The 243793-nt window shown below is 42.7% G+C and overlaps 4 protein-coding genes across 6 annotated transcripts; 1 reads left to right on the top strand and 3 right to left on the bottom strand.

Moving 5' to 3' along the window:
- Positions 1-246: 246 nt before the first annotated feature.
- SAP30BP (SAP30 binding protein) lies at positions 247-54388 on the bottom strand. The gene is made up of 11 exons (XM_054978813.1): positions 54245-54388; positions 53593-53702; positions 48026-48073; positions 23823-23865; positions 15332-15420; positions 12246-12337; positions 9538-9598; positions 7652-7703; positions 7059-7117; positions 5720-5801; positions 247-3277 (listed from the first exon to the last, which is right to left on the bottom strand). Exons 1-11 carry the CDS (start codon positions 54357-54359, stop codon positions 3096-3098), a joined length of 933 nt encoding a protein of 310 aa, XP_054834788.1. The 5' UTR covers positions 54360-54388; the 3' UTR covers positions 247-3095.
- Positions 54389-54592: 204 nt separating this feature from the next.
- Positions 54593-115563, top strand: RECQL5 (RecQ like helicase 5). Of its 2 annotated transcripts, none has more exons than XM_054976168.1 (20): positions 54593-54663; positions 55478-55612; positions 56960-57081; positions 57626-58144; positions 59793-59898; positions 61838-61949; positions 62203-62365; positions 63611-63693; positions 99743-99961; positions 101281-101377; positions 101995-102031; positions 103731-103789; positions 104497-104570; positions 105470-105563; positions 106129-106269; positions 106709-107355; positions 108150-108228; positions 111051-111302; positions 112612-112684; positions 113195-115563. In XM_054976168.1, the coding sequence occupies exons 2-20, from the start codon at positions 55492-55494 to the stop codon at positions 113293-113295; spliced, it is 3099 nt and encodes a 1032-aa protein (XP_054832143.1). In that variant the 5' UTR covers positions 54593-54663; positions 55478-55491; the 3' UTR covers positions 113296-115563. The 2 variants fall into 2 exon arrangements, with proteins under 2 accessions (XP_054832143.1, XP_054832145.1); XM_054976170.1 differs by having other exon boundaries at positions 54638-54658.
- SMIM5 (small integral membrane protein 5) lies at positions 77857-89489 on the bottom strand. Its single transcript, XM_054976171.1, has 3 exons — positions 89324-89489; positions 81533-81664; positions 77857-79326 (listed from the first exon to the last, which is right to left on the bottom strand). The coding sequence occupies exons 1-3, from the start codon at positions 89385-89387 to the stop codon at positions 79211-79213; spliced, it is 312 nt and encodes a 103-aa protein (XP_054832146.1). The 5' UTR covers positions 89388-89489; the 3' UTR covers positions 77857-79210.
- A 1867-nt stretch (positions 115564-117430) lies between the features above and the next one.
- MYO15B (myosin XVB) lies at positions 117431-189408 on the bottom strand. Of its 2 annotated transcripts, XM_054977474.1 has the most exons (43): positions 189265-189408; positions 186736-186810; positions 182578-182635; positions 177810-177940; positions 177349-177444; positions 172948-173183; positions 172681-172859; positions 167672-167744; positions 165581-165778; positions 165398-165483; positions 164717-164820; positions 163634-163721; positions 162125-162238; positions 159861-159958; positions 157773-158255; positions 156330-156426; positions 155241-155354; positions 153956-154139; positions 152242-152329; positions 150348-150579; positions 149152-149270; positions 148492-148551; positions 148213-148288; positions 146021-146139; positions 145711-145829; positions 143267-143408; positions 143030-143141; positions 141591-141739; positions 138058-138182; positions 134999-135062; positions 134668-134740; positions 134174-134250; positions 133675-133751; positions 129822-129952; positions 128372-128466; positions 127287-127364; positions 126430-126526; positions 125269-125417; positions 124500-124621; positions 123785-123918; positions 120899-121032; positions 119431-119571; positions 117431-117639 (listed from the first exon to the last, which is right to left on the bottom strand). In XM_054977474.1, the coding sequence occupies exons 2-43, from the start codon at positions 186736-186738 to the stop codon at positions 117574-117576; spliced, it is 5121 nt and encodes a 1706-aa protein (XP_054833449.1). In that variant the 5' UTR covers positions 186739-186810; positions 189265-189408; the 3' UTR covers positions 117431-117573. The 2 variants fall into 2 exon arrangements, 1 of the variants encoding a protein (XP_054833449.1); XR_008596875.1 differs by lacking the exon at positions 120899-121032.
- Between the last annotated feature and the right edge of the window lie 54385 nt (positions 189409-243793).

Raw genomic sequence — 243793 nt, 5'->3', positions numbered from 1 at the left:
AAAGCCTCTCCAAGAAGTTAACAGGACACCTGAAGAAGCAGCTCTGAGTCATTTTAAAGGAGTGAGTTGTCCGGAGATATGATATAAACCTTGGCGAAGTAATCTTTCACAAACACCATTTTACAGAAGAGGAATGGGGTGGGGGAAGGACAAAGCGTGTCCTTATGAACTTTTCAGCTGGTTTTTATAACTCCTGCATGCCTTTCTCTAAATTTCCTGTTTTGATAGGCAGACACAAGTCAGCTCCACAGCATTATTATTTATTTTTTTAAAAAAGATTTATGCCTGGTTTTATTCTTTACTTCAAAGCAGTTTACAGAGTTAAAACAGTATTATAGTATCAGACTTAAAAACAATTAAAAATCAGATCCACCCAGAGTCAAGCAACAATTAAACGAATACAGAGAACTAACAGAAGGAAAAGATTACGGGTTATCTGAAAGGACAATTGAAACAGAGGGGATTTACAGCCCTTCTGTAAGTTCTACCTATGCTGCTCTATGTTGGCATAGAGGCCTAGGGAGAACACGTACCAATTAGTGTCAGCTTATGATCAGGAAGATCCAGAATTAAATCTGATTTCTGCCAAGAGACAGTAGCAGGACCAACCTAAACAGTTAACTTACACCACCATTCCAAGTCCATTGAATCCAGCATGCTCAGAAGCATGAGACTGTGCTCAGGATTCAACTAAAGGTGAGATTGGTCATCTCCCAGTTTATGGATCTATGGTTCAGAAATGGCTGAAAAACTGAAAATAATTAATGAAAACCCTGCTGGAATGTGAAAAGCATCTTTGTATAGCTTTCATACCTGGTGTGTCCCCCAAAATGTTATACATTATCCTAAATGAAACTAGCCATTCCTTTTGAAATTATATATACATACTAGTGTGTGTGTGTGTGTGTGTGTGTGTGTGTGTATATACACTAGTGTGTACACACACACACACACACACACACGTGTATATATATATATACACACATATACACTAGTATTAAACTTAGCAGTCATTATGGATTAAGATCCAGAGGAGTTAGCCATGTTAGTCTGCAGTAGCAAAATAGTAAAAGAGTCCAGTGGCACCTGATGAAGAGAGCAGTGGCTCTCGAAAGCTTATGCTACAATAAATTTGGTTAGTCTTAAAAGGTGCTACTGGACTCTTTATTATGGATTAAATCACAGGAAGCAAAGAATAGGAATAAATGGATAGTTTTTACAATGAAGGAAACAAGCACTGAGAACAGTACTATTTGCTCATAAATGATATGGAGGTGAGCAGCACAGAGGCCAAATCTGCAGATGATACCAAAGAGCTCTAAGAGGTTCGTCACAAATTGGCTGAATGGACAAAGTGGCAAATGAAGTTTAGTGTAAGTGCAAGGTGGTGCTCAATGGAGCAAAATAACCTGATTTTAAATGTATACTGATGGGGTCTGAATTAGTAGAGACTGAGAAGAAAAGATTTTCAGGTAGTAGTGGACAACTTAATGAAAATAGTGACTAAGTGTGTGGTAGCAGTAAAAAAGGTAAACTCTGTACTAAGGACTACTGGAGCAAGGGATTGAAAATAAAACAGCCAATATCGTAAAGCCCCTGTATAGGTCTATGGTGTAGACTCATTTGGAATACTGTATATGGTTCTGGTCATATTTCAAAAAAGATATTTCAGGTCTTGAAGAAGTGCAAAAGACGACAACCAAGATGACTAAGCAGCTGGAACACTCCTCCTATAAGGAACGTCAGTTTAGAAAAGATTTCGGGGGCAGGGGAGGGAACATGACAGTGCTTTATAAAATAATGGATGGGATAGAGAAAGGAATAACATTTTTCTCCACCCATACTAGAACTTGGGGGAACCCAATTAAGCTGTTAGGCAATAGAATTAGGACAGAAGTACTTTTTGCATTCAATGGGTAATTAGACTGTGGAATTAACTGTCAGTGGATGTAGTGATGACAACAAGTATCAATGGCTTTAGACAGGTTTATGGAGGATATGTCCATCATTAACTACGAGCCGTGAGTCCTAAAGGGAACTTCCATATGCAGAGGCTCTATCTGAAAACATGTGCTAGGAGGCCCTCCAGGGCAACTGGCTTGCCACTGCTGGACTAGCTGGACCAATGATCTGATCCCGCAGGGCACCTCTTATGTTTTAATCCCGCAGGGCACCTCTTATGTTCTTAGGTAAAGAATGAGGACACAGTTTTAAAGTTCTGTTTTTATAATCCAAGGTGTTCCAACTTACACAGGTAAGTAAGTTTATATAAGCTTAAACTGATGGCATCTTTGTCATGGCATAACTGCTGAAGTACATTACTGTAAGCAATGTTGCTATCATGCATACCAACATCAAAAGTACATACAGTTTTCCCAAAAAGTGGTACTTACTATGAAAACTCCACTTGTTGCTTCCTTCTTTCACAACCCCCCTCCCACCAGCAGAGCTAGATTCTGCACAACGATTCTCAAAACCTAGGCACAATTTTCAGTGTTGGTTTTTACAGATGGTTCTCTCAAACGTCAAAGCTTTCAATTCCCTGATTTCTGAAAGCAGCTAAATGAGTTAAATAGGGACAACTGTGTGCATGAAAACTAATCTCTGTATTGTACTATTTATGGTTTTGCTCAAGGAAGTCACTCTTGCCCATAGTTTTCTGGAGGCAGAGAGATCAGGATGCTCAGTAAAAGTAAAACCGTATCAAAGTAAATCAGCAATGAATGGGATGGGGTGCAACTGATTGATTTCAGTATAGTTGAGATCTTTCTCTTTAAAGCTCTAATTTTACAGAATTTAAGGACCCTGATACAGTTATAATACACCACTTAATAAGCTACTATTTACATGTTGACATTCAATTTCACACAAGGCAGCACAGCAGTTTCCTATTAAAGATGAAAGCCTTAGACATAAATATGTACACCCGCAGAAACAATTTCTACCCCCATCTTGCTCGAGAACAGTATGTCCCATTTCAAAACAGTCTTTTTGCTCCAAGAGGAGGAGGAATATCCTTCCTTTAGTTCCGAAGGTAGAGTTTTTGGCGTTACTCAGTCTGAAAAATACTCTAGCAAGTCCTTCTACTGCATGTGTCATTGCTTTGCCTTTTTCACAATGGTGCCAACGGCAGAGATCACGGTTGTTTTGGAGCCGCTTGCGCTGGTGGTCACTGTGACGACAGCCGGCAGGGTCGCAGTGGTAGTGAGAATAGTGGGCTGAGCTATTGCTGTCACAGGAATGGCAGAATCCCACTTACTTTTCCTCTTCTGTGCATCTGTACATTTAATAGAGAAGCATTAATTTCAACAGCCCTTGTCTAATAAGACTCATTCTGTCACTGGCTCTTGAACAGCTACCCCTCAAATGGGGAGGTCTCACTCATTCAGTGCTAAATTCGTGCCAATCTAAACTCTCCAAAAAAGCACGTGGCACAGCCCTACTGGAATTGTCCCTACTTCAGAATGCAGGTAGAGGAATGCACATATTTGAAGAAGTCGCCTACAATCAGGATCCTGTCCAAGTGGAAGGCCAGTATGTCAGGGGGAAAAGGTTTCTAAATCCAGCCTTTTCCATGACGTGCTATTTCCCCCCAAGAAATATTTGGGGCGGAGTGATCCTTCGAAGAAGCAATGTCCCCAAACTATTTGTTACAGTTTTATCAGACACAGGAAGGCTGCAGATCAATCAGAATGTAGATTACATCATTGAAAACCAGCCAACAGTTACATAATTTGCTACCCATCACTAAATAAGCTTATCTGGAAATGAACACTACTGAAAACTATTATCTGCAGTTACTGCTTGGAAACACTTCAGGTAGACATGGCCTAGGCAATTTCATGTGCTGCTAGAAGTCTAAAGTTGTGGAATTAGTCTCCTTTGTCCTCAGCAGATTAATGGAAACAGCTCTAGTCCCTAAAACTAGAGATTGTAGATTTGAGTCCTACCTAAGGCAAAGAGTTCTTTGGTTACAGGGTGTGGCCCAGTGTTATACAGCACTAGCTTTGCACACAAAAGTCCCACGGCTCAAGACCTCTTACTCTCAATTAAAGAATCTTGATGTGAACCGTTATCTGTTGAAGACTCTGTGCCAGTCAGTGAAGACAATACCAGAAGGCAATTTCATGTGTTCATGCTTCCTCCCAAAGAAATCGAAAACAATGGCCTCTCCTGCATAGTGAACTTTACACTGGGCTTTCTGTGAATTCAGCCCATGAGGATCGGATCTGCTCTATTCATCGGTTCTGACTCCGTACTGCTTTGATTCTTTAATTCTACACTTAGAGGGAGTCGAACCAAAGTGATATCTGTGTTTTATTTCTGAACTAGAAAAATGCCCTGTTTCTGCTGCAGCCTTTGAGGACCTGTCAGTTTTGTTAGCAGATGGGCTGGGGCTGCTCAGTTTCCTCAGAGCCAGTTTGGTGTAGTGGCTAAAAGTGCGGGACTCTATTCTGGAGAACCAGGTTTGATTCCCCACTCCTCCACTTGAAGCCAACTGGGTGACCTTGGGTCAGTCACAGCTTCTAGGAGCTCTCTCAGCCCCACTCACCTTACAGGGTGTTTGTTGTTGTGGGGATAATGAGAACATACTTTGTAAACCACTCTGAGTGGGTATTAAATCATCCTGAAGGGCAGTATATAAATCAAATGTTATTGTTATTATTATTCAGTTGATTGCTGAAAAAAATTACAAGGTTTTCTTCTTTTCTTTAATAACACCGACGTTGCTGTTTAAATTTTAAAAAAAAGAATGGACTAAAAAGTACAGGAAGCACAGTTGAAAACTTTAAAAAATGGAGAAAAAATTGGAGTATGTGTGCAGGGAGAAAAGCTTCAGAAAAGCCTGGGAAAGATCAATTCTGTGGCAGATGCAACCTTTCTCCATGTGGAATGCAAAAAAGTCTGAGAAGCAGTTTGGAGACTGAATTGGGGCATTCTGACTATGCATGCAGAACTCTGGAGAGAAATTGATGCTGTATGGGTGCCAGAACCAATGAAAAAGCCTCGTATGGAAAAGACCAGTGTTTGACTTTGAAACTTTCTTCTATTGGCCTAGCCTAAGATTATAGAAGGGAAACTGGCCTGTTAAAGGCACTGGTGTTTTCACTGTCACATGACCAGGCTCTTATGGTGTCTGCAATCATATGCTTTCCCCATAGAATGTAACTATTTCTACAAAATTCCAGCAGAATTTTTGAGCCGTCACAGTATTTCAACTAATGTCTCTCAATACTTGCAATACAGGTGCCTGAAGTAAGAATGCCCAAACTTCACAGCCAGAATTATGCATTATATTTAGGCTTTTTTCTGATTGATCTCACCCAATTCCCATCCTCAATGCAGTCCATGTTTGGAGTGGATTTTCTCCAGGTAGGTACCATAGCCTTTTGAGTGGTCAAAAGGGGCCCCCTCCTCTACCTTTTGACAGTAGAAAACCTGACAGGATCCAACCTTATATTTATAATTTTCCTAACTCTATTGTAGTTGCCCCATTTATTCTAGTTGCAGAATTTGAGATTTCTCATCTCCAAATAAAGTTCTCTCTCATTGTAGGATTTCAGATGTCTGATGCGGTCAACCACCCTCAGCAAGCCGTTTTGCTTACAAGTCAGAATGAAGGGAGGGATTACAAACACAGATAATTCCAAAACCTCCCTGTGGCTGGATTCCAAAAGGAGAATGTAATTCAAATTCAAGGTCAGGGTGCTTAACTTACCTCCACCAGCAGTACTGGCTGTTGTTGTTGTTGTAGATGGAGCATTTGTTGTTCCCTTCTTTGTACCAGTCACAAACTCAATCTGCAAAGACAGAAGAAGTAATTTAACCCAATGCATCTGAAAAGCTTAGTCATTAGAATTAGTGTGCAACGTGGTGAAAAAAGATTAGAGATAGGATTCTTTTTTTTACTGGTTGTGCTGAAAAGAGATTCACTACATAAAAACACAGCTGTTACCAAGAGATGGTAAATATCTACATCTATAAATGCACCAGCCAAGAGGATCCTCTGCCCCCAAAGCATTTGAATGGTGTTAGTTTTCAGGGATGAATCCTGGCATTTTCCTGATCAGCCTGAGGCACCTTAAAATACAAAATTAGAACTGCATACTCCTTCAAAGTGAAATGCAAGACAATTAAAGCTTCTAAAATGCATGTCTCTACATGCATGACTTACGCTGACTGTTCTACGGACAGCAACCCAGCAACCAGAGAAACCACAATAGTCTGATTACATACCTACAAGTATATGGTCATGGAAGAAGAGGACTAAACCATAGCTGTGCACATTTTACTGTGCAGAAAGCAGAACAAAAAGGGCAAGTTGAGTAAATGACAAGAAAAAGTGAGTCGCAAAAATGCTGCCAAGAAAATCTCATATACCACCTACCAGGATATGTGCCTTGTTAACTACCTGGATAGCTCAAACTAATTCAAGCCTCTACTACTTAAGTCTACAGTACTTTAGAAGATGGTGTTGCAAGAGGTTCTGCAATGCAGAGGCAATTTCTTAATGAAATGGTGTTAAAAGAAGAAAAAAATCTGAGGGATTATGGGGAGATAAGAGAACAGACATGTATCACCCAAATCTCATTATACATATGCCTCTATGTTATCTGGAGTATCAAAAGAGATCATTGCGCTCTAGCTCAATAATACTGACAATCAGGGCTTTTTTTCAGCTGGAACGCAGTGGAATGGAGTTCCAGAACTGCTTGAAAATGGTCACATGGCTGGTGGCCCCGCCCCCTGATCTCAAGACAGAGGGGAGTTTAGATTGCCCTCCACACCGCTCCAGCCGCATGGAGGGCAATCTAAACTCCCCTCTGTCTGGAGATCAGGGGGCGGGGCCACCAGCCATGTGACCGTTTTCTCCGAGGGCAACCCACTGAGTTCCACCACCTCTTTTTCCAGAAAAAAGCCCTGCTGACAATCTTATTACTACATAAAAAGGAAAACATCAAATGTGCTCAATTTGGCTAATATTGAGTTCATGAAATAAAATTTAAGCACTTGAGTTAGACTGAAGCACCAAAAACAAATTCTTGAATATTTTATACCTTAGTTCGCTCCTTCTTGGCCTTTTCCAGTTTGTCCATTTCAATTTTCTGTGCTTTCGCTGAAAAAAGAATCACAATAAATTCAACAAGAATAATCCCCTCTACTGACTCCCAGATCAGAAGGATCAAAAGTAATACAAATATTTAAGGAGCTAATGATTACGTTGAGTCTAAGTATGCCTACTCCCCAAATGCATATCTTTGGTTTAAAACTGCTTCATTAAAAAGTATATTCCTGTCATTTTGCTAATTCATTCAAATGACAGATGAAGGTGTTTGTGTCCATGTGGGCACGTGCATAAAGTGCTGTCAGACTGCAGCCTACTTGACCCCTGCTAGGGTTTTCAAGGCAAGAGACTAACAGAGGTGGGTTTTGCCATTGCCTGCCTCTGCATAGCAACCCTAGACTTCCTTGGTGGTCTCCCGCCCAAGTACTAGTCAGGGCCAACCATCCTTGACTTCTGAAATCTGATGAGATCAGGCTCGCCGGGCCATCCAGGTCAAGGCAAGGATGAAAGGAATGAAGGTAAACAAAACAGCTCTACCATAATTCATTAATACTAAAGAGAGTATAAAAAGAAAACTAAAATTACCTAGTGCCTCATAATAGGAGTCTTCAGACCACCCATGAGGATCAAACATGTCCTAAGAAAAGGAAAAAGCAAAGACCCATTAGATAGAGTCTAAATTAATAACATATTTTTCAAAGTCCATCTTAAATTTTTTTTAAAAATTAACATGCAAGAGCTTATTATCCTAGAAAATTTCTGCCAAGAAATGTAGTGTTGGACTGAAAGGATGAGGGGATTAGTGGACCACTTAAGCCCCATCTCTTAAAAGTCTTGATGAGGTCAGGGCCAGCTCCAGCGTTGCCGGCACCCGAGGCAGCTTAATGCTGCCTCTGTGTGTGTGCGTGCACGTGCACACTGGACTGCGTGATGACGTCACTGCGTGTGATGTCATCACGCAGGGGCTGGCATGTGCATGGGGCTACCCTACCGAACATCACTCCGTGTCCAACTAACTAAAGATAAATACCGTCGCCAAACTACCATGTAACAAAAATGAATAACCAAACTTTATTAAATTTCTTCACATTACTCTATAGGCAGCAGTTAGCTATCCAAGCTCCAATTACTGGTGAACAAAATGCTCTTTCCCCACCGAAGAAGGGAATGACACACAGTTCTCCCAGCAGCACTTGCTTCCAGAGCAAGTAGAATTATTTATACTGCACACAGGCAAAAACAATTCAAAATGATATCAAAAAAGGCGTGAACAATTCAGAAAACGACCACTAAGGGTCTACAGTAGTATAGATACTTCAAGACTTGCAAAAGACGTATAGAGGTACGAAGTTTCCACAATACATCAATCTGTAACGATAATATTTTCTCAAGGATAAATTATGTAACTGCTGACGGGTTCGCCAGCAAGAGGTTCCCGTTTCCGGATGCCCCTTCCTCAAAGCAGTTACAAAGACCACAGTTCAAATGGATATACAATCTCAATAAATAAAGCAGCAAGTCCAAAAATCACGACCTCTTAAAGTGCATAATAGCGGCTCGCCATTGAGCGTTTTCTGAATTGTTCACGCCTTTTTTGATATCATTTTGAATTGTTTTTGCCTGTGTGCAGTATAAATAATTCTGTTTGCTCTGGAAGCAAGTGCTGCTGGGAGAACTGTGTGTCATTCCCTTCTTCGGTGGGGAAAGAGCATTTTGTTCACCAGTAATTGGAGCTTGGATAGCTAACTGCTGCCTATAGAGTAATGTGAAGAAATTTAATAAAGTTTGGTTATTCATTTTTGTTACATGGTAGTTTGGCTACGGTATTTATCTTTAGTTAGTTGGACACGGAGTGATATCCGGTAGGGTAGTTTTGGCCGTGTCCCTCTCGACTGTTTGGTCAACGTGCATGGGGCTGGCACGCGCTGGCAGCCCTCCCATTCAGTTGCTCTGCGGTCCAGGTGCAGCCAGCTGCCCTGGCCGCCAGCTGCGCATGGCCAGCAGAGCAACTGAACGGGAGGCTGCCTGCTCAGCTGCCCCACGTTGCTGCCGCCAGCATGCGCTCCTGGCTGGCAGCAGCAGCTCCGTGCCATGCACCCCTGCCCCCGGGTCGGCACCCCTCCAGCGCCTTAGTGCCTGAGGCGGCCGCCTCACTGGCCTCAATGGACGGGCCAGCCCTGGATGAGGTCCTGTGCTTTGGACAGTTTGTCTGGTTTCAGGTTCTCCACAAGTGTCAGGGAGACATGCTTGCAATTATAAAAGGAGAATGCACACTTCCTAAACAGTACAATTGCAAGCAGTTTGGGATCAAAACTCATTCAATACAGGGGAACACTCAACTGTGATCTAGTAGATTTCATATGGTAACCTGGACACAGTAGCTTCACAGCTAAAATGAGAAGCAGGAAGGGAAATGAACTGCTGCAGCAAAACTTCACCTAATACACCCAAGCGTCTTTCGTTCTACCTACCTTTGGATAATTTGTGCCAAGTTCATCAATTGCACAAAACTGGATCAGCTTCTCATAGATGCTGAAACAAAAAATTGGAATATATTTACTTCTACTGGTTAACCTCTGAATTCAAATCTAACATAGCTAGGCCCTGTTGACACCTATTTGGGCTGTATTATTTCAAATGGCTGAATGCTCCTTCATACAATCCCCCCAAGCCCTGCACATAAAAACAGGGAGAAGGCTATGCACCCACCTGCACTTTGAAATGGTACAACATACCTGCAGGTTTATCTCTTAATAAGAACAAGGTCCTAGTCTAGCCCTGTTTCATGATCTGGGTGCCAGACTGTAATAAGCAAAGAAGAAGAAATGCTTAATACATCATCTGGTCTGCTTATATTACAGTGACGGCTATTGACAGGATCCTAAAATCTGTGAAGGCCACAACTTGTGCACTGGATCCTTGCCTATCTTGGCTGCTAAAATCATGTAAAGACTACATAGAGGAACCCTTGATGTCTATCATAAATCAGCTACTAACTCATGGCACCTTCCCTTGACCACTCAATGAAGCGGTTATCTACCCACTATTTAAAAAACTCATCCATATACAAAAATGATATGGCCATTTATTGCTCAGTCTCTAATCTGCCCTTTCTAGGCAAAATGATTGAGAGAGCAGTATTTATTTATTTATTTTATTCAATTTATATCCCACCCTACCCACAGATGGGCCCATCTGCAGACCTTCAGGTTGTCTTGGATAACTTTTGTGCCTTGGTCCCTTTTCAGTCTGGTTTCAGGCCAGGCTATGGGCCAGAGATGGAACTGTTGGCTTTAGTGGATTATCTCTGCCTGAATATAGACAAAGGCCATGCTTCTTTGTTGTTTCTCCTGGATCTATCCACAGCTTGTGACACAACAGATGATGCCATTCTGTTGAGATGTTTAGAGGCAGAAGTAGGTATAAGGGGAGGTGCCTTGGAATGGTTTACATTGGTCCTCATGGAATGGACTTGAAAGGCTGCTATCAGAGACCAGCTATCTTCCATGTTGGCATTATCATACGGGGTTCCACAGGGAATCTTATTCTCCATTTTATTCAATCTCTACATAAAGCCTTTAAGAGAACTCATTTGTAGCTATGGAACTGGGTACCATCAGTATGTGGATGATACCCAGCTCTATATCTTCCTGTCCAAATCCCTTGGTGATACATTAGAGGTCTTGAATCACTGCCTGACAGCTCTGCTCAAGTGGCTGAAAACAAAACAAATTGAAATTGAACCCACACAACATGAAAGCAATGCTGGCTGGGAAGCCAGAGATACTGAAGGACATCAGGCTTCCCACTTTCAATAAGGTTCAATTGACCTCTCCAGACTTGGTTAAGAACCTAGGGATTACATTGGATCCAGCACTGCTGATAGAGAAGGAAGTCAATGCAGTTGTAAAAAATGCCTTCTCCCAATTCAGACTAGCTGCTCATAGGTAATGGGCTCAATTCAAGGTTTTGCTTATTACATACAAAGCCCATCATGGCCTTGGTTCCTCATATCTATGGGAACACCTCCCTCTATGTTCCACCATAGCAGCTTTGCTCAACTGAACAGGGCCTGGTGCCCCCTGCACATGGACAAAATCAATAGCTGCCCATATAAAGGCTTTCTCTGGGGTGGCTTCCATCTTATGGAATGGCTTATCTGAAGATGTCAGGAAAGCTCCCATTCTCCTTGCTTTCTGCAAACTATGGAAAACTGAATTATTCAAGAGGGCTTTTTTACTCAAATAGGAGAACTGTATGGTGAGGAAGTGGTTTTGAAGAGATGCACTGGTAAATGGACAGGGACTATAGACCGTACTACTACGTACTGTCTGTTGCTGAAAGTATAATCCTACTAGGTAGTTTCTGCATTTTTTAATATATCAGGTTTAGAATTTCTTATGCCTTGTATTGGATTTCTGTTTTCAAATCTCTGCAAATTTGCATAGCCTACTGCACTGTTTATTGAAGGTCTCTCATCAGCCATAAAAAAATGCAGGGCAGGAAACCTCCTTAGGACCTCCCCTCACCCCCCCCCTCCCGCAACCACCCCAATAAACTATAAAACGACTCCATCTCCCGCTGAGAACGAATTCTCAAAGACAACGCTTCCCATGTTCTCACTCTGTGAATGGTTCAATTGAACGTACAGGGCATTACTCTCCAGTCATTTCTGGGAGGAAGCATCTCAGAATTTCTCAAGTTCATATGCTGTATCCATAGTTCAGTATCACATGGATATGACTGGGAAATTAAGGGCTCCAACCAGTTTGCGTATTTCCATTATGCATCAGAGATGCCACAGACTACAGGGACGTTGCATCTACTGTGATAGCGTTGTTCAGTTCTGAGACTGCTTGCGGGGCGAGTGGACTATAAATTTAATAATAAATAATGAAATAAAAATAGTTAACCACTGAAGAGAAACAGCATCAGTCCTTCAAAAATTCTGAAGATTCAAACAAATATCAAGCTTAATTCATTCTGGGTTCATAGAATCATACTGAGACTTCAGAATGAGTTGGTTTCACCATGTTAAGTTTATCTATATAACTATGAAGGCTGGAAACTTTAAGCAAATAGTCTTGGGGTTTTATTACGACACAGCTAGGGCATTTGGTATTCATCCAAATTTTGCACTGGGCAATACGCAGTGCAGTTGTTCCAAAGCAAATCTTACCTAGGGTTGCGAAACTCTTTTTTCCTTTGGATGATATAGTTCATGTCCATGCCTTCTTTTATCTTCCTCTCATACAGTTTTTGAATCTTGTCCTATAGGTATCAATACAAAGAAATAATAATGTTCTAGAAACATTCATTACATGCATATATGAAAGAAATTAACCAGCACTATTTCCTAGTGCTGTGAGGAATAATGGGCCAAGAATCTACAACGGAGATTTTGGTTATAGACAGGAAGAAGAACAGAGGACTCAAAACTACAGGGGCAAGAAGTACCTAACGGTAGGCAGCAGAAATGAGTATTATGCCGAGCAATAGCAACCTGTCTGGAGCAAAGAGGCACTGTGTTTTGATTATTAGAAACCAACACCGACCCCACCTTCTCTCCACCACTAGTTTATGTTGTTTGGGTTGTGGAGGAAAAAAATCCATGTAGTATCTGTCAAAGTACCAGCAACATGATAGGTTTCCTCAATCAGAGCTAACAGCTTTATCATTAGGAAGGCCTATTCTGTGCTTTGTGATACAATCGCAGCCATGCAGGCTTCTATAACTGTCACCCACAGGAAAGTCATTAGAGAACATACACAAAGGCTTGTTTCCTGACAGACAATAAGTTACGAGTCACATGAAGATATGCTGGAATGATAATTGGGATAAAATAAAGATTTTTGGAGTTAGTTTGCAATATTCATTTTATACAGTGCAGCTGCAGTAATGCTTAAATAATCTGGCAGGCCCCAAATCTACAGCTGGATAGATCTGCTGCCAAGCAAAATCCAGTTTAAGAAACACAGCTTTAAACCAAGATAATGTAGTACCAGGAGAGCCTGCACTTGTTTGCAAAACTGCTAAGAGCAGAGATCTTATGTTTGTGCACAATTTAGCAGCTGTTACAAAATTCCAGTCGAAAATGTATGAATTGCTAAGGAAGCACTCTGACGGATCGAAACCTCCAGCTACAATGCACTTCAGCTGAAACAACAGGCTCATGGCATTGTCCAATTTTAGGTGAACTGACATGTTCTTGGTAAAAGGTATCCCATGTCTTAGAACCTTGGATACCCTAATTAAATTTGCTCATTGCCCTAATTACATTTTTGCTTTTAATCATTTTGGCTAAAATGTTAGACACGTGTTCAAAACCTTGGTTCACTTTTGCATTACTGGAACAACTTCTCCTGTACCCCTCAATGTTGACCAGAACAGATAGGACAATTTCCATAAACAGTAAAAATATGCATATTTAATTGCCCCCTAAAGACCAAAAGTGTGCACTCTGATTTCTAAGGAAGCACTTGCCAAGGCCCTTCCTGAAGTCAGTGGGTTGACACACAATAGTTAAACGGAACTAGGGTGAACTAAATGGATATGCCCACAGTTATAAAGTTATATGTCTGAAAATACTGAACTCTTCTTGAAGATTGTAGAGTGATGATCTTAATCATGTAACAGCTCTACTTTCAGAGGAAAACAATCTTAGCAATTCTCAAGGATGTGGGTGTGTGGAAATGCACAGACTACAAAGAGAGCTGGTTTCATTCTTCAGATCCTCACTCCAGAATACTGAATTTCTCAAACTTATATGGGCTATCATTCCAAGCCGTTAAACTTTTTTGGATTAAAAACCCATCAATATGATGAATGTGTGTGTCAGAGAGCACCTCACAAAGACCTAAGAAGTTACATTATGTGCTGTGGTTTTACTTGGCTTACCATCACTTTACTGGCATAAATAATTATTTTATAAGCCTCCCTTGCGCAATCATTATTCATCATTTTGCTATCTGTATCTGTTCAGCACAGTTAACCCTTTCTCCTACCTTAAGTTTTCCTAGTTCACATTCCAAGGACACTTCCCATTATCTATTAGCTCTCTGGGTGCTCATATAAGCATTGCTTCCTCACGGTAGAGACCAAAACTGCTCTTGGTGGGGCTCTTTGCTCCAGACAACTCTCATTATCCTTAATGTTTGTGTTATAATACATCTGCTGCACTTCTCCACGTGCCGAGTAGTTAGAGTACTCCTATGTGACTGAGTTTCCTTTGGATTAGAGAGTGCTGGATACTTATAGGGGTTTTTTTGGGGTAACATTTGCATTACTTATAAGGTAATGCAGGGAAGAAATCTGAACTGAGGGAAATAAGTTTATTGTTTATAGTTTATTGTTTTGGCTTAAGTGGCAACTGGTGGAAAATTAGTCTTTGTGACTGAGTCTGTGTAGAAAACTTTAAAGATCTATACCTGTTTTGAAACTACCATGCTGACAAATTACTCTGAAACTGTTATGCATATGTATTTATAAATAAATTCTATTTTTGATTAAGTAAAATGCCCTTTTTGTCTAGAATACAAGATCCCTTTTTACCTTACAGCTACCCCCACATGCTGACCATTCTGTCATATTGCTATCTATAGCTAAGACGTCCTATACAATAAGTCAAACAGACAGAACTAAGGTGAGAGCCTTTAGAGGGAGAGAAAATCTAAGGGAATGTCAAAGAAATCAGGGAGGCAGCAATATCAAGGGCCCATAAAGTGGACAAAATATCACTTCTGCTTAAGTGAGAAGAGGTGTGAAAGTTGTGCACTGTGGGTGGAGAAACACTAGCTTGGAGCCAAGACACTGAACACAGTGTAGTTGCAGGCTAAAAGGAAGCTATGTCTTCTTGAGTCAGGCCTTATGGCAAGATGAATGGGGGAAGTCCATGAGTTAACTCTCCTGCCTCATGTATTATATTGTTGCTGATTATGTGATCATGTGGAAGCGCCATCAAAAAAGAAGTTAATATACACTAAGGAAATGAATTGCATGCTACAGTGCATCATAGAACTGTCTTTATATATCTTACATCCATTTTTGGAAAAGAATCAAAATTAAGAAAGTCAGTGTGGGCAAAACAATATATGTTATACAGCTGCAGTTGTTAAAGTCAATTGAGCTGGGAGAATATGCAAGGTTAAATACCATTTGCAAGGATATCAGGAACTTTGTATTCAATTTGTGGAATTCTGTTACGATACTAACCAAATACAAAATCTTGCAGACAGTGGTAAGAAACAATCAACTGAAGTGGCTCACCTGTAAGTGGTTGGAACATCTGCCTGGGGGTTCTGGAGGGATTTTGATCTCATCAGGAGACATGTTTCGAACTCGCTCAGAGAAGGATGCTGGAAATGGAGAGAACATAATGGGAATTTATAATCATGTGCAAACATCCTCTCTATATGTATCAATGAATTTGTGACATTTTCAGCTTCCCTGAATCAGCTAATAATTTGGTTGTTAGGAATCTTAGTACTGCTACAATACATGGCCAAAATCTGCATCTCAAAATCATTCTGTGGCTGTCATAATGAGACTGGCTGGCCTAATGCATTCATATCTGCAAAGCAGTTTTTAACAAAATTTTAAAATCTCACATTTTCCAGGACCTGCACAAAAGCCATTTACAGGTTTCAAGCAGACAACCGCTAATATGCTGCCCCTCCTTCATTTAAAATGCACTGCAATTATCAAAATGAGGGCATAACTAAACAGTCCAGAATATCCAAGTTTTATTCTGAAATGTTAGGGGATAGTGCTGGATATCAATCAATCAATTTATTTCAATATACAATCATAAATAGTGCACATACAAGCAGAGGAAAAAGGCAGCTCTTCAGGGACAATATTCCAAAGTGATTCTGTGAACTACACTCTATTACTTCCCTTGGTGACAGGTTCTGTTTTCAGTCTTGGTCTGAAAAGTTCAGATAATATGCTGCTTGTGAATATATGCTTTATCCCAAGCTTCAAAAACAGGCTGCTGTTAACAATGGACTGGGTGGAGAGAATAATTATAAAAGCGGAAAAAACCTCTTTCATTCACTTTTGCCATATTTAATTGCAATGCAACGTTAATGTTTCTAGTTTCCGTGCAGCTCTATTTACTTTGTGAACATCATATTATTTTCCTGGCCAAAAGACTTGTTCTCCCTAACATGCCTACAAGCAGTTACGCAGCAAGAAATAATACTGGTAGTATATTCAGTGTTTCATATCTATTGTCACAATAATCTTTACAAATGCTCTGAAAGGGAGGTCGGTATTATTATTCCAACAAGTGGGGGACTTGCAAGGACTTGCAGGGGGCATATCATTTCCCTTCCCTGGCAGTCTCCATAGCCTGCCCCATTTTCCTGCTTCCTTCTCTCCTTCCCACCCATCAACCCATCTGCCTCATATTTTCAGCTATATTTATTTACTTCATTTAATAACATTTGATTTATATACCACCCTTCAGGACAATTTAATGCTGATTCAGAGCGGTTTACAAAGTAAGTTATTATTATCCCCACAACAATCACCCTGCGAGGTGGGTAGGGATGAGAGAGCTTCGGAGAGCTGTGACTGACCCAAAATCACCTAGCTGGCTTCAGGCAGAGGAGTGGGGAATCAAACTCAGTTCTTCAGATTAGAGTCCTGCGGCTCTTAACCACTACACCAAACTGGCTCTCATTCCTTCTCTGCTTCCCACCCATCAACACCATATCTTCAGCAGTATTTATTTACTTCACTGATACCTTGCCTTTCTCCATAATTGGGACCTAAAGCATCTTATGTCATTCTTTGCACAACTCTGTGAAGTAACTTAGGCTGAGAACGTGTAAGTGGCTCAAGGTCACCTAGTGAGCTTTTATGGCAGATTAGGGATTCAAATGTGGGCCTCTCAGTTTGACACTCTAATCACTATACCACATTGCTTTACAATGTGGTGGCTGCTGTTGAACAGCAGCAAGCAGCTGGGTCTCAGTGAGTCATGCAAGTTGCCTGGAGGTTGCTGGCAGATCTGGCTCCAATGAGGACTCAAAAGTCAAAAGAGTATTGGAAAAGGCCCAGCCCCCTCCCCTTGCCTTTTACTGACAGAAACCAAAGACTGAAGGCTGGCAAATACTGTAGTGATTACCTAGCAACAGCCACTAAGGGCATGTGTTTCATAAAGCTAAAGGCACTGCTTCTATCATGTTTTTTTTAAAAAAACCCTATACAGACTCAGGTTTGTAGAAAGATTTGTCTTGTCTCTTCACGGCTCCAGTCTCTGGATTTATGTATCCACAGACGAGGTCCTGTTAAGTTTAGATATATTGCTACTGTGCACAGGAAATGGAATCTGACTGAGAGTGACTAAGGTCACCTAGTGAGGTGAGTTCTCAACTAGTGACCTCCCAGACTGTAGCTTCTTCTCTTAGCCACAGCAGTACACCAGCTCCCATCATCCGCTTCCACTTAATATTAAACAGATACTTTGATATATACCGTCCTGATGCTTACGTCTGTTAGCAGGAGGGGTCAAAACCAGGACTTCTTTTTGTCACTTACGGCATTTATGTTTAATGTTATTTCACTTTTTTCCTGATCTCTTTGGTAAACAGGGCTGCTATCAACACAGATAAGCAAAATCTTCAAGATGAAACTATGCAGTATGAACAGAAGGCATGGGTATGTAGGGATTTTGATCTGCTCCCACCTTTTTACTGGCATTCTCCTATCTAACTGTGATGATAAAAAGGCAGACACCTGAATTTCAGCTGACAATTCTTCTACCCCACCCCCACGCTTCTGGATTTGCCAGTAATTTGGGCATTTCTCCTCCCTCCCATACCAGGCTGTTCCATCAGGGTGCTGCATGGAATTAAATCCTCTAGCAGTCACAAGTAACAAAGAGATGTCCTTTGGCATTTCCAGAGAAAGCACTTCTGTGAAGAACTGAACGCTTGCCAACATCCCCCGAGAAACACAAAGTCTGGCTACAAAGTCCCTTGACAACAAACAGCAGACTTGTTATAGGTCACAAAGCCAGTGACATGAGGGGGAATTGCTTCCAATTAAGAATTTCAAAAGTGCAGAAGAAAAGGGGGGAAAGTGTTTAGTTTTAGCAGAGGCAAAAAAGGAACATGTTTGAGGAATGGCCTTTACAATTAGGTAACAAGGACTTCTGTAATCATCCCTATTTTCCTTTAATCATTTGTTTCTGGAGTATATTCCACTCTTGTGGGTGCTTTCTAAATATTGATGAGTTAAAGGAGCTTCTTTGGGGGAAGAAAACTAGATACTTTAATACTGGATGTCTTACTATTCTCCAACTATTTATTAGTGGCCACTGGCCAGAGGAAATGCTGAGGGGAAAAATTGGACCTAGAAAACAATTGCCTATCCTTGGAAAAACAAAAACAAAAATAGCATGCCAGAGGGATGTTTTTTTAACAAATATCTGAACACTATTCAAGTGCTATTTGGTTTCAGATTCTCACCCCCAAGATACTGGGAGTCCAAATCAGCCTGTGTGCAAACAACGCATGCAGGAAAAAAAACAAGATTAACTACAATGATTCCAGCACACTGAAGAACAAACCAAAAAGATTTACCAACCAGTACCCGTGTACAGTGAAGGGGGAAAAAAGTTGTATTTGGGCGGGGGGGGGGGGAGCTGCAAGGTAGGAGACCCTAAGAAGAACCACCTTGGTGCTCTGATCTTCTTTCCTACTACAATCCTGTCTCCTCTGCACACAACTCCCTACCCACTCCTGAGAGTCTGTGACCCTTAAGGCTGACATTAGATGTGGCATGGATAGCTGTAATGTGGGGTGGAGGGGAATCCTTGGACATAACTGAAGTGGCTTTGCATGGGGACCCGGGGGGGGGGGAGTAGATTTTCTGCTTTATTCATTGGAATCTGTTTATTTATAACAGCCTTCCAAATGATGACCAACAGCAACATCCTTAGAGTCTCTCTACACGAAACATCTGACTCGTGAAGAAAATGTGTTGGGAGATGCAATGTTAGCCAGGAAGGGTAGTTTAAAAAGATAGAGCGGGTGGCAGGACTGGAGCTGTGCGAAGGGGCTGTAAAATACCAGAAGGGAAACTTCAGGCCAATATAACCTCTTCAGGTCTAAACCTGACTCTGGAAGGCAGCTCCAGTCCATTCCCATTCCTCGCTGCCCTCTGGTTGCGAGTATGAGACTGCAGAGGTGAAACTGATAGAGCCTTGGGGGAAGCAAAGGTGAAATTAACAAACCCTCTGAGGAGCAATCTCCGCTGGCTCTGTCTTTTAAAACTACACTTCCCGACTAACATTGTGTCTCCCTACACTTGGCGAACACGCACCAAGGCATCTTGTGTAGAGAGACTCAAAGTCAAGTTACACTCAAAGTCCACTGAAGTCAATTGGCTTAAAAGGGTGTAACACTGCTTAGGATGGCACTGTAAGTCTTCAAACTGCCAGTAAGCTTCAATTACAGATAAGTCTGAATCTGGTCACTTGGCTGGGTCGTAGGACCACAAATTACAATATAAACTGTGTGGAATAGAATTATATGGGCCTATTACATTACCTCTATGTATCTTCCTTCTGTAATAAGGAAATGCTAGAAATGTCCAACAACAACATGTGTTTGCAGACATTTTATGAATTCTGCAGCTATTATTTCTGCAAAGATCAAACTTTTATGTGAGTCAGGTACAGTAACATGGGTTGCGGGCGGCTTTGATTGGATTTGCGTGAACTAGCTTCCAGCCTAAACAGCACCACAAAGGGAATGCAGGAAGCTGATATCACAGTGATTCACCATTACGGGCACACCCAACCACTGCCTTGTGAAGTAAATAATTATTCATACCTTACAGCTATGGTTTGACTAAGATTTGATTAATACAGCAGCGATTGCAAGGCGCACAACTACACAAATAAGCTGGGGCTAAATTTCAATTAGAAATGCATTGCTAGTAAAATCAATTATAAGGAATATACTCTACTCCATTTAGATCTTATTGTGCATGCCCTGTATATATCTCCTTCTCTATTAATAGATTATTTTGCACAGCATTGCCTGTCAGCTTGCATGGCTGTCTGTGATGATATATTATCTTCCAGCTCTGTCGACTTAAACCATAGCCGTCAATCATATTTCCATCACTTGTCAATGGTTCCCTGCCATCCTGTCGAATTCAATTAGACTTGTCTACAGTTGAATATTATACACTGCATCTACGATCTTAAAAAAGGAAGGAACATGATAAAGACTTTTTTTAGTCATCTTTTTCTGAAATGAAATAATCTACTTATACTTTGTCTGGATGAAGCACTTGGTAACTAAGTGTAAGAGCACTAATTTTTAAAAGGTGAATTTTCTTCACTCCCAAACAGTTTTAGTCTTCTGGCAAGAAGCATGGGCATTCATGGTTTGCTGGCAACTGAGAGAAGAATTGTACAGAAAGAAACACCAGAATCACCAACATGCCAACGGAGTCATCCAAATCTGAAAGGCCACTGTATTTAACTGACTTCTATTTGTGGGCTTGTTCAGAATGCAAAACAAGATCAGCATATTTTGATCTTTTGTTATTGTAAAGTTGAAACTTTCGGACACAGCCTTTGGAGTACTGGATATATTTGTCAATATGCTGGGGAAAAACGGTTTTGGTGCAGTTCTGTTGCGAAGAGTGAGCCAGAGAGCAGCTTCAGGGAGTTGTTCAAGAAAACAATTAGCCATCACATGCATTACAGTCTTATTTAACATCGACGGCGGTGGTGTGCATACCAAAATCCATGAGCCGAAACTACACATGGAAATCGCTGTTTCAAATCATTACTTTGATTTTCTGCAATAGTAATGCAAATCTAAGATACTTGGGACTAAAAAAAACACCCCACCCTCCCAGAAAATATCATTTTTCCTCCAAGTTCCAATGCTTATCAGCTATGTAGCATGAACACATTTTCTTTGTTTCTACTAGTTTCCTGGACAACGGAGTTTCACCCTTCCAATCAGACCCATGCAAGGGAAGAACACAGAGCACTCCCAGCCAATCCTAAGTTGCAGAGAGCTGCCATTCTCCTTTCCATGTCCTTTATGAGGTTGAGAGTTTTTCCCCCTTCTGAAAGTAGAATCCCTGTCCTTGTTCAGGGGCCTGTAGAAGTCAAACTTTTCGTCCAATTTGCTTGAAACTTGGGCATTCTCTTGTGGACAGACAAAAGAAGATCTGCTGCAATTTTGATGTCATTCGATTGAAAAACAAAGGCTCCAGCCCTCCCTTTCAATAGTCCTCCATAGGGAATAATGGCAGACTGACCAGGAAAAGAGGTCTTGCAAAGGAAGCCTCCCTCACTATGTGCAAGAAAGCAAATGCAAGAACACAACAAGGATGGACAGCAAATGTACAGTTTTCAGAAGAAAACTTAAAAAAAGTTTGTAGGCCACTGTAAAAGGAGAAAAATGAAATTAACGCTACAGGGTTTTTTAATGCTTGTTAGTGGCTGGAGTTTTCCTGCTGGCTGCAGCTTTATAGCCATTTTAGGAACCAGTAGAGAGAACTTAGTGCGGCTGTGCAAAGAGGGACCAAATTTGGGGGTCTATAAAATCAACCCCCTTTGCCCAATTTGCTTCAAACTTGGGGGGTTCTTTGGTAGACCGAGAGAAGAAGCTCTGCCGCAAATTTTGGTGTCATTTGGTTGAAAAACAGTGACTCCAGCCCCCGTCCTCACCTGCAAGCTCCCTATAGGGAATAATGGCAGACCAGTAAAATAGCGCTCGTGGTGGCACACGGATATTTTAAAAATCCACTATAATCTGCAATAAGAACTAAGAAATCTAATAATACAAAATATAAATATTAAAACAGCAGTCTAAGATAACATTTTAACAGTACCATTGATATTCAACAGCGTTAAAAGCATGAAAAGAAAATGTTAATAAGTGAGACAAAGTTTACAGCTCGGATTAGGTGTTTCCCTCACAACTACCTTCTTGAACATTAAACCCTCAGTATTACATAAGAACTGTAAATACCTCGTCTTTAATTTTATTCATAAAACAGCAACGTTTGGAGTTATCTAGTCTCAAAAATCAGAGGGCTAAATAAGCTTCTCATGAACAGAATGCTATCAAGCATATAATTATATCCCAAGTCCCATTTTTTTTTTTGAAAAATTTTTATTGGGTTAGGATCATATATTTACACATCACAGTCAATTTTCCCATTTCCCAATTTCTAACCCCCTCCCTTTCCCCCCCTTTTTTGTTGACTTCCAACAGTTTTCCAACCCTTTGTCCCTTTTCCCTTACTCTTTATATATTCCTCTATCTAATCAAATGTATATTCTCCTTTTATTCTAAGCAATACTTCTTTAACTATTTTTAATGCTCTGTACCCATAATGGATAAACAATTTATCCCATAATTCCGTTTTCAAATATTTCTGTATAACGTAAACTATGTAAACTATATAAGCCATACAATCATATAAATCAACCAACTTAACTTATACTCTATATATTATTCATTCTATCTTCTTCTTTCTGTTTTAGTTATATTTGTTTACATTGATATTTCTATTCCCTTCAATCATAGATCTATCTATAATATCAATCAATTTGGCTCATATATACCTTCATATAAACATACTCAGTTTGGTACATTGTACAAAATCAGAAAGAAAATGTTATTAGTTAGTCAATCCTTATAGTTAACCCTTATGATTAGTTATTTTCTGTCAATATTCTATTTATTATTCTATATATATCAATCTAATAACATAACTGCTTAGAGATTCATTTTTACCTCTTCTCCCCCCCCGGTAAAGTCACCCCCCTCTGCATTTTATTATACTTCAATAGTTCTCAAACTGCCACAGTTCTCCTCCCACCTCCCATTTCTTCTCCAAATATTGTTTCAGCTTCTCCCAGTCTCTGTTAAACTGTCCTGGGTCCAGATTTCTCAGTTTTCGTCATTTTATCCATTTCTGCCATATACAGCAATTTGTAAATCCAATCTTCAATAGTTGGCACTTCTTGTACTTTCCATTTTTGCACGTACAAAAGTCTAGCTGCAGCCATCATGTAAAATATCAACGTCCTATGATGGGCTGGAATTCCCTCCATTCCCAGGTTCAAGTCCCATTTTTTCACATCCCTTGACAAAATGATGCAAAAATCTTCATGGGGGGCACATGACGGGCCTGCTGCTTTCTTACATTAGGATGTGCATACTTGTAATAATATAATAATAACATTTGAATTGTATACTGCCCTTCAGGACAACTTAACAACCACTTAGAGCGGTTTACAAAGTATGTCATTATTATCCCCACAATAATCACCCTGTGAGGTGGGTGGGGCTGAGAGAGCTCCAGAGAGCTGTGACTAGCCAAAGGTCACCCAGCTGGCTTCAAGCAGAGGAGTGGGGAATCAAACCCGACCCTCCGGATTAGAGTCCTGTCGCTCTTAACCACTACATAAAACTGGAAGGGGATATGATAAGGGGAATAAGGGGAGGAGTCCGCCCCCTCCCCCTCCCCCTCAAATAGCAACAGACTGGCAGATCAAAGATTGCAAACAGGGACAAAAAAATGTGGAAATAGAGCCAACACAGATATTTCTATGAATATTATCCTGTCGCTACTTTTGCAGTGAAAAATTGGACCTTCTGAAAATTTGACAAAATACTAATTACTGTATGTACAGCTGCCAAGAAGAGGAATAATATTTTTATGTAGACAAGAACACACATGCTGTAGTTTTGTTTATACCCACCTACTAGTTCCTGAGGATCTCTTTTCTCCAGTTCTGAAAAGTCCTAGGCAGAGAGAAAATAAATATTAGCCACAAATAGCCTTTTTAGACATATACTACATAATTGTATGATATAAAATTATTTAAAATATCTACTTCAGTCTGGCAGCAGCTTTACAACACGTGTCATAAAGATACAATGTTTCCCTACCTAACCTTTTTTCCACAGAGAAACCCTTAATTTAATTTTCCAAATTCTAAGAAACCCCTACCTATGAAAACCCTTATAGCCAGAAAATGTTGATGGCAGGGAATGCAATTCAATTTCTGCTAAGTTATTGGCAAGAAGATTTATTTGTAAAGAGCTGCTCTCTTTCTCTATATGTTAGCTTCCATTGTAAGAAAAAAGTGAAGCATTTTTCCTGTCTTTTGTATTATCAAATATTTTGATAATAAATAAGTTTACTGAAATAGCAAAATAAAATTTGTATCCAAAGTCTATGTAAGGTTTACTTTTAGTGTGACATTTGCGCTTGCTTATTTTTGCAGAAATATTGACTTCTTGTCTGATTTCTTATGGAACTCCTGATGATGTCCTGCAGAGAGCCCTGATGTTCCACAGAACCCAGGTTGGGAAACACGGAACGAAAGGAACGATTTTCAGAAGAGTGCTCTAATTGTAATGAATTATAGACTGCTGCAACTGGCTATGTTACTAATGCAGAACTAGAAACTTTCCCCAATATCTATGGTAAAGAGAGCCACAAAGAGAGCCATCAAAGATATCTCTGTTTAAAGCCCTCTTGTCTGGCCTCATCCTCTAAAAAAAAAAATGATTTATTCAAAAGTTAAGCCAAAGGCCATATAGGATGCTACTGATCACCATTGTTCAAAGCAAGGATTATTGTCTTCTCCATGCACAGCAGTGAAAGTATTAGGCAGCTGAAGAGGAAAAACTGTGTACATTAAGTCAGAGTCACTATTGCTTCAACCAATCATTGTTAAACCGCTACGTCTATATTTTTCAGTGGCCAAACAACATACAATCATAGTTGAGCAAGAGAGGACCTATTCAAGACAAAGGAAATTTGAAGGGTGGTACGGATGAAGACAATCATCTTACTTTCTTCTAACACAAATTCATTGCAACACTCACTAACACCAGTTCTGAAGGATGTCATTTCACATTTTCAGACAGGATATACTGAAAGGAAAGGATTAACTCAGGACAATCCTGAGGGACTATGCCAGCACAGTTTGCGAAGCCAAAAATGTTGAGTGGAGAGGGAAGGGGGAAAGCAAGGCAAACCAAGAGAAAGGGCAAGCAAAAAGAACCGTAAGTGCTTAAAAAATTAACCCCAAACAAAAGGGCCAAATGTTAGGAGCAGCAGCGGGCGGCATCCTGGCTCCATCTTCTCTTCCTCCACAAGCCTTTGTTGATTTGCCAGCATTTTACCAGAATATCCACAGCTCACTCCCACACTGAAGCTATTCATTCAACTTGAAATGGACAAAATACTGCTTGATTTGTTGCCTAGCAATGTAGCTGTGCTGCCATGCTTCTTTTCTTGCAGGTAGGCAAAGCAGGGGCTTTTTAGGGGGGCAAGGCCCAATAAACTAGCTTGGGAATTTGCTCTGCCAGGTCCAGGATGGTAACAACACATTTCTTAACCGTTTCACTCTGAGGGATAAAGAGCTGATTTTTTGGTAGTACTAGCAACAGCATGGTGGCTTTTGCAGCTTATTGCTATGGACAACTGTGGCTATAAGAATGGTTGGGTCACAAAAACTCAAGGCTAAATTTTTTAAAAAGAAACATTACAGGGAGAAGGACACCCCATTTCCCACTAGCCAGATGGCTAAAAATCAGTCACGTTTCTTTATGTAAAGCTGCAGCAAACGGTGCTGCTAATTCTATGGCCACATAAATCCTGGAGTAGTTGCCTTTGCCTACTTTTAAAACCTCATGTTTCAGAGCATTTAACGTTCTGCATTAAAAATAGTATCAACAAAATCAACTTCTAGAAGAGCAATGACCGTAATGGTATGGATGCTGCAAGTAAAACCTTGTGAAAGGTAGCAGGGGGAGATGTCTGTGACAATAAAGAATTGTAACAACAAAGCAGGCAATATGCGTAAGAGGCATAAAGCAGAAAAACAAGGTACCAGATCAGAAACAGTTAAATTTGATGAGCAAGTAAAGCCAGACAGTTGACTAAAAAGAACGTTAGTAAGAGTTGTGTGTACTGGGATCCATTTCAAATATTACTATCTGGTAATAAAGAAAGCAAGGAAGCAAATCTAGGAGCTCATTAAAAACAAACAACATTCTAAACATGTCTATTTTTGAGAAATAAGTAGGGAGAAAGGCAGGACATAGATGAAGTAAATAAAGTGACCACTTTGCGTAAATATTTAAATTGCTTGGAAAATAGCAGGTCTCCCATTTGGAAGTTTGCATAGCTAATCCAGGACCAAGAACTGCATGCATGCTTACTTTGAAATAATACTGCAAGAGTTAAATGAGACTTAGAGTTATCTTTATTTTTATAATAACCTTTTTAAGATAGGAAAAGTTGTAAATGGCACCCCTAACTGCCACAGTCTATCTCAATATCGCCTTTTAAATAATTTACAGTACTGGAACAACAAGAGAACTGAAGTAGTAGCAGACTAGCACACTCCTGTTCATGATATTTGAAGTTCACAATATCTAGTATGCCAACTTTGCTTCTAAGTGCCTACAAGCTTTTCAGATGCATTGTATTTTAGGGAGCTACAGCATAAAACACTTCAATTGTCAGAAAGGTCTTGCCCATTCTTTTGTGAAGCTTAATGTGTACATTGTTTAGCCAATGAGAAATTAGGAAGGAGGCACAAATTTTCCCCTGCAATTCTCGTTTGCACCCTGCTTTCCAAATCTACAAAGAAAATTCTGCCAGTGTAGTCTTCAGCACTTCAGGGCATTTCAGAGCTGACTCATCACACAATGAAGTCAACAGGCCCTCCTAAGCAATCAGCTATTAAATGTTCTCCTTGCCCAAAGGACAAGAATTCTGCTTACTGCAAAAAGAGGCATGCCCAATACTTCATGACTGAACTAGCTCACAACATGAGAAAACCTCTCATTACTACATGAAATCACTTCTGAAGTACATAGCCGTGAAGTCAAAGGCCATATAACTACCATGTGCCGTTTTAGAAGTTCAAAACATTTATAGAGTAATCACTAGATTGTCTGTGTGGTACCTTTCTGTGACAGACAGGTCCCATTCTCTCTCTCTCTGAGTATAACCAATGAGAACTGACAAAATGTTGGGAGAGGGGTGGGGGGGGTTGGGAGAGATAGTTAGCAGGTAGAGTGGAAAAAGGAGAGATAGACTCTGGGAGTGAAGGAGAATGAGTTGGAAGCTGACTGGAAGAAAGTTTGTAACTTGAAGGAATCGATGGATGAGGAGAGTTAGGGATCAAGTGTTCCCATACTGATAAATAATGTATTCATGGTCCCTTGACCACTCCAATTTTGTTTCAGTTTTAGATAAAAGTTAACTCCCTTGCATTCATCCCTACTGAGAGTAAATTGTTTCAGTGAAGAAAACCACGTACACGCAAATTAAACAAAGCAGAAAATGAAACCCACAATATCTGTTTATAAATATTTGATGCTGATCAATCAACATGATAGGTAGAACCTCAGGAATGGGCGGAATTAGATTGCCTAATAGGATGTGTCTTGAATTTTATATCCATAGTTTCTATGGTTCACAAGCTGCAACTTATTCAGCAAAAAATTATGTTTAGTATATATAGGACACCAAAGTGCCTTTTAAGTAAAGGATTAACAGTGAAATCTTCTTAGGATTTCACTGTGTCTAATTGCTGACACTGTAACTTACTGGACACATCTGAGGGCCAAGCTACACATGACGAATGACACTTGAACAGCAAGTGTATTTCTCCCTGTTCACTTGCCCTCCACTCAATCCACTTGCTGTTCAAGTGTCATTCGTCATGTGTAGCTTGGCCCTCAAACATATGATTTAAGCATGCAGTTATTCAGTTTTTTGGGTAGGAATTATTACTCGTTCATTTTGTATTAGAATATTAATTGATTTTTAAGAATGTTTATGTATGCCTAACATATTTGCCTGTCTCCTGGAGGCTAACCAATGATTGACAAAAATGGGCCCTCCATGCCCTTTTGTAGCTAAGACTTATATTACAATATTGGAGATACAAATGCCCACCTCCTGTAACTATGTGTATTGAGGAACTTACAACCTCAACAATATTTGATGTAGCATATAATCGCATATAGACTTATTTTTTGATATTTGGAAACTTTTTATAGAAGCTTATGTGTAGACCTCTTCCATCACTGTTGTCATATCAAGTTTGTATGTTCTACAAAATTTAAAAAAATTAAAAAGCCCCGGACTTTTAAAATATATAACAATATGATGGCAGCATGAAAGGAGATGCAATATTTACTTTTCTGTCCCAATAGCTCAGGGAAATTTCTGGGTGAGGGGTGGTTGTTAAGGAAACTAGGTAGCCCTGCCTGCTGGTGTCTCAGAGAAAGAGTGGGGGGCCCTTGTGTTTAAACTGGTCAGGTCTCTCGTTAAAATAAAGATTGATGGACAGGTGGTGAACCTGTGACTGCTTAACCTACTCAAACTTCTGAATTGAGACAGGCCATCCTGAGGGGGAGTGTTAAAGAGAAATACCGGAAGTGAAAGATAAAGCATCAAGGATGTGGCAGCCTTCATCCAATTCCTCTGCCCTACTCGAAAATCTTTCAGAAATGGTCTAATAAGCTGCTTTTGAATGTGTACGAAGCCCTCCTGATGAATGAGGAGGCAGTCTCATCCATATTTCCTCCTGATAATATTATTGCAAGAGGTTGGGGGAGGTCTAATGTCAAATGGATGAGGCTATATATTGTAGGGTAGTTCACATACTTTTAAATTGCTATTTTAGTTGTGTTTGCTGCTGACTTTTTATACAGCTCATTTCAGTTCAACTGATTGCAGTCTAAAAGTTGAACTAAAAAAACTGTTATGAGGTGGTTCTCTCATTTGATTATTTTTGAAATCTAAATGTCTTTGTGAAATTGGAAGAATAAAAAACGATGCCACCTCTGGTCAATAAACCAGTAACTACAAGGATGAGAACGCTGGAGACACTTTGTACAATTCCTCTGTTTGTCAAAGGTTTCCCAAAGCTTCCTGGATGCTGACTGTTTGACTTACCCAATTTTTTACTTTATTCAAATGTCCACATGTTTGTAGATATTAGAGCAGAGAGCGGCAAGAAAGGTCAGTGTCTCTCGCAGTACAATTTTTACTCACCACCCCAAAGAGAAAGCTTAGTTATGATTTCTCTAAGAAGTTCTTCAAAGAAAGACTACAGCCCTAGTTAAGTCAAAGATAGATATAGCTTGTGTTATAAATCTTTATGTCCATGTAGAAACATGCATGAATGCTCTCAAAATAATCAAGGGTCATCTACATGTTAAGGTTCCATCTCAGCATTCACTGATCTCACCCATTATTAACAGGGCCAGAGAGGATAACAACATAACCTTTTGTTATCATAACCTTGGGTTGTGGAATGCTGTGGATGTCTGATTTGCAAGGGAGGAGAGAAGGAGTCAAGTCAAAGTGTGTATCTGCTAAACATCCGTAGCCCGTTGGCCACATTAAACAAGTCAATCTGCAGATAAAAGCTGCATTATCTCACTGCTGGCTACCTTGCATCACCAGGAAAATATGAATTCCAAACAAGAAGAAAACAGTCGACCTTTTGCACTTCTGTAAGTGAGCTCAATAATAGCACTTTTGTCTGACCTGATAACTGATAGGCAAGGACAGCAAGGTAGATGCATTCAATAAAGTTGCTTAGCAGTGGCAACAGCTCATAGAACAGATTAGTAGAAACTCTGTATGAAACATATCCTTTGTCATACAGCAGTGCATTAGCCACCAAGCACTGGCACTCTTAGGCTAAACTATTCAAAATCCATGGCTTTCCTAGGTCCATTTATTCTCACAACTACCTTGTGAGACAGATTGGTTAAGCTGACAAACAGCGACTGGCCCACCATCACCTAGTTAGCTTCATGGCTGAGCAGTGATTTGAACCCAGTTATCCCTAGTCCTAGCTAAACACTTTTAACCCTTACATTGCACTGGCTCAGATTCAAAATGGTTTGCTGTTACCTTTACTTTTCATTGGAAAGCAAACAACCCTAATTCCTAAAATCCTGACAAATGAAACAGTCTGTTTCACCCAAATAGGCAGCTTTGACTCTTAGGAAATTGATTTATTAATATGGATTCATATCTGTTGAAGGATGAACTTTGTTTTGGCTTCAGTAGGGCTTTTGAATTATAATAATGTCACTTCTTTGTAACAGAAAGGGGACAGATGTCTTCACCATCAGAAAGATGTGAAAATAACCTCATAGACCAACTCACCACATGTTAAAGTTTTCCTTTAAAGGCTAAAATGTTTTAAATCATGATTTTGGGTAGGCGGGAGGTAGACACAGGTAGATACAATGAGCAGATGGATGGGGGATGAGAACCATGCCCACTGCAGACAAGGGTGGCAAGTATCATCCGGACTGACATGAGTGCTGACTGCAGGGCTTTTAAAAAAGTTGGCAATTGCTAAAATGCTATAGTAATACTGATTTTTTTTTTTAAAAAAGCAACCCTCTAAAAACTCTCCAGTAGCATGGGGGGAAGGGGGGAAATGGCAGCCATGAGGGGCTGACAGCAGGAAAATAATGCTAGTGTAGGCAGGACTCCTGAAGGCCAAGAAAACACGGGCCTCTTGGTCCAGATGATGTGATAATGTGCATGAACAAAATACATTTGGTAAAGTATCTCTTGAGGACATGCAAAGGATGAACAGAGCAAGATGCTGTGTGGACACTCCAAAAAAAGGCTCTTCAATTTGGGAGGCAAAGAGTGGGAAAAACCTAAAATTTGCTTCCTTGCTTGGAATTGGTAAGAAACCATTTTCAGTGTACAGTTTGCTGAACACCACAGACATAACAGTTTACAGAAAGGGATAGTTTGAACTAAGTCATCTTGTGTTTAAAGTTCATGAGTGGTAATGAAAAAAAATCTATGAAAATCTGTATTTTATTACCAAGTATGGAATTACATTTATTTTAAATATATATACATTGGTTTCAACTATCTTTTTGCAACAAAGTAACTGCCAATGCCTCTAGACCAGTGGTTTAAAAAATAAGCTGTTTTGAGGAATGCTGGAGCTCCTTGGAAACTTATCAGGCAACGAGGAGATCAATAATTAAAGACCAGATTCTTCACCCTATTGATCCTTCCTAGAAGTGTTCTGATGCATAGCAGCACTTGGTGTGTACTATGGCGTTGACTCATTCTCACAGGGCAACATAAGGGCTCAACAGACCTATACCAAGCCTTATGTGCATTGAGTTTGAGTCCTAGAACACATACTGAAAGTGCCTATGGTGTACTCAGATTGTATGGCAAATGCAGTGGACAAGTCAAAGTGGTAAGTGGTCCCACTCAAAAGTTAAAACTCACTCCACACGATATGACGCCTTGTGTTGGCAGCAACTACCTGGATTCCTGTTGTGTGGGAAGCCACGTGTGTTGCATGCTTACACATCTGTGTGGCAGAATTCATCCTTATTCATTTCTCTGCAGAATAAAACAACTACACACTGACGATCACTAAAGCTTTCCATAGTTTTCCTCATGAACAGGAGGAAGAAGAAAAACAGGTGATTAGAAGGGTTACATATATGACGCTGTATCAGTGTCAATATTTAAAATTTCAGTTACTCTTTGCATAGCTGTGAATCAATAGCAGATCTTCTTAGTAGACTAACCAAGCTACGTTGCTGTTAAAATGAAGCTGCGCTAGCACATTAATTTTAAAAAGCTTGATCTACACACAGAGAAGCATCACTAAAAAGGAGCATAAACAATTTCATCAACCCTTCACGTGTCAAGGCAGCATACACACAGTTAGGTCTTACAGATGCACCACTCTATAAAACAGGTCACTACTATCAGAGAAAAGAACTACCCTCCGGCACACGATGAAAATCCATTAAATTGCAGGAAAGAAACATCCAAGAAAGGAAAGATCCTACTCATCCATTGATCCTTGTTTAACCGAATACATAAGCTTCCTTATTTTATACAGATAACAGACTACATGGAGGTGGGGTATGTGAGTGAAAAGAAAAGGTTTATTTTCCTTCTCAGTAATGTTGGTGGGAACAAAAACATTGGAAGAAAACCAAAAATAATCACATCCCCCATGGATGTTTCCTGTTTGCCAGAATTGTGACAAGACAGTAGGGCAAATGCCAATCTTGGGATGAAAAGCCGAACTACTCTGGGGGAAAACATGTCAGGAAGCAGAGCAAAGTTATACTGTGGACTCTACTAAGGGCACAGGATGAAAACCTAGTTTCCAACATGTCAACTTTCTGCTGCATGAGAGAGAACAAAAGATATTATCCCAGTGGCAAACAGGAAGGAATAACAATCTTTGAGAGTCAACTCCTCGGGCAGTAATTTTTGATATCTTAACATAACAATAAGGAGAGTCTGTCTTTTACTTCTTAAGCTATATTTATACTTCTAAATCCATTGCAATACATTCGCAGGCAGCCAAGCAAGCAATGCTGCTCAAAACAGAAGAAAACTGCATCATGAGAGAGTTTTAAAAACAGAGGAATTGTTAAACATACTGATACTGAAAGCAGCATCCCGTCATCTACCATAATTGTTCTGAGGTCTGCTCATCAAGTGGCAGTGGCTCTGCAAACTAAGGCTTGCTTCTGTTATGTCTATAACTTTTGACCGTTTCCCCATCTATTACATACAGCACTCATAGGCCCGTGCCCAAATAATTCTATATATGGAAACAATGGGTTAGGTCCAAACTTCTGCAACCTAAGCACTTTGGGGAATGAATCTCCATTTCATTCTTCAGCCCAATGTACACCTCGAAAGCATTCCTGAAGACCAGGGACCCTTAAACAATGTGGGATGCTGCAAGAAGTGAAACTGCCAGGAATCTATTGCTCCACACTGTTGCAGGCAAGTTTGGCATCTCCTACCCATACATTCCTGGGGTTGCCTGACAGTCAGGAGTAATAGGGGGTGTAGGGTTGGAAAGGAAAGATAGCCAAGATCCTATCTGTGAGCTCTGCGCAGTCTGTGGAAGTTTGGATCTATTGAACTCATTCTCTACTCCACTTTCATTGGACTGAAGCGCCTCTGATTAGCAGTAAACCATAGATTTCAAGTTGTTGCCTAATAAATGCGCCACACATTTTCTGGGTTTACTTCCCCACCCCTAATCTGAGGACTATCCATCTAGCATATTTTTATCCTGGTAACTTCACATGCAAGTAACAGCATTAATGATGCCACTTCTATACTCTACTTGCACTTACTGGTCTGTTTGATGAATAAGCCGTCAGGCAAGTCTGAATTAGCCCTGAAATTCAGTTCTTTCTAGTTGTCTTGGCATTCATGATTAGCCTGTGTCTTCTGTTGGATTTTGAAATGTTTAACAAACCAAACAGATACATTATACAATATTATAGAATTGCCTATCCACCTAGCTCCATCCAGTAGGTTCTTACCAAGAGGCACTAGGGAGGTTTTTTTTTTCAGGTGGCTAAAAAAATGGAAATACCCTTTCCCACCCTTCTGAAAGCCACACCACCACACCCACGTCAGCAATCTGTGGTATTCAGCACTTGAGGGAGTCAAGGGTTTGTCACAGCTTGCATTCTTGGTAAGAGAAGAACAAATAGGCACGTAATGGACATGTCTCATTTTCCAAATCTGAAAACAGGATAGCTTTTTGTGAATGGTACCTTTGAAGCTGCTAGGGCTAAGAATTCATGAATCTTCTTTTATAATATATGGAACTGAGCAGAAAGCAGCAGTAGGAGAGAGGAAGACTTCATCTCAAGTCCAAGGCTTTCTTTTTGTCCAACACCAGATTAGCTACTAAATCCAGAAAGCATAGCTAATAAGACTTACAGGGTTGGGGAGATCATATATCATTTTACTGTCCGGCCAGCAACTAGTTTTGCTGAAGAGTAACTTTGAGAAAGGAGTGGTAGGCAAAGCCAGTGACCTCTGCCCCAGAAATGGCCCACTGGCAAGTTTTGCAGCTGCAACCACCATCCCATCCACACCCCTCTCACCTCCAGGCTTGCACCTTAAGGGCTGGACTTGGCTTTGAAAGTGCAAGTTGTTGATTCTTTATGGCCTAGGGAAGTTTCATATGCTTAACTTGCAAGGGAAAGGGCCTTTGTTACGCTTTCCCCCAGTTCCTCTTGTCCTTTGTGGGGATAAGGCACACATTCAAAGTCCCCTAACAATTCTGAAGTACTCTGTTATCACTTCCTTGCAGATACTACTTCTTAGGAAGAGTGACGATTGTCAGTATGCTCTAGCAGACAACCTGCTTCTCTGGAATATATGATAGCAAAAGTGGCATCAGACTGAATCCAAGCATTCATACATACCAAGACAACTGGAAGGTTCTCCTATGTCAGCTCAGCAAGGGTAAGCACAAGTCGCAAGCTTAAACATTCCATCACAACAGTGGGCCATTTTGACCAATATCCTTTAAATAGTGGATAATACCAGATGCATAAGAGAATATATAAATACGGCTGAAAGAATATTCTATTCTCTGTTACTCAAACCAAGCATCTGTTTTAAATTAATAGTCATAAATATTTTCCTTAATCAGTTTATCAGGATCATGTAGTATCTCATGCTCTAATCTGGTCTGTTGTAGTGTTGCACCCTTATTTCAGTATTGGGGCTTACACAGAACTGTCTCAAAACAATAACAATAAGCGTCTAACTGTAATTTTGGTATCAAGGTAATCTGATTTGGAAACCACACTCTGTCTCAATGAAAAAAGTAGCAATCCAAGGCAAAGAGAAGTACAAGAATAAATAGATTAAAAAACTGAAGATAACTGCCAATATTTCTAATATGAAGCAAAAAGCAAACAATTCAAAGGTAATTTCAGGCATGGTAACTTCCTCACAAGGGAAGTGGGTAGGGAAGAAATAAGTCAGGCTGTGCATTGTCTATGTAATAAGTCATAACATACAGAGTATTCAGATCCAGCCCTTGAAAGGAATGATAGTCCAACACACATTAGTTGGCAGCCACCAATGAAACATTTGGACTTTGCCATCCATAAAGTAAACGTGAACATAACCCAAATCTCTAGATGAGCTCTCCCAGTGGCTTTAGACAGATGTAGAACAGCCTGGGGGACAAGGTAAAATGTTGTGGAACCTCTAGGCCAAAGGCCAAGGGGGTAGAGCAGCAGCCACCTAGCATCACACTTTGAAACCTACCTTCAAGGTAGGACCAAACCCCCCACAAAACAGTGCCTCCCAATCCAACCACAAAAGGCAGTCTAGAAGGATACCATGCTCAATGGTATTAGAAGCCGATGAGAGGTCATTAACAGGGTCACACTCCCCCTTATCCATCTCTGGTGCAGGTCATCCACCAGGGTGACCAAGACCCTTCCAATCCCATGACCAGGTTTGAAACCAGGCCTGCAAACATAACTTCTTAAAACTAACTTGAAGACTTTTAGGTAATGCTGTTTTGATTTGTATTCAAATAACTGTGGGGAAAACATCTTGGAGAGTCAGAGACCATCTGTTGCGACCTGAGATTGGGCGCCAGGGACTGGCAAGTCACTAGAGCTATGTCATGCATTTATACATCTGGGTGACCTTTTACTAACTACCCAATATCTGCAACTGGCTCAGTACTTTAATTATAAATGGCAGGCAAATTCTACCTAAATTGCTTGATTGAAATTATTTACTTTTGTGGGGCAGGGAAATTATAATTCAAAGGGTTCACATCTACCACTTCATTCTGTTGTATAATACAGAGGTGATAACAGACTAACATTTCAGACTCCAGGTGGGGGATTCTAATTTTGAATGTTCCTTTGCTAAGCGCTAGGCAAATAAAATCTAGTACGTAAGGGAAAGGCTCTATCCCCTCTTTGCTTGTTGCACTGTTTTCCCATTTATAGGTAATTTTTAAACACAGGAGAGATTTCCAAAATGTGATTCTTCATCTGCACTCTAAAGTTATGCAGGCCATCCTACTGCCTCAGCATTCTACCTGCATGTGGGAAACAGGCCTAAAGCAAAAAGCAACTCTGGAAAGCAGAACGTTCTCGTGAAGATTTCAACCAGCACATTGTAAGCAAGGTTTTTATTTGGGGACATAAAAATTCATTTAAAAATAAGCAATGAGGTTGTATAAAGGATTTATTTAGTGTTAAACTGTTACGTTTTAATAATGCACATTTATTTTAGAAGTAATAAAAAAAAACTTCTAAGTTGCCCACCCCCAGTGATACAAATCAACCCACCCTGCTGTGCCTCACCCACTTGTGCCCATGGGGGATTTGTGTACCTTCAGGAACAGCATGGTGGAGTTAACTTAACCCTCTTCCTTTCCACTGGCAGAAGTGTTTTGCCAGAGAACAACAAGATTAGGATCTTATCCAGGGTTTCCAGGAGGTTTCCCATCCAAGCGCTGACCTGACTCAAAGTTACTTAGGGCCAAGCTACAAGTGACGAATGATCACTACGTGATCGAGTGGAGGGCGAGTGAACAGGGAGGAATACATGCGAGTCTGTTCACTTGCTGTTCAAGTGGCATTCGCCACTTGTAGCTTGGCCCTTAGCTTCAAGGTTGTTGTATGATGCATCTTCCCATCATACCCCCAGTTATGCATCTTCAACAAGTTGGCAGGAGGCAGCTGCAGGGTATAAAGCAGACCACATTTTCAGACGTTTGGTCTAAAATCATGAGTTATCTACACAGCAGAATTCATTCCAACTTCAAAATGGATTAAGAGGAGGAAGGTTACCCTGCCCCCCAACCTGGCTCCATCTCACACTCGGGCAACCTCCTGGTATTAAAGCCAAAGAATGAATGAGCTCATGGTTGCAGTAAAAAGTAAACATGGCCTTCAAGTGTATCAAATTATCTCTGAAAACCATCAACCACACACTGTTTTACTCATACTGTACTCTTTAAAAACCCAGGCATCTAACATGGCAGTTTTCCAACCTGACCCTGAAGTGAGCGACAAGGGATGTCTACAAAAGGCGCTCCTTCAAAGGACTCTAAGCATTCAAACACACAAGCAAGTACCAAACAGTCACTTGAAAAGGGCAAGGCATTGTTTATTAACTTGCTTGTGTCAATGTAATCAGACTAGTAATTATGAACAAAGTTAATGATTCTCCTGTGAACAGCATATGAACAGTGTAAGTAGAAGGGCTGGTCCTTCATTCCTATGGTATTGTATATAAGCCAATAAAACTTAGAACCAGAATCCATCAGGACAGACCTCTACCAGGAAGTTTTTCCATGTGCAGCTTACATTTTCTTTTCCAGATTAGAATCTTCTAGATATTAAAGCGGAGGGAATGCCACGTTTTGATAGTATATACTTTCAAAGCCCTGAAATAATGCTTACTAGGCAAAGCATCCTGAGAAAATCCATTTACAACAAAACACTCACCAGTAGTACCAAACAGTGCTGCTCTAAGATCAAAAGGCATTCCATTTAAGAGAAGGGTTAAGCCACTAGCCATGGTCTTTCAGTAAAATATTCTGAAAAATTCTTGGGGGATGCATCCAGACAGAAACTCAACAGGCAGTTCTCCCAAACACTTGTGAACGTCTGTCTTAATGCATATATTTAATTTATACTCCAACTTTCTCCCCAACGGAGACCCAAAGTAGCTTAAATAGTTGTGAAGATAAAATGGTGATGACAACAACCTTGTGAGGAAGGTAAAGCTGAATGTGTGTGTGACTGACCCAAGGTCACCCAGCAAGCTTCCATGGAAGAGCGAGGATTCAAATCTGAGTGTCCCAGATCCTACTCTGACATTCTAACCACTATACTATGCACACACACAGTTCTTCCTTCACAACAATAATTTATCTCCCTCCCACCTTCCAATATCAAGACCCATATGCTATTATTATTTTTTTATGGACAGACATCATTACAGTCTTATAGGAAATCTAGGTCTCAGAACATTTGCCCTGACAATGGCATCTTTTCTCTATCCTCATTTGTTTTCTGGGCAGCCACACACAAACCCTTTCCTTACATGAATACAAAATCAAAAGGAGCCCTTCCCCTCCCTGTAATTCCCATCATGCTTGGCTGATTTTTACCAAAGGAAATGATCTGAGGAATAAGCTTGAGTTTGTGACAAAACTGAAATAACAAAGGCAGCGTCACCAGCTTTAGCAGAGCAAGATGCTGAACATCATTTTTAACTGTTACCGGGCCATTTTGTAACAATATTTTCTGCAAATGTGGCCAGATTACCTCTTTCACACAAGGCTCTTTCTTTGAGCCAAATTTCAGACTGATGGAACACAGTGTTTATCAAGAACAAGTGGGGACCCATAAGGACTTGCTGGGAGCATCTCACCCCCCCATCATGTCCTTTTCCCCACCCTTGCCCCCAGTAGCCTCTCCCCATTGCCTGCTTCCTTCTTGCCTTCCCACTCACTGTCTCCCATCTTCACCTTTCCCCCTCCCTTAGTAACATCCCCCCATGGTCCAGTTGTGCAGTGCCAGTTAAGCCAGGCCCAGTTGCATGATGGGGAACCGGCAAAGACTTGCAGAGGGTACTTCACTTTCCCCTTATCCACTTCCACACACTATTTTCTCTTACCCTTCTGGCAGCCTCCATATGCTCAGCTTTCCCTATATCCTTCTCTCCTTCAAACCCCCTAAACAACTTACATTTTATTCCCCCCCTTCTTCACCTTCATTTCAATTTACTTCATTTATAGACGGCTTTTCTCCAAAACAGAAACCCAAAGCAGCTTACATCATTCTCCTTGCCTACATATCCTCACAACAACCTTGAGAGGTAGGTTAGGCAGAGTGTGTGACTGAATCAGTCACCCAGCGAGCTTCCATGACAGAGTGGGGATTTGAACCTGGAACTCCCAGATCCTACTCTGAAACTATAAACACTACACTACACTGGAGGGGGTGAGGGCTGCTGGGCCTGGGTAAGTCATATAAGTCATGTGGTATCAAGTGGCCTGGTAATTGCTTCTGGGCCTTGCCCTAATGAGCCTTCCTTCCATGGCCAAAGTAGCATTGGAATGGGCCCTGCCCTCTCCCTCTCTCTTTTACTGACAGAAACCAAGCCTGAAATACTACCCAAACTGTTATGGTTGCCTAACAACAGCTACTGCAGGCATCTGGTTAAAGCTGCAGATGCTCCTTTTTTTAACCCTCCAATTTATTTTAACTTATGTAGCGCCAAGTGTGGCTACATAATTTCTACTCAATATATTGGTAGGAGTCCATAAATTTGTTCCGTTAATGCTGCACCCTTCAGTGCAAAGAGCCGTTCCCGACTGAAGCTGTTTCTTCTACCAGCACAAAGGCCCCCAAGAAAGGTTCTGGGTTAGCAAAATATATCCATAGGATTCAGTCTATTGTCTAGACAATCTTTGAACTTATTTTTGTGAAAGAAAGAATACATTACTAACATTTGCCTAGTTCCAACAAGTTGCCACACTTTGCAAAAGAACTGCAGCCTTAGGTTTTTTTATAACAAACTATGAGTGGCAATTCTTATAAACTTCATAGATCTTTCTCTTTACCTACGATTGAGCATGCATATGCAGCTCACCAGAAGCCACACCCAGCTTTCAGTCATTCCACTATGACTCTTAAAAGAAAGTACCCAACTTGATCTAGCCTTACCCTCCAGCTAAAGAGGAAATGGCTGTTTGACATCAGTGTCTGAACTTGAAAAGCTTACTAGGACACATTGTTCGGATACATACCGCACATGTAGATCTACAGAAAAGCAGCCCACTGTAAAGTTTTGAACTCTACTATCTACAGCCAGATCAACAAGAATAGTTCAGGTTACCAAATGACCTTCGATACTGTGGCAACTTGTGATGAATATGGAGAAATTTAATAAGGCACACAAAATCAGAACAAATCACAAGATAACACATAGTGCATAGATATTGATGAATCCTCTTTACACAAATTTAAGGACTAGATGGGCAAGCCCAGTTTATAGGTAGAACTAGCATGTTATGCTGAAGTTCTTACCAGCTGTCAACTCTGATTGTGCACCTGGAAGAGCAGTGATAATTTCTGATGTTCTGCTGATGATGTGCATATATTTTGAATATAATGACTATATGCCCAGCTGAACAATTTTAATTACTGCTTAGCTAACCAACCATTAGCTACCTGGGTGGGACATCATGTTATCTTTGATAGTGTTGTTTCTAGGAAGAAAATATAAATAAGGAACAGGAATCAAATGACCACACTGTGCCCCACACGGAAAGTTGGGGGGTCCTCTAGAGTGACATTTGGTGCTGTGTAAACGGTTACAGAAGGGAAGGAAAATTAGCGACAGGGCTCTTCAGATCCTAGTCTTGCCCCTCTAATTGGTATAAGATTTGTTTGTACATTTGCAATAACTACAAGTGGAAGGCGACAGCACTGTTCCTTTTTTCCCCTTGCCTTGCCTTCCAAGTATTCTGGGTACACATATACACATGTGAAAATGCCAGATACAGAATCAGACCATTGGACCATCAAGATGTGTATTGTCTACTTGAAGTGGAAGCAGCTCTCCAGGGTCTCAGGCTGGGATCTTTCACATCACCTACCACCTGATCTTTGAAACATTGGCCACTCTACAGAGAAATCATTATGAGTACCTAAAGAAGGTCTATTAAGTATTAGAACTTCCGCTGATTCGGTTTCGTTTTCTCAGCCATGCCGGACGTTCCTCTCGGCTGGTCCGGGAGGAAACAACCGGGCACCCTGACCGGGCGGCTGATCCGCAAGGATTAGCCCCCAGGACTCCCAGGGAGGGAGCCAGGGTCCGGGACGCGGCGGGAAGAACTCCCCGAAATCAATGCGGGGGGGGAATTGCCCGTTTGTCCCTATGGAGGCCGGCAGATGTGCGCGGCGCCTCGAGTGCCGCCGGGCAACGAGAAACGGCAAGTAAAAGAAACAGGCGGAAGCCTGTAAACAAGCGAATCCCTTCTGTTCTACAAGCGTTTGTGAAGGAGAGGTTGATCTGAAGAAGACTCGCTCTTCCCCTTCGTGGAGTTCCAGAATTTTGTTGGCGCCCCCCCCCCCCCAAATGGCAGCAAAGAAGCAAAGTCCCGCTCTCGGTAAGTCAATCTCGTCTACCTTGCAGAAAGGGGAGTCGCTCGAAGAGTTGGTGCGCAGGGCGGTGGTGGAAGCCATAAAACCCTTTGTTGACAAGCTGAACGAAACTGATCAAAGGGTGGGCTTAATTGAAAGCGAGGTGAAAACCATTAAGGCAGCAGCGGGGGGGGGGCAGAAAAGTCTGCTCTGGAAAGTGCGTCACTTGTGAAGGCTACAAAAAAGGAGCTGAAGTTGGTGGAGAACCAGCTGGTCGGGCTACAGGTGGAACGAACGCAGACAATTTTGCATCTCCAAAACGTGAAAGAGGAGGAAAATGAGGATCTGTGGGATTTGGTCTCGGAACTACTGGCGACACCCGCGAGGACGACTAAAGAAGAGGTTAAAAGCGCCATTTTGGAGGTCCGTCGGGCTTCTTCAAAATATGCAACAAAGCGACAGTTGCCTCGTGAGATCATTATTGACTTTTCAACTAAAAAGATTCGGGACACCATCCTATATAACTCATACAATGCGGATTTGGACTTTATGGGTTTGAAAGTCAAGATTTTGAAGGACGTTCCATTTCTAGTCCGGAAACGGCGTTTTAAATATAAAAAGTTTGCAGCTCTTCTGAGGGACCATGGAATAAAGTACAAATGGTTATTCCCGGAAGGAATATGGTTCAGATATAAAGATCAGGCCTATAAGATATTATCAGAAGATCAACTAAAGGATTTTGAGAATAAAAACCCAGAACTCTGCTGCACCAAGAACGAAGAAAAGGAGGAGCCGGAGGGGGGGGGGGAGGAGGAGAGCATCGCAACAGCAGTTGCACAGAGAGAATTGCGTCCGGGACCTAGAAGGGGGAGGAAAGTTTAATCAGAATTTGAAATGTTTATTTTCTGTATGATTAACCACTCCATCATTATTCTATGGAGCTATTTTTGTATTATGACAGTATGAAGGGAAACATTGAAGTGTAGTGTTTAGTGTTTGTAGTTCATTCCCCCCCCTTTTTCTTTTTCCACCCCCCCTTTGTCCCTTCCCTCTCCCCTTTCCTTGTGATAGTCTGGTGTAGTGTTTTGTAGTTATGAAAAATAAAAAAATTTATAAAAAAAAAAAAAAAGTATTAGAACTTCCGTGTGACACCATTAACATTCAGCAGTACTAATTCAAAGTTTTTATGGAGATGGCTGCCCGGGTACACCATATGAATATACTGATAACATAGCCTGAAGTTAAGAACTTGTGTGTTTACATCAATGCAGTAAGTACAGAAGACTGTGGCCACAGCATGATTCAATATGCACAGAGGGCTGATCATAGTGGCCTGCAGACGTGATGTTCCTGATGACCTAATCAAGCTAATTGTCGGCTAACCACGAACACTTTCTTCCCTTCGCTCCTGCACAAAACTTCCCACCCATTTGCTTTAACCATAAAGTAATAGTATATCTCCAGCAAAGTTAGCACTAACCAAGAATTTGCAAGCAAGCAAGTTTTAAGCCATACTTGGTATAACTGCAGTTGTAATTTTAGACCAGTATTAAAGCAAACTGTGTAAAGCAAACGAGTATGCAAGCTCGTGGATTGCAAATTTTATATCGGTACTAGTTCATTGTTTGCAAGAATCAAACTTTCTAGTTCTCACAGAAAATCCACATTGCAAATCAAAACTAGTTTTATGTACTGCTTAATCTTTGCTTTCAGGCCCAGAAACAGTAAACATTTAATACCTCTCCTGCTATAAACGTTAACTGCCAAAAATGGAAGACCTTTATTCCTATAAATTCATAGCTTCTAAAAACCGCTCTTATGTCTACAATCCAGTGCTGTTATGATCACATTACATTTAGAAATGTCAAAGATACCCTCTTCAAGCCTGCACCCACCTATTTACTTTTATCTTTGTACTTTTTATCTCATGATCCTCTACAGGGGATGCAAAATGATAAGGCAGCACGTCAGTTGGGCAAGAACTCAAGTAGGCTTATGAAATCCAGGAAAAAGTAGAGAAACACTGCCACTGAGTGGGCTAAATAGATATGAAGCTTTGCTTCTCTTTTAAATCCACAGATTAAGGTGAGCATCTAATCTTTTTGTTTACTGTTTTGATGAAAGGCCATATTCCAAGTAGTACACAGTCAGTGATATGGATTTTCCAGAAAATTTTCTAATGGCCTAAATAGGAATTATCTGATTTAGGATGCTTGTTTTTAGTTATATTACGCAAATAAATAAACATACCCCATATTAATTTTAACAACAAATACTTGAGTTGAAATATTTGATAAGAAAAAAATATCAAATGTGGTTTAAGTGCTATATTCAAACAAATTAAAAGGTTTATTTAAATTTTTATTGGAATAATACAGCATGTACTTTCCCTACTTAATTAAACAAGGGAAAAAGTAAAGGTTCTGAAGACAGCTGACACACTAGTTTTAATGGATCTAGCTGTCCTCTCATTTATTTCAATAGAATTTAACTCTTGCCTATCACTTGCATTACTTGTTATATTTCATAGCAGATTGGTGATTACTAGAGATGGGTATAAACTGGGAAAATGCCGAACCCTGCATTTCATTGCGTTTCATAAACTATGAACTTTCACGAACTTGCCCTGGTTCATGAACCAGCTTGTTCCGTTTGTGAAAACATCACTTCTGGGTCAGCGTAAGGTCTGCAGAGAGCCCCCCTGCCATTGCCTAGGAAACTGATTGATCAGCACCAGGCTGCCTGCAGTGACGAATCGAAATATGAACCAAACGAACCAGGCTAAAATTTGTCACGGTTCGTGAGAAATTAGCTCCTACAAACTACCGGCCGGTTCGTGACAAACTTTGGTTCATATTTCGGTTTGTGCCCGCCTCTAGTGATTACAATATCCCTTTTACCACATCACAGGAGACATATAAGAATTTTAGCTTGAGTTTTGATTTGAACTGCTCGCCAATCAGATGAATTCATAACTTGATTTTTATTAGGATTATAGGTGTTTGTGGTTTTCTCCCCCAACCCATTTACAAATCAGTAAAACATACATGTACTCTCTCCTACCATTCCTAGAGGGGAAAAATCACCTGAAAAACATTACATTGCAACTCTGAAATTGCCAAGTTTCTCTAATATCATATTGGCAATGGTACCCATTTATTGTTTTTAATTTTATGAAACAATGACTTTGTAGAAAAGTAACATTATCTGCTGAAAACTAAGCATGTTTCAGAAAATTTTCTGCCCCACACCACAGTACACAGCTGTATATGCGACAGAACATAAGAGTGAGTCTTGTAATTGTATTCCCAAGGCACTTTGACCTGTTTAGGAAGGCTTCTGATGGAGGCTAGTAAGTGTCACTTGAGGTTATTCAGGTTGATTAATAGTTGTGATTTACTTTTGGTTTTAATTATCTTTGTAGTATGCCTGTTTTACTACATGCTGATATGAGCCTCTTCAAGCTCCCTTTAACAGGGATGGGTGGGATATGTAGTGTAATAAAAATATGTAGTGGATGAACTGCATTATTGTACAAGTATTATGGACATACTGGTTTACATTTCAGGTTGAACGCATGATGGAGAACTGTGATTCCTTGCCCCTAGGTACAAATCACAAAAATCAGCATCTGTTTCTAATAAGCTTCAGCTTTTTTCAGCCTCATAGTCTACCATCACCTCCAAAACACTGGTTCAAGGTAACTACTCCTCACTCACAGTTCTATAACAAGCCATACAGCAGGACTTGACAAATCCTAGGAGCCAGCCTCTAGGGCACCTAGTATTTAAAAAATGAATTTACTGTGGTATCATCTCTCAGTAAATCTCGATGGTAGTACAAAGGGTTGGATCCAAGCCGTTTTCCCATTGATGTAAAAGGGAGAAAATGGTCCCCTTTGACCACCAAAAGGACTATGTTTGGGATGATGGGACCTGCACTGATGGAAAAAAAATGTGGAATGGGAGCTGTAATAGAGAGAGTAAAGGACCAAGATTGAGCAAAAAAGTTTGCTGGACTCAAGATAAAGTTTAGCCATCATTTTGAATCAGAATGCTTTGTTGTGTGCATAAAAATGCAAATGAGGTTGTCATTGCTTGTTTCTATGGAAGCTTAATTTTATACCATTAAGTGGTAGTGGATGAATTCATTTCTTAATCAGCTACCTTCTTTACTGGTTCCAATAACTGATTAAATGGAACTTTGGGAAGAAATAACAGAATTATGAAAAACTGGGGAGAGGCTAGGGTAGGGTTAGCTTTTTATTTTGGTGATGACAACCAGGGTTATCCCTATATTTATTTACATACTGCAATACTTCAGTCATAGCTTTAATAGAGTTATGAGAAAATGTGAAGAGTTTAGGATTAGGTTTGGAGGTAGCAATCATTAGAAGATATGGTCATTAATACAAAACCTTAAAGGATGAAAAAGCAGACTGGCTCCTAAATTTTTGGGCTTGCGCCTACTGCCAAACAAAATTTGTCAAGGCCTGCCATTTTGTAACCACACTTTCCAAAAGGCAAGGTGGCCTGTATTCCAAAGATCTGCTTGCCAAATGTGATTCCCTGCACCCCTGTCATGTATGTTGCACTTATTGGAGTTTTGAATGCATGCCTCAGGAAGGTCCCTAGGTGCCTCTTACTTTTGTTCTGAAATGCTACTGTTTAGTGTTGATTTTTCACACCCAGTTAAGACCTGGGAATTTGAAATGGCTCGCTTAAGTTATATAAGGAAGTCTGCAAAGATTTGGCATGATTAGGAACTGCTTGATGTGCCTTTTCGGAAAAGCAGCTGCCAGGAACAGCGTTGGTATGCAGTTTATTTCAGAGCTTTTTAATGAAAACTAATTATGGGTATGCGGTGAATAGGAAAGGCTCTCTGAGTAAGAGAGGGTTTCTCATCATGAGCAATGTTACCTGGGCCAAGTCCTGGCAGGGAAAATAGGTTTTAGCATCATCTTTATTGGCCTATTGGAATATGTACACTTTTCAGCAATGCAAGGTTCCTTTATGCATGGCTGCGATTTCCCTGCATGATTTTTTCCTGTATATTTTCCTAACTTCCTTTTGTGGGGAGTGGAAGAAAAATCCCTTCCCTGAAGTTGCATTAAAGTAAATCAAAATTAAATATTATTTATCCCCCTTTCTTCTAAAGAAATTGCCTGCAAATCCATATTTCTGGGCTGTTGGCTTTTATATAGAATTGTAAGGATATGAGCACCTTGTGCCTTTTGCTGAAGTCTATGCAGAAAACACCCCCAATCCAGTTCTCTGCAGTGGACTCCATTCAATTAGCAGTGAATCCTGATAAAGTGGCTCCTCCCTGCATGGGTTATCCCCATTCTACTGCTGCCTTTAGACAACTTATGAACCATTGTGTGCTCAAGGAAGCAGGGAAGAAAAAGACAACAGTTTAACTGATAACTGGAATGAAGAGAAAACCACAGGAGAGAAAAAAACTTTATATTTAAGCTGTTGATTAGCATAAGAAAAAGCAACTTCTGCAAACAAAATTTTTGAACTTCTGTGAAGTTTTCTTAATGCTCTAACTCTACCATTGCTATGGGCACTTTTTAAAAAGTGGTGAGGTAGTCATAAATACAATATTGCGATACAAAAAAATCCACTCAGGACAGGAGACTCAAGAACCGCCTTGCTAGATCAGGCCATAGGTTCATCTAGTTGTCTCCCACTTGCCGCAGTGGCCAATCATATACTTTTGACAAAGCAAATACATGACAGCATTCCCTTGCTACTGACCCACAACACTTAGTTTTTGGTTACATACTACCTCAGAATGTGGTTCTAATTCACCCATAATGGATGAAGCTACTGTAGCATAATGGTTAAGTGGTTGGGCTGCAAATCTGCATTCTGCTGGTTCAAATCCCACTACTGCCATAAGCTCAGAAGGTGGCCTTGGGTAAGTCACTCTTCTCAGCCCCAGCTCCCTAACTGTATTGTGGGGATAATAACAATGCTGACTTTGTTCACCGCTACGAGGGGAGCACTAAACTGCCTAGAAAAGTGGTATATAATCATTTTTTACTTGTCTAGTTTTTTAAAAAGCCCATTAAAGCAACTGCTATCACCACATGCTATGGCAAAAACTCCATAAAATAGTTACGTGTTCATGAAGTAGCACTTTCCTTCATCTGTCCTGGATGTAAAGCCAAACAATTTGTTCTGGTAAAACATAGTTCCACTATTACTGAAGACAGAGAAACAGTTTCTCTATCAATTTTCTCCAGTTTGGAGGTACTCAAACTTTTTATCAGTTTGCTTGACCTTTTCAATGAGCATTTCAATTTCTACTTTATTCTGCCAGAATATTTTGGCAATGGAGATAAGCATACACTAAAACTGTTCTGCCACATATTTTCAACTCCGTATAACATTTCAACATATGCTAAAAAAGCAAGCCCCATACAATATATTCTAATTGAACACATTATCTCCCCTGCCCCTGAACCGAAGACTGCTTAAGTCACATGAATCATGTTACATGACATACCATAAAACCAGGAGTTATAATTGGCTCACTACAGATTCATGTTATTTATTAAATCTGAATCTAGACAAGTCCCAAGAGCTGTACAGATAAGCATGCATGGCACCCTTCAGCAAAAAACAGCTCATCTAGGACAGCAAGAATCAGGTAAATCACAGGTTTCTTGAGTTACACTCTAACAACTCAGAGCAAATAGCATCAGAATTCATGCTAAACACAGTCATCCCAGTTGCCCAGTGTTTAAAATGTGCAGCTTTTCATAAAAATTTCTAGAATTCCATCCCATTTGTTGCCCCCCAACAAGATCCAGCACCAGCTAGCTAACAACCAAAGACTCAAATGAACTAAATCATGCTATTAAGATCCACTATTATCATACTATTATGATCCACTGTACATTCCCACCCCATCACAGCACTCTTCCAAATACCTTTAGATCATCAGCCTCAGGTTTTTCAGTCTCTGAATCGTCATCTTCCTATAAGACAAAGAATTTACAAGATTAAGCTTTAAAGAGTGGGCTTGCCAGTTCTTGCATACGCAGCAAGGGGCCTGCATTAAATAGCCCAGTGTCTTCCCTTCAGATCAGCAGAGCTGTTCTCACAGGCCCTTGCCCTTGCTTATGAAAACTCCATTGAGATAGAAGATGGCAATGGACAAGACAGCACTACCAATGAACATCCCTATAGCCTCTAGGTGTCCATATAACACATATACATATTTTAAAAGACAGCAAGAAACCAGCCATTCAGATAGGAACAACACAGATGCTTTTCTCATGTGAAAATTCTTTACAACCCTCCTTTAATTCCACCACAGTCCTTATAAAAATGGGCACTCCTACAGAAGAGATCTAGTCACGCTAGCAGCTACACTACCTTTTCAGTTTTGTGACCTCCAAAGGGTAGATCCAGATGCACATTGCCAAAGATACAAACAATGCAAGAATGAGACTGGCATTGCCCTGAAGTTCCATTATCAAAAACTAACATGACTTTTACTTTTTAAAAAAAGTCTGTAATGTTCAAAAGCTCCCATCTTCTTGTAGCATAATTCTACTCCTCTCAAAGAGTGCAATCCTAAACATAACTACACCCCTCTAAATCTATTGACATTAGTGGGCTTAGAAAGACGCAACTGTTCTTAAGATTACATTGAACATTACTTTCCACACTTGTTCTGCATTTTTTTGGAGTGCCTGGGTATTTTCTACTGAGCTTCTCCATTAGGCATATACTACTTTAGCCCTAAAAGAGACTCACAAATTAAGGAAAGGTTGTCTCTCCGCCCCAATAAAAAGCTGCTTAAGACAGAACTAGAGTATCATTTTTAGTCACTATTTTATGTAGAATTTACAATTTAAACACTATTCAGTCTTTGCTGGCCATTTGATAGAAGCCAAGTGCATTCAGTGATAAATCTATTCAACAGAAGTATTTTTTTCTTAAAAGCCCCAAATTCAAAATGACATACATCATTATTCAAGTGTATGCCAATACCATAGTCAAAACTGCTTATAGAAAATTGGACCATAACCTGCACAACTGACTTCCTTACACTGCTGCATACACAGATAGATACCAAACCTAGTCTCTGATGTGGCAGGGAAAAAAGCATGTGCCTCAGCCTTTCAGTACACACCAGTTACAATTCAGCTTTGTTAGTGCAGGTGGCTTACCCTGAAGTGACTGATCATTTAGCCTGGGAAACTGATGGCATGTGCCTCAAGGGAAAAAAAATCTACTATGAAAGCAGTAGAAAACGTGTATATACATACTTCTATTATTAAAATACAGCAAAACTCAATGCTAATGACTGCTTAAAAAGTTATTGAAAAGTTACTGTCCACTGTACATACAATGAGATTTGGAACTGGTCCTCCTTGATCCCCTTGCTAGAAGTGGATGCCTGAATTAGGACAGCATTTCTCAACTTGTGAATTGGGGCTAAAAATGGGTCACGAAGCCTCTGATAGTGGGTTGCAGGCCAGCTCTCTCTAACGGCTGCACCATCCTTTGCACTTGCTCTCTTTTTAAACTCTTCCTTCACGCCAACTTTTCATTCTCCCTTCCCCCAAGCTGTGTGATAATAATGGGGGAGCCATCCAGCAACTAGTAACTTTACAGGTATACATATTTTCCTATATAGAATAATATTTCTAAAGGAAAACCAAGTATGAAGTGGCTTCTACAAGAACCAACTTTCTTGCTTAATTTGAGGTAAAGCATTGATCTGTACTTTAGAAACTAAGATCTGACACTGGCAAAATATCTTCCATCAGTAGAAAAGAGCAAGAGTCCAGCAAGAGTAGTTTCTTAGACTAACAAAATTTGTGGTAGGGTATGAGCTTTTGTGAGATACAGCTCACTTCTTCAGATACAGCTAGAATGTGAGTCCATCTGTCCTTGTATCTTGAAGAATGGAATGATTACAGAAGCTGAATGACTACAGCTGGTGAATGACAATAGCAAGTGTGACTGAATAAGGTGGGGTATGCAGAGGGGTAGTAGGTGTGGAGAAATCAGCACTGGTAATGAGACAGGAAGCCTAGGTCTTGTTTCAGTCCAGGTGGATACACTGTCTTGAGCTTCGTTATCTTCCATGTCATACATGAGTTGGATTTTTTTTTCTTCACTGCATACACATGTTGATTGATAAAGAATCAAGTAAAATGTGTCCTGATGGTTACTAGAATGAGTTTCTTAGAACCTTAAAGGGGATTAGAAGGCATAATGGAGAAGAAGACTGTGATCAAAGGCTGAGCACTTTGAAATGCCACTTGTCTGGGGTTTATAGTAGGATGCGATGTTTGTCGGTTTCTCAAAAACATATAATTGGCCACTGTAGGAAATGAAATACTGGACTAGATGGGCACCAAGATTATACTTCACCTAGGGCACCAGAAAACATTGGGCTGACCCTGGATGGGTCACTAAATTTGGACTTGTATGTCACCATAGCCAAAAGGTTGGGAACCACTGAATTAAGAGTTGTGGCTATTCGAAACACATTCATAAAGGAAGGGAAAAAAATCTATTTTGGAGATGAGAAATCATTAGTAATAGTATAATTTTTAAAAGGGCTGCCTCTGCTAACAGTGTTTTTGTAACATGTGTCAGTAAGTTGGAATACTCCCACAAATATAACAACTTTTCCTAGCGCCTTTAGAGTTGTTAAAGACTGATGCTACCCTCTTTTTTACTCCAGAAACATGTAAGCCCAAAGTATTCCAATTCTGATTTAACTGCTTGCATGGGTGGTGGGTGGTGGGGGGTAACTTCTAAGCTGCCATTTAGAGAAGGGGTGAGCAAAATATTGAACTAGTCTACTAAACTAATGATGCTACCATTGGTGGAAGCCATCTGAACAGTTCAGAAAGCAGTGTGCCATTGTGCTCTATAACCTCCTATATCTCCCCAATATGCCATCCACACAGCTGCATATTAGATTTCATTTACAATTTAATAGCAATGAAGTAAAAGGCAAAGGTAGTCCCCTGTGCAAGCACCGAGTCATTACTGACCCATGGGGGGACGTCGCATCACGACGCTTTCTTGACAGACTTTTTATGGGGTGGTTTGCCATTGCCTTCTCCAGTCATCCATACTTTACCCCCATTTTACTGACCTCAGAAAGCTGATTCAACCTTGAGCCAGCTACCTGAACCCGCAGCTTAAATTTTTACCCTAGCTCCTACAGATGCCATTGCTTCCATATCCAACCACAAATATATGCAAACAGTGCTGTCAGAACAGACAAACAACATACATGCAGACAAGACCTCCCACACTCTAGTAATATTTAACTATTTCAAAGTTAGTAAATATACAGAAATACAAATGACCTCAGTTGAGAATGTTCTCAGAAAAAGACTGTGAAACCACATAACATAAATGAAAATGTTTTGGAAAATGATTGCTACAATTATCTTCTATGCATTGTTATCAATAATAATTTTACAATATTGAAGATATTATTAAACTCCATAGGCACAAACTGGGGATCAATATTACTAAGGTAAAATTGTTACTGCGAGAAAAAAAATGACTATCAGAATAATAATAATGAAAAAACCCACAACATGCAGCATGTTCCCCGCCCCATCTTTGCTCCTTTTGTCATTATTAAGCCTATTTTTCCATATTATTTTCATAACTATACCTAATGGTAAGCTAGTTGGCTCCTGTGAAAACAGCACTATGGTGCCATCCACAGGGACCGCAGAATTTCCAACTACTTGAAAGATATTAAGTATGTAGAAAAATATGACTTTAAGTTAACCAAAAGAGAGAGGGAAAAAGTTCAGAAATCAATGTGAGGACTAAATATCCTCTAGAAGGGATGGAACACTGAGAGCAACTGAATAGAAATTAAAGAGGGAAGTGTGTGTATAAAAAATTGAAAACACAGAATTTGTTTACTGCTGCACCAAGAAAAAGACAAAAATACAAGCATAACCATAATTCAAGGCTATCATTCTACTACTGGAGAACCTCTTTTTCTGCAAACTCCTGAATATTTTCAGCTTCTGTACAAAGGAAGCTGAAAATATCTAGCCTCTTTTTCTGCAACCTGTACAAAATCCAGGTCTGATGTGGAACTTTCCCTCTGATAATTTTCTTCATCTACTTAATCAAATAACTTGATACCAGCATTCTTAAAATTGAAGTAAAATATTAACTTTAATATCTAATATACCACAAACCCACGTTCAACTCAGGTTTAGGCTGACCTTCCCCTACCCTGAGGTAAAACTTCTCCTCTTTAAGCCTATGAAGCCGTATACTGGGCTGGGAGGCCTCTGTAGCGTGGTTGATGTTAAGCTTCAACTTTCCTTCTTGTCCCACCCTTAAGGATTCTTAAAAATGGTTACCCAGCCAAGTCTTAGTAGGGGACAGATCAGGGGTTTGCGCTTCCCTTTAGCAGAAACTGGCACACAAGGCTTGGGGAGGTTCAAAAGGTAACAGAAGGTTTATTTACAGAATATTAAAGTCAAAAGGCAGGTAGACAGGTGTTTGAACTGACGTAACAGACAGGTTTTTGTACAAGAACTTCACTGGTGTGAGGCACAAAGCACTTGGTATAACACTAGGTTGCTGGCTTCTTTCAGAGGTTGACACTGCTTCACAGATGTTACACTTTATATACTCAAACACAAACACAGCACGACTTCCCCTCCTCTTCAGACTTAAGGGTGCTCCACTGAGACAAACCCTTACTAGATACTGGGCAGGCATTATAGTTATGAGCTATAATCCTGTTCCTGGCACTGAAGGGGAGACTCCTCTCTACCCACTTCCTTGGCCCTCTATAATTCCCAGATCTCTTGAGTCTAAGTAGGAGTTAGTGCTGGTTTTCCCCACTTTAGTCCTAGGACTAAAAGTGTTTCATAAACATTATTTCCTCTCACAGAGGATTCTCTGGCTGACCCTCTCTGGTCTAAAGCCAGGCTCCCACTCCTTTTCACTCTCTTGTTTACTCTCCAACTCCAACCGACAGCTTCCCCAACATTCCATCCCCAACTGCCATTTTCAGATTAGCCCCATGAAGGGGGAGGGGGAAGGAAACATGTCAATCATACTTTCACTTCTGGAAATCTCAGCATCTGAAGCTGAGTCTGTCACAGTTACATATTATATTTACAGAAGAAATGAATCTACGAAATGATCTTAAATGTTACTTGCACCAAAAAAACCCCATATATATATTTAAGGCTACACACAGAACACACAGAACAAACATGGACATAATGCAGTACATTCACAGAACTTTAGTTTTTGTTATATCCCAGCTGTACAAGAGTTTATTTAACACATCTTTTGCTTTCAGCACATATCCATTCTAACAATGTATAAAATAGTAAAAAATTATTTGTATAAGACAGAGGAGAAAGACAGGAAGAGCCAGCAAAGTTTGAAGTCTGCAAGTAAAAAGCACAATTGAAATATGCATATACAGAGAACTGAATTAAGTAGTATAAAAAGGAAGATTACCTACCGACTGCTTACTATTATCATCATCATCTTCATCATAACCATCTTCCTCTCCATCCATCTTACTGAAATCATCTTCTCCATAACCTTCTGACACCAAGCCTCCTTTCTCTTCTAGTTCAAGCAAAATGAAATGGGGGGGGGGGGTGTCTAGATTTAATAATAGAAAAATATGCACACACTCCACAAATACTAGATATTACACAGAAAGGCCATTTCAACAGTTCAATTGAACCTAAATGTCCTCGTTCTGCGGCCGTGAAAGCCTTAGACAATACAAACTTAATAAAAGAACAGTCTGGGTAAGGTATGCAGAGTTACAAGTAACTTATCACAGAAGGAAAAAACAAAATCCCGAGGATCCTTGGAGAGAACACACTACAACAGCGTGCGATTTACATGCAGAAGGTGCAAAATTCCCTCCCTTCGATTAACAGTGTCGCAAATAGCAGGGCTGGGAGAGAACCTTTGCCTGAAGCCTTCGTTGCCGGTCAGAGTAGGCAATACCGGACAACACGAAACAAAGGCCCGGTTCTATGTAAAACAATGCCATCAGCTCAAACACCGGCCTCCCCAATCCAGAAATTAAGCAGTGAATTCACCCGGAAGGCCAGAGAGGCCTTATCTCTCCTCCTGCAACCCCACCAAGGCCTCACCTGGGCCCCCTCCTCGCTCACTACCAGCCCCGCCAGCTTCACTGTCGGATTCGGGCTCAGAATCTTCCGCGTAAACAGCTAACGAAGAGAGAACACTCTTCTTCGCTGCCGCCATTTTCCCATTCCACCTTCTTCATCCGGCGACCTTCTGGCGGGCAAGAATGACGTTACATCTAGAAAGGAGAAGCGGTTACCATAGGAACCAGTCGCACAGAAGCAGCTGAGATCATTCTTACGCGGCCTGACTGACTAAAACTCTGAGGAATGTCATCAATCCGCGCCCCGGCAGTGCCGGCTGTCTAAGTCGCTGCCGGCAGCTGAACGAGCGCGCTATTAGTCGAAGGACCAGACAATTATGGTGGAAGGGTATAGATTGGGAGAACTCAGCGGGTCGTGGAGAAATACGTAGTAGAAGTAGAGTGTGTGGAAATTGTTGGACTAAAATATTTGCTGCCCTTGTGTTGGGAACGAGTGCTCTGAGTCCTCTGAAGGGAGGGGGGCGGGGGGTTGCCTACTTTCTGCCTATGTAGCTTTACTCCGGAGACGGAAAGTGGTGCCGGGGGGGGGGGGAAGGGTTGGACTTTCCAAGACTCTCTTCTTCTCCATCGTCTAATACCTTTGTGCTAGAAAGTAACATGAGAGTGATAAGGAGACTTATTACAAGACGGTAGTAGGAAAGCAGCAGAGTCGTTAAGAGTGTTTTGTTTAGCCGTAGAGTGATTGTGGGGTTTGGGCTCATTTCCCTCGCTCCTTCCCCCACCCCTAACCGAGAGTTGAGCATGTTGAATGATTCGCAGGGTTTCCTCTAGAGTCAGGCTTAGAAGTCAGTTATATACGTTTTAAAAAAAATGTGAAAACGAAAAGAATGCCATCCCCTTTGGAGGAGCAAGAGAGACCACAGAATATGAAGTAAATAGCTAGAGCTGTGTTCAGGAAAGCACCATTAGCTTGTGTGCTCACTTTTACTGGCTTTTGGTTCCTATATAACCTTTTACTTACTTTGTCTCTCCTTTGAACTTTCCTATTGACAGAAGCATAAGTAGATTAGTGAATGTAAATGATGTGATTATGCTTGTGGCAAAAGAAAAACTAAGCTATAAGATAACCTATGTATATGTTAATAGGGCTATTTAGCCTGTCATTTTTGAGAATCAGGTTTTGATGGTGAGGTGGTGTGAAAGAAGATAAATGTGTTAAGATCCCCTCCTCATCCCTGCCTTAAATTATTCCCAGCATCCCTCTGTAAAATGAACGACTGCTTTTCAGCAAGACTAGAAGCCAGAGTTCGAGGAACTCTGAAAAAAGTCTTTGGATTTGACTCTTTCAAGACTTCATTACAGGAAAGGGCAGTCATGACAGTGGCAAAAGGTAAATTTACAGCTGTCTTTTCAGAGGCTTAATTACATTCTTTGTTATTAATAGTGAGGATGAATGGTTTTGTCTCCCTTTAGGAATGCCACCAAAATTAGTTTGGCTTGATGTGAAAATACCAATGAAAAAATAAATATCCAGTTACTGAACTACCATCTGGATATTTAATAATACTGTTGGAAAGTCAGCGCATTTTTGCAGCATTAGGTGCTATATAAAAAATGCTTACTTTATAACAGAAGTTTTCCAAAGTGAAATTTGCAGACCACTCTAGCTCTTTATTCTATTATCAGTTTACTGAGGAAGCCCTAGTTGAAGAGAGCAAGTGAATACTTGGCTGAATCACTGAAGTTTTGTGTATGTACTTTTTTGTTGTAGTACTTCCCGTTTTCCACAAATTATTGTTTGCAATATGTGTTTGCCTGTAAGTCCCATTATATTCAGTGGGACATTGTTAAATAAATAGGCACAGAAATGCAGCCTAAATTTGCAATGCACATGTTTTTAGATTTTGTGAGGTCTCAAAAGATGAGTGACTTCTCTTTACTGACACCCTTTAGGTCTGCATAGTTATAGACATGTCAGATTTTATGGTTAGGTAGGTAACTTGAACTTTGTGCTAGTTTTGAAAACTGTTTTGAAAATCTGTGAGGTGTAGACTAGTGTCAAGGTTTTAAGAGTGGCAGCCTTGTGCAACAGTCCTGTGCATATGTAGTAGTCTTCTGGCTTATACTTATTCTGTACAATTTTTTTGTTAATCCTTAAAATACCCTGTTACATAGTACTTTTATCTGAGAGGTTGTGACTTTAATAAAGTTATTTAACTGAGTAAGGATTTGAACCTGTGTCGAACATATCTAAACTTAATCCACTGTATCATACTGGTATAGTCCTTGACAAATCAAAGGAGCCATAGAAAACACAATGCAGTGCTTTTTTGCCATTGGCAGCACCAGCAGCTAAGGCCTAGAAGATGGTAGAGAGAAGATTCATTTTCAGAATTTGGTAACGTTGATATCAGTTTAAGGAAGTATGACTGTTTAAAGAGGCACAGTGTAAAGTTGAACTGGATCTTTTAACTTCTTTTGGTGTCCCTGTAGTTTGCTGCTGACGGAGGTGCTCTGCCAATTGTGGCTGCATTTTCCCAGTACAGCGTTTTCTTACTATATTGTAAGATACCAATTATTAAAAAGGCACTGTCTTGTATATGATTTGTCAGTACTGTGTTTGCACAACTATTTCAAAAGTTCTGTCTGTTTTGCCCTTGAAGACTTGGTATCCAGTCCCTTACAGCAAACTCTAAACGAGTAATGTTTTAAAAAGTCTTGAATGATACTTTTGCAGGTGAGAAAGATGTCTTTGTATGTATGCCCACTGGGGCAGGGAAATCTCTATGCTACCAGCTTCCTGCAGTCCTGGCAACAGGCATCACCATTGTCATTTCACCTTTAATTGCACTGATTCAGGTAACATCTGTTAATGAGAGAAAGGAATCTGTGAACTTATGGGGGGAGTTTGGCTTTGTGGAAGTACTTGCTCTGATTCCCTTCAGAGGCCAAAGTAAAATCTGAGAAGACTGAAACAGACATCCTGTTAGCTGGTTCAACTTTATTTAAAAAGCATTGTTAGCCATTAAATCAATATTATATTTTGTTGTACAATGTAGTGTTGATATACTGTAACCCCGTGTAAATTGTACAGCCCTTTATTATCAGCTTCTAACAGGCTTTTGGTTGTTGTCCAGTTACTTGAAAGAATGAGCACATATTGTAAATTCTTCTGAATAATGTATCTGTATCAAAGTTAAGAGATAATTCCCCCCCCAGTTAAGAGTACCATGTAATTAACTTCAACAGTCTTTAAGAAAATGTATGAGAGAACATTTAGACAAGTTTGTAAAACATGGTTGGACTTCTTGGTTAAGCTTGGTCGATTATTTCTAGCTCTCTGTTGCAACTATTTTGGTAAAAAGATGCTTGCTTCAAAAGGTGTTGCTTTCTTCTCCCATAGGACCAAGTGGATCATTTGCTGTCACTGAGTGTGAAAGTAAGCTCTCTCAACTCCAAAATTTCTGCTCAGGAAAAAAAGACTATCCTTGCAGACTTGATGAATGAGAAACCCCAGATAAAGCTCCTGTACATAACACCAGAGATGGCAGCTTCCTCTTCCTTTCAGCCCACTTTGGATGTTCTGGTGTCCCGAAATCTTCTCACTTATCTGATAGTTGATGAGGCTCACTGTGTCTCCCAATGGGGGCATGACTTTCGACCAGACTACCTGAGGCTTGGTTCTCTGCGCCGTCGTATACCCAACACGCCATGTGTAGCCTTGACTGCCACAGCTACCAAACATGTTCAGGATGACATTTTAGCATCGCTTAAACTAAAGCAGCCTGTTGCCACCTTTAAGACATCTTGTTTCAGGTCCAACCTATTCTATGATGTGCAATATAAAGAACTCTTAACTGATCCTTATGAAAACCTGAAAGATTTCTGTCTGAAAGCTCTTGGACAGAAGAGCACTTCTGGGGTAGGTTAAATCTCTGCAATGCAGCATTTTAATTATTTCTTTTAAAATGTTCCATTCTGCCTTTTTTGTATAAACTCTAGGCAGCTTACATCTTATATATTTACTTCATTTTTACCCTGCCTTTCTCTTCAGTGGGGATCCCAATGGTTTTTTCCATTTTATCCTCATAAACAACCCTGTGAGGTAGGTTAGGCTAAATGCATGTGACTGTCCAAGGTCACCCAGCAAGCTTCCATGGCAGAGGGAGGATCTGAACCTGGAGTCTCTCAGTTCCTAGTTCGACACTAATCACTACATCATGCTGGCTGTAAGGCAGAACAGTGGATTGATACCTAGGTTTTCTAAATGTTATTGATCCAGAGGAGTTAGTTGTGTTAGTCTGTAGTTGCAAAATAGTAGAGTCCAGTAGCACCTTTAAGACTAACCAACTTTATTGTAGCATAAGCTTTCAAGAACCACAGTTCTCTTCGTCAGATGCATGGAGAGTATGAAGAAACTAGCCAGAGTGGTGAGGGGAGGGGGGAGAGGGTGCAGGGAATGAGGGCTGTGTAAATGCAAATCAGTTGCAAAAGTCATAAAAGAGGTGGAGTGTGCAATCCAGGCTGGGTGTGACTGCTTCCCTCCGTTGCTGAATTTGAATGGTAGTTACTTCTGGTAATGTGATAACCATCCAGAATCTCTATTCAATCCAAGTCTGATTGAGTCAGATTTACATATGAATTCCAATTTAGCAGCTTCCCATTGGATTCTGCTTTTGAAATGTTTCTGTTGAACTATGGTGACCTTTAAGTCCTTGATGGAATGTCCTGGTAGAGTGAAATGTTCTCATTCTGGTTTTTGGATATTGCCATTCTTCATGTCAGATTTGTGTCCATTCTTTTGCACAGAATAAATGTTATTATCACAGAGTAAAAAGGGTAAATGCCTGAAAAAAGTAAACAGACGAATAAATTTTAAATGGAATTTGTTTGCATTTAAGAGAGCACATGCATGTTCCTTGTAGTAGTCTGAATATATATGTTTACTCACAAGTAGGCCTTACTCATTGATTTGGAACATTCCCCAGTAGGCGTGGATAGGACTGCCTCCTTAATCAGTATAAGTATAATGGTGAAGTATAAATGTGAGTAGTTTGTACTATGTGTGTATATCTGTGTGTATAATTAATGCTTTACATGTATCCAGTTGCCATAACTTTAATATGGATGTTCACAAAATCTGGAACACTGTGACAAGAAAGGGAAAGGTACACAAGGGGAGCAGGTGGATCAACATCTAGGGCAACAAAAAGCTGTTCAGAGAATAGTAGTTTTGACCAATGAAAGCAATTCTGCTTCTGTGTCTTTATTATGTATTGTAATAACAGCTGCCTATGTATTCTTAAATCTTTTCCTACAAATGCAAGGACTAGAACTTACATTTAAATTAAATAGAAAATTCTCAGGAAACCAAATTCTACTTCAGGCTGCACATTCATCTCTGTGTAACTGGAATAGTGTGTCTTTCCGGTACAAGCTTTAACTGTAAGGCATGCACATGAAAACTATTTCCATTGTTTGTCACCACTTTTTGACACCTTAAATCTGTAGCCTTGATTAGGCACTTTGATGGATTTTCTTACGAAGCTTTCATTGTTCTTCTTGTGCAGGACTATTTGGGCTGTGGAATTATCTACTGCAGAATGAGAGAAGTCTGTGAGCAGTTAGCTATTGAGTTAAGTCACAGAGGCGTGAAAGCCAAGGCCTATCATGCTGGTAATGAAATCTATGCCTGCATCTCAGTTGCTTTGCATTTAAGTGTATTTTATAAGCAAAAAGAATGGCTGAACCCTGTATTTTAGCCCAAGTTCCAACTAAGTGCAATCACAAGGGCTGATCATAACTTCCCCTTTCTTTGCTACACAAATTCAGTAGGGCATAAATTCAGCAGCATACTGAATTTGCTGTATAGAGAACACGATTAGTAAAAAGACAAAAAACAGTTGTGGTTCAATGATTTGCAGAATGTCCAACCTGTGGCATCCCCAGTTAATGGATTTTGTTGCTATTGTTTACTTTATACCTCACTTTTCTCCCCAGTGGGGACCCAAAGTGACTTACATCATTCTGCCCCCCCTTCCATTTTATCCTCACAACATCCCTGTGAGATAGGTAAGGCTGAGAGAATGTGACTGGCCCAAGGTCACCCAGCGAGATTCTCTGGCAGAGTGGGGATTCGAACCTGGGTCTCCCAGAACTAGTCTGACACTCTGACCACAACACTAGCTCTCTTGGGTAGCAATTGTTAAGGTATCTGCCTGATCCCCTGTCCATAAGATATAGTAGAAATAATACCTGAGATAATTCTTCATGTGTATGGCATCTGAAAGCAGCTGTTCCCTATTCACTGCCTCCTTGACTTTCCCCTTCTCCCGGGATCCTGCAGCCCTTGTCTTAGCTTCTTGCATCTATGCACTGTCTTATCAAACTCCTGCTTCCTCCTCCTCTTGTGGATTCCCATGCTTGTTTTTCCTTAACCAATTTTTCCTTGCAATTTTGTTTTTTCGCTGCAACTCTTCCTAGACTTCCTCTGTTCTGTTTCCCTCTTGCCCCATCTTGTACTTTTTTGCCTCCTTTCCCTTTAGGAAGACAGTTACAGGTAGTGGTTTGTAATAATGCAAAAAGGTGTGGGTAGGTGGGAGAGTACTCGTGTACTGTATGCTGATGCCACAAAACTTTGTTGTGCTTTGGTTTTTTCTTTATATTGATTCCTAGGGGAAAAAGACACTTGGGGTGTTTTCTGCCTGGGAAATACCAGCAATTCTCTGCACTCTGCATATTACCTTCTCCTCTTTCGGTTTCCAGTAATACCTCTTGTCAGGGCCAGACTGAAACAACGAGCGAGTGTTCCACAACCAGACTTGGTGTGCATTCTTCAACCCAAGCTTTTGGTAGTTTGGGGATGGGTCTGGAGCTCAGAGTATGACAGAAGTTCTACTATGTTGATTACGCAAGGGCAGAAGGCCAAGGGTTTAGTTTTTAGGGTTAGCATGGCCAGTCCAAAGATAACTTCCTACCTCCTGGTCACAAGTGTTGGTATAGCTTAACCCTGTTGCACTGTGTGCCAGTTCTGGAGTCTTCGTACTCACAATTTGGGGTCATTTATTTATTTATTTACAACAGTTATACCCTGTCTTTCTGCCCAGTCAGAGCCACTAAGGATACTTTATGTAACTAGATCCCAGCTTCACGTTATGAGCTTCCAGGGTCAAGCCTCAGATCCCTTTATTCATTTCTCACACAGGCTAGCAAAGCAGTGTGGAAGTGGTATACAGTCAGATTCAAAGACAAACTTGTGAATGTGAAACATACAAAATTATTACCATTGTTGTTAAGGTCATAAGAATATCTTCTGTCTGTATTGTCGAAGGCTTTCACGGCCGGAGAACGATGGTTGTTGTGGGTTTTCTGGGCTGTATTGCCGTGGTCTTGGCATTGTAGTTCCTGACGTTTCGCCAGCAGCTGTGGCTGGCATCTTCAGAGATGTAGCAACAAAAGACAGGCTGTCTTTTGGTGCTACACCTCTGAAGATGCCAGCCACAGCTGCTGGCAAAACGTCAGGAACTACAATGCCAAGATCACGGCAATACAGCCCGGAAAACCCACAACAACCATATCTTCTCTCTGATTATTACACTTCCTTGCCTTTTTTTAGGATTGAAGGTAGCAGAGAGAACATCAGTTCAGAATGAATGGATGGAGCAGAAAGTTCCTGTAATTGTTGCTACTATCAGTTTTGGAATGGGAGTTGACAAAGCTAATGTCAGGTATGTGTAAGAGTCATCCCAAATGGAAGTAGCATTCTATTTATTCTCCAGGATAGTTCCTTAAAACCTAGAGAACTTTCTAGAGTATATTTCTGTTCTCTTTGTTGAAGGGATGGTGATGGGGAAAAGATCTTGTCACAGAGTGGCCTAGGTTTAGATTGGCCTTGCTTTAAACATAAATAACAACGTTATATTCAGTTCTCTGCGTGAGATGTATTGGAATGCAATGGTTTTATTGTTTTACACCTTGTAGATTTGTTGCACATTGGAATATGGCAAAGTCTATGGCTGGCTATTATCAGGAATCAGGAAGGGCTGGAAGAGATGGGAAAATATCCTGTTGTCGCCTGTATTATTCTCGGACTGACAGAGATCAAGTCAGCTTCTTAATCAAGAAAGAAATGGCTAAACTCCAGGTGGGAGCTTTGTGCGGCATTGTTCAATGTGGCTCCATTCTCTGCCCAATTAGTCTATCTCGGGTAATGTTTTTGATGCACACCAACCCAAATCTGTAGCCCACCTTAGAATTAAATTTCTGTATTGAGTGTAATTAATTACGCAGTTTTTATTTTGTGAGCTGCCTTGAGCATGGCACGAGAGTTCACGTAAGAGTAGCTGCAGTATTACTGGGGCAGGGCAAAACATAAGAGAACATAGATGTGCTCTTGTTCCACATAGAAAAGCATAATTGCAGAAGCCTATATGACTTCTCTTTGACTCTGTCAGAATTTCAGCATTACCAACATAAGGAAATCTGAGCTGGATCCAGACTATAGTCCAGTGTGCTGTTTCGTCTAGTGGCCAACCAGGTCCTGCTAGGCAGCAACAGGGAGGGGACCTGGCCCCATTCTCTGCTTGTTTTGACTATGAAATCTTCCTCAAGAACCTAGGCTAGAAGTGTCTGGTTGTTATGAGATGCAACTGAAGGGCTGAGATACACACCATGGACAAAAATTGTTAAAGATTTGAATCCGGATCTTAGTCCGACACTCTGACTTCCTTGCTGGCTGTACGCGTCAACCACTCTAACCATTATCATACAAAGACTTCCATTTTAGGAAGCCCTTTTGCCTTTTAGATCCAGAGGAGTTAGCCATGTTAGTCTTTAGTCGCAAAATAGTAGGGTCCAGTAGCACCTTTTAAGACTAACCAACTTTATTGTAGCATAAGCTTTTGAGAACCACAGCTCTCTTCATCAGATGCCTTTTATAATTTCCTTAACTTTGTCTGTCAGTTACGTTGGTGTTCTCTTAGGTCTGATGACATTGTACCTAATCTGTGTTTTATACCCTAGCTGAGCATTCTCCCCCCCCCGCCCCCAGTGTCCTTGGTGAGCGCCCTGTCCCCTATGAACTCTTGTTGTCCTTGGAACTATTGTTGTTGTTTTTCCATATGCTCATTTTCAAGTTCTGATTTGTCCTTATTTAGATGCTTTAGAACATTTACCCTATCATCTTTTAGGAATGAGTCGTGCCCGATTGGATGCTCTCGGGCACTTACTGACTTTTCCCTTTAGTTAAATATATATCAATTTGTAGAATCACTTTCCAGTAGATGTGAGGAAGCACTGTTATGAATTGCTTCTGAATGAGCTACTTGCTTCTGAATGTACTATTCCTGGAGGTAGCTGGTTTGTCTTACTTTGTTTTGCTTTTTTCCAGGAAAAGAGAGGCACCTTGAAAGAATCGGATAAAGCTATGATGATAGATTTTGATGCTATGGTGGCCTTCTGTGGAGAGTTGGGGTAGGTATAACTTGACTCTGTGCTGATTGTGAAAGGAGGTTTTTGTTTTAAGGAAGTCAGTTTTCCCGAAGACTATTTTCTGTAAAATAGTCATACAGTGTCGTAAACATGTTCTAGTAATAGGGGATTGTAGGTAGATGGCATCAAACATATAGGTGGCTTTTAGCACTTTTCTCCATGAGTTTAGTGGGAATACATTCTGCATATTGTCATATTTTCTGTCATTTTTCTTTGGCTTCAATGTTTCAGAAGAAAAGCAATGAAAAACTAATAGATTGACGTATAAATGGTTTAAATTGAATATTTATTTTAGAGTAATAGAGGGCTTCCCCACAAGCTTCCTTTGTACAGAAGCTGAAAATATTCAGGAGTTTGCAGTATTGTAAGCTCAATATACCAAAGTCTTGCAGTGAAACCTTACCATAGACATGTACTGTTATGCAATTTACAATCTGTTCTAAACTGAAAATGCTATGATTGCAACAAATGGTTATGTTGAAGTGGTCAGGGCTTATTTTTGCACTGAAAAGAGGTATGCGTGTTTGCGGACTGGGACATCATTGCTTTCTAGCTGTGGAAACTTTTACAGTAGAACTCAGTTGGCTGTTAGTCCTGTTGCGGAGAAGGGCAAATCCATTGTTTGTTAGTATCTGTGTTTTAACTCTAGGCAAGTGGATAAACATTATGGCTTAACATAGATTCTCCTGTAAAAGGTATGGCTGCATGATACATCCAAAGAAAAATACGTTATAGCTTTTGAGATATCTTTGATCTCCATGTTACCCTAGAACCCCAGGGGTTCACTTATACTGGGTTAGATGGGTATCTTAATTTTCTCTAACTTTCCCATTGGGCCTAAATCCATCCTAAAACACATCCAAAATCAGTAGCTGCCACCACCTGCTGAGTTAGCATAGTAGGATTTCTTGAGGGTTATGGAGAAAAAAATCTGGCTAGGATATGGTGTTAAAAGTTCTGCCAGCTTGTATCTTTAACCGGTCAGTTCTGTCTAGTACATTTTTTTCCTTTTCTCCAAAAAAGCTCAGGGCAGCATACATGGTTCTTCTTTTCCTATTTGATCTTTGCAACAATTCTGTAAGGAGAGTTAGGCAGACTGGTCCAACATCACCCAGCAAGTTTTGTGGCAGAGCAAAGCTCTGGAGATCTACTCTAGGTATCCTTTTCACAGACTTTGCTGAAAAGACCAAGGCGTTAATATAGGGTGAGAAGAGTTGTTAGAATGTCCTTCAGATCAGAAGGTTACTTAATTGAAAAATTAGATTTATTATTCCCTGATTTAAAGAATATAACAATTATAATCAACAAAACAGAGGAAAATGGGTTCGCTTCATGTACAATAAGCAAATGAGAGATCTCGCCTGACTACTGAAGAGCCATGTCCAAAGACAGTAGCTTGAAAACATCAGGAAACCATGTTTCTCTCTGCAGCACTGGCAGAAGATGCGGTATGAGATATAGATAGAATAACTTCTGCTAATTCCACAAAAAAGCTTTAGAATACGATTTGACTGCCTATGTATAAGAAATGCCATGAGATTTGTGCAAGGACATTCCTTGATTTAGGAATAGTTCCCTACATGTGGTAGGACAAATCTCAGGACATTCAAATGTAGGCAAGTGAATCATATGTAATTCCTATAACTTAGTTTGTTGTATTTTTCCATTCTCCAGTATGGCTTTCATATATTGTGAGAGTAGTGCATTGCTAACTTCATCCAGGTTAAAAGAGAATAAGGGCACATTCCTTATTATAATTCTGGGTAACTATTATCTCTTGTTTCTGAAGTTTGTCTAATAATGTGGATTTAAATCTCCTATGTATGTCTCTAGATAGACACCACAAAATAGCCCCCTACATTGTGTTACGGCATAACTACTCTCCATTAAGTTTTTGAATGTGAACCATAAGACTCATTAGATGAGGTGTTTTCAAGCAGATCGACTTGTTTTGCTGAGATGTGAACTAAATGTAGGAATAACTGAGAGATTATTGAAACAAATGTCCTTCCTTAAAATGACTTCCAAATATATCTTTGGAAGACACTGTTTCTCAGTACATATGTCAGTTCTTGCAGCTAGGAAGTGGATGCTGGCTCTTGAAAGCTTATGCCAGATGAATTTTGTAGCCTTTAAAATGCCATAAGGTTTTCATGTTTTGGTTGCAATGAAACAGTGGGTAGGAGACATTGACAGCACAAGTCCAAACGTTTTCCATATGTACATGTCTAAAAAATTGTCTTAAAAGGACAGTGTGTATTGGATCCGAAGTCCCTCTTCCATAACTGAATGAACACTTTTGCTTGTGCAAGAGATAGATGAGTGATTTCTTCCGATGTCCCTTCCCTCTAAAGACACCATGGCCCTCCCCCTGCCCCCACCAGTGTTAAGGGAGTTTTTGAGGCTGCATCAGGGTGGAAAAGTCGGAAAGATCCTTGTGAGAGCGGAGCTCTGTTTTGCAGTGTTTGAGATCTAACTTGATATCAGTGGCACTAAATATCAAAGAAACTGAAAAAAGGTATTCTTAATAAGGCAATGCTGGCTTACTCTTTGCCTCAAAAGTAGCAGTTGTGGGAGAGGACTAAACAATCTTATTCCTATTTGCAACTACTGGGTTGGATCCAGAACAAGACCTTGTGAGGTCCATGCAAGGATCTCTGGTTTTTCTGTTGGGTCTCCCCCCACCCCTTACCCCAACCTCCACCGTCATTTCTAACCTCAGGAAGGTTTATTTGTGCAGTTGTGGAACCTGGTTGGAGCAATAGCCACATGAGTTGAGGGGCTGCACTGGGAGGAAAGTGAAATAGCTGCTTTCTTCCTCTGCTCATTCAAGAGGCAGGAAGTTGATTTCATCTCCTCCCCACTTCAGCCTCCCAACCCACGTGGCTATTACTTCATACAGGTGCTGAGCTCTGGGAATAAACTTTACTGGTCAGGGAGGTGAGGGAGCACCGGAAAAGATCAGTGACCATCAGCACCTTCTGCTGACAGATCGCAGGATTCAGCCCACAGTTTTTGGTCACCTGGTGTGGTTTTGACAGAGTTTTATTTTTATTCTTCCACAAATGGTCCAAGCCAGTCATGGATCACCTACTGAATGGCATTGCAAAATTATGTAGCCAATTGCATTTACATGCTGAAGACGCTAAGGGGAAACAAAGCCTTTTGGGGGGCACGGCAGTATTTTCTGTATTAGGTCACATTAGCTATTTTCATCAATCAGGGATCACTCTGACAGTGAAGCACTTTTGCAGCACTTTCTTGGAGGCCTAAAAAAAATGGCTGAAAGTGAGCAATGATCAATTTCACTGTTAACAAAGGCTTTTACTACCATGGCTGCCTGTTATAGTTGAGCTTTAATGCAAGCGCTTTGTGCAGATAGAATTGGAAAATCTGTGTTGTGTACCTAAAGAAAAACTGGGAGTACATATGGAAACAATATGCAATAAAATTATAGGTTGATCTTGTCTCACTTAAGCCATTCACTACATTGTCAGGATTTCTAAAGGTTCCAGCACTCACCACGGGCCAAGTGCTGAGGAGTGGGAGCAGGCCTCCAGACCAGGGGCTCACGCCGGATGTCCTGAGTGTGCATCCCCGGTCATTCCCCCATCCCTCACTACAGGGCGGCCACCATGCTGTCTCCCCACTCGCCTCCCCCACATTGCCCGCAAACTGGCCCCACAGGTGCGTCTGGGAGCCGTTGCTTCTAAAAGTTCCAGTGGAACCAATTCAATTAACAGTAGTTGACTAAAAGTGAAATAACATGTAGTGTAATATAAAAGAGATCCAAAATGCTGATGAGCACAAGCTTAGAATAATGCGTTTACAAGTAAATTAAATATATTGTTTGCAACAGAAGAAAGGCAAATGTACAATACTGGGGGAAACCGAAACTTTTAGTAACATCTAGAATACGGGAGATAATTTGAATCGAGATGTTATATAAAAACCAGTCTACTTGTATTTTAATTTTCTGATGTTTTTTTTAAAAAAAAAATATTTTAAAGCTCATATTTTTAAAAAATGGTCACCTGTTTTTTGTTTCCTTGTAGAAAAGAAATTAGTCTTGAATCAAAGGCTTGGCAGCGTCATGGTTCTTTAGTGCAGATTAGACAGGGTGTTGCATCTCATATTGGACCTGATTATTCGTGTCTGTACCTGGTTATTCATGTCTGTAAGTCTCCCATGTCCCCAATAAAGTGTTCATTTTTACTTGCCAGATAGGGGTGACAAAAAAAAAATCAATTCTATCCACTGTGTTTTGAAGTTGTGTGAGCAGGTCAGAATGTAGCACCCCCAGAATTCCATAGTTCAGTCTGCTCTGGCTGTTCATATGATACTCGTTTTTTTCCGTGGAATTGAGCAGCAGCCAAAAACAATAGCAAACAAGAGGAGGGCAGTGATGACAGTAAAGAATAGGACTATCACCACCAGTCCCCCAAGAGCCCAATCATCGGACTGAAGCCTGGTTTTCATACTTTCCAGAACTTGAGAAGCCATTTGCATTGGAGCTGACATTGTCTTCTGACCCCGTAGAACTAATCGTACTTGGAGGGGAGGAAGCTTCAGGTTGTTTCCTGCTTTCTCTATTGACTTCTCAGAGAGGAAGGTGCAATCGCCACTTATCCTTGTAAGCGCATAACCCTTCTGAGGATTCAAAGAGAGAAGAAATACACAATCATTTGGAGAGCCTTTCCTGTATTGACAGTGTATTGACTCCTGCTGATTCTACTGTAGTTATACCTCTGACAGTCTTACTTGGTTACCCCTACTTTCCAGAATTGTTAAGAAGTTAACAATTGCAACATTTTGTGCATAATCATCAGTTGAAATGGAAAGGATGAACTAGCCAATATATATCTTTCCACTTTGTTGAGTAGAATCGCTTCCCACTGAGAAATCCAGATGTCTGCTCAAGTAATATGTTCAAGTTTTAAAACACCAGTTTTGTGGCTATGATGAGAAAGTAGCTGCTGGAATTAAAGTATGAAAATGAGCTAAAGAAGCTAATGGCAGGGAGAAGTATAGGCTATTTGCTAGCACAGTTACCAAAAATCCAACAGGGAACAACAGAATGCAGTACTGTTACTATTGTCCTGCGCTCCTATTGTTTCCCCATAACATCTAGAAACAGCATCTGTGGAAGATGAAGTAAATGAACCAGGTAGTCCTGCTTTTTGTCTGGTTTCCACACTAATTATAAAAGCTGTATGACCAATGAATGGCGCTCGGCTGAATGATTTGTAGATTGCTCATAGACATCATTATAGCTCCTGTCATTTTGTGACTTGAACATGAAACTTCTCATATTTAGCAACATGTATGTTACACTACAGTTGAGGCTTATTTTCCTCTTTCTTCCATTGTGCATCTCAGTTAATGCCATGGCTTAGTTTCCAAAGCTGTAACAAGGAGCAACCCTCAGTAGATCAAAACCACAAAGCAAAAAAGCAGAGGGAACCTACAATAAAGAAACTATGCAAATATCTTACAAAGAGTGTATTAAGAAACCGTTCTAAAAGTGCAAAGTGCTACACAATTGTTCTTAAAAATTGTGTAGCACTTTGCACTTTAGAACTGTTTCTTAATACACTTTTTGTAAGATATTTGCATAGTTTCTTTATTGTAGGTTCCCTCTGCTTTTTTGCTTTGTGGTTTATGTCTTAGTTTCCTGCAGTGAGTCAAGTGTTTCAAACTCTGTGGACAGGTCCTTTAAGTGCCAAAGATCCAAATGAAAAGTTCCAAAGTAAATGTGGACGAAAGTAAGAACAGAACACCATGCCTATTTAAATATTTGTAGGTTTATAGACTACTGAGCTCTCCAATAACATTTCAAATGAGATTGCTCACAGACCAATTGTTATGACATCTAAATAAAGGTTGACACGAGTTTTAATTCCTCAGCTATGTTCACTTTTCAATGAACAGATGTTTGGATTAGTCTCCCCCCCCCCTCTATTTGCCGGAGAGCAAAAAGAATGGAGCATCAGCTAAATTTCAGGGAGTTTGTCTAGCTTGCTTTCTGAATTGTTGCTGTTAATTAATGTTATATCTAACAATAAGGGATTAGGGGGAATGTAACTCATTTCTCCCACACAAATCCCTGCTCAGTTCAGATCTGTGAGACACGTTCCAGTTGTCATTTGTCTGTCTGGAAAAAAATATTTAGACAATGCTTCCTTGTTTTTGTTTCAATGATCTGTTTTAGCAAGGTCATCTGTGCATTAGACTTTTCATCCAGCCTTGTATAAGCAAAAGCTGCAGGGGGCCTCTTCTTAGAAAGTTTTGTCTTTAAGTCTGCAGGATCTTTATTGCAGTCCCCAGAACTACTTCCTTTAAATGGAGGACAGCAACCATACCACTAAAAAAGTTTGGAAATAGACCCCAGTATAAGAGACAGTCTGTTGGGTTGCAACAGAAAACTGATACTGATTGTAGTATGCTTTGAAATGCAGGAGCAAAGGAGGATGGTGTTCTTACCTGATGCTGTTTGTAATTTCCTTCTCTGAAATTTAAGCAATGATTTCTGCCTGCTGGAAAAACCGTCTTCAGTTGTGCAATTAGGAAATGTTTAATATCTAACATGTGTGTTTGTACTCTAGCAAATTATTAACACTGCCAATACATTTTATTTCTTCTACTCCCTCCCCCCCCCAGTTTTTTTTGAGGGGGTGGGGCTTATCTGTTCAAAAGCCTGAATGGTGCAGTCCAAAGGTTTAATTTTATCCATTAGCTGCAGTGATTAATCTACCTCCAAAGCTCAGATATACTTGTTTCATTTGGAGAAGGCCGCAGAGGAGACCATGCAGACTAAAAAGATGTTGAGTGTTTGTTCTGTTAAGAGTATGTTCTTGGGAATACCTGCTGTTGATCTTTTTAGATTTCAAAGGTTGATTGGAGAGGAGTGAATGGTGGATGGTGCTTAATACTAGGAAAAAACATGAATTGCCTAACTGTCCTTTTAATCTAGCAGTCCATGGCCCGGCTGATACCTTTGGAAAGCTGTCTCAAGCAGAGCATGGTGAAAACTGCCCACTGTCGTCCATTTCCACCTTGGGATGTAAAACATTAAATGTTTCAGTGATTAAACAAATACAGATTTGTCTTACTGTTACTATAGTGCTGAAAACATTTAAATGAAAAGCTTGCAAAGGATTGCCTGTGTATTCCCGGATCATCTGTGCCTGCAGAATATGTTTTCTAATGATAGCCTTCCTGTTAATCATCTGCACGTAGGACTGATACCAGAACATGTTAATTTTTCTTTAAAAATTGGTAGTAGAGTTAATATGTAAAAATATGTATGTGGGCTAGATTGTAAAAAGCTGAAATAATATTTTTGATCGTTTCAGTGGTTGCTTTATGAAACAAAACTTACATTCCTATGCATAGAGATTACTTTTGGCAGTCACTGCTAATAACCATTGAAATATTTATTCACTGTAGCGCTTCTAATTGCTTTTTAAAGATACCTAAATTGCAACGAATGCCATGTATCTATAATGCATTTTGTGATGGAATACCTCCTATAATAATAATAATTTGATTTATACCCCGTCCTTCAGGACAACTTAATGCCACACTCAGAGCGGTTTATGAAGTACGTCATAATTATCCCCACAACAATCACCCTGTGAGGTGGGTGGGGCTGAGAGAGCTCTGAAAGCGGTGTGACGGACCCAAGGTCACCCAGCTGGCTTCGAGCGGAGGAGTGGGGAATCAAACCCAGTTCTCCAGATTAGAGTCCTGTTGCTCTTAATCACTACACCAAACTGGCTCTCCTTTTTGTTTGTCCTGCTGCTGGCACCACCAATTTTATTGGATCACTTAAAGTTTTAGTGCTTTGGGAAAGAATTTTCCTCCTTGCTTTCTTAACATCCTTTATGATTCTGTAAAACTACTTTTTTATCCTTTGAGGCATTTTTTCCAAACTAAAAGGACTCTAGTAATTTTAATCTTTCCTTGTAGTAAAGGTTCTCTATTAATATGTTTCTTTTTCCTTTATCTTTTCTACATTTAACTCTGCTGAGCTAACCAAAGCCTGATGTAGTGAAATCCTGGCATTTTTCTTTGATTCTTAGTTTGGCTGCTGCAGCATACTACTGATGCTTACAGTAAACCTGATGCTGCCATCCCAAGATTATTCCTACATAGGAATGCTTTCAATTTAGAAACTATTATTGTGAGCAGGGCTTTTTTTCAGCTGGAACCCGGTGGAACGGAGTTCCGGAACCTCTTGAAAGTGGTCACATGGCTGGTGGCCCCGCCCCCTGATCTCCAGACAGAGGGGAGCTTAGATTGCCCTCTGCGCCGCTGGAGTGGCACGGAGGGCTATCTAAACTCCCCTCTGTCTGGAGATCAGGGGGCAGGGCCACCAGCCATGTGACCATTTTTGCCGAAGGGTGATTTAAACTTTTAAAAACTCCCCCCTTGTTCCAGCTGACCCAAAGTAACATCATTGGCCCTGGCAATGCATGTACTTTGCGCACACACGTGGTACCAGGGGCACCACCTCCCGCCAAGAATTGCCCCCTGTGCTGGCAACCCACTGAGTTCCACCACCTCTTTTCCCAGAAAAAAAGCCCTGATTGTGAGGCAACCATAACACATTTACAGCTAAATTTTGTAGCTAAACCCAAAAGGTTTTTCCCCTTGACTTCTCAATTAAAAAGCAATTGTAGAGCTTTATATATAATAGGGTCTGTAGATCAGAGAGTAGTAGTGTTGACTCATTTGATTCTTCAGTGTAGTATTGATAAAAGGCAGAAGGAATAACATACTGTAGTATTTCATTTATAATCTGCCTTTCTCACTGAGGCTTAAGGTGGATTACACAGTTTAAAACCAATGCAATTTAAAACCAGTGCAATAACCCCCCTCCAATGCATTAAAATTTTATTACAAAATTAAGGAATGCAAAAACAATTACACAACAACTAGGCAATAAAATGAGATTTCAAAATTGAGACTAATGCAATAAAATCAGTATAATGTAATAAAGTTGTATTACTAAAGTAGAAAACAATATATAAATAGTATGAGTCATACAATAAACACAATAAAGTATCTAAATTATTTACAGACATTAAAAGGATAACCATATTCTCTTTATAAAAATGCAATTCTGAACAACTCTATTTTACACATTCTGCAGAATGCAAGAAGTGTGGGAATGCAGGCCATTCTGTCAGGTAGGGAGCCACAACAGAGCTCTCAGGTATAGGCAGCTGTTAATCTTACTCATTCGCTGGCGGGACCTTCGGAAAGTTTTGCTGAGATGAGCGAAGCTCCCACAGTAGAGCATATCAGAAGAGGTGGTCCTGCAGATAGCCCATAAAGGACTTTGTAGGTTTAAGCAGTACCTTGACTTGAAACAGGAAACTAGTGAATGACTGCAGATTAGGTGTGATACGCATATTCCACCTAGGTCTTGACAGTAGACCAGTTGCAGTGGTAAATGGTGACTAATGCATGTTTCTCAAATTCATGCACAGAGCTTCGTTATAATCTGCTCCGTACCATCATAAAAATACTAATAGAAAGCAGACTCGTTGTTCCGTTATACTGCTTTTCTAGCTTGTTCTTTTTAAGCTTGTTCCAGAAGTTACATATTTTACAAAACTGCTTGGTTTGTGTCTATTTTATTCTTGGTTGTACTTCCCCATCCCTACCCTCTCCGTGAGGGAGTTGCTCATAAAACAGCACACCCAGAACAAATATGTAGACGGCTTTTAACCACTGCCTGCAACATTATTTTAAAAAAGAGGTAGGGAGCAAATTCAGAATGTGTGTAAAGTAGATATTTGTGACTCTCCAAGCCAAAGAAAGCATCAGCAACCATGCATGGCAGTTAAGCAGGTAAATTTGATAAATTACCTGGTTTTGCAACCCGAATGGAGTTGCAAAAACAATTGGCAGTCAGGCACCCACTGAACTATAATACTCGTTTGATGGGCTGTGCTTTGCTTGTGGGCCCAAAGTTGTGTGGCTTAAAACGTTTAATATAAAAATGCCACCTCATATTCCTTAACTGTAATATGTAAGAACTTGACCTGTTAAGATCAAGGGTTCAGAATCATCATGGAGTTGCGGGATCCATGAAATTCTTTATTGGGGGGAGAGACAACCTTATTGGTCAAGTGACAATAGGCAAGAGGAACTGTGGCTCAGTAGCCAGTCATTTGCTTTACGCATGATAGGTTAAATATTTGGCATCTCCCACAAAAAGGATTCATTAGTAGGTGTTGTGAAAGACTTCCACCTAAGACCCTGGAGAGCTGCTTCCAGTCAGAGCAGGCAGTATTAACCTTAATAAACCAGTGGTCTCCTTGGCTGTTTGTTGCTCTCTATTTCTGCAGCCTGTTCTCTTTTTCATTCCATTTCCCCAACCCATGCAGCTATTCCACGTCCTTGGTAATACTACATTGTTTTCTTTTCTACAACATGCAAGTTATGAACATCCTTGTTTCAGGAGATTGATACTAAATTTCTGGCCATCTAATTTATTATACACACCCCTGAAAAGTTGACTTGCTTTTCTCTTCTTTGATTGTTAGTCTCCTGCGATTATAGTACTGATCCCCTCTCTACTATTCTTTCTGAGGTTGCAGTGTTAGTCTACATGCATCAGTTTGGTGTAGTGGTTAAGAGTGCGAGACTCCAATCTGGAGAACCGGCTTTGATTCCCCACTCCTCCACTTGAAGCCAGCTGGGTGACCTTGAGTCAGTCACAGCTTCCCGAAGCTCTCTCAACCTCACCCATCTCACAGGGTGTTCGTTGTGGGGATAATTGTAAACCACTCTGAATAGGTGTTAAGTTGTCCTCCTGAAGGGTGGTATGATATTGTCGTTGTCATCATCAGCTTTGCAGAAGCTGAGGGAGACATTGTGCAGGTTGTCCAGGGAACCAGACAGCTCTTGTAAGAGGTTGCATCTGGCCAGCAAGTGGCATTTATCTTGATGGGAAAGGGTGAAAATGGTATTTAACGCTTCCTCAGTAATTGGATGACTTTCTGTCAGATAGCCCAACTTAATTTAACAAGTGCAATGAAGACCCAGACCAGGTAGATGCGTAACAAGAGGTTGTAAAGGCAAAGGGGGATGTTTTTTTCCCATTGGCTGTAATGTTGAAACATGATGGCAGGGGAAGAGGATGCTTCGGTTACCCCTTGCCATTGATTGTTCATTGTACCACATGACATGTAGGAAAATAATAGTTAAATAGTGCCATAGTGGCTTCAAGGCAGAAACTTTCTCATTAGCCAATCCTTGTAATTGCTACTGCTGTGCTCCCATGGTTTATTGAGCATGTCACTTGGTACTCAACAGGACAGGTCTATAGTAATTAAATGCCTCTTTTTAGGAAAAAAAAATTCAGAACAGAAATCTTGATGGATTCCCAAAATGTACTCCTTGGAGCTCTGCAGCTCTGTGTGATGGGTCAAGGGGCTCCATGAAGCAGTGGCCTTCCCCAATGCACTGGTTGCTCACTTTGAGCCAACGGTGAGGGAAACAGAGGCTCCGTGCCTCTGCTTGTCCTGCTGCTGGCCCCATCTGAGTGGCTCTTCCACCGGGAAGGCTAAGCAGCTGCCGTCCCTGATGCGGAGGCTGCGCACATTGTGCCAGCAGGGGAGAAAACAGGAAGCTGTTCTTTACAACGCTCGTGGGTCAGAGCAGCTGCTGCAGAGAAAAGCCTGGGTGATTTGGGCACTAAGATTTCCTGATGCGGGAGCCTGCACTGCACCAGCCAGCAAGGAGGCATGAAACCATGTGGGAGTGATGGGTGTTGGGGTCACTGTGTCTTAGAAAGGAAGAGGGTGTTGCCTACCTTTGCCTTCCTTTTTCTTTTCATTCTGGACTGTGTGGGGGACCACCTTCCTTTCCTCGTGTGTTTCTGTTTTGTGTCCTTCATGGTCATTAGGATACTAGTGGACTGCACATTTCACCTGTGCCTTGATACTTCAACTGTTGCTTTGCTACTGGAGCTTGCCTTTTTGGCTGGTGCTGTGCAGCCATGGACTGGGAGTGGCTGACGGGGGTCACACTGAACGTGAGGGTAGGGGAGGGCTTTGAGAGGCTCCCTTAGAGTCTGCATGGTGGCAGGCTGTGATCTGGGACTCATTTACTTGAGAGAAAGCCCCCGGATCTCAGGTGGCTGGCTTCTGAGGAAATATGCCTTGACCCAAGCTGGTAGTCTCCAGTAAATAGTGTATGCGTCCTGCTTATAGGGGTTTTGGGGGATCTGGGTGCCCGTTGTCCAAAACAGTATGCTGGAGTAGATGGGTCATCCAGCACAGCTGCCCTTGTATTATCTGTAGGGTGGATTTAGAGTGAAAGATAGCAAACACTTTCTCCTGCGAACCTCTTCATACTACCAACGTGGGACTGCAGAAAACTCCCTAAGACTAGTGGCTGATGAAATTATTTATCTTTGATAGGTTAGGAGACAAATAATAAGGAGGTTATGACCGGGTAAGTGAGCATAACTGTTGTGAACACTTGTTTTTGCTGCTATGGACCGTTATACTATCCCAGGGAAATTTGCATTTAGAGGGGAGGGGAAGTCTGGCCGTGATGTTTTTCTATGAAGGTGCTAGGGGAGGCAGCACAAGGGGGCTTCATGGAAACTAGGGCAGGGGAACTCCTTCACCTTCTCCTGGAGTTCCGGCCAGTGCCAGTTGTACTTCTGGCTGTCACTGACTGCAGCGGCCCATTTACAGATCAGTTGTTTGTGTTTTTGTTCTTGTTTTGCCATCTCTAGCAAGTAGGAAGTAATAAAAACCATTAAGTTTGTAGTATGCAGAAGTTTTGCTGCTAATTTTGTAGTAGTTTTCTTGGGGGAAAACAGTGTGTAAAAGAAATAAAAATAGAATACTAACGAGCTATGTATAAGTGGCCCTGTCTGTATATACTTAAAGTCAGAGATTGGAGCCACGAACAGGCAAAACATCTTTCTACCAACCTGAGAAAAATCCCAGATTTGCAGAAAAATATGAAATGTAAAAAAAAAGTGCATTGCAGCTAAAACTTCCAAAATAACAGAAGCACTGGTTGTAATTTTAAGAAACAAATATCCTCTATGGCTGGTGCAAGGCATCCCCTACAGTATCGTCTGGTCTCAGTTTTTGGTTTCTATCGGTTAAATGCAGGGGGGAGGGGAGGCAGGGCCCTTTACAGGACTGTTTTGGCCTTTGAGGAGGACTCAGTGTGGCTAAGCCTAGCAGCAACCACGTAACTTGCTACCACGCAGCTTCCCTGGCTTATCTGTGCCTAGTTGCTCACTACTGTTCCAACGGCAGCCACCACATGAAAGCCAGCGTGGTGTAGCAGTTAGAGTTTCAGTTTAGGATCTATGAGTCCAGATTCAAATCCACGCTGTGCCATGGAAACTTACTGGGTGATCTTGAGCCGGTCTCAGTCACACACTCGCATTGTAACGTACCTCACAATGTTGTTCTGAGGATAAACTGCTTTTGGTCCCCATTGGAGAGAAACAGCGGGACATAAATGACGTAAATCAATAATACATTTAGCTGAAGATGGAGCAGAGAAAAGTAGGTTGGTTGGCGGGTGGGAAGAGAAAAGGAAGCAGGGAAAGGAGAGAGCATATGAGGGCTACAAGGAAGAGAGAAAGAAGAATTTGTGTGGGGAGAAGATGCAGGACTTGCTTCTCACAATTCCTTGGGCAACTGGATCTGGGCTTGGCAGTTGGCACTTCACAAATTGGCCATAGTTTTCCCAGATGCCAAGTGAGGGAAAGCAGGAAAAATGAAGGCAGGGGGGCAGATAAAAGTTAGGTTGGCTGGTGGGTGGGAAGGGAGAGGAGGAAGCAGGAAAGAGGGGAAAGTGTAGGAACTTTCAGGAAGACGAAAGTGGATGAGGGCAAAATGAGATCCCCCTTCCCTTGCAAGTCCATGCGGGTCCTTTGTGTTTATGTGTACACAAACATGCACGCATATATGGCACTTAGTGAATTAAAATACAATTTTTTAGGGTTCCACCAAATTTTTAACACAGTGTAGGGACTCCGTATCCAAACATGTTTGGAAAGCCCTGGCTTGGACTATTTTAAGCTGTTAAGTAGGAGTATCTCTGAAATAGGGGATTGGGTATAGATAACCTGATGAACTCCACCTGCAGCAATGAAAGGAATATCATTTAATAGACTTTTTGTTGCAACAGTTCCTCTTCCTGCCTTTTTTGTTTGTCATTACAAATATCAAGCTCAGTTGTTGCTTCTTTGAAGCTCACTAAAAGAGAAATGCAACATACACAAGGGCCGTCTTTCTGGAAGAAATTTACTTACAGTTATAAACTTTACTATTCGTTCTTTGGCTATGCTTTTGCTTTACCGTTTGCCATAATTCCACCGAACAGCTGTTCTGCACATTTTCTCAATTAACACTGCCCTCGTTGTTGCCTCTCGCATCTCTTTCTGCTTGTGAAATACCCACACAAGTGAATGGGCCAAAGAGCTAAGCCCTTCCTTTTTAGGGTCCCTTGTGCTGAGTAGCTTCCGACAGAGATTGTGAAAGAGGGTTTGTCCTGCCCCTTGCTTTTTTTCTTTTCTTCTTTTGAGCCCTCCAAATGCAGCAGCTTTAAACCTGGGGTATTTTGCTGCCTCAAATATAAACTATTAATAGGAAAATACTTTTTTTTCAGAGACAGTATAGCTGCAGATTTTAACCACACAAGAATGGGCTATCTGTCGATCCCCTTTCATTATACTGAATGCTTATAACAGAAGATACAGCAGATGCTGTGAATGGAAGATGAAATAAAACATTTTCTTTTTACTTATTAACAATCACTGCAAAGTAGACAAATGAAACCCCCCACTGTTGTGGAGACCCTCTTCCCTACGCAGACAGTCGCTCTGCATTATAGATTGTTTTCTTTGGCAGTTGTCACGTTGCTGGGGGCTTTGTTGCCACCCGGCTTCCACGTCTCTGAACTCATATGTTTCCGGCAAAGCGGCATCATCTTCTGAACGGATTACTTAGTCAGACATCTTATGGCTATAGACGGTTGGCCAGGAAAAAGGAAATGGTGTAGTTGTTCTGTCAAGTGCTAAGTACTTGCATGTCGCTTGGAGCTCAGACTGGGACGTCCTGCTACCCAGGATCTCCCTACATCCTCTTATGTTTTGTACCAGCTGTGGAAGCTTCCTTAAGATGGTTCATGGCTTTTGCTTTTGCTCTTTTTGGTTATATGTCGGGATCCATATCCAGGCAAGCTATGGCAAGCTTAGTTTTTCGATAGTAAAATGTCCGCCAAAGGCAGAGAGACCAATACTGCGGACTCCATGACGTCATTATATTGTCATGCAGTGGCTGTGACACCAAATTCTAGTCGACGTAGGATCCCTCTTGGTGTTTGCCGTCCACCTTTTTACCATCTTGTCAGTCAACTGCTGTGCAAGTTTTTTCCTGTGGTGGCGGATAGCAGTCTTCCTAGTCATTCCTCAGAATTTCCACGTTCCTTTTGAAATGCACTCTCACTCATGGGCTACTGGCCCAACACGGGTCTTCCTGCCCTTTGGGTCCGGGCTCCCATTACCGCAGTTGAAGCAGCAATAGCTACAGGCTATGATCATCATGACAATTATTGTAGCTGGAAGGAGAAAAAAAGGGGGGACCATATTAGTTCTTGAAAATGCTAACCAAGAAATAGGCTAAACCAGAACCAGTTTGCAGTGCTAAAAAAACAAAATCGGGATTTAATTATACACTCTTGGCTTTGTTTATTGTCCCCTGCAATGACTAACAGCCATGACCAACTACTTGCTAATGACCAGAGCTGTAGAACTGGAATGGCCAAACTGTGGCTTGTTGTAACTCTTTACTGCGGCAGTTAAATAAGAAGTATCAGGCTGGCCAGCATTAACAAGGATAAAGGACGTTGGGACTGATAAGTGAGTGAAGATGAGGGTAGAGAAATCTAATAGGCTGTGAAAACTCTGTGTGAGAGGGAGGAGGGGGAGGACACCAAACTCTGCTACCTTGAGGAGTGTTTACAGCTTTTTACAATCATAGCCGTACAGTCAGAGTGTTTAAAGAGTAAAGACAACTGTTCTTTCGAAGTAAAGGTCTAGTGAGACAACCTGGTACATGCAGCTGTTAGTTGTACATGATTCTTTGCAAGATAGGAAATGTCTATTTCATGCATGGTAGAGATGTAGAAGAAAAAAAAAACAGCATTCCATTTTTGAATAGCATTAACTTCTACAGCAGCTTTTATACCTGGATTTGACAGATTTGGGTTCAAGTCACACCTCTGCCATTAATTTTCTGTACGATCTTGAGCAAACCACTATTTCTCAGCTTTGTATCCTCACTAGTAAACTAGGAATAATAGTGACCTCCTTTATAGAATGAGTACAGAAATGGTAAAGTGTTCGCAAATCAGAGGTGCTCTATAAAAGTAGTTTTAAAAATACAATCGATTTCTAACATAAAAGAGTCAAATCAATGGGAATGATAAAAACAAAGAGTCAAAGCAATGTGAAAATAAAAAGAGAGTTTCGTGCTCTTTTTCCCACTTAAGTGTTCCTTCACCAAGTGTACTGAAAAGCTGCAAAATCTGGTTCAGAAAGGAAAAGAAACCAGTTACAGCTGAAAGGAGTAGGCTCTACCATTTCTAAAGAATTACTGTGGTAGAAACATGTCCTTTTTAGCATCCAACAGGCAATGTGGTTAGTGTTGGACTACGATCAGGGGGAGCCGGGTTCAAATCTCCACTCTGCCATAGAAGCTTGTTGGGTGACCTTGGGCCAGTCATACAGTCTCACACTAATGTATCTCACAGGGAAGTTGTGAAGATAAGATGGAGGAGAGGAGAACAGTGTAAGTCTCTCTGGGTTCCCGTTGGGGAGAAAGGCGGGATATAAATGAAATAAATAGAAGACCATTCTGCAGTTGCTTTTCTTTCTCCTGCTAGCCGTAGTGTTGAGACAATTGTTAATAATTTCTTTACTACTAGATCTACGGACTGCTCCATTCCATGTGATATACCTCAGGGCTGATTTGCATGTTTATATATTAACAACTTAATGCCTGCAACATCCACACATGAAAGTAATCACTTAAGCACCAGTTTCTGGTAAAACACCATATACAAAACCTTTTTAATCTCCTTAAAGATGCTGCTTTGTAATAAATGCGTTTCAAACATTCCGCAGCTTGTCATTTGGATGATGAAATGTCAAACTGCGTACATGGATGTGGGAGTCTGCCCTTATTTATACCGGAAGATTAAAGAGTTAGTTTGACAGTATCTATGTCACCAGTGAGCAGGAAGCAATTCTAGACCTCGAGCCAGAAAAGCTTATGTGGCCTTTTAATCTTTAAAAAAAAAAATCTCTTCCTAAAATTTTTATGGGAAATGAGTTCTTAACAGAATCTAGACAAAAGAGGCTTGCATATGCTTTTCTTGAATCTGCAGTTATCTATATGTTACGAATTCACTCTCTCCCATGTAGCCTTCTGTTTCTAAGCAAGAATTCTAGGTATCTTTGTATTTTTGAACGTAGGCATCATTCACAGAAGACTAGGGGTGCTTCTTGCAGCTGAATTCTTCCGTGTAATCCTGTCCCCATTTATGCAAGTGCAAGGTGAAATTTAGCAGTATAAATCTACATGAAAATTTTCACCAATGTAAACTTTAACCCTATCCTGAGCATTGCAGCCATGAAAACTCAGGTGAGATTTGAAGTTGGAGGTGTTTACAAAAGAGCATATTGTTCAGAGCTCCCGAAAACAAAGCAACCGCATCTGACCAGCCCAGAGAATTGCAAGCGTCTGGAAAGCATTCTACTTACCGATGAACAAGACAATGACAAAAAAGAATGCAATCTCCAATGTATCTGCCTTTGGTAGTTTCTGGAACTTGATCAGTAACTTTTCACCAATAGTGTAGAGTTCATTCTGAAAGTCCTTGTGAGACATCCTGCCTGTATCAGCACACGTTTTGTAAGACACAGAAGGGGTGGGGAGGGAGAGTACATGAGAGCTTTGTAAATAACTCTGGATTACTAACACCAGGGGAAAGCTGCCTTTTCTTTGGTACTAAGATCACCAGCTAAACAAGTATATCAGGATGCTACCTTGGTATTTCAGCTCTTGTACAGCTTTGTGGGAGGAGGCTTATTAAGCTAGTTTTGTGTATCCTGATGATATGTACATACAAATAAATGAAAAGCCAATTCTTCATTTCTTCATTTTCATTTCTTAAGAGGTGCAGCAATAAAGTATGCTTTGCTTGTGAGAACTGTGCTCCCCTCTGAAATGACAATCCACTGGACAAGGCTTGAGGTGTTTGTGTGCCATATGGTGTGTTCCATATGCTAAGTGGTGTTCTATATTCTAAACTTCATTCCAGAGAGAATAGTTTCCTTTAAAGGTTCTTTGGTTTCAAGTGCTTCATGACTTCTTCTAAACGTTAATAGCATCTAGGAATGGCATTTAGTGGCAATACTGCCAGTCCTGATCTGTTTATGGGAATGTAATCTGTTTTAATAGTGTGGTTTAAGCGGAAATATATTCTTTAACAAATTTCAGACACAGAAGAAAATAGTAATTACCTGTAATACCTGTTTCATTGTCCTCTTCCATACAGGCAGTTTAGTCAACCTCTTAATTCGTTTGTTTTTCGTTATGCATGAAAACTATTAAAAATTTTAAAATGTACTCTACCAGAAGATTGGGGGGGGGGTGTTTGGATTTGCTTTTCAAAGTATAATTTGCCTATTTTAATCTGAACTAATTCCTATTGAGTATCTTTTTTTTTCTGCTGAGAAAGTCCCACCCAGCCATTCTGTCGTCAGCATTCTTTCATTATAGGGCTTTGGGCTGGGCAAAGTGCTGTTAGAGGAAGAAGACCTTCATACTTTGGTATAAAGCAGAATGCTCCAGGGGTATGTCATTGTATAGTCCAGAAAATATTTTAATTTATAAAAGGAAATTATTGGAACTTCTTTGTTATGGTTGCTTGCGTGTTTGTAGGGAAAGAATGTTTGGTGATTCCAAACTGAAGGCATGTTAGATGTTTATAGTCAAAGGACTTGGAATTCTGTGCCGAAACTTCTGCATCTTCTTTTATGTGGGAGACTGTAGTACTTCCATGACTGTAGCTGAGTTGCAGGATTTCAGTGTTAACAGCAAGGCAGTGGTGACTTTGATTAACAGCTAGCTGGCTTGTCCATCAGGGAAACAGAATCCAGTAATTTTCTGAATTTCCCCTCACCTTCCAGCAAATGAGAAAATATACTGTGACTAAGACTGTATTCAGATGTCACATGTAACCACGGTTAAGTAATACTTTGCACAACCCCTGACTGTTGCCAAGCTCCTGTGCACTCAACCTCACTCCTGCCACCTTCTTTCTTGCACAAAAAATTCCAGTCTATCCACCTACCTGTGATACATGACTGCAGACTTGTGTGTTAATCAGAGTAGTTCCCAGGCACATGACCAATTTGTAATTTTTAGCTTGGATTACACTCTGGTTTAGAATCCTGTTAATTCATCACATTTGCAAATAGAGATGAAGGATGACCTTATATTTTAAAGTACACAGTTCCTCATTAGCAGAACCTTTTGTATCTTTGGCCTGGGAAGTTCCTTCGGATTCATTGTGCCTCCATTTCCATGATTCCTGGCCAAGGTAATGGAGTTGATTCCAAGCAAATTAATATCTAATAAATACAGTCCTTTCTGTGTCATAATGGAAAATGCCATAGTTTAAGAGTATACAGCTGCTCCTCTATTTTAGTTCCTGTCTTGCCTGTTCAGGTGACTGTTGCCTAAACCACAAAACACCCTGTCCCCCAACTGAGCATTTTAGCATTTCACACCTGATGAAGGTTAAGTACAGTGCAGAGTAGTTAGTATTTTGTTTATGCAATTGTGTTGTATAGCAGTAGTTATAAATCTGCTTTTCTTGTAAGTAGCTCTGTCACCTGGTGGATAATTGCAGATGAATAAGTAAAGGTATTCTCTGTTAAATGCCTTGTTAGAGCACTTCCTTCTGGTTCCTGAAAGTTTGGAAGAAGTCTTCCTACACGGTGTCCTAGAAAAGGACATTCTAAGCCTTCTATGCAATGGTTCTATTCCATTATGAGGAGATGGCTAAGCTTGATGTCAGTTCAGCCTGTTTTGTGACTGAGACGTTCGTTTGTAAGACAGACTGTATTTTGAGTGAAGTTTTTCCCATCTGTAATCAAACTCATAACTACATTCTGCTTCTATTTCTACTGGCTCTGGATTGAGTGATTTCCATTCCCAATGACTGAACTTTAAACTTATACTTCAAGACTATCTTTCTAAAGGTCTGAAGGGTGGAATATTTGCTTTGTTCTTGTAAACTAACTGTAATAGGGGATGTGAATATTATTTAGTTAACTAATTCATCTTTGTACTCTGAAGTTCTCAGGCATGGCAAATGAGATCCTCTTCTCTTATGAAACAAAGCAGTGTGTGTGTATGTCTGTTTGACTTAGCAGTGGCTGAATATTTGAATGGTCCTGTTAGGGAAGCTGAACTTAATTGCCAACAAAAAAAAATTGCACGACTCTGCAAAACGTGGTCTTGTGGCAAAGCTGAACTTAATTGCCAATTAAAAAAAATCGCATGGCTCTGCAAAATGTACTAATGAGAATATTGTCTTGCTGAAATGGTTGTCATCTCCCAGCATAGCCACAAACTGATGGTACAAGGCCACCAAATAAGACACACTTGCTTTTTAATATTGCCTCTTGCAGCACCATGACCAATATGGTCCAGGGAACAGAACGTTGACCTGAGGTGAATTGGATCCAAGTCTCACACTGGTGACTACCTCAGAAGCCATGGGCAAATAAACCACACTATGTCAGTGTTCAGCCCATGAAGTGGAAAAATAATGAACTCAGTCAAAAGGTAGTTGCGACAAAGAATATAGAAAGGAGGTTATAAAGCAGTTGACTTTTTAAAGGGAACTGTAGAGTACTTTATCCATCTGTGAACCACAGAGGAATTTCCAGATGTAGAGTCAAACACCAGTGTTTATCATCTCTGCTCTTTGAGAAAATAATTACAGTTGGTTAGTTGGCTTTAGAACCTCACCCAAATGACAGGGGTGGGTCCTCTCCTCAGTAGAACAGCTCTCCTTTAAACTGAGGTGATGACAACTGCAGGAATCAACTATACTATACCATGTCACTGAAACTAGTTTGGCACCCTTCATGTCTCTTGATGGTTTGGTTGTGGCATACCTATGATTTATGACCTGTATGCAGGTCAGTTTTTTCCTGGAGCTCTGTATGTTTTATTTCTATAATTAAAATAAAATTCCTTCTTATTCTTACATAGGGCTTTGTCAGGAGAACGCCCTCCCTACAAACCAAGCTACAAGTCCGTGACAGAGTTCCCTGTTTACCTTGTTAGCAGAGCTAGGATTACTTGGAGGCAAAGAATATAACTACCAGAACTACCTAAAACACACACACTAATGAGCAAATGAGCATATGTAGTTGTTGAAATGCTTTTTATACCACAGCATAGCTACAGAGATATTGCAGTGCCACCAGCTAACATGCAGTAACCGTTTATATGTAGTGAAACTGAGAACCAAGCATAAAAAAATTCAGTGATGGATCTGAATTTCTTTTGCTTGCGCCTCTATTTTGTCACATCATAGCATATTTATGCTAACCCGTCCTCATACAAAATGATTGTGCAAATTCACCTGTAACATCTAAATCTGACAGGACATGGAAGTACCTTGTTGATGTCCTCTACTATTGAATGTGGTCAGGCATCCAGACTTTACGCAGCTGTGTGGCACAAAATGGGCTGGCTAGCTGGATGACCGGCAGGATTTAGACCTTTGTGTGTGTGCGTGCAGCTGTGTGCATTCATGCATTCCTGATCTGGATTTAATCTATAGCTGTTCACTCGTCCACACAAGAGGAAGGCTAAAGTTTGGAATAAGTACTTCTTTCAAAGGCTACCTAACCAAATGGTAAATGTCACCTGACCACATGCAACTGTACGGAAGTGTGCCATTTCCCGTAGGTTTAACATTTACTTATTATGTTGCAGCTTCTTTTTGCTTGGGTGTTTCTTTTGTATCTCCAGGGTGCCTTTGGCGTTATCCCATCTTTTCCCGAGTGCCCACCTCTCACTTGGTGAATAGATCTATTGCAAACCGTTATGGGGCAGTCTGTAGCATGGCTGGGGAAAGGAGCAGAATCCAAATGCTTGTGAAAAGTGAACAACTTGCTGTTCTATGGCAGCTTCTGCAAAATACCAGAGTCAGTTTCCTGCTGTGAATAACTAGTGTGAGTGCTGCACAGCCTCTGGCAACTGCTCTTTGGCAACTGTGCTTTATGGATACAGAGAGGCCTCTTTAGAGTATGACAGCTGGTAACACAAGCCAGGGCTTTGCCTTCTGATTCCTAGACATATGTTTCAGATTGTATGTTTCCCCTTTGCTGCTGGACAAGGGCTCTGCCAAGCTCTTCTGCATTTTTTGCCAGAAAACCCTTGTACTGCCTTTCCTACTCTTTGCTCTTAGATGTTTGCTTTAATTTTTTTTTGTTTTCAGTGTTCAGCAAAGAGAAATAACAGATCCCTCAAAAAGAGGGCTCTGTTTAAAGTCCATAACAGGAACCATGAAATTCAGATTTCTATCAAGAGAGGGCGATCCATTTACTTATTTTGAAGTGTGGTAACTACGTTAGCTTATTGTAGCAAAAAATAAACAGGGGTCTAGTGGCACCTTAAAGACTAAAGAAAGAATTTTCTGCTTTTTTTCTGGCGAAGCTTACGCTGGAATAAAATCGAGTTGGCCTTGAAAGTGCCACTATCTCTGTTAAACTATTGCATCTTTGCTCATGAATATTGTCATTAATTTGCATGATAGGTTTCTCAGGACATACATCATCCACGCCCCTTGCACGTAAGAGAGAACCTGAAAGTACTTGGCATTCCGCATTTTTTCATAAGTGCCTCACGTGAAGTTGGGTGGTGAAAAGAAATCCCTTGGGAGAACATAACTTGGGGCTCATTTTGTTTGCCTGCAGACATCCCAAATGTTTAAAAGTACATACTAGGGAGCTAGTCAAAAATCATGCAAAGCTATCACAGCAGCAATTAGATTGAAATGGTTTTATGTGCAAGAAGGAAATAAGGGACTTACTGAATTTCATCTTTGGCAACAAATGATAAAGATCTGTCAGTAAAGCTGAGATAGGTAGCATCAAAACTAGCTTACCTGTTTGTCTGGTGTGTTTGTGTGTGTGTGTGTGTGTGTTTTGAGCAGATGTCAGCTCTATAAAAAAAGAACGGTGTGACTTCAAAAACCCTACAGGTAATTTACAGTGGAATCCTAAGAAGAGTTGAGCTTAGACTGGAGTAACTCTATTTAGGGTTGTACTGTGAGTTCAGCTTCCCAGTGTTGAGTGACAGTGTCTTGCAGGTTATAATGTACTAAATGTAGAAAGCTGGAGAGTACAGATAAACTGTCCTAAAAGCAGTCAAAGATAAGGAGTGCATTTAGTCAAACTCAGAATATTTTTATCAAGCAAGTTTCACCATCTGGCATGTGACATAAGAAAAGCTATGTCCCCATAATCTTCTTCCCTGTTTATATTAGAGTTACGGAATTCAGAACTATTTTGACATAGGATACATACATGAATTGTGAAATGTTCATTGGGTAAGTTACACATGAGAGATGCGGGAGAAAAGCTAACATAAAGCACGGTTAGGGCTGACTTGCATAGAAATGGAAAAAGGGCAAATTCTATTAATGTGATCTGTTAGTAGAAGGATTGTTTCAGGTTAGTAGCCAACTAGTCATGTTAGTCTGCAGTAATAGAATGTAATTAGGGTCTAGTAGCACCTTAAAGACCAAAAAAATTACCAGGGTATAGGCTTTCATAAGTCAAAGCTCTCTGCCCGATAGTACCTGACAAAGTGAGCTTTGACTCATAAAAGCTTATGCCCTGGAAAATTTTCTTGACTTTTAAGGTGCTACTGGACTCAAATTTATTAAAAAGATTGAGAGGCTGCACTTTAGAAATATGCCCCATTTTTTTTTACTATGGGTGGCAACTTGCTTCTCTTGGTCAGGATTTCCTCAAAGGCTCTATGTCATAAATTCCAGAGGGATTGCTATATTAATCTGAAGCAATGAAGAGTCTTGTGGTAATTTACAGTGTGATCCTAAAACAAGTTGCTCCCTTCTAAATCCAATGAACTTAGTGGGCCTATAAGGACATAACTCTGTTTAGGATTGCACTGCTACTGGCTAATTTCTTGTGGCATAGCCACCGGAGATCAACTTTCTAAGATGTACTAAGTGGTCCTCTACATGGGTAAGTGTATTTAGGGTATCTACACCCAACTTGAAAGGCCTCATTATCACCTCATATGAAAAGATACACAGGCCAGTGAGCCCGTGATAGTAGGGCCAGTTATGTCATGCCATGCCAGTGCTCAGTTGACATGGGGTTGGCACCAAGCTTTTTCCTGGGTTTATACCTCCATTGCCATGACCTGGATAGCCCGGGTAAGCCTGATCTCATCAGATCTCAGAAACACAGCAGAGTTGGCCTTGGTTAGTAATTGGATGGGAGACCTCCAACGAAGAGGCAGGCAATGGCAAGCCACCTCTGTTAATCTCCTGCCATGTAAACCCGCCCATGGATTGCCATAAATCACCTATGACTTGAGGGCACTCTCCACCTCCATACCCCCATTAGGTGGCCCCTTATTGTTGGGTGTATAATAAACTGGTTCCTGTGCAAGGATTTCATTCCCTGGCTGGTTTTTGTGTCTCGCTGAATATTCCATTCTAAATAGTGTTCCTGGTGGTTAGAGAATGCTGTGGTCAAAGTGTCAAAATTCCCAGTAAAGTGAAAAATCTGCACCCGAGCTACTGCCTATAGTAATCCACTTTGAAAAAATAAACAAACTCCCCTAGAATTCCTCAGTGACACTCCATTAAAATCTGTTTCCTCAGCTGTTTGCACTCTAACTGCACTGAAGAACCAAAAACAAGTATAGGAATGTGGAACGGTTTCTAATTGGCACAGAGTCCTTAATCTTGAGGCAAACTTATTTGTGTGCAATGGCAGTATGGCTTTCTTGCTCAACAAGAAATTTTACTCTGAGGGAAGGGCATTACAAAGTTTAGTAATTGCTCCATAATTTGGCAATTTATATAGAATTTCTTCAAAATTTACCTGATTGTCTGAGGAACCTAATCCCTGTGATCAGACGATTTGCCAATTCCTGGTAAGATGTCTCAAATTTTCTCACTGACTAGTTCACAAAACAGTCTTGAATTTCTCTCTCCCTCTGTCTCCTTGTTGCTGATTGATATTGAAGTGTTTATGGCCCAGTACATAGGATGCATGCGAGCATGCAGCTGGTGCACACTCTTACTGCTGAACAATTAGACTGTCCCAATTTTCATCTCCTTCCACCCTCATGCTCTTCTGTCCTAAGTGTCCTCCATGCTCTTTTAACACTCACAATAAAATCTTGACAAAGGCTTAAGCTGAACAGTGAAATCCTCCTTTCGGTGCTGTAGTACGATGAAAAGAGGCGAAAGCCAGCCTTACCCAGTGTTGCAGCACGATTAGATGTTTGTCCTTTGTGTTTTCCCTTCTGTTGTCTTCGTTTCATGTCAGCTCTCCTCCCATTTTGACCCTTTCTGTATTCTCTTTCCTTGCTCAACTGTTCTTATCCCTGATGCTGACAGCCAGCTGCTGTGTCTGCCCGAGTTGTGAGTGTGTACGCTCTCTTGCTCGTGCGCACTCCCCTCTCCCTCTCCCTCTCCCTCTTTTTGTTGTTGGTCGTCCTGGAGATGTGAAGTTTCATGTTACATGCGTACCAGGGAGAGGAAAGGGAGCACAAGTGGAGATTTGCAGCTGGTATGAACTCCCTTGAGCAGAGCTCCTGAAGCCAACACTTGTAGCAAGCTCCTACGTGTTACTCTTCATTGTGTACAAAGTTTCTTCTTGATTTTTATTAGGACTTTAAAAAAAAAAAGAGAACTCCTATAGCCTGAATGGCAGATGAGTAAGTTTCCTTCCAGTTTCTGCCTGCGTAGTAGAGGAATTAGTTTTTATCCAAGCTGCTAAATGCTTCGCCAAAGAGCCCGTTGCCAAAGAATAATCAACAGCTCTTCTGCAAAGAAGCAGCTGACATTAAAGGGAAAGGGATATAAGAATTGGAAGATGCCTTCTGGCCTTCAGATATACAGAAACATGTGAGTCCTTGGATTTTTCTTAGAGATGCTCCTAGATGTAACACACAGAATTTTGAATTCTTCAGTGATTTTATCGCATTAAAAATCAAGATAGCTTCAGGGGGGTAGCTGTGTTGGGCTCCAGTAGAACAGGAAGATTCAAGTTCAGTAGCACCTTAAAGTAGTGTCTTGTTAGTCTTTAAGGTACTACTGGACTCGAATCTTACTATTAAAAATCAGTCTGAACTGTCTGAAATGGATCGCCACCTTAGGTTCAGGAAGCAATTTTCCCCAGGCCAGTTTGGCTAGGGATCCTGACAGTGTTTTGCCACCTTCTGGGCATGGAGTAGGGGGCACTGGGTGTGTGTGTGGGGGAGGTAGTTGTGAATTTCCTGCACTGTGCAGGGGGTTGGACTAGATGACCCTGGAGGTCCCTTCCAACCCTATGATTCGATGACTTGAGGGCAGACTTGGCTGTTTTTCTGCAAACGTACCCAAAGGAGGAGTTTCAGCTGGGATTGGGAAGTTTATGGCATTTAGGAGCACATGTAATCCAGTAACGTAGATTAATCATGCAATGCTTTTGTTTAATGAACATTGGTCGCTTACTTTGAGAATACAACTGACTATACATTTAAATAGCAGTAGGTACAAAATTAAAAGTTTTTATGAGAAAAGGGCCGCATTTATAGAACACGGCTAATCAACAGGAAAAGACAAATCTTACAGAATTTGCTGGACGTCTGTAGGGAGGAGAGAATTCAGCTCAGAAACAAAGCAGCCAAGGGACAGAAACAAACCATAATCTCCCTACACTTCTGAAGTGACCATGGGAAGGAAGACCCTAGTGAGAGCAGCACTGAAGCCGGAGGATTCCTAGGAGGGTGACATTTTGACATCCTCCCCAGAACAGACCTGCACAGAAGCTCCTTGTGTTGTCTGATCAGGAAGTGCTCATTTTCTGCTCAGCCAACACAGTTACTTTATGAGTCCAGAGCTTTGCTTTGCTGCTTGCCACTGGAGGGATTATATCCCTGGTAGCATGAGCACAGTAGGCACACGTGTGTAATGTTTATTCAGGGTGAGAGATATACGGGTAGTTCTAACAGCCTGCCATTTTTCTGCGCAGGTAGAAGGCCTCCGCTCTCAGTAGAGACCCATCTTGCCTTCTTATTATTTAGGCCACCGTATGACCATTCTGCTATAGAAATTCTGTTCCCTTTAAACAGATCCAGTTCTCCAATATGTTGCTATTGTGAGTCAGAACAACATTTCTGTCTAGCCAAATAACATGCTGACAGGCATTGGCTAAGTTTTGCAGTATTTCTGGAAGAGGACTTTTCTAATCAAGCTGCCAGGGACTGTGCCTGTGACCTCAAGATAATGCCTTCCCTGTTCCAGCTAAAAAATTGCCTGGGTTTCCCTAGCCAGTGGTTTTCATCAGGGTATGGGGTAGATATGCATGTGGAGTTTTTTCAGTTACAACAATGTATAAAAAGCTGGGACGGAGGAAAGGATGATTTATCATTATTAGTTGCTATGAACTAAAAAACAAAAATGTTGTGGGCGCAATATCATAATGGAACGATATTTTATCTCCCATATGGTCTAAAAAACCTGAAGCTTGACTTGCTAAAGACCCTTGGCATTTCCAATTGGCTAGTATAAAGCAGTTTCTGGAAGGGCATGGAGGGAAAATTAAACACGGTAGTCTTTCATTGGTTGTGAAAAGAGTGCTTTCTTTAAGCTCGGGTGACTGGTTTTTTTGCAGGGATTATAAAGATAGCTTTGTCACAATGTTCTCCACTCACCCCAGGTCTGTACACACTTTCTGCTTACACGACCTGAGCTGTAACCACTTATGTCACCGGGGTGGGGTGGGGGCAGGGGTACCTTCCTATTATAGCACAGAGAGATGCTTGTTCTAGCTGTTACTTTCTCTAAGCCACCAACTCTAGGAAAGTTTTCTTTTTGACTCCTCCCCTCCTCCGAATAAAACTAAAATTGTGTAAAATATTTTACATACTATTTTTAAATGCCATAGACACAACATGCTGGGATTCTTCACATTTTTGTATCGGTGGTCTTATGTGGGGGGTTTCCCCTACCCTTTGTGTTCTTACGAAAAACATTTGATCAGTATTTGATCTACAAGGAATATTTAGACTTTGTATTTAAAAAAATGTACATTTGCAATCAAATCTCTTTTTAGAATCATCTGGTACCAAGAGAGAACTTGATTCATTTTAAAACGTTTGTGCTCATTTTAAAATGTTTATGCTTAAGGGTTCAAGGCAACTCACAAAAAGATTGTGTGGCTTACATAAAAATAATCCAAACAAAAACTACTCCAAAGCCAGAATAAAACCCAATTCGTAACCCCCACCACCACCAAATACCCACAAAAATCAGCATTTTTCCCTCTCAAAAAGGAACTAACATCACTGAATAGCAAAACAAAGCTAATTTCATTCCATGTTAACAAAAAGCCCCTTGAAAAAGAAATGGCTCACATTCCCTCATGAAAGAGACTCTACAGTGATGAAGCGTACTGTATGAGCTCAGTCAGGCTGTCCCTGAGTGTGGTGCTTCACAAAATAAAGCCCAGTTTCTGGCAAAATGGGGGGAAGGAACCCTCAGAACAGAGCGCTGGTCAGATGTAAGGTGATGCACAGGTATGTTCTCATAGCAGCTAAAGCTGGTTAGTAATTGTCAGGCAGTCTTTTTGTACCAGTTTATGCTTCTGAATTGCTTTCAAAGACAACCCCTATATAGAATACATTGCAGTGATCTAAGCTAGAAGTTATACCATCGATCAGTACCATGGATCAGCAAGGCAAGATTGGTAGGATCTAGAAGGGAAGACAACTTCATAATTGGACGTAACTGAAAGAAAGCACGCTTTGCTGTAACTTTATCCCATTTGTCAAAGAGTATGAAGACCAAAAAGTACTTTCATGACTGTTTAATCACACAAGGGTAACTTTGCCCAATATAAAACCGGAAAGTGAATCCTCTTTGTAATATCGACTCAGCTGAAAAACATCAACTTTGTCTTGTCTTGATTCATTGCTATCCACTTGACCTCTAGTTGTGGATACTGATTTAGGGTGAAGACAGTTATCTCATGTCAATGGCTACATATACATATTTTCAACAGCATGGGTAAGAGTATAGACTCTTTGGAACCTTCAGTTTTAAGGCTGAGTTCTTGACCATTTATCTACAAACCACTTGCTGGATTTTACCATACAGAGCGATCTAAACCAAAATATAAAATAGGCTTCTATGGATGTAGGTTACGTTTCCCCATGAATAATGCAGAAGCTACTAGAAATACAAGACTGGAGATTCCATCAGTAGTGGTGAACTCTCTTTGTGATACTATTGTTTTTCTTGCTAAGTAATTTCTCTGCTGTTCTGTAAATCACTATATCTACCACCTGGCCCCTCTGTAGATAATAAAAGCTGCATAATGGAGCCACCCACAAATCCACTCCCGGGTATTTTGGAAAAGGAGACTTTGTAAATTAAGCAGAAGAGAAAAACTTCAGCACTGACAAGAACTAGATATGTTCCAGAAAGGTGGAATGTTTGGTGTAACTGAACATCAATTGAATGAAAGGGGGAAGGGGTCAATGTTTTTAAGCCTTTATAAAATCCTAGAGGGGTGTTATGACCTCCTTTATTTTTCAGTTAGATTTTGCCTTTAATCCTCTTCTTAGACCCTCTGGGTAGATTGCTGCCACCAGGAATTATGTTCCAAAATAATTAATTTAAATTTCCCCTTTTATAATGTGTCCAAGTGTCAGGCTCCTTTGTGGAACTATGTGGCCCTGAGGATAGGAATGGGATATAGGAATAACATGTACTCTGGGATGAACAAAAAAAACTTTTAATTTTACAAGAAACATATCGGTTTCTCACTAGTACTTAAGCTTGATGGTTTCAAAGATAGTTTTTGGTTCTTAAAGTTTCTTTACATAGGCTCAGTCACACAGATATATACATAACTTTCTCAGGCACACACACAGTTTGCGTGCTTCCAGTAGATCACTCACTCACTCAAATATACATAGGCTTTCTCTCAGGCGCACACACAGTTTGCCTGTCTAAACCAGAATCAATATTTCTCTCAGAAATGCATAGACACCCTCAGGCTGCACATGGCTTGCCTGCTTTGGCCAGACTGAATGTTCTCTCTCTGCTCAGTTACTAAAAACAGCAGTTCACTCCGCCCACACTCTCAGTCATCAGCCAATCATCTCGCTCACTCATCCCTCTCTTTCTCCCTCTTCATCTGTGCCACACCAAGCATTCAAAGACACGCGCATACTTAAAATTATTACAGGGGGATGTCATTGGGAGAGGAGTTTCCAGATTATCCTCTTTCTGTTCCCTCCCCAGCAATTATTTGTACGCTCCCAGTTTCTACGTTTAAGAAAATTCTAAATAGAACAACAGTAGAAACTTAAGATTTAGATAACCAGAATGAGTTGGTTTTCAAGCATTTAATTGATAGGCTGAATTGTAGCTTCTGTTCTACAGAAAGAAGTAAAACATGGATCTCGGTGAGGTGGGGTGTTCCTCTGTATGGAAATTATGTGGAATCTAAAAGTGAGGAGGGTATTGAGAGCTGTGATTTTCAGAACACCACAGGCTTTCTGAAATGAAAGTTTCCATCCATCATCTCTGCTATCCCACTACATTGATGTATTTTCAGATAACTCTATACTCCAAAACCCCTTCACGTTCTTCTTGTTCCACCTTTTCCACATAACTTCAGTTTAAGGCATACTTTTAATTTCATCCAGACTTAGAGGCTAGCTGGAGTTGCCCTGCACTGAATGCGGCAGTGAAGAGATTTGGATGTCTGGTCTGTTCAAGTGATATCTTTTTGTTAGGAACACCCCTCATCTAGCCTGTTTCAACTTTCATTTAAATGAAAGATCAGTACCATGAAGATTAGAGGTTAGTTTGGCAAATTTGACACAGAATGGTTCAGACAGGAAGATGAAGAATTATAACAATCAGTAGCAACTGAATAGTCTGCTTTGGAGTTATCATGCATGCTAAAGGTACAGGCGTGCATATATGACTAGAGTTTGAATATGCATTTGATCATAATTTTCCATATTGAAGAACTTGGGCTAAAAGCTAAGCATCAAAAGGAGAAAAATCAGTTTAGTTGTTATTTTACTTTCTAGTAAATTTACGGGATTCTGTTTTAATACTGATTCTATTCTGCCTCACTTGAAATGGACACAAACTTGTGTTCTTCTGCTGGTGTGCATAATTACAATTTATTTAGGTTAAGTGGTGACTTGCAGTGCAGTCCTAAGTGTACTTTCCTGGTAGAATGCCCCACTGAATAAAATGGTTTCCTTCTGAGCAGATCTGCTTAGGATTTTTCTCTTAGTTGTACTTCCCTATGATGAGGTCTGATATTCAGTGGTATAGAAAATGGTATAGAAAAAAGTTGAAATTCAAAATGAGGGGGTTGGATACAGACTAAATTTTCTGCTAATGGAAGAGGAGGGGGTAATTTCCAGCAATTCCTTTTCCTGCTGCAGAGCCCTGATTTCATCATTACATCGTTCCTGAAGGTCTCCTGTTCCCCAGGAGCAGCGTTTTGGGGAGGCCAATGGGCTTAAACAAGTGTGTGTACATGGGGGTGAGTCTGTTCCTCTGATGCAAGTGATGATTGTTTATACATCAATAAATCATAATTTTTCCACCTTGTATCAGTAGAAAATTTGCTCTAGATCCAACCCAAGGAATGTTAATCTTTTAAAGTTGCTTATTGAGATATGTGGTAGCTTTTCCATTGATCTTAAAGCTGGATAATATATTTCCAAATGAGGTGTTCATGTTAACAAGGTGTTTGGCGATCATCACCACCACTCACCTTTAGCCACTGGATACCAGGGCTACTCTGAACTAGTCAATCAGGGTTTCTGAAAGTTAAATTCCCCTGATTGTGGAAACTTATACCACAGTAAGTTACCCAGAGGTTCCAAAGCAAACTTAGTGCCATGTGAAAGGAATATACAAACACATCTTCCTGGCAGAGTTACTCTCAACTCTTATAGAGACTACTCATATAGAGGGAGAATTGGAAAGTACAGTGTGAACCCTAAAACATCTGCATCTCTCTCTCTCTCTCTCTCTCTCTCTCTCTCTCTCTCTCTCTCTCAGACCCTGTGGTATTTTGACATACTGTAACTCCTCATAAAAGCCACTAGATGGGGGTGTCAACAAACCCTTTATGGATATCAAACTATGTAATCAGGTTATTCCTAAATTTTAACTACCGACTGACCAGTAATGTAGAAGCTTTGGAAAGTAAATTTTGCCATAGTGGCAGTTTGCCCTGACACGGCATGTAAAAGTCCTCTACTGCTGTGTTTTAATTTCACCCCCACCTGTTGTATTCCTCTCGAAGGGGCAAGGTTGCATGATTACACTGGGTGTGTTTGAACTAAGATAAGCCCAAGCTTGTCCTGCCCTACATTCGACAGCCAGTTCTGCCTTTGCAATTTCACACAAGTTACTTATGAATATACTACTGGCCGGTGTTTTATTAATTCTTCTCAGTCTGGATTTAGCATAAACCATGTTCTTTGAATGTCACACTGCATCTTCTGCTTGGGAGAGCCAGAAAAACATGAGTTCGATTGCTGGCTCAGAGAAATGCCTTTCGCTGTGATTTTTTTCTTAATCATGCAAGATATGACCTACCTTTCTCATTGGATAGGACAGTGGTTCTACGAAAGGCTTGAAGGAGAGCCCACTTGCAAAGTAAATTCAAGCTATATGTCGTTGCCTATCATAAAATGAAAAGGATCTTACATAAGTTAACACTGGAAAAGGTCGTGTTTATCACTGTTAATATTTATAATGAGCAACATGCAGTATTTCAAGGCCGTTTTGCACAGAGGCAGCCCCACGTTTGCTATAGAGTGTACAGTACAGAGGAGCTGTAGCCAGTCGTACCTTCCTGATGAGCATGTTGTTCAGTGCTTGCATTTATAAACATGTGAATGCAAAGCTTATTTTGTATTTTAGGTAGGTGTACGGTACACATAAAAACTGTAATGTGTGAAGAGGTTCCCACTATCTTAGTTGAACAAACAAGATTTTGCACCCAGGAGGCAGAGTTCATTGCCACTCAGTGGGAAGTCAAGGAAAGGCAGGACACTTCTTCTGTTTACTCTTGAAGGCCTGTACTGCAGAAAATGAAGGAGACAGGAGACAGAACAGGATAGAAATAAACCTGCAGGCTTTTTAGATATCGAATCACTCTGTGATTCACCTTTCAAATCCAACCCTTGGAAAGTAGGAAGGCGAGGGCAATAAACCTAGCAGGGCAGTACACCATTTGCTCTAACTCCTCCTTGGGATGTTTGTTATGAACTAACATCCTTTGAGTGATAAATGAATGTTCTAGCTTTTGGGGTGCCATCATTAAGCCAGCTTGGTGGCCTGCATGTGCCTACGTGACAAAGGGCCAGCTGAGTCATGGAGTTTGGGAGAGACTGGTTTTAACTCACTAGAAGGGGCAATGCTGAAGTTGGTTCCCAGTTCCTTATTTGCAGTTCTTAGTTCCTTAGTCACAAAGTCAAAGACAAGTATTGGGGGAAACTGAAAAGTTCTGCACCCCAAAATAAAGGTTGTAAGAGCACCTATCATGCACCTTCATATTGAATGGACTCTGCCCTCTAAGTGGACATATACTGGGTCCTACTACAAAGGCCAGTTCTTGAGTTAACAGCTTCAAAGTAGGGTGCCCCCAGAATAAATCAATAAGCAGAAAGGGGGGAGGGGTAACTGCACCTGAAAAAAATGTTTGGAGCACCCCAAATCACACAGCCTGAACTCCAGAGACTGTCCCGTACAGGAGGACATGTGCTGGTGTTGATCCAAACACTGGTTCTGGAGCGACCAACTCCTGTTTGACCTGCCTCCCAGAAGCTTGTATTGGGAATTGCTGTGAATAAGGAACTGGGACAGGTAAGAGTCCCCTGCACCCCCAAAACAGTCATGGGATCACCCCAAATCACACAGACCTGAATTCCAGAGACTGTCATCCTTTTGGGGCTGTCTCCCAGCAGCTTATCTTGGGAACAGCTGTGAATAAGGAAGAGGAAAGGTTATGTGGCCCCTGAACACACAAATTAGGCTTACACCACCACAAGTCTCTGGGGAGATTTCAAAGGAAGACCTATGTACAGTTCCATTGGCAGTGGACAGTGTTTCCATGGCTTGGAACCAGGGGGGGCATATTCATTTGGTCAAGGTATACCCTGCCTTTCTCCTCAGTGTGGAATCAAAGCAGCTTACATTGTTCACCTGTCCTCCATTCCATACTCACAACAACCCTGTGAGGTGGGTTATGCTGAGCGTGTGGGACTGGCCCAAGGTCACCCAGCAAAAGCTGGGCTTTGGAGCAGGAAGGAGCTTGGGTGGACCCAAAGCAGCTTACATTGCATAACCCACCCCACAGAGCTGTTGCGTGTAATAAGAAGTCATAGCTCCAGAACCAGTGTTTGGATCAGCACCAGCACATGTCCTCTTGTAGGGGACAGTCTCTGGAGAGCAGGGCTGTGTCATTTGGGGTAATTCCAAGATTTTTTTTCGGGTGCAGAACCCCCCCTTTTTTCTTATTGATTTTTTCTGGGGGCACCCTACTTTGAAGCTGTTAACTCAAGAACTGGTCTTTGTAGTAGGACCCAGTATATGTCCACTTAGAGGGCAGAGTCCATTGAATATGGAGGTGTATGATATGTGCTCCTACAGTCTTTAATTTGGGGTACAGAGCTTTTCAATTTCACCCAATATTTGTGTTTTGCTCTGTGAATAAGGAACTAGGAACTGCAAAGAAGGAACTGGGAACCAACTTCAGCTTCATCTAGAAGGGAGGGAAATCCTCCCCCATCCCTGGAGAGAGGCTTTAAGAAGGCTCTGGTGCCTTTTATGGTATGGTTCATTGGGATAGAGAGAGAAAAGGCGCTAGAGGTGGGCTTGCCTCTGTCCCCCATCCCCCCAAGCAACAATCTCTCATCCCTGCAGGAGATGCTTCATTTACTATTTGGTAACTCTCAAGGGATAGATAGAGATTAAACTTTCCATATCCTTTTCTTTCTTGTATTAGCTGTTAAGCCTTGTGCACCACTCTTTTCCACATATCATTATGCTGTCTGTATTTTATATTCTACTGTAGTACAGTAAAGATCTTTCTTTGGTTAAGCTGAGCTGTGTCCAAGCTTCACCCACAAGCCTCCTGCTCTGCCATTCGCTGGAACTCTGCACATACACAGAGGCTCACAAGCTTCCCAAATGGCTGGTGAAGAGCCAAGTCTGTTTCAGTTTGAATGGTGGCAGCTACCTAGGGAACCTAGGGCTGGGAGGGAGTCATAATACTGGGAAGTGATTTCCTCCCACCCCTCCATAGTATGATTAGTTTTTGATATTCACTCTGGGCTCCTTGAAGGGTCTGTGACAGCCACTACATCACGTTGGCTTTCATTCTTATCTTCTCAGCCAAGGTACTATGGAATTGTTAGTGTTTACAAACTTTTTAGGGGAGATGGGTGGCTAGAGATCGGAAGCCGGCAGAGTTGTAACTCCATGCCACAGCTGGATCTCTTCCCCCGTAATATGTGAGTCCTACTACTCTGTTTTTAACTCAGTAGGTTGTGGCAGCGATTAACTGTTTAGTGGTACACAGCTCAAGCAACTAGGCAGCCATTTAATCTGTTTTTATCAAGACTTTGTTTTTGTCTCTTAGCTGTCGTCACGCTGCCATCGCCAAATACTTTGGGGATGCCGTTCCACAGTGCAACAAATGCTGTGATTATTGTAAGAACCCAGCAGCTGTGAAGAAGCAACTTGAAGCACTGGAGCAGTGTACCAATAGCTGGAACAGGACCCACATTGGCCGCTCCGCTTTCTCATCAGACCCGGAGTTATATGAAGGAGGAAGAAGAGGCTATGGTGGCTTTGACAAGTATGTCTTTGGTAACCTGACGGTGGCAGAAGCGTCAACAAATTCTGCTGGGGAACAAGATGGATTTTTCTTCTTGGCTCCCTTCAATAAATGGGGATTCAGCTAATGTTTCTGACTAGTATTTTCTTCAGGCACAAAGATCCAGAAATCTTTTCCCCATAAATAAGGTTATCTCTGAAGCCCCAGTCACTCCATGAATCAGCCAGACCAATAGATAAAGTCTACAAAGTTTAGCTGAGCAGATGCCGAATGAATTTCTGGCTAGATTTGGACGTCAAGGGACCAATGGATCATAGGTTAAAAATGAAATTTTAGACCAAAAGTGTATAGCAAAAGCACTTCCCCATAACTGACATAGTGATGTAGTTCTTGAGTTAACAAATGGTCCTCCCCTGTCATAGACCAATACCATAGGGTGGTGGCAGCTCTTCTCCTTTCTTTCCAGGACTAGAAAATTGTATTTCTACCTTTCAGTCCCCTTAAAGGGATGGAAGGAAGGGTGGATATCCTAAAAGAAGAATAGCTACTGCTCACAGTGCAGGTAGTAGGGCACTGCATCCCAGATGTGCAGTACTTAACTCTAGGATCTGTAAGTATTCTCTGAAAGATATGCATGGCAACATGGGGCTTTTTCTGGGTTGCTAGGCAGAAAAATCTAGCAAGCAATAACAAAAAAATTCAGTGGGAAATTAAGCATTGCGTCACGTCACTCTTGCTGAAAACAGGGAAGTCTGAAAGTTGTTTCTGGACCTGTTTTTTGTGTGACGTAAGATTAAAAATCAAATGTTTGGGGAAATAAACTGCTACTTTTTTGCTTCCTTGTTATATCTCAGACAATTGCATTAATTTTGCATCATTTGGCACCTTGTGTATCTCATACTGTTAACATTTTTAGTTCTTATGATCCAAACAAGTCATGTAATTCAAGGTGTCAGTATGTGCGATTTTTGCACATTTGTCCATAAATCGGCACTTTTTATGCAAGATGAATTTTTGATTCATTAAGGAAGGTGTTCATTATAAGTAAGTGATTTTAGAAATAATTGTTCATATTTATGTTGTGTATTTTTGATGCTGACAATAGATACTCAAATAAATAGCTGCTAGGGCTTGGCAACAGGGATAATGAAGGAATTAATTTAGAACTGGTGATTTCTTGAAAGCTCTGGAAATGTGTCACCCTCTCTTTGAAAGGAAGACTAGTTATGAGCTGGCGATCCAGTGCTACATTTGATTTCCTTAAGTTTAGTATGTGAGATTTCAAGCCTTGCCCACAGCATTCCTGTTCAATTGCCAATTCTTTGTGGGTCGTTGTTCAGGTATGATGAAGACACTAGGAGTGTGGATGAAGCCAATGAAGAGAATCGGAAAAAGGAATGGAATAACTTCTATAAACAACAGATGAAGCTGCGCAAGGTTAGTTGATAGCCTTTCTGCAGCATTCAGAGGCCATATCTACAAGAAAAGGGGTGAATGAGAGAGAAGGGAATGAGCTCTCAGGTCCATATGATTCATTCATGATAATAAATGATAAACCTTGAAAGTCCTAAAGAACTTGTAAAGCATGTGGTGGTCTGATGAGGCCTGGCCTTGCTCTTTCCTTTCTCTGAGGCGTAGTTTCCCCACCTCAGTTTCTACAGTGCTTTACAACCAGGTGTTCAATGAGGGGAGCTGCAGTGTTTACTTCTTGCGCTTCCTCCTCAATTTGCCTACAGTCTATTCTCCAAGAGAGTATCATCCACTCAAGTGGTCTTCTGAGACCAGAGCCATCTGTATAAATAATATTGTTTGCCTGTCTTTGATTTTTACACAGAGCTTAGGAGGTCTTAATACAACTTCCAGATACTTAGAATACTCCTTGATAAAGGTTAACCAGTAATCCTAATCCCTTTTAGCACTGTTGAGTAAATATGACGGCTTGAGGTCTTCTGGGCATAATTTTCAAATTCTAGATCAGACCTGGCATCACGTGTTCCCTCTGGTCCTTTACGTGGGTCACTGGTGATATGTTTCTCTGATTTGGTTTCTTTCAGGGCAAAGAAGTTGAAAAAGACAATTTTATCCCACCAGGTAATGTCTGCATTATTTCATAGACTACAGTATTTCAGATGAGGGCTTAATGGAAAATGTCACAGAACTGATTTTTTGGGCGGAGTCCATATTCAGTAACATTACCATCCGTATAATATAGCTTGCTTGTGCCATTTTTGTAGCAGAGTCCGTTGTGAACACTGGAACAACATTCACAACAGTCAGCGCTTGTCTCTGGGAACAGGGAAATGATTCAACATCCCAGGTTTAACTTGAACTGGTCTAAAGCTTGTGTGGTCTAGTGTGATAGAGCATAAGGCTTATTGCTAGGACACATTGGGTTTAAATCCAACTCTGCCAAAAATTGCTGGGAAGATCACTGCCTGCTTACATCTGTTTCCTGTCATGGAGTCAAAGTTGTAGTGACTTGTTCAGTACTAGAGTTTTTATATGGAAAGCAATTACAGCCAAAATGGTTACAGTTAATCTGCATATTTAGTAACATAAACCATAAAGTTGTGTGGCACTAAGTTTATTGTAGCTGAATGACCACATCGTTACAAACTCTCAGTGCAATTAAGTACCCTTGATCAGGGCTTTTTTTCTGGGAATAGAGGTGGTGGAACTCAGTGGGTTGCCAGCACAGGGGGCAACTCCTGGCTGGAGGTGATGCCTCAGGTACCCCATGCACAGAGTATGCGCACATTCCTGGGACCATGCAATGACGTCACTTTGGGTCAGCTAGAACAAGGGGGGAATTTTTTAAAGTTTAAATCGCCCTCAGCGAAAATGGGGCCAGTGGCCCCACCCCCTTGATCTTCAGACAGAGGGGAGTTTAGATTGCCCTCCGCACCAAGCAGCGCGGAAGGCAATCTAAACCCCGCTCTGTCTGGAGATCAAGGGGCGGGACCACTGGCCATGTGACCATTTTCAAGAGGTGCCAGAACTCCGTTCCACCACGTTCCAGCTGAAAAAAAGCCCTGCCCTTGATTCTGTAACTCACCTGAATGAGCCCTCCGTTCTCTGACAGACACAAGAATAGGAAGGCAATTTGTTCTTTTAGAAATATGCACTTTTCTTTAAGTTAATATTTAAGCATCTCTTATAAGACTTGACTGGATGTAAACCTGGGATAGTGAGTCTCCAAATTCCCCCCTTTTAAACTCCTATAAATTGGCCAAATAATGAACTTAAAAAAAAGAGAATCTCTTAAGTAACTGTTTCCAGTACCTAAATCTGCATTTTCATGAAGACATTAGATGTCATGTTCATAATAATTTTAGTTTTGGTAATATTTTGTATAACACTTTAATGTTAGTGTAACCATATGCTTTGATGTATTTGAATTCTAATAGTATTCATGCTATTTTTAGTTGTTTTACTTAATCAAAAGATATTATTTGTTGATTATTCATAATCTAATTTTCTGTAGTTGATTTTACTGACCAAAAGAGTCTAAATTGTAGAATCTCTCTATGTAAGTAGTAGGGCATACACTTGGCCTTCCCCAAATCTAACATTGATTTCCATAATATCAAGTGACGGCCCATGCAAACTCAATTCACCTCCAACTCATTTTTTTCATGCCTAAAAGTGAAATGGCAAAAAATCCAACCACCTTGGAATCCTGTATAATCTAAACTAAACTGTCCATTTTGAGCAAGGGCAGTGCACCATGCCGAAAGAGAGAGACTGACCATATTGTTTGTTTTACGTATCTGTGTATCTTTCCCGGTAGATGCTGATTGTCGCTTGAAGGATGCAGCCAGCAGAAAAATAGTCCGAATCACAGTGAAGGTAGGAAGAGATTAAACGTTCGGGAAAAGAGGCTTTAGAAAAGGCTCCTTTTCTGCTGCTAGCTGATTGTGACCTAGTGTTCAGAGTGTGAAATAACTGTCAAGAAAATTGTTCAGCTAAAAGTGGTTCTCCTAAATATTGCAGTGTAATGATATATTGACAGAAGAATAGCATTCAAACGTATATGATTTTGTAGCATAGCTAGAGTACAGTAGCCACTTTTAGTTGCCAAATTTTAGGAATTTTAATAGATTTGAAAAGATTCAGAGAGAACACAAGATATAAAACAGTTCAGAATCCAGGTGTGAAAAGGCTAAAGGAAGTCATTGCGAGAAGGAGGTTTAAAATAGGCGCAAGAGTGGTTCTGATACTCCGGAGAAGCCTTTCAGTGTCTGATTATATTGTCATTTTAAAGCGTGACTTGATGCACCAGCGTTCCAGACATCTGCAGCTTTTGATGGAGATCTGAATCTGTGGGCAATGTATGATTACTGTGTATTACAGGGGGGGAAAAACCTTGTCTGATCAGCAGACCCAAGGAACAAGTTACTAGAAAATGCTAGACAAGCATGGTTACCGTGCTGGCTACTAGAGATGAAGTGGGAGGAATGCTAAAAAGCACTAAGCGCTACAAGTTAGAAATTATCCTTTACTTGCTTAATACTACCATCTGGAATCAGCTTTCATCCGTTCTCCTTTGATTTAAGGCTAGGGAGTACTGTCTGACGCTGTTAGAAGAAGCACTGGGCAACAATCTGCAAGCTGCGCTAACAAGAAATGGGTAAGAAATTAAGAGGGGATCATTGTTGCTTGTAATCACCAGAACAAGTCGACATCACGGACTTCCGTTTGTCCAGCTCCTCCTTTGGCTGCAGTAACTGAAAATACTTTTTATTGGCTGCTGCATAAACTCTGTCCCTTCCTGGGAAGAAGGAAGTCATAAGGTTCATCCATACTTTTGTAACTCACTGGAAACTTAACTACTAAAAGCTTCTTTACATAGGCCTGTCCTTAAAGATAACTCGGGAGCTTCAGGGAGTTCAGAATGCAGAAGGTAATATTCTTAAGGCTAATGGGAGGTGTGAACCTGTTCAACTTGTATTATATCAGCTACATTGCCTGCTAGTATGCCTCTGGTGCTGGCATTAACATTTAAGACCCTCCACATCTGCACACGTTAAGCCCCCATTCTGTTTATATTCCTTGAATCAGGCCCTTCTTTATGGAACTCCAATCAAAAGTCATTCTTACATTGTTTGGTACAGTCTTTATGTGCCAGGGCATAGCAATGTATTAAGGAAACCTAACGTCATAATTAGCCCGTGGAACCTTGCTATGCCGGTGGCACCGGTTTCCCCCTCTTTGATTCCAGAGATTGCACTTCTCTTTTGTCCCCACTAGAGGGAAGCAGTATACTGCTCAAAGTTAGGCTGCTGGAGTACATGATAGTCATTGGCAAAGACGATCTTGGACCTTTGGCTTTCTGTTCTGTCTCCAGCCACAAAAAAGCTAGTTGTGGCTACAGCCAATACTCACATCTAGATTTTTTTTTAAAAATCACACTGCCGTTGGAGCCCTGATCTCATTGTAATAACCCTCAAAAGGAGAGAGTTAAGCATTCCCTGTGTCAATGGAGAAGTAAATCCTGGCACAACTGATGAAACTGTGGGTATGTTTCAGGTCAGATCCTCTAACATGTGCTGTGGAAATGGAGTATGAGGCTTTCCAGATCAGCAAGACAGCAAATTTATACAAGGCAGCTGTTCTCAAGAAGGTAAGAAATGGCTGTTGACGCCAGGGGACAGAGTAAGCTTTGATAGTTCAGCCAGTGTTTTGACATTAAACCCGTGGTGCATATTTGTGATGTGTGTGTCTAATGAGAGGTTGCATTCCTGCTTACTCAATCCTGTTCCTTTCTCATTTGTATTAGAATATTTAGTAGGAAGAATGCTTGTAGGGATCCTTCATTTCTGTAGGCTCAAGTAAACGTTCCAGCAGTTTTATGATTAGGTAGCTCCCTTGAAGGTAGGCCCCTCTGCTCTCTAAAGAGCAATAATTCTTAAAACAATAAGGCTCCACTGCCAACATACAATGCCATGTAATTTATTACATTTTTTATTTTTTCAAATGTTCTCTTTTAATGTATCTGCTGCTTCTTAATCTTTTCCTTATTAAGAAGGAAAAGAAGTCCAAGCTAGGTTGTTTTTGGACTAAATGTATTGAGGTGGGTTGAAAAAAACATAATTTGTTAATGCTTCCTTACATGGAACTGCGGTTTGTATTGCTGTTTATGGAAACTGGAAGGCTTCAGGACAATTTTTCCTACTTTCTGCTCAAAGGTGGCAGAAATTAACAAAGCTTCCAAAGATGGAGAGCTGTATTCCACACTTGCTTTGGGAGTCAATGGCTGTCCCAAGACGAAAGCAGAACCAACTGCGGTGGCTGATGATGATTTCCACATACCATCCAAGGTGAACACTGTAAGTACAGATAGGCACTGCCTGATCCTTAAGTAGTTTCATCATGATGATGGGCTTGTAGTAGCCTATGAGGTTCCATTTCTATGGTCCATTCTTACATGGGTTTCCCGCAATCTTTCCCCTCCCCTCTTTATGCTGTTTCCACCATCTGTTAGTGCTTTCCATGATACGTGTTTGCTGACAGTGTAGGTCACCTGTGGATGGACACATTTTGATAATCCAGTTTTCTAATCAGTAACCTTGAGTCTTACAGTCTAATCCTAAGAACAGGTCCTGGGAGAAAGCCCCAATGAGTTGACTTGACTTAGAGAGCAGTCCCAAGCAGGTCTGCTCAGAATCATGCTTTGGTCTGTTCAGTGGGGCTTACTCCTAGGAGAGGTTTTTTTTTTTGTATCGTGGTGGCAGTCATCTAGTTATATTCTATCTCTTTCCAATGTAGTTCAAACCCAAGAGGGTAGGAGTTGGATTTCAGAAGACATCCGAGGTGTTCCAGTCGGCTTCAAAAGTTTTGGTGCCCGAAGAGAAGGGTGAATTTAAATTGGACAAAGAGGAAATGAGCCCGAGCTGGAAAGGAGACAGCAGCCATTGCCCTGTGTCTGGGGATGTTGTTAGTCCTGCTGAGAACAACATGGAAGTAACCGAACAAACCTGCACAAATGTTGGCGTTCTTGAGAAGGGGCAGCAAAGCGCCCCCAGTCCTACAGCCTCCTTGGGAGTTAGTCCCACCAAAAAGAGCAAGCCCACCAAGAAGCAGCTCCTGCTGGCAGAAGCGGCGAAGAAAGAATCTCAGAACATTTCCAAATTCTTTTCTAGCCAGAAGATAGAATCTAAGGCCTCAGACTCAGTGACTGATTTAGCAGAGGAGGAGGAAAAGTGTTATGTTAGTGAGCTCCCTCTGTTTCCTTCCCAAAGACCGTGTGAGGAGAGAGGCTCTCCAGAACTTGAAATGATCTCCAAAGAAGAAATAGCCAATGCGTCCCATCTAGAAGAACAGGAGTTGGAGGAAACGGGGGACAATCCAGCAACAAGGACTCACAGCTCAGGAACAGAATCCTCATGCCCAGGATCACCCCCTGAAAAATCCAGGTAAGAGGCTTTTATTAGTTGTAGCCGTTCCCTTCTTTCCCTGTCCTCCTCCACTTTATCCTGTAATTTATCTAGATACATTTGAGATCAGATCCCAACAATTAAGTACGAGAAAAGCAAACTCACTCTCTGCAGCCAAAATGCTGGGCAAAAGGCAAACGTTACATAATGAACGTACAGACGGCCACTTGAGGAACAACGGTTACGGTCTTTTTCAGCCACGCAGTCGGCAGATGTTGCCAGAGCAAAAGCAGAGTTGGGAAAACCCACCTGGCCTGGTCTAACATTTAGGCTGCATTCAGGCAGATGTGTAACGAGAACTGCATTTAGAACGGCAGGGGCAGGTTTAGGTCAATAATTATTTAGCGCATTGATTATCTGTAAGAGACTTCCTTAATGATAATTACTATATTTGTTGTAGCTGTTGCCTCCCTTGATACACACACAAAAGTGTATTTCCCCCCCCTAAACTGAGAACTGAAGTTGGTAAGCCCATGCTGCTCGCTTAGGTTTTCTATATTCGCATAACTTTCTGCTGGAAAAATACCCAGGGTTTTAGTTGGGCTATACTTCATACAATCGGGTGGCTTGAGGTGCAGTCTTTGATAACTGGAGAAGCTGTTACAGAACTAACGATACCTGATAATTTTTGAGGTGACTCAGGAGCCACCTGTTGAAAACCCTCTTAACTGAGTTCTTTTGAAAAAAGATCGTGTTAATTATTTCCCTTTAAAAATGAATGTCTTGGAATTTAGCCATCTTCATACAAAATATGTAATTATTCCTCTCCCCAGTGGCACTAAGCCTTTGGTTGAAGATGAAATGGCTAATGGCTGTGGAAACTGTAATGGAAAGAGACCAGGATCAGCTGAGGTGAGGTTTTTTTTTTTAATTTAATCTCCCCTTTTATTTCTCTTTTTCCATCATATATGCTTCAGATGTAGAATAAAAGTTTTGGTGAGAGTTTGCAGCAGGATAGCTCAGCCACAAAATTCTGACGAGTGATAGGAATACGGAAATAGAAGAAGGGAGGGTGATACTTGGCTGGAGCTAGCAGTGCAGATTCTAGAAGGTAGCTGTGTTAGTCTGCTGCCACGAAAACAAAGATTATTGTGGCTTTCAAAGACTAATGGATATATTGGAGTAGTATAAGCGTTTGTGTGCCAGAGCCCATTTCATTGAAAGCATGAGAGCCAGTTAGGTATAGTAGTTAAGATTGGCAGGACTCTGATCTGAAGAACCGTGTTTGATTCCCCGCTCCTCTGCTTGAAGCCAGCTGGGTTACCTTGGGTCAGTCACAGCTCTTCCAGAGCTGTCTCAGCCCCACCCACCTCACAGAGTATTCATTGTTGTGGGGATAATAATGACAAACTTTGCTTAAGAGGGTAGGTATATGTACCATGAGTACAGAGAGGTTTTTTAAAAGTGAGGGCAAGAAATACAAGAGCACGTTACTATGCAGAGCGTAAGTGAATGCAAGATCCAGTCAGTGGTTATAATACTCTGACAATTGGCCACGGATGATCCATAGGAATAGCAAATAAATAGTGTAAACAAGCTCCTAAAGAGGATCAATTCCTTTCTGTATTGACGCTGAGTTCCACGGTGTCAAATTTGCCATTAAGGGTGTTGTCTGTATAGATCTTTCCTCAACAGCTTGTGAAAGGAAGTCTCATTTTACCTCATGGGTCGTAGAGCCTTGGATGATAACGTTGAAAGGAATTGGCTCACAACTGTCAGTAACTTTGGAACATTATTTGCTGAGCCTTGAGAACCTGTCTGGCCTTCTCAGTCTCTCCGCTTCCCCAAATGAGCAGTGTAGTTTTAAGAATGCCTGAGGTGAGTCCTGCAGGTGTTATCCCTCAAAGAAGTTCAGTCATAGTGGCTTGCCTGTAGATAAAGAGTTGTGAGCATGCTTATGGTGACAGGCGTATAAATACCACCATATACTGGAACAGACACTTGCGTGTTCACAGCTCTCATATACCTCTCATCTACCTTTCCTTTTCACCTAATTCCAAGATTTCTATTGATGTTCTGAATCGGTGCTTGGGAGTCAGTAACAGGTAGGATGAAGGTGAACAAGATGAAACTTAATCCTGACAAGATAGTGGTTCTCTGGGTTAGTAGAAAGGCAGACCAGGTCCTTGCAGTCTCTGCAGTCTTGGATGTGTTTATACTCCCCTTGAAATTTCAAGTTTGCAGCTTGGGAGTGCTCTTCCGCACAGCGGACACCTGAGAAAGTCTGGGGGCTTCTGTGGTTTGGAAAGCTTTTACCCAGCTTCAACTGGTGTGTCAGCTGCACCTATTCCTGTTTCATTCAAATCTAGCCACAGTGCCTTTGTTAGATCTAATCCAGACTATTATAATGCACTCTAATTGGGGCTACCCTTGAAGAGTATTCAGAAGCTACAGGTAATGCAGACTGTTGCAGCTGGACTGCTGGGTCATTTCCACCCATCCTAACGTCGCTCAGCACTCATGGAATGAGGATGTCTTCCTGGCGCAGTTTCTGACGTCGTCATGCCACGTGACATGATGATGTCAGAAATCGCATCAGGAAGACGTCCTCGTTCCATGAGTGCTGAGCGACGTTAGGACTTGTGGAAATGACCCTGGTCGGAGCCAGCTACCAGGAATACGTGACCCCAATATTACATCAATTACACTGGCTACTGATCTGTTCATGAGCCCAATTCAAGGTGTTGATTTTGTCCTTGAGACTGAGGTATCTGAGGTACTGTCTTCTCCCGTACCTTCCTGCTTGGGAATTAAGATAAAAGGAAGAAGCCCTTACAACTGTCCCATCCCCCAAAGAAGCTTGTCTGGCAGATATACCAGACAGGGCCTTTTTGACAGCAGCCCCACAATTATAGAACAACCTCTCCAGGGAGGTATGCCTAGCCCCCTCACTTTTGATCTTTAGGAGATTGCTGAAGACAGTTTTATTTAGAACTGCATTTTATTATTATTTGCTTTATATTGTGATTTTAAATTGAGATCTTTTCATGTATTTTATGTCTTTTGTAAGCCAGCTTGAGTGCTGTAAGGTAGAAAGGCAGCTTATAAATATTTAAATAAATAAATATTCTGTGGTGTCCAAAAAATGAACCTTCTGCATGGTCAGTCCAGGCTACAGAATAAGATTTATTTATTTAAATGTTTATAACCTGGGGTGGAAGTTATTAAAGCCCTAGTGGAATTTCTCTAGTGGCCTATATGATGTAGAAGGTCATCAAGGGCTGTTTCCACACGGCTTACCTTATTCTGCAAAATAGCAAAATCTCACACGAAATCTCGTGAGAAGATGCTTTTATCACGTCTTCTTGCGCGATTACAGCATCTTCTCATGAGATTTCGCACGAGATTTCGCTATTTTGAAGAATAAGGTAAGCCGTGTGGAAACGACCACTATATCTCAGGTACAGAAAGACCCTTGGGATCTCCCTCTCTGTGCGAACTGGGCCCACAACAGTTGGAACACAACTTTGGAGTTATGAACAGTGGGGTGGATCCAAAGATTCCATTCTTCCAAATGAGAAGCTTTTCACTGATGAAGGAAGACCCCTCCACTTAGCAGAAGAGAGTCCTTGGATCTAATCCATTGTGTTTAAATTATTGCTAGCCTGAGATTCAAGGGAGCCGTTTCCCAGCCTAATGGCTTTGCACCTGCTTTTCCATTGCTCTTTTTCAAGGACCTGGAAAGCCCTGCTGAAAAGAGGCTTCGAGTTACGACAAAATCTTCCATCTTGTCGCAGTTGGAGGGGAAAGCTGGTGGCCTGGCGAAAAAGAAGGTCACCTTTGATCCAAACTTGTCACAGGTTGATAAAGAAGGAACCACTAAAACCATCCATGCGGCTACAAAGGCCTTGTCCCTTAAGGAGACAGCAGACATTGTTGTCAAATACTTAACCCCTTTCTACAAGGGTGGCAAATTTGCTTCCAAGGTGGGTTGTGAACCTTGTTTTGTTGTTGTTTTTCCTCTTGAAAGGGCAGCTGGAATTATTGCTATCCATTAAATCAAAATGGCATAATGGGAAGAAAATTTCCACACTGTAGGCCAGGGTCTTGTGTTCCTTTCAGAGCAAGGGTTGACTGATTGAAAAAGCAAAAAAAAAAAAACAACCACTTTTCCATAGCTGCTTTCCAGAGAGCATAAATTAGATATGAATGTGTTGTAGCCATTTCAGATCCACTTAGGAAACATGCAAGCTTGTTTATCATTTCTTCTTTAGGATTTTCATGCGTACACTAATTTCTCTACCATTTTCAGATTGTTTCTATGATCTCCTGGCTGGGAGGGTGAGCAAAACATTGCTAGGAATATTTGGCCTCTGACCTGGCCTTGTGTTTCACTCCTATTGTTTTTTGGCCTGTTCCCCACATTTGCATCCTTCATTCCCCATCTATAGATTTCTGGGCCATAAGTGAAGCAGAGGGAATACATCACTCCAGCTGCCCTGACCTGTCTCATTTCATTCCTGCCAGCTCTTGCTGCTGGTTCCTAAAATTATTTATTTATTAGGAGATTCCTATGCTGCTTCGTAAGAGTCCTGCCAAAATCAGCTTACCATTAAAATAAGTTATAAATATAAAAACAACAAGCCATTAAACAGCGACACAGGTATTGCTTCTTGTTCCGCAAAGGTCTCCTTGTCGTAGTCTGCTAGACGAGCAATACAAGAATACGACTTGAGGGAGAGTAACAGACCTCTTCCTTGTTTATTTTCATTTAAAGTTTACAAAACCCAGTGATATTAGTACAGCCGAAGCATTTGTATGGCAATTTTGTGCTTTTGAGGCTTCCAGCTGATATAGTAGATCTGAGAGTTGTTGTTGTTGCTGTTACTATTCTCCAACTTCTTTAGGCGGCTAATTCATTTAGGGCCGATGCATATTCTGTTTGCACAGTACTTAGTATTGTGATGGGGGTATTCTCTGTACAAATACTAACGTTACCTTCATGAAGGTGTGTTTGACCACATGCTGTACAAAAACAAGAGTTGGTAACTCGGGGTTGGGGAGTTCCTGAAGTTGGGGGTGGGAGGGTGGAGCCTGGGGAAAGCACGGTTTGGGGAGGAGAGGAGCTCAGTGGGGTCATGAGGCTATCGGGTGTGCCCCCTTTTCCTGCAGGGGAACTAATCTTTGTAGTTCGTTGTAATTCTGGGAGAAATCCAAGCCCCACCTGGAGGATTCAGGCCTAATGTGGAAGAGTCTGCTCATTGTGATGTCGTTTATTCCTCCCCTAATTGGCAGGAACTATTTAAGGGCTTCGCCCGACACCTTTCTCATCTGCTGGCTGCAGACAAGAGTCCCCTGCGCAAGACTGGTGAGATGTCTGGTGATGGGTGGGGAAGAGTATCTTGCCTGTTGTGCCACTTGACTTGGAATCAACTTATGTGGTGCAGAATCCGTTGACGAATACAAAACCCCCATGCCTTGTTTTCTTTTGAGGGTTTTTTAGCACTTGTGTTTGAGGAGAGTGTTTGAACGGCTTTGGAATGGGAAAAAGTGGGTGGGTAAAGTTGTTAGCAATCAAACAGTTGGCTTCTGCCTGTCTCCCTCCTCTGCCCCTTGGTTACTATTACTTATTAAGCTATCCAATATATAGACTATCTTCTACTCAATGTTCCATTTTTTGCATTTCAAAAACTCCGTGTTCTGCAAATGTGGAATTGACAGTAGAATATTTCCTGAGTTTGGAATGTTTGTGTAACTATGCATTTGGTAACAGAATTATCCAATTTGTGAGATGAGGGATTAGTATGGATTCTTCTGTTTGATAGAGCTGTTGGCGGAGATGATGCAGTTTGGTACAACTGACTCTTTTTGCTTACAGTGAAAGAAGAAGCCCAGAGACTGATCAAGGGATTTTTCAAAACTCACGGCAAGTGTGAAAATGAGACAGACTGGCAGGAGTTGAGCAACTTGGAAACATGACCCGGGGAAACATACCAGTTCCCACTGCTCCCTGTGACTGCTAGACCCAGCCCCCCCTGTGGGTTTCATCCGAGCTGTGCGTTGTGGTGATATAATGGGAAGTCTGAAGCAAAGTTACTTTGTGGGTCTTGTTTCATTTGAAAAGAGCCATGTGGAAAGGTCTTTGGTGACTTCATCTGCACAACACTTTCCCTCTCTATCGGGGATAATTCTTCCAAATTCAGTTCAAATCTCTGGTGTTTGGTGATTCAGTGCATTTTGTGTCCTGTAACAAATGCGAAGGGACTAGGATTGAGTATTTGGCTAGGGATCCTGCTGCTACTTAAAGATTGCCCCCCCCTACTTAAGCTGGATGTATTAGTAGGAGCCTTGAGTATAAACAAGCGTGCATACTTCACTCAGGGGTTATGTGCTTCAGGAGTTACTATAGGGTACACTTGCGTTGGAGAAAACTGTTTTGTTTGGAAGGGAGTCTTGAAGAATTGTTTGGGATCCCTTTGATTTTTGTTGTTTTAAGATGTTGAAATTTTCTTTTATTCTAAAAAGTGGCCTCTTAGGCTAGCAATAGAACCTTTAAAAACCCACACACTGCGAAAAGGATGAGAGATACTGGCTGGAATGGCACAGTTTCTTACAACCTCAGTAAAAAAAAAAATTGTAGATAAAGTAAACCTAAAAGTTTTTAACAAAATCTTATATGCAAATAAATGTAACAAAAACCTGACAGCCACTATAAAACACACACACACAGTCCCTTTAAGATGGAGTGGAGTAGCAGTCGGGTACAGAGAGTCATAGTCAGTAAATTGTCTTCTGATACCCACCCCAGCAATTGAGGTTTTTCATACGTGTTTGCATGTAACATTGATTTTATTTTTAAGTGGGGAATAATAATTTTTTGTTCTTCTGTTCCTCTAAGCAATGGCAGTATATCCTCTTGTACAGGAGCTGGGATACGCAGACCTCTTTATTTGTAAATTTGTAAATTCATTTGTAAATTCCATTATCTCTGCATGTATGGTTTTCCAATTACAAGAAGTTTTATCTTTCTGCAAAACTTCAGGAATAAAGAGAGCTCAGCCCATAACCTAACTCGCCCTCTCTCATCTATATAAAAATTTGCCAGTATACAGCAAACAGGCTTTCTAAATTGTGATGAAGAGGCAATCCCTGCAGATCTGTTCACTTAACCAGTTTTACTGTTGATAGAAAGGCCTGATGTATCGTTAAAGGAAATTGTCATTGCAATGGACTTGCGTAATTACATTGTATCTATTTGGACGTGTTCCTATATACAATCTGAAGCCTTTCACGTTATTGCTATGTGATTTCAGTGGGTTGCTTCTCTTAGAGATTCTTCGCACATTTTATGACAGTCAAAACTTTTGATGAAGAGCAATGGCTACTCTCCAGACCCTTGGCATGTGTACCAGTATAAAATATGTACAGTCACTATTTTTTTAAGGTTTAGTTGTAGACAGGTACACAATAAAATGTAAGACAGGGAGGACCCCTTGTATTAGCCTGTGATCTTGGCCCTTCCAATAACAGTGGACTGCTTTGGAAATGAAATGCTGAAAATCCTAGTAGTATTAAGGTTGAAATTACTGCAGAAGGGAAAAAAATTATAGGAGATGGTGCTGTGGTTTCTTCTTAAGACCTTGACTTAAGGATTTTATGCTGAAGCTGTGGCTTTTTCTTATACCAACTGGTGTTTCTGGGAAGGAGAGAAGCTGTCAAGTAAGATTTGCTCTGGGAGCGAGGGGCTTGGTGCTGCTTTGACTTCAGGCAAGAGGAAAGCACTTTTTTTTCTTTTACCTGCTCTCTCAGGTATAATAAGTTCTTTACTTGCTGCGCATAACCCTGCTGTGAGTTAGTAAATAGTTATATGTTTCGAAGAATAATTGAGTAAAATATTTGTTTTTTTATTATTTAATCTACTAAAGCCATATTTGCTCTACTGTGCCTCTTGTTTTATCCTAACGGGCCACTTAGCATTGTGGCAAAGTTGCCCAGCTTTGGGAAGATGCTGCTCTTATTTATCCATAGTTGAATCCAGGGCTATAGATTCCCAGCTTGGGATAGAAGTTTTTTCCATGATGTTTTGTTGATCTGTGCCTTAGCTTTGTCCCTAGATAAGCCATTGAACTTTTTGGTAGGAGGAGCTCATAGACAATGGTGGAAGGGGTAGCTACTCTAAATAGTCAATACTGTGGAACCAGTCCATGTTACATGACAAGCTGCTAATAAAATGAATATTACAGAAGTTACACTTGTTCTCATTCTTTCTGATACACTTAACAGAGGTCCTATGCAAGGAGGGTTGTAGTACAGTCACCTGTGAACAGTCCTACTTGTCAGATACACCCCAGTATATCTGCCATGATTGTGTCTATGCATAATGCTCTGTTCCTCGGAGAATGTGTAAAGAGATCTTAATTGCTTCTTGGCTGTTAACTGCTTATCTTGCAGGTGTTTTGCTTTTGTTTTCCCAGCCAGCCTGAGAACGTGGCCTTGGAGTGCTGGCTGGAGCCAGTCCTCCCTGAGAGCTGTTATGAACTCATTCCTCCCTGTTCCCTTCTCCCCCAGGCCTGGACCCTTCGTGCCAAAACCCTAACAGTCTCCCATTCTCAGGGGCCGGAACGTTCCCCTATAATTAACACTGCTCACCCACCTTTCTTCACTTCTGCCAATGACCCTGTCTGAGTACCTTGATACTGATGTATCTCTTTAATAAAGCAACTTTAACTTTTACACCCGAGTGTCTGAAGTGAAGTGCTTGGGGACTGATCTGGCAAGACCTGACACCTACCTTTCAACATACTATTAGGTGCATCTTGACCCACTAAAAATGGTAAGCTGAAGGGTTCTTAAGCCTGCATAGGACTGCAGCTTGATGGCTTAAAGTTGATCCAAAATACACTGTGAAATTTTAAGTTCTGTTTAACTTCAATTGGGACCATTCCACCATAATGCATCTGCAGGACTTCCACATAATTTTTCTGAATATCACTCTCTCATGTGGTGGTGGAGAGTGCTGACTTACGACAACTCCCGGTGGGGTTTCCATGGCGAGAGACTAACAGGTGGTTTTCCTTTGCCTGCTTCTGCAACCCTGGTCGTCTTTGGACATCTCCCATCCAATTACTAACCAAGGCCGACCCTGCTTAGCTTCCAGTATCTGATGAGGTCCGGTTTGCCTGAGCTATCCAAGTCAAGGCCTCATTGCCGTATAGCTATAGGCAAAAGAATATTTAAATGTTCCTGTTTTGTTTCTGTTCAGATAGGATTGTTCTATGCTCCTTTAACACTCGAGTCATTTGCTTTAGTGGAAAAGGCCATCAAACTTCTATTGACTCAGGAGAAACTGAAGGCAACGTTTGTAGGTGCTGTTCAGAGGACATCTGTGAATTAGCTGTCCATACTGAATTACTCCCAAATTAAATAAACCGAGATCATAGACATTCACCTGTTAGAGTGCATGTGAGGACAGAAAGGTCTGAACTACAGTATTCCTAGAACTTCACATGCATCTTTCTAGAACAGGGATAGGGAACCATTTTTGGGCCAAGTATTCCCCACAATAACCTATCTGTGAAGATGGTGTGCTGTCAAACAAAATGAGGGGAGGAAGTAGGTTTGTGTGTAGAGAGGCTTCAAGCAAGCATTTCAGGGGTTTACCTGTGTGGGTCTGGGAGGAGATGACTGCCATAAGCCATGCCTGTTCCCTTTGCACCTAGTGCAGGCCTGTTAAGCGCTCCCACTACCCTAGTGATACACCAGATCATTCTGTTTGAGGGACACTGGGCGCCAAACAGAATGACCTGGTGTATCACTATTTGCAGGTCTGCTTGGAGTTGCCTCTAGAAGACGTGGTGGTTACTGCAAAAAAATGACACTGTTAACTGTTCACATGCTTCTTCCCACTGTGAACTAATAGGAACTCATTACATCAAACAGGAAGCACTGATCATACACAAGGTGGTGCCTGGTGCTGTGAAGTTTCTTTTGCTGTTGGGCAATCCAGGTGCAAAGTAGTCTAACAAAAAAAAATCTGAATGTATTGGAAGATTGCGACAATGAGGCTGGGGGCCCATGGGTTGTAACATGAAACAGAAAAAGAAATACAGGTTTGAAAGCTTTTATTCAGATGGTTGCAATGAATACTGTTTGGGAAAAGGACAGTTCCAAAACTGGGAAAATGTATCCTCAACAAACTTGAAGGGTTTGTGGACTCTTTCAGGGATAAAAATTACATTGCTGTGAGTCTTCTGTGGTTTACCACTGACTGGGGGACTCTGCTTCTTCCACAATGATGGCAATTGTATGATACAGGGCTTTTGCCTGTTAAGATAAAAACCTGAATAAGGGAAAGGCTCCATCCGTTGCTTCCACAACACCACTTAGTCGCTGCCTCCCTCCCTGATAAGAACACAGTAATGTTGAATCAGATGAAGCCATAGCTTACTGTAGCCAAAATCTCCCCACCTGAAAAAACTTCTCATCTTTTTTTCATAGCCAAAAGTTATCTCTAAATGTTCTTGTCATGATGTATCTGCCCCTGTTCATACAATCCTGTGCATTAGGCCCCAAACCTTTGACCTACTTCTAGACCTTGTCTAACCACAGACTAACCATTAGTCTGTGGTTAGACAAGTTTTAGACATGGATTAGGTAAAGAGAGCTGCCACAACTAATCTGCCTCACAGTTCAAGGGCCCATGAGCAATGAGGCTTGTATGAGGCAAAGTACTCCTCCAAATGCCTGTGATTTTTATCTTCCTGTCGGCCAAAGATAGGCCACTTCTTCAGGTATGGACAACGATGCACCGTAGGTCAGGCCCTAAGCCCATTAATCGCAGCCTTCCAGGAGCAGGTTATTCCCCATGTTTGAAATGAACATAAAAGTAGCCTTGTTCCATCAGACCATTGGTCCATCATGATTAGCATCCTATTTTCAGTGTTGGCTGGTCAGAGGCCAAAGGGAAGTCCACAAGCTGGGCCCACAGACGACTGCCTTCTCCTACTTAAGTGCTCCAAAGCATCTGAGGATTGGAGGTGTATTCTTCCCTTTTTTCAAACTTTATCCAAGACCCCATTCAGCTATCATGGCTAGTAGTCAACAATAGTTCCATAAGCCCAACCACCTTTTAAATCTATCTGGGCAGTGATTATCACCACATCTTGTGGCAATGAGTTCCACAAGCCCTTGGATGAAGTAATATTTCCTTTCATCTGTCTTGAACCTACTGCCAGTGTATTTCATTGGGTGACGTTGCGTTCTACTATAATGGGAGAGAAAGAAAAGTTTCTCTGTCTCTATACAGCATGCATAACTTTATAGACCTCTGTCATGTGATCCTTCAGTTGCCCCATACGATTTAGCCTAGCCCCACCAGGCAGACATCACCACAGTGATCGTTGGCAGACCAAGTCTGTCTTATTCTGCCCTCCTAACTGATTCCTGCAAAGAAATTACTGCTAAGGCTGCAAGGTTCTGTGCTTTGGCTAGTGTAATCAGACAGAATATTATTACTTCCTCTAGAAATTTTAATTAAGATTTTAACTATTTTCCCCATTTTAGCACATTGATGTACTTAATTTTTAGACATGTGCAAACTTAAAATTAATGTACTTTTACAGTTAATTTTATTCTGCTATCCTTTTAGCAGTTTGCTGTAATGAAATCACTGCTGAGGTAGCAAGATTCTGCACCCTGATTAGTTTAATTAGATAGACTACCACAACTCCCTTAAGAAATTTTAACCAATATTTAACAATTTTATGTATTTAAATATATTGCTCAGTTTCCTCGATATGCTTAGACATGTAATCAGTGTATTTGTTATATATTATTGTATATGCTGACTCAATTCTGATCCACAGTGATCGTTTGGGTTGCCCTTTTCCATATTTTTTTCCCTAGTTGTTCACTATCTTTTTTGAAATGTAGCAACCAGAAATCTTTTTTTCTTGCTGCCACACATTGAGATGCCGTTGTCAGTGTGCTATCTCCCAATCCCAAGGTCTTTTTTTTGGTCTGACATTACCAACTCAAGACTCCACCCGCATGTATCTGACACCTCAAGTTACATTAGCCACATTTAACTTATGAACTAGCTTCAAATGATATTACCTGTTTCAATTCAAACCATATAGTTTTGGGATCCTCTGCTGAGCCATAGCTCACTTCCAAGCCAGGAGTGCCAGAAGCATCAAGGGGCCGCAAAGTTCGCATCTTCTTTACCTCCTTCAGTGGAATCAGGCAGTGAAGCGCCTGGGCATAGGGAGGGACAGGGCCATTAGCTGGTGAATTGTAGTGGAGGAACAGATACGGTATGCTTCGCAAAGCCATTCTCTCACCCACCAACTTAATCTATAGTGGTATAAGTTGGTAGTTTTACTTCTTTGTATTAAGAGCAAATGAAGTATGCTTTAACCTGGCTTCTGTACTTTAAAGAGTTCTTTATGTCAGCTTTTATTATTTTTGTGATTATTTATACATTGCTTTTAAAGATGTTAAAAATTTGTTGTGAGTTGCTCCAGGCATGTTTCAATCAAACATTTTGATCTCTATCCGGTACCCTATCCATCCAGTACTCTGAATCAAAATGAAAAATATGTTCCCATCAACTTAACATCTTCCTAAGAGAGAGTGAGACAGAGAAAGGATATTTCGGCCCAGGACTCCCCTTTCACCAAAATTAGTCTGTAGTTGCAAAATAGTAAAGAGCTACTGGACTCTTTTCCCTTGTACCAAAAACGTCTTTTGGGATATATTATTCTTAAAGAATCTGTATGAAGAATTATGACTGGAATAACTGAATGCCACTGCATGGTCATTCACATTTTTATATCATTCATATGTTTATTATATTCTCCAAACATTAAAGGGCCAGTCTGAATGTTACCTCGGTGCCACCACAGAGCAGCACTCCTTGTGTGTGGTCATAACATTTGCATGCGAATTAGCACATTGAGCCTAAAAATCTGGTGACAGTAAGACATCAGAAAGCCTTAAGGCACCTTAAAGACCATTGATTGCAGCATAAGATTTTAAAGACTAGAGCCCCACGTATCAAATGCATGAAGCATTACCCTTAGTTTCCATTTCATACCGCTAAATCCCCAGTGCCTTCCAAGGTCACAAATTCCAAAGAGGAAGCCGGATTAGTTTGTTGTAATGAAATATACTACATGCATCTGACAAGGGTAAAATCAAAAAGGGTCCAGTAGCACCGTTAAGACTAACCAACTTTAACCAACTGACAAGGGTAGGCTCTGGTCCACAACAGGTTAGTCCTTTGAAGTGCCACAGGACTCTGGGTTGCTTTTGCTGACTCTCTCCCCGGAATGTGTTGGGCTTCTGTACAGGAACTTTAATGTTTGATTTGGCTCACTAGCAACGGTAGAAATAGTGGGCTCGGCATGAATGCTGGAGCTGTGATTTTAAAAACTCCCCCTTCCCCCAGTAGCATCAGACTAGCAGCTCATAGCCCCAAATAAGTGTGTAACCTATCATCTGTGTAGATTTTGCAAAGTATATTACAATCAGATGAAAAAATACTCCGCTGCGTGGTCCAGGATTTCTACTCGATATATACCTGAGACTTCCCGTCTATTACAACAATCTGTTCCTGATTCACTCCTACAATGCAAGGCATGGAAATCCCAGGTGTGCTGATCCTCTCCAGAGGGTAAACATTGTAGCCAAAAAGGGGCAGTTGGATCACGTGCTCTGGGAAAAGAGAAGAAGGAAGCGGTCACACTGTCTGAGAATCCTTATCATGCTGTGACCTATTTTCAGCACGTTCAGGCAGTTACTAAAGTTGCTAGAAATGTGGTTAGAAGGTGAGCATCTCATGCTGTGGAATTTCTGAAACTGCCATGGCATGGGGCCTAAGCAATCCGGATGCATAACAGCGGTGTCTAGTCAGATTATCTGTGTGCAGCTCTGAAGTCATTCATGTTTGTGTTTGGCAACTGAAGCAAAACTAATACAAAAAGTGCTTCTGTTTGCCAGGAGGCAACTGCAGCCCCCACCCCAGCTCTGTTTTCAGCTGGAAGGACAATATAACTGCCACTGTAGCTCAAAGTTTTGAGATTCTTTGCAGCTGGGAGATCCATTCCATCTTGTAGTTTTCTGATGTAAATAGTTTCCTTTATATAAAAATGTGAACATTGAGAATAAAAGTGCCTCTCATACTGACCCGATCAGGACGTTTGAGGGAAGTCAATTGTGCCCAGGGGTCATTTCATAGAAAAAGAGCTGGAGGAACTCATTAGCTTATGCCATGCCCCTTGACATCGCCAGAAATGTGTCATTGGCATTACTGATTTGTATATGCCACACCCCCTGACATCACCTATCCTGGCTGTTTTGGACCCAATCCTGGCCATTCAGGACTGAAATAGGGCCCAAAATGGCAAAAAGGGGCTGAAAATGGCCGAAAAGGGGCCGCTGCTGAGAAGGGGAGTGATCCACCACCCATTAGAGGCCTGATCTGGGCCATTTCAGACCCAATCTAGGATGAAACGGGCCCAAAATAGCCAAGAGTCAGTGACTATACCGGGGTGGAGAGTTAACAGAATAATTCTAAGCAAATATCATACTTAATTATTATATAGAATATTAGTAGTGCTATTACTATAAGAACTATAAGGATAGAAATTACATTAAATATTTTCTCTGAAAGCAAATAATAATTGTACAAGGCAGTATGAATATAGACTAGCATACGGAATGTGGATTTAGTAGATTGACTTATGTTAAATGGATATATATTGATTATTTTGGTTAGATAGCTTTACAATGGTGAAATAAGATAATTAAGATAGATAGGATATGTAAAAGGAAGTAAAGAGCAACATATAGAATATAAGTCAAATTGATTGATTATTATGAATGTATGCAATGTCTATAGAAGTACTAGAAGATATGTATAATGAGGGGCAAATTGTTTGTCCCGTACTGAAGAGACTAGAAAGAATAAGATAGAGCATAGAGATAGCACAATTATGATAGATAAGCTTAGAAGAACTTGAAAGTATATTTTAACAAATGTATTAAAGTTGATATGAGTAAAGGGAAAATAGAATGAGGGGTTGGAAAACTGTTGGAAGTCAATAAAAAGGGGGGGGGGAAGGGAGGGGGTTAGAATTGGAAAATTTCAGGGAATGTGATTGTAAATGATATGGAATGTTTCTAATCCAATAAAAATTTTTACAAAAAAAAAAAAGAGTCAGGTGGGTGGGGCCACCTGACATGTGACCTCTTTGAGGGACTGCCGGAACTGCGTTCCTGCGCATTCCCCCTTGAAATGCGCCCTGATTGTGCCTTATTCCACTCTTCCACATCCAGAAGGACAAGAACAACCATCTAGCTCTGCAAAAGAGCTCCAAGACTGGTATGGACAGGAATGAAGGAAGTAGGAAAAAGGAATAACTGATGGTATCCTCCCTCTAGTGACTGAGCAATGCTCCTCTTTGCTTTACCCAAGAAAAGACAAACACTCCAGGTTCTAAGACTGGCTACAGCTAATCTACCCATGATGGACGTGTTGTTAAAAAAAGTCTAAGGGTATTTGCTTTTGAAGAATGAATGCTTCATGCCTCTTAAAGCTTGTGTTTTCTCCTCTATATGATGGGAACCCTTCAATGTTTTTATGCATCTATGCAGTGGTACACTTCTCCAGCTCATCCCCAGTTTGAAAACAGAGATCTGGTGTATGTGGTGTAGGGGGTAGAGTGCTGGGTTAAAGTCTCAGCTGAATTTGTCAAGTTCACCGGATTTATTTGCTGAATTTAGGTTAGAACCGATGAGACTGACCCATATGACAGTTTCAGGTGGGTAGCTGTGTTGGTCTGCAGTTGAAGAGTATGATCCAGGTCTAATAGCACCTTAGCCAGTTTGGTGTAGTGGTTAAGAGCAGTGGGACCCTAATCTGGAGAACCAGGTTTGATTCCCCCCTCCACTTGAAGCCAGCTGGGTGACCTTGGGCTAGTCACAGTTCTCTGGAGCTCTCTCAGCCCACCCACCACACAGCGTGTTTGTTATGGGGATAATAATAGCATACTTTGTAAACTGCTCTGAGTAGGTGTTAAGTCATCCTGAAGGGCGGAATATAAATTGTTTGTTGTTGTTGTTGTTAAAGACCAACTAGACTTCCAAGGTATGAGCCTTTGAGAGTCCATTCCTCATATCTGATGAAGATAGCGTTGATTCTTCAAAGCTCATACCTTGGAAATCTAGTTGGTCTTTAACATGCTACTGGACCCGCCTCTTACTTCCCATCTGCCAGGTGTTGCTGGAGGATAAAATGAAAGAGCCTGCATGTACCTGGCCTTGAACTCTTTAGAGGAAAGCTACAAATGGGAACATATCCCTGCTCCAATTCTGCTCCATCCCGTTTAGAAACAGACACTTAGCGTGGAATAACTAAGAAATAAAAGCTCCAGTAAGGCCTTATGTTCCAACTGCGAACTCTCACCAATGAAACTGATTTTTGCCTCTTGTTGCCCAAGTGGTTTCATGGTCTCCATTAGGTTGGTGACAGACGCTTGAAGGGTTGGTGGATCGATGAGTTGTACCACAGGCTCAGGGGAGTAATCTCTTAACTCCTGTCTGTTTGAATAAACAGAAGATAAGATTACAATATTGTGATTGGGCTTCGGACAGGGAAACCACTGAGGAAAACAAAGGAAATGCTCTTTGTTTTCACTGGGGCACCATGTAGCAGAAAAAACACAATTCCATTTTCTTCCATTTCTGACCTGGTTATCCTTTTAAAAGGCTAAATAGAGGGCGTATGAGGCCATCAAACACTGGGAAAACAGCTCTTGAATTATATTCTTCTCATCCTAGGATTCATGGTTGGTCACGCAAATAGCAGTGGCATTATCTATCATGCAGCGATGGATACCATACAGAATTCTCCACAAACCATAGAGAGGATGGCTGGTTCCGATATTACTCCCCCTATCGCTTTCAGTTACCGTGCGAATGTGGACCTTCCTAAGGACAGCTTTGTATGCTCTTAATATTAGAAGGTAGTTAGTGGTCAATTCCTCGCCCATCCAAATCCCTGCTAGGAAGTATATTGCCATTTTTAGGGACTAGTCTCAGCTAGTCATTCTGGTCAATACAACCCACTGAAACCCAAGAAAAGTGTTTCTGTCTAAAGCCACACAGAAATAATAACTTACATGGAAGGCATAGATTCCAATCCCCTGGCCCAGTGCTGGAGCAGAGCAAAGGCACCCACTTGCTGCTTTAGTTCGCCTCTGTGCGGCAACAACAGTTTCCCTTTTATATAATTCTGCAACACCTAGGAATGACCCACAAGACAGCATGTGTGATATTTCATTCTTCCCCTATAAATTCTTTAGCAGCTATCAGCTGTGCAGCATTGTGTATGCTAATCAAGCTCATCCCAGTGAGACAAGAATCACAGACTCATAGGGTTGGAAGGGACCTCTAGGGTCATCTAGTCCAACCCCCTGCACAATGCAGGAAATTCACAGTTACCTCCCTCCCATACCCAGTGACCCTTTTGGCATGCCCAGAAAATGGCAAAACACCATCAGGATCCCTAGCCAAACTGGCCTGGGGAAAATTGCTACCGGACCCCAAGGTTGCAATTGGCCTTACCCTGGGCATATAAGAAGGGGCGCGAGAACTAAGCACGTGTAACTCTTTCTGCCCTCCCTCGCATGGTCTGCCTAGGTTCCGATGGCCAAATATGAGAAATTATACATGTTCTATTTATGCACTAAAAATGTTCCTTACCCACACAACAGTAAGCACTGGGCCTCAACAGATGCAATCAAGTGGGAATGGGAAGTTTCTCACGCTAATGCATGTGTTACCTTCAAAAAAAAATTCCTTCATCCCTGTGCAAAGCTATTCTGGTATGGCTTTATAGTTCGTGGGAGGGTCCTCTAGGCTCACAAACTGGATCTCTCTTTTACTTACCTGGTGGTAGTGAATGTTGATGTAAGCTGTATTCTCAAAGTGCAAGGACGTCTTCCAGGTGATCCTGCAGAAACTCAGCCCTATCGAACTTTCCTCTAGCAAATAGTCATGGATATATTCCTTTTGGCCCAAGGGTTGTACTACTTTTCCTATGTGGACAAAGAAAGGCAGCCCTGAACATGTCAACACCACCATCCTACTTAAAGAAAAGCAAGTAAGGTGCTCCAAACTCTCCTTGGCTCCCTGCTGAAAGCTCCTTATTACAGTTCACTTTTGTACGTTAGGAAGTATCGGGACAAGGTGAACTGGACTAGCAAATACCCATGGCTGACTTGTACAGCCTGTCCCCATTTGTGTTCCAAGATTTTTTAAAGTGCAAGATTAACACTACATTAGCACCCGGTATGTAGAATCTAGCATTACAGCAATCTCCTTCAGTAGTACCAGCACCAAGATTTGGGAGGAAACATACCCACAGAGAGCCCCTGAGCCTGGCAGGATGGGCAAATGCAGCATTCTGTCATGCTGCCTCTGACATTTGTGGAAGCTCCAAGCACATTGAGAATAGCAGTACACTGGGGCAGGAGACCCTTAGTTGGCCTAGGGTGGTGGTGTGCAGTTTGCTGGGAAATACCTGACCTTCCCACTCTTTGGAGCTGGCCTAGTCTTGCTTATCTGCCATTCCTTTCCTTCCTCCACCAATTTGATGGGAGTTAGACATGTGCTTAACTTTCTCTTATTTCAACCTGAGGAATTTGCAAAATACTTCATTTGGACAAACCTTTTCTTTGAAATGTGCAGCACAATTGTGCATCGATCCTCCTAGCTGTCTTCACCAACAGTTTCTTCTCCATATTCCTGTTGTCTCAACTCTGTTTTCCCCCATTGCCCACCAAAGTTGTTTGCAAACCAAACGTGCCCACGTATTATGGATAATATAAGGGACAGAATGTGACTGGAAGCCTAGCACCTTGTACTCACACAGGATCCTCCATGTCAAGTGTGGGTCAAGAAAGAAGGAGAAGGACCGTGAGCATCACTTCTGTGAGAATAAATCCTTGGCCTCTTGGCTTCCTCCATCCAGACTAAGACAGAGACCTAAAGGATTGCACTGGAGGGTTGGGAGTCTTGAAGGAAACTAGGAGAATGACCCGTTCTCACCATCATCTTTACTAGCGAGGATGGCAAATTCCTGAATCTCCTCTGGGTCAGTGACTCCCATCTTCTCACAGATTTCCTTCACCACATCTGCAGCCACCTGAAACCAAAGGCAAAAAGGGTATAGAATGCCCTTACCTAACTGCTGAGTAGCCACAAGTGGCCTCTCATCTGGATTTAGAAGAAAGGGCTTCCAAGCAGGCTTAACTCCCTGCCCTTCCGATCTAAAAAAGTTAGCTCTAGAAGGTAGTCCATGAGTCATGGGCTTTGTTTCATCACTCATCTGTCCAGAACCTGGAGGAAGGTTTGGCCACAAATATAATCAGAACAAAAGATAAGTATGAAAAGGGAAAACATCCCAGTGTCTAATGGCGGTTCTGGTTGTTCTTAGATTCACAGCAGAGGGAGAGAGAAGGAAAGAGAAGGCAGATGAATGGTGCTCAGCAAACATGATGCCTCAGTGTGAGTGTACAGTGGGCCTTATGTCCACCCTCCCGCATATATGATCAAGCTGCCCCCCACCCCCAGAATCAAGGACACTTCAAAAGGAGACTCTGATGTAGTATGAAGAGAGATGCACAGATACCATCGCTTCGAGATCTCTAAAGCCCTTTGAAATACAGAGAAGGAAATTGTGGCGGTGCTTCAGAAAAGTGACAAAATTGACCATGGGCAGCTAAGAGGCCATTTCACTGGACAGTCAGGAGATACAAGACTGATATCTGCATTTGCAATCTGTTGGAATCTGCTCCAAGTCCTCAGGGTAAGGTGAAATGGAACTCAAAGATACACACATTTCAAAATGGGGCACATTAATCACCGGTATAGGAATATGGTTAGCATATCTCACACAAACGCACTGTGAATGTGTTGATTCGTGTGTCATATCTCTGGTCTCCAGGCAGGATGATCGGCACCCGACGTGATCTGCGTCCCTTCTGCCAATGGAAAAGCACACAGGGCTAGACAGAAGCCAGCTCAACCATCTATGTCTCCCCCTTCCCCAATGTCACAAACCTGGCACAGTTCAGCACTTGAGTGCTTAATAATCCCACTGATATCAATGTGAAAGGTATGAGCATGTGCTTAACTCTTTCACTGCCATGAGTCGAGATTGAACCCTGGTTGTACTTTTTCAGTTTTCAAGGTGTGTTTAACAATGCAACTTAAAATGAATTGCAAGTACTAAAATTCCTGGGCTAGTTCTGTTGACTGTGTGATGGTTCTCACATAGATCACAAAGAACATCCTGACACTTCCTCTTTGAATATCCTATTGGTAGCAGGTACATATCTTTTCTCCTTCAAATCCCACTTTAGGCACATGCACCATCCAAAGAAACACTGTAAGAAACATTCTATCACAAACAGCACTCCTTACCTACTTCTCACAATGCCACACTGAAGCATAATTACCCCATTTCCCCACCCCAGCCTTTATAATTCCTTATGGCCTGGATCCTAAAAACGTTTTCTGCATATAGAAGGCACTTTGCTTCTTCCCTCCCATTGCAGGCCCCCACTTGACCCCCCCATGCTGTTCCTTTGGGTTTACTGACACCTCTGCCAAGACATAATTTTTGTAGGGTGTAGTAGGCTACACTGGGAAATGGGAAAGTTCCCCTTCATTTAGTGCATTTTTTCCTCATGCCAGATAAGATCAATCCCACTATCCCCACCCTCAGTAAATGTACAATCTCATCCTACAGTCCTTTGTGCAAAACACTTCTCGTGTACCAGGCGTTGTCTCCATGCTAGATCATCATATTTGGTGTTCACAACTAGGCCCCAATCCATGCCACACTCAAAGGGAAGTCAGCTCCACAGTCACTGTTCTTCCACTTGTATTTCTCTTCCTCCCTTCCAGCAAGATCCCTTACTGCCTCAGAGACTTGCCTCAGCAACTCAAATGCTAGTTATTTTCTTTACAAACCCCAGTCAGTTACCAGAAATGCCTCCATCTCCACACGGAATGGCAGGTGTTGGCGGGCCCCATACATGACCAGTTTCCTCAGGTTGCTGTGGCAAATCCTAGCCATTTCTGATGATAAGAGGAGAAATGTCGAACGGAGTTTATAACCTTATTAGGGTTATCATTTCATGAGTATTACATCTCTGCGAAGTGAATTCTAAATAAGCCCCACAGTTGGTGTGGAGATGCACTAGCGTGGTGTAGTGTCGGTCTAAAATCTGGGACACCCAGGTTTGAATACTCACTCTGACATGGAAGCTTGCTGGGTAACTTTGGGCCAGTCACACCCTCTCAGCCTAATCTACCTCACAGTGATGTTAAGAAAAGAGAACTGAGAAGGGCAGAATGTTGTAAGCCCCTTTGGGTTCCCACTGGGGAAGAAAATGGAGTATAACTGAAGTAAATAAATACGTCTGTAGGTTGTCTGTTGTTACATGGTAATTAAAAAAAAAACCTCAAAGAGCATACAGGAGTGAGGCAGAGGTGGTGAAGTATAGTGTGCTCCTTAAGACGATCCCATAGAAGAACTAAATAATTATTCACACATTCAAGGGAGCTCAGCAAAAAGACTCTTCTTGCAACTCAAAATCTGAGGCATTGAAGCTCTCTATACCGGTCAAGGCAGCCGGAGGTGTGAATAGAAGAAACTCATTTTTTGCTTTGGAAGATAACTTCCTTTTGATCAGACCTCAGGGGCCAGGATTTTGAGGCACATTTTTAGCACCCTGATTTGAGAAAAAAAGCTATAGTCATAGGATGTGGGATGATATTTTTTAAGCAGAGGCTAGATGGCCATCTGACGGCAATGCTTATTCTGTGAACCTAGGCAGATCATGAGAGGGAGGGCAGGAAGGGTTATATCAGTGCTTAGTTCTTGTGGCCCCTTCTAACATGCCCAGGGTAATGCCAATTGCCACCTTGGAGTCAGGTAGTGATTTTCCCCAGGCCAGTTTGGCTAGGGATCCTAATGGTGTTTTGCCATCTTCTGGGCATGGAAGAAGGGGCCCCCTGCAGGGGGTCACTGGGGGTGTGGGGGAGGGGAGGTAGTTATGAATTTCCTGCGTTGTGCAGGGGGTTGGACTAGATGACCCTGGAGATCACTTCCAACTCTATGATTTTATGATTCTATGATATTGAACTGTGGGAACCTTCCATCTTTAATTGCATACTGCGTGGCTCCATTCTTTCTCCAGTGAAATTCCTCCTAGTGACTGCCAGCAATCAGATCGAGCCCTTTAAAGCCACTAAACTCACCAAGCTCCACTCTCCCCAAAAGCATCACAAATGAAGGTGCAATCAAAGATCAGGTAAGAAATCTTCCTATTGTTTTTCTTAGAGTACTGGGAATGGGCATTTCTTCATGCCGTGTACACACTGCTGGATGAAGGCAGCACGTGGGTCCCACAATGGGAGGCAAATGATACCTGAGCAAGGGCTATTGATGTCAGAGCTGGCCTGCTGCAGATACTTGGTGGCATATGGCATCAAGATGCTGGAAGGGAGGAAGTATCCAGTCAAGAGGCTCAACAACTGCCAGCCTCGGTGGCAGCTGTCCCTGCAGGATGGAGAGAAATATAGGCCATGGTGCCTTTGGTGTAGCAACTACAAAGCAAAACAGAACTATGCAAAATGCAAACAGACTGAAGGAGATGAAGCAGTCAAGGGAAAAAACAGGAAAACAGCTGGAGAGCAAGGATGGAAAAAGACTGGCCTCCAAGAAACGAGATAGATATTTGAAAGGAAATATTTGTGTCCAAGGAAGAACATGTTCTGGCTAAGTTAGTAACAGATACATCTTCCCCAAGAAAATGCAAACAGCCTGACGCAGGAGAAGCCCACGCCTGCTGTCTCTCCTCAGACGCTGTATATGCAGGTAGCAGAGAGTTTGCATAAAGGCCCTTGACTTCCATAGGAAAATATATTTTCAAAGCTCAAAAGAGGTACTCAGAACTTCACAGAAGGGAAATATCAAACGGTAAAACCAGTTGTGCTCTCAGGGTCTGGCAGCTAGGGTACCCAAGAGCTCTAGCACACAACTCACAACTCAAAAAGTTTTTTTATTTAGTCAAGTTTATCCTTAGACAATGAGCACAAAGAGAGCACGAATAGCAGCCTGAGCACTTAAGAGCAGTGACTACATATTTACATGCTAAAGGTATGACACCATTTTCAAAAGAGCAAAGCAGCTTTGGAATGTAGTACACGGGAAAGGGATGCTTAACTCTTTCCTCATCTGCTGTTTTTCTGCTCAAAAATTCCCTTTCTCAATGGCTTTTCTGTCTGCGGAGCTCCAGAACCATACTAGCCTGAATTCCTCTTTAAGATCCAGTGTTGTACACTGTTGAAAACAAAAGCATGGAACAACTGCTTATTCCATGCTTTTGTACTTATTTCGTACTTTCGTAATTTCACACATGGATTACTGTAACACACTCTATATGGGGCTGAAGGCAACACAGAAACGACAAGTGCAACCCAATTATTGGCTGATTCCGCACACGTTGGATAATGCACTTTCAATGCACTTTCAATGCACTTTCAATGCACTTTATCAATCACTTGAGGTGGATTTTTTGTTCCGCACACAAAAAAAATCCGTTCCAAATGATCTATAAAGAGGATTGGAAGTGCGTTATCCAGCGTGTGCGGAATCACTCATTGTCAAGGAATAGCTGCCTGGGACTTCACATGTCTATTCTAAAACAGATATATTATCTGCCAGTTTGTTTTCAAGTTCAATTCAAGGAACTGGTTATGACCTTCGTGGCCTAGGACCCACATGCATAAAGGACCATTTCTCCCTATATGCCCCAAAGGGCTAACTATGGTCTCCAGGTTGCCACCAATCTGCTGTTCCCCCACTTAAGGTAGCACGCCTGACATAGAGTCCATACATTTTCTAGTATAGCTTTACTCTGTGGAACTGACTCCCTGAGGTGGTGCTGGTGGGTGCCATCTCAATACATTCTTAGGAGGCACTGTGTAGAGACTAGAGATGGGCACGAACAGCCCAATCTGCTGTTCGTGAGGCCCCATTCTAAATGAATAGGTGGTTGCTGCAAACCTCGTTCCTTGCTGTTGGTCAAGTCAGACAGTCTGGCACCTGTAATCAATTCCCTTGGCAACCGGAGGCAGGGACTGCCTGAACTCTGTCTGAAGTCCTGCGGTTGCCCTGGAAACCCCAATCTAAGCCCAATTTAGCTTGATAGGCAGGTCTTCCTTTCAAGTGTGGAGCTCCAAATTTGTTACAAGGAAGCAAAGAAGGGAGGAGGGGGGCTCCCAGCTCTGGTTTTGCAGACAGTGAGGGAGAGACAGTTGCTGTTGGCATTTTGAGAAAGAGACAGGGAGAGTGCATTGGAGCTTGAATTTTCTTTGCATGTGGTGGGATAGGGATCTACCTCTTCAAGTTCCAGGGCTTCTGCCAGGCTCTGGGCCAAGCTATTATTTAGTACTAGTACCTTTCCTGCTGCCTGCTCAGGTAAGGTTTCTGGGAGTGGTGCAGTAAGGATCTTGACTTGGATGATGGCTGGAGGAGAGCCTGCTGGCCCCACGAACAACAAACATGTTCGTGAACAGGTCATGTTTGTCAATGTTCGTTGTTTGTTGTTTGTGGATGGCAACAAACAACGAACACCATATTTGGGTTTTTTTTCTGTTCGTGCCCATGTCTTGTAGAGACTAGGCATTATAGGGATGAGGGGGTTATTTAGTGATTTTATTTTGTATGTTTTAAATTATGGCTAGTAAACTGCCACAAAGGCAATGGCAAACCACCTCTGTTAGTCTCTTGCCATGAAAACCCCACCAAGGGTCGCCATAAGTCAGCTATGACTTGAGGGCACTCTCCACCACCAAGCTGCCATGAAGAAAGGCAGGATATAAATATTTAAATAAAGAAAACAGTTCCCTAGGATAGCTGTGTATCACAATGATAAACTCCTTCTCTTTTCCCAATGCCAAAAGGAAACCCTACAGAAGCAGCAAAAACACTGGGCTTTTTCTGTATTGGATTTCTGCTGATGTTATATCTTTGCAAATTCACATTTATATACCCTATTGCATTGTTTAGTGAAATGGCTTAGATAGACAGACAGACAGACAGACAGAGGCAGGCAGGCAGGCAATTTGCACCAGCATTGGGATAGGCTTCACACATTACATTTTCCAAGCATTAATGGATAAAAAACATGTACTATATCACATGTGAAAATGTAGATTTGTTTTGCAGTATTTGTGCATATCAGAAAACCAAAGTTCAGCGGCTACCAAAACTCAAAAACACTGTGGCAAAACAGAGACAGGGACAAGTTTCACACATGTTTGGTGCATATGGCTTTTATAAGGCTTTTTATTATATCTTTGTAGGCAAAATATTTGTAAAGGCATATGCCCTTAATCTACTGAGATTATTTCAAATCACTAGAAACTGGGATACTAGGAAAGCAAGGCTATTCATTACTGCTGCTACATACAGCGCCATCAATGTACATGATGTGTTAAACAGTTTCATAAGCAGAAAAACAGGTTCCTGCCTGCAAGGAGCTTACAGACTGAGATCGACAGTGGGACAGACAATGCAGGACGGGGAGGGAAGAATGCATAGCTCACATAGGAGGCTGGGCTGTTTCTTCCACCAAGCTGGATGGTACCCATCCAAATTTATACTGAGCTATGAGGGGGATAATCCTGAGGTTTTGCTACCCACGCCTAGTAATGAGCAGGGCAACTTTATTACCTTGGATCATACAATCCAGGCGGCCACTTGGCAAAGCATTTGTAGAATCTCAGCATTATTTGTTTTCTTTCATTTAAAAGCCCAGCAAGGATATAAAGAAAAACCAAATTAAAACTTGCTTGTAATTTCTTCCAAAGGCATAGCAACCAAAGAAGATCTGGGCAAGTTTTTAGTATTCTTGGTGCAGCATTTCATTATTGTAACCCTTTCCTGGCTACTGCTATAAATCTGGGGGCTGTCAATAACCCATTGCTCCCACTCCAGCTTTTCTCCTGGCAAAGAGAGAAAAACTTAACACAGACAGAATGAAGACTAGAAAAATGAATGTAAAATTTAAGAATCTGAATGTTTGTGTTTTTCCTCTCTGTATATCTGTAGACCCAAAGGTCTCTTATACAGCACTATGAATTTTCATCACAGTAACTCTATGAGTCGTCACCATGTCCATTCCAAGGCAGGTTCCCTTGTGAGTATCCCATTAACCACAGCCTGTACTCCTGCTATCCGTTCAATTCCAGACTCCAGACTGTAGCAATACTTACTGATTGGGGTTCTCGGTGATTTGCTTGATGGATTGGCAATAAATCTCATCCCTTAAATTCTCCTTCTCTTTGCACATCTGTCCAAGCCACAGAAAGCATAATAGAAAAAAGAGAGAAATTTAAGAACCTCTCATCTTAAGCAGAGTAGGAAGGTCCTATTACTTTTCTCTTGCAAGAGATTCGACAATGAATGGATCTCCAGTGGCATGTTAAATTCATCTTCTATGTTGCCTGAAGCAAATGAATGAGTTGCCATTACTTTCCATGACACAGCCATGGGTGGTTTTCTGGCACCCCACACCGCCCAACCTTCTAGGAAAGACTGGGATATCACTGATCTTTCAGCTCCTTTTCTTGACACCAGGGTTTTTTTTCAGCTGGAACGCAGTGGAACGGAGTTCCGGCACCTCTTGAAAATGGTCACATGGCCGGTGGCCCCGCCCCCTGGTCTCCAGACAGAGGGGAGTTGAGATTGCCCTCCGCAATAAAGAACACAAACCTGGAGGATTTCATAGATGTAATCAACCTCACTTTGGCCCTTCAGACATGGTTGGTCTCCCATGAACCTCATTAGAGCTGCAAGACAGGAACTAGTATTATTCTTGGCATCTAATTCTGGACTGAGAAGGTAAAATATGGGGCTAAAACACCGGGATTGAATTATAATGTATTGGAAACAAGACAGTGAGGAAAATATGTTTTCCATTTTTTTCAGTACTGGTAAGTTCAGAAAATAGATGTGGATAACAAACGGCTGTTTTGTGGGAAAATAAACAACAGCCTTATGATGCTGTAAAGACTAACAAGTTTTTATTCAAGCTTAAATTTTCCTGTATCAGATGCACCATAGAAAAAGACACATAGAGGTACTGGAAATAAAAATAATCTCAGCCCAAACCCCAAACCCTGCCCCGGCAAGAATTGCATGAATCTTAAAGCTCTGGCAATGTCTTCATCGCACTCCCCTGGTCAACCCAAGAAACAGCTACATACTCATGAAACCTTTTGCAGCTAGCTCATTCATTTCACTGTCAGAGCAGAACAGGAGCGATTCTTGGATTGGTACCTATGGGGTCAGAATACAAGAGAGGGGTGTGATGGACAGAAGCGAAGAGGGTGAACCAATCCAGATGGAACCCTCAGCCATCAATATGGAGAGAAGGTGAGTCAAATAGAAGCTCACATACTTTATTGAGGAGTGAACATGAGCAGATTCAAAAGCATCACCACTAATCTCAAAAAGCCCCATATTGTTCATCAGTCATTTCTCAACTACCCACATCCCAAGAAACAAAGGTACTACCTCTCCCTCCCTCTGATTTACCTTAGTATGTTGGACTAAGAGATCTGGGTTATTCTGGACAGTGTTTGTCCTCTTCCATTCTAGCCTAGCAGAAGCAGAAAGAGGGTGTTAACAAATAAATGAAATAAGAATGCTGGAATAAGATACCCCCATGGCCCTAGCTAGCAGTGGTGTTCAACAATGAATTTTAACTTATGGTCCAGTGACCACCAGTGGGCCCATGAGATCATGACCCAAAACAAGAAAAGACCTTGTAGATGAAGTGGAGATTAGTTTGAATTCATCACAGCTACTTATGCTGCTCAAGAGCAGTTGAAATGTAACACTTTTAATTTATAATAAACAACTTGCATATTTATCATGCAGTTGCAGTGGAAATATCAAAGAAATCTTCAGATAGGCACATGGTTCTCTAGCACAAATGCACAGCAGGAAAATAAAGGGTATTCTTAGACTGGAAAATGCTGTGTCACTAAAACATTTGTCAGCTAAAGGCTTGGGACAATTTCAGTATTACAGCTGCCTGTCACAGGTCATTGGTTGTTGTAGTTTTTCCGGGCAGTATGGCCACAGTCTTGGCATTGTAGTTCCTGACATTTGCCAGCATCTGTGACTGGCATCTTCAGAGGCGCAGCACCAAAAGTCAGAGATCTCTCAGTGTCAATGTGTGGAGAAGATCCTGCAGATAGGATTAGCATATCAACCTCCAATCCATATGCAAAAGAACCTCCTCAGGATACAGTGAAGCTTCCCCCTATTAGCATTCCACACCCTGGGAAACTCTTACAGGATAACTCAGCCCAAACCCACCTTCCTGAGTAGATATAAATTACCTGCTAACATCTTCTCCACAGTTTGACACTGAGAGATCTCTGTCTTTTGGTGCTACAGCTCTGAAGATGCCAGTCACAGCTGCTGGCGAAACGTCAGGAACTACAATGCCAAGACCACGGCTATACAGCCCGGAAAATCCACAACAACCACATAGCCCCCTTCTTTATCTTAGTTGCCCATCTGTGTCCTTTGGTAGTATCTTCACACTTCATGGGGTACACAGGCTGCATCTGGGTTTCCATCCTGTGTCAGGCATATTTCTGGCTTTTCCTTCTTTCCTGAGCAGGGGGTGCCCAATTAGAATCAGTATCACAGTGCACATGGAAAAGTATATTTCTTTTATATTTCTGTTATCTTTTTCTTCCCTCTCCTCTTCCTTTCTTCTTTTTCCTTTCTTTTCTTTCTTTCCTCCTTTCTTTTTTCTATTCTTTCTACGCTCTAATTATTTTGTGTTACGTTTTGTTATTTGTATATTGTCTGTTTAAATAAAAATAAACTTTAAAAATAAAGAAAGAAAAGGGGGCTTCAACATCCTCCCTGCACCATTTTCCGAGCTTGAAAATTTCCCGTCAGGTTGGACAGACTCTTGCACGTCTGATTTTTTAATCTTGTAAGAAACCCACATTTGTGCATTATGACTATATAAACCATCCATGTACATGGATTTTTACTAGAATTGGCTGATCTTAAATTAGGTCCGATGTTCTGAAAACTGATGGGGCCAGGATCCCCAAAGCTTATTTTCTCCTTTCCTAGTATGTCTTCAGCAGCCTGAATAGCCCAGACTAGCCTGAATTTATCAGAGCTTGGAAACAGTAGGTTTTGCTATGGTTTATTTATTTATTTTTATTTAAAACATGTATCAGCCACCTTTCTGCCATGCAGGAACGCAAGGCAGCTTATGATATAAATAGAGTAAGTTATAAAATTAATAAAACAAAGTTTAAAGACAGTCATAAAATGACTAAAGTAATGTTTAAAAACACAGTTTAGGTCTGCCAATAAACATAAAATCAAAGTTATTTATTTATTTATATCATATTTGTATTCTGCCCTCCCCACAAGCGGGCTCAGGGTGGATAACAACCTTAAAATCATCTAAAAACATTTCATATTAAAACATTAAAACATCATATAAAAATAGCGGCACTCTGCCTGGTGGCAGCAATACAACTATTAACAAACAATACAGTAGTACAACTAGATATAGCAGCACAGTAACAGCATCTGAAAAACAAAGTGGTGGGCAGCTTTCACAGGGAGGGGGGTAGATGTTGCATCCTCTGGGCAGCGGAGACCCAACCTCAGCCATGAGCCTGGTGGAACAACTCTGTCTTACAGGCCCAGTGGAAAGATAGTAAATCCTGCCAGGCTCTGGTCTCGGTCCTAAATAAAATTTCCTTCAGCTTCCTCCTGAAGAATGGCAGAGAAAATTGAAAAGGCCTTCTCTCATGTACCCACCAGGTGAGCTTCTTTAGCTTATGGGACAGTCAGAAGGGCCTCTCCCTATGGTCTTGCACAGGTGATTTTTGCCACGTTTGGCGCCATTTATACCTCTTTGGGTTTTCTTCCAAATTCTGAACAATTAAATTAAATCCCCCTTCAGATTCCAATGAGGTGTTTCAAGAGTTCTCTTCTGAGTTTTCTCCCCACACAGAAAATGCCACCGCAGCCACTAGCTGTCTAAGGTGACTGCTGTGTCAAGCAGTACTCCCAAGCTGCAAACTTGACTTTTCAAGGGAAGTATAACCCCATCCAAGACAGGAGAGATCTTAAGTTTCTGGTCTGACTTCCTACTAACCCAGATAACCTCTGTCTTGTCAGGATTCAGTTTCAACACTAGTCCTCTTTTCCTTGTTTATCTGGATCATGAGGTGCTCAGCTGTCCATCCACTAGGAGGCATCTTTTCTTCATAAAAGAAAGAATTGATTGTGAAAAGACTAGGGGGAAAAGCCAATAGAGAAGAGAGCACCCCATTGTCTAGACTACTGGACAGGTCTTGGTAAACTTTCTCAGGTGAGCAATGCCATGACAACTGTATTTTATGTGGTTGCTTATCATATGAACATTCACAGATAATCTGCTGTCTATAAATCTCCACATAATGCGGGTGACAGATATTAAGGATGACACATAACAGCCTTCTACGTGATGCTTACAAGATAAGAAAATGTGGTGGTTCACAAAGAACAAGAACAATAGTTCACAAATGCCAGAAAATGAATCTCTGGTGTATATCACTTACATTGACTGGGCTTCCCGGAAGTGCGCCATGGCAAACTCAACCATCGTGTAGTGACAGATGTCAGAAGAGGAAGTGCTCTTAGTAGTTGTGCCAGAGATGTCTGACTTCAAGCTGTGGGTAGAGTTCTAAAGAAGTAGGAAAATAATTATCAGAGAAAATGTTACCTCAGAGAAAGTACATATAGGGTTCTGTCCATCATTACCCATGTCCCCTCAGGATGGGTGGCAAGTTTCCAACAAGATTCCACTTTGCTGTATCTGTAGAACTCTTGTCTATGCACCACAGTATCTGCTACAGCCAGTTTGGTATAGTCGTTAAGAGCAGCAGAATTCTAATCTGAAGAACTGGGTTTGAGTCCCCACTCATCCGTTTGAAGCCAGCTGAGTGGCCTTGGGTCAGTCACAGCTCTTTCAGAGCTCTCTCAGACCCGCCCACCTCACAGGGTGATTGTTGTGAGGATAACAACTTTTTGTAAACCTCTCTAAGTGGGCGTTAAGTTGTCCGGAAGGGCAGTATATAAATTGAATATTATTACTATTATGACTACTATTATTTTTATTACTATTACTGTTATTATTATGGAAGTTGAAATCGGAAGAATGAAATGAAAATTTCTCTATGTGCAGAGGATATTACCATCAGCTGCTAAAAAGAAACAGCTTCTCTCAGAAACATTTGAAGATAGTTCAAGGGTTTGATAAAGTATTGGATTATATGATTAATTTTAAGTACATTGAAATTAGTTTAATTGTAATATAACCTTTAACAAGCACTGTTGAAACACATCAATAGTGAGAGTAAAAGAAAGGGAAAGATACTTAGGGCCAAACCACATACACGAGTCCATCACAGGGACTCACACAGCCACACTGCAGCTGCAAATTCTCAATGGGAATGCCATTTAAAAGTGCTGTGGGGGCCTGATTTTGCTAGCGACTGTGGCACAGGGGCAGGAGAGTTTCCTGCCTTCTTCCCCATGCCATTTTCCCAAACCAAAACACTACCTAGGGTATTAATTGCCTCATCGGTAGGAGGCTTCACAAATCTCTATGCTTCCATGTACAGCACCCAAACAACAGATTTGGGTACATTGTAACATAGTTTTCCCATACAGATCTTTCTGGGAGAACATAAATTATACCAATATTAATTTAGTTATAGATAAATTTAACACAGCTTTTAGATCGTGGAAAACTCTGAATCTCTCCTGGCAATTAAAGTATCTAATATATTTTTGTCCTACTGCATTCCATTGTTGAGTACCACTATGTACTATCATATTGGCAGGTTAATTCATAGTTTTATATATAGTAGGAAAAAGCCTACAGTCAGGGCACAAACCGAAGTGACAAAGATCATGGATTTGTTATTTGTAAAACACAAATTGCCCATGTTCACAACAGCCCCAGTTTGGACCAGGGTTATATAGAAAGGTGAAGAGATTTAACCCTTCAAACCTGCTTTGTTTGGTTAGTTGAAATTGGGTTTTTCCAATACTGTTATTAGCATTGCAAAGAGAAAAAAAATATGTTTTTGCCCACTTTAAAATGCTAATACTTGCATTGGGGGTTTAGTTTTGGTTAACCAAGGGAAAATTGATTCCCCTTCCCTTCTCCATACAGTCTTCATGCAAATCAGGGTTGTATATGTATATAATTTGCCTTTTGCAGATGGATGGAGAGCTGTGAACTTCAGCACCTCCATTTCTGCCCCCCGTTTCTCATCTTTACACACTCACACATTTTTGCAGTACTAGGTTAAACAAGTTGTGTGCCAAATTGAAGCACCTATGATAGACAAGAGGAAGAGGTACTGCAAGATCAGCAAGATCACATAGGCTTATAAAAACTTGTGCTAGGTGGTTATGCCAGGTCCAGGATAAACTGATCCCAGTTATTTCTCTAATAAATTCAATAGTACACAATAATGGTTTAAATCCAGCCAGTTTTTTCAATCACTTACTTAATTCCCCAACTTTCTACAGTCCTCATCCCACATGACTTTTGTCCATGCAGATCCCATAATCCCAGCAGAGCCTTTTTGGTGGTCAAAGGAGACCCCCCTCCCTCCCTTTTTCACTAAAGGGGAAGCTAATTGGATCCAACCCAATGCTTTTAACTCACATTATATCTGATGATCATTCACAATATGGATACCACAAGGATGTTAGAGCATTTGTAGCAAATGGCAGGATAATAAAGAAGTTGTTTAGAAGAAGGGCCCCATTTTTAGTATATGCCAGTTAGACCATTTTTAAACTTTCAAAATAGGATGAGGAGAAAATTATTAAAAATGTCAACACTACTTCTAGATAGAAACCCAAGAGATTACATCCTAGGTGTATAACACCTTACTAGAATTGCCCAAGATGGAGAGATACACTGATGACAAAGCTCTCACATCAGATGTGAAGGTGAAAGAAGGGAATTTTGATTTTTTTTGGAAAAACTTGACATCATTTTTATTACACCTCAGAATCAAGAAACCTCAGTTAAACCTCAGCTGAAAATCACTTCTACATGGTTTCTTGCGCCTCAAAAAAAATCAATCAATCAAATGTGCTTTGTTATTTATAAGGTTCCAGGAAGAACACAGATTGTGAACATGTGGTGAATACTCCAAAGCCTCAAGTTGGTGGGACATGGCTAAATATTTTCTTTTTTAATTTAGGGTATTATATTTACATCTTGCCTTTTTTTCCATGATAGAACTTAAGGTGACACACATTGGTTTCCCAGAAGGCCGTCTTTCCATTCAATGATCAGACCCATACATGCTTAGCTTCAGCACGCTGGCCATGTCAGATGCCCTCCAACTTATCCCAGGTCCAATAATCTCACGTAGGCTCAGGAAGGTTCTCAAACAACTTTATTGGATATGCTTCCATATACGAACATAAAAGAGAAGGTATTTATAACAACTTCATTGATGGCAGCAAAGGTCATAGATGCCAGACACTGAAAAAACCAGTACAGTTCTGGAACAGAAGCCTAATCTAATAAGAGCCTGAGATACAGCTGAAATGGAGAAATTCACTTACATATATGTGCCGTTGATGCCTATGATGTCAACATTATGGTTAACAGTAGTAAAGAACTAAAAACAGCAAAATGGCCACACTCTGCAACATCTTTAAGATTTTGTATGATAAATTCTCGAAACATTACAAACATTTGCTACTAATATTATTCAGTCTTTGAGGGGCCTGTCCTGTTCAATCTATAATGATTATGCCAAATGATATAATGTACACATTCCTATTGCTATGTAAAAGGCAAAAGTGTGAACTTGTGAGGAGATTACACTGAAATATCTGACTGAGATATTTTTGTTGAAATCTCATTAGCAGTTTCTGACTCTCTCCCAGAAAAAAACATTCATTCCAGCAGGCTTCTCACTGTATCCGTTGAATCCTCTTGCAAACACTCTCTGTCCAAGCTGTTATGCCAGATCCACATGCCCTTTTAACAATCAGCTAGCCTTCCATGAGAATTATTCAATAATCCATCCGCATCTGCCTCAGACTGCCTCACCTTCTTGTTAAAGAGTCTCTCCTGTGGCTCTCTCTTCATCTCTTCCTGTCTGTTCAAATGGAGGCTGAGGTAATCAGGAGCTGCTACCCGCTGAACCAAGCTGGAAGGGAAAAGGCCAGATCGACCACCAATAGAACCAAACTGCCAGTCTGTGGGGGAAGAGACATAAACTCATATAAAAACACAAGAATGAACCCAGCAATCCATGGGAGGAAGGACTGCAGAATCCTTCCCCTCCCCCTCAGCAGGCCTTTCCGAGGGACTACTAACCACATTAGTGGGGAGGTTGCCCTGAAGAGGGGGAAATCGCCCCTCATACCTCTTCTATCAGTGGACCTACAATGACACAGAACGAGGCGGACGGGATGATTTCACCCTTGTACATCCCCCTGCCACATAGGTCTTGCAACCCTGGGGATCAACTTTACCAGGGTCAGAAAGGACTGTTAGGGAAAGGAGAACAAGGGGGACATCAGCATTCATCAGTGCTTTTACTAATGGATAGGTGGGTCCAACTCATTGTATTAAGTCATTAAAAATTTCCCTTCGCTACCCATATTTCACCTACATTGTCCCTTCAGCTTCATTTTCTCGGGATATGATCTACACCAGGGGTCATTTCATCGAAAAAGAGCTGGAGGAACTCATTAGCACAACTCATTAGCATATGCCATGCCCCTTAACAGTACCAGAAGTGTGTCATTAGCATAACTGATTTGCATATGCCACACCTCCTGACATCACCTATCCTGGCTATTTTGGACCCGATCCTGGCCATTCAGGGCCAAAATTGGGCCCAAAATGGCCAAAAAGGGGCCCAAAATGGCCAGGATTGGGCTGCTGCTGAGCAGGAGAGTGATCCAACACCCATCAGAGGTCCTATCTGGGCAGTTTCGGCCTCAATCCAAAACGGGCCTAAAATGGCCGAGAGTCAGGTGGGTGGGGCCACCTGACATGTGACCTCTTTGGGGAACTGCCAGAATTGCGTTCCTGTGTGTTCCCCCTCGAAATGAGCCCTGATCTACATATATATTTTAAATAACATAAATTTGCTGTGACTTCTGTGTTTTGGCACATCTGTAAACGTTGCTTACAAATGTACCAAAACACAGAAATGGCAGAGTGGAGGAAATTTGGCTTCCAATCATATATGGAATGCCAACAACAGTGGCAACAATCAGCTAATCAATGGCTGATGCAGTCAGAGATCCCTGCTCCTCCCCACATGCTTCAGGCAGGTTGTGTCCTGGGAGTGGCCCTGTGACATTACAGCCGTTGCTGCCTTCCGCTGCAAAAAGGGAGGAACAAGTTTCCCTGGAGTTCACATCTTAAAAGAAAACGATTATACATCTGAATGAAATGTACTGGGTGTGGTTCCTCCATTATCTCCCTACTCATTTCAAATCATGTATTCTTTTAAAGCAGCTAGACCCCATTACCTGGCTCCAGTCCATTCATGGGCAGCAGCCGGATGAAATCACCGTTCTTGAAGTTTAAGAGGCTCTTGTCTTCTGTCACGTAGCTACGCAGAGCAATGACATAGCTGGAATCCTTTTGATGGTTGGGGAAGGGAGAAAGAGTTGTTCTTATTCCAGTGATAGTGATGGGTCTCCATCCTGTACTTTACCATGCTCAATGGTAGGGGGAGGAACCCGTTGCAAACACTGCCCTCTTACCTGTTTCAGTTCATGAAGGAAGAGCTCCACCATGGCCTTGATCTGCCGGGCCTTTGGAGAGTGAAGGAGGAGCTGCTCACTCTTCAGAGTGAACTGAACGACGCTCCTGCCAATCAGGTCTAAGGACAGCACTTCCGCGTAACTGCAAAAGCCAAGGAATGCAGTTCACACTTGGACAAGTTCAGGGGCAGCCACCTCACTGTGACCGCTGGGCTTTTCTCGATCTCTCTTGTGAATCCTCAGAACAAATCTGAGACATATGTTTATTTTAAACATTTCGATGGTGTTTTCCTGCCATTATCTTTGAAGCATTTTCTATATATATCAACTGTGTGTGTGTACAGTGCCTTCAAGAAACAGCTTGATCCTATAGGGTTTTCAAGGCGAGAGACAAACAGAGGTGATTTGCTACTGCCTGCCTCTGCATAGAAGCCCTGGACTTCTTTGGTGGTCTCCTATCCAATCACCAACCAGGGCCAACCTCAGTTGGCTTCTGAGATCTAATGAGATCAGACTAGCCTGGACCATCTTGGTTAGGGTATTTCAGCAGTACCATAAACATTAAAACCAATAAATCACCAGACAAGCAACATAATACATCTTAAGTTTTCCTTAAGTTCTGCCTGGAAAATGGCTGAAGATGACACTTTCCATACTACACAGCCGAATCCAAAGAACTGGAGCTGCCACTTAAAAAGCCTGAGTATGAGCTGAATCCATCCTAACCTCCCTCAGCATTGGAACTGTAAGCAGCTCCTGCTATGCTGAGCACAGCACTCTCAAGGACACATACCAGAAGAGGCGGACCAGTAAACATAAAAGATGCCAAGACATGAGAAGATGTACAGAAACAGAGATGGAAGGGCCAAAAGGTCATGTTTCTCCACTCTCTGTCCCCAAATGGAATCATGCATCCATTAGACACACCACCAGAAAAGAGGGGCTTGCTGATCAAACAGCTCCAGGTGAATCAAGCAACTAAGCCAAGCTGAAAGAGAAGACCAAACAATAGCAATATATAAACAAACTTCCAACACACAAGGTCTGCTGGCAAGGAGATTCCTCTGACTCCATATATGACAACCAGTCAACCTCTGAACAAAAACACCTTCTATTCACTGAGTCATTCCAAGGGAATGGGTTCAGCTCCGCTTGATCCACCGTTATGTCTAATGACAAGATAACCAGACTAAGATGATGATCGTTTGGTGTAGTGGTTAAGAGCGCGGGACTCTAATCTGGAGAGCCGGGTTTGATTCCCCACTCCTCCACTTGAAGCCAGCTGGGTGACCTTGGGCTAGTCACGGCTCTCTGGAGCTCTCTCAGCCCCACCCACCTCACAGGGTGTTTTGTTGTGGGGATAATAATGACATACTTTGTAAGCCACTCTGAGTGGGCATTAAGTTGTCCTGAAGGACGGTATATAAATCGAATGTTATTATATAAATCGAATGTTATTATAACAATACTATTATTATTATTAACATCAACAATGCTCTAGAGACTCAATGATATAGGACAAGCATAAAGAACATTAATGTGGGCCTTGTCCTCAGGCTTACAAACTACAAGGAAAAGAAGAGAAGTGAATTAAAACAGAAACAAGGGAGAGAGATGTGCTACTGTAGTCATAAACAGCAGTGCTGGGGAACTTGAGTACCTTGAAATCTCAGACCATCTCTGTACAGGTTCTTTTCATACAGCCATGACATTTTTGAAATGCTTTAACAAGAAGCACGGTTTGGGAATATAGACCAGGTGTCCCCATACTTGTTGAACTTATGGGCATTTTTCGGAACAGGTAATTGGTACCACAACAAAATGGCTCCCATGCAGGCTGGGCCCAACTGCCAAATACTGGGAAGTTCTACAAAACATTAGGCAGTTCCATGCCAAGCATCCTCCTATGAAGGAAGTTTCAGGTAGGTAGCCATATTGATCTGCATTAAAACAGCAGGATTTGAGTCCAGTGGCGCCACCTTAGAGACTAGCAAAATGTTCAGGGTATAAGCTTCCAAGTAAGAAGATGGTATTTGAAGAAGGGAGTTTTGACTCTCAAAAACTTATATCCTGGAAATCTTGGTCTCTAAGGTGCCACTGGACTCAAATTCTGCTGTCCTATGAAGGAGGCAGCTTTTTCCAAATGAGTGCTCTCTGCGGACAGAAAGGAGATCTCCTCGGCTTTTCTGAAGAACCTCCGACCCCAAAGTGGAGGAAAGCCAGAACTGGCGCTTCACATTGGGGAAGAAATAAGTGAAAGCCAGGAATCACGTCAGCAGAGGCTATGGTGTTCATGATCACCACAGTGGGGACCTCAGTTGCAGAGATTAATGAGGTTATGTGGCTGCCCTGTCACCTACTTCCATGGAAGCAGCAGCCACCGCCAGCCCCCTCTCTCAGAAAGCAGTGCCACACCCCTTGGGTTGCATTTTACTGCCTCTCACCTGTAGCTGCAAAGGATTTTCAGATGCTCAGGACTGCAGTTGGCTGCTTTTGCCCTCTTCAACAGTCGCAGTCCCCGGTGAGAAACACCCAGAATTTGGACATCGCTCCCATTTTCTCCCTGTCAAAAGAAAAACTCAAAATGGCTGAAGTACAGTCTCTGCCTATGGCTCATGTATGTGAGGCAGCTTTAGTTTAGGAGCTTAGGTGGAAGAAAATGGGTAGAAGATGGACCACCTACGCCCAGCCAGATGCACTCCCCAGGAAATTCTCTCTTATACAAGCTGCCAAGCAACAGTCAGTCAGACTTACCTTCACTGGGAAAAGACGAGAGAAATAGTTGGCCCAGTTATCACGAGCAGCCACCACAATTCTCTTCTTCATTCCATCTTCAGGAATGGAGCTGGAATCCATGCCTACCTGGAACTCCACTGCCGAGGAGGAGGGGGGGAAAAAGAAAGAATTTTCAGCAGCAGAGACAAGATGTGGCTTCGGGCCAAACTACATGTTACATTTGACACATGTTAGAGCTGGGACTAACCTTTAAAAACATCTTCATCATCCCACATGGCTCCAAATATGGTGAGGGGGAAGGAGGGGCTTCATGCTTCCCACCTGCAATGTTTTCAGCTGAGGAAACAGCTATGGAGGGGGGGAGCTGTTGGCTCCTTCTTCTGGCTCCATCATGTTCCCATTGGCACTGTTCTAGACTCATGCTTCTTTGTCTGCCTGTCTCCTTGAGAGTCAGGACTTACCCTGCAGGCTACCACGGGGCATGGTCTGGAGTTGAGTCTAGGGCGCAAGGGTTGAGGCATTATGAACCAGTTGATCCAGTAGAGCTCCTTCCCTTGCCCTTAGCTTAAACAGAGAAAAAGCAGCCCAGGTTTCTGAAGGAAGTTTCTGGAACTCTCCTGGTAAGAACTTACTTGGGCCAGGGATACGGATGGAAGTTTTGGTGGAGAAGCCTCAACTTCAGGTTCTTTAGGGGTAGCCTCTGAAATGTATCAGCCAGAGTCTTCTGCCATGCTGGATTCTCCCTGAGTTCCCTACTCTTCCTTAGGTCACAGTTATGGCTCCTCAGGTTCCTTCTCCGAGGCTTCTGAATCAGTCCAGAGCCAGCTCAATGGGGGCTATGACAGGCATGTGGAACCAGAGGAAGGGCACCCCCCCCCCCTCACAGCCATTTCTACTGGAGAAAACCAGTGCAGAAGGGAAGCATGCGCCGTAAAGAAATGGTTTGGAGAGATGCACTGGGAAAGGATAGGGACTATAGACTATACTACTATGTACTGTCTGTTGCTCTAAGTGTGCTCCTACTGGATAGTTCTGTGTCATGTAATATGTCATGTCAATTTGCTTATGCTTCATTTCAGCATTCAGCTCTGTATCAGATTTCTGCTTGTTTTCAAATTTCTTCAGTCCTTACCTTATGACTTGAGGGCACTCTCCACCACACCCTACTGTATTGTTTATTGAATGTCCAAGTTGTTGATTGTATTGACCTGCACTGTGAAATCTGCCTTGAGCCTCAGTGAAAAAGGCAGACTATAAACAGCAGAAACAAACAAAACAAAGCCCCTTCTCACCCCTCACAGTGTTTGGAGATGCGCAGGGTAACAAAGGCATTTAAAAAGCGCTTTTAAAGGTTAGTCCACATTCTAATATTTGACTGCAAGTTGGGCCAGCCACGCAGGTCCCCAAACCATCAAATATAATTTGTATTTTGTCCCTTAGTGTTTTCTGCTAAAAGACATCCTCTTCCTCATGGAGCTGATCTGCTTTCATTCTGTTGGAGATGTTCTTGAACTTGCAATCGATATTAGTAAACAGCATCAAACATAAGAAGGCACTGCAAATTCTCCAAGATGGGGTATGATGTTTGAAACCAGAACATATTAACATGAATACACAGTCTTATCTACATAATACATGTAAATCCTACTAGAAGGTGTTGCATTTTGTCAAGATGTAAATTTGCACTTTTTGTGTGGCAGTGTCTGGTAAGCAATGAGAAAGTACACATGCTGGGAAAGGGGCAAAGGGTGCAGTATAGAGAAAAAGCAGTGACATCTTAAACTTGAGGAGGTTTACAATATAGTATTCTTCCTCACTCTCTTGGATTTGAGGTAGATGCTAAATGACAATTTGAACATTAAAAATGAAGGAGGAATTATTTTCCCAAGTTACTGCTACGATTCCTTATTGTTTCTTGGCCACAATCACAAAGACCAGTGGGAATTAGCTTGGAGGTGGCTAGAATAAGTCAGCAGGAACTTAAAGATAATTCTAAAATCTCATTAATCATATTTGCAAAATGCAGTGATGGGTTCACTGTGTGTTAACTGGACACAAACAAGTGTGCTAGATACGTAGCAGTCTCCACATTCTTAATCTACAACTTGTGACAGACACAAACAGCTGTTTAGTTTCCAATGGAAGTTGTTCGTCCCCAGACATGTTGGGGTAGAGACGGGAGTAGGGTAGTATAAGAGGAGATTGCTTACTTAACAGATCTTTCATCTTGCGCTTCTCTTCTTTGGAGATCCGAATGCATGACTCTGAATAAGTATCTCTCATGATCTGAACAAAGAAGTTTGGCTTCCATTAGACTTGTTTGCTTCAGACAGGAAAGATGAAGGGGAAATTTTGAAACTAGAAGCTCCAGGTGCATAGGTTGAAACAGGCAAGCCAGCAAAAGCACAAAGAGGAAAGAAATTTTTAAAAAATCCTTTGTAGAAAAGCTAATGGAAGAAAAGGGAAAAGAGTCTAACACATGCATTTACCTGGTCACACAGCAGATTCAGGCAATAAGGATGACTGAAGTTTTCCTTGGGGTAAAAAACCTGTCAGGGAACACCAGAGACAAAGTTGCATTCAAACCCAGGAACACATGACCTCCATCCAAATCAGTCAGTGATCCAGTGCTTTCAGGCAAGCTTTTCAGCAGGATAATTCTGGGTGACTGTCACAAAAGAATAATGGATTGCTCACACAAGGAGTAAGCAAGCTCATTCTCACCCTGCTGTTTGTCTCATTGCAGAGATGTCTACACGATGCCATTACATTACAGTTGGATTAATATGTGCTTCAGCAGCATTGCCCTATCCGCCAAAAAGACATTCTCGCTTCATCCCTCCTGTTGATCCCTAATCTGACCTCTCTCCAACCCTGCATAATTGATGAGAGCAAGAGAGGTGGTCATCTCTTGGCATGCCTATTAAAGCTTTTTACTTGGTTGCATTTTATAAAATGAGGAAATGCACTGAGGTGGCTCAAGCAGATCCCAAAGGCCTGATGGTCTGCGGGCCAGCAGTAGTGATGGGGTTAAACCTCCAGGTTTCCTCATTTGCATGGGGGCACACATGGAAAAACTGGGTGCACTCATCCGAGCAAGCAGTCCCTGCTGCAAAAGCAATGCTGGGGGGCAATGAGCCCTGACGTACTTCTTTACGCAGGAAGAGTTTCCAAGTAGGGTTGGCATAGGAGAAGCAGACACTAGCTGCAAGATTGAAGAGCTGGGTTTTGGAAGTGGCATTTTCCTCCATTGCTGTCAAACCTGAGCCTAAAATGTGACAAAAGGGAAATCAGAAGGGATTTTGTCGTAGCCCGCCACTACGCACAGTGAACTTCTCCCCCGAGATAGTCATCTATCCCCACTGAAGATGCTTGTAAGGATCTCTGTTTATTATCTGTATTGGTTCGATTTAGAACCCACAAGTCCTCTGGATGGGGAAGAAACTTCATAAAACAAAAATAGACAGTTGCCTATTAGCCCTTAGTTGCTGGGAACAAATCACAGATGTTTAACAGACACAAGGAACAGCAGATCAACTAACTAAATCATGCAGTACTGGAGAAGTCCGATGACCTGAAAGCAGCCAACAGAGCTAAGCAGTAGTTTGCTGTAACAGAGGGGCCACGGCTCAGTGGGAGAGCATCTGCTTTGTATGCAGAAGGTCCCAAGGTCAATCCCAGGCACCTTTAGTTAAAAGGACCAAATAGTAGGTAGTTTGTGAAAAACTTCTGCCCGTGACCCTGGGGAGCTTCTGCAAGTCCTAGCAGGCAATACTGACCTTGAGAGCCCAAGGGTCTGACTCACTATAAGGCAACTTCGTATTTTCATCAGCACCTTAACAACAAGGTTGATGCCATTCGTGCTTAAAAACTGATCAGCACTCAACGTGACAACGTTAATCAGCTCGTTAGGTGAGGTATACCGGGGACACAGTTGACAGTCAGCTGATCTCTGAATTTAAAAGGTTATTGTATCGAGAGTAAAAAGGATGAGTGTTCTATATTATAACAACGTCAAGTGGTGAACCAAAATGCCATGTGGAAATAACACATTCCAGTTGTCAGTAAAAAAAATATATTAAATGCAGCCTTATGTTTACAGTTCTTTTGTGCCCTAAAGATATAAAATTTGTTTTAAAAAAATACCATGGACAACAGGCTTCGAGACACTAATTGTGACATGATTTCACATTTGGAATGAGTGAAGTTTGAAAAATAATTAGTTCAGTATTTATAAAGTGATTTAAAAAAAATTAGGAAGATACTACACCCATAATGCCCTCTGTGAACAGGGCTGAGCTCGGTCAGCTGCTCTCATGAAGAAAATTCAAGAACTTCCACTTACTTTTCAAGCCAGTGATATTGTCTGAAGGAACAGATGGTGCTGGTGGGGGCGGCCCAGGGACAAGATGAGGAAGAGGGACTCCTGAGGCAGGAGGAGAGATGGGAGTCCGAGCAAAAAGGTTCATGAGGGGTTGCTGTTTTTCTTTGATGGTGCTGGACAGCTTGACTGGGGGTGGTGATGGTGAAGGAGGAGGAGTTGCTTGAGGGCTTCTCTCTTGGGACGCAGAGAGGGGCTGGGGGCAGAGAGGGGAAGCAAAGGGCATTTTGAGAGTCACAAACTGCATAGATGAGAATCAGGATCTCCAACAGCCCTGCAGTTGTACTCTGTAATAGCAACGCAGAATCTAGAACAGCAATTTAATTTAACCCTGTGCGTGAGGGAAAATAGAAGCTTTCCACAGGAGCCTACCAAATCCATTAGGGGGGGGGCAAAAAAACTCTCCTAGTGGTCAGCACTCTCCAGACGGCCCTGAGACAAGCTGATCAATAATGCAGTAACTGATCAACCAGTTGTCTTTGGACTTCTAATGATATCTTGTCAGATCTCAGAAACTAAGAAGGGTCAGCCCTGATTAATAGTTGGATTGGAGACCACCAAGGAAGTCCAGGGTCATCACACAGAGACAAGCAATGGCAAACCACCTCTGAAATCTCTTGTACTGAAAACCCTACAGGGTTGCCATAAGTTACCTATGACTTGACAGCACTTTCAACCATTAGTGGTATTAGTAATGTTTTCTACATGGGAGCGGAGATGTGTATTTTTTCTCTGTGGCTGCTATAGCTGCTAATAAAGAGCAGCAGCCATTCAGCTTCCACATAGCATGTTTCCCCATAGTTTGTTTGTCCTGGTCCCTGAGCAGCGGCCCCTACCACTCCACATACTCCACATACACACCAGTGATTTTCCAGGTTTTTTAAAAAAAACTGGCAACCTGATATCATTATATTAATATAATATCATTACAATATGTGAAACAGGTTCTCTGAATTCCCAGTTTTCATTTTTTTTAAAAAAAAGAGCCTCTAGCACCTTTTCCAGCAGAAATATCTTTCCCCTTATATCTCTGCCAGGAAACGTGCCAGAGACTTACTTTTCTTAAATGAAAGCTGGGAATTCACAGAAAATGAAACACATGTTGTTATAATATGATATCAATATCATACACATGTTGTTATGATATGTTGTTGTTATAATATGATATCAATATAACAATATTCAGTTGCCAATTTTTTTGAAAGCCCCCTAATGGAGGGGGGGGGGATGGTTGCTGAAGGGAAAATGGCCCTCATGTGGGTGGAAGGGAAAAATCCACTTTCCTGACTATGTGACAGCTGTCTCAACTTTGCTGCTATTGTTCTCAAAACTTCAGAGCAAAGTAGGTTTAGGAAAGGCAGGGGAAAAGCTGGAAAAACTTTGGGAGATGCATAAATGCACCATGATGCTGTGGGGAAACAGGAAAAAAAATAAACATGCTTCTCAACAGCATTCCCAACATGGGGCAGATGACCTGTGTGGAAAGCACCAGTGTTAGCAATTCAAATCCTGGCACCTTCCATTTCAGGCTTTCATATCTTTTGTTTAAGACACTCCTGAAGCTTCATTTTGATAACGTCTTCAGCACTGCTCCAAAAATAGAGGCAAATAATGGGGTGGTGGTTTTAGATGCTCAAGGAGTCTATACCAAACCACACACGCATGCACACGCACGCACGTGCACACACACACAGTAGTATACATAGGATTCTCTCATTTTATCCCCACAACAACATGAGTGAGTTTCATGGCTGATGGAAGATTTGGACCAATATGTCCCACAACACTCTACAGTTGTACTACATTGGGTCCTCAATGCTTCAATGCCAGAGTTCAAATAGCAAGTTATATCACTCACCGGCGAAGGACTCGATCCCACAATCCCTAGTTTTGCCAGAGCTTCCTCTTTTGGGTCATTCTTCTTCAAAAACGGTTTTGAGACATTTCTTCGTAGGAAAGACAGCCATTATGAGATTGCTGAATGAATTGCCAGTAGAATAATGCCCAACAAAATAACCCCCCACTAAACATGCTCTCACAGGCAGCTCCCGTGGTTGTTTCCACAATGGTTAGAGGATATCTGAAGACTTTTTTGCCCATGTGAGTTAACTGCATGAGCAGTTAGCAACAGAGATGCAACTGAACATTAACTAATCAAAACAAACAAAAATGCCCCATTCATTTACGTAATTATTGGAATGTATGGTATCACCCCACTAGGTAAGTTTGAAGCCTTTCTCCAGCCTAAGGAGCTTTACTCCAGCTTAAGAGCCTCTTGCTCCAACAAAAGAGCTGCTTAGATTGGAGGAAGGCTCCTTAGGCTGGAAGTGATTCACAACTTCCTTGATAAAAATCACTTTCCCCAGCAGCTATTAACCCTGCTGGAGAAAACAGACAAGCAAACCTTTTTATTTAATTAAAATAAGGACCAAATTAGATGTGGCCGTGGAAATCCTGATGTATTTATATATTAGTCTACCCGGGCAGCAGTGCGGAGGGCAATCTAAACTCCCCTCTGTCTGGAGATCAGGGGGCGGGGCCACCAGCCATGTGACCATTTTCCCCGAGGGCAACCCACTGAGTTCCAACACCTCTTTTCCCAGAAAAAAAGCCCTGAGTCTACCCATTAATGTCTAAAAGGAGTAGGGAGATTTAACAAAAATGGAGTATACAGGTGAGGGGAGCTAAACCTTGCTCCCTCCTGCACTGTACATTGTTTAAAGCACTTTTCCCCCAGCTGATCTCCCATACCGAAAGTAATAAAGGATTGGGGGGTGGGGGCTGCGGGAGGAATTAAAAACACTGGAAGGCAGGAAAGTAAAGCATGGGAAGAGGCAGAGTTTAACTTTCTTCCATCCATATATTCAATTTTGATTAAAAAGAATACACATACACACACTTCAGACATGGATGGGTGGACATCCTACTATATAAAAGGTAAGCTGTGTTGGTGATGACTCACTTTTTATCCCCACGCAGGCACACTTGTGGGGATAAAAAGTGAGTCATTAGCAACACAACTTGCCTTCATGCCACCACAGTGGCCTCCGCAAGGCCTCTAGAGCCCCAGGAAGGCCTGGCGGGGCTTTGGGAAGGCTTGGCATCATGGCACAGCCCTCCAGAGGCCCCAAGGAGGCCATGGCAGTGGCAGGAAAGCCGGGCGGGCTCTCTGGAGGTCCAGGAAGGCCCAGCGAGGTGATGGGAAGGCCCAGCACAGCGGCGCAGCCCTCTGGAGGCCCCAAGGAGGCCACCGCGGTGGCACAAAGGCCCAGTGCAGCTCCTCCAGAGGCCTCAGATGGCCCGTATGGTGTTGGGAAGGCCCGGCTACCATATAGCTTGGTTGCTATTGTATAAATACACAAGGATCCCTGTGAAGAAAACCTCCCACATCAATGCTATGTCCATCTTCTGTTAGCAACTGTGCATATAATGCCTATCCACTTGGGATTTGTATTATCTACATGACCATCACAGTTACAATAACCTACAATAGCAGTAGATGTTCTCAGGTTAGCATGAAAATCACTATAACAACCCCAATTAACAAAACATTTAAAGGAGTTCTTCCTCACCCAACAGGCAGGATGGGTTTTGGTGGCGGGACTGGCCGGCTCTGGTGTGTCTTAATGATTTTCTGTATCTCCTTGCTGGGTTCAATTTTTGGTGTCAGTTCTAAATGCGTCACCCTAGGGGGCAGGCGCTTGCTTGCTTGAATTTCTTGGTCATTGTCTTTCTGTGCAGAAGGAGGAGCAGGGCCTGGAGAAGAACATGGACTTTTTAAGATGAGAGGCACATAAAAAAACCTATTCCTCAATTCCTTCCCAAATTTTTTGCCCAACCCCCTTGCTACTTCTCTATTTAGCCACTTCTCTCTTTTTGTTTTGTAACTGAAGCTAGAGTAGCCAGTGAGGTAATCCAGAAAGCCCAGTTACCAAAAAAGTTGTGAAAAGCACTGAAAGAACACAGCAGACAAGTGGTTATAGATGAGCAGCTCATAGAGCAGGACCACAAGTAACAAAAGGCACAGGTTGGACACTTGTCAGCTTCCCTCAAGTTTTGATGGGAAATGTAGGCAGCTTGGCGGAATGTTGGACAAGTGACAGTTGAAAAGTCCACTGGACAGCAGTCAGAGAGCCAAGCTGCGAGACCAGGATGCCTACATTTCCCATCAAAACTTGAGGGAAGCAGACAAGTGTCCAATCTGTGCCTTTTGTCACTTGTGATTCTGCTCATAGTTCCATCTTGTAAGCGTAACCTTAGTAGATTCTGAGCAAGAGTCTAACAAAATTTGTGGTAAGGTATGAGCTTTCGTGAATCACAGCTCACTTCTTCAGATACTGTGACTCATGAAAGCTCATACCCTACCACAAATTTTGTTAAGTCTTACAGGTGCTACTGGACTCTTGCTTTTTTCTACTGCTACTGACTAACACGGCTACCCATCTTGATCTATCTTAGTAGAGTGTATTATTGCGTAGTTTTCCTAATCCTCTGTATGCCACATATTGTTTTCTTCACACTCTCACTTATAAAGTGGGTGGGTATAATTAGTACACAGAGATGACTTGGGTGAGGGAAAACGGGCCATCTTTCAGCCTGCACAGTGCTGCCACTGGTCAGCTCCTTCAGCACTCATCAAAGCATTTATATATCTATATATCACTACTACTATACTTCATACATCTGAAGACATTGGCTATTACCTCCAAAGAGGTTGCTTCAATAAGCCAGGGGGTCTTGAATGGGGCTGCAGTACTGCCTGCCTTCTTGCAGTGCTTCTCAGAATCTCTATCTTAGAATGGTACGTTTGCTTCTTACATAACCTACTCACTTTGGTTATATTTGGCCAAAGCTTACCTGAATTTGGTTCAGCACTAGCTCTTTGAGATCCTTCTTGATCCTCAGAGTTTAGTTTCCTTGGAGGGCTCCACCTCTTTAAAGGGCGTTTTCCCACAGGGTTTATATTCTGCCCTAAGTAAGGAAATAGGGTCAATTGACTACTTCTTCAACCTGGTGTGATGTCATCAGTTCAATTAGAATCACTGAACAGAATGGACTAAGAGGGTGTGTGTGGGGTGGGGTGGGGGGGAATTAAGATCTATTCCATTCTAGTGGATTAGCTTATATGACAAACAATAAAATATGCTATATCATCCTTGTAATGTAGTGTGCCACAAGCAAAGTACAACAGACAGAAGTTTACCACATTTTAGAAACCTTTAAGTCAAGGAAAACATTTACTAAAATGTACTCAGATGATTCCAAATCTTGTCACTTAATACAGAGGAAAGTAGAGAGAAACTTCTAAAATCACAAATACTATGGACATGACTGAGGCAACCTTTTCCCTGAACCCAAATATGAGTTGCACTGTAGACAAGGCAGATTGGAGGCCCCATTTCTGCTGCCTTTTTCTACTAGGAATATTTATTTCTTGTTCTGGAGAGCTGAAAAGACTTTTTATATCTCAGAAGCCAGTTTGGTGTAGTGGTTAAGAGTGTGGGACTCTAATCTAGAGAGCCAGGTTTGATTCGTCACTCCTCCACTTGAAGCCAGCTGGGTGACCTTGGGCTAGTATGGCTCTCTGGAGCTCTCTCAGCCCCACCCACCTCACAAGGTGTTTTGTTGTGGGGATAATAATGACATACTTTGTAAACCACTCTGAGTGGGCATTAAGTTGTCCTGAAGGGCGGTATATAAATCGAACATTATTATTATTATTATTATTATTATTATTATTATTATTATTATTATTATTATTATTAAGAACACCCTTGGTTTATAACAAGGCACTGGGTTTGCCAGAGAGAATAAGCAAGTACTCCAAAGCAACTGTTAATAACAACAACTACTACTGTTACTCTGCGACAGCATGGAAAGCAAAGAGATGCTGATATGGAAATAAAACGAGGTCACATCTCATGGGGACACTGACATTTAACTCACCCATTCTCTGGAAGTACTCAATTTTCTTATGGAAAGTCTCACGAGAGATGGTGTCTTGTCTCACGTCTGAAACTTGCTTTTCCTGGGAGATACGAATCTAGAACACACAACCCAAGATGTTACCAGTTAGGCCTCATTGTCTGATCCCGGCCTAAGGACTTTTTATTACCTCAGGTAAAGGCTGATTGATGGATGCTGCTCGTCTCCTGTATGGAGATGCATCTAAGCTGAAAGATAAAGACTCAATTCCAGACTCAGCTTTCCCAAAATACAGGCCTGGGCTAAAGCATCTGAGGAGTGGCTTAGTATGAATACATTGCCAGCTTTACATGAAACAGAAGATATCTCCTGTCAATTTATACTGATTTTCCACATATTTATATCACTCTCTGTGAATTTACACACCTCTTTTCAGATTCAACATTTCTATTTTTACCCATACGTCCTAAAGCCTGAAAAATTGGTATCTGCTAGAATGAGGAAACTCATCTATAGCTTTGGAGTAGAGAACTCTCCTTTTCCTCAAGACCTCATGTGGCCATACAGTTAGTTCTGTTAAATATTATAAGTTCTACTGCAGTCAAGCATTTTAAAATGTCAGATTTATTTTTATCCATTTATGTCCTTTACCATTTACTCAACCATACTGGCACCAATATGAAATGGGTATCACTGAACTCCTTGGAAGGAGGGCAGGATATAAATGTAATAAATGTGTAATTTACAAAATACATCTGGGGAATCTAAAGAGACACGTCTAGGGTTGCCAGTTCCCTGCTGGGGGCAGGGGATTCCCCGCTCCAACACTCTATCCCCCCCGCCCCCGCTTACCTGGCTGGTGCTGGAAAAGGCGAGGGAACGCGCCTCCTGGGCAGCATAGCACCCTCCCAGTGGGCCAATTTGAGCCCCAAACAGGCTGAACCGGGTCCGTTTTGGGCCTAAATTGGCCTGCTGTGACGCATAGGAGCTCGTCAGGGCCCTCCCAGCAGCACTCCTGCACTCCACAGCAAGCCGAATCAGGCCCGTTTGGGGCCTAAATCTGCCTGCTGCAGAGTGCAGGAGCACTCTGGGGCCCATTGTGCTGCACAGGCAGTGCTCCTACGCTCTGCAGCAGGACTGATTCAGCCCCAATTCAAAATTGGCCCCTGTGGAGCACAGGAGCACTCCCAGGGGTGGCATGAGAGCTACATGATGACATCACCTCCCGAAAGTGATGTCATTGTGCAGCCTGGGAGCGCGCACAAAAAAGGTGCGTGCCAGGTCTCCCGCCTCCCACCTGGAAGGTAAAAGGGGACCTGGCAACCCACAGGCCTTAGCAACTGAAGTGAGAGGTTTCCATTTGTTCTCTCCCCTTATGCCAGTCTGAATGAAACTGCTCCCAAAAGAGGAGTCAGAAGGTACTGCTACTTATAGATATTTGCTGGACACTCAGAAACCCAATACCGCTGCTGGTAGCTGAAGGGGAGAGTCTGGTCCAACTGGCATCAACACATCTTTGTTGCTGGGTTTAGGAGTCAGGGATGGTTTAGATGGAGGAGAAGAAGCTTTTTTCGGTCTTGAAGGTTCAGGTGACTTTTCCTGCAGTGATGCTCGACGTGGTCTTGGAGATGCGGGAGACCTCCTCTGTGATGACGCTTGCCTTGGAGATTCAGGAGATCTCCTCCGTGATGATCTTTGCCTTGGAGATTCAGATCTCCTCCGTGATGACGCTCGCCTTGGCGATTCAGGAGATCTCCTCCGTGATGACGCTCGCCTTGGAGATTCGGGAGATCTCCTCCGTGGTGATGCTCGCCTTGGAGATTCGGGAGATCTCCTCCATGATGATCTTTGCCTTGGCCTTGTAGTCTCAGGAGACCTCCCTCTTGGCTGGCTTTGCTGTTGTTGCTGCTGGGAAATGTTCATGGCCTGAAGAGTCATCTGCTGAGCCTGCAAGACAGCATCCAGATTTTTCATTACTCTCACACTGTCAGGCCAGGAGTAATCAAATTCAAATTCAGGATCCATCTTTAACCCCAACCTGCAATATGAGCCCATAATTCTATACCATATGCCCATCTTTCTCTTCTCTTTCTCTCATTTCTTAATCACTCTTCTCCTCTTAAAAGAAAATCCTAAACCCCAAAAGGGGAATAATGGTGATTCCACTGATACCACTCAGATTAGGTCAAGGCAGAATTTGCCCACTCTTGAGTCTCAATCCATCGGTTTAAGATCTTCAGATCTTACTATAACCTTGGTGATTTCCATCATCTAGGACCTCTGAGATACATTCTGGTCTGCTAATTTCTGAATATTAGTTATATTCAATGAAACAAGGTGCCCAAAAACAACCTAGGAATCAGCAGTCTAAGAATGCATTATGTTATGAGGGACAGGGCCCCCAGTCTAGCTCCTGGACCTTATCATAGGCAGGCACAAGTGATTTCATTTTATGCTACATGGGAAGTTTACATTAAAATTTAGACAGACAGACAGGCCATTTACCTGCTTCCGTAACGTTGCGAAACATCACACGAAAAACATGGAAGATAGCGTCTTCTCGCAAGAGTTTTGCGCGACATCGTGAGAGTTTTGCGCATCATCGCACAAAACTCTCACGAGAAGATGCTATCTTCTGCGTTTTTCTCGCGATGTTTCGCAACGTTACGGAAGCAGGTTAGTAGTGTGAAAACGGCCACAGACAGACAGACAGACAGATAGATAATACCTTATAAAAATAATGTTAAAGAAGTCTTCCTGTATGAGCTCAGGACTCTAATCTGGAGAACCAGGTTTGATTCCTCACTCCTCCACTTGAAGCCAGCTGGGTGACCTTGGGTCAGTCACAGCTTCTAGGAGCTCTCTAAGCCCCGCCCACCTCACAGGGTGTTTTGTTGTGGGGATAATAATGACATACTTTGTAAACTGTTCTGAGTGGGTGTTAAGTCATCCTGAAGGGCGGTATATTAATCGAATGTTGTTATTGTTATTATTATAATAATGACCTCCAAAATGCCACAGCAGTACAGTCCATTCTGCCTGAGACAGGGTTCTATATTAAGGAGATATTGTAGGTTTATTACACACTCCAGACTAACTATTTGGATAATAACCTAAGGCAATCTCATGTTATATTTAAGAGTATCACATACTACATACTTTGTGTTTTAAGGGAATAGAGGAAGAGCTCTGGAACACCAGATATTGACCAAACAGGATACATGGACTGTTTCGTCTAGCCAATGTAGCTGTTCTTTTCTTTTAGGTACCTAACCAATAATTAATTTCCAGCTGTGGACTTAGAAGGCAGTGGTTACACTGCAGAAAAAAATGATGAAATGGTACCGTTGAAGCTCCATGATCTGGCATGGAAATGAAGCACATATTCTTTGTGCCTCTGTGCTGTGTAATGGCTAATTTCTTCAGGGAAATATGGCAGATGCGTACAAAATACAACTCCCTGGGGATTGTGGCAGAAAGAACAACCTATCTATGTTTGCACAACTTGCAATATATTTGTTCCATGCATATCTTCTAAATCCTCCTAGTTACCATAAGCAAGGCCTGCTGGTTCATAAAGGCTTGTTGCTGCGCTGCTGCTAACTGGTTGGGATCCACTGATGACATCATGGGCTGGGGTACAACCATACCTGGAGTGGAGGGAAAAGAAGGCTATGAAGAGTTGCAAAGCAAGTGTTCACTATCCTCACAGTATGTACCCATTTCCAAGTAAACGCATCGCAACCAGAGGGGGATCTAAGTGGATGGGATTTCCATTAGACCCAAAGCAGGATTTCAGAACTCAGTACAAGTCCATACTGCTCATTCCAACATTCTTTGAGTTGCAGGATTTGAAAACCACTTGGTCACAAAAACATGGCTCTGTAAGAGGATTTCAGATCTACATTGCCTAACTCTTTTACAGTATTTATAGCAGGAAATAGATTTGTTTCAATCTCATGTGGTTTTCTTATCCGTTTTTGGGAAACCTTGTTTTACTAGTAGAAAAAGAGACAGACACAGTGAGTTATGACATATTATTGAGGATATTGCTATGCCACCTCTTAAGATACCTGCTTGAGGCAGCTTACAATTAAAAACCCCTTCTGTACGGGCCAGTTTTGCTGGTTTAGTTCCCATACTGCAGCATTTTTTTGTGACCATCTGCACCCAATTTGCTGCCACATGTAGTCACTCTGGCTATTATGTGGTTTTTCTGCAGCTTTCCTGGGAGCACTTATACATGATTTTTTAAAAAAAATCTGTTTTCCAGTCTGCCGTTTCCTTGTGGACACTCTTTATCCCATCTTTTAGCATTCCACCCTCTTCTTCCCCCTCCCACTCTCTGCCAGCCCACTTCGTTGTGATTGGTCACTGTTGTCTCTCCAGCTACTCCCTTCCCCTCCTTTCTATTCCTCCCTCTCCCCTCTTTCTTCTCCATTTTCCTTTTCACTCATTTTTAATTTTTTTTAAAAAATCCATAGTAGGATTGATGCTCCGATGGGTTGAGAGGAAGAAAACCAGGGTCGAATCCACATTACTCATTCTAAGTCGCATGTTCCCTGCATTCCCCACGCAATCCTGAGTGCCGGTCACATTACCTCATTAAACAGACGCATTTCATTCGCATTTCTCCCGAATATGTGGTCACAGGTTTTCAACGGGAGTTTCACGGTGGCCGTGAACGGGCCAATGTGCAATTTACGCAGTTTTTAAAAAAACCACCCCCCTTCCTGTCTCTCCGGCCGTTCCGAGAGTTCCTATTGGCTGATTCAACTTGCAAGTGCTCCGTAGTCTGCAAAAGACTGTTTTTGACTTCATAGCATTGGATTTATTGATTATGCTGTCTCTGAATCAAATCTGGTAGTTTGAAAAATCATTTTGGGGTGAATCCATCCTCAGAACGGACTCGCGAAACTTCCTTTTTAACTGTTTTTTATGTTTTTTATTTTATATTACTGTAATATCGAAATTATGAAACTTCAGTAAAATTCAGGCACTGAACTGTCCTGCATAGGAAATGCCCACAAAAGCTTCCCACATGCTTCCAAATTTCCAAAAAAGAAACGGGAGAGAGCCATCAGTGCTGTCAGTGGGGGAAAGAGAGGCATCGTTATCTTCAATGATGTTTCTTTATAAGGCAGGATCGAAATAACGGAAAAGTGCGCTCAAAAAAATTTTAAAAAATGGGTGGAGAAAAAAAGGTCCCGCCCAAAAAAGCGGTTTTCGAGCGGCCGTGTGACCGGAGGGACGCGCGAGAAAGACGGATTGGAAGCAGGAATGTGAACGAAGAGGAAAAAATCGTGGATTGGAGGCAAACGGAAGATATCCGATAAACATGCGGGTAATGGGTGAATGTGGATTCGACCCAGGAAATAGATTGATCCAGTATTCTAGCAAAGCATCAATTCATTGCTTGTCCAAAAAGAAAGAAAGAAAGAAAGGAAGGAAGGAAGGAAGGAAGGAAGGAAGGAAGGAAGGAAGGAAGGAAGGAAGGAAGGAAGGAAGGGCTGGTGCTGTGACGTTACCGATGACAGCATCTGTGACAAAAGAGCCTGCACTCATCAATTCCAATGCATTTTGACATTGTGCAGACTAAAAAGAATGGCACCACACTGACCAAACATGAGAGGTGCAAAAGGGCAGAGACAAGTCGATTCCATGCCTTTCAGCTTGACCTCTGGAATAGTGAGGAGTTATATTTCTGGTGCAAAAGGGGCTAAAATCACATCACAGTATTAAAAACAAACCCTTAACGCTCATCAACCCCCGCCCCCCAATCTCCATATTTCAGCCTATTCTTCATATTTCATTACCTGGCATAGATCCCATTCCACCTAGCCCTGGCACCAGTGGGATGGTTGCAGGCATCATTCCTCCCATAGCTGGCATAGCCTGGTAAGTGGGCATGTGCATTGACCCCAGATATCCTTGAAAAAAGAAAATATTGCTTTATACTGTTGCATGAGAATGTCCCTTTCAACCCAAACAACAAAACTCACTGCAGTTTCTGCTCATGATTACTAGACAAAACCCCAAGATTACTATTAGCTGCAAACTAGGTCACAGGATACACATTTCAACAAGACCTAGATGGTCTTCTGCAACCACTGCAAGCAAAGAAGGACATCAAGGACAACATCATGCAATGAAAGCAAGCCATTTTAGGAGTGATTCAGGGACATACTAACCCACTGGATAGCTAGAAAGGGCAGGTAAGCCTAGAAAAGAATTGACAAACAACAAATTTTAAAATCATCTGCAATAAGACCCCACCCAAGCTGTTGCATGCTTCTCCTAGTTATAGAAGAGCAAGATTGCCAGCTCATGCTAATCTGGTAAGATCCTGAAGGCAGGTAGGGAGAGAATTATTGCTGCCATTTGGCCTTCAGGAAAGCACAGTCTTTTTCTCATACAAAGAAATACAATGTAAGAATGATTTAAAGGAATGAAGGAGGCAGAGGACTCTTAAGGCCTGGTTGACACATTCCAGGTAAATGGCAGTAAAATGCCAGAGATCTGATGTAGTAGGAATGGACTGCACCTCTTCAGATAGCAGGTGGGGTATCACATTATGGAATGCCCCCCCTCTGTTAATAACTCCCTGCATATAGAAACCAACACTGCAAGACAGAGGAGACAGAATAGTTTTTCCTGTTGCACTTGTTTTCTATTTGCATGAAGATTTTTTAAAAAATATGTTGGAAGCCACTACTCGCATTCTGAAGTGGTACAGTCCATTTTACCATTTCAGGGTCTGCTACCTTGTTATCACCACGTTCTCCTGTATGTGAGACCAGGCCTAAGAAATAGTTATTCTTTGAAAAGGGTTAAGAATCCTTTTCCTGAGCAACACTAGAAGCTATATCTCAAAAAAGTATCTTTCACTCATGCTTTTGTGTGTGTTTGTGTGTGTAATGAGCAGTGATGTAACCTGGGTGAAAAATAATCAAAACAGAGTTTAGCCCAATACAAGTAAAAAATGATGCAGCCCCCTCAAGCAAGGTTTGGGAGAAGCAGGACAGATATATTGTAAATAACTGAATGTTATACAATTGAATAGTTGTATCATTGTGTGATGCTCTACTTCTGCTGGAGCTTCGTCTCTTCAGCTTCATACTGTTGTGCTATCAGAAGCAGACAGGTCTAGCATCTTCATAGATACTCTCAATCGCACGACTAGTGACATGGATGCTAGTGTGATTTCATACAGGAAGTCACATCTGGGTCACACTCACTAACAATAGAATTCCCACCGGCAAATGAATCCCCCAGACTGTCACCCCATGTACAGCCCCCCAGTTCTTTCTTATCTTTGTACTAACCTGCAGTAGGAAAGACACCTTGCTGAGTAGGTCCAATTTTCCCACCTCCCTTCATACGTCCCGTCAGACTTCCCTCATTCTCCAGGAACTGCAGAGAGGAAAACAAGCCCAAGATTTATATCCAGCTCATCCAGTCATGCAGGCTGGACATGTGAACATAAGGTGGGCACTTGTGAGCAGGGAATGAGAGCTACCCACAAATGCCCAGAGAGAGATAACTCTGGGAGGGAATACACGTTACTAGGTTCCTAGGGATGCTCAAGTGAACCTCATTTCATGTGTCCCCCCCCCACTCAACTTTCCATGCACTCACTCACACAGTCACACTTCAATTTGTTCCATGTGAATACATTCACACGTTGGATATCAGTTCCTCCTCAACTGCTATCAGTATCCCAGTTCCCCCCACATCCATCCATTGACATGCAGATCTTGACACTTTCTCACCCCTTAAAGAAATGCAAGTTGGCAAGTACAAGGAGCCTACAGTTCTTGTTCTCGCAGCAAAAACAGAGCTGAGGTGCAATCACACAAAGGGAGCTCCTGTGAAAGCGGCATGGATGTGAGCCGAGCAAGAACAGCCTGCACACGAATTGAGAACCACACACAAAATCCTGCACTTGAGCATCCCTAGGTATTTAGTAACATGTTGTTTCCACTCTCTGTCCACAAATGATCACTCTGTGATCATTTACATCACAGAGATGTAAATTCTAGCAAAGGTAAGACAAATGGACAGGTGACAATGGCCACGGGTGCATGCTATGGCAGCCAATGCCATTTTAGAAGCATCTGTAGTTCTTTTAAAATTGCTGTGAGCCCCGATATGGAGCATGTGCAGTGTTCTTCCCCTATGCCTTTTCATGTGTCCCAGGAGCTCTTCCTCCCTGTGTCTTTCCAGGTGCGAAAAGAGCCCCCCATTGCTGTTTCAGCACCTGAAAAGGGGCAGGTGTGTGAAAAAGAACTACAAATGCTTCTCAAATTGAGTTGGCAGTCATGGGATAGATCCGTGGCTGCTATCACTTGTCATTAGGCACAGAGCAGGACAACAGCCACTCACAAGTGGCAAAAGGTTATACTTACTGATAAATGAGCCTTGGATCCCTGTTGCAGAACTGGCATGAAAAGACCATCTACATCATAGTCTGTCCCTCTGGAGGACCTTCGACTATCTCTGATGCCTGATTCTGTGGGAAAATCAGATTCTCATTACCAGATGAAACTCCTCCCCTGCTCTCCAGCACCATTCTTAAGCATCCCCATCGTCCCTATCCAATTTCACTTCCCCATCTTTTTATTTGTAAATTTCCCACCCCAAAGTCCCCATCTGGCTGGAGACATAAAGGACTAAACTACACGGTACAATTTTTAATGAGTCGCTGACTCAGTTTCCCCACAACAGCTGCAGGGAACAGTGTTTAAAAGTCGGCATGGTGGGTCCAATTTGGCTTGTGACTGCAGCAGGGGTTGCCCCCCCCCCTATTTTCTGGAGCTGAAACAGTCTCAGTATCTGGCAGGAGCCTCTCTCCATGTTGAAGTCCTGAGCCGAATTGGGCCCACACAGACATTTAAAATGCCATTCTCTGCAGCTGCTGTGTGGCTGTGGGGAGAACCCAAACTCAACATGTTACAAATTGTAGTGTGTTGTGTGGCTTGAATATATTGTCTGAAGGGACAGAAGCCAGGGCCCATGACTGATACCCCCCAGTTTTGCTCGGTTATACTTAAATCTAGGGCCTTCTTCGCCCACAGATTGTGGCTCACCTGAATAGGCGACACATTCTTTGTCAAAATTTGGAGGCAATGATGGTGCCCGAATGCCTGGTGCAGGAGGGATGTTTAAGAGCATCCTGTCAAAGGAGAAGGATAGTGGGATCACAAAAGCAGAGATTGCTGGGAATCTGAGACAGGTTATACGGAATAAGCAGCAATGAGGGAATTGCTTACATATCCGGAGAATTCTGCTGAGAATAGCTTTCATCCCTCTCTGGTGTTATGGGATAGTTAGGGGAGGATCCGGGGGACCAGGTGCTTTCCTCCATTTCGCCAATGAGATCCAACACGAAGTCACAGCCTGGTAAATCTCGCCACATCTTGCCTGTAAACATGGACACAGACCAGCCACGAGGGAGCTTATCCAGGCCCCTGAGATCAGCAGAGTGAGAAGAGGAAACAGAGGATGCCACATAACAGCATGTGAGGCAGAGAGGAAAAAACAGAACTCTTATCCATCCGGCTTCTCTATCATTTAATTTTCTTTGGTGATTCATGCACAAGCTCATATACCTGCACCCTACACATACACACATGCCATGTGCATGTGTGTAAAATGCTCCAAACCACCCCAACTTCTTCCAGGATTTATCTCCCTAGTCCACTTGTGTGAGAGTCTCTCTACACAAGACATCTTAGACGAGCAGCAGGATGAAGTGAAAGATCTTAGACTTGATCGTCCATTGTGGATACCCATGCCCTACTAGGGAGACAAAGTATACCTGAATATAAGACCACACAGGAAGTAAGTCACTTGAGCATCCCTTTGTAAGATTTGTGTAAAGAGACTCTTAGTAATCGCTCAGAAACAGTTAAGTCATTAGAAAAACTCTGCAGAACAGCAAATAAATTAATAAACCAGATCCCAAAAACTTTGGATCAGAAGCATTTATACCTACTCATTTCCCAAATATGGGCTACCACCCTGATGAAGTATCAGAGCCAAGCTACAAGTGACACCTTACACAGGTTGGACACTTGTCAGCTTCCCTCAAGTTTTGATGGGAAATGTAGGCGTCCTGGTTTTACAGCTTGGCTCTCCATTACAGCTGCAAGACCAGGATGCCTACATTTCCCATCAGAACTTGAGGGAAGCTGACAAGTGTCCAACCTGTGTCAAGTGTCACTTGTAGCTTGGCTCTCAGATATCTAAACTTCTGCTCTGGATTGAATAGCATTGCAGCATTGACACCCAACCAGAAGGGCAAACCAAGGGAACATTTATGACCTTTCATACATTTTGCTATTGCCTTTGACTTGGGACTTGCTGGAATAAACAAGAGAGCATGTGGGTTACTTCTGCAGAGGGACAATTCTCCGTTCTGCTCTGATTGGTGCTGCAAACACAGACACTCAGGGTAGCAATGGTGCTTCTGCATGGAGACTTTGGGCTTTCCCCTCCTGCCCATCATTCTGCCCTTCAACATCATTACCATTTTAAAAACATTATCAGTAGTTGATGTAACGTTAAAACATGTACTACCATTTTAAAGCAAAAAGCCTGCTGCCCTGGGAGTGGGGGGGTGGGAGAGAAGGAAAATAATACCAGATGTATGAAGAGTGGAAATCAACACCTTCCCTTTTGTACTTTCCCAAGCCCACTTTTGAAACATTGTTTAGGAAATTTCTACCAAAGCAGGCTTGGAAAAAATGCAATCCAGCCAGGAAAAACCTAAAAGGTTGGCAGAAACATGTTCTTGTCAAGCAGAAGCCAAATTTAAAGCAATTGTGGGGAGGGACACGGAGCAACAGTTCTGTGCAGAAGCAATCTCTGACTGATTATCTGGATAAACCCTTAGAAGAAACGAAAGACTACATCCCAGTCAGGAACTAGAAACTCTAGAAGAGAACCAACACAAGGCTCATGACAACATCCTCTCCCAAGTTTCCCTTTCCATGTTTTGATGTACTCTTCCTAAAACAAGACAAACCAATGGGTTTCTCCAATGCAATGAGGAGTTTTTCATTAACTAAGGGAGCTAAACAGTCACACAATCAAAGCTGATAAAGAGAATGAAATGTCATGTCTTGGAGCTGTTCACTGCATAAATATTCACAAAATAGCCCTGCCCATACTTCTGATGCAGTTGTTATTGTCTACAGTGTGCCTAAATTGGGACCATAGAAAAGCATGCTTGGACTTGGATGTGGTAAGATTTTCATCCTCCTGCTGGAACAGAGAGATTCCAGTCAGTGCCATTCTGGTATCAAAGATCAATACTCTAACAGATAATTCACTATTCCTCCTTCTGCTTCTGGATGTACCTTGAACTCAAAATCCAGCCTGCGTATTGCTCTCCCGTCGTCCAAGATTCCACCTCGGCTGAAAGCCTCTCCTCTGATCCAAGAAAAGGAAATACAGACTGTTAAACAGATTTCAGTTGTTAACCAGATGAACAGTAACTTTCAAGGCAGGGGCTTACAGTCCAATCCTATGCATTTTACTGAGAAGCAAAACCCACAGAGTTCAATGGGATTCACTCCCATTGTATTGTATCCCTTTGTATGCATAGAACTGCAAACTTAGTTACTTCAGGAACGTGCAGGAAATGGTAAGAAGGATGGGATGAACATTGCAACACACACTGCATATCTAATTCTCATGGGTAGTGCCATCACGTGGCTCAAACATCCATACAAATGGGGCCACTCAGAACTTAGATTGTTTTGCAAACATGGGGGCAGAGGGATCTGAAAATTTTAAGAAGAGTTATATGTGTATGTGTGTGAAAACCCTGAAGAAGTAAAAATATCAACATTGAAGCAGTGCACGTGACATGTTTGTCCCCAAATAACACAGATTCGTGTTTCCAAAATGATAACTGGATTGATTAGTAAAATTAATGCTCCTTAAAACACTTGGTTAAAATGACAAAATGTGAATCCTGTATGAAGACCCATAATTGGATAAATGAGAGAATATGAATAGAAAGACAAACTGTTGTAATTATATTATTGTAATGTTTAAGTTCTGTAGCAATGAAGGTGCTGAATGTTGCATGTAAAATGTCTATGCCAGCAAAGATTTTTTCCCACATGCATAAACTCTGCATAAATGTTGTATGTATGTATGATCCATCTGGAATTATTTTCTTTTTATTTTATTTATAGCCTGCCTTTCTCACTGAGAGTCTCTCTACATGAGACATCTTACACGAGAATGCTCAAGTGTAGAGAGACACAATGTTAGTTGGGAAGAGTAGTTTAAAATTTCACCTCTCTACAGAGCCCGCAAAGATCGTTCTTCCGAGGGTCTGTTAATTTCCTCTTTGCCTGACAGAGCCTTCAGGAGGCGACGAGGAAATTAACAAACCCTCTGAGGAGTGATCTTTGCCAGCTCTGAAATCTTTTTAAACTACTCTTCCCAGCTAGCATTGCGTCTCTCTACATTTAAGCATTTTCGTGTAAGATGTCTCATATACAGAGACTCTGAGACTGAAGGCAGATTACCTAGTATAAATCAGTAGTCTATTTCAGGGGTCCTCAACATAGTGCCCGTGGGCACCATTGTGCCTGCTGACAGCTTTCCTGGTGTTAAACGACTCAATTAAAATTAAATGAATACACAGAAGTGAAGTCTAGTGATGGAGATAAATATATTTGTTTATATAAACAAGGGAAAAGGTTCAAGTTAAGGCTAAAAGGTACCCAGAAACCAGCTCTTCTCCAGAGCTCTAAAGCAAGTACATGAAGTTTTATACCTTCGGATTCATTCGCAAAAATTACAATAAAAGATACATAATTGGCTAAAAGGTTTAAACGTATTGATGATCTGGCATAATTTTATTGGTCAATCAAACTTTGGGCTGTCCATTCACACATTGGTAATTGTTTATTGTATAAAGGAACATTCCCGTCTTCACTGGCACCTTTCGATATCCGTTCTTTGGGGGATGTTAGCATCTCAAGGACATGGGATGTGATTACCTGCTATAAACCTGTCTGTGTACCATAGGGGGAGTTTCTCTCATGGCCATAATTTCATTGTGAATTACTGAGGATGTTTTGCTTTGACAGGTCTTGCCCTAATCTATTTCTGGCCTTGGTGTAAATGTTGTTACAATTTGCCCCTTCAGGCTTCCTGTTATCAGTTGACAATTGCCAGAATCCAGATCAGGCTTCTAAAGGAATTTCAAGGAAGGCCTATTAAAGACCCTCTTTATATTAGAGATAGATATATGTATATGTATACATATATGTAGGTATGCATGAAGCTGGAATCAGATGCTTATATATTTGATTCTACACAGTATGTTTATTGTGACACAATATATTCGATTACTATGCAATAATATGAATACATGAATAATATGTAGATATGCTAAGTGAAGCTGACCAAGGCTTTTCATATGCTTATGGGAATATTATACATCAGAAATGTGTCCCGCAAGTCCTCCCTTTTATTAGGTGCAGGAGTCGTCCACTCCTCACTGCAACCTCCACTGGTACTTCTTAGCAAAAGGCACTATCAAGTATCAGCATTTAACTGGGCAGTGTAAATAATGCATAAATAGCGTGACTGCAATATTCGAGCAGTGCACGGAAAAAACCAACTCTCCAATACATTATGTAAAGATGCAAGGGAACGTGCAGCACTGGTGCCCACCAAGTGTTTTTAGAAAGCGGGTATGGGCTGGTGGGGCTTTTGCCAAGCATGGCTTCTGATTGACTATTGGAGATTTTATTGGCTGTGCAGATTTTTAAAAACACTGCTTGGCAGAAACTGCTTCCACAGCACAAAGATCTTCACCACGTGACTGAAGGTAACCTGTTGCAGCCATTTTGCAGCTGGTTCTGCCACCTGTTGCAGCCATTTTGTGGCAGCCATGTTGTTTCTGGGCCCACCACACTGTGTCAGAGCTCCAAATATGCCCGTGGACTCAAAAAAGTTGGGGATTCCTGGTCTATTTCAAAGACATTTCAATAAACAATGTAATGGAGAATATAAATGCAAATTTGCAAAGATTTAGAACCAGCAGAAATCCAATACAGAGTTGAAGAAATGCTGAAACAGAGCATTTCTGTCTAAGACTGACACATTAAACACAGAACTACCAGTAGAGTCGGGTGTCATCTGGATTTTGATAGCATCCATTTCCATAGCAAAGAATGATTTCTGCTAAAGTAAGGATTACACAGAGGTAGAATAACACAGGGGATAAGATTCCACCAGGGGTCATTTCATAGAAAAAGAGGTGGAGGAACTCATTAGCATAACTCTTTAGCATATGCCATGCCCCTTGCCATCACCAGAAGTGTGTCATTAGCATAACTGATTTGCATATGCCACACCTCCTGACGTCACTTATCCTGGCTGTTTTGGACCCAAAATTGGGCCCAAAATGTCAAAAAGGGGCTGAAAATGGCTACTGCTCTCTCAATAACTTTGCCCAGAAAGGGGGGCAGATTAGAGACTAGGGAATAATTGGCCAAGTCATTTTTGTCTAGGGATGATCTTTTAATTAGTGGGCGAGGGAAGGTGCCCTGAGTGAGTGACTTGTTTATGATAGACCGCACGGGCTTATTCATGTGGTCCTTTCTTGATTTTAACATCCAAGATGGACAAGGGTCCAGTGCACAATTAGTGGCCTTCACAAATGCCAGGATCCTATGAATATCTATCATTGTAACTGGTTCAAAGTGGTCCATATGTGAACCAGACAGGGGTAAGTATTATGCCCTGCCATTTGGAGACAATTCCTAAAGATCATATTGTAAGTGACCTAGCTCCGTTATTTTAATGGTTTCCGATTGTCATTCAGAAATGCAGTGGATTCCTATAAATTTTGGGGTGGAACCTATGGATTCCCAGTAGTTTTTGTTATTTGTTTTAATACATCCTGTCACACAGATGGAAGAAATCCAGGTCTTTGGTCCAACCCCCTGCCCAAAAGCAAAGACCACTTCCCACTAGTGCCCCTATGGATCATCACAAACTATTAATTGTACCTTGAGCAAATGCTGTGCAGATGGAACTTCATGTGATTCAGATAAGAGAACAAAGCCACACTCTGTAAAGGAAGCTCAGCCCCTTCCACCAAACTTAGGGCCAAGCTACAAGTGACGAATGACACTTGAATGGCAAGTGAACAGACTCACATGTATTCCTCCCTGTTCACTTGCACTCCACTCAATCGATTGTGATCGAGTAGAGTGCAAGTGGAGCGCAAGTGAACAGGGAGGAATACATGCGAGTCTGTTCACTTGTCATTCAAGTGTAACTCATCACTTCCAGCTTGGCCCCCAGTCTCTTGAGTCCTTCCCCACAACTCATTCCACTAAATCCCTTAAGATGAGATGATAATTGGGGATAGTAACACAGCAGCTTTTAGAAGGGAGTCCAAATGCAATTTTTTTGTTGAACTAATTTTGCACTAGGTGAAATTTCTGACCCTATCTCCATCCATACAAAAAGGCCAAAACTTGGCGGGAGCTAACAAAGCTTAGACAGGAACTCTATGTGTACTGCGCATTTTTATTCATCACTGTCCCAGAAGAAATCTTTTCATATTTATTATTGTGTCCCCCTTTTTTCCTTCTCCCCTTTAACATGCCAGATTTGCACAACTAAAATCAGCCTAATAAAAATAAATCTACTATTACATTTTCATGTATTAAAGTAAAGGGAAAAAGCTTTGATTCTGAAGGGGAAGGATTGGTCAGGAAGAGAAATAGAATTAGATTTCTGTCCAGACAACTACACGAAGACATGTAACCTCTTTAATGAGTTATGCCATTTCACATGAAAAGAGCCAGGGTTGAAGCACCCAAGAGGAACTCTGTGAGACAGACAGAATGAAAAAATCACTGGCCTGGTTTCACCTAAAGAGCAATGCCACCTCCAGTACCATCCACACTGCTTTCTCTCAATGAAGGGAAACATCTAACAAACCACCTGTGTGATTGTTGCTGCGTGTGCCGCCAGGCCTGCTAGATGTCTAAACTGAGCGCTCTGTTCCCCAGTTTTTTCTAAAAAGTGCTCAGTAGATCACAAGGCTATGCCTGCCCTATGTTTGCCTTAGGCTACAGTCCCTCGACTACTGCAAGAGCAGTGTGATGTGCTATGGCCCAGAATTCCTTTTACAAAGAGGAAATGTTTGTGAGGTGCTAGCATCATTCCCACTTGGGCCAAATAGAAGCACAAGAGAACAGTTTACCTGCACCTTCACCCCCACCCCACAATAACAACCACCTCACTTCTTTGCATTTCAGTTTTCAAAGTTTTGTTCTCGCATCCCCTTTCTGAAGGATGGAAAGGCTGCACCAACAGTTACCTTCATAAGTGTAAACATCCAGCACCATCTTGCCTTTCCTCTGATTGGTGGTCCATTCCAGCTGAGTGGGAGGGAAAGCACGGGACATCTCGGAATCATCTTCCATCTGTTTCATTACTGTCAGGAGTTTGCGCTGGCACATGGCATTATATCCCTCCAGGCCACAGTCTGATACAAACCTGGAAACCCATAATGTAGCATCCTTTCAGCAAACTACTCCATTGTCTCAGTTTGTTTAGAAAACAAAAACAAAATCACTCTTCTTACTTTAGCAAGGGCTTCTCCAGAGATGGCGAAGGCGCAAATGTGCTCAGGAGGGCAGCCATCAACACCCAGCCTCGTTGGCATTGCTCCAGGTCCGGGTTCTTCCACACCTGACTGGCCACCTGGCTGAACAGCTCATTGCGCAGGGAGGGGCTGGCCAACCCTTGACGCGCTATATAGTTACCCAGGAGTTCCACCTGCCAGCTTGGTAGGTCCTTCTCATTTATGAATCTCAGGATCTGTAAGAAATCCATTGACTATGCAATAAAATGCGTAGTGCCAGCCGCAAACATGAGTGGACCTGAACTGGAAAATTAAATGGACTTCCCCATCCCCCCATCCCAGATAAGAGCTTATTTTTTCTTAATAGAAGACTGAAATGAAGAATGAAAAATGTTTCTTCCTCTGTATTTGCTTAAGTCAACTGCTTCTTAGCATTGCAAGACCAGCTCCAAAAACAAAGGCACTTAAGAGTCAAACTGTACATTATGTTTTCTGTCATACCCATCATAACAGACTGTGTGCAGCCTGAGTAAATTTAAGCACGTCTGTGAAAAATGAAGTAACTTTAAGAACCGAGAACTACTTTTATGAAACCAATACGCTTCCTGACAAAATAAAAGTTTATTTTGTTTTGTTATTTTTTAAAAAAACAGACTGTTTTTCTTCTTAGAAATGCTGAAAAAAGTCTCCCCTGAGCTGCTTGTACTAAGGCTCAGGGGGGAAATGCAGGTACCCATAGGTTTTCCTGCAGTAAGGGAAAAGCAGGGGGCAGAGATGTTTTTCAGCAGCAAATTGCTAAAGAGCACTCCCCTCTTCCCACACTTCTCTCCTCCTTGAAAAAGTAGCTCCAGTGGCTACGTTTGGAAAAGAAAAACAAACCTTGTAAAACAAACACAGAAAAGATAATTGGATCACAAATCCTTCCCTTTCCCTTCCTCCTCATACAATCTCTCACACAATGTTACTCACACCGCCTGAAGGAAACAGTTATTTGGCAAACAAAATTCATTATAATACAATCAAAATCAAGTTAAAATAAATGGCAAATGTTTTAAATGTAAATGGCTAGAAAATAGGGGGGGGGGTCAGGGATATGGGCAACTAGTTACATGCTAGGATGGGCTAAAACATTCTGGAGAAATTGCGTTAGTGGGTGTTTGTTAGCAGGATGTGAGTCCAGTGGCACCTTAGAGACCAACAAGATTTTCAGGGAATAAGCTTTCGAGAGTCAGAGCTCCCTTCTTCAGATGGGTATTTGATAGTAGCTATAATTTCACCTCATCTGCCTGCAGTAATTGGAAAGTGGGTTATAAGGGGTAGTGGGGACTGCCTTGTATGTTTCCATAGCCCACCCACCATAGTGGATGTGGCTGTGGCTCCATGGCAGAGCACCTGCTTGGCATGCAGAAGATCCTAGGCTCAATCCCTGGCATGTCCAGTTAGAATGATCAGGTAGTAGGTGATGAGAAGGTCCTCTGCCTGAGAGCAGAACCACAAGTGACAAAAAGCACAGGTTGGACACTTGTCAGCTTCCCTCAAGTTTTAATGGGAAATATAGGCAGCTTGGAGAAATGTTGGACAGGTGACCATTGAAAAGTCCATTGGACAGCAGTTGGGGAGCCAAGCTGCAAGACCAGGATGCCTACATTTCCCATCAAAACTTGAGGGAAGCTGACAAGTGTCCAATCTGTGCCTTTTGTCACTTGTAGTTCCGCTCTGAGACCTTGGAGAACTGCTGCCAAATCAGAGAATACTGATCTTGATAGACCAAAGATCTGACTCACTATGAGCCAAACTACAAGTGACGCCTAACACAGGTTGGACACTTGTCAGCTTCCCTCAAGTTTTGATGGGAAATGTAGGCAGCTTGGCGGAATGTTGGACAAGTGACAGTTGAAAAGTCCATTGGACAGCAGTCGAAGAGCCAAGCTGCAAGACCAGGATGCCTACATTTCCCATCAAAACTTGAGGGAAGCTGACAAGTATCCAACCTGTGTCAGGCATCACTTGTAGCTTGGCTCTATAAGGCAACTTCATGTATCCAAGTGTCTGAGCAAAGCAAACAAAAATGGAAGGAGAAGGCCAAGGTATACTGCTAAGGTAGATTTAGCTATTTGTGGGAAGTTGCATCCATACAGTTCTGGTTGAGTTTGACCATGGGAAGGAAAAGATGTTCCTGATGTAGCTCAAAGAGGCCAAAAATGGTTCCTGCTGAATTCAAGTGGAACCCATGTGTTTTGGGATCTCTACAAAAACTTTGCCACCAGCATAATGTACAAAGTAGGCCTGATTTGGAAAGTAAGACATAATTATCAGCTCACTCGGATCCCATTCCTAGCTCCTCCAGGAAATGTCTTTTTCCTTTGGTATGAAACAGACAAACTTCTTACAGTTTTCTGGAAACCATTATCTCTCTCCATGCAGGAAAACTAGGCTCTCTCTTCCCTGTGAAGATGGCTGAGGACAGGAATTAAAGGGCTGAAACAGATCATAGCTCATCTGTCTGTAAAAGGCAGATTGCACAGCAAGCCTGTTTTTTTGATTAGCAAAACCAAGAGTAAAATTCCCTATTTCCTCCCTACAGGCCCCCAAGGCATGCACAGTTTGGCTTTTATAGACAGATGAGAACTTGGTCACATCTTTTTTGGACTGCTTATATTATATCTGGGACTATCATTGGAAGATGAGAGATTGCCCCAATTGTTTCTTTTAAAGAAATACCTGAAAAGGGAGAACACGGCACATTTAAGCACAAAAAGGAGCATTTCTTGCACTCTGGTAGTCAGGATCCTATTAAAAATGTACCATTTAAAAGAAGAATTTTAAAATAAACAACAGGTGAAAAAGGAGCTCAGTCCCTTTCAGGTATGCTTAAATAATGACCTGTGGGTGGTTGTTATACAAACATGCAATATGAGTCATGATGTCAATTGCTGGAGTCCTGAACTTTCTCCCTCAGTCTCCTCCCTGTTTCTCTAATCATTCATGCTACTCCTGTAAAATGATTTATCTAATGCACAGTCCCAGCCCTCAAACCCTATAAATAAGGATGACAACTGAAGGGGGAAAAACGGATTGCTGTTTGTAGAACTTTCCTCAAGAACCAACTGGCAATGCTTTGCGAAGAATGTGGTCAAGTCGTTACCAGCACAAAACGTCTGTATATAAACCCTGAAACAACCATAAACTGTTCAGACATCATGGCCGTTTCCACACGGTTTACCTTCTTTCGGAAATCAGCATCTTCATGCGCAAAATCACGTGAGAAGACACTGTTATCGCGGAAGACAGCGTCTTCTCGAGCGCTTTCATGCGGTAACAGCGTCTTCTCGCGTGATTTCGCGCTAGGAGACGCTGTTTTCCGAAAAAAGGTAAGCTGTGTGGAAACGGCCCATGAGTCAAATCGTGTTTCTTCATTATGGGCATGAACTTGGGCCCTTTTCGTACCCTCGCCTTGCTCCTGATCCTTTCAGAAGAGCAAGCTCGTTTATTTGGCTTGTTGTTGCTTGTTTCACTACGCACCTCTACAATGGAGTCAGATTTCTCTCTGACGTTAATTGTCTGCACAACTTCCCCTCACATTGGAAAAAGAGTTCTGATTGGAAGAGAGATCCTGTGAAAATGCTTACCTCGTTGTACACATGATTTATTTTGCATAATTGTTAAACAGCCAAAGCAACCAATCGCCAACATTCTGCCTGAGAATGCAGCAGGCCCCACTTGCCAACAAAGTGGATGATGGAAAGGGGGCACCTGCCAAGCAGGAGCCCCCTCTGCACCCCTGGTGGGGGAAGGCAGAGCCTCCCCATGCCCCCGGACAGGAACTCAGAGCCTGGAGGTGCCCCTTTCTAATTCTGTTTATTGGTTCCTTGTTTGTTCATCCTTTTGTTTGTTTGCATAGGCAGGCCTCATACCTACCCGGCCCCGAGCCCAGACAGCAGCAAGGCTTTCACCCCCAGCAAGGCAAATCCAGACTCATGCACAACCCCCACCCATATGCCACTACGGGGGAAGTGAAGTAGCAGTGGCAAGGGAGAGAGCACAGGGAGATTGCTGTGAGATGTGGCAGAAGCAGTATTAAGGCCAGGGAGTCCGGGGAGGCTGCCCAGCAGGCAGCAAGCCTCACACCCTCACCCATGTAACCGAGGAAGAAGAATGAACTTCCACTACCACCTCCTCCCAAACAAAACTAAAGTGGTTGGACAGCATCCCATGAGGTATGCACACATTTCTTTTGTTGCAATGTCCCCTCTGGTTAAAGAGGTTTTGTAGGTTTCTGAAAGGCCTCAAAAAGATACAAACTATAAGAAGCAATGTTGCTTTTAAACTACCCTTCAGTACTCTGAAAAAAGATCCATCCCCAATCAACTTGACCTATACACTTATTCATTATTTACGTACTAGTTTGTTAAACTGCAGAGCCTTTTGCTTGTGCTCAGCATCCAGTCGGGTCAAAGGCTGTAGCAGAGGCTGCCCAAGGGCAGGGAAACTTGCTTCCTGCAAGGCACACACAGAACAAAAATGTAAAGTTTATAATCAGCATTATTAATGTCTAGACAATGCATAGTGGATCCCTCTCAGGGCTAGTACAGCTGCTGGCATGTTGGGGGAGAAGGGAGGAAAAGGGCCCTTGTTTACCCCTGCTGATGCGATTGCAACCTCCTGATTGCCATGGTAAGGGATGGGATAAGGTGCTGGATGGGGAGTGGGCTGGGAGGAAGAAGGAACTAGAATTTGAGGGAGGGGTTGGAAAGGAGGTGAAGACCCCCTCCAAACCATGGACTTCCAGCTATTTGAGACAAATAGGGTCACAGGGCAGGCACTCCTTGGGAACTTTACACTTTATCCCAGCAACTTTTTACCTGGAAATGAGATCTCATGAAGGTAGAGAAGGGAAAGGTATTGATGTCGGGTGGCAGAGAGAGCTCAACCTTTGCTTTGACCTCTGGTGGGGAAACTTCGGTGACTTGATTAATCTGAGCATGGTGCTGACCTGTAAGAGAGGAAAAAATAATATTAACTCTGAGAACTGAGGCATCCCCATTTTCCTAGGCAGTTTCTTCAAATTGCTCCTTGTGTGCAAGAAATCTCTGAAAAATATGTAACTTGGCCAAAATTCATCAACCAACAGATACGCAAAAAGGGAATGAGCATATGGCAACTTCCCAAATGATAAACAGAGGTCATAAAAACTGAAATGGAGAATAAAAGAGTTATCAGGAGCAATACAGAAGCGAAGGATTCCACAGCGCAGCACAGTTCTTTGTGAACATCTTGCAGGAACATAGAATCATAAGGTTAGAAGGGACCTCTAGGATCATCTAGTCCAACCCCCTGCACAATGCAGGAAATTCACAAATACCCCCCGACTGCCCCAGTGACCCCTGCTCCATGCCCAGAAGATGATGAAACACCTCCAGGATTGCTAGCCAAACCAGCCTGTGGAAAACCACCACCTGCCCCCAAGGTGGTGATCCACACCACCCTGGGCATGTACAAAGGGCCACAAAAACCAAGTAGTGATTGGTCACTTTATGAGTTCAATTAATCTGCCTCCTTTCCAGGGCTAGACTAAGACAAGCTAGGATCCATTAAGACAAGAGGATACATAGTAGTACTCCAAAAATGTAAAATGTATTTTGTACATTTTTTGTATTTAGAGGCCCCAAACAAAACACAATGAGGTAACAACGTTATGATGTTACAACGTCAAAGTTTTCTTCACACACAAATAAGAAGCATCTTGAGAAAGGAGGGGGATGAGAGGAAGGAGAAGCTGTAGGGACCAATCAGCAAGAAGTGGTCTGCAGATGGGTGGGGAGGACAGAACAGAAGACGGGGGCGGGGGCTGGAAAATTCTGCATGATGGAAAAAGCCAACTCAAAACTGCATCAAGAAAAACATTGGGGAATAATGCAGGTAGAAAATGAGAAGAAAAATCTTGAAAATGCTGCATTGAAATCTGAAGGGGGAGTTAAGTGTCTGGAATTTGGAAGAAAACCTGAAGAGGTATGGGACCAAAAGTGGCGAAAATCACGAAGCTGAAGTTGGTTCCCAGTTCCCAGGTCCTCATTCGCAGTTCCTGGATCCTTATTCGCAGTTATATTTTAGAAAGGTGTCAGGGGCTGTAAACTTTGACATATACTGGGTCCTCCTACAAAGCCCAGTTCTTGAGTTAACAGCTTCAAAGTAGGGTAAGAAATACAAGCCCTCTGCACCTACAAACAATCTTGCTAACAGCTTCAAAGTAGGATAAGAGATACAAGCCCTCTGCACCCACCCAAAAATCTTGCATGGCCCCACATTACACAGCCCTGCACTCACTAGACTGTCCCCTACAACCAGACAGGTACTGGTGCCCATCCAAACACTGGTTCTGGAGCTAAGGCCTCCTGTTTGGGCTGCCTCCCAGAAGCCAGTGTTGGGAAAGCAGTGTTTGTATTGGGGCCCAGCACACATCTCCTTGTAGGGGACAGTCTCTGTAAGGCTGAGTGATTCAGGGAGATCCAAAGATTGTTTGGGGGTGCAATCTTCTCTCTTCCTGCCTGGGCATTTCTCCTGGGGGAAGCCTACTTTGGAGCAGATCAACCCTGTGAAGTAGGTTAGGTTGAGAGTGTGTGACTTGCCAGAGGTAACTCTGGTTACACTTCTCTTCCCAAAACAGGCTTGTGTGAGACTGCCCAATAAGAGCTCCTCGCTCCAGAACCAGTCTTTCAATCACTTCCAGTCTATGTCTTGTTGTAGGATCTGGGACATCCGGGTTCAAATCCTCACTGAGCCATGGAAGCTTGAGGGGTGACTTGGGGCCAGATATACACTCTTGCAGGCTTTCCAACCTTCAGGGAGGGGCTGGAGGCCTCCCACAAGTACCACTGATCTCCACACAACAAAAATCGTTCCCCCTGGAACAAATGGCTGCTTTGCTGATTTCCCTCCTCTCCCCCTAACTTGGCTTCATCAGCTCCAACCCCCAATCCTCCAGGAATTTCCTAACCCAGAGTTGGCAACCATACACTCTCAGAGTATCTTGCCTCACAGGGTTGTTGTGAAGACAAAATGGAGGGGAGGAGAATGACGTACAGTGCTTTGGGTCACCATTGTTGAGAAAGGCAGGGTGTAATAGAAATAAATAATAATGTCTTGTTTTAAGCAACTGTACATGTAAGAAAAATCCTGGTTTTTTTTATTCTTCTAAGAGTCCGAAGAAAAATAAAAGAATGAAATTCACCCTTGTCTGATTTCTGGCATCTAGATGTGCTGTGCTGGTAATAAACCATTTCCCCACTGACATGTGAATTTCTGGACTCTGGATCAAACCAGGTTCAGATGAAGGGTTCTGCACCACTTGGTCAAAGTTTATAGCCCCTGACACCTTTCTATAATATAACTGGGCTTTGTCTGCGAATAAGGATCCAGGAACTGCGAATGAGTTCCTCATTTGCAGTTCCTAGATCCTTATTCGCAGACCAGTTCCCAGTTTCTCATTCGCAGATCTAGGAACTGGGAACCAACTTCAGCTGCATGCGAAAATCGCCTGTGCAAGGAAGGGCTAAAGTGGGAACCCTGCCCAACTCCTCTTCCCTTTCTGTCTCCATTGAGAGAGATTCTTTCTTGCCTCTTGTTCTCCAAGGTAGAGTTGCATCTCCCCCCTGCAAAGGGGAATTTCCCTCTTACACCCAAGCAGCCACAATGCTGAAGTAATTGGACATGGTATTGCTTTAGACTAGGATTATTTCTTCTACAAGAAAAAACAACAACTGTGACTGGAATCTACCTCAATAAATGTAACTTCTATCTTTTCTACAATTTAATTGCCCAAAGATTAATCAGTGCACGTTGGGGGAAATTCTTCTGACTGTGTTACTCTGCTTCCAACCAGAAATAACTGTTTCTAATATGAATACCCAACAGGGATAAGTTCGCCTGGAGAAAATGGCTGCTTCCAGGAATTTCCCAACCCAGAGTTGGCAACCCTATGGATCTCCTGCAGACTGAAGTGGGAATTGATGGAAATCAGTGCACCATATATATGAGTAATGGCACCTTTTTAAAAACAAAAAAAGCATGGATTGCACACATAATGAACAACAAAGGCAACCACATGGCAGCCTACAAACAAAATCATGCATAACTAAAGGGGTAAGGAAGAGTTATGTACTCTATGATACAGGGAGCAATTCAAAATAGATCTGCTCAGAAGTAAGTTCCATGTTATTCAATGGGGCTTAATCCCAGGAAAGTGCCTTTAGGATCACAACCATTGTGATGTACAATACTAATATATAAAGAATTGTTTGCTCTGTAAATTGGATTTGTCTCATTTTTTTTTGTCTACTGTTGTAAGCCACCACAAGCTTTGGAAAGCCAGGGTAAATTAATTAGTCAGTGGACAAAACTAAGTGAAGTTTCCAAATTTGCTCAGCAAATTTTGAATGAAGAAATAAAATTCATATTTTTGAATATGAAATCTTAACGTGAAGATTGAACATTCAAATACTTTATGACTTGCCAGTTGCCAACATCTTGATAGTTTTGATTCTACTACACTTCAAACGTGAGCTCATAATCTGTCAAGTATCCAGTTCTCATTACCAATGCATGATATCACATCATCAGATACCAAATACCATTATGTTCCAAATCTTAAACATTAAACACAATGCCATCTATTCAATATGAACTGCAAATAAGGCTATCTCCGTAGTATACAGAAAACCAACAGGAGAAACCTCCACTGGAGGTTGCAGTCTCCGGTGGAGGTTTCTCTTTCAGGTTTTCTGCTATCTATTCAATACAGTCAAAATGGTACATGTTTCCTAGGAATCACTGAGGTTTTTGAATCAGAGATTCCTCAACAAGAAGAATGACTGAAAGGCAGCTTGCCCAACACAGCTGAACTTCCTTTGCAAAACGCATTCACAAGACAGTGCTGGGCATGTTCTAATACAACGTTTACTTTACAGAGAGTGATGGGGAGGCCCAATACTGCCACAGGACATGCCACAGGACTCTTCTGCTATGCACAGATATTCTGTGAGGTTCCTTGGCAGATGCTGATGTAGAAAGTGTTCCCTAAAAGATGGGAAGTCTGAAAGCCCCCGTGACCCACCAACTCTGAATCAGCAAAGTCAAATGCTAAATGCCGTTACGTCAGCTATCAAATACTGTAAAATATCAAGGGTCAGATATCAAATACCAAGGAATTATGTGCTGAAGAAAAGCAAAGAATTTGGAATGTATTCAAACAGTCAGAAGTTACCAGGAGAACATTCAATAGACAAATCTACGAAGAGATTATGATGAAATGCATTTTTGAGGGAGGATGAGTAAATTCATTTCAGCTAGAAGGTTAGGGCTGTTTCCAGACGGCTTACCTTCTGCTGCTCCATGCCGCAACGTTGCGGCTCGTGCCAGAGAAAACGTGAAATAGAGCGTTTTCTCGTGTGAGTTTTGCGAAACATCGCACAAAACTCGCGCGAGAAAACGAGATATTTCGCGTTCGCCCCAGCACGAGCCGCGGTGTTGCGGCATGGAGCGGCAGAAGGTAAGCCATCTGGAAACGGCCTAGGTCTCACAATTGAGTAATACGGCTCAAGAAAAATTGTTGTACTTCCAAGACACTCCACTGACCTTCAGCCAAGCGGAGAAGGGCTGCAAGCTCAGCGGGGATTTCCAACAGTTGAACATCCTATAAGAGAAAAAAGATCAGCAATCAGTGACGGCACAGGTAAGGATAATTGTGCCGAGGTTAAAACAATGGGCTCCTTTTAAACCGTATCAATGGTGTCGCCTATGTACATTGCATGTTAAGCACAAAAAAAAGGTCCTTGAACCCTAAAAGTTTGTAGTTATACAATTACAAAGTGAGGGCAGAAACTGAATGAGGGCAAGGAAGGAAAAGAGCCAGAGAGTCAGTTCAGATATATGGCAACATGAAGTAGCGCTATGTGAATTGAGTCCAGAATGAGAGTTGAGGTCCTGTGACCCTCCTCCCCTCCTTCTTCCCCTCACACAATGTGCAACCTAGCTGGCAAACTATTGTCTCTGCCTACCCTCCAGACCAGAAGTACCAAGCAATATCTGACCACGGTTAGCAATTCTGGTTTGGAACCCAAGCACAAACCACAGTTGTCCAGATGTAATGGCAAATTCTGATTTATGTCCAAATAGCAAAGGAAGTAACTAATCACAGTGTATAAAGGGTGGAAAGAGGGAGCACAGAAGTTCAAGGCTCACTCCAGGTATGTTCACATAGCGACAAACCATGGTTTGGTGAACAGAGTGCGTGGGTCATTCTTCCCTCTCCATGTTCTGTTATCTCTGCTTTACTGCTACAAATTTGATAGTGAGCTTCTTCAAGGGGCTGTGACCTGAGAGGCACAGTTGCCAACCTCCAGGTGGGGCCTGGAGATCTCCTGGAATTACAACTGATCACAAAACGACAGAGATCAGTTCCCGTGGAGAAAACGGCTGCTTTGGAGGGTGGTCTCTGTGGCATTATACCCTCATGAGGTGCCTCTGCTCCCCAAGCCCTGCTCTCCCTAGGCTCCACCCCCAAATCCACAGGAGTTTTCCAACCTGGAGTTGGCAATCCTAGAGAGTTAAGGGACTGGAAAAGCAAAGATAACATGGAATGAATACGACCAGCTGCATTACATTTGCTTGAGGCTGGGTTGGGGGATGATGAAAACTAAAATCATACTGAATGGACCTGTCTGGGAGTATAGTGGGCCTTTTTTAAAATCAGGTTTTGCAACATCAAGTGGCCTCAACTAATATTAACATGCAAAGCCAGTAGTTGAAATACATTGCTTTAATTGCCTGGCAGGCCTCCTTTCTGACAAATACTAGGGTAGGTGGCTTTTCCTTTCTAGCATATTTTGTCAATTTTTAAATCTAATAAAAAAACGCAACTGCTTGTTTCATATGTCCATTCTCTAAATCAGCATAGCATAGATGCCTCTCTCATCTGTCTGTGCCGCAGCTCATTATGCTGAACAAGACTATGAAGATTAAACCATGTGATTATAGATTACTGTGCTGGACCTGCTCTCGTGTGTACTTGCTATCATCCCAAAGCCTGTAAATAATTGTTTATGTTCCCACTCTCAGAACTGGTACACCTGCCTTGAATGGCCTCTTGCAGTTCTGTAAAAAACAAAAGCCATTATAAAGCTGCTCAGAGATTAGTTCTGAGAACAAGGAGTGGAGATCACCAGGCAGCAAACACCTGTGCACTTTTAGAATGTTACTGCATACTATACATATCATAAAGTGGCAAAGCAAATTCCAAAGTCTCCCTTTTCAATGAGCTACATATATATTGCTCTGAAGAATGACTTAATGGACAAGTGCAGTGAAACAGATCCCAGAATGGAACAAGGCAGCTGTTTGATCTGGTCATGGTAATAAAGCCCCACCGAGGAACCTACTGGAATAAATCCAAAACACTCAAGGAGTATACAATGAAGAGTATATATAGAAGTGCTGATAAATATAAAGTGCTCCAGTGCTGTAACTATTTCTAACAATACATCATCAACACTTCATCATAACCAGGGCTTTTTTTTCAGGGGGTATGCGGGGGAACGGAGTTCCAGAACCTCTTGAAAATGGTCACATGGCTGGTGGCCCCGCCCCCTGATCTCCAGACAGAGGGGAGTTTAGATTTAAAACTCCCCTCTGTCTGGAGATCAGGGGGCGGGGCCACCAGCCATGTGACCATTTTCTCTACGGGCAACCCACTGAGTTCCACCGCCTCTTTTCCCAGAAAAAACGCCCTGGTCATAACCCAAACCATACTAGTACATACAATAAATACAATCATTGATCAGGAAGTACAATAAAATTGCAAAATGTTCCTTCTTGTCTTTGTAAATTACGGCACAGTAATTTGCAATTTTATTGTACTTCGTAACAGCAAAACAGCATTTTCACTGGAAGAAAGATGGGGGAAAACTCATTCTGCACTGGAATAGTATAGCAGAGCGGCACTTAGCCAGTAAAGTATTTAAAAAGTGAATAAATAAAAACTAAATGGCATGGGCACAACTGCAGTCATCATGCCCCAGGCTAGTATTTGTATTGTAGGCAATTTGCAATAAAAATGGCTGTGGTATTATTGAAGGGAGCAAGGAGGAGAAAAGCATCACACTCCCTATAGTATAAGACATCGTGGTTTGAGGAAATGCAGAAGAAGCGCAACTTTAGTACTTTGAGAAATGCTGACTGATCCTCCCCAACAAGTCAGTAACAATTATGTACTATTATTTATTCAAGTCAACCATCATGTAAAAAAATTGTGAAACTTTCTGCAAAGTTTAAAACATTGAGAGAAAAGCGTCAGAACATGGGATTTGCATACATCCTAATGCTCAGAGTGTCCCACGTCTTCAGACTGCTGAAATTTTCACTGAACATCAAAGATATTACTCCTTCATGGCTCTAGCATAAGACTGTGCCAGCATTCCAAATGAGAAAGTCATCATGTTAGACAGGTATAGCAAACCTTCAAAGAGCCCCACGGCACCATAAACATACTAACAAATATTGTTTGGCATCAATGTGCCAACACTGTAATTGGACAGCCCATCCTATGACTACACATATCCATTTCAAACACTGGCTCTGACAACCCAATGCAGTCACTAATCACAGAATGGCACAATGCACCTTGCTGTGCTACAGCCGCATACCCAATGCACCATTAACCTCAGCATACTGCAGTCTGCACAGTATGAATGAATTTGGCCCTTTTCTTGATTTTCTGGAAACCGCCAATGAAGACCAGGGTTGAAGAGGCAAGCAATGGCAAACCACCTCTGTTAGTCTCTTGCCATGAAAACCCCACCAGGGGAGTCACCATAACTCAGCAATGACTTGAGGGCACTCTCCACCACCAATCCCTTTTTAAAGATTTATTGTTATGTTTTGTGAATTTGCTTCCATTTGTTTACACTGCAACTTGCAGGGATGTTCTAAATGGACAAAATAAAGTTAATAAAATAAAAGCAATCATAATATAAAATATAGATGCTCATTATTTATAGAATAATAGCAAATGAAATCAAAATAAGAGCTAAATGGAGCTTCCATGTCCAGAGGTGTCTAGCAAGGCATGTTCTCAGTTACAGACCTACATTAATAAATAACTGTACACAGGGCTTTTTTTCAGCAGGCAGTGGAACGGAGTTCTGGCACCTCTTGAAAATGGTCACATGGTCGGTGGCCCTGCCCCCTGTCTCCAGAATCTAAACTCTCCTCTGTCTGGAGATCAGGGGGCAGGGCCACCGACCATGTGTCCATTTTCGCCAAGGGCAATTTAAACTTTAAAAAACTCCCCCCTTGTTCCAGCTGACCCAAAGTGATGTCATTGTGCGGTTCTGAGTTCTACCACCTCTTTTCCCAGAAAAAAAGCCCTAACTGTACAATAAACTCCACAACAAATGTGGTCTGGGAGTTCTGTGCTGAGAATGTTACTCCCAAGCTTCTGAGTGCTCTGTTTGGAGAGGGAGCTGAAGCCTGAAATCACAAACATGTTTCAGCAATGTGGCTACTTCTCAAAGTGGCCAAGAGGGATGAGATGAGATATAAGTTGGTATCTTTTGGCAACAGAGAACTACCTCAGGGCAGTGAGGGGGAAAACAGTACACATGATTCTTCAGGAATTGTAGCACTTGCTGATAAATACCCGTTTAATTTGCACAACTTACTCTGCCAGCGCAAATGACTCTGCCTTGATAAATAACTAGGTGTTGCCAGATAATACTTCATATTTTATTGACATACCATTCCCAGGCACCTCCTGATCTCCTCAGCACCTTTGACCAGTGACTTGTTGCTGTGCCTGCTATCCTCAGGCCTCTGTAATCATGACAGGAGAAAAATCATGAAGGCATGCAGGGTGTGTTCACTGCCAGACTACAGCCATGGCCAGCCACCTGTTTTCTCCTCATACAATCCTAAATACTGTAGCAATGGGATCATAATTCTACGTTTAAGACAATGTTTTTCAGATTTTTATACTGAGAAGTGTAGCTCCTCTCTTTGCCTCATTTGAAGGTGCAAAACTAAGTAGAAGGACCTCCTTTTCCAGACCTCAAAGTCCTCATTGCAGCTCTATGGACCTCTTCGCCACAGTCAACTGTATGTTACACACTATCTACATTATCGATTGTTGCCAGAATGTCAGGTGGTTTTCTGTTTTGCACCTACACACACCCCACAATTATGAACAGAGAATGTTTAACCTCAAAGCCAAAAGGCCGAGAAACGAGTACTAGAATATGAAGCAGTATTATAGCCAGTGCTCATTTTGAGGGGGATCGCGCAGGAACGCAATTCCAGTAGTTCCCCAAAGAGGTCACATGTCAGGTGTCCCCACCCACCAGACTCTCGGCCATTTTGGGCCCGTTTCAGCCTGGATTGGGGCTGAAACAACCAGGATCAGGCCTCTGATGGGTGGTGGATCACTCTCCCACTCAGCAGCGGCCCGATCCTGACCATTTTGGGCCCCTTTTCGGCCATTTTCAGCCCCCTTTTGCCATTTTGGGCCCAATTTCAGCCCTGAATAGCCAGGATTGGGTCCAAAACAGCCAGGATAGGTGATGTCAGGGGGTATGGCATATGCAAATCAGTTATGCCAATGACACACTTCTGGTGATGTCAAGGGGCGTGGCATATGCTAATGAGCTATACTAATGAGTTCCTCCAGCTCTTTTTCTACGAAATGACCCCTGATTATAGCAGTATGCTTTACTATATAATCATATAAGTAAAAATCACTTTCCTACTTCTAGGCAGACTGCACCTAGAGAAATTCCAACAGGAATGTAAGATGCTGATAGCCAAGATGGCCAAGGGCTTGCACCCTCATGTTCAAATTGTCCATAAACCACAGGCTGATCAGGGTTTTGTGAATAGAGAATGAAATACTATCTTGAGATCACAGTGCACTAGTACAGTTTCTCAGTAGCCTCTGATACTGGCCACTACAGACAAGATGGAACACCATTTTATACCTTCTAATCTTTCACAAATAAACATTAGCATGAATGGGATGGGATAGCACCCGAATTTACCATGGGAAAACTAAAAAGGAGTACAAATAGATGGCTCTAGATGACAACGCAGATGAGGCAAGTCACATATACGTACTATTTTCTTAACAAATCATGCATTTATACCGCTCAGAGGACGTTGGTTCCATTTTACAGCGGAAGAATACTGAGGCAATGCAAAGCCCAAGATCTGAGTGGCACAATTCATTCACTCAAGAAAGGACTAGCTGATACAAACAGCCAATGTGACAGTAAAACTGTGCCACTTCCGATGGCCCATGCAGAGTGAATATTCCATCATATAAAAATTCCTCCTACATACACAACAAAGTGTCAGGGAGGGATGTTCTAGCCCATTCTCCTTCTAGGTATTCACAGGGATTTTTCCCTCACAGGGAAGCAGTCAGTCTTGTCATTCCCAGACCTGCTGTCTGAAATGGCACAGCCTGGGCACAATTATACCACTTCAGCTGTTATTTGTGCGAACACGACCTTGGTTGAAGTGCTCCACTTAATAATCAAATTTAGCTGCTTGCCTCGATTACAGAGGTCAGGGTTGAGCAACTACATTTACTGCAGCTATCACGTAATAGTTTGGTTATGTAAAATGACTATCGTAAATAAGCGATAACATACATAGTCCTAGTACCTGACAATGTAGGGAAGCATAACAATTTGTCCCTCGAAACATATTTCTTGGATTAACAAGCCTGTGCTTTCACTCTCATCTGAAATAAACGTTTGCTGCTGTTCTGACCCGAAGAAAATATTTTAAACCAAGTATATGCCTCATTTAAAATCTTACTTGCTAACGCAATGGAAATTGGATTTCTCTTGATCAACCAACTAAACTTCCTTGGCCTGCAGAATCCACTATCCCATCTCTAATGATGGCCAGATGCAGAATTTTCAGAAGCCTTTTACAGTACAAAGAGAATATTAATATAATACTCCTGTCTCTGCTATAAACTCCTGAAACTTGTGGGTTAAACTGTGAGCAAAATTAGCAGTATGAATTACCTATATGATTGTAATCTTCAGAGGAGACAGGGCTTAGAAAACTGATTCACCTCTCCCTAGTCCTTCTACCTGCTGAGGTTGGTGGTTAAAAATGCTTAACCCAATCTTGAAAGGTACCCATCCACCCAGTTTGTTTCTCTACAGAAAGATAGTGAGATGTGAATCATGGTCTCCTCTTTTGTTTCCCCCCCTCGTCTGTAAGCAGATACACTTCCCAGTCCCATCTAGTAGTACTCACTTGTCGACTCTTCTGTAGTGTAGAGGTGCCTTCTCTCTTCCTCCCCCTGGACTCAGTTACTAGTCAATGGCAAGAAGGGGCTACAGGGGCAAGGCTGAGCCAAGACTGAGGAGCGCTAAAGTCCGCCCAAGGCAGAACAGCAGCAGAAGAAGAGGGAGGCTCTCTGCAATTCTCACAGTGAACTTTGAGACCTTTATTGTTGTCATTTCTTCACTGAATGTTCATAAAGTAAACAAAAGGTAGGAATGGGGGAAGTGAAAGTGTAGCTTTGTAGTGGTTCCTTGGAGACAGAAGCTGGGAGCTATCCAAACTGGGATGGACAGGTGTGGAGCGCATGCCTTTCTCAGGCAGAACACCAGGGCAGGCATAACAGGCCTTAGATGATGGTAGGTTTTCATGAAGCATCTGGTAGCCATTTTCCAGGCAGCCTCTCATCACCACTGTATTCAGCTACAAAATCATTTCCAACAGCTATCCTTGGGGGAAGCACAAAAACATCCTAACAACAGTGAAAAAGGGCAGTATCAACATGCTTCTAATCCATGCTTCATTGTGTATCTGAACTGCAGAAGCAGACCCAAGGTAAAGGTGAAATGATGTTGCATGCAGTTTTTTGTGTGGTAACACTGTCCCTTTGCACGGATTGTGGCACCTTTGCACTGGGCATGATTCTCCACATGTGCTGACTAGCAAGGTAGAGTCTGTACACAGATGCTTTGCAGCTTGTAGGAATATTCGCAAGATATAGCACGAAAGCACTTTTTAGTATTTATTTTGTTTATCAGAACAGGAAAGAAAATACTAATAAATCAAAGAGTGATAAAACAGCGAGAGCATTAGCTCTGGATTCTTTTTAAGGTATTGGTGAAAACAAGCATTTCCAGCACAGTAATGCATAGCAACTCCATGGCTATGGTGATTCCATTATATTATCAGAACAGACAATGAAGAGCAGGTGCGCACTACAGGTATCTAAATGCTATAATTAGTACTTGCAGGCCTGCTTACGATTGTTCTACCTGATATGCACAGATTATTCTGGACTAACCACACACATTGTTAGACCGACCGCATCATCAGATGTGAATAACACTGGGATGTTTTAGCAAATGTGTGAGCCAAACCTTGAGATCCTATAGGGAAGGAGGGCTTGTACTGGAAGGAGGGGTGCTTGGGTTCTCACATGCAGACCCACCCAAATTCTCCTGTACAAATCCTCTGTAGCACTTGTGGGTATTTTTTTTTAATTCCATAGATGTACACCCCTGACTAGCTTTCACACACTTTAAGTAGAATGAAGTGGTAGACCAATATGGCAGAACTATTTTTCTGTTTCTGGATCTTCCTACCATCTTCTGAATTATAGAAGAGGACTCCTCCATTGTTTGAGGCAAGAACTAACTTGTTTTATCACTTGTTGGTGGTACTGTTGTTATGCATGTATAGAGAAGCCACAAGGTCTCACATTATTCCACCAAACAAACTTTTTAACAGAAAGCCTCCTTCCCATGGCATTGCCAATTGATTTTACCTGGCATTGTCTCCTTCTTTGAACCACTGGCCTGGAGACAAACACAGCCACCCCAAACTGAATCAAAGTCTTCTTCAGTCTTCGATAGCGTTTCCTGTAGGTTGTGAAGAACAAAAGAGGTCATCAAAGAAGAGATCTTTGGGAATGTGATGATCTCTGCTCTGCTGCAAACAGTGTAAATTCATAGGCACCAAGGCTGCTTGCTTGCACCAAGACTGAATAGAGTCTGAACTTTGCTGTAATCAGTTTCAGGCCTGAGAACAGAATTGTGTGACCTTTGCCTTCTGACCTTGCCAGATGACCCCGGAAGTGGGCCTGAATGAACGTGACCTTCTGCTTGAAGACCAGGAACTGCCTCCGGCTGACGAGCCCTCGAAGATTGCGTTGAAGAGTAACAATGGCCCAGCTTAATTTTTGGTTCCATCTTCTTTCAAGCATTTGCCTCGCTTTCTCCTTCAAGAACACCTGAGGAAAAGGAATAAATGTCGACATCTTAGCAGAGCAGAACAGGCCTTGCATTATAGTTTAGCTGTCATGGTGTCCCTTACAAGGGCAGAAAGTTGGCGTACACATTTCATTTTTAAAAAAGTTTGCCCTAGCTATCATTAATGAGGCTTCACTGCCAAATGTGTCAAAAACTGGCCAAGGCAATCTATTAGAAAATTAATTCCTAATTAGTCTACAACAAGGACGAGTCTGCAGATGCAAATAGTTTTGTTTTATTTATGCTAAAATGAAAATCCTGCCAATTAGCCCAAGGTCCTCCTTGTGGCTAACAACAAAAAAAGATAAAACCTATAAAAACAATAAATTTTAAAACAGCCTGTCAGCCTATCAAAACCATTGACAGCACTAGACAAGAAAAAAACACTTTCAGGATGTAGAAGTCTTTACTAGCTGCCCAAACTATTCCAACAGGCTTCCTCAAGAAGGAATCCCACAAGAAGTGTGTCTGTACCAAAAAAGACCTTGTTCCTTATCATTGTGTCACATATTTATTATTTATTTAACATACCACCATTATGTCTGACAATAGGCCTACAAAGAGTTAAAATACAAACACAAATTTTTAGTTTTGTAGGCAGTATGACCTACAAAAGCTTTGGGTATGAATAATGTGAAATGTACTCTCCCTGGGCCTTAAATGTTCCATGCCTGCTGTACTCAGAGCAGAGCCCCATCAGAAGGTCTTAACATCCACAGAGACATATATGGGGGAAAGGAACGCCTTTTGTGAGGTTCATCTAGAACACAACTAATATCAGCTGGGTTCAGCTCTAAACAGGATATGTTTTGGAATCTTTTAGGTTGAGCTGGTTGGTGCGTGGGGGTAAGCCAATGTATGCGTGTGTGAACTTTAATATGCCATATGCTTCTGGTTTTAGATATGCTTGAATGATGTTTTTCCTTGCAAGTACTTTTTATCTGCCACAAATCCTCAGAATGGGCCAAGCTACAATAAAAAAAAACACACACCCAGATTCTGATGTATTTGTTAAGCTAATTCAAACCAACACTATTTATGGAAGGTGGGATCAATATGGCATCTTGAGTCTAAAGATCCTCTGGCCTCTGGAACCAATTATTGGGAGGCACAGGTGGATACAGATTGGGGGAAGGTAGAAAGTGGTGGCACATCCCCCTATCTAGAGCCTAGGAAAATTGTTATTTTGCATTGTGTAGCTCACTGGTGGGTGAACATAGGATTTGCTCCTAATTTGGGCTAGATACAAAACCAGTGAACCAAATGCCATACCCAATTGACCTTCACTAGACTGCAACATAGACAAGTTCAGTGAATATATCACCTTGGTGACTCCAATCTGATAGAGGTCTGAGAGGTCTCCTACAACACAGGACAATATAGCAGTACAACTGTCTCGTTCTGGTAAGCAGCTCGACCCACGACCTGCTAGGACGCCATATCTGAAAACAGACAAATCCTGTTTCAAAACTATTCCAAGGCCTTGAGATACAAAAAGAGAAGAAACAAACCACAGCACTTAGGCAACTAAAGCTCTACCCAGCATATTGGAGATCTGTGTACACATTCTCCTGGCATGTCTTTTGAACCGGGGGAGGGCGGGGTAACAGAGAAAGAGGAGCAGCTCCTGCTGCTGCTGTTACTACCTGTTTACTAGCTTACTATTATCATGGGTGATGGCTGAGCTTAGGACCATCAATGATGTCTGGGATATGAGTTATGAAGGTGGGAGAAAGGGAAGGGCCACTGATTGCCAATGCACACACCAAGGAGGGAAAGGAATACAATTCTGCCACCACTGTTCAGACAGAGAGTGAAAAGGGAGGCAGCAATGACTGCTACTTAGGATAAGAGTGCCTTATCACTATGTAACCTGCTTTCTACATGTCCCAAAGTAGCTAAGTAAACAGAGGCTGTTTTCACACGCACCCAGGGAGATCGTACAAACTCACAGCATGAAGCGTCTTCCTAGCACGATCTCCCGGCATGATCCCTTCTAATGGCCCGATGACATCAGAAAAAGCCCCATTAAATGGGATCGTGCCAGGAAATCGCGCTAGGAAGATGCTTTTATGCCGTGAGTTTCATGTGATCTTCTGGGCACATGGTCTTGTGAAAACAGCCAGAGTATTTCGATGGGATAGCAAACAAGAGCCCAGAGCTTAAAGCATTTCTTTCCCACAACTGGTGTGTCCTTTGCCAAGCCTGGAGAGAAATGCAGTCTTCAGCTACTATAATACATGACTCAGTGACCTGCAAAATAGACAACAGCACTGAGTTCCATGTGGGGCGACATCTGAAACTTGTAAGGAAATTATTGGTAGTGGAAAGTGCTATCAAGTCACAGGCAAATGAGGGTGACCCTGTATGGTTTTCAAAGTAAGAGATGTTTAATGTTGGAGAAATAGAGTTTTGGAATAATGGCCGTTTTCACACGTGCCCTGGGAGATCGTGCAAATTCAAGGCATGAAGCGTCTTCCTAGCACGATCTCCCGGCATGGTCCCCTGTAATGGCCCGATGACGTCAGAAAAAGGGCTATTAAAGGGGATCTTGCCAGGAAACCACGCTAGGAAGATGCTTTTATGCCATGAGTTTCACGCAATCTTCCAGGCGCCTTGTCGTGTGAAAACAGCCAATGCTAAAAATGTAGAAATGATGTCATAATAGCTGGATTCAGTAATTTTTTTCCTTTCTTTTGTTGCAAAGGCTTTGCTGACCCTAGTATATGTTTGATTGCTTAAATTTCAAGTGATTTTGCCTTTATAACAAGAGATTTTTTAAATAATATATGTTTTTTCTTTTGTTTTTAAATCTTTTTTGATGGTATGCATGATCGTGCCAGCTTGACACATTTTTAGGAGAAAAGTATTGATAACAGACAGAGGAAAAGCACTATTTATGACGAAATGACTCTCAGCAATAGGGGCCTAGGGCTACTTTGCTACACCATGTAAAAGTGAAAGACTGCATTTATGTTTATGTAAGTCTGTTTGGTTTTGCTTGCATTGAATGATGGTTCTAAATAAAACATGTTTTGCTAACTTATAGCATTGAGTGGTTTCTTTGCTTTTTAGATAAGGGGTTGGGTTTAGATAAGGGGCTGGGGTTTATTTCAGAATTGGGTTTTTAATTTTTATTTATTTAATTTGTTGGATTTATATCCCGCCCTCCCTGCAAGCGGGCTCAGGACTAGGGTTGCCAGGTCCAGGTTGAGAAATTCCTGGAGATTTGGGGGGCAGAGCCTGAAGAGGATGGGGTCTGGGGAGGGAGAGGCCTCAGTGGGGTATAATTCCATCAAGTTCACCCTTCAAAGCAGCCATTTTCTCTGGGGGAACTAAGCTCTGTTGCCTGGAGATCAGTTGTACTTCCGGGAGATCTCCAGCTGTCACCTGGAGGCTCAACAAACAAACAATTCCGGGAATATATATTCAACTATCAATTTTTATATTTTTATATAGTGCATAAGTGCAAGGTGCAAGGTGTATTACATAATTATACGCAATAATAAATATTCAATAAATACAATAAATACAATAAAATTCTGATCTCTCTGTCTCAACATGCAATAAATACAATAAAAGTACAAAATTTAATCCTGGTTGTTATAAAGTTAATTTTTGAAGAATCAATGTCCATAGGCTATATAAGGTGGAAATATGGCAGCGTACAAAATTCCATATATAGAGTTCCAATGCAGATGTTAAGAAGCAGGTGTTGGGAAGCTCCAGTCCAAACTAAAGAGTTTGGACTGGAGCTTATATAGCCTATGGACATTGATTCTTCAAAAATTAACTTTATAACAACCAGGATTAAATTTTGTACTTTTATTGTATTTATTGCATGTTGAGACAGAGAGATCAGAATTTTATTGTATTTATTGTATTTATTGAATATTTATTATTGCGTATAATTATGTAATACACCTTGCACCTTGCACTTATGCACTATATAAAAATATAAAAATTGATAGTTGAATATATATTCCCGGAATTGTTTGTTTGTTGTGATTCATTACTATCCGGGCAGATTCCCTTGTTTTGTATAGTCACCTGGAGGCTGGCAAGCCTACTCAGAGTGGGTCACAACATCATAAAACCACAGTTCAAATACAATAAATAACAGTTAAAATCACAAAAAAATAAAATCAAGTCATTTTAGAGGTGGTTTGCCATTGCCTGCCTCTGCCTTATGACTTTACACTTCCTTGGTGGTCTCCCATCCAATTACAAACCAGGGCTGACCTTGTTTAGCTTCCAAGATCTGGCTAGCCTGGGCCATCCAGGTCACAGCAGGATATTATTACTAGACCTGAATATGGTGCACAGATTGCTGGTTGATGCTAGCCAAAGAGACTATAGCTCCAGTTCTCAAATAACTACACCGGTCAACTGTGAGATTTTAGGCTCAATACAAAGTGTTGGTTTTAACCTTTACAACCCTGAACGGCCGGGGTCCTGGCTACCTGGAGCATTTTCACTACCTACTAGCGCCTTAAGGTCTATACAAAAGGGCCCGTTACAGGTGCTGCTGCCTTCTAAGGTGTCAAAAGGCATCAACCAACCAGCAAGTCTCCTCCATCGTGGCACCTGTTCTCTTAAATACCTGGTCAGATGATCGGCTCCTTCTCTGTCTTAATCAAGACCTTAGGAATGCTCTTATGTTATGTGCTTTTTATTTTACTTGTCCTTGTTTTTATTACTTAGCTTTAGGATTTTGTATGTATTTTAACACTATTTAACAATAAGCTGTTTTGGAAGCCTTTTTTTGGCTGGGGAGTGAAGTATGAATGTTTTTGGAGCGCACCCCTACTGCTTGGAACAATCTGGAGGTGGCAGTTGTGAAAAATAATTCTGGCTAGCAAGCTAAAATGCTCTCTAGGCTTTGACTGAAAATTTTACTCCCACACAAGTGCCTTGGGGTGTTTATAAATGTTTTTAAAAGGGGTGGAAAAACCTTCACAGGGCCATCTGCCATGAATGTCAAAACAGAGAACCAAGCCCCAGCTTTCAGTGCAGGATATGGCATCTGAGTGACAACGTTAGGCTCAATCCCTCAGGCAGATGAGGGAAATCTAGTCCTGAAAAATAGTCCAAATGTCCTGCAGGTCCAAAGAAGAAGGTTTCACAATTATACTTCAAAACAGCCTCACCTGGTCAGGAAATGGCGGAATGGGATGCGGATGGGGTAGCCTTCCTTCTTGATGCATATGGCTTCCAAAATTCCAGAATGCCTTAACTGGCAAGCCACATACTCTGTGTCAAAGATGTTTGGCAGCTAAAAGTTTAAAGTGAATAGGATAAATGAGGCAACAGTGAGACAGAAGAAAAACAGCACACATCCTGGCTGTGGAAAAATATCAGCCCCTTTATACACTGTCCCACACACATGTTGTGTCAGGCTTCAAAGCAAGATGCTTTCTCATTCTGAAAATGAACAATGCGTGTAGGAGACAAGAAAACCCTGCTCCTAATCTCAACATGAGCTGAATCCCGAATACAGTGGATTGGTTTAGTGAGCAATTGGGAAAACACTCTCTTAAGGATGTGGCCCTGCCATATATGAAGGTAACACATAGGTTAAACTGTCTGAGAAAGCAAAGCTTTTCTCATCTTACTGCTTATCCATTTTAACAAACAAATTAGGGCAGCCAGATCAACATTAAAAACGAAGGTAGGGTTAGAAACAGTACGTAACACTACTGTAGAACCCCTAAAAGGTTGCATATGTCATGAGGCAGCAAACTTTCCAGACTTGGGTGCTGCTTTTAACCACCAGGGAAGAAGGGACATACTGAGCTGCAATCATGTGACGTCACAGTCATATGACAGGAAGGAAAGTCAAAGTTCTGATCTCACTAGTTTCAGGCACCAGGACCTTGGGTGACAGACTGAGGCAGGTAGCAGACATTATATCATAAGAGGGCCATGGAGGAACCACTGTGACTTCACTTTGCTGCTTCTCTCAGCATAGTACAAAGAGATGTTGGAATAGGCGACTCAGCCTGCCTTTGGACACTGGGGGGCACTGCATGTCTCTTTGAATGTAATGTATAAGTCTAGCAATCTGCCACTCTCTTGTCTAAGGTGCGAACCCTACTGACTCCTCCTCTCTTGCCTCTGTGCCTCTTGGGAGATTTCACACCTTCCCTCATGCTCTTCCAAGAGAAAAGATGTAAAGCCACCATGCTCCTCATGGAGCCCTTCTCACAAACCTGCACCTACAACCTCACTGCCTAGTTTCAGGCCCTGGTATTAGACTAGAGAATGTAACTCTTTAGATAGGATCTTTCCCTTGTTATTACCAGAAGATATTGCTATGGAGAAATCTGCTACAATAAACTGTAAGTTCTATCTTTCTATGAATTTTGTCTGAGGATTAATTAATGCACGTTTGTAAGGGTTTAAACGCTTCTGACTAAATTACTCTGCTATGATACTCTGCTAAATTACTAAACTAAATATATAAAATACCATAATCTCTAACAAGAGAGACAGAAAGCTCTTGCGTTCTGGCAGCAAGTTCTTTAAAAAGCAGCCAAAAAGAGATCACAGATTATGACCTTCAATTTGATCCTCAAATTATCTTCCTTGATTTCTAGCAGAATTCGAATGTTCCATCAATCAGGCATGAATTAATTGATAGCTTACTGGTGGTGGCTAAAACGCTGATAGCATCACGATGGAACCAGAAAAATATCCCAAATATAGATCAATGGTACGTTAAAGTCTGGAATCAATTCATATTAGAAAAATTATCATATGTCATACGTAAAAATGAAAACCTCTCTTTCAAATCTTCCTTCTTTGAAAAATGGTGGCCCTTCTTTGAATTTATTGCTAGCAAAGATATGTCTCCTCCGAATGAATGATATCTGACATTTCTTGACAGTTAATCATTCCGTCTGTTAGCATATATAATTAAAACTGTTCAAACTGTATTTTATCTTTGTTGTTGTTACTTCATGATATTAATGTTATTGTTCAACTTGTTATTTCTTCTTCTGTAGTTATAGCTATTTGTTTCTCAATAAATAATTTTTTTTAAAAGCAGCCAAAAAAAACAAAAACAAAGCAGCTGTAGAGGGGCTTCTTACCCAACAGGTAAGGCTCCATGACCAATCCACAAGTTCTAACCCAGGACCCTTTAGGATAAAGTATGCATCTTGAGCATATTTAAGGAAAATATACATATTCCATTGACTTGCATAAGTAAGTGCAGCATCATCTCAGTAATAACTCAAGGCACTTTCAATGATGGACCACAACCTGCAAAGGCAATCGCTTGCTTACCTTTTTGGAATTGGGTTTGATGCACCGAACAAAGAAAATGTGACTCCTGTAAGGTGCAGAAATAGCAAAAGAAACTCATTTCCGAACATTTTGTCTTCAACCTTGACTTATGAACAATCTACATGTATTGTAAAGACTCGTATAAAAGTGAGAAGTGAGAAAGAACAAGAAATGGTTGTTTAAATCAGGGCTCATTTTGAAGGGTAACACGCAGGAACGCAGTTCCGGCAGTTCCCCAAAGAGGTCACATGACAGGTGGCCCCACCCACCTGACTCTCAGCCATTTTTGGCCTGTTTCAACCTGGATTGGGGCTGAAATGGCCCAGGTTTGGCCTCTGACGGGTGGTGGATCACTCTCCCACTCAGCGGTGGCCCAATCCTGACCATTTTGGACCCCTTTTCGGCCATTTTCAGCCCCTTTTTGCCATTTTGGGCCCAATTTCGGCCCTGGATGGCCAGGATTGGGTCCAAAACAGCCAGGATAGGTGATGTCAGGGGGTGTGGCATATGCAAATCAATTATGCTAATGGCATACTTCCTGTGCTGTCAAGGGGGCATGGCATATGCTAATGAGTTATCCTAATGAGTTCCTCCAGCTCCTTTTCTACAAAATGACCCCTGGTTTAAATGCAGAAACATAGGCATGCAGCTTCTTAAGTGGCAGTTGCACAGTGCCCTTAAAACACAGTCCTTTCCCTCAGTCAAGTGGGATGGCTGAGCTCTGCGCCCCAGCATCACTGAATAATCCTCCCTCTTCACACAGGTGTCATATCAGGATGATGGTGCTCAGACTATTTTAAGAGTTCTTGTGCAGACTTTGCAAGTACGTCTCCTGCAAGTGCATATTTTTTAACAGAGTACAGAGTACATTTTTTTGCGTACAAACGGCCCCAGGTTCAATCCCCAGCACCTCCAGTTTAAAAAATCAGGTAGTAAGTGATGTGGAATAACTCCACCTGAGACCCAGGAGAGCAGCTGCCAGCCAAAGTAGACAATACTGACCTTGATGATGAACCAATACTTGATGAACCAATTATCTGACTAAATAGAGGGCAGCTTCTTCACTTCTGCTCCTTTACTATCGATGGAGAATGGTAAAGTAGTTCTGGTACGGGGTGTGCTCGCTTTCCTATTGTGGTCTAGAACCCTCAGTAACCCTTCCTGCTTATTTAACTATTTTAAGATATAGTAATTTTTTCTAGCTGCCTTATTAAATGTCATACCGTCACTTGAACTAAAGGATCGATTTGCAGGAATTCTTTTTTCAGAACATTGATGCTTTTGTAATACAGGGAAAATAGGTACTTTGGTTCATTTAGTTCTGGAATGTCTTCTGTTCAGTGAAGACAGAGACAGATGGATAACTCCACTGCTAGAGAAGGAGTTATCCACAAGGAATTCTTTTCTTCTAAGTGATAATGGTCCGAACATTACTAAGTCTTTGGCTTCTTTCCTGCTAGTAATCCATCATAAAATTAAAATTAAAACTTTTGTAGTTAGAATGGGACTTTTAGGGGATTTCCCCCTCCCTCAAATTCATGTGCTTGGGCTTAAGGCTATGGCCAATAAAGACATAAACTAACTAAATAAATATAACCATTAAAGGAAAGGAAAGGACAGTAGGCAGCTTCGTGTGTTCACATCTCCTCTTTCCCTGTCTTCATGCTCTCACATTTCAAACACAGTAAAATTGCTATGTTAAGGTTGCCACAAAAGGGGTGGAGGCATAACTGGATGGATCCCCTCACCTGTTCAGCTTAGCTGTGAGGTCTTGCAAGGACTGCTGGAATCTAGACACCAGTGTAGAAGACCGACGCTTCAGCCCTTGGCTTTCACTTCCTGGCTCCCTCTGGCTGACCTGCTGTTCCTTGACTCTCTGGAAAATGCTGGATACCAGCTTTGAAGAAAAACAAAAGAAATTAAAACACATAAAGTTTCAAAAATAATTTTGAAAATGTTCGTGAAAAGCTGGCAAACTGCAGCAGCTCCCTATATCCTCCTTATCCAGCCAAGGGCTGGAATCTAGTGGAAGGAAACTATTTCAAACTCCTTTGGCCAGTCCCATGGTCTAAAAGGCCATGGCACCTTAGAATAGAATTGTGTTCTTAACTTCAGGTGCCACAAGTCCATAACGTCTTATGTAAAAGTAATCAGGCTGCCTATAGTTCAGATGGAACCTGTACAGAGCTACAGATGTCAGTGAGGACAGGCTTGTGTAGTTTCCTTGGGGCTGCTGTGGCTCGCCATATGGTGAAGCAGAAACAGGCTTCCATATGGCAGGTTTCCTTGTAGTTTCCCTGCCAGAGTCATCAGGCAGCAACCATTATTATTCGCCCAATGCCACTAGGGATTTTTCATTTAAAAAATGGCGATAGCATGTTATGATAATAACACCTTTCGTTTTTAAAAAGAGATATTCCTCTCCCCTTATATCTCTGCAATGAAAGAGGCTAGAGACTTAATTTTTTTTAAAAAAAGAAAGTTGTGAATTCAGAGAACGCGATACACAGATTGTCCTATCATTATGATGGTATGACAATATTCAATTGCTTATTTTAAGAGCCCCCATAGCCACTGAGGGGACAAGGAAAATGTCTGCCATGTGGATGGGACCAGAAAAATCCATTATTTTCCCACTTACACAGCAGGCATTGGTTTTGCTGTAACCTTCCCAAAACTTTGCAGCAAAGCAGGTTTGAAAAAAGTCAGGGAAACCTTGGGATGTTCACAAACATCCCAACAATGCAGTTGAGGAGAAGGAAAGAAACACTAACCAAAAGCACTGAAACTAGGACAAATAACCCATGTGGAAATAGCCTACATCACAGAATCAATCAAAAGTAAACTACCTTCCTCCCTTAAGCACATTTCTATCCTGGGCCAATATAGAGCTATGTGAATGAATGTACATCTCTAGCACGTTTCTTTCTGTTGGATCTTGGCAATAGAATCTGGCATGTTTCAAAACTGGCATGCATTTTAACTGAGATCTGTAGATTTTATTATTTTAATTACTTTAACTATTTATTGTATTTAAATTGTGGTTTTATGATTTTATGATGTTGTGACCTGCCCTGAGCCCGCTTGTGGGGAGGGCAGGATATAAATTGAACAAAATAAGATAAATAAATAAATAAATTTAACTCACTCTATTATATGTTTATAAGCATAGAAAATGTCAGAAGTAACTCTGTGGGTCTAGATTGTGAAATCCAGGGAAGAATTTACATGGTCCATCTGCCAGAGGTATTATAAATAATGTACACCATTCGCTGTACCTTGAGATGGCTCTGGGAGAAAATATCCAGGACTTCTGGTTGTAGTTGGTCATGATTTTTATTCAGAAACTTGTGCACCTGTAAAGCCAAATTCCCCATCATTCACACTGTTTTTTAAAAACTCAGTTAACTGAACTTCCAGATATTGCATTGTCCTATACTGTACATTACACTAACCTACAGAAATACCTGAACAGGGCCTGTTCCTGATTTTGGGTGGCACTGGGCAGACAGTGGCCAGGGGCCCCCATCTGGGTGACCAAGTCACAGTGACATAACACAGACAGGTTCTTTCCCTGCCAATGCTACATCCAAGAACCCCAACTTCTAGAACAAAGAAACTTACTAATCTGGAACACACCTCCAGATCAGAGAGTGACAAATATATATATTACTTTCTGCGGCTTAGTGTGAGTGAATAAAACTTACCGTTGTCCTATGTAATAAGTGAAATTGCAGCCCCTTAAGCGTAAGAACTTGATAATCAGGAAAGACGGGGAATATTCAAGGCCCTTTCATACCTGGTAAGTAACTGGTCCTGCATAATGTTGTACAGTGAAGACAGGCAGAGGCAACTTGGGCTTGGTATACCAAGGACTATTGGCATGATGATAATGGCACTTCTGTAGAAAGGTGTGGTCTGTGGCCTAGGTAGAAGATAAAATTCAGCTGGGTACTGAAATAATATTAAGCAACCAGATCATTAATGGCATGTGAAGTATTCTTAAAGGTAAATATATGATAAAAAGGTAAATCTGAAAGGTAAATCTATGTGTCTGCCTGCCTGCAGTGCTCGCAGTCTGTCTAGCCATCTAGCCTGCTAGCTGTCTGTCTTGCTGTCTAGCTGTCTGTCTAGCTGTCTGTCTAGCCGTCTAGTGCGTCTGCAGTGCCTGCAATGGCCGCTTGCAGTGCTTACAGTGTCTGCTTCCAGTGCCAGCCAGCTTGCAGTGCCCAGTATTTGCAGAGCTTCCAGTGCCTGCTTCCAGTGCCAGCCTGCTTGCAGTGTTTTGCAGGGTCTTCCTTGTAGTGTCTGCCTGCCTGCAGTGTCTGCAGTGCCTGTCTGCAGTGCTCATAGTGCCTTTCTGCAGTGCCCGCAATGCCCGCCTGCAGTGCTTGCAGAGCCTGCTTGCAGTTCCCGCAGCGTTTGCAGTTTCTGCCTGTAGTGCTTGCAGTGCTTGTTTTCAGAGCTCGCAGTGCATGCAGTGCCTGTCTGCAGGGCCTGCAATGCTTGTCTGTTTAACCATCTAGCCGTCCGTCTAACCGTCTGTCTAGTAGTCTAGCCATCTGTCTAGCTGTCTAGCTGTCTGTCTAGCCGTCTAGCTGTCAGTCTAGCTGTCTAACCGTCAGTCTAGTCATCTAGCTGTCTGTCTAGCCATCTAGCCGTCTGTCTAGCCGTCTAGTGCATCTGCCGTGCACGCAATGGCCGCCTGCAGTGCTTACACTGTCTGCTTCCAGTGCCAGCCTGCTTGCACTGCTGTGTCTGCAGTGCTTGCAGTGCATCCTTGCAGTGCTTGCAAAGTCTTACTTGTAGTGTCTGCCTGCCTGTAGGGCTTGTCTGCAGTGCCCGCAATGCCCGCATGCAGTGCTTGCAGTGGTTTTCAGAGCTCGCAGTGCATGCAGTGCCTTTCTGTAGTACCTGTGGTGCTTGTCTGTCTAACCGTCTAGCTGTCCGTCTAGGCGTCTAGCTGTCCGTCTAGGCGTCTAGCCGTCTGTCTAGCCATCTAGCTGTCTCTCTAACCGTCTAGCCGTCTAGCTGTCTTTCTAGCCATCTAGCCCTCTGTCTAGCCATCTAGCCCTTTTGTCTAGCCATCTAGTCATCTGTCTAGCCATCTAGCCATCTAGCCATCTGTCTTACCGTCCAGCCGTCTGTCTAGCCATCTATCCGTATGACTAGCTGTCTAGCTGTCTGTCTAGCCGTCTAACCATCAGTCTAGCTGGCTAGTTAGTTGTCTTACCATCTACCCATCGGTCTAGCCATCTGTCTAGCCGTCTAGCCATCTAGCCATCTGTCTAGCTGTCTCTCTAGCCATTTAGCCGTCTGTATAACCATCTAGCCGTCTGTCTAGCTGTCCAGCTATCTGTTTGGCCGTCGAGCCATCTGTCTACCTGTCTAGCTATCTGTCTAGCCGTCTAGCCGTCTGTCTAGCTGTCTAGCTGTCTGTCGAGCCGTCTAGCTGTCTAGCCGTGTCTAGCTGTCCTGCCGGTTTACTAGCCGTCTAGCCATCTGTCTAGCTGTCTACACATCTAGCCATCTGTCTAGCTGTCTAGCCATCTAGCCGTCTGTCCAGCCATCTAGTGATCTTTCTAGCCGCCTAGCCATCTAGCTGTCTAGCCATCTGTCTAGCCATCTAGCCATCTGTCTAGCCATCTAGCTGTATATCTTACCGTCCAGCCATCTGTATAGCCGTCTAGCCGTCTAGCTCTCTAGCCATCTGTTCAGCTGTCTAGCTGTCTGTCTAGTCACGTAGCTGTCTGTCTAGCCGTCTAGCCGTCTTTTTAGCCGCCTTTCTAGCCGTCTAGCCATCTGTTTAGCTGTCTAGCCAACTGTATAGACATGTAGCCGTCTGTATAGCCATCTAGCCGTATGACTAGCCATCTAGCCTTCTGTCTAGCCATCTAGCCCTCTGTCTATCCGTCTAGCTGTCTGGCCGTCTGTCTTACCATCCAGCCGTCTGTCTAGCTGCCTTCCTAGCCGTCTAGCCATCTGTTTAGCCGTCTAGCCACCTGTCTAGCCACGTAGCCGTCCGTATAGCCATCTAGCCATATAACTAGCTGTCTAGCCTTCTGTCTAGCCATCTAGCTATCTGTCTAGCCGTCTAGCCATCTGTCTACCAGTCTAGCCATCTGTCTAGCCGTCTAGCTGTCTGCCTAGCCGTCTTGCCGTCTGTCTAGCCGTCTGTTTAGACATCTAGCCATCTGTCTAGCCGTCTAGCTGTCTAGCTGTCTGTCGAGCCGTCTAGCTGTCTAGCCGTATCTAGCCATCTTGCCGGCTTACTAGCCATCTAGCCGTCTGTCTAGCTGTCTACACGTCTAGCCGTCTAGCCGTCTGTCTACCTGCCTTTCAAGCCGTCTCGCCATCTGTTTAGCCGTTTAGCCACCTGTCTAGCCATGTAGCCGTCTGTCTAGCCATCAAGCGGTATGACTAGCTGTCTAGCCTTCTCTCTAGCCATCTAGCCATCTGTCTAGCCGTCTAACCATCTGTCTAGACGTGTAGACTAGCTGTCTAGCTATCTCTCTAGCCTTTTAGCCATCTGTATAGCCGTCTAGCCATCTAGCCATCCATCTAGCCGTCTAGCCATCCATCTAGCCGTCTGTCTAGCCATCTAGTGCGTCTACAGTGCCCGCAATGGCCGCCTGCAGTGCTTCCAGTGCCAGCCTGCTTGCAGTGCTTGCAGGGTCTTCCTTGTAGTGTCTGCCTGCCTGCAGTGTCTATAGTGCTTGCAGTGCCTGTGTGCAGTGTTCGCAGTGCATGTCTGCAGTGCCTGCAATGAATGCATGCAGTGCTTGCAGTGGCCGCTTGCAGTGCCTGCAGAGTTTGTAGTTTCTGCCAGCAGTGTTTGTTTTCAGAGCTCGCAGTGCATGCAGTGCTTGTCCGCAGTGCATGCAGTGCTTGTCTGTCTAACCATCTAGCCATCCGTCTAGCCATCTGTCTTGCTGTCTAGCCATCTGTCTAGCCTTCTAGCCGTCTGTTTAGCTGTCTAGCAGTCTAGCTATCTGTCCAGCTGTTTAGCCATCCATCTAGCCGTCTAGCCATCTGTCTAGCTGTCTGTCTAGCTGTCTAGCCATCTGTCTAGCCCTCTAGCCGTCTGTCTAGCCATCTAGCTGTCTAGCCGTCCATCTAGCCGTCTAGCCGTCTGGCTAGCCGTATAGACAGCTAGACGGCTAGACAGCTAAACGAGCCATCTGTCTTGCCATCTAGCCGTCTGTCTAGCCTTCTAGCCGTCTGTCTAGCCATCTAGTCATCTATCAGTGCCTGCTTACAGTGCCAGCCTGCTGGCAGTGCTTGCGGGGTCTTCCTTGTAGTGTCTGCCTGCCTACAGTGTCTATAGTGCTCGCAGTGCCTGTGTGCAGTGCTTGCAGTGCATGTATGCAGTGCCTGAAATGAATGCATGCAGTGCTTGCAGTGGCTGCTTGCAGTGCCTGCAGAGTTTGTAGTTTCTGCCTGCAGTGTTTGTTTTCAGAGCTCGCAGTGCATGCAGTGCTTGTCTGTCTAACCATCTGCCATCCATCTAGCCATCTGTCCGGCCGTCCAGCCGTTTGTCTAGACATGTAGCCATATGTATAGCCATCTAGCCATATGACTAGCCATCTAGCCGTCTGTCTAGATGTCTAGCCATCTATCTAGACATCTAGCCGTCTGTCTAGATGTCTAGACGTCTGTCTGTCTAGATGTCTAGACGTCTGTCTTACCATCCAGCTGTCTGTCTAGCTGCCTTTCTAGCCATCTAGCCATCTGTTTAGCCATCTAGCCACCTGTCTAGCCATGTTGCCATCTGTCTAGCCATCTAGCCGTATGACTAGCCGTCTAGCCTTCTGTTTAGCCATCTAGCTGTCTGTCTAGACGTCTAGCCCTCTGTCTGGACGTCTAGACGTCTGTCTGTCTAGGCATCTAGACATCTGTCTAGCCGTCTAGCTATCTCTCTAGCCTTTTAGCTGTCTGTATAGCCGTCTAGCCATCTAGCCATCCGTCCAGCCGTCTAGCCGTCCATCTAGCTGTCTGTTTAGCCGTCTCGTGCATCTACAGTGCCCGCAATGGCCGCCTGCAGTGCTTCCAGTGCCAGCCTGCTTGCAGTGCTTGCAGGGTCTTCCTTGCAGTGTCTGCCTGCCTGCAGTGTCTATAGTGCTCGCAGTGCCTGTGTGCAGTGCTCACAGTGCATGTCTGCAGTGCCTGCAATAAATGCATGCAGTGCTTGCAGTGGCTGCTTGCAGTGCTTGCAGTGCTTGTAGTTTCTGCCTGCAGTTTTTGTTTTCAGAGCTCGCAGTGCATGCAGTGCTTGTCTGCAGTGCATGCAGTGCTTGTCTGTCTAACCATCTAGCCATCCGTCTAGCCATCTGCCTTGCCGTCTAGCCATCTTTCTAGCCTTCTAGCCGTCTGTTTAGCTATCTAGCCGTCTAGCTATCTGTCTAGCTGTTTAGCCTTCCGTCTAGCCATCTAGCCATCAGTCTAGCCATCTGTCTAGCCATCTAGCCGTCTATCTAGCCCCCTAGCCATCTGTCTAGCCATCTAGCTGTCTAGCTGTCCGTCTAGCCATCTAGATCTCTGTCTAGCCGTATAGACAGCGAGACGGCTAGACAGCTAAACAGCTACATAGCCAACTAGACAGAAAGCTAGACAGTAAGACGGACGGCTAAATGTCTAGACGGAAGGCTACATGGCTACACAAACGGCTAGACGGCTAGACAGACAGCTAGACACCTAGATGGATGGCTAGACAGCTAGATGGACAGCTAGACAGATGGCTATAGGAATAAACGTGTAGATGGCTAGGCAGACAGCTAGATGTCTAGATAGACAGCTAGACGAATAGACAGATGGCTAGACAACTAGATGGCTAGATGACTAGACAGTCAGCTAGATGTAGACAGATGGCTAGAGAGAGAGATTGCTAGATGGCTAGATGGCTACACAGACGGCTAGACGGCTAGACAGATGGCGAGACGGGTAGACAGACGGCTAGACGGCTGGACAAATGGCTAGATGGGTACACAGATGGCTAGAGAGCTAGACGGCCAAACAGACGGCGGGACAGCTAGAGAGACGGCTAGACAGCTATACAGATGGCTAGACGGACAGCTAGATGGTTAAACAGACAAGCACTGCAGGCACTGCAGACAGGCACTGCATGCACTGCGAGCTCTGAAAGCAAGCACTGCAAGCACTGCAGGCAGAAACTCCAAACACTGCGGGCACTGTGGGCACTGCAGACAGGCACTGCAGGCACTGCAGGCACTGCAGGCAAGCAGACATGACAAGGAAGACCCTACAAGCACTGGAAGCAGGCTGGCACTGGAAGCAGGCACTGCAAGCACTGCAAGCAGGCTGACACTGGAAGCAGGCACTGTACACACTGCAGGCAGCCATTGTGGGCACTGCAGATGCACTAGACGGCTAGACAGACTGTGAGAACTGCAGGCAGACACTGCAATCACTTCAGGCACTGTAGGCAGGGATGCAGTGCAGGTGGACACTGCAGACAGGCACTGCGAGCACTGCAGACAAGCACTGCAGGCACTGCAAGCAGGCACACAGAGGCATATTTAGAATCCTACTCAGGTCTAGTCAAAGTGGAAAGTCTAGACAAGCACTGTGGGCACTGCGGGCAGGCACTGCAAGCACTGCGAGTTCTGCAGACAAGCTCGCAGTGCCTGTCTGCACACTCGCAATGTCTGTCTGCAGTGCCTGCAATGAATGTACGCAGTGCTTGCAGTGGCTGCTTGCAGTGCCCACAGTGTTTGAAGTTTCTGCCGGCAGTGTTGCAGTGTTTGTTTTCAGAGCTCGCAGTGCATGCAGTGCCTTCTGCAGTGCATGCAGTGCTTGTCTGTCTAACCATCTAGCCATCCATCTAGCCATCTGTCCGGCTGTCTAGCCGTCTGTCTAGACATGCAGCCGTCTGTATAGCCATCTAGCCGTATGACTAGCCATCTAGCCGTCTGTCTAGCTATCTAGCCGTATGACTAGCTTTATAGCCTTCTGTTTAGCCGTCTAGCCATCTGTCTAGCCGTCTAGCCGTCTGTCTTGATGTCTAGATGTCTGTCTTACCATCCAGCCGTCTGTCTAGCTGCCTTTCTAGCCGTCTAGCCATCTGTTTAGCCGTATAGCCACCCGTCTAGCCATGTAGCTGTCTAGCCATCTAGCCGTATGACTAGCCATCTAGCCTTCTGTTTAACCGTCTGTCTAGCCGTTTAGCTATCTCTACAGGCCTTTTAGCTGTCTGTATATCTATCTAGTCATCTAGCCATCCATCTAGCCGTCCATCTAGCCGTCTGTCTTGCCGTCTACTCGGTCTACAGTGCCCGCAAGGGCCGCCTGCAGTGCTTCCAGTGCCAGCCTGCTTGCAGTGCTCAGTGCTTGCAGTGCCTGCTTACAGTACCAGCCTGCTTGCAGTGCTTGCAGGGTCTTCCTTGTAGTGTCTGCCTGCCTGCAGTGTCTATAGTGCTCGCAGTGCCTGTGTGCAGTGCTCGCAGTGCATGTCTGTAGTGCCTGCAATAAATGCCTGCAGTGCTTGCAGTGGCTACTTGCAGTGCCTGCAGTGTTTGTAGTTTGTTTTCAGAGCTCGCAGTGCAGACAGAAAGCTAGACCAATAGACAGACGGCTAGACAGCTAGATGGCTAGATGGCTAGACAGACGGCTAGATGTAGACAGATGGCTAGACAGATAGACGGCTAGATGGCTACACAGACGGCTAGACGGCTGGTCAGATGGCGAGACGGGTAGACAGACGGCTAGACGGCTGGACAAATGGCTAGACGGGTACACAGATGGCTAGACACCTAGACGGCCAAACAGACGGCTGGACAGCTAGATAGACGGCTAGACGGCTATACAGATGGCTAGACAGACAGCTAGATGGTTAAACAGACAAGCACTGCAGGCACTGCAGACAGGCACTGCATGCACTGCGAGCTCTGAAAGCAAGCACTGCAAGCACTGCAGGCAGAAACTCCGAACACTGCAGGCACTGCGGGCACTGCAGACAGGCACTGCGGGCACTGCGGGCAAGCAGACATGACAAGGAAGACCCTACAAGCACTGCAAGCAGGCTGGCACTGGAAGCAGGCACTGCAAGCACTGCAAGCAGGCTGGCACTGGAAGCAGGCACTGTACGCACTGCAGGCGGCTATTGCGGACACTGCAGATGCACTAGATGGCTAGACAGACTGTGAGAACTATAGGCAGACACTGCAATCACTTCAGGCCCTGTAGGCAGGGATGCAGTGCAGGTGGGTGCTGCGGACAGGCACTGCAAGCACTGCAGACAAGCACTGCAGGCACTGCAAGCCGGCATACACAGATATATTTAGAATCCTACTCAGGTCTAGTCAAAGTGGAAAGTCTAGACAAGCACTGCGGGCACTGCGGACAGGCACTGCAAGCACTGCGAGTTCTGCAGACATGCTCGCAGTGCCTGTCTGCAGAACTCACAATGTCTGTCTGCAGTGCCTGCAATGAATGTACGCAGTGCTTGCAGTGGCTGCTTGCAGTGCCCACAGTGTTTGAAGTTTCTGCCGGCAGTGTTGCAGTGTTTGTTTTCAGAGCTCGCAGTGCATGCAGTGCCTTCTGCAGTGCATGCAGTGCTTGTCTGTCTAACCATCTAGCCATCCATCTAGCCATCTGTCCGGCTGTCTAGCCGTCTGTCTAGACATGCAGCCGTCTGTATAGCCATCTAGCCGTATGACTAGCCATCTAGCCGTCTGTCTAGCTATCTAGCCGTATGACTAGCTTTATAGCCTTCTGTTTAGCCGTCTAGCCATCTGTCTAGCCGTCTAGCCGTCTGTCTTGATGTCTAGATGTCTGTCTTACCATCCAGCCGTCTGTCTAGCTGCCTTTCTAGCCGTCTAGCCATCTGTTTAGCCGTATAGCCACCCGTCTAGCCATGTAGCTGTCTAGCCATCTAGCCGTATGACTAGCCATCTAGCCTTCTGTTTAACCGTCTGTCTAGCCGTTTAGCTATCTCTACAGGCCTTTTAGCTGTCTGTATATCTGTCTAGTCATCTAGCCATCCATCTAGCCGTCCATCTAGCCGTCTGTCTTGCCGTCTACTCGGTCTACAGTGCCCGCAAGGGCCGCCTGCAGTGCTTCCAGTGCCAGCCTGCTTGCAGTGCTCAGTGCTTGCAGTGCCTGCTTACAGTACCAGCCTGCTTGCAGTGCTTGCAGGGTCTTCCTTGTAGTGTCTGCCTGCCTGCAGTGTCTATAGTGCTCGCAGTGCCTGTGTGCAGTGCTCGCAGTGCATGTCTGTAGTGCCTGCAATAAATGCCTGCAGTGCTTGCAGTGGCTACTTGCAGTGCCTGCAGTGTTTGTAGTTTGTTTTCAGAGCTCGCAGTGCAGACAGAAAGCTAGACCAATAGACAGACGGCTAGACAGCTAGATGGCTAGATGGCTAGACAGACGGCTAGATGTAGACAGATGGCTAGACAGATAGACGGCTAGATGGCTACACAGACGGCTAGACGGCTGGTCAGATGGCGAGACGGGTAGACAGACGGCTAGACGGCTGGACAAATGGCTAGACGGGTACACAGATGGCTAGACACCTAGACGGCCAAACAGACGGCTGGACAGCTAGATAGACGGCTAGACGGCTATACAGATGGCTAGACAGACAGCTAGATGGTTAAACAGACAAGCACTGCAGGCACTGCAGACAGGCACTGCATGCACTGCGAGCTCTGAAAGCAAGCACTGCAAGCACTGCAGGCAGAAACTCCGAACACTGCAGGCACTGCGGGCACTGCAGACAGGCACTGCGGGCACTGCGGGCAAGCAGACATGACAAGGAAGACCCTACAAGCACTGCAAGCAGGCTGGCACTGGAAGCAGGCACTGCAAGCACTGCAAGCAGGCTGGCACTGGAAGCAGCCACTGTACGCACTGCAGGCGGCTATTGCGGACACTGCAGATGCACTAGATGGCTAGACAGACTGTGAGAACTATAGGCAGACACTGCAATCACTTCAGGCCCTGTAGGCAGGGATGCAGTGCAGGTGGGCGCTGCGGACAGGCACTGCAAGCACTGCAGACAAGCACTGCAGGCACTGCAAGCCGGCATACACAGATATATTTAGAATCCTACTCAGGTCTAGTCAAAGTGGAAAGTCTAGACAAGCACTGCGGGCACTGCGGACAGGCACTGCAAGCACTGCGAGTTCTGCAGACATGCTCGCAGTGCCTGTCTGCAGAACTCACAATGTCTGTCTGCAGTGCCTGCAATGAATGTACGCAGTGCTTGCAGTGGCTGCTTGCAGTGCCCACAGTGTTTGAAGTTTCTGCCAGCAGTGTTTGCAATGTTTGTTTTCAGAGCTTGCAGTGCATGCAGTGCCTTCTGCAGTGTATGCAGTGCTTGTCTGTCTAACCATCTAGCCATCCGTCTAGACATCTGTCCGGCCGTCTAGCCGTCTGTCTATACCTGTAGCCGTCTGCGTCTAGACGTCTGTCTGTCTAGAGTCTAGACGTCTGTGTTACCATCCAAGCCTCTGTCTAGCTGCCTTTCTAGCTGTCTAGCCATCTGTTTAGCCGCCTAGCCACCTGTCTAGCCATGTAGACGTCTGTCTAGCCATCTAGCCGTATGACCAGCCATCTAGCCTTCTGTTTAGCCGTCTAGCCGTCTGAGTAGACGTTTAGCCAATTGTCTAGACGTCGATCCATCTGTCCAGACGTCTAGACGTCTGTCAGTCTAGATGTCTAGACGTCTGTCTAGCCATCTATCCGTATGACCAGCCATCTAGCTTTCTGTTTAGCCGTCTAATCGTCTGTGTAGACGTCTAGCTGTCTGTGTAGACGTCTAGCCATTTGTCTAGACGTCTAGACGTCTGTCTGTCTACCATCCATTCCTCTGTCTAGCTGCCTTTCTAGCTGTCTAGCCATCTGTTTAGCCGCCTAGCCACCTGTCAAGCCGTCTAGCCGTCTGTCTAGCCCTCTAGCCATCTGTCTAGCCATCTAGCCTTCTGTCTAGCCATCTAGCCGTCTGTCTAGCCGTTTTGCCGTCTCTCTTACCATCCAGCTGTGTGTCTAGTCGCCTTTCTAGCCATCTATCCATCTGTTTAGTCCTCTAGCCACCTGTCTAGCCATCTAGCTGTATGACTAGCCGTCTAGCCTTCTGTTTAGCCATCTACCCATCTGTCTAGACGTCTAGCCATCTGTCTAGACATCTAGCCGTCTGTCTAGAAGTCTGTCTGTCTAGACATCTAGATGTCTGTCTTACCATCCAGCAATCTGTCTAGCTGCCTTTCTAGCCGTCTAGCCATCTGTTTAGCCGTCTAGCCACCTGTCTAGCCATGTAGCCGTCTGTCTAGCCATCTAGCCGTATGACTAGCCGTCTAGCCTTCTGTTTAGCCGCCTAGTTGTCTGTCTAGACGTCTAGACAAATGGCTAGCCATCTCGCCGTATGACCAGCCATCTAGCTCTCTGTTTAGCCGTCTAACCGTCTGTGCAGACGTCTAGCCATCTGTCTAGACGTTTAGACCTCTGTCTGTCTAGACATCTAGACGTCTGTGTTACCATCCAGCCCTCTGTCTAGCTGCCTTTCTAGCTGTCTAGCCATCTGTTTAGCCGCCTAGCCACCTGTCTAGCCATGTAGGCGTCTGTCTAGCCATCTGTCTAGATGTCTAGATGTCTAGCCGTATCTAGTCTGTCTAGATGTCTAGATGTCTGTCTAGCCATCTAGCCGTATGACCAGCCATCTAGCTTTCTGTTTAGCCGTCTAGCCGTCTGTGTAGACGTCTAGCTATTTGTCTAGACGTCGATCCATCTGTCTAGATGTCTAGACGTCTGTCTAGATGTCCAGACATCTGTCTTGCCATCTAGCCGTATGACCAGCAATCTAGCTTTCTGTTTAGCCTTCTAACCGTCTGTGTAGACGTCTAGCCGTCTGTGTAGACGTCTAGACATTTGTCCAGACGTCGATCCATCTGTCCAGACATCTAGACGTCTGCCTGCCTAGATGTCTAGACGTCTGTCTAGCCATCTAGCCGTATGACCAGCCATCTAGCTTTCTGTGTAGACGTCTAGCCATTTGTCTAGACGTCGATCCATCTGTCTAGACGTCTAGACGTCTGTCTGTCTAGACATCTAGACATCTGTCTAGCCATCTAGCCGTATGTCCAGCCATCTAGCTTTCCGTTTAGCCGTTTAACCGTCTGTGTAGACGTCTAGCCGTCTGTGTAGACGTCTAGTCATTTGTCTAGACGTCGATCCATCTGTCTAGACGTCTAGACGTCTGTCTGTCTAGATGTCTAGACGTCTGTCTGTCTAGATGTCTAGACGTCTGTCTAGCCATCTAGCCGTATGACCAGCCATCTAGCTTTCTGTTTAGCCGTCTAGCCGTCTGTGTAGACGTCTAGCCATTTGTCTAGACGTCGATCCATCTGTCTAGACGTCTAGACGTCTGTCTGTTTAGACGTCTAGCCGTCTGTCTAGCCATCTAGCCGTATGACTACCCATCTAGCCTTCTATTTAGCTGTCTAGCCGTCTGTCTAGACGTCTAGCCGACTGTCTTGCCGTCTAGCCGTCTGTCTAGCCTTCTAGCTATCTGTTTAGCTGTCTAGCCATCTAGCAATCTGTCTAGCTGTTTAGCTGTCCGTCTAGCCATCTAGCCATCTGTCTAGCCGTCTGTCTAGCCGTCTAGCCGTCTGTCTAGCCCTCTAGCCGTCTGTCTAGCCATCTAGCCTATTGTCTAGCCACCTAGCCGTCTGTCTAGCCATCTTGCTGTCTGTCTTACCATCCAGCTGTGTGTCTAGTCGCCCTTCTAGCCATCTAGCCATCTGTTTAGCCCTCGAGCCACCTGTCTAGCCATCTAGCTGTATGACTAGCCGTCTAGCCTTCTGTTTAGCCGTCTACCCATCTGCCTAGACGTCTAGCCATTTGTCTAGACGTCTAGCCGTCTGTCTAGAAGTCTGTCTGTCTAGACATCTAGATGTCTGTCTTACCATCCAGCCGTCTGTCTAGCTGCCTTTCTAGCCGTCTAGCCATCTGTTTAGCCGTCTAGCCACCTGTCTAGCCATGTAGCCGTCTGTCTAGCCATCTAGCCGTATGACTAGCCGTCTAGCCTTCTGTTTAGCCGTCTAGTTGTCTGTCTAGACGTCTAGACGTCTGTCTAGAAGTCTGTCTGTCTAGACGTCTAGACGTCTGTCTAGCCAACTAGCAGTATGACCAGCCATCTAGCCTTCTGTTTAGCCGTCTAGCCGTCTGTGTAGACGTCTAGCCATTTGTCTAGACGTAGACCCATCTGTCTAGACGTCTAGACGTCTGTCTGTCTAGACGTCTAGACGTCTGTCTAGCCATCTAGCTGTATGACCAGCCATCTAGCTTTCTGTTTAGCCATCTAACCATCTGTGTAGATGTCTAGCCATCTGTCTAGATGTCTAGCCGTCTGTCTAGACGTCTAGACGTCTGTCTGTCTAGACATCTAGACGTCTGTTTTATCATCCAGCCACCTGTCTAGATGCCTTTCTAGCCGTCTAGCCATCTGTTTAGCCCTCTAGCCACCTGTCAAGCCATGTAGCCGTCTGTCTAGCCATCTAGACTCGGAAGTTTCTGCCGGCAGTGTTTGCAGTGTTTGTTTTCAGAGCTCACAGTGCATGCAGTGCCTTCTGCAGTGCATGCAGTGCTTGTCTAGCTAACCATCTAGCCATCCATCTAGCCATCTGTCAGGCCGTCTAGCCGTCTGTATAGACATGTAGCCGTCTGTATAGCCATCTAGCCATATGACTAGCCATCGAGCCTTCTGTCTAGCCATCTAGCCGTCTGTCTAGCCGTCTTGCCGTCTGTCTTACCATCCACCTGTCTGTCTAGCTGCCTTTCTAGCCATCTAGCCATCTGTTTAGCCCTCTAGCCACCTGTCTAGCCATGTAGCCGTTTGTCTAGCCATCTAGCCGTATGACTAGCCATCTAGCCTTCTGTTTAGCCGTCTAGCCGTCTGTCTAGACATCTAGACGTCTGTCTGTCTAGACAACTAGACGTCTGTCTAGCCGTCTAGCTATCTCTCTAGACTTTTAGCTGTCTGTATAGCCGTCTAGCCATCTAGCCATCCATCTAGCCGTCTAGCCGTCCATCTAGCCATCTGTCTTGCCGTCTATTCGGTCTACAGTGCCCGCAAGGGCCGCCTGCAGTGCTTCCAGTGCCAGCCTGCTTGCAGTGCTCAGTGCTTGCACTGCCTGCTTACAATGCCAGCCTGCTTGCAGTGCTTGCAGGGTCTTCCTTGTAGTGTCTGCCTGCCTGCAGTGTCTATAGTGCTCACAGTGCCTGTGTGCAGTGTTCGCAGTGCATGTCTGCAGTGCCTGCAATGAATGCATGCAGTGCTTGAAGTGACTGCTTGCAGTGCCTGCAGTGTTTGTAGTTTCTGCCTGCAGTGCCTGCAGGCTAGACAAAAGGCTAGACGGCTAGACAGCTAGATGGATGGCTAGACAGCTAGATGGACAGCTAGACAGCTAGGCAGATGGCTATACAAATAAACATGTAGACGGCTAGGCAGACAGCTAGATGTCTAGACAGACAGCTAGACGAATAGACAGACGGCTAGACAGCTAGATGGCTAGACGGCTAGACAGACGGCTAGATGTAGACAGAGGGCTAGTCAGAGAGACGGCTAGATGGCTACACGGACGGCTAGACGGCTAGACAGATGGTGAGACGGGCAGACAGACGGCTAGATGGCTGGACAAATGGCTAGACGGGTACACAGATGGCTAGACAGCTAGACAGCCAGACGGCTGGAAAGCTAGAGAGATGGTTAGACGGCTATACAGATGGATAGACGGAGAGCTAATGGTTAAACAGACAAGCACTGCAGGCACTGCAGACAGGCACTGCGGGCACTGAAGGCACTGCAGGCAAGCAGACATGACAAGGAAGACCCTACAAGCACTGCAAGCAGGCTGGCACTGGAAGCAGGCACTTGAAGCACTGCAAGCAGGCTGACACTGGAAGCAGGCACTGTACACACTGCAGCGGCCATTGCAGGCACTGGAGATGCACTAGACGGCTAGACACTGTGAGCACTGCAGGCAGACACTGCAATCACTTCAGGCACTATAGGCAGGGATGCAGTGCAGGTGGGCACTGCGGACAGGTACTGCGAGCACTGCAGACAGGCACTGCAGGCACTGCAAGCAGGCATACACAGATATATTTAGAATCCTACTCAGGTCTAGTCAAAGTGGAAAGTCTAGACAAGTACTGTGGGCACTGCGGGCAGGCACTGCAAGCACTGCGAGTTCTGCAGACATGCTCGCAGTGCCTGTCTGCAGAACTCGCAATGTCTGTCTGCAGTGCCTGCAATGAATGTACGCAGTGCTTGCAGTGGCTGCTTGCAGTGCCCACAGCATTTGAAGTTTCTGCCGGCAGTGTTTCCAGTGTTTGTTTTCAGAGCTCGCAGTGCATGCAGTGCCTTCTGCAGTGCATGCAGTGCTTATCTGTCTAACCATCTAGCCATCTGTCTAGCCATCTGTCCGGCCGTCTAGCCGTCTTTCTAGACATGTAGCCGTCTGTATAGCCATCTAGCCATATGACTAGCCATCTAGCCGTCTGTCTAGCCATCTAGCCATATGACTAGCCATCTAGCCATCTGTCTAGCCATCTAGCCGTATGACTAGCCGTCTAGACTTCTGTTTAGCCGTCTAGCTGTCTGTGTAGACGTCTAGCCATCTGTCTAGACATCTAGTCTGTCTGTCTAGACGTCTAGAAGTCTGTCTTACCAACCAGCCTTCTGTCTAGCTGCCTTTCTAGCCGTCTAGCCACCTGTTTAGCCATCTAGCCACCTGTCTAGTTATGTAGCCATCTGTCGAGCCATCTAGCCGTATGACTAGCCGTCCAGCCTTCTGTTTAGCCATCTAGACGTCTGTCTAGACATCTAGACGTCTGTCTGTCTAGACGTCTAGCCGTCTGTCTTGCCGTCTAGCCGTCTTTCTAGCCTTCTAGCCATCTGTTTAGCTGTCTAGCCGTCTAGCTATCTGTCTAGCTGTTTAGCTGTCCGTCTGGCCGTCTAGCTATCTGTCTAGCCATTTGTCTAGCCTTCTATCTGTTTAGCCGTCTAGCCACCTGTCTAGCCATGTAGCCGTCTGTCTAGCCATCTAGCCGTATGACTAGCTGTCTAGCCATCGGTCTTGCCGTCTAGCCATCTGTGTAGCCTTCTAGCCGACTGTTTAGCCGTCTAGCCGTCTAGCTATCTGTCTAGCTGTTTAGCCATCCGTCTAGCCGTCTAGCCATCTATCTAGCCGTCTGTCTAGCCGTCTAGCCGTCTGTCTAGCCCCCTATCCATCTGTCTAGCCATCTAGCTGTCTAGCTGTCCGTCTAGCCGTCTAGCTTTCTCTCTAGCCGTGTAGACAGCTAGACGGCTAGACGGCTAAACAGCTAGACAGCTGACTAGACAGAAAGCTAGACAGTAAGACGGATGGCTAGATGGCTAGACAGAAGGCTACATGGCTAAACAAACGGCTAGACGGCTAGACAGCTAGATGGATGGCTAGACAGCTAGATAGACAGCTAGACAGCTAGGCAGATGGCTATACGAATAAATGTGTAGACGGCTAGGCAGACAGCTAGATGTCTAGACAGACAGCTAGACGAATAGAGAGATGGCTAGATTGCTAGATGGCTAGACAGACGGCAAGACGGGTAGACATACGGCTAGACAGCTGGACAAATGGCTAGACGGGTACAGAGATGGCTAGACGGCCAAACAGATGGCTGGACAGCTAGAGAGACGGCTAGATAGCTATACAGATGGCTAGATGGACAGCTAGATGGTTAAACAGACAAGCACTGCAGGCACTGCGGAAGGCACTGCATGCACTGCAAACTCTGGAAGCAAGCACTGCAAGCACTGCAGGCAGAAACTCCAAACACTGCGGGCATTGCGGGCACTGCAGACGGGCACTGCGGGCACTGCAGGCACGCAGACATGACAAGGAAGACCCTACAAGCACTGCAAGCAGGCTGGCACTGGAAGCAGGCACTGCAAGCACTGCAAGCAGGCTGACACTGGAAGCAGGCACTGTACGCACTGCAGGTGGCCATTGCAGGCACTGCAGATGCACTAGACGGCTAGACACTGTGAGCACTGCAGGCAGACACTGCAATCACTTCAGGCCCTGTAGGCATGGATGCAGTGCAGGTGGGCACTGCAGACAGGCACTGCGAGCACTGCAGACAAGCACTGCAGGCACTGTAAGCAGGCATACACAGATATATTTAGAATCCTACTCAGGTCTAGTCAAAGTGGAAAGTCTAGACAAGCACTGAGGGCACTGTGGGCAGCACTGCAAGCACTGCGAGTTCTGCAGACATGCTCTCAGTGCCTGTCTGCAGAACTCGCAATGTCTGTCTGCAGTGCCTGCAATGAATGTACGCAGTGCTTGCAGTGGCTGCTTGCAGTGTCCACAGCATTTGAAGTTCCTGCCGGCAGTGTTTGCAGTGTTTGTTTTCAGAGCTCGCAGTGCATGCAGTGCCTTCTGCAGTGCATGCAGTGCTTATCTGTCATACCATCTAGCCATCTGTCTAGCCATCTGTCCGGCCGTCTAGCCGTCTGTCTAGACATGTAGCCGTCTGTATAGCCATCTAGCCATATGATTAGCCATCTAGCCATCTGTCTAGCGATCTAGCCGTATGACTAGCCGTCTAGCTGTCTGTGTAGATGTCTAGCCATCTGTCTAGACATCTAGCCGTCTGTCTATTTTTTTTTTTTATAAAAATTTTTATTGGATTAGAAGTCGATATTATGCTCATTACAATCAATTTCCTTTAAATATTCCAGTTCTAACCTCCTCTCTTCCCCCCCTTTTGTTGACTTCCAACAGTTTTTCAACCCCTTATCCATTTTTCCCCTACTCATTTCAAGCTTATTTTATTCTATTAAACATATACTCGCTCTCTTTTAAGCTTATCTATTATAACACAGTGCTATCTCTGTTCCCTTTCCCACTTAACTTATCAACTAAGTATTACATTCCTGGCATATATTCTTTAATAATAATAATCATTTATCTAATTTTTGTACTCTATACTCTATCTTACACATTCTAGTCTCATCAATATGGGACAAACAATTTGTCCCTCATTCTACATAACTTTAAGTACTTCTATAAACATTATATACATTCAATATAAGTCAATCAATTTAACTTATACTCTATATGTTACTCTTTACTTCCTTCTACATATCTTATATTCATTCTATTTTGATTATATAATTTCTCCATTATACAGTTATCTACCGGTAATAATCAATCAATTTAACCCATACTCTGCATATTTCTAGGTACTTCTATAAACACAATATACATTCGGCATAAGTCAATCAATTTAACTTATATTCTGTATGTTACTGTATATTTCTTTCCACCTTTCTTGTATTAATTCTGTTTTGATTATATAATTTATCCATTATACAATTATCTGCCAGAAATAAAACTAGTTAGTTTCTATCCTTATAGTTCTTATAATAACACCTCTATTACTTAATACTATATATAATAGTCAAATAAAATAGTTGCTTAGAATTTCTCCTTTAACTTTCCTCCCCCCGGTAAAGTCACTTCCCTCTTCTTTTGTTGTATTTCAATAATTTTCAAACTGCCACAGTTCTCCTCCCACCTCCCATTTTTTCACCAAATATTGTTTCAGCTTCTCCCAATCCATGTTGAACTGTCCTGGATCAAGGTATCTCAGTTTCCTTGCCATTTTGTCCATTTCCGCCATGTACAGCAATTTATAAATCCAGTCCTCAATAGTTGGCACTTCTTGTACTTTCCACTTTTGCGCATACAAAAGTCTAGCCGCTGCTGTCATGTAAAATATCAATGTCCTATATTGTGCTGGAATATCCTCCATTCCCAAGTTCAGTAGCAGGAGTTCTGGGTTCTTATTAACTTGAAATTGTAAGATCTCACTTATCACTCTTGTTATTTCCCCCCAGTACTGCCTAGCTACCTCACAAGTCCACCACATGTGATACAAAGATCCTTCATGCTTTTTACATTTCCAGCATTTATTAGACATGTTCAAATTCCCTAGCGCAATTTTCTTTGGTGTCAGATACCAACGATAAATCATTTTGTAAACATTCTCTTTAATATTAGTGCATGTCGTGATCTTCAACGTATTTTTCCACAAGTATTCCCACGCCTTCATTGTTATTTCTTTATTAAAATTTATAGCCCACTTCACCATTTGCACTTTGACTATCTCATCTTCTGTGTACCATTTTAACAACACTTTATAAGTCTTAGAGATTTCCTTTTTGTCCTCTTGTAGAATTACCTCCTCTAATTCCGAATTCTCCATTCTTACCCCTCCCTTCGCACAGTCCGAGTTGTAAAGATCTCTAATCTGTCTATATTGAAACCAATCGTAGCTTGGAGACAACTCATCTTGCGTCTTTATTCTTAGTTTAGAAAATTCTGTTCGTGTTATCTCCTTGTGCGTTAAGCACTGTTGTTCATTATCGACAGTTCTCGGGTCTATTACTTCGTAAGGAACCACCCAGGAGGGAATTCCTTCCTGTAGGTAATCTCTGTACTTCTTCCAAATTGTGAAGAGGCTTCTCCGAATGTAATGGTGTAAAAACATAGAATCTGCTTTTACTTTGTCATACCACAAATATGCATGCCATCCAAATATTTTTTTATATCCCTCTAAGGCCAGTAGTTTGCGGTTTTTCAGCGTCATCCAATCTTTCAGCCACACCAAACAGATTGCATCGTAGTAGAGTCTTAGATTGGGCAGTTGCATTCCACCTCTCTCTTTTGCATCCTGTAATACTTTCATTTTCACTCGAGGCTTCTTGCCTGCCCAAACAAAGTTCGATATTTTCTTCTGCCATTTTTCAAACTGCTTAGAGTCCCGAATGATTAGTATTGTTTGTAACAGAAACATCACTCTTGGCAACACATTCATCTTAACTACTTCAATTCTTCCCAACCATGACAAATTCAATCTATTCCATTTAATCAAATCTTGCTCTATCTGAGTCCACAGTTTTTCATAATTATTCTTGAATAGATCTATATTCTTTGCAGTCAGTTCAATTCCCAGATATTTCACCTTACTTGTTATTTCACAGTCTGTTATTTCCATTAGTAGCTGTTGTTTTTGTTTAGTCATATTTTTACATAATATCTTTGACTTCTTTTTGTTTACATAGAATCCTGCCAAATCTCCAAATTCCTTAATTTTCTCTATTGCCTTTGGCATGTTCTCTATTGGATCTTCCACAATTAACATTATATCATCCGCAAATGCTCTGACCTTATAGGAAAAGTCTTTTATTTTTATTCCACGGATTGCATTATCTTCTCGAATCTGTATCATCAATATTTCCAAAACCAAAATAAACAACAGTGGAGACAACGGGCAAACTTGTCTTGTATCTTTACCTATAATCAGTTTCTTAGTCACCTCGTCATTCACCACAATTGCTGCACTCTGGTCTCTATAAATTTCTTTCACTGCTCTTATGAATCTTTCCCCCATTTGTAGCTGTTCCATGGTGGCAAACATAAAGTCCCAGTTCAAATTGTCAAATGCTTTTTCAGCGTCCACAAAGAAGAAACCAACCTCTTTATCGCAACGCTTGTCATAATATTCAATAGCATTTATAACTGTCCTTAAGTCATTTTTAATTTGTCTGTTTGGTAAAAAACCAGCTTGTTCCTCCTCAATAACTTCGGAAAGCCATCCCTTTACTCTTTCCGCCAATATCTTCGCAAAAATTTTATAATCATTATTGAGTAACGAAATAGGTCTATAGTTTTTAACATTAGTCAAATCCTGTCCTTCTTTGGGGATCAATGATATATTGGCTTCACTCCAAGTATCTGGAATCCTTTGATCCTTCAAGACACCATTGATCACTTCTTTTAGGAATGGCACCAGTTCATTGACCATTACCTTATAAAATTTGGCTGTAAGTCCGTCAGGCCCTGGCGCCTTTCCCAAATTTGTTGACTGTATTGCCGTCCTTATCTCTTCCTCCGTTACTTCACTATTCAGTTTATCTCTCCATCCTTCCGAGATTACTGGGAGCTTCATTTTTCCCAAATATGTCGCTATTGAGTCTTTGTTCACTTCTTTTTTATTGTACAGTTTAGCATAAAATTTATAAAAGGCTCTGCTAATAGCCGTCTGTTCCAGGTATACTTTATTGTCCTCACATTTTTTTATTGTCTTCTTCTCCTTTCTCTTCTTCAATTGCCACGCCAGATATTTCCCAGGTTTATTTGCTCCTTCAAACGACTTTTGATTCATTCTCTTAAGATTCCATTCCAATTCTTTGTTATTCATTGCTGTCAGCTGCTCTTGAAGGATTTTAATGTCCTGATATATTTTCTTTTTCCCTGGTCTTTTCTTTAGTTGTATTTCTTTGGCTTTTATTTTCTCCATAATCTCCTGTCTCTTCTCCTCTCTTTTTTTCTGGCTCTTCCATTTAAGTCCATTAGTATGCCTCTAATTACTGCCTTATAAGTATCCCATACCTTATTGCTTGGTACTTCTCTATTCATGTTGTATTGTATGAAGAACTTAGTTTCCCTTCTTAACATCTCCATATTTTCTCCCTCTTGCAACAAGTCCTCATTTATTCTCCATCCTTTCCTTTTAGTTCTTTTCCCAAACTTCCACATAATTGGATTATGATCTGAGCCTACCATGGGCATTATTTCCACATCTTTAGTCCAAAGCGCTAAGTCTTTTGAGGCCCAGATCATGTCAATTCTTGATAACGTAGAGTGTCTCGCAGAGAAAAACGTATACTATCTGCCTTTGGGATTCTGTCTTCTCCATACATCTTCTAGAGTTTCCTGTTGCGTTAACGCAAAAAAAGTCTTTGGTTATAGTCCTCTTTTCTTTTGTACACTTGCTGATTTTTTATCCTGTTCCAAATTTGTAACTCCATTGAAGTCTCCTGCAAGAATTATCTGGTCATAAGAAAGTTCGTCTAATTGCTTCCTCAAATCCTCAAAGAAGCTTTCTTTTGCTCCATTAGGTGCATAAATTCCAATCACCAACACTCTCTTTAAATTCCATGTACATCCCACTGCTAAAAATCTGGCTTCCACATCCCTCACCACTAATTTTGGCTGTAGCTCCTCTTTTATATACAATACCACTCCCCTTTTTTTCTTTTTTGAGGCCGCTACAAAGTCATTGCCCAATTTGTTCATTTTAAGATATTTTACATCCTGCTTTCTAATATGAGTCTCTTGCAAACACACAATATCACATTTTTGTTTTAATAGCCAGTGGAAAATACTTTTTCTCTTATTCGGTGAATTAAGTCCATTTACATTCCAAGATAAAACTTTGCACTCCATGTTCATAGTCTTGTTGTTGGTAAGTCCTTTTCATTGTCCCTTATAAACTTTTCCATTTCTAGTTCAGATCTGATGCGCTTTTTCACTCCTCCAAATTCAAAGGACACTCCTTCCGGTAATTCCCATCTGTACCTTATTTTCATGTCCTTCAGAATCTGAACTAAAGCTTTATATTTTTTCCGATCTAGCAACACCGATCTGGGTAGTTCCTTCATAATAATAACCATCTTGCCATCAACCTCCAATGGATCTTGAAACTGTTTACTCACGATCATTTCTCTTATATTTCTAGTCGTAAATTGTACAATCACATCTCTTGGTAATTTCCTCTGGGTCGCAAATCTTGAATTTATACGGTACACCACATCTAGGATAGCCACAATTTCCTCCTCCTCCTAACCCAGGTATTCAGCTAACACCTCAGTAATCTGTTCTTGGGCCATCTTTCCTTCCACTTCCGGCAAACCATGAAACCTCAGCTGCTTCTCCATATGTTTGCTCTCCGCAACCGCCATTCTTCCCCTCATCGCCCTCATCTCTGTTCGTTGCGTGTCTGCTAGGTTCTCCACCGCATTTTCCACAACATTGACTCTTTGCTGTGTCACCTGCAGGTCATTTTGTATTGTTTCCATACCCTTCTTCACTTCTGCCAGTTCATTCTTTACTGTCTCTTTAACCTCTTTCACCAGCTCAGGTTTCATATCCTTGAGCTCCTTAATCGTTTCTGAAAGTTTTTTATCCAAGTTCTCTATCGCCGTTTGCCACTCTTTTTTTGACATCGTGGGGCTTGCTTTGCCTCGCTCCCACGAGTCCACTCGCTTCCTTAACTCCGTGGCGCTTGACTTAATGTCCTTTTAATTTAAATTTAAATGTCCCGGTCTTTTTGCAAAAAAGTCGTTTAAAAAGTCCCAAATGTCGGGTGTCTTTTCTCTATGGTTCCTCTATGGTTTTTGTAATCCAATATGGCTTACTTCCTCTTCTGCTAAAGCCGCAGCTCTTCCCCTTTCAAAGATGGCGATTCCCTTCTTCCTGTCATCCGGCAAGGGCCGCTTCTCTCCAGCAACTCTATCACTGTTACGTACTTCCTGTTTCCCGACTTCCCACAGCAGTTCTCGCGATGGTAAAACTTTCTCACAGCCTGATATCTCTTTGAAACCACAGGTATGTAAAACAATAGTCCAATTTCTTTTATTACTCCGTTTAACTTAGTCCTTTTTCTAAAATAATTCTTGCCGGATCGTCCCCTCCTTATAATCAATCTGTTGCAGTTTAAAAGTCTACTTTAATGCTTCGTTACTTTAAGTAATCTGTTCCGTTTCCAGAGATAGTGATCTTTACCTTCTCAGACACTTTTCATGGGTTGTAATCAGTGTTTCAATCTCAGATTCCCATCAGTTCTTCTTGTCCCTGTTGAAGCTTGGGCATGTAGGTCTTATGCCAACTGCATTGGCTCCAAGACTGCCGCAGAGATTTTGGCTGATCTGTCTTCGGGTGGGACCTCAAGGGACGGGAGAGAGTCCATTGCGCAGGACCCCCCCTCGCCCTAGATCAACACGCCCTGAGGTTCTTAAGCGTTCTATGCCTGTTCTCCGCCTGAGAACAGTTGGCCGCAGGCTCTTTTTGCCCCGCTGGCCGTTAAAACGGAAGCCCGGTCAGCTCAGCACTTAGAGCTGCGTTAGACCTCCATGGATCCCAAACCGGAAGTCTCTAGCCGTCTGTCTAGATGTCTAGACGTCTGTCTGTCTAGACGTCTAGACGTCTGTCTTACCATCCAGCCGTCTGTCTAGCTGCCTTTCTAGCCATCTAGCCATCTATTTAGCCGTCTAGACATCTGTCTAGACGTCTAGACGTATGTCTGTCTAGACATCTAGCTGTCTGTCTTGCTGTCTAGCCGTCTGTCTAGCCTTCTAGCCGTCTGTTTAGCTGTCCAGCCATCTAGCTATCTGTCTAGCTGTTTAGCAGTCCGTCTAGCTGTCTAGCCATCTGTCTAGCCGTCTAGCTGTCGTCTAGCCCTCTAGCCGTCTGTCTAGCCATCTAGCTGTCTAGCCGTCCGTCTAGCAGTCTAGCCGTCTGTCTAGCCGTATAGACAGCTAGACGGCTAGACAGCTAAACAAGCCATCTGTCTTGCCCTCTAGCCATCTGTCTAGCCTTCTAGCCACCTGTCTAGACGGCTAAACAGAAGGCTAGACGGCTACTCATACGGCTAGATGGCTAGACAGACAGCTACATGGCTAGACAGGTGGCTAGACGGCTAAACAGATGGCTAGACGGCTAGAAAGGCAGCTAGATGGCTGGATCGTAAGACAGACATATAGACGTCTAGACAGACAGACGTCTAGACTTCTAGACAGACGGCTAGATGTCTAGACAGATGACTAGACGGCTAAGCGGAAGGCTAGACGGCTACTCATACGGCTAGATGGCTAGACAGACAGCTACATGGCTAGACAGGTGGCTAGACGGCTAAACAGATGGCTAGATGGCTAGAAAGGCAGCTAGATAGACGGCTGGATGGTAAGACAGACGTCTAGATGTCTAGACAGACAGACGTCTAGAAGTCCAGACAGATGGCTAGACGTCTACACAGACGGCTAGACGGCTAAACAGAAGTCTAGATGGCTGGTCATACGGCTAGATGGCTAGACAGATGTCTAGATGTCTAGACAGACAGACGTCTAGATGTCCAGACAGACGTCTAGACGTCTAGACAGACATCTAGATGTTTAGACAGACGGCTAGACGGCTAAACAGAAGGCTAGACGGCTAGTCATACGGCTAGATGGCTAGACAGACGGCTAGACAGCTAGAAAGGCAGCTAGACAGAGGGCTGGATGGTAAGACAGTCGTCTAGACGTCTAGACAGACAAACGTCTAGACATCTAGACAGACGGCTAGACATCTAGACAGCTGTCTAGACATCTAGACAGACGGCTGGACGGCTAAACAGAAGGCTAGACGGCCAGTCATACGGCTAGATGGCTAGACAGACGGCTAGACAGTTACTCATATGGCTAGATGGCTATACAGACAGCTACATGTCTAGACAGATGGCTAGATGGCCGGACAGATGGCTAGATGGATGGCTAGATGGTTAGACAGACAAGCACTGCATGCACTGCAGAAGGCACTGCATGCACTGCGAGCTCTGAAAACAAACACGGCTAGATTGCTAGATGGCTAGACGGCTAGACAGACGGCTAGATGTAGACCGATGGCTAGACAGAGAGACGGATAGATGGCTACACAGATGGCTAGATGGCTAGACAGATGGCGAGACGGGTAGATAGACGGCTGGACAAATGGCTAGACGGGTACACACATGGCTAGACAGCTAGAAGGCCAAACAGACGGCTGGACAGCTAGAGAGACGGCTAGACGGCTATACAGATGGCTAGACGGACAGCTAGATAGTTAAACAGACAAGCACTGCAGGCACTGCGGACAGGCGCTGCATGTACTGCAAGCTCTGAAAGCAAGCACTGCAAGCACTACAGGCAGAAACTCCAATGTGTGTCTGCAGTGCCTGCAATGAATGTACGCAGTGCTTGCAGTGCAGGTGGGCACTGCGGACAGGTACTGCGAGCACTGCAGACAGGCACTGCAGGCACTGCAAGCAGGCATACACAGATATATTTAGAATCCTACTCAGGTCTAGTCAAAGTGGAAAGTCTAGACAAGTACTGTGGGCACTGCGGGCAGGCACTGCAAGCACTGCGAGTTCTGCAGACATGCTCGCAGTGCCTGTCTGCAGAACTCGCAATGTCTGTCTGCAGTGCCTGCAATGAATGTACGCAGTGCTTGCAGTGGCTGCTTGCAGTGCCCACAGTGTTTGAAGTTTCTGCCGGCAGTGTTTGCAGTGTTTGTTTTCAGAGCTCGCAGTGCATGCAGTGCCTTCTGCAGTGCATGCAGTGCTTGTCTAACCATCTAGCCATCCGTCTAGCCATCTGTCCGGCCGTCTAGCCGTCTGTCTAGACAAGTAGCCGTCTGTATACCAATCTAGCCATATGACTAGCCATCTAGCCGTCTGATAGTGATCTAGCCGTATGACTAGCCGTCTAGCCTTCTGTTTAGCCGTCTAGCTGTCTGTGTAGATGTTAAGCCATCTGTCTAGAAGTCTAGACTTCTGTCTGTCTAGACGTCTAGACATCTGTCTTACCATCCAGCCCTCTTTCTAGCTGCCTTTCTAACTCTCTAGTCATCTTAGCCGTCTAGCCACCTGTCTAGCCATGTAGCCATCTGTCTAGCCATCTAGCCGTATGACTAGCCGTCTAGCCTTCTGTTTAGCCATCTAGCCATCTGTCTAGACGTCTAGATGTTTGTCTAGACGTCTAGCCATCTGTCTAGCCATCTAGCCGTAGGACAAGCCATCTAGCCTTCTGTTTAGACGTCTAGCCGTAGGACAAGCCATCTAGCCTTCTGTTTAGCCGTCTAGCCATCTGTCTAGCCGTCTGTCTAGCCATCTAGCCGTCTGTCTAGCCATCTAGCCGTCTGTCTAGCCATCTTGCCGTCTGTCTTACCATCCAGCTGTCTGTTTAGCCGCCTTTCTAGCTGTCTAGCCATCTGTTTAGCCCTCTAGCCACCTGTCTAGCCATGAAGCCGTCTGTCTAGCCATCTAGCCGTATGACTAGCTGTCTAGCCTTCTGTTTAGCCATCTAGCCGTCTGTCTAGACATCTAGCCATCTGTCTAGACGGCTAGCCGTCTCTCTAGACGTCTAGACATCTGTCTGTCTAGACGTCTAGACGTCTGTCTAGACATGTAGCCATCTGTATAGCCATCTAGCCATATGACTAGCCATCTAGCCTTCTGTCTAGCCATTTAGCCGTCTGTCTAGCCGTCTAGCCGTCTGTCTTACCATCCATCTGTCAGTCTAGCCGCCTTTCTAGCCGTCTAGCCATCTTTTTAGCTGCCTAGCCACCGGTCTAGCCATGTAGCCGTCTGTCTAACCATCTAGCCGTATGACTAACCGTCTAGCCTTCTGTTTAGCCGTCTAGCCATCTGTCTAGACGTCTAGACATCTGTCGGTCTAGGTATCTCTATAGCCTTTTAGCCGTCTGTATAGCCGTCTAGCCATCTACCCATCCATCTAGCCGTCTAGCCGTCCATCTAGCCGTCTGTCTAGCCTTCTAGTGCGTCTACAGTGCCCGCAATGGCCGCCTGCAGTGCTTCCAGTGCCAGCCTGCTTGCAGTGCTCAGTGCTTGCAGTGCCTGCTTGAAGTGCCAGCCTGCTTGCAGTGCTTGCAGGGTCTTCCTTGTAGTGTTTGCCTGCCTGCAGTGTCTAAACTGCCCGCAGTGCCTGTGTGCAGTGCTCACAGTGCATGTCTGCAGTGCCTGCAATGAATCCATGCAGTGCTTGCAGTGGCTGCTTGCTGTGCCCGCAGTGTTTGTAGTTTCTGCCTGCAGTGTTTGTTTTCAGAGCTCGCAGTGCATGCAGTGCTTGTCTGCAGGCACTACAAGATATATACACAGATATATTTAGAATCCTACTCAGGTCTAGTCAAAGTGGAAAGTCTGGACAAGCACTGCGGGCACTGCGAGCAGGCACTGCAAGCACTGCGAGTTCTGCAGACATGCTTGCAGTGCCTGTCTGCAGAACTCACAATGCCTGTCCGCAGTGCCTGCAATGAATTTACACAGTGCTTGCAGTGGCTGCTTGCAGTGCCCACAGTGTTTGAAGTTTCTGCCAGCAGTGTTTGCAGTGTTTGTTTTCAGAGCTCGCAGTGCATGCAGTGCCTTCTGCAGTGCATGCGGTGCTTGTCTGTCTAACCATCTAGCCATCCGTCTAGCCATCTGTCTAGCCATCCAGCCATCTTTTCGGACGACTAGCCGTCTGTCTAGTCCTCTAGCCCTCTAGCCATCTCTCTAGCCATCTAGTTAGCTGTCCAGCCGTCTAGACGGCTGTTTAGCCATCTAGCTGTCTAGCCAGCTGTCTAGCCATCTAGCCTTTTGTCTAGCCATCTAGCCATCTGTCTAGCCATCTAGCCGTCCATCTAGCTGTCTGTCTAGCTGTCTAGCCGGCTGTTTAGCCATCTAGCTGTCTAGCTATCTAGCCATCTAGATAGCTAGACAGACTGCTAGACGGCTAAGCGGCTAGACAGATGGCTAGACGGTAAGATGGACGGCTAGACAGCTAGACAGCTACGGGTACTGCAGGCAGGCACTGCAAACAAGTACAGGCAGACACTGCAGGCAGACACTGCAAGCACTGTGAGCACTGCGGACACTAAGCAAGCAGACACTGCAACAAGGCAATGCGAGCTCTGCAGACAGGCAGACACTGCAGGCAGACACTGCAGGCAGACACTGCAAGCACAGCAAATACTGCAGGCACTGCAAGCAGGAAGCCACTGCAGGCAGCTACTGCATGCACTGCAAGCAGGCACTGCTAACACTGCAGGCAGGCACTGCAGGTGGGCACTGCAGGCAGACACCTTAAGCCCTGCGGACACTGCAAGCAGACTGACACTGCAAACACTGTGGGTGCTGAGGGCACTGCAAGCAGGCTGGCACTGGAAACAGGCAGTGCAGGCGGGCACTACAAGCACTGCAGACGTGCGCCGTGAACACTCCAAGTGCTGCGGTGCTGCAAGCAGGCTGGCACTGGAAGCAGGCAGTGCAGGCAGGCACTGCAAGCACTACAGACGTGCGCTGCAAACGCTGCAAGCGCTGCAAGCATCACAGGAGGGAAGGTGCTGTGGGCACTGCAGAAAAGCAGGCACTGCATACTGCAGGCAGACACACACAGCAGGCAGACACTGCAGGCACTGCAGGCAGGCAGACACTGCAGGCAGACACTGCGGGGCACTGTGGGCACTGCAGGTGGGCACTGCAGGCAGGCACTGCAAGCACTGCAGACAAGCACTGTGGGCACTGCAAGCGCTGCAGGCAGGCAGGTGCTGTGGCACTGTGGACAGCAGAAAGGCAGGCACTGCAGACTGCAGGCAAGCATGCACTGCAGGCGGGCACAGCAAGCACTGTGGGCAGGCAGGCAGGCATTGCAAGCACTGCAAGCACTGCAGGCAGGCATATGCAGGTATAGTTAGAATCCTACTCAGGTCTAGTCAAAGGGGCAGGTCTAGACAGGCACTGGAGGCAGGCAAGCACTGCAGACTGCAGGCAGACACTGCAAGCACAGTGGGCACTGCGGGCACTGCAGACATGCAGGCACTGCAGACTGCAGGCAGACAGGCACTGTAGACAGACACTGCAAGCACTGTGGGCACTGCAGACAGTCGGGCACTGCAGACTGCAGGCAGGCAGGCACTGCGGGCAGACGGGCACTGCAGGCTGGCACTGCAGGCAGGCAGGCACTGCAGGCAGGCAAAAGCCCATTGCAGTACATGGAATTAGAATGGAGTAACTATCCACAGGACTGCACTGTAAATCATTTGACAAAGTTTTATATTGCCCAAAGCTCCCCAAGCGTAACTGTAACTAGACTTTGAAAAATTGCAGCCGCAGCTACCATATGTCAGCTCTGAGACAGAAAATAACAATTCATTTGACTTTTATATTTGAAAATGGGGGAAATGCTTTTGAACAAGACTAATGCCCACAGCTCTAACCCAACACAAGCTTTATCTAAATTAATCAGATACTGAATTCAAAAGTCTGTGAGCTGAGCTGGTACAACAGATCTTTCCTGCATCCCCTTCCAGCATAGGCTACTGTGGTCCCTGAAATGCTACCGGGGGGTGGGGGGTGGAGTAGGGCAATGGGACTATCATATGCTTATTATGTTCAAATTTGGATCAGGCTAATGGGTTGCAGCCCACCCAGTCAGGACTTCCAGGTTCAAGAGCAAAGCCACATGCCTGTTGTGTTTCCTGAGAGAACCCTGCTGTGACACTTGCATACCAGCCACAAACATCATTGCCACAAAGAATGGATTCCCCCTTGCAGAGTTCTTTTAGTGGGTTTTATTGCTGGCTAGGCATGGATGCATTAACAAAACTCAACATAGAAAGAACAGTTTAATAAGAAAGCCTACTATGAGAAAGGATCTGCCTTGCAAGGAAGGCCCATGTTTCTCTTCCTCTATAAGTTTAAGTAGACAAAATGACTAAATAGTCCGTATACAAGAATGAAAGGAAACCCTAATGGATTTCTGACCTGTGGCAGTAAAGTCTGATCATCCAGGACATGCAAGAGTCCATGGGGCTTTGACGCGATCAAATCCAGGCAGGATGCTGTAGATATGCTGGAAACAGGACTCCAGATTAGTTCTTCTTGTGTATACTCCTCCTAGGGAACAGAGGTCATCCAAACAAAACCTCAACACATCCATGAATTTTTTTTTAAAGATAGTAGTTCTTTAGTGTTTGCTGCATTAAATCACATTCAAAACAAGTTCATTTTTTATAATACACTGAAATTTATTTATTTAGAAGACTTCTGTCCCATACTCTCCTAAGTCTACTCAAGGCAGCTTACAACATAAAACAAAACACTTAAAGGTAAGCAACAATGTTTTTGCATTATGCCCTGTAACCGATAGGGATATCATCCCTGAAACCTGCCTAAAACAACAACCTGACTGCCTTGTTTTGAACTGACTGGTGTCCAGACAGTCTTCAAAGGTAGCTCCACACAAAGTGCACTGCAGTAATCTAATATGGACGCTATCAGAGCACAGCTCACCATGGCTAAATCACACTCTTCAAGGAAAAGTTGCAGCTGGCATATCAACCAAAGCTGAAGAAACGCACTCTGTGCCACGGCGAGGAGCTGAACCTCTAACTATAGGCCAGGATCTAGTAGCACTCCCAAGCTATGAACCCATGCCTTCAAGGGGAATGAAGTCCCCTCTGGGACAGGCTGGCTCTTCAGTCCCTCAACAGCTTCTCCATTGACCAACAGAACTTCAGTCTTGTCAGGATTGAGTTTATTGGCCCTCCTCCATCCCATCACCTTCTCTAGACCACCTATTGAGGACTTCCACAGTCCCACCTGGCTGGGTGTTAACCGCATAATGGTGATACTTCACTCCAAATTGATGGACAACATCTCCGAACAGTTTCATATAGATGTTAAATAGCAAAGGGAACAAGACGGTGCCTTATTAGACCCCAGAATAAATGCCAGAGAGCTGAGCAGCCGTCCCCCAGCACCGTCTTCAGGAATTGGTTGGTCAAGTAAGCGTGGAAACACCAAAGCACAGTGCCTCCCACACCCAAGCCAGCTAGACTCTCCAAAAAGATACCATGACTGATGGTACTGAAAGCCAATGAGAGGTCCAAAGGAATCAACAGGGACACACTTCCCCTGTCGCTGTCCCAGAGAAGGTTGTCAATCACGATGACCAAGGCTGTTCCCATCCCAAAGCCAGGTCTGAATCCAGATTGAAATGGGTCTAGATCGGGGGGGGGGGGGTTCTGTGAAAAAAGGTGGCGGAACTCTCAATAGGGAAATGAGGAAGAAACACACAGGATTCTTTGAAATAATATTATTTTCACGCACTATTGCCGAGTTCCTTCAAGAGGTGCCAGAACTCCGTTCCACCACGTTCTCGCTGAAAAAAAGCCCTGGGCCGTTTCCAGATGGCTTACCTTCTGCCGCTGCATGCTGCAACATCGCGGCTTGTGCCGGGGAAAATGCGAAATATCGCGTTTTCTCGCGAGAGTTTTGCGCAACATCGCACAAAACTCGCACGATATTTCGCATTCACCCCAGGACGAGCCGCGACGTTACGGCATGGAGCGGCAGAAGGTAAGCCATCTGGAAACGGCCGAGGTCTAGATAGTTTATATTTGGATCCAGAGATGCCTTCTTCGGAAGAGTTCTTACAATCACCTCTTCCAAAGTGATTGGAACTACACCCTCCCACAGAGAGGCATTTATTACTTCTTGGACCCAGTCAACCAACCCAGCCCAGTCTGATATTATTAGGCAATATTATTAGGCATGAGGGGCAAGGCTCAAAACTGGACATGCTGAGCCACATACTTTGAAGCGCCTTGTCCTCTTCATCAGGGCTCATCAACTGGAAGTTATCTATACAACTAGGGCCAGGCTGCACTCCAATAACACCCTGAGATTGAACCAATCCAGCTGTGGCATCTTATAGTCCCTCTAGTCTCTACATGTTACTAAGTACCTAGGGACGCTCAAGGGAACATCATTTCAAGTGGTCCCCCTCCAACTTTCCATGCACTCACTCGCACAGTCACACTTCAATTTGCTCCGCATGAATAAATTCACCAGTTTGATATCAGTTCCTCATCAACTGCTAAAAGTATCCAGTTCCCCCCATATCCATTCATTGAAATGCAGTTCTTGACACTTTCTCACACCTTAGAGAAATGCAAATTGGCAAGTCGAAGGAGCCTACAGTACTTGTTCTTGAAGCAAAAACAGAGCTGAATTGGTGTTTTGCCTTTCAGAATCACTTGCAGATGCCACCACACAAAGGGAGCTCCTGTGAAAGCAGCATTGTGAAAGCAGCATTCACATGCACTGAGCAAGAATAGCCTGAATTGAGGACTAGACATACAACCCTGCCCTTGAGCATCCCTAGGTACTTAGATGCAGAGGAGTTAGCCGTGTTAGTCTGTAGTAGCAAAATCAAAAAGAGTCCAGTAGCACCTTTAAGACTAACCAACTTTATTGTAGCATAAGCTTTTGAGAATCACAGTTCTCTTCGTCAGATGCATGGAGGGCAAGAAGAAACTGGTCAGATATATAGGTGGAGAGGGGAGGGTGGAGTAGATGCAAACATCCAGAAACCAGTGGGAGAACTCTTCAATCTACCAGGACATTCCATCAAGGACTTATAGGTCACTATAGTTCAATAGAAACCTTTCAAAAACAAAATCCAGCGGGAAGCTGCTGAATTGGAATTCATATGTAAATTTGACTCAGTTAAGCTGGGATTGAATAGAGACTATGAATGGTTATCTCATTATCAGAAGTAACTGACTTCCTTAACAGAAGCAAACTGATCTCCATATCAGAAGCGACTGTTTGCATCTACTCCGCCCTCCCCTCTCCACCTATATATCTGACCAGTTTCTTCTTGCCCTCCATGCATCTGACAAAAAGAACTGTGATTCTCAAAAGCTTATGCTACAATAAAGTTGGTTAGTCTTAAAGGTGCTACTGGACTCTTTTTGATTTTCCTAGGTACTTAGAAATGTGTAGAGAGACTCTTAGTATCCTGCCTTACTCCATAAAGGAATTTCATGAACAGAGCTCCCAGTGTAGTTTCCCTTTAAAAATCAAGTGTATAACAGCCCAATTCAGATTGGGGGATGGCACAATGAGAAGGGAATTTATTCCTTCCCCTATGCAGCATTTTCTTGATCTAAAATAACAGCGGAGCCACTATTTGCCCCAGCTGGGGAAATATATAGATACCTGTATCAGTATTTGTATGTTTCTCCAATAGGGCAAACAGTAACTCCCCAGGGCCATCACAAATCAGGTAAATGGCGTGGAAGGAAGGACAAACCTGCCGTATACTTGCAAGCTCCCACTCTCTTGGCTTTCCACAAACTATACAAAACTGAATTATTCAGGAGGACTTTCTACCCAGATTATAGGGCTAGGTCATAAGAAATAGCTTAGACATATGCTTTGGTAGGGGCAGGGACTATGCTATTAGATACTGTATGCTGCTGCAGATACGTGCCACTAGGGAGTATCCACATTGCTTAACATGTCATGTAAATTAGTTATGAGTTGTTTCAGAAAGATTTCATCTCTATACTTGACTTTATGCTTATTTTCAAATTTTCTGCTACTGTACCCTATTGTATCTGTTTCACTGAATGTCTAACTGTTGTTCATTCTTGTACTTGCTCGCTGAATGTCCTACCTGTTGATTGTATTGTATTTTACTTGCAATGTGTAATCCACCTTGGATCCCAGTGAGAAAGGCAGACAATAAAACAAACAAATAAAAATAAATATATCCATAGTCTAAACTGGACCTCTGCACACTTGATTTTTACAGAGGCGGAAAGGGCTGGGAGCTCTGTTCCTGGAACTCCCAGAAAAAAGTCTATTTGAGACTAAGATCTTATATACTCATGCAAGTGCTGAATAAAGAAAACATGATCTGATAACAGGCTTATCATGTGCCTCTTCTTATCTATCTCCCTTGTCATAACTAAGCCAAAGCATCTCAAAGGTGACTACGTTCAATGCAGCTTTCTCTCTTATACTCAGGCAGCTATGTATTCAAACATGCCTAGTATTTTATTTTACCTCCTCTTGGGTGATGATTATCTGACTGAAGAAATGCTGGAGGTGTTCATTGGCAAAGTTAATGCACAGCTGTTCCAAACTGTTCACCTCAAGATCCTGTGAATACACAGAATGAAACAAACTTCTTTCTCGTCTCTAGCTCACATCATAAGTCAACCAGGCTGTGCATAAGAACTAATCATTTTCAGCAAATGTTGGAATCTTTGCAAGTGTCCTACGCTCAGTCATGAAAGAGTTAAATTGTTGTTCTGTTTGTGTAGTCAGATAGCTAGTTAGCATAGGACCAACTTAGGCATAGAGTAAAAGTTCCCACCAGAGAAAGTGGGTGTCTTTAGTCTTAATGAGGGAATTCAGGATTGTCTATTGGATGAGCCAGTTCATTAGGGGGCAATTAGCCAGCAACATATACTAAGGTTTTATTGCTCTTTGTTCACTACTACTACTACTACTACTACTACTACTACTACTACTACTACTACTACTACTTCACTAGACCACTCAGTCTAAGCTCAGTCTACTTCTCTTTGCAGTCTAAGCTTTTCTCTCTCTAGGACCTTGTTTAGACATCAAGATGTAGTCAGAAACTGTTACTTCTGTCTACTTATTTCCATTGCGCTATTATCAAACTCTGCTACTCTACAAACTTATATCTCATTGCTGTGCAACCCCCTACAGAAAACACCAAGGAAATTACTAGCCACCTCGCACAACTTTCGTGTCTATCCCTCAAGCAATCAAATGGTAATAATCTCAGCTGTCAAATTCCCTCAGTCCTGTATTTGACAACGGGCACCCCTGAATCTCTCAGCTTGCCTTCTTGTAATTCAAATGAATTACCATCTTTGAAAATATGGGAAAGCCTTCCAAAAAACTATCCGGCTAAACTCTTACAAGTACATTAACACAGGGCAGAAGAACAAGCACAGGAAGTGACCTCAAAGCCATAAATGTCAACAACGCCAAGAGTGCTGTCCATTTCCAAAGGGGCGAGCCATTCATTGATCTCCATCAACAGCCAGTCAAAAAGCAGGGCGTACAAAGCCTTGGCAATAGCATCCCTGAATATATGAGAAAAAGTAAAGCAAATAAAAGGGAAATAATTATGGGTATGAAAAGCTTGTAAGCATCAAAAAGAGAAAGGAAAGCAATGAAGGTTACCTGGCATCAATAGCACTTTCTACTGACAAAGGAGTGACTATCCGATCATAACATGTTTCCTGGGGAGAAAGAGGCATTTTACATTCAAACTGGTGGGACATTTTACGTCCTCAAACAAACGAACAAGAAGCCTTTGAGCAATTGGAAATGCTTAATTTATGAAAGTTATTAAAGTTATACAATAGACAAAATATTAAATTGTATTCAATATCAAAGGTACAGTTATAAACACTTAAAAGCAGCTACTTGAAAGAGCAAGAGAACTGCTGTTATTCAAAATAGGTCAAACAATGAACCAGAAGTTATAAAACAACTTAATAATTGATCATATTATACCCAATATGACAACAATCCAGGTCCACTAATTCAATGCACCATCAAGACTATATTGTAGGAAGGTGTTATCATGGAATATATTACACCTAGAGAAAGACAATTTCTTGATAATATTAACCCCAGAATCCCAGTGTTTTAAATTTGACCTAAAATACACAACCATACTCTTCATCCTCCTGATATTGTTACTCTATCCTGGACCCACTATCTAAATGTATCAGTTTCTTTCTTAAGTCATTTGTATCCCTATGGCCATCATACATAAGAGATACTATTGATTTTATTAATAAACTGGAAGATATACCTAACATAAATATAGAAGTTCTTTTGGTTACATTAGATGTGAATTCACTCTATACCAACATTCCCCAGAGGGAGGCATTAGGACACTTTAAATAGCTGAGAAAATAAGAATCCTCCAACTCATTTTGGGTTTATCTATAGCTGAAGTAGTGCTTACAAAGAATTTCTGCTCATTCCGTTAAAAACTATACTGGCAAACTAAAGGTTTTGCAATGGGGTCATCTATGGCCCTAGAAGTGACTAACTTATACATGGGTGATTTTGAGAATATTAATACTACCACCAACCCCTTTTATTTTTATTACAGAAGGGTGATTGTAGAAGTCTTGGAATTTCATGACTAGCTAGATATACAGGACAGAAATATCAAATTTAATCTTCAAATTAATGACAAGCAGGTCAACCTTTTAGATGTTATGGTCAAAAGAGAACATGATGCACTGCATACAAGCCTTAAAAAACAAATAGACAGGAACTCCTTTTTGAGATATGATAAACATGTAAGAAACAACTTACTGGTTGGTCCGTTTTTACAACTTAGAAGAAATTGCTCAAATATTCATTATTTAAAGGCCTTGCATTCTGACAGAAAGAAACTATTAAAGAATAAAGAGAAAACTGAAAGTAACAGGATTATATGTAGCTTTCTTTCAATAATGTATGTGTGGGTCGCAAAAAGAGTATAAAAATTTGCTAGATAATATTCCATTACGCAAAAAAAAAATTGATTGCTTTTAGGAGAACTCAGAATCGGAGAGATTGTTTAGTTCACACAGCAATGATTATAAGTGTGTAAGTCAACAAAGTATTTCACTGGGTGCTATTCTTCCTCAGGGATATTTTGCATGTGGAAATTGTACATATTGTATGAAGTATTTCATGAATCCTTTGGATAAGAAAAAATATATGTTAAAGGATTTTACAACATATAACTCTATACAAGTTGTACATATTATCAAATGTTGCTGCCAAAAGCTCTGTGTTGGAAAAATAAGTAGGACAAGTATGTTGACCATAGAAGTAATATTAAATCAAAGAGAATAAGTACTCTGTTGGCCAAATAATTTGTTGAAAATACCCATGGCCCACCTTTTTTCATCTTTTGGCTATGCAAAAACTAACTAGTCAGAATGAGAAATTGGTACTCAAAAGAGAAGCAGAATGGATGTTAAAACTTGCCTCTAGAATTACACCAACTTCTATTTAAAAAAAAGAACAGAGATGATTGCATCATCCTGTATTGAGACATAATCAAACAGCTGCAGACTCTGGTTAAAGTAGGGTTAAAAGTGTCCCTAGAATGATACCAACTTCAAAAGAAAAGAAAAGAAAAGAAAAGAAAAGAAAAGACCAAGAGGATTGCATAATCCTGTACTGAAGCATGTATCAAACAGCTTCTCTTGCCAAATCATGACTACTGCACTTACATTCTCATTGAAAGAATAGCGAGAGACAATCAAGGTTACTAATATTTGCTTCAACAGAAAATAAAAAAGCTTTCTTTCATGTTGAGCCAGAACTTGCTTGATACAGGTTCATTATCTTATCTCTTCCACGCTCAAGAGAAATTTTTGCTCTCCTCTCCTTAAACAATCCAGAGGATGGAATAGGTGCCTGTGGTCTTAATTAGCTGCTCTTTCAAGTAGTTGCTTTTCAACTTACAACTGTACATTTGATACTGAATACAATTCTATATTTCATCTATTATATAACTTCTTTTATAAATTAATTTTTTATTATGGGAATGCTATGCTTATAATTGTGTATTACACTGTGTTGTAGATTCCCCTGAAGAAGTCTTCTTGATGAAACGCATAGGGAATTTTAATATAAATAAACCATTTTTTTCCTAACTTGTGCTATTGGCTTTTTTGCCTACTCCTTTATCTCTTCGTTTAAACTTGAGCCAAATCAACAGAGATGACTGTTCCATGCGTGCATCCCCAGAACACAAATGAAGAAATATTTTCTAACTTGATGATGGCATTGCTAAATATTACTAGCATTTATATGCCAGAATAATCCTTGCGACATACAACAGACAGCACCATGAAACAGGCTGTCAGAAGATGTGTTCTGCAATCAGAACCCACTGTGGAAAAACTACAGAGGAAGATACTTATTAGTAACTCTGTGGGCCAAACTAGATGTGAGGGCACCCACATTTTAAAGCGTTTTTGCAGTGCAGTGGGCTGAGGCACTCTTGTGTTCCTCCCACCTTTGTTAGTGCTGAAACACCGTACGTGCAAAGGCACCGGGGAGGGGGAGAGTGTCACAGCCTGATGTGCTGTGGCATTTTTAAATCACTTTAAAAGGGTGGTGGCTCTGGGTTGGACCCACGGATGCCACCATTTCTAGTTTGACCCTAAACACAGATAACGTACTTGAAAATAAAAACTTATCCTGCTCACAGTGCTCAATTTCTCTTGAGCCAAGCACCACATTTTTTCATGCTAGATATCCGCTTGCAATTTTGAGCGTACTTGGATCAGTGCAATTGGCAACATTCATCTTCACATAGGCAGCTGGAGAGTAGGTGCTATCAGCTGATGGAAAGTGTAGTTGACTCAACCTTCCCTTTCAATTTAGGAGGCTATGAAGATCACAGTTCTCATCAACCCTAGCAGGAAGTCACATTGGGGAAGAGTAATTTAATGGAGTAATTTTCAAGGAAGAAAGGTTCATGTCAGAGCCTAAATTTTGTTTAAAGAGCTTTCCCCTGCAACCAGGGCTTTTTTTTCAGTGGGAACATGGTGGAACGGAGTTCTGGCACCTTTTGAAAATGGTCACATGGCCGGTGGCCCTGCCCCCTGATCTCCAGACAGAGGGGAGTCTGTCCGGAGCAGCGCAGAGGGCAATCTAAACTTCCCTCTGTCTGGAGATCAGGGGGTGGGGCCACTGGCCATGTGACCATTTTCGCCGAGGGCAATTTAAACTTTAACCCCACCTCCCATTCCAGTTTACCCAAAGTGACGTCATTGTGCGATCCTGAGTTCCACCACCTCTCTTCCCAGAAAAAAAGCCCTGCCTGCAACACATTACATCTGCACCTTCTTCTGGAAAGTAAGGTTGCTGGCTTTGGAAGGAAGGAACCAACAGGAAGAGTGGGGGCCGATGTTGGGCGTAGACATGCACATTTGACAAGTTTCCCTATACAAACACTTTTGAAAGTTTGACAGGGATGTTTACAAAAATGTGAGTGGTTTCAGTGGGAGCACCAGGATATTTGCTTATCACCCATATTTATTATCCTTTTCTAACATGACATCCCAACACAGCTAATATTACTCAGCCATAAATATTCTATGAAAAAAATATTGGGTAAGAAAGTGAGTTGCGGCAACTAGGTGAAAGGGCTATAGGATATACTCACTGTGATACGGTGAGTGATGGCCCTTTGAAGGAGATCTGCTGAAATATGCAATAAATTGGCCACAATTTGGATTTCAGTTTCACTGGGGATAACTGCAAGCTCAAAAGATTCTTGCTGGTTGGTATATGTATGTAAAAGAGAGAGAACGAGGACATTATTAGTGTCAAACATAAAATCCTATAGTCATCCGATCTAAAGGAAGCAAGGGCATTGTATATTACACAGGACTGGAATATAGTAAGGGTAAAACTCGAAAGATCTTGCTTAGGTTGGTTTAAGAGGTGTTCTTTTCATCTCCTTGACAACTGAAGTCGCTGAGCTCTGGCCCAAAGGCCATACATGGGACTGAATTTTCAGCCAAGGTTTTCTGCCAGAGCAGATTAGGACTGCCATCACCTTGCTGGGTGTGGGGCAGCCCCTGCCTGCAGCCCATGCCCCCACTCCACTCATCTGGAAAGGCACTGGGGGAGAGGGAGACACAAGTGCAAAGTGCACATATGCTTCTTTGTTGCACCAGAAAACTATATCATTTTCCAGCAAGACGAAGCTATGGGTCACACCAGGGGACAATTCATTAAAATCGCTCCCAAACACAAAATTAGGGAGTGATTTTTAGTGAAATGTCCCCCAGCACAATTGGTTGTTTCCATATTGCATGGATGGGCATGGGCATATGCGCATGCTTCATGCATGCATAAGTACCCCGTTGCCCCACCACCACCCCATTTGGCCCCTAGGGAAACTGGCACCCCTACAGCAGACGGGCTTTAAAGGGTAAAGCCAGAAACACTGACATAGCTCAAAACTGATGGTTAAGGGCCAAACTACACTTTATATTTTTTGGCAAGTCAGGTCAGGGTTTCCAAACCTGACTCGCTTTCTCTGCAGTCACACAGCAGCTGCATGGAGTGACATTTTGAAAATGGCAAGAGCTCAATTCTGCTTGGAACTGCAGCGTCAAGGGAACAGAGGCTCCTGCCTTTAGGGCCCTTTTCTCTAGCTGATACGGTCAGGTAGGGAGTAATTATGATAACTGGAGATACATGTGGAGTATTCTGAGTGCATGCAGCTCCAAAATTATGTGCATAAGTCTCTGCTGGGGCCATTTTGGATAGAGAAAATGGCACGGAGGGGAAGGTGTAGTCTGGCCCTTAGCTGGGTGAAGGAATCACTGAAGAGCCAGCCCTGCCCCTTTTCTGTTAAAACTAAGAACGAAATAAAGTTGGATCAAATGAAAAACGTCCAAAGGATGATTTCCACTGACTCAGGTTGCTTTGATAACAACACCTTGAATTAATGAACATGCAACACACCTCACATGAGGTAAAACAGATGTTTCCCAGCTGCAGAATACCAGCAAGCACAGCCCAGATGGAGGTCAACTGGTCAGCAGAAAGGCCTACCACCTGCAGAGCCTTAACCAAGACCAGAAAGGCTTGATCATCTTGCTTTCCTGGAAGTTCGCATACTCTGCCCTGTGCAACACAAGTCCAAACATAGGAATGAGTTTGCATTTGTCTTGGCAGCCTGTAGCCCCTTACTGCCAAAATCCAAAGCCTAATTTCAGTAGACATTCAAGGTCAAAATCAGAAGGTGACTATATGCCACAATGTAGAAGCCAAGGCCAAAGGAAGGAAGCTGTGAATGTTTTTCCCCTATAAAACGTTGCACTGTTGTCATATGAGGACTGCCGAAATCTAAGACAGTATGGGTTAGATTCAATGGAAGAGTTCAAGGAAGAAGAGATTTTCTTCCCATTCTCTTCTACCATTTGTCCCCAAACTCTTCTCTGAGGATTCTGATAGCCTCACAAGCAAAATGTGTCTCAGGATAGGGGGCTGCAGTGACAAAGGGAACCAAGTAAAATTACCTCTTTTCTTCTGCTCATGGCTTGCATCTGTAGAAGAGGGAGAAAGGAGGTATTTTACCTGTTTCCCCATCACAGGTGCAGGCCCCCCTCCAATCCATTTAATTTCCAAGGCTCTCCCAACCATCCAAGATGCATTTCAGGATAAACAGCAGGATACCAAAGGTCTGACATAAGGCAGCTTATGTGTTCTCATGGCCTACTGGCTCCTCAAACAGCTGTGTAACTTGTCCACTCAACAACAAAATGAGCTCCAGATCTTCATTATTTTGCCTTTTGCATTATTAGGGAGCAACAAAGCCCACAATAAAGTGATTTACAAACCAATGCAGATTGCTTTATATTGTATTTATATTTGTGTTAAATAATGTACAAGTAGAACAACTCTGAAATATAACATGGAGGAATCTCCATCACTCTAAAAATATGAGAATTATTCAAGATGTTTGAGCACTAGTTAATGAACAACACTGAGGGACACTAACGGTGCAATCCTATCGAGAGTTACTCCAGTCTAAGCTCATTGAAGTCAATGGGCTTAGACTGGACTGACTCTCCATAGGATTGCACTGTAAATCTTCTCTAGTTTTTAAAGCAGCTGGAGCAACCAAAGCCATGCTGTGGGATACACATTAGTAGATACAGGTTTGGTAGGATACAGATTTTGCACTCCAAAGTAAAATA

This window comes from Eublepharis macularius, chromosome 4 (genome assembly GCF_028583425.1).
Source record: "Eublepharis macularius isolate TG4126 chromosome 4, MPM_Emac_v1.0, whole genome shotgun sequence".
Lineage (NCBI taxonomy): Eukaryota > Metazoa > Chordata > Lepidosauria > Squamata > Eublepharidae > Eublepharis > Eublepharis macularius.
Note: the sequence above shows the minus strand (reverse complement) of the source record. Positions and strands in the feature narration are given on the sequence as shown.

What these genes read in the sequence shown, in the direction of transcription:
- SAP30BP (XM_054978813.1), bottom strand. Translation starts at nt 54,359, where the DNA reads ATGGCGGCAGCGAAGAAGAGTGTTCTCTCTTCGTTAGCTGTTTACGCG. An exon ending in ATGATAATAGTAAGCAGTCG is followed by an intron (nt 48,074 to 53,592) that starts GTAGGTAATCTT and finishes TTTGTCTTATAG; the next exon opens with GAAGATGACGATTCAGAGAC. An exon ending in GATGTTCCAACCACTTACAG is followed by an intron (nt 12,338 to 15,331) that starts GTGAGCCACTTC and finishes TGATACCTATAG; the next exon opens with GACAAGATTCAAAAACTGTA.
- RECQL5 (XM_054976168.1), top strand. Translation starts at nt 55,492, where the DNA reads ATGAACGACTGCTTTTCAGCAAGACTAGAAGCCAGAGTTCGAGGAACT. An exon ending in GGCTATGGTGGCTTTGACAA is followed by an intron (nt 99,962 to 101,280) that starts GTATGTCTTTGG and finishes GTCGTTGTTCAG; the next exon opens with GTATGATGAAGACACTAGGA. An exon ending in TACCATCCAAGGTGAACACT is followed by an intron (nt 106,270 to 106,708) that starts GTAAGTACAGAT and finishes TTTCCAATGTAG; the next exon opens with TTCAAACCCAAGAGGGTAGG.
- SMIM5 (XM_054976171.1), bottom strand. Translation starts at nt 89,387, where the DNA reads ATGAAACGAAGACAACAGAAGGGAAAACACAAAGGACAAACATCTAAT. An exon ending in TAATCGTGCTGCAACACTGG is followed by an intron (nt 81,665 to 89,323) that starts GTAAGGCTGGCT and finishes GTGCTGATACAG; the next exon opens with GCAGGATGTCTCACAAGGAC. An exon ending in TGTCATTGTCTTGTTCATCG is followed by an intron (nt 79,327 to 81,532) that starts GTAAGTAGAATG and finishes TTCTCCTTCCAG; the next exon opens with CTACAATAATTGTCATGATG.
- MYO15B (XM_054977474.1), bottom strand. An exon ending in AACTCTTCCTGCGTAAAGAA is followed by an intron (nt 148,552 to 149,151) that starts GTACGTCAGGGC and finishes GTTCCCTGACAG; the next exon opens with GTTTTTTACCCCAAGGAAAA. An exon ending in TGGAGATGGAGGCATTTCTG is followed by an intron (nt 127,365 to 128,371) that starts GTAACTGACTGG and finishes TTCCATTGGCAG; the next exon opens with AAGGGACGCAGATCACGTCG.